We start from the raw sequence: 284928 nt of genomic DNA, 5'->3' as shown, positions 1-284928 counted from the left end.
TAATTTCTACTCACTAATACAAAATACCAGACACTGTGTAAGTTTAAAGGGAAGATGCTTACATTACTAACAGGGAGATTCAAAATCATAGTGTAGCCATCTGCTTGATGCTGGTAAAGGCATGATGAATGGCATCACAATGGTGGGGGTGTGTGTAAGGGAGAAATCACATGGCCAGACAGGAAGCCAGAGTGGGTCTGGGATTTTGTTTTTAAGACAACTATGTGGAAACTAATTCACAGGTGTCATGAGAAAGAAGGCAGTCTCCAATGATCTTAAGTTTTATTGAACAAAACAAAAACACTGCAGAGCATTCCACTAAAGACCTAAATTCTCTTGTACATGTCAACATGTATGTACTCCCAGTCTCAGGAGGCTGAAGCAGGATGACCCTGAGTACCAGGCCAGTCTAGGTTACATAGTGAGACCTTGCCTCAAAAACAAACCTCTTGCCGGGCGGTGGTGGCGCACGCCTTTAATCCCAGCACTTGGGAGGCAGAGCCAGGCGGATCTCTGTGAGTTCGAGGCCAGCCTGGTCTATAGAGCGAGATCCAGGAAAGGCGCAAAGCTACACAGAGAAACCTGTTGCTAGAGTTTTCCTGCCTGGCCCACAGTCAGGACAAATCTCTCTCACCCGCCAGTCCCACAGCCTCTCAGACCCGACCAAGTAAACACAGAGACTTATATTGGTTTCAAACTGTATGGCCGTGGCAGGCTTCTTGCTAACTGTTCTTACAGCTTAAATTAATCCATTTCTATTAATCTATACCTTGCCACGTGGCTTGTGGCTTACCGGTACTTTACATCTTCCTTGTCCTGATGGCGGCTGGCAGTGTCTCCCTGACTCAGCCTTCCACTTCCCAGCTCTATTCTCCTCCTTGTCCCGCCTATACTTCCTGCCTGGCCACGGGCCAATCAATGATTTATTCATTGACCAATCAGCAACACATTTGACATACAGACCATCCCACAGCACCTCCCCTTTTCTTTTCTTAAAAAGGAAGGTTTTAACCTTTACACATCTCCAAAGTCAGTTTGGTATATTTGGGAATTTGGGCGTAGCTTCTCTTACTACTTCCTGCTGGAGGGGGGCGCTGTATCTTATGGGGACACAAAGAATATTTTAGGGTTATGGAGTAGTCCGTGAGGCTGTATCGTCTGAGCCAGTTGCCTTGAGACCATTCTGGATGTTGGATCATCTGGACCATGGTGTCATCGGAGACCTTTCAGGTGGTCTTGGCTGGTCAAACCTGATGTGTCTTAATCTGGAACAAATCCATAGCCTGTCTCGAAAAACCAAAAACAAAAACAAAAAAAAAAAACCTCTTGAACTGGGTATGGTGGCACATGCCTTTAATCCCAGCACTCAGGGGGCAGAGGCAGGAGGATCTCTGAGTTTGAGGCCAGCCTGGTCTGCAGAGCAAGTTCCAGGACAGATAGGGCTGTTCCACAGAGAAACCTTGTCTACAAACAAACAGATAAACCCTCAAACCTCTTTTTCAGGGTTCAGGGATTCAAAACATTCATACATCAATATAAAATAAACTGGACCCCACCTCTTGATCTTCAACTGGGGTTGGAGAGACAGCACAGTGGTTAAGAGAGCATACTGCAGCCGGGCGGTGGTGGCGCACGCCTTTAATCCCAGCACTCGGGAGGCAGAGCCAGGCGGATCTCTGTGAGTTCGAGGCCAGCCTGGACTACCAAGTGAGTTCCAGGAAAGGCGCAAAGCTACACAGAGAAACCCTGTCTCGAAAAACCAAAAAAAAAAAAAAAAAAAAAAAAAAAAAAAAAAAAAAAAAAAAAAGAGAGCATACTGCTCTTGCAGGGATCTGAATTCTGTTCCCAGCACCCTGTCATTTCAATTCCAGGGGAGCCAGTGCCTCTGGCTTCCTCGAGTAAATGTGTAAGTACCCAGACACCAGAACACCCATATACACAGAAATAATTAAAATGTTTAATGAAACACCACACTGAGGAGCATCTTTTAACACATGAAACTCTGGAGGGACAAACTATGTCCCAACTACCACAAATGATATATCTCAAAAAGGTTTGTTTTTGAGATGGGGGTCAAATAACTAGATTATATAAGAACTGCCAAAGTTAAACACCAAAACCCTACTCTTCCGATCAACAAAGGCCAATGAACTGGTCACACAATTCTGAAAAGAAGAAATACAAATGGTCAATAGTATTTTTAATGGTGGTCAACATCCTTAGCTATCAATAAAATGTCCATTACAGCTACTTTGTCCGTCTCACGCAGGTCAGAATAACATCAAGAAGACAAATGGCAACAAACGCAAGAATGTTGTTTGTTTTTGCTTTTTCAGGGGGGCCCCACCAACCAGCTCCCAAATAAATCACACATGGAGGCTTATTCTTAATTATGAATGCCCAGACCTAGCTTGGCTTGTTTTTTGTCTGCTTTCCTTAATTTAACCCAGCTGTCTTTTGCCTCTGGGCTTTTTCCATTCTCTTACTTCTGTAAATCTCACGCTTACTTCTGTGGCTTACTGTGTAACTGTGTGGCTGGCCCCTGGAGTCCTCCTCTTTCAACTTCTTCCTTTCCTCCCAGATTTCTCCTATATATACTCTCTGCCTGCCAGCCCCACCTATCCTTTCTCCTGCCTTGCTACTGGCCATTCATTGCTTTATTCACATCAGGTGCTTTAGACAGGCAAAGTAACAAGGCTTCACAGAGTTAAACAAATGCAACAAACAAAAATAACATACCATAAAATAATATTCTACAACACAAGAATGTGGGGACAGAAGAAAACTTATTCACCTGAAGGTGGGGGTGTAAATTGGGGTAGTCACTGTGGAAATTAGCATGGAGGCTTCTTTAAAAAAGAACCAAAAATGGCTGGGAGTGATGGCACACATCTTTAATCCCAGCCCTTGGAAGGCAGAGATAGGTGGATCTCTGTGATTTCAAACCATCCTGGTCTATATAGCAAGTTCACAGCCAAGGCTATGGAGAGAGACCCTGTCTTGAAGAAAACAAATAAAAAAACCTAAAAATGGCCCCACTCCCAAAGTGGTATATACTCAAAGGACTAAGTCCTACCACAGAGATATCCATACGATCATTTTACTGATGCACTGTTCACAATAACTAAGAAATGGAATCAGCCAACATCCCTATCAATAGATGAATGGATAAAGAAATTGGTACATATTTACAGTGTAATTTTATTCAGGCCATTAGAAAAATAAGATTATGGCATTTGCAGGAAGTGGATAGAACTGGACATTATTGTATTAAGTAAAGTAACACAGACTAAGACAAACACCACATTTTCTCTCATGTAGATCCCAGATTTTAATTTGTGTGTGTGTGTTTGGGGGGCACATGCCATGAAATTACAAAAGGAACTATGAAGCAGAAAAGGTCTTTATAAGCAGATGGTGGCTTAGAAAGATATCCAAGAATAGTATTCCTCCGTTCAATCCTCAGCATCACAAAATATTGTCCAAACTCACAGTTTTTCACTTATTTGACTCATGAGTTCTATTGTTTCTTAATTTTAAATCATATGATCAATAATTTTAGCCTTATTTTTTGCTATTGATTTCCATTTTTTTTTTTTTTTTTTTTGGTTTTTCGAGACAGGGTTTCTCTGTGTAGCTTTGCGCCTCTCCTGGAACTCACTTGGTAGCCCAGGCTGGCCTCGAACTCACAGAGATCCGCCTGGCTCTGCCTCCCGAGTGCTGGGATTAAAGGCGTGCGCCACCACCGCCCGGCCTGATTTCCATTTTTATTAAGCTGAGTTCAAGAAATATATGTTAGGTTTTGGCTTTGTTGAGTTTTAGTGTGTAATCTTTTTTTGTAAATACTTATTATGTCCTTGGATAAAAACTATATTCTTTCACTTTGTGGATTTGCAAATTCCTCCTTATAATCTGGTTAATTTTGGTTTGTGCTTGGAGATTATGTGATTAGGTTTAACATGTGTTTACAACTTCTGTACATGAGAAAATGTTCCTTGAGAGCCTCTTACTCCAATATCTCTTTCTGTCTTTTCATTTTCTCTCAGAATGAAATAGTGCTAGGATCTTCCTCTTGGTAACACCTGTTCGGTGAACTCTTCTCTTAGTCTCAGCCTTTCTTGATACTTCAGCCTCAGGTTTTTCTCTTGTTGCTGTCATCAAATACTTGACAAAAGCATCACTTGAGGGTGTCTTAGTTAATCTGCCGTGAAGAGACACCATGACCACGACAACTCTTATAAAGGAAAACATTTAATTGGGGCTGGCTTGCAGTTCAGAGGTTTAGTCCATTATCATCATGGAAGGGGGCATAGCAATGTGCAGGCAGACATGGTACTGGAGAAGGAGCTGCTATATGTTGATATGCTGGCAACAGGAAGTAGACTGAGTGTCACACTGAATGAAGCTTGAGCAGAAGAGACCTCAAATCCCGCCCCCACAGTGACACACTTCCTCCAACAAGGTCACACCTTCTCCAACAAGGCCACACCTCCTACTAGTGCCACTCCCTATGGGGGCCATTTTCTTTCAAACCACCACAGAGGGGAAGGGGTTATTTTGGCTTACAGTTCGAGTGGATACAGATCATCCTGGCAGGAGTGTCAGGCAGCCCAGTCACCTTGCATCTGCAGTGAGGAAATAGAAGAGGTGAATGCTGGAGCTCTGCTTGCTTCTCCTTTTTATTTCTTCTGGGATCCCAGCCAGTGGAAAGGTGATGTGCTGGTTTGAGTATGAAATGTCCCCCATAGGTATCTGAGCACTAGATCCCCACTTGCTGGTATTTGGGGAGGTTTAAGATGTGTGGCCTTGCTGGATGAAGTCTGACACTTGGGGTAGGCTTTGGTAGTTTATAGCCTCATCCTGCTTCTAGTTCACCCTCTCTGCTTATGGTTGAGTGTGCTTTCTCAGCAGAGCCTGCTACCATGCCTGCCTACTGTCAGGCCTCCCTGTCATGATGGACTCCATTCCTCTGGGGCAATAAACCCACATAAGCTCTTCCTTTTAAAAAAAATAAAATAAAATTATGTGTATGTGTGTGCCTGAGTTGTATGCACATGCACAACATGTGGACTTTAGCTGAAGAGTGTTGGGTCCTCTGGGACTGGAATTACAGGCAGTTGTGAGCTACCATGTGGGTGCTGGGAATGGACCTCTGGTCTTCTGCAAGAGCAGTAAGAACTCTGAAATGCTAAGCCATTTCTCCAGCTTCTAGAAGTTGCTTTTGTCCAGTGTGTTTTATCACAGTGACAGAAAAGTAACTAATACAGGCTGCCCTCATTAGAGCGGGTCTTCTCACCTTAACCTAATCTAGAAATTTCCTTACAGATATGCCCAGAGGTTTGTCGTGTTGACCATCACAAGTACGTTTCTTTTACTCTCTAATAGATAAAATTTCCACGCCCAAATCTAGTCAGTTTTTGCCACCAGCCTCATCTGAAAAACACATTCTGGGTCTAAGAGCACACTTGGCACACTAAGATTAGAGCACAATACACATTTCCTAGTCCAAGTATTGGCTTGGCCTGATCCCATTTTTTTTAAACCATACTTCCTTGCCCTTGATAGCCCCAGTGATCTATTAATCAAAACTTTCTATTTCTTGTAAACATGGTTTAATGACTGTTTAGTATCTTTACATGAAGTCACCCCGACAAAAAATAATTGGACGGGGTTGGGGATTTAGCTCAGTGGTAGAGCGCTTGCCTAGCAAGCGCAAGGCCCTGGGTTCAGTCCTCAGCTCCGGAAAAAAAAAAAAAGAGCACTGGAGACACTGGCATCCTTAGACATCTTGCATGCTCACTGGGTCTGTGGCAGCCGCTTAAGTACATTTGCAGTGTTCTGTGGTTGTAGATGCTGTGTACACTACATGGAAGAAAGGGGACCTGGCATCCTCTAATCTCTTCGACAGCTTTCCTTCCATGCTCCCAGCTGCTTCATGGTGGAGGGAAGGTAGACTCTACCTGGAGTGCAGCAGATCCTTCAGGACATCTCTGTGTTCCATGTCCCGAGATTAAAGTCAATGAGGAACTACAACAACCCAACCCAAGCAGGATGATAAATGGTCCAGATCCTGCAGGAATGAAGATATGGGTCTCCCTAACCCCGAGTAAAGAACCAAGACCTACCAATGTGCTCGCTGAGGGTGGAGGAAATACAGAATGGGTAATAGAGAAAGGTCGTTATAGATATCAGCCAAAGCCAAATCACCTCGGTAACTACGGAAAAGAGGTTTGTAACGGACATGAACATTTTGTCAGGAACATGTTGGTGCATCTGTTAAGCAGATATGTTTTCTTTCTTCCGTTTTTTAAAAATCATGAAATGTAACATCTATTGAGATAATATCAGTGGTTATGTCTCATAAATCTATATTATCATATTTAAGTTATGGGACATTAAGTGACTAATCATTCTTCTAAAGACTTTGCTATCTCAGCCCTTGGGAGACCAGAAGCTTACATTCCAGGCTGTAGATGCTGGTCATTGGAACTACAATATTTTGTGTTTTCTCAGCTGGATTTTGATTTTTTTCTTCCTTGTGATTGTGTATCTGCTATGGCCCCTGAGTATATCACTTGGTTTTGATTTGATAGGATCTCACTTTTAAAGAGACTTTGGACTTTTAAAGTTTGGGGGTTTGGAAAGACTTTGGGGACTTTAAGAAATACTTATTTTATGTGTGTGTCTGAGCACATGTCTGTGTATGCAGTGCTCTGAGAAGCCAGACAAGTGTGTCAGAGCCCCTGAACTCAAGTCAATAGACTATTGTGAGTCACGATGTGGGTGTTAGGAGTTAAACCAGGGTCCTCTGGAAGATCAGTCAGTGATCTTAACTACTGATCCATCTCTCTACTCCAATATTATTATTTTAAAAACACTTTATTTTTGATGTATGGATGTGGTTGTTTTGCCTGCATGTATGTCTGTATATCTCTACCACATATGTGCCTGGTACCCTTGGAAGCCAGTAGAAGCTGTCAGATCCTGTAGTTACTGTTTTTTCTTTACTCGTTTGGCTCTTTGCTCTTTTGGGGGTCCTGCCTCTCAGCTCCCAAATAAATACACACAGAACTTATTATTTCGTATGAATGCTCAGCCTTAGCTTGGCTTGTTTCTAGCCAGTTTTTCTTAACTTATCCCATCTATCTTTTGCCTCTGGGCTTTTTCCTTTTCTTACTTCTGTAATCTTACTTTCACTCTTACTCTGTGGCTGGCTGGGTGTCTGGGTGGCTGGCCCCTTCTATTCTCACACTTTGATCTCTCTTGCTCCTCCTCCCCGGTTTCTCCTATTTATTCTGTCTGCCAGGCCCGCCTATCTGTTCTATTGGCCATTCAGCTCTTTATTAGACCATCAGGTGTTTTAGACAGGCACAATAACACAGCTTCACAGAGCTAAACAAATGCAACATAAAAGAATGGAACACGCCGGGCGGTGGTGGCGCACGCCTTTAATCCCAGCACTCAGGAGGCAGAGCCAGGCGGATCTCTGTGAGTTCGAGGCCAGCCTGGGCTACCAAGTGAGTTCCAGGAGAGGCGCAAAGCTACACAGAGAAACCCTGTCTCGAAAAACCAAAAAAAAAAAAAAAGAATGGAACACACATCTTTGCATCATTAAACAAATGTTCCACAGCATAAATGAATTTAACACATCTTAAACTAATATTCTACAAGATCCCGTGGAACTGGAGTTACAGATGGTTGTGAGCTGCCATGTGGGTGCTGGGGAACTGAACCTGGGTCTTCTGAAAGAGCAACCAATGCTTTCAATCATTGAGTGTCATTCTAGTTTGACTTTGGGGACTTTAAAAAAGCTGGACTACAGCCGGGCGGTGGTGGCGCACGCCTTTAATCCCAGCACTCGGGAGGCAGAGCCAGGCGGATCTCTGTGAGTTCGAGGCCAGCCTGGTCTCCAAAGCGAGTTCCAGGAAAGGCGCAAAGCTACACAGAGAAACCCTGTCTCGAAAAAACAAAAACAAAACAAAACAAAACAAAACAAAACAAAACAAAAAGCTGGACTACATTATGAAGTAAGCACGAGACTTCAGAGACTAGAGGTGAAAGCTATGGTTAAAGTGATGTGTTTGTGAACTTGACACGACCTAGGATCCCTGGAGAGAAAACCTCAATGAAGGCTCATCTGCATCATGTGCATCTGTTAGCACATCTGTTGGGGGTTGTCTTGACTGTCTTAATTGATGTGGGAAGACCCTCCCTTAATATGGGAGGGATGTGGAAGAATGAAAGCTTTGCTCTTTTTGCCTGCTTGGTTTTCACTTTTGCTGCCGAGCTCATCTACTCTGCTGCTGCTGCTGCTGATTCTTTCATTGGTTTTAGGACCAGCTTCTTTAGGCTTCCAGTGTGGATGGATGGCCAGCAGCTCTCCAAGACCTTCAGCACCAAAGCAGGACTGCTGAGCAAAGTACCTATACTTTCAGACTGAGCAGCTACCAGGTTCTTGGCTTTGGCACTGTGAGACAGCTGTTGTTGGACTACTCAGACCACATGGTGTAAGGCATCCCAACAAGTCTCAGCTCTCTTTGTCTAGAGCAGTGGTTCTCAACCTTCCTAATGCTGTGACCCTTTAATACAGTTCCTCATGTTGTGGTGACGCCAAACATAAAATTATTTTTTGCTACTTAGTAACTGTAATTTTGCTACTGTTATGAATCATAATGTAAATATCTGTGTTTTCCAATAGTCTCAACTGACCTCTATGAAAAGGGTTGGTCAATACAGAGGGGTCATGACCCACAGGTTGAGAACCTCCTGTCTAGAGAGCCCTAAGATGCACACCTGTCCAAGGGTCAGCTGCTACTCCCTTCGCTTTATGTAGTGCCTAGCTCTGGGGCACACACTCAGGGCCTAATGAGCGGGCAAACCTGACCAAGGAGTCTTCCCCTGCTTGCCTAGACCGAGTCTCCTATTTATACAAATCTCCTATTTATACAAGTCTCCTATTTATACAAGCTCCTTAAATGGAGGGAACTACCCTTCCCCAGCCCATGGAAGTACTACTGACTTCTGAGCCATGTCTTTTGTCCCAGAATACATGAGTTTGGCGTGTGAACTTTGTAGATGACAGTGTGTCACAATGTCAGAAGATTGGACACTCCTGAAAGGAGAGGTTGGACATAAAAATGAGACACCGAAGGTCTGTGCTTTAGGTAGGAAGGATTGAAAACTGGGGCCCATGCTGAGGCAGAGGCATTCCCCTAGGATAGAGGGTGGGAGAAGCTCGGGTGCCCCAGGAACAAAAAAGGCACCACGTTTCTTTCCTTAATGCCACTGTGCGACTCCTCTGCTCATTTCAACTTGGCTCATGCTAGTTCTTCCTCATGTCAGACAACTGCTACAGGACTTGAGAATGAGTCTTGAGACTCTCATGAAGTTGGAGGGGAACGACAGAGCCAGCCATGGCTAGAGAGGGCATATGCAGGGTGGACTCCGGGCTAAACCGTAGCATTCAGTTCTCACAGATCAGGAAGCAGGGGGCAGCGTGATTCTGTTTCCACAGGGAACAGAGGTGCAGAGGACTAGAATTATTCATCCCACTTTAAACGAGACAGTGGGGCCGGGCGGTGGTGCCACTCACCTTTAATCCCAGCACTTGGGAGGCAGAGGCAGGTGGATCTCTGTGAGTTCAAGGCCAGCCTGGCCTACAGAGCGAGTTCGAGGACAGCCAAAACTGTTACACAGAAAAACCCTGTCTCAGAAAAAAAGAGAAAGAAAAAAGAAAAAAAAGACAGTGGGGCTGGAGTGAGAACCCTGAAAAAGAACCATGGAGGCTGTGCTGTTCATGGTGGCATCATAGGCTTGTTCCTGTTCCTAAGCCAGATGGAAAACAGCTGGCCAAAGTAGCCCACGTGTGGGTCCCACCAGTGTTCCAGACAGCCTGACTCAGCGCCATTTTTATCTTATCGTTCTAAACCGCTCAGCTTTCCTGATGCAGTGCCCTTCATCACCCAGCATGTGCACAGAGCTTGTCTCCCTCCATGTTAATCTACCTCAGCGTCTCATGGCTATTTTGGTACATCCCAAAGTAGGGCAGGAAGGATTTACCCTAACTTAGGAATTGAGTGAGATTCTTACCAAAGAAAGACACACAGAAAAGATAGACCTTCTTCTACAGCTTGAGCTTGCCCCCCACCCAACCGCCCAGCCCCAGATTGGTAGCCAGATTCCTATATGGGGTCTTATGGTTGGAATTTTAAGAGGCTCAAAATTAAAAGCCTTTATCCTCATCTCCACCTGTGACTGCTGCTACAGGCTTCCCATCTTGAGTAAAGACATCTCCATACTTCCTGATGCTTGGGGACAAAACTGTTCTCTCAGATCCCTACACATAAACCAGTCAATGCATCCATTCACTCTCCCTCCAAGGTATACATGTCCACAATCCAGCCACATGCCAATTAATGTCATGCATTAACTCGGCTATGATACCTAGGCGTTTTTGCTTAAATATTAGTCTAGATAGATATTGCTGTGATGGTGTTTCTTAAGTGATATCTAACATCTAAAACCAATAGACTCAGAAAAGCTGACACTAGGTTTCATCCAATTAGTTGAAGGCCCCTCACCCCCCAAACAACAGCAGCAACAGACACCTGACCTCCAAAGAAGGAATTCTGTCAGCTGACCACCTCCACACCCCGTCTACAATGTCAGCTCCTCCCCGTTTCCAGCCTGCTCTCCCACCCTGTAGACTTGACTTCCAGTTTCCAACCTCATGAGTCAGTCCCTTGAAATGATCTCTCTAAAGGAAAGCAATGCTCCTGACAGCTACTGTCTTTGGTTCTAGAATGATATACAGCCAACACTACTTGTCACACCTGCCTTCTCCCGCTGCCTGTCCCAGCTTGGATATGGGTCTTTGCCTGATGCGGTGACCTGGACCTTCAGCTCCTAAAGGGTCTGGGCCTCATTGTTCTGCCTCAGGTGGATTGTTTTTGGTTCACCACTAAAGCTAGTCACAAGACATGGCGATCCCGGGGAGCGCGCTGAGTGTTGCCTGTATCCAGACACTGCTCCTCACCTCCAGTTTCCCTTTGGTAAAGAGCATCTGGCTGGCACCCAGAAACACATGAATTCCCTTCTTCTCCTTTCATTCAGAGGCGTGTGGGGCCTACAATGGCTGAGCACTCTTAGCTGCTGCTTTGGTGGAATCCTTGTGTGCACTAGTAGAAGCATCCAAGTGTCTCCCCTTTGGAACAAAGACCCCTAGGCCAGCGGGAAAAGGAAGCAAAAAGTCACTAGTGTTAACAGTGCCGCCCTCATTTCCACCCCTCGCTTTCTGGATCCCTACCTACTAGACCACACACGGCTGCGAGCACCCATGTTGGTTCTGTCGTCTCCGTCACCCCTGGCTAACACCATAGCAGCGCTTTCCCATCACCTCTGCTGTCGGGCTCCCCCCATGCCATATTCTCTGTCTAAATCATTGCCAAGCCTGCCTAAGCGATGAATAAATCAGTGAGTGAATACGTAGGATGGACTTTGAGGCATTCGTGAGTTTGTTTGGTGGAAACATGGGGGCCAGAATGGCATTTAAGGCTGAGGCAATAACAAAACTCCATGCAGAGAGCCCTAGCAGGGCAGGTTGTAGGCATCACCATAGGTCAGCTTACTGGATGCGGGGAGCGGGGAGAAAGAGCAGGTTGGGGTATGGTGTGGTCTCCCGTAAGTTTTCTTAATATGCTTTATTACTAGTTCAGAACGCTCTGTCTGGGTATTCAGAAATGACATTAGTTTTATTTAGATAAAAGCATCTTACACTGCTAGGTAGCTTTCATACCACCCCCTCTAAGACTCAAGGGCCGCCAGGTGGTGGCGGCAGCGGCGGCGGAGGCGCACGCCTTTAATCCCAGCACTCGGGAGGCAGAGCCAGGTAGATCTCTGTGAGTTCGAGGCCAGCCTGGTCTACAGAGCGAGATCCAGGACAGGCACCAAAACTACACAGAGAAACCCTGTCTCAAAAAACCAAAATAAATAAATAAATAAAAAATAAATAAAAAGAAAGACTCAAGGGTCGTTGTGGAAGAGGGGACAGAAAGAACGTAAGAGCTGGAGAATAAGGAGAGGGCAGTGAAACGCTGTCTGCTGAGCATCACTTCACAGGAGCTGTGGCTGCCTAACGTGGGCTTGCACAGGACTGAGCCTATCAACAGTCAATTATGGACTGGGGTGGGACTCATGGGTCTCCCTGATGAACTATTGGCTGCTGATAGATTCTGGGGGTGGGGTAGTTATTGGCTTTAGCTGTGTACTCACTGAGGTGCCCACCTGGCTGTAAGTTCATAGTGTCCCGATTAACTAGATCATAAAAGACATGCCTATGGGCAGGATTATGATGGGAAAGAGTGAACGATCGGGATGCACTTCATACCCGCATGACATGGTTAAAGAGCAAATCCAGGAAAAGAGTTCTTGACATAGCTAAGCAGGCCATGGAGATGGCTCAGTCAGGAGAGGGCTTGCCCTGCAAGCATGAGGACCTGAGTTCTAATTCCCAGCCCTCACCTAGAAGCTGGGCATGTCTGTAACCCCAGTGCTAGTGAAAGACAGGGGAGTCCCTGCAGCTTGCGGATCAGCTCTGTCTAGCCAAGCAAGCCCCAGTTTCAATGAGCGGCCGTGTCTCAAGACATGGGTGTGTAGGGATGGGACAGTAAGATGGCCCAGGGAGGAAGGCATTTGCTGCCAAGGCTGATGGCTTGAGTTCAATCTCATACGGTAGGAGGATAGAACTGACTCCAGCAGCTTGTCCTTTGACCTCCCTAGGTTCACTGCGGCACATGTACACACACACAGAGGGTGGGGGGTTCATTTTAAAAATTATAAAAGCGCGCCGGGCGGTGGTGGCGCACGCCTTTAATCCCAGCACTCGGGAGGCAGAGGCAGGCGGATCTCTGTGAGTTCGAGGCCAGCCTGGGCTACCAAGTGAGTTCCAGGAAAGGCACAAAGCTACTCAGAGAAACCCTGTCTCGAAAAAACAAAAAACAAAACAAAAAAAAAAAATTATAAAAGCGCAAGCAATTGGAGTAGGATGTGAGCGAGGGTGGCAGTGGCAACCGTACGCTTATGTCTGCTTACTCTCAGGAACGGTTTCCTTGCCTTGGTCTGTACATAAGAACGGATGCTGTCGGTGTGGAAGGTGACCCAGGACCCGCTGGCATTCCCCTGCATCTTTCTCTTGGAAAAGGCGGGCAACGTTCATTCACCTAGCACCTTCCTTCTGCAGCGAGGGCACTCATTTGAACGAGGAAAGGTTTTCTTATGTGTGGGGTGCAGAACACAGCAAAGATGAAGGAACCCAGGGGTCCCACAAACAATGGGCCACAGGGTCATGGAGGGAAGGAGAGAGGAGGTCAGTGTCTCCAGGTGCTTTCACACCGTCCTCATTAAAGTATGAACGACAGCTGAGGAATTTCAAAGCCGGGCTGGGGCTGTAGCTCAGTTGGTAAAGAACTTGCTGCTAGACACAAAGTCCTGATTCGACACCCCAGCATCACGTAAAGCGGACAGGTGGTACATGCCTGTGATAATACCACCATTTGGGAAGTAGGAGCAGGAGGAGGAGAAATCCAAGGTCATCTTTGAGCTACATAGTGAGTCCGTGGCCAGTCTGGGATACATAAAATGTTTTCTCAAAAAGAAAGAAAAACTTCAAAGCCAAAGAGCAAAATACTACCACAAGCAAGATGGAGGAGTGTGATTCCATAGCCTTTTCATTTGGGGGATCATTTGCTGCTGCACATTGCCTTTGTAGGACCCAAGATTTTAAGAAAGAGGGATGCGCCGGGTGGTGGTGGTGGTGCGTGCCTTTAATCCCAGCATTCAGGAGGCAAAGGCAGGCAGATCTCTGTGAGTTCGAGGCCAGCCTGGTCTACAGAGTGAGTTACAGGACAGGCTCCAAAGTTACACAGAGAAACCCTGTCTAAAAAAAAAAAAAAGGTGCTCGATTGCCAAGTGTGCCAGGCTATTTAAAAACAGGTTCTTATACACTGTCTCTTAAGGATCCCCGGAATTATGATGCCATCCTATCTTTTTGTTCCAGTCCAGGACCGTGCAGACCTTCATACACAGAGCAGTTTCCACATCAGCAGGGCCGGTGGTGTGGGTATTGGCAAGGCTATTCTCTTCTGCAGATCCACTGATGGTCTTCTCTAAAGCCGCTTCTTGGCTGTGCTTTCAATCCCCAGCTGTCAGTCCTTCTGCCCCCTCTGGTGTCTGCATGTTGAAGTCACCCACATGCATAGCATTCAAGCTAATTAATATGCCCTCTGGCTCCCAGCAAGCGCCATGGCCTATGGCAGGTGGCAGCAATGACAGAGAGCAGAGTCCAATTTTAAGCAGTTAAATGTTAGGAGGGCAGAAGTCACCCCACATCTGGACTTTACCTTTGAAGGTAGGTCCCATTGCTGGGCTTCCTTGACCTCTCCTGCTCTTCATGCCTATTAATAGAAAGCATCTCCTGGTTTGAAGAAGCCTCTGCACACCATTGCATTTTTCTTTTCCTCCCTTTTGCAGGGGAAGAATGAAGGTTGTGTGGCTGGCGTGGCAGAAGCAGTTCTTTCTGTGTTGAGAAAACCATACAGGGGTATCATTTGAAGTAGACGTATAAAAAAACCTTAGGTGCGGGGGAGGGTATTTTCAGAGGCACCTTGTATCAGACCCACCTCCTTAGAACAGTCACAAAAGTTGATGGGACAGAAAAAAACACCTGTTTGGAGGCACTTCAGGCTGAGCAGGCAGCCAAGGTGTTGCCTGTGTTCCCCGTTCAGGTTGGAGCTGATCTGCACCAGGCCTGGAGGCAGAGGAAGGAGCTGTCCAGAGCCGACACAGTCTCAAGAGACTGGAGGACCCTGGGGTGTACTGCCACAAAAGCAATCCCAGCGTGATGAAAGAGTGAGTGAGAATATGTTTGTGAATGCGTTACTCGTTAACAGTGAACAAGAAACAGACTGTTTGGTGAACTGTTGGTTCATAGAGCCAGGCTTCTCTCCCCTGGACATCAATGACTCTCCAAGAGAAAGCAAGCTCTAATCAGAAAGAGGACTGACTGGTGAGCAGGGACTTCAACTGTACCGGTAGAGTTCTGTTTCTCATGCAGCCGCCACGGTGCATGGGCTGTGTCTCTGAGAGGGGCAGCTTGTGTCCCCAGGTAGGGGCACCCTCTTCCTGGACAGTTGCCCAGACAAGCACTGCCAGTTCAGCTCTGTCCTCTTTCCTCTTCCGTTTTCTGTGGTCGCCATTCCTTTAGTCTGCTCAGCAGTCCTTCACCTAGGACAAAAGGTCCTAGGTGAATTTGATGTAAGCTTGTATGATGACAAGTCACAGCCTAGTCGCACATGCCCCAAGACTAGAGTGTGCTCTCATGAGAAAACTGGCTGTGCCCCTCTCTCTTCTGCTCCTCACTTAATGACATCAAGCTCGTGGTTTGAACTGGTAATCCTGGGAGTGCTTACGCCACAGTCACTGGCAAACAGGGTAAACTATGACTTCCTTGAGAGAGCCACTTGTTCAACAGTTACCAGGACGGCGCTGCTGGACGTCTTGATTGGATTTTGCAGTGTAGTAGTTTGATGAGATTTCCCTCAGAGACTTGGGCATTTGAACACGTAAGTCTCCTGTTAGTGGAACTGTTTGGACAGACCTAGAAGAAGCGTGTCACTGGCTTTGGGGTTTTTAAAGCGACAGGCCATTCCCAGTTGTTTCTGCTTCCTGCTTGCAGTTTAAGATGTGAGCTCTTGGCTTGCCACTCCGGTATGCCCCACCTTCCAGCTGTCACCCTTCCCTACCATGATGCTGATGGACTCTAATCGCTCTGGAACTGCAAGTCCAAATAAACTCTTCCTTCTGTAAGTTGCCTTGGCCGTCATGTTTTACCCCAGCAATAGAAAAATGCCTAACACGGAATGACACCAAAATTTTGAATCTCACATTTATAGAAATCCCTTGATTTTCCCTGCAAGCCATAAATATATCATTATTGTGGATTTCTTCCATGAGGAAACATCTCCACAGAGAACTGAAGTGCTTCTGCCCTGAATGTCATACACATCAGAATAGGATCTTTCAGTTCATCGACGTTTCTAGGGTTCTTCCAGGAGATGGGTATGTTCAGAATTTATACCAAAACTAAATTGTGTCAATTGTTATGAGGGCAGGAAGTCTGTGGTCATGGGAGGTCAGCTGTTGGTGAGAATTCATGGTTTTGTTAAACCCATTTATACACAAGCATTTCATGACTGTTCTCATTAGTGTATGTTGAAAACCTAATAACGTGGGACTGAGAGATGGGCTTAGAGGTTAAGAGCACTGGCTGCTCTTCCTGAGGACCTGGCTTCAGTTCTCAGCATCCACAGGAGGGCTCAAAACCGGTTGTAACCCCAGTTCCAGGGGGGATCCAATGTCCTTTTCTGGCCTCCTCAGGCATTGCATGTGTGTGGTGTGTGCTTGGATATATACAAACATACATATAAATAAAAACAAGTCTTTTTTAAAAACTTACTATGTATATGACCTGAGATTTTAACCTGTTAAAGCCCTGTAATGGTGGGGTTCTGAGCAAGGAAGTTTATCGTTCTGTGGTCCAAAGGTAGAGGAGTTCCATCAGAACGTAGAATGTTCCTGAAGTAATCCCCAGTGGGCTGTGGTTTATCAGAAAATATCTCCTGTTAGAGGTGAGTTCCACTGAGTCCCAACTGAAAGCCAGTCCCAGGTGATGCTAAATGCTTATTCACTCTTCCAAGGAGACTGGATACAGGAGAGGGAGTTTGAGGAAATAAACATCCTGGAGCACAGAACCTCTGTGATCCATCTGGTGAGTGCTTGTTTGTGTATCCAAAGCAGTACGGAAGTGCCCAAATGAGCATCCTAGAAGTCAGATTTTTCAAGGAATTGGGTTTAATGAAGAAGGGCAGAGACAGAATTTCATGCACTTGTCCTAAAATGACACCTACCTGGGCTGTGGTCTAGCGTTCAAAGATCCTTTATAGGTGAAGTACAGTCAATTCTCTGAATCCAAAACATATTTTCTATCCATGGCTGGTGGACTCTGGAAATGAAGATGTATCAAGATTTTTCTTTTAGGCCACCAACCAGCCCCCAAATCATGACAGGGAGACTTATTATTATGAATGCTTGGTCTAGCTTAGGATTGTTTCTGGATAGCTCTTTTCTTTTTTTTTTTTTTTTTTGGTTTTTCGAGACAGGGTTTCTCTGTGTAGCTTTGCGCCTTTCACAGAGATCCGCCTGGCTCTGCCTCCCGAGTGCTGGGATTAAAGGCGTGCGCCACCACCGCCCGGCTGCTCTTTTCTTAATAATTTATTTATTTTTATTTTATGTGCATTGGTGTTTTGCCTGCATGTATGTCTGTGTGAGGGTATTGGATCCCCAGGAACTTGAATTACAGACAGTTGTGAGCTGCCACATGGGTGCTGGGAATTGAACCCTGGGGCCTCTGGAAGAATACTCTGTAGCTGATATATTGTGCACCTCAATAAACTTATCTGCAGGTCAGAGAACAGAACAGCTATAATACTAAACATAGTTAGTTTAGAGGTTAGGCAGTGGTAGCACACGCCTTTAATCCTAGCATTCCAGAGGCAGAGATTTGTCTGGATCTCTGTGAGTTCAAGGCCACACTGAAAACAGCCAGGCACGGTAACAAGAGCCTTTAATCCCAGGAAGTAATGGCAGGAGGCAAAAAGGTGTATAAGGCGTGAAAACCAGGAGCTAGGCCTGGTTAAGTGTTCAGGCTTTCGAGAAGCAGTTCAGCTGACATCCATTTGGATGAGGACTCAGAGGCTTCCAGTCTGAGGAAACAGGATCAGCTGAGGAACTGGCGAGGTGAGGTGGCTGTGGCTTGTTCTGCTTCTCTGATCTTCTAGCATTCACCCCAATACCTGGCTCCAGGTTTGTTTTTCATTAATAAGACTCTTTAAGATTCATGCTACAATACTTAGTGCTCTTAACTGCTGAGCCATCTCGCTAGCCCCTCTGGCTAGCTCTTTTAACTAATTAACCTGTTTCTCTTTATCTGCCTTTTGCCTCGGGGCTTTTTACTTTTCTTTCCTTCTCTGTATCTTACTTTCGCTGCTTCTCATGTCTGCTGGCTGGCGGCTGCCTGACTTCTTGCCCCAGGCATCTCCCTTGTTCTTCCCCAAGCCTAGATTTCTCCTCCTATGTATTCTCTCTGCCCGCCAGCCCCACCTATCCTGTCTCCTGCCTAGCGATTGGCCGTTCAGCTCTTTATTAGACCAATCAGGTGCCTTAGGCAGGTAAGGTGAAACAAATGAATCATATCTTTACATAATTAAACGCACATCCTTACATCATTAAACAAATGCCATATAAACAAATGTAACACATCTTTGCATAGTTAAAATAATATTCCACAGCATGAAGGCTAATAATATAGAAGACCAACTAAAGGGCCAACGCCAAGGAGTTTAGTTCCCTACGGGACCAAGGAACAACCTGTACTGCTGTCTTCTCTTGTGGCCCAGTGACAGAGCCAATACAAATACCCAAGGTTAATGGTGCCTGACCTGGGAGCTGGGGGGATGGCTCATCAATTAGGCATGCTTGCCGCTGTTCCAGAGGACTCCATGTTTGGTTTCTAGCACCTACACGAAACAGCTCACCACAAACATGTAACTGATGGTATGAAACACCCTTTTCTGGCTTCTGAAGGTGGCTGAACACACAGGGTATTCGCCGAGACATGTACACATACTAATAATTAAAAGTTTTAAAAAATATTTTTAAAAGCTACCTGACCGGGCACTTCTTGTGCCAAGCAAGAGGTTTTTAAAACTTTTTTAAACATTTATTCGTATGTATGTATATACATGGATGTGCCATGAAAAGTATGTGGAGGTCAGAGGACAACCAGCAGGATCCACTCTTTCCTCCCACTATTGGGGTCCTGGGGATTGAATTCATGTTGGTGTGTGTGTGTGTGTGTGTGTGTGTGTGTGTGTGTGTGTGTGTGTGAGATGCATGCACATGTGTAAGCTGTGCATGTGCCTAGAAGGCCAGAGCAAGATGCTGTGTGTCTTTCTCTATATCTCCACCTTATTGTTTTGAGACAGGGTTCCTGACTGAACCAGAAGCTTGCCATTTTTTGACAAGGTCGATTGTCCAGCAAGCTCTTGGAATCTTCCTGTCTCTACTCTCCATTGCTGGGACTATATGTTTTTGCAGTCACATCTGGACTTTTACATGGGTGTTGGGATTTCAAAATCAGGTCCTCATGCTTACAGAACAAGGATACTTTACCCACTGTGCCATCTTCCAGCTACCCACAAGCATAACGTTTATGACAATGTATTTTCGAGGTAGGGTAGAGACATACTTATAATACAATAACTTTTTTTTTTTTTTTTGCTATTTCAAAATGCTTTATTTTCACTTGGTCCTGAGACTTGGGAGGGGCTCCAGAGCAGTTAACAAAGCTGCCTAGAGGTTTGGGTGAAGGTCCTGAGGCTGGCTGGTTGCAGAGCAGAGGAGGGAGCCCCTTGGAAGGTGAGGCCTCCTAGTCAGTCTTGAGAGTGAGCCTCTCGAAGAGGTACTCGCCCAGAGATGGCGAGGGCACACCGGTCTGTGCTGGCACACCGGTCTGTGCTGGCTGCGGCACAGCCACCCTGCGGAGGTTGGTCAGGTGGTTGCCCATCTTCTTGATGAGCTTCACCCAGTCATCCAGGAAGTGGTTTTCCAGGAAGTCACAGAGGTGAGGATCTGTGCGAGCAGAAGCCAGGGCATGAAGATCCAAGAGGGCCTGGTTCAGGCTCTTCTCCAGGACCAAAGCAGCTTCCATGGCCTCCTGGGATTTACCCCACTCATCTTGAGACGGCTTCTGCACAGCCTGGAATAGTGCGCGGCCTCCGTGTTCGTTCTGCATCTTGAGCGGCCGCTCGGCGCCCTCGCGCTTCTCCTCGGCCAATTCGCGGAAGAAGTGGCCGACACCCTCCAGAGTCACGTCATCCGGGTCAAAATAGTAGCCCAAAGAAAGGCAGGTGTAGGAGGCCCGCAGGTGCAAGTTGGCCAGGCGGTTCACTGCAGCCTCCACTTCGGTGGAAAAATTCTGACGGACCTAGGTAGGAGCTCATGGCTGATACGCAGTGGAGCTAACCGCGGAGAGACAGTGCTGGCTGGTCCTGGGAGCCAAGGCGTCGAGGAGATGGTCCCAGAGACTGCGACTAGAGACACTGGGAGGCGGCTGGACGCTAACAAAGGGAGGCCCCGGGTCTGCTCCGTCCAAACACTGTTGAAGCAAGACACAGACGCGGGATCTCCGGGCGCTGCGTACAATAACTTTTTAAGGTAAGTTCTTGTTCAACAACTACACAACTCATTGAACATGGAGAATCTGAGCTGGTGCCTGTATGGAGCCTTTACCTCCTACATTCTACTGTCTGTGGTACAAGAAGGTACCCTTCATGCTACCAGGAAAGAAATATAAACACCAACCCAGCCACAGATACTTTGATTTACAATGGTGTCCTGCCTGCAAGATATGCTAGGGCAATGGTGGCACCAAGCTTGTGGGAGTCACCAACCAATATCTGATTTGACTTAAGGCCCACTCCACGAAATGGAACCCACACTTGACGCTGTTTGGGTGTCCAGGAATATAGGGTAAAATCAAATACTACTGTTCTAACATATATACATAATACATACACACGCACACACATTGATAAAATGATACCTAATGACATTCTGTTATATTCCTCCATCAGTGCCTTGCTCAGCCATCAAAAGAAAAGCCTCCTCCTGTAGCACATGGGAACAAATACAGAGCCCCGGTGTTCAGCAAGCTCTTGGAATCTTTCTGTCTCCAATCTCCGTTGCTGGGGCTATATGATTATGCAGGGAATGAGAGACCTTGGAACACTCAGCCCGAATTGGGATGTCTCCATCAAATCCCTCCCCTCAGGGCCCAGAGAACCCCACAGAAGAGGGGGCAGAAGGAACAGAAGAGCCAGAGAGCATGAAGGATACCAATAAAACAAGGAATTCTAAATCAACATGATCAAAGTTCATATGAACTCACAGAGACGGAGGCAGCATGCACAGGGCTCACACAGGCCTGCACCAGAGTTTGTGTATGTATTATGGCTTCCAGTTTAGTGTTTTTATGGGATTCCTAAGTGTGCAAACGACGGGTCTCTGATTCTTGTGCCTTCTCTTGGGCCCTTTTCCTTCTCTTTGTCTTGTCTAACTCTGATGTGATAGTTTTTATTTCTGTGGGTTTTTTTTAATGTGGGGAAACGTTTATGATAGACACAAATATTTGCTTTTAAAAAGTATGACATAGGGCAGGGCGGTGGTGGTGCACACCTTTAATTCTAGCATCCAGGAGGCAGAGCCAGGCAGATCTCTGAGTTTGAGGCCAGCCTGGGCTACAGAGCGAGATCCAGGACAGGCACCAATACTACACGGAGAAACTCTGTTTTGGAAAACAAAACAAAACAAGAACAAAAGCATGACATATATTTGCATATACAACTTCAATTAGATAAAAATAGATAGAAAAGGGAAATCAGAAGGTTCATGAATGAGCCCAAGGCCAGCCTGAACCACAAAGCAAGAGAGCCTGCCTAAAACAATTGTATAAAAAATGTACCACATTAAAATAGTTGTCTCTCTGTGAGGGACAATGGGAAACTGTTTTTAATACATTTTGTCCCCATATTATATAATGAGTATGCACTATATAATCAGAAAAAAATATTTTAAAACTGATAGTTTCTATGTTTGATATGATTAGTATTTTACACATAAAGATTGTAGTTTATGAAACATTATGTATGCTACATATAAAATTAATCAAATAATTCTGTTAGTACTGTCATGGATCTTTAGATGGTACACAGTACCTTTATTACAGAGCTGACCTATATAATCTGTGACCAGATAAACAAACCTCAGAGGTTCTTAGGACAACTACATTAACTTTAAATGGTGACAGGGTGACAGCAATAAGAGCCTGCCTCCCAGACTCGTAGCAGATGCCAACCACTTGAGTTCTCTTCCACTCAGTGCTGACTGATCCCTGTTTCCTGATGGCCTCTCTGGAGCATGAAGAGAGAAAGACCCTGTGAATCCAGCTGGAGCCGAACCAAGTCAAGTCTGAGATGGACAGGAAGATTGCCAAGAAGGATGAGGAGATGGACCAGCTGAAGAGAAACCACATTAGAGTTGTGGAGACACATAGAGCATGCTGGACACAGAGACCAGGAGCAGGAATGATGTTCTGAGAGTCAGGAAGAAGATGGAGGGAGATCTGAATCGTGTGTGTGTGTGTGTGTGTGTGTGTGTGTGTGTGTGTGTGTGTGTGTGTATTTGGTTTTTTCGAGACAGGGTTTCTCTGTGTAGTTTTGGTGCCTGTCCTAGATCTTGCTTTTGTAGACCAGGCTGGCCTGGAACTCACAGAGATCTGCCTGGCTCTGCCTCCCGAGTGCTGGGATTAAAGTCGTGTGCCACCACCACCACCACCACCACCACCACCCGACTGGATCTTATATTTTATTATCCCTTAGAAATCTGTTTTTCTCCCTCCCTCCCTCCCTCCCTCCCTCCCTCCCTCCACCTCCTCTCTTTCTTTTGCTTTTTGTTTGTTTTTTTGAGACAGGGTTTCTTTGGGTAGCCCTGACTGTCCTGGAACTAGCTCTGTAGATCAGGCTGCCTTAAATTCACACAGATCCACCTGCCTCTGCCTCCCAAGTGCTGGGATTAAAGGCGTGCGCTGCCACCACCACCACCACCACCACCACCACCGGCTGAAACCTGTTTGTTTTCTAATGAGAGACAGATAGTGAGTGGATCAACATGGGAGGGAGCTGAGAGGAGCTGGGGGGAGTAGAGGGAGGGGAAACCATACCAGGAAATATGGGAGAAAAGTTATTTTCAATAAGAGGGGGAGGAAGAAGGTAGACTCTTGCTGTTGTACACACTCATGTTCCTCTTGCCTCATCCTCCAGAGTAGCTGGGGTTACACACATGCACCTGAATGCACAGTTGACTGCTTTGTGGGGGAGATGCACTTGGCTGTGCATGTTTTCATTTAGGCTGCTGATGGAAGTCGCGAGAAGAGACTGGAAAGCCGGGCGGTGGTGTCGCACATGCCTTTAACCCCAGCACTTGGGAGGCAGAGCCAGGCGGATCTTTGTGAGTTCGAGGCCAGCCTGGTCTACAGAGCGAGATCCAGGAAAGGCTCAAAGCTACACAGAGAAACCCGAAAAACCAAAAAAAAAAAAAAAAAAAAAAAAAAAAGAGACTGGAAGGGGAGGGAGTGTGGTAAGGTAACCGATGGGGCACAGGCATCACATCTTACTTGGGACCTCATCTCAGTGAGGGTTCTAGGGGAACCTCCTCCTGGCACTCACTATTTTTCAAGGCCTCACCCACACTGATGATGCCGACTCAGCTTAACCAATACAGTGGAGCCAAGGGATGCCAGGCTGATTCTGGGTCTTAAAAGGTATGTTTCAGCTGGGCGGTGGTGGCACATGCCTTTAATCCCAGCACTCGGGAGGCAGAGCCAGGCAGATCTCTGTGAGTTTGAGGCCAGCCTGGTCTACAGAGCGAGATCTAGGACAGGCATCAAAACTACACGGAGAAACGCTGTTTCAAAAAAAAAAAAAAAAAAGGTATGTTTCTGTGCTTCGGGGGAGCCCTGATCTACCCTGCAAGAGGTCTAGCTACCCTGACAGAGAGACCATGTGGATAGAGACTATTATTTAGTCATAAAGGGGAGAGAAAGAAAAGGGGGAGAGGGAGAAGGACAGAAGAGAGGAATGTGAGCGTGAGCGCACACTCGATCAATCCCAACAATCCTGACCAACGTGTCAGGCACACAAGCAAAGCCATTATGGGTGAGAGATCTCCAATGGGGACATGAAGGAGAACCATTCCGTTGATCTCTAGACCCCTAAACCGTGGGTCATAATGCAGCAGCCATTCACTAATCATCTGCCCCACTCCCCGCAACCCTCTGTTCTTGCTGCTGTCACCTTCTCTTGTCCCTGTCACTGACAGCTTTTGTCCCTGGCCTGGGGCTCTCTTTCCCCAGCAGACTCACTGTTGATCCTGGTGACTTCAGAATCCACACGGATGATGTTAGGGCTTGGTGGCTCCTCTCGTTCCACCCTTCCTTTGCTGTCTGCCCTAGACCCTCTCTGGATCTGGGGACATCAGCTTGCTGTACCATGCCCCCTTCTTCAGCACCCTTCCCTCTTGTTATTTCGCTCTCTGACTCTGGCCCTTGCACTCCAGCAATTCTGCACATTATGCAGTTTCCCATTGTCATGACCCTGCATCTACCTCTTTCTGATTTTTAAAAATTTGTCATTCTGAGGCCGGGTGTGGTCACACACTCCTTTAATCCCATTGCTTGGGAGGCAGAGGCAGGTGGGTCTCTGTAAGTTCGAGGCCCGCTTGGTCTACAGAGTGAGTTTCAGGACAGTCAGGGCTATGTAGAGAGACCTTGTCTCAAAAAAAAAAAAAAATCACCAGCCAATCAATCAAACAATAATTGTCATTCTGTGGAGGGGGGTGTGTATATGCGAGCGTGTTTGTATGGTTGTGTGCACGTATGTGTATGTGTGTAGAGGACAGAAGTTGACATCAAGTATTTTCCACAATCTTTCTCTACCTTGGTTTTTGAGGTAGAGTCTTTCACTGAACCTGGAGCTCACTCACTAATTAAATAGGCGAGCCCTGAGCCCCATGGCTCCACCATTGTACCTTCTCAGCACTGGGTGTACCTCCACTCCTGGCTTTCTGGGTGGATGTTGGGGATCCACACTCAGGCCCTCCTGCTTTTTAGGCAACACTTTATAGGGCCGAGCCATCTCCTCGGTCCCATCCATTTTTGTTGTCTTTGAATATCTAGTCCCAATATCAACTGTTAGGAAGACTCATCCCACTGCATAACCTTTGTATACTCAGCAAAATCACCGGCCATGAACGTGAAGCTTTAGTTCTTGGCCATCAGTTCTGTTCTGTTGATGTTTATTCTTAGATGAGTCCCACACTGTCTTGGTTACTATAGTCTGTAGTAAAATTTGGAATCAGGAAGTTAGGTCTTCCAAGTCTGTTCTTTTTTGTGTTTTCTTCCAAGTTTTAGGATCAACTTGTTAATTTCAACAAAAAGACCAGAAAAAGTGACTAGGAATTATTGTCATCCAATCAATAAATTTTCCAACATGGAAAATTGTTCATCTGTTTGGGTTTTTTTGTTTTTCATTCTTCTCTTTCTTCCTTCCTTCCTTCCTTCCTTCCTTCCTTCCTTCCTTCCTCCCTCCCTCCCTCCCTCCCTCCCTCCCTCCCTCCCCCCCCTCTTTCTTTCTGTCTCTCTCTCCCCTCTACTTTCTCTCTTTCTTTCTTATTATGTAGCTCTAGCTGGTCTGGAATTTGCTGTGTAGATAAGGTTGACCTTGAAGTCAGAGATTCCGCCCCACCACCACCCGTCTCCCAAATGCTAGGAATAAAGGAATCCATCACCAAACATGGCTTCTGGTCTTTAATTTTTATGAAAAACATTTGTAGTTTTCAGTGTACAGTTCCTTACTTCTGTGGACTGCCATCCTAAACCTCGCATCCTTACTGAAGCTGTCGTCACCAGAATCCTCCCCTTTATCCCAGTCTCACAGCTTCACTGGAGAAATGCCATTGATCTTGACCCTGACCTCGAAGCCCAGAACTCTCCTGAATCTGCTCACTGCTTCCCGTAGCTGCCAGTCTCTTACCATTTTCCGTACTCGGTCTCGGGTCCTCTGTGTCATCCAGGTGCCCTGTGTCTCTCTCTTATCACTGTTTCATCACCATGGCTGAATCCTCCAGTGACATGCTGCATGTAAGTGGTATGGGTAGACACTCTTGTCTTGTTCCTGACCTGAGAGGGAGGGGTTCAGCTCCTGTTCTCAAGTATGGTGTAACCAGCTTTTCACGGATCACCTCTCTCCAGTTGAGGACATTCCCTTTCATTTCCGGTTTGCGAAGTGTTTTTGTGAAAGGCTTTTAGAGTTGCCAAGTGCCTTTTCTTGCTGTGACGATCTTGTGGGGTTTGTCCTTTATCCTATTACTGTGGTGTATCATAATTGATTTTTGGATGCTAAGCCAAATCTCCGTCCCCGGGATAAGAATCCTTGTGGATTCCAGGACAAATCCACTTGGTCACGGTGTGAATGCCTCCCTATGGGCTTCTGGACCGTCTGCTAGCATTTTGCTGAGGCATTCAGAAGAGATGTGGAGTGGTAGTTTTCTTGCGTTGCCTTTGTCTGGTTTTGGTTTCAGAGTGACACTGGTCTTGTGGAATGAGCTGGCAGCCCTGTCCTGACGCATGTTTAAGTGCTCGAGGCTAAGTGACAACTCAGGGGCATTAAATACATTCATGGTGTCAGGCTACCCCGCACCACTATCCATTTCCAGAACTTTCTAGCAGAAATCATTACCCATTAGACAACAGCTCACAGTTCCTCTTTTCCTGGGGCCTTGGAAACCTGCAGTATAGTTTCTGGCTTTTTTAAAAAATTATTTATTTTTATTTTATGTGCATTGGTGTTTTGCCATGGGTGTCGGGTCCCCTGGAACTGGAGTTACAGACAGTTGTGAGCTGCCATGTGGGTGCTGGGAATTGAACCCGAGTCCTCTGGAAGAGCAGTCAGTGCTCCTAACCACTGAGCCGTCCCTCCAATCCTCTAGTTTCTGACTTTTATGAATTTTCGCACTGCCTTTCTATGTGCAGCCACGCAGTTTTTTCTCTCATATGTGTGTGCAAGCTTGCATGTATGTGTTTGTATGCGTGTTATATACATGTGTGCACATGTGGTCAGACGTCAACATTAAGTGTCTTATTCTGCCACTCTTCACCTTATTTTAAAACAAAGCATCCCCCGGTGACCAGAAGCTTGCCTTTTTGGCTAGACTGACTAGCCGGCGAGCATCCGGAATCCCCCTGCCTCTGTCCTCCCTCCCATAGCTCCTCATTGTACTGTAATTACTTGTTAGCTAAAGCTCTTGCCATCCTATCCCAAGCTTCAGTCAGCAAGGTCTGGCCTCTCTCCTTCTGACTGTCTAGCCTACTCTCCACCCTTCAGCCCCACCCCCACCCCACCCCTGCACACACACAGGCGCTGACTCCACATCTTGTTCACAGTAGAGGCTCAGTGCATACTGAATCCCTGATGAAGAAGACTGGCATCTCTCCTCAAGCTGACCCCGTGTGACCCCATGGCTCAAACTGATCGTGAAGGACTTGCTGACATCGGGAGGCAAAACAGTAAGTTTCAGGAGAGTCCAAGTAGATCAGTGTAGAACCAGACATCCAAGACAGTTCCATCAGGTTCATTACACTTGGAGAGGCACTGAGGGGTTCCAGAGCCCGGTGTCCTGAGGTTGTCCCAAGGGGGACTCTCCATCCTCTGGTTCCTCTTTATCCCACCGTCTCCTTCTGATCTCAAACTCACCACACACAGTTTCCCACTCACTGGACACGAAGTGTATATCTCTCAAAGCACGAAAGATGCTTAAGTAAGTATTGAACTAGGAGTTCAGAGCCCGGCAGTGGTGGCGCACGCCTTTAATCCCAGCACCTGAGAGGCAGAGGCAGGTGGATCTCTGAGTTGGAAGCCAGCCTGGTCTACAGAGGGGGTTCTAGGACAGCCAGGGCTACACAGAGAAACCCCATCTCAAAAAAAAAAATCAGTTTTGGACTTGGTTGGGGTGGCTGTGGCTTTTACCCTAAAGTTTATATTCTGACCAAGAATGTTGTTTAGGTCTGGAGAAATGGCTTGGTGGATAAAGGTGCTTGAACCAAGCCTGATATCTCTCTCTCTGTGTTTCTGTCTGCCTGTGCTTCTCTCTCTTTCTGTCTCTCTGTCTCCCTCTCTCAACAAATATAATAAATTTTTAAAGAGAAGTTTAAATGACAAGTTAAATATCTGTATGCATTTAACAATGACAGAAGGAAGCAGTCTGAGGTTGGACCTGGACAGGACAGGGTGTCCCCCTGAATAACAGCTCTCACATCTTGTGGCCAAACTGACAACTCTGTAACTCAGGAGGCTGACCCTTCACTATCCTGTGACCAGAGTGTCTTACTGTCACCGGGCCTGAGAGGACAGCAGACTGACTTCCCCTCAAGTCCAGTCACCAGACCCATCACCCTGGGGTGGGAGGCAACTTGGAATAATCTCTATCTTTCACTCCCAGACCAATTTCTTCCTGTTCCTTATCGCTTGATGAATCTGCATACTAATTAATAGCTGTTACTTCTCTCTCGGCAGCTTAACCTGCTGAGGAAAATTATGACAGAGTTACAAATGAGCGCTTGCCAAGATAGACTAATTACATCTCCAGGGACGAGCCTGGGATACTTCAGTCTGTCTTTTCCCTCCTCATCACCTTCCCCCAGAGAGTAAGTTCGCTCGAATCACTTCTGAGGAAAGCAAGGTGTGTTGCCAATTCAGTTCCCTGGGGCTGGTAGGGGGTAAAAGCCTCGAGGAAGGGGTTTGTCAGGGGAGTGCCTGATGGCCTTTGAAGGGGAGGGGGCCAAGGCTTCATTGTTCTCTTCCTTCCATGACACACCATCCCAGCACCTGCCTGAGGGTACTGGGGTGGAAGCAGACCATGCCTTCAAAGCTTGGCCGCACTATCTTGGGTTCGTGGTTGGCCAGCCCCCACTGTTCTGGGATCTGTGGACTGCCGGTGGGTACATTTTAACACCGTTCACAGTGAAGGAATCCTAAGTGACAGTCTCCACGAGAGACTGATAAAGGGGCTGCAGGGAGACCGGCTGGTAGCAGCCTCCTCGGTTTGCACCTTTAGAGATTCTCGGCACGGTGGTGCCCTCCCCAGGGCAGCCAACTCTATAGTAGGACATGAAGAACTGTAAATCAGGGTGGTGGGAAAACTTAGCCGTTGAATGATGCAGTCATCGAATTTTAGAGATCTTTATGGGGGAAAAATATTTAAAAATTTATTAAAATCCATGCCAGGTGGTGGCGGCGGCGGCGGCGGCGGCGGCGGCGGCGGCGGCGGCGGCGGCGCACACCTTTAATCCTAGCACTCGGGAGGCAGAGGCAGGTGGATCTCTGAGTTTGAGGCCAGCCTGGTCTACAGAGAGAGTTCCAGCACAGCCAGGGCTGTGCAGAGAAACCCTATCTCTTTGGGTTTTTTTTGGTTGTTGTTAAAACCCATAGCTCAGATTCATAAGAGGCCTTCAGATAAAACCAGAAGGGTGGGTGTATGTGTGTGTATATTTGTATGTGTAAATGTGTCTTGTGTGTATATATATGCATGTACATGTGTATATGTTTGTGTGTGTATTGTGTAGGCACATATATGTGTCTGAATGTGAATGTGTGTGTGTGCATATGAATGGGGGAGTGTTATGGTGTGTGTTCCTATGGGGTGTGTGTGTGTGTGTGTGTGTGTGTTGTAATGGTATGGATGTGCCCCCAAATTCGTGTACTGGCAGCTCGAGCCCCAATGCAATGGTGTTGGGAGGTATAACTCAGTGAAGAGGAGGTTGGTAAGGAGAGCATATCCCCTATGAAGGCAAGGATGTAATTCTTGTATGCAGAGCATGGCCTCTAAAGCAGAAGCTGCTCCCACGTCTTCATTTTAGCCCAGGGCTGCACACCTCTTCTCCATAAACTACGCAGTGTTACAGAAGATGGCCTGAGACGTCAAGCTGAATGCCAGCCGACAGTCACAGGTGTTAACCCATCTAGCCTCAGTGGGGAGAGAAATGGGAAGTAAGGCGGACTGTTTCCTTACAGTCCCTGACTCAACTGTGAAGGGCACAGGCTGCCTATAACCAGAGTGTCTGTATTGTTCCCACGGGAACTGTTTTAGATGAAATCCAGATTTTAAAGTATTGACTCAAACATTCAGTTCCATGTGGAGCCTGGGATTGCAAGCCAAAAGCCTCTGCTTATGGCTCCCCATGTTTCAGGCGGAAAGGGAGGTCTGAAAGGCTTGCCAAGGGTCAGCCAGGATGAGCTCAGGGCTCAGGCTCTGGTGCCAGCCCCAGGATGGCCTCCTCTCCAGCTCTCTGCTCAGTTCTCACCTGCTGGCTTCATCCTCTGACAAGCTCTCCCTAGGTAGCCACAAAAATAGCAGCCCCCGTATCCCATAATCCTTAGCGCCACCCCTTTCAGGCCTTTTGCGCCTGCTTTAGCTTAGCTGTCCCTGAACCCACCTAGACCTGGGAGACATAGGGACATCCAAACAGAATCGCACAGAGTGGGAGACGGGACAAGTGGCAGTGACCAATGGAAAGAGAAGAGGCCTGGGCAGGGAGGAAACGGAAGGTGTGGATTTCGGAGGCTGGGCCAGCCGTTGCTTGCAGGCAAGGATTTATGAGATTCAGGGTCAGCAAGTGGCTTTAGCCCCCACTCATGGGACAGGAACCCAAGGACTCTCTGATCCTCAACTGTGCCCTTTCTCCCATATATTTTTGTGTGTGCATGTTTGTGCATGGGGTGCAAGTATGTGTGAGGGTTCACATGCGTGTGTGCGAGTCCATGTGGAGGTCAGAGAACATCCTCATGTGGTCTTTTGCTGACAGTGGACAGTGTCTTGCTGACATGGAATTCACCAAGTAGGTGAGGTTGGCTGGCCACAGAGTCCCAGGGATGTGCCTGACTCCACCTCCCAACACCGGGATAAAAAAACCACTACACCTGACTCTTTTCTTTTTTAAAGGTTGTTTTCTTCTGCTTCTTCCACATTGAGGTGTTCAGATCTTGCTGTTGTAGAACCACTAGGTTCTGGTGGTGTCATATTGCTCTTTATGTTGTTGAATGTATTCTAACACTGTGGTCCTACCCATCTCTTCCTCCAATCAGTGCAGGTGGGGTCCGTGCCTTAGGTGATCGCTGATGTGTCAGGGAATGTTTGGGGGTGTGGGAAGGGTGCTGCCGGGTCTCTGGGGCTTTGGTGGGAGAAGGAGAGGTGCAAGATGTGTCCCTGGGGGTTAGGGCCTAGTGAACAGGGCTCTCCAATCGGGAGCCCAGACACTCACCTCCTCCTGCAGGTATGGGCAGTTCCTGTGGTAGCTCACATGGCAGGGGATGGTTTGGGGGGTGGGGAGAGGCTGCTGCATGAGATGTGCCCCTGGAGGCTAGGACCTAGAGAGCAGGGCTGTTCAGCCTGGCTGCTGCTCCTCCTCCTCCTCCTCCTCCTCCTCCTCCTCCTCCTCCTCCTCCTCTTCCTCCTCTTCTTCTCCTTCTCCTCCTCCTCCTCTTCCTCCTCTTCTTCTCCTTCTCCTCCTCCTCTTCCTCCTCCTCCTCCTCCTCCTCCTCCTCTTCCTCCTCCTCCTCCTCTTCCTCCTCCTCCTCCTCCTCCTCCTCCTCCTCTTCCTTCAACAAATTCCTAGGATAAAGCTCACATTTGTAAGGCAAGCATTGTACTGACTGGACTCTTTCCCTCCCCCTGATACTCCCACCCCTGCACTTTTTAATAAAATGCCTGGGGTTTGGTGCTTGCAGCCAAGACCAATGACCTGAGTTTGATTCTTGGGACCCACATGGTGGAAGGAGAGAACCAACTACTAGAAATTATCACTAAATAAATATTTTTTTTAGAAAAGATAAAAACCCTGGACTCTGTTATGTCCCTGTGTAGCCCCAGCTGTCCTGGAACTTGCTCTGCAGAACAGGCTGGCCTCAACTCAGAGATCTGTCTGCCTCTGCCTCCCGAGTGCTGGGATTAAAGGTGTGCATCACCATGCTCATCATATGTCTTCATCTCGATATGAGTAGCTTACAACGTGCCCGGACCTGAGTCTTCTTACTGGAAAAGGAGGTTGGTGCAGCCTCAGAATTTGCTCCTTAAGATCTGGTGGGTTTTTTGTTTGTTTGTTTATTCATGTACGTGTGTGTTTTGTTTCATGTTTTGTTTGTTTTTTGTCTTTGCATGCTCATTGCAGAAAACCCGAGAAATGAAAAAAAAAATTAGGAGAGTCTCTGCTGATGGTCTTTATCAAGGTGCACCCTACCTCTCACCAGCCACATCAGCCGATGGCGTCTTTCATCCTTCATACCTGGCTTGGCTCACACCGTCTACATAGCTTTATAACTGCCTGGGCCAATGTCCCAGTGATCATGATTGGGAAACTGGTGAGGGGCCCCACTAAAGTGCCTGAATCAAGACAGACCAAGCAAGCCTCTGGAGCTGGAGGCAGCTCTGTGCTAATGGCCCTGGGGACTCCCACACAGGGCATAGGGAGATGACAGGGCAAGGAGCCAGGTGGACCCTAAAATACTGTCAAACAGTCTGCCCACTGTAACCCCAACCACTGTTCTAGAAGACCATAACCCTTTGGCTGCACGAATAACACTGAGGGCCAAGACTGGCTCCGCTAATGCCCGGCTTTATTGGCCGTATCTGTGCGTATGATCCAGTAGGAAAGGCAGAGTGCACGCCTCCTGGTCTGGCCACCCTTTTGTGTCTCTTTTTCTGAGTTGTCACAGAATGAGGGAAGATGGTGTCTAAATCCCACATCTCCCAGACAGAAATTGATGGCTCTGCTATGTATTCAGCCTAGTTTGAAAAGCACTCAGGATTTAATTCACGGAGCAGAGTGGTCCATCTACAATCATGTAAATCCATGCTTAGAGAACATGGCTTAACACACACGGTGACTGAAATGATTCTTGCCGATATCACCATTGGTAGTGAAAATCACACACACCACTTTGTAAAGAAAATCATCATCTTCACCCAGTAGCTCATAATAGCTCTTCAGAATCATTAAGACCTCAACAGTCTGTTCAGGGCTTGGGAAGGGAGGGAGTGGAAGTGAGAAGGAGAGGGCTCAGCCTTGCACAAAACCCAGCAGGATGAAAATTGGCAGGCAGTTTACTGGAACTCCAGCCCTTAACCACTTCTGCACTTAATGGGCTTGTAAATATCACCGAGTCCTCTTCCACATCTCCGCCGACAGCTTTCTGTGTGGCTGGCGTCCAGACCCCACTCTCAGCAAATTCTTTGTAATGCCCTGAGGAACAGCAGGCCAGGTCAGTGTGCACTGCACTGTGAATGCCATCCAGCACACAGCCAGAGGTTACCTCGACAGTGCTGCTTGGTGAACGATACTTCTCTCTGTCCTTCCTTACCGGTGACAGCTGCAACTGTTGTCAGTGACAACTTTGTTGTTGATAGTGATGACAGCCAATGTGTGCTGGGCACAGGCTGTGGGTCTTGAACCACCTGCCACGAAACCCCTTCTAAATCCTTCATGTCGACCAGTGTAGTTCAACAGCGTGCCAAGGGAAGCCAGCTAATGTCAGCTCCATTCTGCAAATGAGCAAACAGAGGCAGGAGATGTTTAATGATCCACCCTGTCCATGAGCCTAGTCAGAAGCAGAACAAAGGTGTAGGCCCAGATCACAGGCCTTGGGAGTCCAGTCACTTACCCAGCAGACCAGGGGACTGACTCTTCAGGGATCATAGCAACTGCCTTTGAACTTGTATCCCCACTGGGAATCTCAGCTCCCAGTTCTACTGGTAACTTTCCCATGTCTCGAAGCTAAGAGTCATCCCTTATGCCCCGCACATTTAGAGTAAGTACTCGATTCACACTGGACACCTGGCACTGACCCCACCAAGCAGGTTGCAAAATGGTTTTATTTCAGTAACAGTTGCTTCCTTGGTTCTCATCTGCTTTATGGGAACATTTCGGCCCCATCCAAGACTCTGATGGAAATATATGCCAGAAATATAGAGCTGCCTGGTCAGGAGGAATGTTTCCAAGGCAGGAGGATGTCTAGATGGATGTGTTGAAGGTCAGACTGGGAGCTTTGGACTGGGAAATGCAAGGGCTGGTCTCCCCACCCCCACCCCCACCCCCCGCTGCCACCCCCTCCCCAGCCTAGAGTGGGAGCTGAGGGGCCAGCAGGACTAAGGCAGAGCCTGGTCTTGGGTCACCTGGCTGGGGCTATTTGCCAGATTTCTTGAAGGACATCAGAAACTTGGTTCAGGTAGACTGGCTTGGACCAGGGTCCAGGCTAGCCCAGTTGGTGGTGCTGTTTGGCTAAGTTTAATAGGTGTGGTCTAGTTGGAGGAAGGTTGTCACTGAGGGTGGGCTTTGCGGTTTCAAAAGCTACATGCTTTACAATTCTCTGTCTCTCTGTGTCTCTGTCTCTGTCTCTCTCTCTGCTTCCTGCTTGCAGTTGACCACGCGAGCCCTCGGCTTCTGCTCCAGCTGCCATGTTTGCTGTTGCCGCCATGTTTTGCCGCCATGATGGACTGGAACCCCCCTCTGGACTCGGAAGCCAAAGGAACCCTTCCGTAAGTGGCCTTGGTCATGGTGTTGGATCACAGTGATGGAACATTCACTGATACAGAACATAGGACATCCAACAGGATTCAGAGTGCTCTGAAGTGTCTGACCGGGGGCAGGACCCAGGTCACTAATTCCGCATGCCACAGGCCTTAGGGAGGGAGAGGTGAGGCCTTGACCTCCGCCTTTAGTTGGGCCACAGGAGACAGTTCATGTACACACAGAGCCTGGCACACAGTGGGTTCTTGAACCTTGGTGAGAGGCTCGCACTGCTCTGACATCCCTCCTAGTACAGGGACAGGCAGGAGATTCCTAAGCGAGTAACAGATCTCTTGACCTCAGCACACAGGGCAATTGCCTACCACAGACTAGGGAGTCTAGATGAGCCCATGAACCACCTGTGTCTGAACTCTCCAAGGCCAGTATGAACCCTGAACATACTTCTTGGCTAATCTTGATTGTCAACTTGATTGGCTTGAGAGATGTCTGGGACATTAGACACACCCTGGTGTGTTGGGGTGGGGGTTCAAGAGACAGTTGGATCACGGGGGCTCTGGCCTACTGCATGGCTTAACGTACTGATAGAATCAAATGTTGAATAGACTGGAGCTATTGCTCAGCAGTTAATAGTGCATACTGATCTTGCAGAGGACCCGAGTTCAGTTCCCATGGCAGGTGGCTTATAGCTGCTTGGAACTCCAGCTCCAGGGGACTCCAATGCCATCTTCTGGCCTCTATAAGCGTGCATCCACACTCACATGCACATACTCACACACAGGCATCCACATAGACACACAATGAAAAATAAAAATAAGGCTAGGTGGGGTGATGCATTCCTGTAATCCTAATGACTCAAGAGGCTGGGGGCAGGATTGTTGCATGTGAGTTCGAGGCCAACCTCTTAGGGTGTCAGGTTACCCTGCTTGAGTGTGGTCACTGAGACTCAGATTCTACCTCAATAAAAAAAGAAATAGCCGGGCGGTGGTGGCGCACGCCTTTAATCCCAGCACTCGGGAGGCAGAGCCAGGCGGATCTCTGTGAGTTCAAGGCCAGCCTGGACTACCAAGTGAGTTCCAGGAAAGGCGCAAAGCTACACAGAGAAACCCTGTCTCGAAAAACCAAAAAAAAAAAAAAAAAAAAAAAAAAAAAAGAAATAGAAATTCTAAACATTTTTGAATAGACTATTGGAAGGTAGTGGGACTGGTTAGAGAAGGTGGATCATGGGGCTATGTGTGTGGGTACTGTATCTGGCTCTGGCCCCTTCCTGTTGCTTCTCTGTTCTACTTCCTGTCTGCCATGAGGTAAACAGCCTTCTCCACATGTTCCTCCCACCAGCATGCTCTGCCCAAGTGCATGGGACCAAGGGACCAGGGACCAAACCCTTTGAATATGTGCGACAAGAGAGGTCTTCTCTTCCTTCCCGTGTTCTCTCAGGTGTTGGGGTCACAGTTGCATTGAAGTAACCAGTGAGGCCCATTTATTTCAGAAAAAGAGTGGAAAGTAGAATTGAACTTTTTAATCATCTTATCACCAGGACAAGCATGGACATACAGTTAACGCTTGCCTAGATAGAAATGACATTTTAAGCCGGGCGGTGGTGGCGCACGCCTTTAATCCCAGCACTCGGGAGGCAGAGCCAGGCGGATCGCTGTGAGTTCAAGGCCAGCCTGGTCTCCCAAGCGAGTTCCAGGAAAGGCGCAAAGCTACACAGAGAAACCCTGTCTCTAAAAACAAAAAAAAAAACAAAAAAAAAAAAAAGAAATGACATTTTAATCTACAAGCTTCCTTTTTGTTTTGTTTTGTTTTTTTCTCTTTTTCAGGGGGGCTGGGGCCGCTAGCCTATCTGGGACTTGTAGATATATCTCTCAAGAGCTCTTTTGTATATCCTATTCCCTGGGAGTCCTCACCAAGGCTCCAAGTTCCCTCCGGCACCTCAGAGAGGACTCTTGGCACGAAACCAGTTTGCATTTTTGTTGAAAGATGGAATCCTTTAAAAATGTATTACATTTTATTTTATTAATCTGTGTGTATGTCAGGGAAGGTGTGTCACACAGGACATGTGTGGAGGGCAGAGGACAACTTGTGGAAGTTGGTTCTCTCCTTCCACCCGGTGGGTCCTGGGGTTTGAACTCAGGTCACCAGGGTTGGTAGCAAGTGCCTTAACCAGCTGAGCCGTCTCACTGGCTTATGAGATAAAATCTTTCTGTGTAGCCCAGGTGTTCCTGGGACACAGGATTTCCTTGCCTCAGTTGCTCCAGTGCTGGGGTTACAAGAGTTAGCCACCACGCTTACTATTGTTGGAGGGGTCATGCTATGTTTCCACTGGAGGGGTCATAATGTCTAAGTCTCTTTTCGTGATAGTGGCGGGTACTGGCCAAGATCTGTGAGCCATTGGGTGTTACAATATGGCCATATTTGGTCATTCTTTTGGTGAGTACCCTCCTTCTATCAAGAGATGGAGCCCTTGGAACTGGGGACATGGCTCAGCGGCTAAGAGCACGTACCACTCTTGCAGAGGGACAGAATTCAGTTCCCAGCGTACACACTGCATAGTTTACAACCACCTGTAACTCCGGCTCCAGGGGATCCAGTACCCTCTTCTAGCACCTTCACTCGAGTGTGCCCATAACATAATTAAACATAAAAATTAAAATATTTAACAGAGATTCCTCCCTTCATCCTGTTTAGGTCCCTGGCAGGAGAGTCTGTGTAGGAAATGCTCCATTCTTTCCCTCAGTTGCGTTTTCTCAAGGTAACAAATGAGTCCCCGTTCACGTGTCCCAGAGGTGCTCACACACTTTAATTATCACTGTGAGCTCATGGGCTTAAGCATATTCCGTAGTCTCAATCCACTGCTACAATTCCCTTTTGTTAAAGTTCAAATCAGACACTCCTAGTCAGGGAGGAAATTGTGTTATCTCCCGAGTCCTTTTGGTATGATCTTAGCAGCCATTCAGCAGATTCTGGCTGTCTCCAATGACAAAACATTTCACACTTCTCTTGCACAGGATTTTTTTTTTTTCTTCATCAGCTATTTCCCCGAGAATCCTTTTTTTTTTTTTTTTTAAAGTGGAAAATGAACTTCAAGACCGCAGTTCAGACACTCTGTTTAGTGCTGTCTGGGTCAGTTTGTCGGGGTTTATATATAACCTTCTGAGTAGGCGGGCTGGGCTCTGTGTTTCCATCCAGAGGAGACTCAGGGCTTTGTGACTGTTCTTGGCCTCTGGGAGGCAGGCTCACTTACAACGAAGAGGGCTTTGTTTATCCTATGGTTACCAAGACAGCGAGTGGAAAATGTGTGGTGTGGGCTCTGGTGAGGGCTGCCCTCAGGCTACATTGTCTCTGGGTGGAGTGCAGTGGGAAGGCTGTGTTCTAGATGCGGGCTCAGCTTGGGGGTTCTCAGCAGCCTCTGTGGGAGCTCACTAGGGTACCTGATGCCCAGGGTCCCATGTCAGATGTCACTCTTCCAGAAAGTCCCTCTCCTTATTTAAATAATAGCCCTTGCCCCTGGCCCCACCTCTTCTCCCTCTTGCTGGAATCATCACTTCCTGTTTCTTTCCCCCTGGCGAACTTCAGTGCTACTTTATGTGATTATCAGTTTAAACAACAATAACAACAACAAAAAACTTTTTTTTTTTCAGTGCTAGGGATGGAATCTGGGGCCTCACCATACTAGGCAAATGTTCTACAACCAAGCCATATCCCCAGATCTGCGTATTTTATACAAGTGAAATTACACGATGTTTGTCCTTGTGTGTGTTAGAATTCCTAGCCACTCTCTCGGCTACATGACTGCGTGTGCGCTGTCCAGTAGCTAGGCAAGATGCTTAGTCAACCCAGGGCCTTACATCCTACGTAATCTGCACGCAGTGTGATCATGCAACCTATGCTCATTGAGTGCTGTGGCCACATAAGCCCATATGCGCATGTGTGGGGGTGGGGGTGGGGGGTGGGGGGTGGGGGGTGGGGGGTGGGTCCTATAAAAGCAGGTTCCTCCTATTCCTTCTCGCTCTTCTTGCAGGTCATTCCATAGGCCTATGCACACCTCTTCTATTCCCTCCCCTTAATAAACTTTTATAGTGGGTTTTGTTGTGCCTCATGGATTCTCTCACATGGTAAACATTGCGCCGCTTAATAAATAACAGTGTGACTGAACTCAAGGTCCATACAGGATGTGTCAGAATCCCCTTGTATGGACCGCCACAGATGTTCAACCATTATCTAGCCGGGGTTTGTCTAAGCTAGATTCTACCTTTTGGCTGTTGGACTACTGCTGCGATGCACACAGGCTTACTTTTTCCTTTCTCAGTGAGACACTCAATATTCATGTAAATTCCTACTGTCCCCAAGCCCCATCTCCATGGGGACAGTCCTACAGCCTGTCTCTGTCTGTGGAGACTCTTACTGGAGGACTTTCTCCCTGCCACCTCCAGACCATTGCCAAGCCCAAAGCACTGAACTGCATGCCTCCAGGTCACTAGATGGCGCTGGAGAGCAGTTTGGATTTGGCCTCCTAAAGGAAGCTCTCTTCTCTTCTGGGCTAGGGAAGGATGCTCAGGCCAGTTGGGGTGGGGTGCCTTTTCAGTGTCCCTGTCTTGGGTCATGTGACCTTCCAACTTGGCAATGGTTTTGGATTTCAAATGCCTTTATTAGGCAAACCTCTGCAGTCTGGGTAAGAACAGAAATGGTTCTGGGTGTGTCAACGTTGGGGAGGTTGCCACAAAACCCCGCGTTTAAATCCCAGGTCCGTCAACAAGCCATTTGGGTCCTCTCCACCTCCATTTCCCTCCTTGTAAAAATCAAAGGTCACAGGGTCACAGGGTCGGCTCCTGGGAGGAGACTGCAACCTTCTGTCCTCACAAGTACTCCAGATTTCTTTTGAGGACACTAATCCTATTTTGCAAGTGTTCTATCCTTACGATCTCATTTAATCGCAAATGTCCCTGGAAGGACCCTACCTCCAAGTGTGGTTACACTGGGGATTATAGTCTCAACAAAAATTTTAGGGGTGACACATTCAGTCCCTAACTGATCATACTACAGGGGTGCAAGATACAGATCTTCCCAGGGGCAGCCCCCCTTTCTAACAGAGCAAGCCCCCCTCATATAGAACACTGAGTCTCCTACAGACTCTCCTATCCCCCACTTTGGAAAAGACCCTTCGCCTGCCATCTGTCAGGCCCATCCTCAGGGAATTCTTTCTTCGTAAAAACATCCAATTAGAGATACTAAATATGCAGTTTTAAAATATATTATTTGCACCTCAATTAAGTTGTTGCTGTTGTTGTTGTTGTTTTAAAACCATTGCTTTGGACTGAGCAGATGGCTGGGTGGGTAGAGTCCCTGCCAGGCAAGCAAGGAAACGAGAGTTCAGGTTCCCAGAACTCACACAAATGCTGGGCAGGTGGGGTGGGCCGGGCCACCTGGAATCCCAGCACTCGGGAGGTGGAGACAGGATGCCTGGGTAGACTAGCCGTACCAGCAAGCCCTTGCTCCACACGAGAGGCCCTAACTCAGTACACAGGATGGAGAGCGATCCGGCAAGACACCCAGCATGTAACTCCGGCCTCTATGTACAGGAACATGTGCACACGTACACATTTGAGCACACACACACACACACACACACACACACACACACACACACGCTCACACACACACCACCTGAAAAAAATCCTATTCTTTTCCTTCCTTTTCCCCTTCCATTTTACATTTCTATCTGTTTGCCTGAGACAGCATCTCGCAGAGGCTCTCCTCAAGCTCCAGGCCTCTCTGCCTTAACTCCGTGCTGGAATTAGAAGTGTGTGCCGCTGCCTCTGGCTCACGTGGTTTTAGGATTCCTTTACTGATGGGTGACATGTATAGCATGTGGCACCCACTCACGTTATCCGACCTGGTGAGGTTTGACAGGTGCCTCAGCTTGAGAACCTACGCCATACTGCAACAGAACACCTCAACTTCCGGGCTTCTGAAGCCCCTCCTTTCCCCTCCTCTCAGCCCCTCGTCTTCTGCCTGCTTTCTGCCAGCCCCCACGTGCTGGTGTTTTCTAGAGCTGCAGGTGAACTAACTCACACTAGCTGGCCTCTAAGTGTGGCTTATTTCCCTCAGCATGGTGACCTCGTGTGTCAATCATTCCATCCATTCATCTCTTAGTCCAGTGGACAGACACCATCCTTTCCTTACTTACTTGCCTGTTGATGGATTCTTGAGTTATTTTCAGTCTGGGGCTGGTAGGAATAACACTGTAGTAACGTGTGTTCCAGTATTTGCAGGGGGCGGGGCATCCTTTCCTCACTCACACACAGGTGTCTAGATGTGAACCAATCCCCTGTGTTAGGGATAGTGGTACATATAACTGTCAGTCAGACTTCTTGTTGTTGTGACAAATGCCTGAGAACAGCAATTTAAAGGGAGAAAGGGGCCGGGCGGCGGTGGCACACGCCTTTAATCCCAGCACTCGGGAGGCAGAGGCAGGCGGATCTTTGTGAGTTCGAGGCCAGCCTGGTCTACAGAGCGAGATCTAGGAACGGCACAAAGCTACACAGAGAAACCCTGTCTCGAAAAACAAACAAACAAACAAACAAAACAAAAACAAAAACAAAAAGGGAGAAAGGGTTTATTGTGGCCCCTGCTTCTAAGCTTTCAGTGACTGGTCCCTTAGCCCTGTTACTCTGTCTGTGAGGTAAGGCAGAATCTGTGAAGGTGGGAATGTGTGGAGGAGCAGCAGGACGAGGCTAGAGTTGAGGTATACCCTTCACAGGCACCCCTCACACTCTCCAGAGACCCACTTCCTCCACTTTCCACAGTTCCGTCACCTCCCCACCATTCATTCAGATTTTGAACCCATTGATGGATGAAACCAGGGACTAGTCATCAGAAATGCGCCTCCTGCCCCCCGACACAGCCAGAGCTCCGCTTTACTAATCTAGATGTCTTTCAATCCAGTCAAGTTGAGAATCAAGATTAACCATCACAGGGGCAGTGTTTAAAGTAGAGAATCCTGTCACCAGTGACTGCGAGTCATCCACCTGGCCTTACCTTCAATAGTTGTGGAATTAACTTTTACATTTTTTCTTATACTTTACATTTTTTAGAAAAACATTTATTTGTGTGTGTGTATACACATGAGTGTGCATGTGAGTGCATGTGTGTGTTCGTGTGTGCGTGTGTGTGCGTGTGTGCGCGCGTGCGTGTGTGTGCGCGCGTGTGTGTGTACACATGAGTGTGCATGTGAGTGTGTGTGTTCATGTGTAAGTATGTGTGTGTGTTTTATGTTCTCTTGTGGACACCTGCCTTCCTTATAGCTGGGTGCATCTCCCTTCTTACTGTCTCCATGATGGGCAAACAAGGCGTCCTTCCAAGTTGCAGTGTTTACCCCTGAGCTCTCTCCATCACCAGACTTGGGGTTTCTGAGAGGCAGGGACAGGTTCTCATTCTCTCTGTGTCCACCCAGCACGGCCCGGTGAGAGCCCAGTGGAGGGAGTTGTTTTAGCTCTGCATGAGTTTCCTCAGCTGGAAGCTGAGTCTTTACCTGGCACAGTGGGGCTGCCTTAGCCGAATGTCTGGGAGAAGCATGCCCACCACTCTAGACGACAAATAGAAAAATTAGAAGTCTGTCTTTCCACGGGGGCATGCAGGTAGGCCTCGCAGGACGGTAAAGTACTTGGAAGAAAGTCTGTGAAGATCTAAGGGGAAAATCTAAGGCTATTTGTTCCTCTTAGTGTCATAGAATCTAATAGGCACTGATTATATTAACATATGAGAATTCCGTACCCATGAGACTGCAGTGCCCTGGGTACAAATAGATTTCTATGATTAATTTTTCAAAACACTTTTAATGGAGCTAATCCAGTTACGGGGGGAGGAGATAACGTTGGCTGTCGTCCAGCAGCGGGCAAACACGCTGCGTTCACCACGGTGGGTTGATCGCGCCTTCCCAGGCAAGCCCATTTTTCAAGGAAACTTCTTAGATGAGGACTTAAGAAAGCAGACAATGTGCTTTCTGTGGGCTTTGTTTGTGTTTATTTTTATTTTATGTGCCTGGGTGTTTTGCCTGCCTAATATGTATACACCGCATGTCTGCCTGGTGCCTGTGGAGACAAGAAGAAGGTGTCTGATCCCCTGGAACCGAAGCTAGAGATGGTTGTGAGCCAGTGTAAGTTCTGGGACTCAAACCTTGGTCCATTGGGAGAGCAGCAAGCACTCTTAGCCACCAAGCGGTCACTCTAGCCCCACTGTCTGTGTCTGAGACAGAATTTTGCTCCATAGTCCTGGCTGGGCTGGAACTCAATATATAACTCAAATAGGCCTTGAACTCAAGGCAATCTTCCTGCCCCAGTCTCCCAAGTGAAGGGATTCTAGGTATGAGCCAGCAAGTCCAGCTGCTTTCTTTCATTTTTTTAAAAAGTTATAGCAACATATATATTACACAAAATATTACCTTTTTTTTACATGTTTTTGATGGAATTGTGTCCCTCCAAAATGCATGTTGAAGGGGCTAGAGAGATGGCTCAGCAGTTAAGAGCACTGGCTGCTCTTGCAGAGGATGGAACCAAGGTCAGTTCCCAGCACCCACACCAAATGACTCACCAACTCCTGAAACTCCACCTCCAGGGGATCTGAATTGGATGCCCTTTTCTGACCATCTTGGGTACCTGCATCCACATGCGTGTACACACAAAGATGTATGTACAGACACATACAATAATAAACCTTTTTAAAAACGCACATTGAAGCTCTGACCTCCAGTGTGACTGTATCTAGAGATGGGAGCTCTCAGGAGGCCACGTCAGGTCCTATTCGTTACGGCTGGTGTACTCATTAGAAAGGACCCAGGGAGGGCTGGGAAGAGAGTCCAATTGGTAAAGGGCTTGGCTTACGGGCATGAGGGGTTGAGTTCAGTCTTCACAACCCATGTGGAAAAGTCAGGTGCGGTGGCTCAGCACCGAGGAGGCAGAGACAGGAGGAGTCTTGGGGCTTGCTGGTCAGGGAGTCTAGCTACATCAATGAGCTCCAGGCTAGGGAGCAGCCTAGTTTCAAAGGCCAAGGTGAATGCCATCATGAGGAATGGACATCTGACGTTGTCCTCTGGCATCTAAATGCACATATGCAGATGCATGTGTATTGCACACACACGTGCAACCCAGAACCCTCAGTCCCAGGAAGCTCTTATGACATTCAGAGCCCTGGAAGATTTCTCTACAGTAGCCTTTTTCCCACATGCCTTTAATCCCAGCACTCAGGAGGCAGAGGCAAGCAGATCTTTGAGTTCAAAGCCACCCTGGTCTACACATCGAGTTCCAGGACAGTCAGGGCTGTACAGAGAAACCCTGTGTAGCAAGCAAACAACAACTAAAGAAAGAAAATACAGGGGGCTGGAGAGATGGTGGCTCAGTGATTAAGAGCGCAGACTATTCTTCTAGAAAGCCCAGGTTCAATTCTCAGCACCCACATAGTGGTTCACAACCATCTGTAACTACAGTTCCAGAGGGACTGTCGCCCTCACCTGGCCTCCACAGGTACTGCATGCACAGGGTGCACAGACATACATACAGGCACTCATAAAATAAAACAATTCCTTAAAAAAAGCAAGTATAGGAGGATTTTTTTTTAAGTAGACAATATACTGGTCCACAAAATGAGTCTCAATGGGTTTCTCATTTATTTCTAAAACAAAGCTCTATTAAATGTGATATTATATTGAATATATTCTTTGACTCCAATACAATTAAAACAGAAACCAGTAGTATAAAGAGAATGAGGGTATCCCACTCAGACTCCATGTGTAAATGTCAAAGAAGAAATTGGTGAAGGGCAAGATGGCTATGCAGGCAGCTTTAAATTGTGTGGTAACAGCATTAACACAGAAAAATAATTTTAAGGTTAGGCTTATTTAGTTTTTTACGTACAAAATATTATCTGTCCAACATGCCTCCCAGACAGGAATCAATGGGGTCTGCAGAGATAACTCAGTAAGTGGTGCATGCTACATGGGGGAGGGGGGTGGGATTGATCCCAGGTGTCTTTGCTTCATTTATGTTCCTAAAGAGAATGGGTTTACTTGGCTCACAGTTCCAGGTTACAGTCCATCATTGTACAGCCCACACACAATGCTTTGGGTCATCTCATATTAATTAACATAATCAAGACAACCCCCCCCCACCCACAGACATGACCACAGGCCAACCTGATCTAAATAGTCCTTCAGAGAGACTCTCTCCCCAGGCAATTCTATGTTGTGTCAAGTTGACAAAACCAACCATCACACCAGGATGGTGGTGTGAACTTTTAATCCTGGTGCTGGGGAAGTAGAGACAGGCAGATCTTGGCTCACTGGCCGGTCAATCTCGCTTATTTGGTGAGCTGCAGGTTCAGTGAGAGGCCCTGTCTTAAAAAAAAAAAAGAAAAAAGAAAAACCAAAAAAAATCCCCAAGGTGAATGGTTTGAGGACAACATCCAAGGTTGATCCTCAGCCTTTGTATCCACATGCACACATGAAGAAATTATTAATAAGACTCACATTTCCGGCCGGGCGGTGGTGGCGCATGCCTTTAATCCCAGCACTCGGGAGGCAGAGCCAGGCGGATCTCTGTGAGTTCGAGGCCAGCCTGGACTACCAAGTGAGTTCCAGGAAAGGCACAAAACTACACAGAGAAACCCGGTCTCGAAAAACCAAAAAAAAAAAAAAAAAAAAAAAAGACTCACATTTCAACTCCGAGGGAATCAAGCCCACAGCTTCATAAAGTTTCACACATGCTACGCCTCTGAGCCATACCCCAGGCCAGGGAGATCTTAAATATGTTTTTTATACATGTTGTTAGACAATAATGCAGTCACAGATAACAAAGACGTCTGGACAGTTGCCAGGGAGGAACAGATAATGCAGGAGGGAAAGACCTTTGGAACATTCACCTTGCACCCTTGTGGCTGAGCCACTCACGGGTCCTCAGTGTGGCCCTGGCTCAGACTGCGGCTTCTCCGTCCCTGTGGCCTGAGTGTAAGGAGGCTTGTGGGGACGGGTGACTCACCCAGATGGGAGAACATCCCAGAATTCTTGTCCTGTTCGATCATTCACAGCCATGCCCAGTGTAACATTTGACCACACGTGATGGGGGGCTCGTAGACTACGTCACCGGTGACACAGGACCGCCTTAGTTTGTGTAAGTACCGTCTGTGACACCAGTTGCCTGACTCTGAGTTTCTCAGAAAGGGTCCACTCTGTTAAGGAACACGTGACCGTATTTACCAAGAACTGATCCTCCCACACGCCTCTGGCTTTGTTGTGACTCCAAAGCCTCTCAGCCATGTCTCATTCTCTCTCGGCACTGAGAGAATCCGAGTACTTTGAAGTTGACTGCTTCTAACTGCTGGAGATGGAAGCCTCAGGCTGGTCTCTCTCTTACCTTTGCAGGGGTCCTTCTTTATCATCAACTGTCCAAACGAACATCACCAGGGAGGGACTCCTCAAAAGTGGTTGCTCAGTCTTGGGAAAGTTCCCATGCACGTCTGTAAGACCTATCATCCTGAGTGTAGTCTTGCTCAAACAATGAGGTCTGGCAAATGGGGAATGCTGCCTTCTGAACTGAGCTTGGCTGGTCCCTGTGCCTCACTTTCATTCTAGTTTGTTTGTTTGTTTGTGTGGTACTGAGGTTGGATGCAGAGCCTTGCACATACTGCACATGAACTCAAGCATCAAGCTACATCTCTAGCCTCCCTTTTTCCATCCTATCTCCTACAACTCTCGCATTTGCAAGTCTTTTATGGCAAAAGAACACTGATGGTTAATCTCTCTCTCTCTCTCTCTCTCTCTCTCTCTCTCTCTCTCTCTCTGTCTCTCTCTCTCTCTGTCTCTGTCTCTGTCTGTCTGTCTGTCTCTCTCTCTCTGTGTGTGTGTGTGTGTGTGTGTGTGTGTGTGTGTGTGTGTGTGTGTGTGTGTCTATTGACACAAGGGCTTGCTATGTAGCCCTGGCTGGCCCAGAACTCACTATGTAGATCAGGCTGGCCTCAGACTCTCATCGATCCACCTGTCTCGACCTCCCAAGTGCTGGGGTTAAAGTTGTACACCACCACACTCATCCAATGATCGTTAATTTTGACTGTCAACTTGACAGGACTTAGGAGACCCACCTCTAGGCTCGCCTATGATGGAGTGTCTGGATTGGGTTAATAAGTGGGACGACTCATCCTAGCGACAGGCAGCACCCACCCAGGGGTGGAGGTGCCAGACTGAATCCAAGGGAGGAAGCAAACTGATGGCATTGGCGTTCATCTCTCTGCTTCCTGACTACGAAAGCAGCATGACCAGCAGCCGCCATATCTTCCCCATCGTGACAGACTTGAACTGTGAGACACAAGACACCTCTTCTCTCTTACGTTGCTTTTGTCAGTGTTTGTCACAGCCATGAGACAAGTAACAAGTCCCATCAGCACTTCTGCCTTCTCCTCAGGGACTGGGGAAATGGAGAGGACAGTCATTCTGTCCCCAGGAACATCAGGCAACACTAGAGACATTTTTGGTCCTCACAGTTGGGCAGGGGAGCTACAGGCAGAGCCTGGAGGTGCTGCCCCCACCCTTGGTGTCCAGGATGTTCCTACTGCAGAGGATGAAGATTCCAGCCTTGAATGTTCCCTTGCTGAGTCCCGACCTTTCTGTTCTATCACCTGCTCTCTGGCCAGCCTCGTTCTCAGCCTCGTGGCAGCCCCATCTCCTTCCTCCTTTCTCATGGGGCTTGCCTCTGTGAAAGGACATCACCCTTGCTGAGACTTGGTCAGCAGCCTCCACGATGGTCTCCCATCCACAGCCCTCTTCCCGTGATCCCTGTTCTGAAAGCATCTTCCTGATTTATCCACGATCCCCAGGACAAAGCACATTCATAGTCACAGGGCCCAGGTATGACTCCACCATCAGACCCTCTGCCTGTTGTGCCCTGGTCCAGGATGGCACTGGCTGTCTTTGGAAAGAGGACCACAGTGAGGCTCCAGCTAGCCAAGTTCAGGCTGCGTCAACTGTCACCAAAGGGCATCCCCACACCTCAGTGGCTCATAGCAACATCCCAGTTCCTTGGGACTCAGAGGCTCTGCTGGGTGGTTTGTTTTTTTTGGTTTTTTTTTTTTTTTCCATTTTGGCTGGGCTCCCTGGGTGTCTCCAGGGCACACATAGCTATGTTCATTTTTTCTTGTCCTTCATACCCCCACTCTGGGCTGGGTCAACCGGGCCGTCTCATTCCTACTCCCCTGCCATGGAACTTTAAACAGGCCCCTTCACTTCTCCTCTCTCCATATGGGTCCCATTAATTAAACTCTGGTCCTCGGACTTGGAAACAAGTGGCTTATCTACCGAGCCATGTTGCTGGCCCCCAAACTCTCATTTTGTACGGCTCTGAGGCTAAAGCAGCATTGACATAACCTCGGTTCAGAGTGAGACCCACCCCAGACGCAGCAGAGGTGAACGGGTTCAGACGACACAAGGCACAGACCAAAGCCAACTGCGGACAAGTTCTGTTTGTAGGCACCCTGTCCTTGTTCTTCCTGGGGACTCTGCCGGGCTTGGCATGTGCTGTCAAATGTGGCCACGCTGCACGGCTGAGCACGCTGCAGAGCTGGTGCCTGGCAGAGCCGGGCCAGAGGCTTCCCACTGCCATAGGACCTCTAGGGGTGTGTTACCAAATCAGCATCTGTACCCTGATCGGTACACCAGGTTGCTTCCCGTTGCCGCTCAGAAGAGTGGGGGACATCACACTGAGTCGCCTGCCCCCAAACCTATTTCCACCTGCGAGTTGGTCAGGCCTCGTTAGTCATGACCACTCCTTCCTCCTACAGTGTCTCTGTGTGCCATCTTCCTGTCCCCATGGTGTCCTCCTAGTCCATCCTCCTCCCCAGTGTCCATCTTTCTGTTCTCATAGTATCTTCAGTCTATCTCAGTGTTCTCAACCTTCCTAATGCTGTGACCTTTTAATACAGTTCCTCCTGCTGTGGTGACCCCCAAGCCATACAATTATTTCATTGCTACTTATTAACTATAATTTTGCTACTGTTATGAATCTGAATGTAAATATCTGCCATACAGGATATCTGGCAGGTGGCCGACAAAGGGTTGTGACCCACAGGTTGAGAACCACTGACAGACATATCCAGTGTCCCTGTGGTCATTCTCTGGTCCACATGTTGTCCTGCATTTTATCTTCCTCTCCAGCATCTCTGTGGTCCATCTTCCTGTCCCCAGGGTGTCCCCACAATCTATCCTTTTCCAGTGGCCCTTTGGTTCATCTTCTTGTTCTATGGTGTTCTGCAGTCCATTCTCCTGTCTACTTGGGACCCTACAGCCCACCTGACTGTCCACAGTGTCTCTATGCCCCACCCCCCCTCCTCTTGGCGGTGCTATGGCTGCAGGTTCTGAAGCTTCCCTGACCGCAGGGCTGCGACAGTTCCCTCTCCACTGAGCCACACTGCCCTGGTGACCTACTCTAGTCTTCGGAGCACTTGATCTCATCTGAAATCTTCCCCTTGAGTTTCTCACTTGAGCATCATCCATCTTCCTGGCCAAACTCTCTAACACGGGGGGGTCTACAATAGCTCCCTGCACGTGGTACTTGCTGAGTATATGTTGATGAACAGAGTGGGGTTTTGTTTCGCAGATGACGAACCCAGAGCAGTTCAGTGACACACCCAATCATATCCCCTCACATCCCACTTGTTACCTGAGTCCAGGGCTCTCTTGATGGGAGCGAACTGCCCCTCTAGACAAAGAAGGAAGCAGGGAGAAATGAGATGGGGTGTTTGTAGCCCCCTGTGGTGGTGGGAATGAGAACGGCTCCCATAGGCTCCTGTGTTTAAGTACTTGATCCCCCGTTGGTACAACTGTTTGGGAAGGATTAGGAGGCGTGGCCTTGTAGAGGTAGTATGTCACCAGAGGTGGGCTTTGAGATGCTATTCCCAATGAGCTCCTGCTCTCTCTCTCTCTCTCTCTCTCTCTCTCTCTCTCTCTCTCTCTCTCTCTCTCTCTCTCCCCTCTGCTTATACATGAAAACGTGAGTGAGCTCTCTGCTGTTCCTGCTACCGTGCCTTTGCTCCACCATCATGGAAGCCATACACCAATTAAAATTCTTTCTTTTATAAAGTTGCCTTGGCCAGGCAGTGGTGGCGCACATCTTTAATCCCAGCACTCGGGAGGCAGAGCCAGGCGGATCTCTGTGATTCTGAGGCCAGCCTGGTCTACAGGGTGAGATCCAGGCCAGGTACCAAAAACTACACGGAGAAACCCTGTCTTGAAAAACCAAAAAATAAAAATAAAGTTACCTTGGTCCTAATGTTTTGTCACAGCAACAGAAAAGTAACTAAGGTAGAAGTTGGTATCAGGAGTGGGGTGTTGTTGTGATAGACCTGACCACTTTATTTTTTTCAGGAATGTGGAATACTTTGGGACTTTGGACTAGAAAGGCAGTTGAACACTGTAAGTGAGGTTTAATGGGCTTAATCCTGGTAGGAACTTGGAAGACAATAGCACTGAGAGCAACATGGACTGTGGAGCCCCAGCTCAAGAGGTTTCAGAAGGAAAAAAAAATATTACTGACTAAGCTAGAAACCATTGTGGTATTTTGGCAAAGAATGTGGCTGCTTTTTGCCTTTGTCCTAATAATCTGCCTGAGGCTAAATTGAAAAGTAATGGACTAACTCCTTTGGCAGAGGAGATTTCCAGACAGCCTAATGCTGACTCTGTCTCACGGTTATAAGTAACCACTCCTGTGCAAGTGTATAATGAAAAAGAGCACGTGGGACAAGAAGAAACACAAAATGTACAGTTGGAAGAGAAAAAGAGAACCAGGAAATGTCATGTTGGAGCCCAGGCTTATCCTGGAAGAGGCAAGGAGATCAAAGAGAGGCCTGACCTGCGTTAAGATAAAGGGGGGACACCGTCAAGGCAGGACCCCACCCGGCTGAGCTCTGGCCCATGGCAGGAAAGGTCTAAGGAATGTCCTGCCCTTAAAAACCAGCATGCCTTTAGTTCCAGCATTCTGGAGGCAGATTCAGGCAGATCTCTGTGGGTTTGAGGCCAGCCTGGTCTACAAAGCGAGTTCCAGGACAGGCTCCAAAGCTATACGGAGAAACCCTATCTCAAAAAACAAAACAAAAAAACAGCAAATGAAAGAATGTGATTAAGGAGGGCAGACTCCATTCCAATGGGCAGCCCAACTGGGCAGGACTGTCGACATGATTCTGACTTTAGAATTCTGACTTTATGTATCCTTATACATAAGCAAAGGTGTCATCGAATCTCCCTCCCAGGTTAAGGAGAGCCCCTGAGACCAGGTGTGTGGCAGGGGAGTCCCAGCCTGGAGACCCTGAGAGGCCATTGTGTGAAGTTGTGGAAGCAAAGCCTGGATTGCAATGGAGACCCCAAGATGTGCCAAAGCTGTGAGGTACCTGCCCAGGAGAGTTGCATGCAGGGCGTGGAACTAGCAGAAGAGAGAGTGGTGTGCTGCAGTCAGCAGGGTCGGAAGGGTGGAGCCATCTAAGGCCTTTGATGTGGAGCTACTGCAGGCTTTCAGTCTTGCTTTGTTCCAGTATTTCCTCACTATACCCCGGTTCCTCCCTTTTAGAATGGTAATGTGTATTCTGTGCCATTGGATATTTGGAAGTGTGTAATTGCTCTCTGACTTTTACAGGGGGTTACTGACAATTAAGAGACTGCTTTGAGATCTCTTTATTCACGTGTCTTTCCCTCAGGCCTGAGCACATCTGTCTCTCTCTCTTATCTTAATAAAACTCTTGTTAGTGGAAAAAAAAAAGAGAGACTGCTTTGAGTCACAAAAGAAAATTTGAACATTGAACTTATAAACAGTGTTGGGAATGTGAAAGACTGTGGGGACCAAGTTGGACTAAATGCATTTTGCTTTATGATGTGGCTGATAGCCAATGGTATTCAGGAAGTGGCATGTGGTGGTTTAAATGAGAATGATCCCTATATACTCACGTATTTGAACACTTGGTCCCCAGTTGCAAGTTGGAACTGTTTGGGAAGGACTAGGAGGTGTGGCCTTGTGGAGGAGGTGTGTCAATGGGGGTGGGCTTTGAGGTATCAAAAGCCCATGCCATTCCCAGTGTGCTCTCTCTGCTTTGTGCTAATAAATCAAGATGTGAGCTCTCAGCTGTTCCTGCCTCCACCGTGCATTTGCTCCACCATCAAGGACTCCAACCCTGAGTCATAAGCTTATATGCTTCCCTTTATAAGTTACCTTGATGGTAGTGCTTTTTATCACAGCAATAAGAAAGTAACTAAGATGGCTCCTGAAATGGAAATAGTCTTTTGTGGAAATGTTCGGTTTGCTCAGTGCCAAGTGAAGTAGGAAACCACCATGGAAATTCTGATTTGATGGCCAGCTAGCCAGGCTGAAGATTCTGGAGGCCTGGGACCTCTGGGTTCATCAGCACCCCTCCATGAAATTCTTTAGTAGCTTCTACAGCAGGTGTGCCAATGGACACGTTAGGGATTTGTTGCTTTAAATATTTAGTTTTATTACTTCTATTTCTGCATCGATATATGTACATCTATGTGTGGGCATGCATATATCAATGCAGTTGCCCTCAGAGTCCAGAAATGGCCATCAGATCCCTCAGAGTTATAATTACAGGTGGTTGTGAATTACCCAATGTCAGTGCTGGGAAATGAACCCAGGTCCCCTGGAAAAGCAGGAAACACTCTTAACCACTGAGCCATCTCTCCAGCCTGGGAATTTATTTGCTTTTGATCTACCATCTGTGAGAAGTTCGGGGTCATGAAATCATGTCCAAATGAATGGATTAGGGCTTGAGGGTCCCTTATTAGTTAATGGACACAGACCTCAGGACATGGTCTCTGAGCATATATTTTGAACAAGAACCCATACTTGTTAGTCTTAAGAATGTTCTAGATGATTCAAAGAGATAGAGTCTATATCAGGTCTTCAAAAAGGCCAGGTGTTACTCTGGATTCAGCTCCATCACAAAGCCCATGTTTATCTTCCTTTCATTTGGAAGATGTCATGGCTCAGTCTTTGCGGGGGGTGGGGGGGGGTGGGAGGGGGCTCTGCACTGGGACTGGTCCCTTTCTCCTGAAGGCAGGAGAGTGGGGAGGAGCCAGCCCTGGATGCTGGCTTCCAGCTGCCCACAGTGACTAAGAATGATGCATGAAAATAGCAGGTGAAAAATGTCACCGCCCACCTACCAAACTTTCCAAGAAAGTGAAACATTGGCCCAGGCGATGCCGCCTGTGGAGCAATATGAAGCAGGAGCTGTTTGTGGAGGGAGACAAGGCTTCCCTTGGAAGTGATGTGGCTTGGGGCGGGGCTTGCTTGCCCACTCTTGTGTGACACTATTCCTGGGAGACACGCACAAGTGTCTACTCAACACCAAAGTTCAACTTGGTGAATCAGTGAGCTTTTTAGGGGTTACAGGAACAGAAATGACTCAACGGTGCCAAAGCCCACCACACTTTAGTGAGCATGGGCGACAGCTCACCAAAGACGGAAGCCTGGAGCCTACTGCACAACCACCAGGAGGCTCAACAGGTTGGGGAGTGTCCATAATCCATCTGAGCCTCTTCTGGGCAGCTCAGCTGTCTGGGTCCTCTCACAGTTCTTACTGCTTATGTAAGCCTGTGGAAGGAGGGACCTAGTGAATCCGATCAGTTTCAGGGAATTCCTGAAGTTTTGGAGTTATTTCTGGAGCTTAAGGAGCCTCCTTGCAGGATGGAGTGTTTCACCTCCCCTTAGAACATCCTGTGTCTTAAGGCGCTTCCCTCCAAGACAGTGTTATCTAGGAAGAAATTGCTGTATAACACCTGCCAACAAGTGGGTCCTAGTGTGGGTTTCCATGGCAGAAGCCTAACCATTTCCCCTAGGCTAGATGACAGACCCTGATGTCACCCCGATGACATGTCAGCAAGTAGGTCAACTCATCTGATTTTGGCATCCATCTGCTGGGAGAAGATTATCCTTCCGCTCTCCCTCTTGGTTGGAACAGTTCCTCCTGAGGGGAGAGGAAGGCTCCTGAAACTCACAAGAAATGTACATGACTGAGGAGGCTCACGAAGCTTGCCAGGCCCCTCCCTGAAACAGTAAAGAACTGTAGCAAGGACTGTCTCCAGTGGGGTAGCTGCCTGCATGCTGGGCAGGGAGCTCCAGGGATGTAGCTTTATGAGTCCCACACTGAGATGAATCCTTGCGGGGCGGCGGCTGCACACGTCACCCAGGCTCCTGTAAATATCTCCTCACTTACGCTTGCGTAAGTTGTCCCGATAAAGTCCTTTCTTCACCATGCTGAGCTTGGACGGAATTGTTGTTTCTTTTCTGGGTCATTGTCCCCTCTACTGGGGTGAACAGAAATGACTCTCAAGGGAAAGTATCCCTACAGTAGCAAGCACACTATTCTTGTACGCATGGTCCACTGGAGGGTGGAGTTCAGTGGGAGCACTTGGGTTTTGAAGGTCTGGGATCCCTCCAGACAGATGTCTCCTGTTAGCAATGAGAACAGTGTGCAGGTGCTTACCCACTGATACCCATAAGTCACAGAGCCTCAGTCTTCTAGACCCTTAGGCCCAAGCAGCCATGTCCTGAAGCAACCTAGAAAATGTCTAAATATAGTCATGATGAAGACGGATGTCCCAGGAATCACGTTGCCTGGAGGCCAGACGGTTCCATGATCTGTTGACATGGAACTCCTGGGGTGGACAAATCCAGCCTACGAGGACATAAGCCAGGCGGGAACCCAGGCAGAATGGCTATCCTGTATTAGAGCAGGGACACCTGGAGGTTTGTGTGTTCATGCATGTGCAGGCCGGAGGTCGTCTTCGGGCATCTTCCTTTAGTGTTCTCCACTTTATTTATTTATTTATTTATTTATTTATTTATTTAAGGCAGGGTCTCTCACTGAACCTGGGACTCACAGTGTGCATCCTGGTATCAGCCATGACACTTGTGGTGCCTTTGTGGACACTGCCCATCCAAGTCCTTGGGGACAGGAGTCCAGGTATGCCAGGTAGCTGAGGGACCAGTACAGAAAGCAACAGGTGCCAGAGCCAGGATCTGGCAGTGAGACTGGGTGTAGGACTGGTCTGTTAACAGCAGGATGCTATTTATAGAACTCTACTGTGATTCATGGCTTCTGCTTAAATACGTCAGTGTCTTTAGAGCACAAAGCATGGTATTTAAAAATGTTTTTACGAGTGGGGTGGGAAGGTGGGCCGAGGAACCTGCTGTTATACCTGGGCCCCAGGCCAGAAACAGAGTCCTGGAATTCCTGAACTGGAGTGTCACAGAGCCCCCACCACACACATACACATACACCATGCACACACCACATACATACCTCATACCACACACACATACACACTCCCCACACACATGCCACACATACCACACACACACACACCCCACACACACCACATACCACACACACACACCACATACTACACACACATACACAGTGCATATCACACACACCACACCACACATACTATATACATACCACACACACATCACCCCACACACTACACACATACCACATACCACTCCATACCATACCACACATACCACACACACACATACACACACACTACACACATACCACACACACACCACACCACACACATTATACATATACCACACACACCACACTACACACACTATGCGCATACCACACACACACAAACCATACACACCACACCATACCACACACACATACACACACACACACCACATACACACACACACACCACATACCCCACACATACCACATACCACACACACCACACACACACACCACACACACCACATACAACACACACACCACATACCACACACACACACACCACACTACACTACACACATATCACACACACACCACACTACACACACTATGCACATACCACACACACACACCATACGTACCACACCATACCACACCACACACACATACACACACTACACACATACCACACACACACCACACTACACACACTATGCATATACCACACACACCATACACACCACACCATACCATACCACACCACACACACACACACACACACACACACACACACACACACGAGCCCCTCAGCTGTCTCTAACTAGAAGAACAGGGCTCCTTTGGGTCACTGCTACACACAGTGCTGCACCTGCTCTGAATGGGCTGGGCTGGGTGGGAACAGTGCTTTTGAGGTTTTCCAGACTAGGAAAGGGCCTTGCGGCTGTTACTCTTTCAGGAGAAGAGGTGAAGGCTGTGGGTCACGATGGGCTTCGCCCCCACAGGAATGTCGAACAGGGACAGTGGGGCTGTGACCCAGGGTGTGGCCCGCTTTGGCACCCTGCGGCCTCTCTGAAGGCACAGAGATGTGGGTCTGGAGGCAGCCACGGGAAGTGCCAGCGCAGCTGCAGGTTGACCACCTGACAGCAGCGTCTGTGCCCTTCCTTGGGCTCACCCTAGTCCTGTTGCCCTGGTACCTCCACTCCTGCCCTGCCATCTCCTGGAGCCCTCAGTGCAGCGAGGCTCCAAAGACCAGGACGCCTCAATCTTCTAGTTTGGTTTCTGCGGCTGTGATAAACACCATGATCAAAAGCAACTCGGGGAGGAAAGGGTTGATTTGGCTTACAGGTTACAGCCCATCATTAAGGAAAGCCAAGGGAGGGGCCCAAGGGAGAAACCTGGGGGCAGGAAATGATGCAGAGACCACGGAGCCATGCTGCATGGCTTGCTCCCCACGGCTTGCTCAGCCTGCTTTCTTAAACCATCCTGGACCACCTGCCCAGTGGCACTGCCCGTGGTAGGCTGGGCCCGCCTCATCAATCATCAGTCAAAAAAATGTCCCCACAGACATGCCCACAGGCCAGTCTGATGGAGGCAATTCCTTAATTGAGGCTCCTTCGCCCTGGTGACTGTGGCTGGCGTCGAGTTGACAGAAACGGAGCCGCGTACCTCCTACTGTGACAGGATCGCCTCATCCAGTGAGCTTCTGCGAGACCCCCACACTGTGTCTCTCATGTAGTTGCCTGATCCAGCAGAAACCTGCTGTCTCCCTGGGGACCGTCCTGAGAGAACACACAGAGCCTGTCTTTGCGGTAGTCACAGTGTTTTTCCCTGTCAGACACTGGGGACAGAGATTCAGGAGAGGACACGGGAGAACCTGGTACGGTAGAAGGACACATGAGATGATGATGGGCAGTTCTGGGCCACACCCTGGGTATGCCCCGCCCCTTGATGACACGCTTCTCACCGCAGGAACATGGTGGCACTCGTGGCCTCTGTCATTTGGTAAATTTGATAGATGCGGGTCCCGTGGTTTGACCCTGTTATACAGGATGTCCTCTAAACCAACATCGAGGATCTCAGGTGCCTATGGGTGGTGAGAGCCCCAGGGGTGGACACCCAGCAAGGAACCCAGACTCTGGATCCGGGATGGCAAAGAGCTGAATTTCAACAGCTCATTGAATAAGCCTGGGCACGTATCTGCACTCACATGTGTACACAGTCACACAAGGCAGACCCAACAGCTGGGCCTGTTGGTACACATCTGTAAACAGTGCTCAGAAGGCTAAGACAAAAGGATCCCATGTTCAAAGCCAGCCTGGGCTATATAATAAGGCTCTATTAAAAAAAAACTCAAACAAAACAACAATAGCAAAAAATGCAAGGGGAACCCCGATACTCAGATTTTTCTGGGGCACGGTAAAAGTTTAAGGAGAACATTATCATGTGCGGGAACTGGGCTGGGGAGGAAGACCGCTTGGCCCTGCTGTTCTTTTTTCCTTGTGTGTGTTGAAATCCACCCTAAAGGTGGATGAACAGGGGGTAACGGTGGTAGCAAAGGTGGCCTGGTTGTTCTTTGGGGATGGGCACCACTTCAGGCAGAGAAGAAGCCAGCAGTTCACTGACCCCTTCCTGCAGCTCTGCTACAAGGCCGCTGTTGTCACCATCTCTGTCTTCTGCATCACAAGGACAGTGCAGCCCACCCAGGCACAGAACAGGCTTGGGCTGTCTGGACGCCTTAGAGCTTAGATTTGGGTCCCGGGCTCAGGTCTGTGCCCTTCCGTCCCACCTGCTGGGCCGTGTTTCTGGGTTGCTCTCATGGGAAAGAAAGCCCTGGTGGAGTTCAGAGCCCAGCTGCTGCTCCATTCTGAAGCAAGAATGGAGCTGCTTCTCCCACAGGGCAGAGGGCAGAGGGCGGAGGGCAGAGGGCAGAGGGCAGAGGGCGGAGGGCAGAGGGCAGAGGATGAAGAGAGCAGAGGTTCACCTGGAGGCCAGAGGGTAGGCCACTGAAGATTCCACATATCTGCTGCACATCTCAACACCCAGACTGTATGGAGGCCCCTTCAGCTCTCCATACGCCACCTGTCCGTTCACATGCAGCACTGTGTCCGCCATCTTTATCCCTTCCCTCCCCACCACTGTCCCCTCCCTTACCCCTAAGTTCCCTTCATCAACTATTCCAATAGAATACCGCCCCCCCTCAAAGTCAGGTCTGGTGGCACAAGTCTGAAATCCCAGCTACTCAGGAGGTTGAGGCAGGAGGATCACGGGTTCAAGACCAGCCTGGGCTACAGAGTGAATTCATGATGAGTCTGGGTGGCTTGGCAAAGACACAGCCACCAAATGAGTAATAAAGAGGCAAGGGATACAGTTCAGTGGTAGAGTCTGTCTAGCAAGCACAAGGTTCTGGGTTCAGCAACAAAACCCAAACAGTCAAGAAACAAGAGAAAAGCACCTTAGATTTGAAAAAGCATGACTTCTTCGTTTGCTCATTAAGATAGGGTCTTTCTATGTGTAGTCCTGGCTGACCTGAAACTCGCTGTGATTCGAACTCACAGAGATTCACCTGCCTCTGCCTTCTGGGACTAACGGTGTGCACCACCACAGCCAAGAAGTATGGCTTCCTTAAAATAACTTTACCAATGCACAGATCTCATCTGTGTGAAGCAAGAGGACCACCGCCCTGGCTGCTTTGTGCGGGCGAGCCAGTTTTCCTCTGAGGAGATTTGGGTCTCTTTGCTTCCTGGTGTTATTTTTGGAGCGCCATAAGCAGGCCTGCTTAGGAGGTGCTCATTCTGATCTGTGTGTTTTCTCCTCTGGTATAAAAACCAGTTTATCGCTCAGTCCTATAAATACCATGTTTCCCTCAGCTTCCGGGATGGCATGTGAAGAATCCAACAGACCCGTGTCTTCCTCAGTGTTTGCCTTTTCTTGTCTGAGTTTCCCTGGGGACAGCCCTCCAGGTGACTTCTTCAGGACATCAGGAGGCCCAGCTTCTGCTGGCTCGATATTGGTACCTGGATGCATGGCCATCTCTCAGGGTAACTTTCTCTTCCAAAGTGGGGTGTGGGGGCTGTTTAAAGAGTTCCATATGAACCTAGGGACCAGCTCCGCAACGAGGGACCTGCTTTGCCCCTGTCCTCACCTTGAGACCCCATTAACCAGGAAGGTTCCCCACTGTAGAAGAGGCTGCACTCCAGCAGCACCCTGGAGCCCAGGGCCCTTGTCCAGGGCCATCACTGGTGTCTGGGCACATTCCATGTGCGTAAAAATCATCTTCTACCACCTGACAATTGCCTACAGCCCTTTCCTCTCTCCTTCACGCAGAACAGTGAGCCTTTTCTTGCTGTCTCATACTCCCTCCCTGAGCCTCCAGGGGGAGGGCTGAACTTCCCTACAGGGCACACACCACACACCAAGGCCCTAATGTTCCTGCAGCAAAGCAGCCAAGGGAGTTGCCTCAGCTTGCTCTCCCTGTGTCTCTGCAGGAGCATCCTCTCCCTCTGCTCCTTTCTCAGCCGGCAGAGTGTGTCGCCTGCATGTGTCCACTTCTTTCTAGAAGCCCAGAGAGTTAACCTGTTGTCTTAGTCACTGTCCTGTTGCTGCGAAGAAAGACCATAGCCAGGGTAACTCTTAGAAAAGAAAGCATGTAGTTGGGGGCTTGCTTAACGTTTCAGAGGTTTAGTCCATTGTCATGGCAGGGAGCATGGTGGCTTGCAGGCAGACATGGTGCTGGAGAAGTTGAGAATTCTACATCAGGACCTGCAGGCAGCAGGAAGAGAGAGCCACTGGGTCTGGCTTGGGCTTCTGAAACCTCAAAGCCCACCCCCAGTGACACACTTCCTCCAACAAGGCCACACCTCCTAGTCCTTCTAAGTAGTGTCACTCCCTGATGACTAAGCATTCAAACATATGAGCCTACAGGGGGCATTCTTATTCAAACCACTATACTTGTGCTTTGCACCTCTGTAGCTAGAGTTTTCCTGCCTGGCCCACAGTCAGGACAAATCTCTGACACCCGCCAGTCCCACAGCCATTCAGACCCAACCAAATAAACACAGAGACTTATATTGGTTACAAACTGTGTGGCCGTGGCAGGCTTCTTGCTAACTGTTCTTACAGCTTAAATTAATCCATTTTTATTAATCTATACCTTGCCACGTGGCTTGTGGCTTACCAGTACTTTACATCTTCCTTGTCCTGATGGCGGCTGGCAGTGTCTCTCTCACCCAGCTTTCTGTTCTCTCAATTCTCCTCTCTCTTAGTCCCGCCTATACTTCCTGCCTGGCCACTGACCAATCAGTGATTTATTCATTGACCAATCAACAACACATTTGACATACAGACCATCCCACAGCACACCTCTGCATTCGGCTCTCATCAAACTCACCGCCGAGTTATTTAAATACCAGTTTCAAGCTAAGTGTGATGGTACACACCTTTGATCTCAGTACTCAGGAGGCAGAGGCAGGTGGATCTCTGTGAGTTTGGGGTTGGCCTGGTCTATGTAGTGAGTTCCAAGACAGCCAGTCACATGGTGAGACCCTGTCTTAAAAAACGACAACAGACCAGTTTAATTTCTGTTTAGTATGGAGCATCACTGGGCCTCAGTCAGGGATCCAGCACATGGGGTTCCCTGCATTGAGAGGGTAGCAAGAGAATGGAAGGATCAACTGTGACTGGACAAGAGGAAATTCAGGGTGAGACATGATAGGGGGTGTTCTGGGGTCTGTCTTATGATAAAGAAACATTTCTCATTTTTTGCCAGAGCCTCTAGGCAGAGTGACATGGGGATAGACTGTCAGCTAGATGCTGGTGTCCTGGATCCAGCCTCCCCACTCAGCAACCAAGCTCTGGGGCTCATCTACCACTCCCTACACTGAAGTGCCTAGCAAGGAGTCTGGGGTCCTGCTGACTGGTTTCCAAAGGGTTGGATCTGAGATTCGGGGTACAGAAATGGGCAGGCATACCTGCTGTCTGTTTAGAGACCAGCTCCTCCGTGGGATATGTGGGGAGGTGTGACCATACAGAGACAAGACAAGAAAGACTTGGGAGATGTTCTCCATAGTGAGAATAGGGAGGTGTTTCTGGAACAGTGGAGATCCAGATGAAGGGACCAGGCCCTCGCCCTACTTCAGGCATGAATCAGGGGGCCTTGGGGGCTGTGCAGGTGTTCGGGACCCTGGAGTCAGAGAGACCTCAGAGCCAAGAAATGTCACCAAGAAAGCAGCGGGATGAAGGTCTTCAGTGGAGATGACAGTCTGGTACGTGGGGACAAAGCTTAGTGGGTTGTCCCTGGAAGGAGACCGAATGCTTGGGGACAGCAAGGCCATCCCACCCCTTGCCTGGGGTACAGGGACTTCACGGAAGAACAGTGGGGTCTCGCACTCAGGAAACAGCTTCAGAGCAAACTTTAGTTTGGAACTGAAGAGCAGTTACACAAGACAAGTTCACCAAGCTGCACGGCTTCCAACTGGGGGAGCCCACACTGGCCTAACTGGCAGTTTCAATAGTTTGCTGCTGTCGCTGCCTAGAAATGGCAGCTCCTAAGCAAGATGAAGATGGTTCTAGAAAATGCAGGCACTACAAACTTGAGTGCATATTCCATCTACAGTGTCCACATATCTGCCTGCCCCCCACCCCCAAGAGCCTCTGACATGCCCATCGATTCTCCTCCTTTATCGTGACATTGCTAGTCCTTGTAATAGAGCTATGGAGCTGCACTGGGTGTTTAACAGGCACCAGCACTTGTTCTAGGGTTCCCATATTATTTTACTCTCAAAACCAAACCAAAACAAAACAAAACAAAAAAAACCCTATGTGGAGAGCACCAGTACTTAGTGTCTTAGGATTGCTATGAAGAGACAGCATGACCACGACAACTCTTATAAAGGAAAACATTTAATTGGGACTGGCTTACAGTTTCTGAGGCTTGGTCCATTATCATTGAGGTGGCGTACAGGCAGACATGGTGCTGGAGAAGGAGCTGAGAGTTCTACATCTTGATCCACGGGCAACAGAAGCAACTGTAACACTGGACGGGACTTAAGCACCTACGAGACCCCAAAGTCCCCCTCCACAGTGACACACTTCCTCCAACAAGACCACACCTACTCCAACAAGGCCACACCTCCTAATAGTGCCACTCCCTATGGGCCAAGCATTCAGACACCTGATTCTGTGGGGCTCATACCTATTCAAACCATCATAGTTAGTACATGAGTGACTGCGGCCCAGTGAGATCAAGCCACTTGTAACCAAGCGCTGCTAGAATTTGAACGTGGGCACCATCTCTCCCTGGAGGGTGGAGAGTTTCTCATTACAATGTACTGGATGGTGAGGTTGCTTGGATGCTTGTGCCCCATCGTGTCAGTCTGGAGACCGGCTGGGAAGGTCTCTATCCTCACCCCCATGCACACACCCTCTAAGGTGACTTTGATGAAGGTGTGGGGCTCTCCCCTGACCATCTGCCCATAGTGGCTCATCAGACCCAGGTACAGAGACAGGTTGTGGCTCTCAAGGCTGCTTTTTGCCCCTAGCACTGCACCCAACCTGCTCTACCGGGCACACGCCCACTCTCTGTGTAAAACTCTGCACAGACTGTATCAGGAGATGCTGGGGATGGCACAGCCTGGTGCTCAGACACTTCCTTCTATAGGGGCTGTGGGAGCTGAAGGCAGGGGTGAGGACGCTGTGCTTCTAGTCATTTCTAAGCAGGGCTGTGTGTCCCAGCCCCCCTCACAAGACTACCAGATAACATGCCATCACAATGCCGATTGAGGCATGAGCAGAGTCTCCCTTTCCAGCCAGCAGGCATCAACCTCTCAGCTGACTTCACAGAGACTCTATCAGCCTTAAGAGCCATTGCTGGCCTGGCTGTTCCTGGGGAGAGGCTGGTGACAGTCACTTTCCTGTGCATCAGAGAAGTGGGCACCCATGACACGCTCAGATGGTTGCTGGCAGGGCTCGCCCTTATAGCCTCCCTTCTGCAGTTCCACCTTGTTCCTTGCTCAGTTGCTGCCACTCAAGCCCACTGCTTCCTGGAACCTCTGTGAAAGTGGAAGGCAAGAACTGACTACACAAAGCTGTCCTTTGATCTCTACACATGCACCCTGGTGTGTGTGTACTCACATAAACATCACATACTGTTTCAGAATGTTTGTTTAACTATGCAAAGATGCGTTGCATTTGTTTAGCTATGTAAAGATGTGTTGCTGTTTTTCCTTGCCTGCCTAAGGAACCTGATTGGTCTAATAAAAAGCTAAATGGCCAAAAGTGAGGGAGGAAGTAAGTATAGGTGGGACTTCCAGGCTGGGAGAGTAAGGAGGAGGAGAAATTTAGGCTCCAGGAAGAAAGAAAAAGAGATGACAGGGAGACGCCAGGGCCAGACAGACATGGAGGAAGCAGAAAAGTAGGACATACAGAATGAAAGAAAGGTAAAAAGCCCTGATGCAAAGTATAGATGAGTATAAACAGGTTAAATTAAGTTAAAAGAGCTAGTGGGACAAACCTAAGCTAAGATCGAGCATTCATAATTAATAATAAATCTCCATGTTTTTATTTGGGAGCTGATTGGTGGCCCAAAGAAAATGCCAACTATAATATACATGTGTGTGCACATGCACACACACAAACAGGGTTAGAGAGATGGTTCAGTGGGGACCAGAGTTTGGGTCCCAGGATATGCACACACACACACACATTCAGAGGATGCTGTAATGTGTTTCTATAGCCTCAGTGCTGGAGAGCCAGCATGGGTGGAGGATGCCCACTGCTCACTGGCCAGCCGTCTAACCAATGGTTGAGCTCAGAGTTCAGTGAGGGACCCTGTCAAAATATAAAGGGGAGAATGATTGAGGATGACACCAACATTGATCCCTAACCTACACATGTGCATGCACATGCTCCTGCAAAACTCCCAACATGAACACATACAGACACATACATACACAGTCCAACATGAACACATAAACACATCCATATACACCCAACATGAACACACACAAACACATACATACACAGTCCAACATGAACACATAAACACATCCATATACACAGTCCAACATGAACACACAAACACATCCATATACACCCCAACATGAACACATACAAACATATATATAATACACCCAACATGAACACACACAAACACATACATACATACCCCAACATGAACACACACACACATATATACACCCAACATGAACACACACACATACAAACACACCCCAACATGAACACACACAAACACACACACACATATATATACACCCAACATGAACACACACAAACACATACATACACACTCCCACACACATAAACAACAACAAAAAAAACCAAAAAAATAAAAAATAACCACATCTCAGCCAAACAAGCTCCTCAGGGATGAAGAAGCAACTGGATTTGTGCCCTGCCTGTGGACCACTGTCTTCAGAGCCCCACTGAGGCAGGACCAGGCATCTTGTTCTCATTTCTTTTAAGAAATAAGAGTTGCCCTCACCCCCTGCCACCAAAACAGAGAGATATTTGCCCCGCTGTCTTGAGTAAGAGGAGTGAGAAAAAAGAGAAAACATCCAACTTGTCAATATGATTATCTTTCTAGAATATGCTACCTTGTACTTCACCCCTATGTCTTATAGTCTGAAGACAAATTCAAACATTTGGTCCTCTTTGCTGACAGGAATGAGTGTAGCCGTTTATTTTCATCTATTTATTTATTTTCAGCATTGGGGATGCGACCCAGGGCCTCAACCTCTCCGTACCCTTGAGCCTGGCTCTCTTGTGTGGTTTTAGCAGCCGTTGCCTGCATGGGAAAATCAAGGATCCTAAGACTGTCCCCTCCCCGATGCGCTCCTTGCTTTCTGGGTCTCAGTGACATACGGTGTAGGGGATGAGGGCAAATGCTTCCTGTCCTGCCTGGACACACTCTAGATCTTGACCTTGAGCAAACTGATCTTTGTGTCTGTCAGGCTCATACCTGCTCGGCTTAGTTGGCAGTGTCAACAGAGACACCATGTGTGTCAACACCTGACATGTGGCGGGAGTCAAGGAAATACAGTTTTACTTCAATGCCTGAGTTCCAGTAGAGTGTTGGAATCCATGGGAAACCGAGTTCTTCCTTGAGGTGTATGTTAGTCCGAAGCATGTGCTATAAGCAGCCATCTCCAGAGCAAGGACTTAAAACAAAAGCAGTGTGCTTTGCCATCCTTCCAGGGTCCAAATTTGTGATCAGGGTGTGACCAGGCTTTGCTTGTTCTGAGGACTCCTCCCAAACATTTAGTTAGTCTTGGTTAGTTTTTGATTGTCAACTTGCCACAACTTAGAGTCACCTGGGAAGAGGGAACCTCAGTTCAAGAGCTGTCTAAATCAGATTGGCCTGTGGCGCTGTCTGTGAAAGACTGTCTTGACGGATGATTGACGTGGGAGGGCCCAGTCCACCTTAGGCAGCACCATCCCCAGGCAGATGGGCCTGGATGGTCTAAGAGTACTAGCCGAGCATGAGTCAGTGAGTGAACCACTAAGCAGTGCTCCTCTATGGCTTCTGAGTGACTTCCTGCCCCAACTTCTCCCAGGGATGGACTATGACCTGGAAGCATAGGCCAAATAAGCCCTTTCCTCCCCAAGCTGCTTTTGGTCAGAGTGTTAATCTCAGCAACAGAAAGAGAACTAGAACACTCAGCAGGCACACCCCTTCCAGATGTACCACTCCGAGCCGTTCCCTCATCCCCTAATAAATCAGAACTAATTATTGCAATTAGCATTCGTTGATGGCACCCCTTATAATTACAATGATCTTCATTTTATTATTATAACTTATATTAATAACTCATAACTCCTTAACTGCTATTCTCATCATGACTAACACACAGTGGCTGGAAGACTTTTACATATGTCCTCTCTAGAGGGAGATAAAGCAAGCCCAGTTCCAGCCGCTCAGCCCAGCGCATAGCCCCAGGCCTCAGCAGGCAGCCTTTGGCCAGTGCCAACCCAGCTCAGTTTTGTCATGGGGAATAGGACACTGGGTTTGCACTCAGGAAGGGGAGCCACTCTTTATTGGCTGAGGTCTCCTAAATAGATCAGCCAGCATCTATTGTTCTCATGTAAATGAGGGGTTAATAATGCCTATTGTGCTGACTAGTTTTATGTCAACTTAACACAAGCTGTAGCCTTCTGAGAGGAGGGAACCTCAATTTGAACAATGCTTCCGTAAGACTGAACAGTAGGCAAGCCTGTTGAACGTTTTCTAAATTAGTGATTGATGTGGGAGGGCCCATCGTGGTTGGTATCCTGGGTTCTCCATGAAAGCAGGTTGAACAACCTATGGAGAGAAAGCCAGTAAGCAGCACCCCTCCATGGCCTCTGCATCAGCTCCTGCCTCCAGGTTCCTGCCCCATTTGAGTTTCTGTCCTGACTCCCTTTGATGATTAACAATGATGTGGAAGTGTAAGCCAAATAAACCCCGCTCCTGCCCCTAAGTTACTTTTGGTCATGGTGTTTTATGAAAGCAGTAGAAACCCTAATGAAAGTACCTACTGTAGTGGGTTTTATGAAAGACAAAAACAAGACAATGTGGTGCGTGGTTATTGGGAGGCCCTGCTGGTCAGAGGTTGCAGTCTACCATGGTCTGGCAGCTCTCTCTGCGCTTGGCAACATGGAGGACTCCTTCCCACTGGTAGAGAGCTTCCTGTTCTCTACCTGATCTTATTTGGAGAATGTCTCTAGGCCTGGATGCCCGACTTACCTCTAGTGTGACTCTTGACACAATTCCCTGCAAAGGCTCTTCCCTGGCTGCCCATATGGTAGTTAGGTGACATGCTCTAGCTATTTTGATAGGGCCATGCTGCTACTAGTCCAGATGTGTGACAGGAGCATGCCACTTAATGCAAATTAGGTGATGCCCCATCTACCAACCCCAAGCCTATACATCCCCTATACACTGGAATAAAGTTGAGCTGCCTCACTGAAGCTGTCCCCTGGAAGGCTATTTCCACCATGTTCACAGGCTGTACAAAGCTCTCTGTCACTCTTCTGCCCCTTTGTCCTCATGGACCGGTAGCCAATGGAGCTTGAGGAACTCACACATGATGCATGACAGCTAATCTATTCTCATTCAGCAAATGTTAGACAGAAATGATGATGATAATGGTGATGATGATGATGATGGTGGTGGTGGTGATGATGATGATAGTAATGATGATGATGGTGATGATGGTAATGATGATGATGGTGATGGTGCTGGTGCTGTTGGTTATGATGACAATGGTGATGAAGTGATGGTGGGGATAAGTATCTTCAGTGTTGACTGATGTGTGGTGGGTGCCCAGTAAGTGCCTGATAAATGCTCTTTAGCCTGGCTTGTGGTGGCGCACGCCTTTAATCCCAGCACTCAGGAGGCAGAGGCAGGCAAATCTCTGTGAGTTCAAGGCCAGCCTGGTCTACAGAGTGAGTTCCAGGACAGCCAGGGCTATTACACAGAGAAACCCTGTCTCAAAAGTCTTTGAAAGTTTTCAATGAACTGTGAGGAAAAGGGTCTAAGCCTGTGAATGAACATTCGAACCAACTTGCTGTGCCTATAGATACGCACAGGATTTGAGAACAAGTTTGAAGGTGGCACCTCCTGCCGTTGTGACCAGAGGGAGGGTTCAGCCCATCCTGCTGGGGAGTAAGGGAAGGCTAAGTGTGGCATAGGCCTGGACTTGTGGCCTAGACAGTGGCAAAACCATCTTAAATTGTCCCTCAAGTAGAGAGATTGAGGGCTTTGATCCCATGGCACAGAGAAGGAGACAAAGGAGAGACCTGACTGAGGAAAAGTAAAGGAGCCATCAGCTTCCTCAGGCTGAGGTAACAGTCTCCTGCTACAAATGGGGTGCTTTCAGTAAGAGCAACACAGTATCTCACAGTTCAGGAGCCCACAAGCCCAAAGTGGGGGTGCAGGCAGGGCTGTGTCTCTGTGTCCTATGGGACCAGGGCCCACCCTGACCTGGGAAGAGTTGGTCTTACCTTGTTCATCTGAATGACTCTATTTCCGAATCAAGTGATAATGCTCTGAAGCTCACTGAGGGTGTGTGACTTTTGTTTCTGCTTTTTGTTCTGAGACAGGATCTCGAGATGTAGCCCAGGCTGGCCTTGAACTTGCAGGAATCCTCCTGCTTCTGTCTCTGAAGCTGGATCTACAGCTACACACCAGCATGCTTGACAGAATGTCACTTTTGAGCGGATTTGTCACCTCAGTACAGGAAAGGAGGCAGAATAGCACAAAGGAAGGCTGCTCACAAACTCCACTCCCCTCCCTGTCTGCCCTGCGTGGGGACCTGGCCCTTTACAGTCTACAAAGCACTGAAGTACCTTTCTGTCTTCTCCACATGCTTCCCACACTCTCTGGGCATTTTCTGGGGTCACCTCTAAGCTGGAGTCACCTCTTAGTTTGGGGTTACCTCCTAGCTGGCATCACTTCCTTCCTAAACTCTTCTACTCCACTGTAGCTCAGTTCTAACATCTGGCTTAAATGCAGGCTAAGCCACCATGCTCCCCCATGTCTAAGCACACTGTGTCACAGCCTATTTGCACACTTATGCCACCCCACTGTCTTAGTTAGGGTTTCTTTTTCTTTTTATCATTTATTTAACTTTATTTTATGTGCATTGGTGTGAGGATGTCAGATGCCCTAGAACGGGAGTTGCAGACAGTTGTGAGCTGCCATGTGGTTGCTGGGAATTGAACCTAGGTCCTCTGGAAGAGCAGCCAGTACTCTTGAGCCACCTCTCCAGCCCTTAGTTAGGGTTTCTCTTGCTTTGATGAAACACCATGATTAAAAACAAAAGCTGTGGAGGAAAAGGTTTATCTGGCTTACACTTCCACATTGCTGTTCATCACTGAGGGAAGTCAGGACAGGAACTCAAACAGGTCAGGATCTTGGAGACAGGAGCTGATGCAGAGGCCATGGACGGGTGCTGCTTACTGGCTTGCTCATCATGGCTTTCTCAAAGAACCCAGGACCAACAGGGATGGCACCACCCACCATGGGCTGGGCTCTCCACCATGGATCACTAATTGAGAAAATGCCGTACAGCTGGATCTCAGGGAGGCATTTCCTCAACTGAGGCTCCTTCCCCTCTGATGACTCTAGCTTGTGTCAAGTTGACCTAAAACCAGTCACCAAGCTTGCTGCGCCCCGCATCTTCAGTGTGTTCAGCGTTTCTGGTTTCTTCACATCATCAGTTGAAAAGCAGTGTCCCAGTTCAAGCCAATGTGACCGAGGCTGAGTCCCTGCTGACACTCAACAGCCAAGTGACAAACAGTCACTCCAAGCCTCAGTTTCTGTAGACGCAGATGGCGCAGTGTTCTCTCTCCTCCCTCTAGGCGGGTGTGATGCCCATTAAATGATGGAGGCGGAGGCCAGCTGATGTTTCTCGGTCCCTCTTTATCCCTGGACAGTGTCCTATGAGGTGGAGGTTGACAACTGTCTGTCCTCATCAAACTGGGGGGTACTCCAGAAGATGCAGGAAGACCCAGGGGATGCTGGAGCAAAAGCCAGTTCGCCTCCTGGATTTCCCAGGGACTTCTCCAGGCCCACTGTGGATGACTCCGTGAAGGATGGACTGCCAGCAGCTCAGGACTGGACCAGAGAAAAAGATCCTCACTGTTTCTTTGCAAAAGGGGCCCAGGGTTAAGTTTACTATTGGCCAGAAGTCAAAATGTCACCACGGGGCTATCAAAATGGCTTGGTGGGTGGTAAAGGTCAAGCCTGAAGACCTGAGTTCTATCCCTGGGACCCACTAAGTGGAAGTAGAGGACAGACTCCCAAAAGTTGTCTTCTGATATCCATGAACATGCTGTGTACACATGTGAACACACACACATTTTTTTTTAAGTGGAAAAAAAACATCGGCAAATGTGGGAAGGAAAACCCAAACTAGCTCCACTGTTCCTGCTCTGCCGGCTTCAAGGTGCAAAGATGAGAGAGGGTGAGGACTCAGCATGTTCCCACAAACGTCCCTTTCCTTTTAAAGGGCGGCCCACGTCTACACGCCACGCGTTGACTCATTCGCAAAAGCGAGTTGAGCAGCTGATCTGGAATCTCTGGTGACGTAGGTGTGAAAGTCCTAATTAAGACAGTCCTGCTAATAATAGAACCCCAGGGACAGAGCATCCTCAGGTGGCACGGGGTGGGGCTTTTCTGTTTCGTGGCTTTTACTGAGGGACCCTGGGGAGTGAAGGCTGTCCCTGACCTCGTGTTACTTGACAATTTTCTCCCTCCATCTCACCAGCCTACACTTTTTGGGGGGACCCAGGAGGAAACCCAGACTCCTGAAATGAACAAGTAACCTCCAGCAGCGGCCAGGTCTCTAATCCCAGCTGCTGTCTCTGAGGGTGGTCACTTATTCAGAGGGATGGAGGCCTCTCCCCCCATAGGTCTTTTCCTGATCCAAAGAAGCTGAGAGGCTGGCAGTCTTTGAGAGAAGGATACTTGTGTGATGCAGTAGAAGCTGCATTTCCCATCAGAAAGCCCCCAAATTCGTACCCCAGCCAGGCTCCCCTCGCCTCTGACCTGTTGCCACTTCCCCTGTGCTGGGTCTGGGAAAGCACCCAACATGCCCTGGGGGGGTTACTTTTCTTTCCTCATGGACCACTTGAATTCAGAGAATGTGTTCTTGGGTATCGAATCTGGATTCAGGTAGATATAGCCCGACGTATGGCTGGGTGGCCTTAGTTTTTCAATCTGTAAATGGGGCATGGCATTATCATCTCCAGGCCTGTGCCAAGCCTTCCATCATGTACCATACTCTACCAAGTCCTTGCCAGTACTTTCTTAAATGCCCTCTCCAAATCTTAGTCCCATACTTGGCCACCAGCTCCCTGGTTCTGGTCTTCATCTCTCTGCCTGTGTTCCCTCATGCCGTCACCTTTACGGAGCAGGAAGTGTTGGTAGCAGACTCCGGTGGGTTGCTTGGAGCCACCTCTTACGTTCATTCCTGTGGCAGCATGGTGTGGTGGAGGCAGCAGCCACAGCTTGAATATTCATTCTGCCTCCAATCTGCTACTGCCGGGCAAGGCCCTCATTACAATCTCTGGGTCTCAGTTTCCCTCATCCTCATCCTGCCACAGGAAACGAGGCTTAAACAACGTGGTACACAGGACAAGCGCCATCTCTGGGGTCACTTCTACAGCGGCAGGACAACATATCAACCCCACTTTGCTCAGGTGCCTTTCAAAGGATGGAGCTCTGCCGTGTACAGCTACGACTGTGAGGTCTCAGTTTGCCCATCTATCAATGGGCAAGATAATAAGGATTAAGCATGTTCATAGGCAGATGAATCTGGCTCATAGCCAGCAGTGCATAAAAGTTGGCTTTTATTTAAACATATGAAATTGCACGTCGAATCTGCCCATCCGGAACTGTGAGTCTTAGACGGTAGAGTGGGTGCATGAGAAGACACTGCAGGGCTAGGAGACAGCCAGGTGATGGAGCGCTTGTCTAGCACGAAGCCCTGGGTTCAATCCCCAGTATCACATGAACCAGGCAAGGTGATTCTCAACCTGTGGGTCTCGACCCCTTTGGCAGGGGTGTGTGTGTGTGTGTGTGTGTGTGCGTGCGCGCGCGTGTGTATGTATGTGTAATGACCCTTTTGCAGGGGTCACCCAAGACCATGGCAAAACACATTTGCATTACAATTCATAACAGTAGCAAAATTACAGTTAAGAAGTAGTAACAAAAATAATTTTATGGTGGGGGGGTCACACCATAAGGAGCTGTATTAAAGGGTCACAGCATTAGGAAGGTTGAGAGTCACCGGTCTAATACCATCATTCAGAAGGAGTTTGAGGTGACCCTCTGCTCCATAGCAAGTTCCGTGCCAGATGCATCCCCTGCTATACACAGGAAGACTAGGAGTGTGTGTGATGGAGGGACTTAAGGGCTTGTGCCAGGGAGGGGAGCAGAGGCTGGAACCGCTGTTAAGGGTTCTGCGCTCAGCTCAGGGCATGTTTGGTGGAGATGCTAGAAGCCTGAAAGGCTGTATGCAGAAGCTGTGCTAGCCAAGCCAACCCTCTGACCACTGAGGCCAGAGCTGCATGCCAGGGTGTAGCACCTCATCTACAAACAACTGTTCCTTCCACAGCCATAGAGTGGACCTTGGTTCTGGACCCTCCACAGTCCTGTGGTGGTTTGAGTGAGAATGTCCCATACAGGTTCAGATGTTTGAACATGTGATCCCAAGTTGGTGGTGCTTATTTGGGTAGGTTTAGGAAATGAGGCCCTCCTGGAGGAAGAATGTCACTGGGGGCAGGTAGTGTCGACTGGACATTCCCAGGTCATTCTCTCTGCTTCCTGCTTGTGGTTCGAGATGTAAGCTCTCAGTTTCTGCTTCTGCTGCCTCTCCTCTGCCATGATGGACTCTTATCCCTCTGGAAAAGGAAGCCCGGATACGTTCATGGTTCTGTGAGTTGCCTTTGTAATGGTGTTTTAACACAGTGGCAGAAAAGTAGCTAATATGGTTCCTCTCTGGCAGGCTTGCTGCCAAGGCCAGGCTGGAGACAAATAGAGCTAGCAATGGACAGCAATCTCTACTGAGCAAGTCAAGGTGATGAGGAGTGGGCAAGGAGCTGAGGGGGTCTGGAGTACCTGTGTCTGGTGTGATACATCTCCATCTTGCATAGAAGTGGGGTTGGGAGGTATAGAGAAACTTGTCTGACACTGTTCAGAGTAGACTCGGGCCTCACCCCCCACTACCCCCCACGAGTAAGCACTGCTTGGTAGACCTCCAGAGGGGGTGATAAGGAGTCTTCTTGTGGAAATAAGGGGAGGGGGTCCCAGAAAGGTCATTTAAAGTGAATCTTGGAGAAAAGGATTTGGGAAAGGTAGAATGATAGAGTGTTCTAGAGGGGAACATGTTTCAGGCAAAGGGAGAGAGGCCTAGGGTGTAGAAGCCTGCAGGGGCTCAGGACACCCTCCATGTTTGCTTCTGAGAACATCTGCTCCCAGCTGCTCAGGAGGCTGAGGCAGGAGGATCACAAGTTCTGAGTCTCCAAAAGCAGGTGGCTGGGGATACAACTCAGTGGTAAGGTACTTGTTCAGCATAGGCCAGGCCTTGTGTTTGGTCCTTGGTTGTTCACTTTGCCTTTCCTGCACTGCCAGAGAGCTCCCACGCCATGGCCTGTGCTGCTGACATAGGAAGTGGTGACATGTTGGTCATTATTGAAACCTGAGCCAATGGACAGTGGGCAAAACCACAAACCATCCTGGACCACCATCATCCAAGCTGCTCTTCTTCTTCTTCTTCTTCTTCTTCTTCTTCTTCTTCTTCTTCTTCTTCTTCTTCTTCTTCTTCTCCTCCTCCTCCTCCTCCTCCTCCTCCTCCTCCTCCTCCTCCTCCTCCTCCTTCTTTTTTTTTTGGTTTTTCAAGACAGGGTTTCTCTGTGTAGCTTTGCGCCGTTCCTGGATCTCCCTCTGTAGGCCAGGCTGGCCTCGAACTCACAGAGATCTGCCTGCCTCTGCCTTCCGAGTGCTGGGATTAAAGGTGTGCGCCACCACCGCCACCCGGCCAAGCTGCACTTCTTCAGCAGGCATCTGCTAGAGTCTGTGCTAGGTAGACAACCAGAATGTCTGCTGTTGATGTAAGGACCACATGGCCAATAAGATAACCCTGGGCTTTCATTGAAAGCCGATGACATGTACAGACATCACAGCAGGGAGCCTCTTGGCCAGCATATGCTCTCCCTGGCCCTCCCTGGCCCTTTAAACACCAGTTTTTGACCAGGCTGCTGTCCTGCCCAGCAAAAGTCATGAGCAGAGCTGGGAGTGTGGCTTAGTGACAGAGACTTGCCTAGTGTGCTTGAGTGAGTATGTGGGCTAGATCCCCAGTACCAACAACTGCAAAAGAAAAAAAAAAATAGAGTGGGAAACATTGTCTTGAACTGGGTCTAACCCAGAAGTGGGAGGAACTAGTCTATCTCATCTTAGCCATCTGTGACGGATAATGCATATAGCCTTAACAACATTGGTGTTCTGGTCTGCGTGTGCGTGGGGGGGGAGGGGAGGGAGGGAGGAAGGGAAGGAGAGAGAGAGAGAGAGAGAGAGAGAGAGAGAGAGAGAGAGAGAGAGAGAGAAAAGAGAGAGAGACTGATTTCTGCTTGAGGGTACAGGAAATGGGTGAGCTTGTGAGCTTTTTTTTTTCTCTCTGCCTCCCTCCCTCCCTTCTTTCCTTCCTTCCTCGTGACCTATGGAAAGAGTCAGTTATGCGTGGCTATCAATTCACATTTACTCTGACACGGAGGCCCCCTTTCTCCCTGCCTCTTTGCAACACACTAGTGTGCAAGCGCCCATCAGGGCACAAAGCTCCCGACAATAATTGATGAGGACAGGAAACTCCGCCGCCGCCGTAATCTCGACTCCCGAGACGTTGACCCCGGCTCTGGGACTGGGAGTTCTGAAACGCCATCTCCGCAGCTGTAGTTATGACTGTTTTATGTCACACTGACCCAGAGTGTTTACGATTTTTAACAACTGTCTGGGAAAAATAAAAGTCTAGTGACATCTGTTGAGAGTTTAATTGTGAGTGTAAAAAAAAAAATCATTAAAGGAATAGTCAAGAGATCAGTTTTCATAGTGTTTAAACACCACGGCGGCCATCAGGCTCTGGGACTCCGGCGACAGGACTGATTTAGTATCCCGAGTTGCAGCGCTGGGCGCGCAGGCGGGAGAGGACCGGGGTGATTTCAATGAAACCGGAGAGCGAGGCGAGGAGGGGAAGCGGAGGAGGAAGGAGGTGCGAGAAGCAGGAGGGTGACATCTCAGTTTGAGGCGGGAAGTGTCGCCCTCGGAGTGGGACCGCGAGAGCATTCCCGGTTCTCCGTGCTCTTGGCTGCGCACCGAGGAGATCGCGCGGGCGCCCCGCTTTGCGAGCCGCGACTTTGCGCTCCGCTCAGCCGCCACTTTTTTTTTTTTTTTTTTTTTTTTTTTTTTTTTTTTTTTTTTGGTTTTTTTGAGACAGGGTTTCTCTGTGTAGCTTTGCGCCTTTTCCTGGAACTCACTTGGTAGCCCAGGCTGGCCTCGAACTCACAGAGATCCACCTGGCTCTGCCTCCCAAGTGCTGGGATTAAAGGCGTGCGCCACCACCGCCCGGCCTTCAGCCGCCACTTTTGTTCCCGGAGCTCCGTCGCCGGGCCGCCAGCAGTGCGCACGCGCGGGCGGGGCGGGGCCGGCCGGGCGGCGGGTTCCCGGCACCGCCCCCTGCCGCCCCGGCCCGCTCCATCCGGGCACTGCCGAATTAGCATCGTGCCGAGGCACAACTTTGCCGCGGCCCCAGCGAGATCCAGGCGCGCGCGCCGGAGGAAATATAGTCCCTGCCAGCGGTCAGCTGGAGCGGGTGGCGGCAGGGCGCGCGCTGGGGGGCTGCGCGGGGCTCCCGGCGCCGGGGGGCCATGCGCCGGGCGGCGCAGGCAGCCCGGGCACCCGGCGCAACTTAGCGGCAGCCGGAAGAGTTGGGCGCCAGCTCGCCTTTCTTTCCCCTCGTCAGTCCCCTTTCCTGTCGGCGCTGCAGGAGGGGACTAGTGTCCCCTAGTGCCGGGACGTCGGATCCGAGCTCTCCCGGTCTGGTCCCCGCTGAGCAGCACAACTTCCCGCGAGCTCGGGCCAAAGTGAGCTCAAAGTGCTACCCAAGTTGCGGCGATGGAGCTGCAAAGCCGGTCCGAGGCGCTCGCGGTGGAACTCGCGCGCCACCAGGTAGGTGGTCCGGGGAACCTGGACCGGAGAGGAGTAGTGCCTGGGGAATAGAGGCTGGAGGGACCAGAGTTCTGTATCTAACTCTTGGTCACAGGGGTGGCTGGGAGCAGGTCCCTTCTGGAGCATGTCCCGGGGCCATGTCCCTTAGCTCTCCCAGTCCCCCTCGCTTCTGGGCGATCCTGCACTGTTTGCAGGTCCAGGACGCGTGGGACCCCAGCCCGGCGTCTTCTCTGTCGCCTCCCGGTTTGCAGAGCTCGGGTACCGGGAAAGGGGACTCTCCTAGAGCTGTCCTGGGAACAGGGCGCATGAACAGGCCCGCTCCCTGTCTCTTGCGCCGGGCCCAACCCGGCACCGACCCGCACTGTTAGCAAAAGTAGTTTTGGCGATTGTGACTCAGGCGAGCGGTGCCGTGGCGGCCGGTGCCCGAGCGGTATTGCGGCGTGCGCGTGTGTGTGTGTGTGTGTGTGTGTGTGTGTGTGTGTGTGTGTGTGTGTTGGGGAGATTAGGACGCGACTTGAATATTTATGAGCTTTGCTCGACACGGACTCGCCGTGTTTACTTGGCTCTTTGTTCGTCCCCCCTCCCCCGGCACACACTCTCACACTCACTCGCACCCGCACCCCGGCCTGCAAACTTGCACGGCTCGGGGCGCGCCGCCGGGTGGCCTCGGCCCCCGCCCCGCCCCGGGAGCTGCCCCAATGAGGCGGCAGCCACAGGTAAGCGGCTCCGCACGACATTGCACGGTCGTTCGTGTGCTGGACGCGGCCCCGGAAACTTGGGGCGCGCTGCGGCTGGCCTGGCCCGCCTGGCATTGGGTGGTGGGGATGCGGGGATCGTGGCTCATCTACCACCCCCCACCCCCGGGCAGCCAGACTGAGCTCGCTCCTCTGTGTCTCCGTAGAACGGCGACCTCAAGAAGCAGCTCCACGAAAGGCAGCCACGGATCGCAGCGCTCAGCGACAAACAAGTAAGGAGGGGGCCTGACCTCCACCGAGGACCGGGGCCCTGGGAGGGTCGCCGGGCACTTTGGCAGCACCCTAAAAAGTGCCCATGCGGGCGCCGCACGCGCCGACTCCCGTGGGGGTCTGGCTGCATTCCTCAAAGTTGCTGTCCTCCCTTTCTTGATAGAAAGAGCTGGTTAGTGGCGGCAGAGGGGAGCGTGAGGCTCCGGCGGCCGCCCAAAGATCCGCGCCGTACCTCCGAGGCGCCGGCTGCCCGGCGTCCATCTTGAGCGGTGGACATGTTTTGGGAACGTGGACATTCCCCGGCCTCGGCATCCCCCGATCCCTGCTGCGGAGGGAGGTTGGCGCAAGGGGGCTGCAATTTGGGCCTGCACCCCAAACTCCTTGGAAGCCATTTCCGCGTAGCACGGCCGACCTGGTTCGGTGATCTTTCTCCTAGCCGGCCCCCTCCCTGCCCTGCCATCCCGCCAGCCTCACTTTTTATTCTCGGAACCTGAGGCCAGCTCCCGGGGAACAAAAGAAAGGCGCCCCCAGGACCCCCCGGTTCTGCCCCAACTTGGGTTTCTATGCCTGAAAGGGGATATGGAGACCCGCCAGGAGCTCCAGCCATGGGGGTGTGAGCCCGCCGCCCCCTCGGCGAGGAAAAGTTGTCCATTGTGAGTTAGTTGCGCTGAGCTCAGCGCTCCAGGTTTCAGCACCACGAACAGATGCCGCCGCCGGAGCCCGGCCGGCCGCGCGCCCCCGCGCCCCTCCCCCTCCGCGCGCGCCCCCGCCCCCTGCGCGCCGCCGGCCGAGAACTTTGAGCGGTACAGCCAATGGTGCACCCGGGTCTCCGAGGCGGCAGGCGGGGGCGCGCCCCTCCCTCCCCCCTCGCGCCGCCCGCGCCCTGGCATTGCTCTCGCTTCCTTCGGAATGCCGCTGCCCGACCCGGACTAGGGCAGCCTGGGGACTCTCGCCCGGCCGGTTCCCCTCCCCCAGTCCATGGGGTCCCCCCCTCCCCAGCGGCTGGGCTTTCGCAGTCCCCTGGGAAGACGCATCGGCTCGCAGGCCTGTGCTCCAAGCCGAGTCTTTAAAGTTACAAAGTGGTGGGAGGGGGCGCCCGGCTGGACCAGTAGGCTGGGGAGTCAGGCATTTGCCCCTTTTCTGTCGGAGCCGGGCCCCAGCACCCCTCGGCTGCGCGCCCCCGTCCGCGAGTGGAAGCTTCCATTCCCGCCGGAGGGGGGCCTGTGCGCGGCCCCGGCGAAGTCGGGGAGTTCGCGGGGGGAGGGGACCCAGGCCCGGCATTACCATTTTGATTGCTTCGATGCCATTTTTGGAGGGGGAGGGGTTGGAAGACCCTTCCTCGCAGAGCACAAAGATGTTTAATCACTGTGTAGAATCAAACCACATACTTAAAAAAAAAAAATCTTAACAACAAACCCAGAACAGAGTGATCGCCTGGGTAAAACGTGAAGTTGTGGAGTCTTGGACTCGGAGTAGAAGATTTTAAAAGGGAAAGCCGGTGCTGGGAGCCTCTCTTCGCAACAATGTCTCTTTATGTGGGCGCTTCGAGGCAGTAGTTTGACTGTCTGGAGTGGGTCTCTCCGAGATTCCCCGCGATCGTTTCTTCTGTATTGTGGCAACTATTTCAGGCGCTGTTTAAATTTTTATGACAGTAAATGAGTAGCTATTTATTATCCTACATGCTGGAATTTAGATAAGGCTACAAAAGAAACCTTTGAAAATCCTGTTTGAAGGTAGAGGTTGCCGCTGGGGAAGGAACCCTTCTACCCCTAGGATGTCTTTGCCTTTAAATTTGAGTTCCGGAGTATTGCCTGCAAAGGAACAGTGCCTCCATCTTTTTTGTGTGAGTGCTTTAAAAGAAAGAAAGGAAGCCAGAAAACTTTTGTTCTCTGGCCTTTTAAAAATGTTTCTCGTTTAGGTGCCTAAAAATAACATCTGGTAGGCAGCCAGGGTTTGGCCTGGCCATCGGAACTTGTGTTTGTGACCGCAAGTCTGCTTTTCTGTTTCTCTTTGTGGCCTTTATATAACAAGGGCTCATAAAAGAGGGAGAGGAGCCCCCCCCCCCCCACTCCAGCCTGGTTCAGCATGCTAATAGAGTTGCCTGTCTCTCCCACGCTGCATCCAGCGGGCTCTCAGAGTTCACCTATACGATGAGCTGCTGGTTTTAACGTTCTCTACTGTCCTCTCTCGGGGACTTTGGTGGTGATTGACAGTTTGGCTGGGGGCAGCTGGATTTACAAGGTCAGAGGGGACTCCAAAACCTAGTCAGAGTTGTGAACAGTTGGCTTGGACACCACAGAACTTGCCCAGGCTGCGGTGCAGGAGTGAGGATGAAAATTTTGTGTAAGTCAGGTGTAGTATAATGTGTATTTTAATTCAAGGAAGTATTAAAAGCACAATCTCTCTGTAGAGTTACTTGAGGGGGAAAATGTTAGCCTTTCCACCTCCGGAGATGTTTTCCTGTTGCCGCCCCTTGGAATATGAAATAAAAAGGTTAAGTTTCAATTAAAAGTTCACAGGCAGGTGATCAACTACATGGTAAGAGGAAGAGATTGGCGGATTACCTTCCTCCATTAGACACACGGTAGCAGTAGGACAATGTCCAACAGTGCCCCCCCCCCCCCGCCCGCAATTCCCCATTAGTGCCCTCGGCACTGGGATGTGTTGTTTTACTTTCCATTTTCTTCGAGAAATAGAGTCATATTGAAAGAACTCCTAGAAGTAGCTTGGTCAGAGGAAGGGAGAGAAATTCTTTGTACAGTTTTCTATCACTGGGGGTCTTGGGCTAAGTACAAGTATCTACTATGCACCCCCCCAGAAGAAGTGAAGGGGCATGGTGACCCCACAAAGAACAGGCAGTCTGCCATGTGGGTCTTGGAACTGGGGGAGACCGGACTTAAGACGTGCTGTGTGGAGCCTCTATCAGCCTCCACGGTGGTTTTACTCTGAGAGTTTGCAGCACGCCCTGAGATACAGTAACATTTTAATCTTCATTGTCAAGCACAAGAAGCACTTTGTCTAAATAACGGGCATGTCATAAATATCGGAGCCTCTTTCCCCCTCCTTTGGAGTTCTCTGCTCACGGTGGCCTCACCTGACCTGACTTCCTGCAATCCAGCGGGGAGCCGAGTTAGGAGGGGCTCTGTCTGAATTGCAGTTGGAGCTGGCGTGGCCTGGCCAGAGAGATCCTGGAGGTGAACTTGGAGTCAGGGGCATCACCTGATCTATCGATTTTATGGACTTGGATTCCAAGGGGCTGTCCTCAAGCTTGGCAATAAAAATCTGTCTTCTCGAAAGGGATTATGTATCAGGTGCTCACGGGCCCTGAATCAGGTCTTCAGTACCATTCACTCTCTAGGTCACACACCAGAGAGCGAGACACCGGAATCTGTGTGCTGGTTTATTCTGAGAGCACCCACCCCAAGACCAGGCTGCAAGGCTATCTTCTGAGCTTTTTGCTCTAGAAAGGTAAACAGCAGTCTTCTTCCCAAGCAAGAAGGCCAGTCTGTTTTGAACCAGGATGGTTACACGTTAAAGAGAAGGCACCACTGAGAAAGGCTTCGTGTTTTATACTGAGGGAAGTGCTTGGGACTGGACAGCAGGCCCTGCAAGTGTTTGGACGCATGCTTCCACCTGAGCCCTCCATCGGGACTGCTTTCTCCTGCTCTCTACCACCCTGGAACTGCTCAGTGCTGTCCTCTCCTGGAAGACTTCAGAAGCCCTTTCTGCTTCTATGTTATGAAGACACAATTCCCGCATCCTGGTCACCCACAGGGAGTTTGATGCTTTTCCTACGTCTCAGGCCATGGCTAACAACCATTTGAGAGCATTTTCATCACCCGGAGGCTAGGCACTGGTTTCCTCCTGGCCCTGCACCTGCTTTCTGTCTGAGAGTTGCTTGCTTTGGACCTTCTTATGAATGCAGTTGTAACTATGCCGGCTCTGTGTGTTCTTATGCTTGGCTGCTTTCTCTTGCGTCTGTATTGGATGTGGTATTGCTTCCTCATTCCCCTGACATTTGAATAACCTGTGAGTGGATACAGTGCCTTTGCTTAACCGTTCACCTGTTGAGGGGTATGCGGGTGTGTCCTACCTTTTAGCAGAAATCTCTCCAGCCCCTCTGACTGTGTTCTTCATCGTGGTGACTTACATAACTCGGGCTGTGATCTGGGCCTCACAACCTTCCATGGGTTGCTTTGGCTCCTGAAGGGAACCCTAGGGTGCCCCCTGCTGTTCATCCTCTGCTGGGGTTGTCTACTTCCTCCAGCTCTCCCAACTTGGCACAGGACATTTTGGATGCTCCTTAGCAACTTCCCTGTACCCCAAGCCTTTGGAGAGGACTGAACGTCCACTGTGTTCATCCTGCATTGTTTTTGTTGAGCTGTAAGCTCCACGGGGAAGGAGCACTCCCCTATGTTTGCTCTCAGGGTAGGGAGGATGTGGGGATTAGCCGTGATGATCTGATGTGGTTCCAGGGGTGAACACACAGTGAATAGTAGATTTTAAAAGTACGTCTTAGAAATGAGTGGTCTTGGAAAAGAGTGAAACTCACTCCCTGGAGACCTGACGGAGTGGGTGTGGATGGCTGAGTTTCAAGGAACTTTCTGGAAGGTGCTGTAAGGTCATGCGTTGAGTCGGAAGACAAGTGACCTGGAGGAGGGAGGGTGCCTGTGTCTTCAGAACTCAGATGTGGCAAGGCCTGAGTAAAACTTGAAAGTAGGAGGTAGGGATGCTGGTAGGCTTCCTGGCAGTTAAACCTGGGAGTGTGTGTGTGTGTGTGTGGGGGGCGAGTTACAGGTGGTTGTGAGCTGCCCAAGAAGGCTGCTGAAATCTGAGCCCAGGCCCTTTGGAAGAGCAGCAAGTGCTCTTAGCTGCTCAGCCAACTCTTGAGCCTCTTTCTCTGTGTCCTTTCCATCTGTGTCCCCCCCCCACCCGTGTGGGGGGGAGGGGGAGGGAAAGATGTGTGTAGGTGCCTATTGAGGCCAGAAGAGGACATTGGATCCCCTGCAGCTGGAGTTACAGGGAACTTGGGTTGAACCCAGGTCCTCAGGAAGAGAAGCAAGCATTCCTGATTGCTAAGCCAGCTCTCTAGCCCCATGAGTCTTTGAGATCAGGGAAACAATTGCCATTCTCGTGCTCTGAAGTAGCATTTCAGGGATAAAGGAGAATTTCCACTTACTTTTATGTTTCTAAAAGATCTAACTATGTAGCCCTGGCTGGCCTCAAACACTCAGTACCCCCCGTCCCCCACTGTATCCCCAGGTGCTGGGACCACAGAGGCACAATGCCACACTCATTAAGAACTCTAAAAGAAGTTTTTGCTGTGAAAGCAGCTGGTGCTTGTTGGGAAAATAGAAGGATAGATCTAAACACTTTAAAAAGTCATCTTCTAACTCTAAGTTGCCATCCTACCTTAGGGGCCCTATCAGTGTGAGTCCTGGGGAATGCTCAGCTGTGGTGTTCTGTATGGGTCTATGGGCACAGACACACACATGCAGACAGACAGACAGACAGACACACACACACACACACACACACACACACACACACACACACACACACACACACACGATGTAGATAAATGCCTTTCTCTGACACGTGAACACACTAGTCTCCCTGTTCCTGAACTTGGTTCTCATGGTTGGCAAGAGTCTCCCGAGCCTCTGTTGGAAACACTCCGGTTAATCAGTCCCACAGGTGTGTGAAGGGCTCCTGCCCAGTACTGGGGTTGTGGAGGACTTCCATGTGGTCTGTGCTGATGAACATTCTCATCCAGCCGGGAAGGTAGGTGTGTCTATCTGTTCCTGGAGGCCCAGTGAGATTCACAGCACTTAGTTGTCTGCAGCTGAGGAAGTGGTGAGCGCTCTCGGGCTGAGGGATGGCTGAATCGGCCCTGGCAGAGAAGCTGGAGACACTACAAGTATGACATGGCCTTTCAGTACTGCCTGTGCCTAAAGAGGCCGTCACACGAGCTCTCAGTGAATACCTCCCTACCTGATTCTCACTCAGGGTGTTCTTAGATCTTGGGTCAGGCGGGGCTAGCCAACCACTTCTGCTGAACAGATAAGAGAAGGGAAACTTTCTAAGGTCAGATAACACGCTGTCATGGAGAATGGAGCTGCCCATTCTGTTTGCCTGTGGCATCCTTGTCCTCCTGGGCTTGTTCAGCATCATTGGGTAGGACATGATGCTCAGAACCTTGCCTCACTCCTCAGATCCTCAGGTCCCAGGGCCTGTACTGTGGGTAAGCTGTTTTGCCTCTTTGCATGTGTTTGCCTTCTGTAATGAGGGCAAGGATGAGACCCTTCTCCCACCAGGCCATCCGGAAGAAGTGAAACAGTGGTTTGGAAAAGTTTCACGAAAGCCGCAAAGTCAAGGAAAACTTCAAGTGAGTGACATTGTGGCTCTGAGATTTGTGGTTGGACCGGGGTTTCTGCCTCTTGAACGAAACCCAAATCACCAGCAGGTCTTCTACAGACTGCTCAGAAAGTGTGCTGTGGCCTTTTCTGTGGGAGGTGTCACCACTCACCCCCCCTGGGAGCAGCTGATGATGGTGACTGCTGATGGTGGCATCCTTTTCAATTCGTCCAGAGAGTTGGCTTTGATATTTTCGCCTCTCAACCACCTGCTGTCAGAACTGTGCGGTTGATTTCAATTAGGCCTGGATTTTTTTCAGTGAGATGACGCTGATAATAACTTTGGTAATCCCTCGATGCCTCATTAGCACTCCTGGCTACGAGGTTCACCCTGTGACGGAGCAGGTTCTCTGTCTGATGCCTTTGTCTCTCCGGGAAACAGAATCGTGGGTTCAGTCTTTTTACTTCACCGTGCGTGGGAGCTAGTCCTCTCCTTGGAAGTGTGTCACTGGTCCTGAGGTCCCTTCCTTGGCAGCGGAGGCTTTCAATGTGGAGCAGGGTCTCTGGTCATCTGTGGGGAGGGCTCCAGAGGCCCATCTGGCTCTCTCCTACAGAAAGACCTCTCAGAAGGTTCTCACGTGTCTTCCGTAGGCCGGTAACAAAGGTCAATGTCACAAGTTTTCGAACTGAGCAGACCCGAACTATAAAATCAGCTCCAGCCTTGGAATCCTCTTCTGTACTGGACAGTGTTTCTCACTTTGGAGGCTTGTGCTCCTCAACAAGAAAGTGGAAAACCAGCCGCTCACTGCCAGTCAGACCTTAGAGTACAGGAAGTGGTTCAGGAAATGATTTTAAAGAGGCACTGGCCATTAAGTGAGATGGCTTCCGTGTCTTTGTTTTAACAGCGTCGCCAGGATCCGCACCTTGCCTATTGGACACCAGTGCCGAGGCCCCTTCTGTCTCCCATTCCTCCTCACTCAGCCCGTACCTGGCCCTCTGAGGAAGGGCTGCTGGTATTTTTAGTTTTATCCAGGAGTGGGATTGAGTGGCTTGTGGAGGTCACACAGCTAATAAGTAGAGACGTTCTGGGTGTTGGCTCCTGGCTGCCTGTTCTTAACTCCTTGTGCTGACTACATGGGGTGGTAGATGATGCTTATATGAGTGTGTGTGTGTGTGTGTGTGTGTGTGTGTGTGTGTGTGTGTGTGTGTGTGTGTGTTGAGCCTGGAGAGAAATTCAGGTCAGAGCAAACGGAGATGATGCGTTGGGCAAAATCTCCCACCAGTCAGAGACTGTTCTGGTGGTCACGATAGGACTTTCCCATGGATGTAGAAAGTCCTAGAACTTTCAAGGGGTCAGAGCAGATTCTCTCCCTGTTCTACCTAGTCTAAGGTTGGGAACATGGTGCAGGTCGGGTCAAGAGGCCCAGGCAGCTGGACTAGAGTAGGCAGACCTTGGACCAATTGATGAGCCCCTACATCTGCCTGCCACCAACCCCAGACTTTGTATTTGTGCAGCCCTGGCTCGAGGCCCTCTCTGCAGGGCTTAGGTTTTTCTTTTTGATGACAGCTGACGGTACTGTTCTGCTTTAAGGTGGACTAGGTCTTCTAACTTTGAAATAGCCTGTATTCTCTAAGGGGACACGTGTACTTCCTTAAGAGTGTTTTCATTGTGGGGTAGGGTCTCTGATGTGGGAGAAACTGCTAATGCAGCTTCCTTCTGGTTCCTTCTGATGGCCAATAACAGGCGGCCCTGGCTCTCAGCTGGGCTGCACTTTGGGGGGCAGACCCTCAGTCTGAAGAAGTAGCTGGCAGTGGTCTCACAGTGGGGCCGGTGGCCTGCATGCTGGGCCGGATTCCCAGGCTGCAGCAGGGCAGTTGGGCAGAGCAGGGGTTCTCATTGCTTTATTAACATAGTGCGAAGGACAGAAAGCCAGCCCGCCCAGAGAACGCAGGCGCAGATGTGGTTTTCTCGGGGACAGGAGCCTCAGAGTTGCTTCCCCCCCCCCCTTTTTTTTTCTTTTGAAACAGAATCTTACTATGTAGGCCTGACTGACCTAGAACTCACAGCTTGGCCTGGAACTCAGAGATTCGCCTGCCTTTCTCTCCTGAGCGCTGGGATTAAAGACGTGTGCCACCATGCACCAGCTGGCTAGCAACTTAGAGATGTTCTAAGTCTCTACTCTCCTGTGTGTTCACAGCTGGAGATGGGTGCTAAACTTGAAGATTTGGTAGATGAGGATGTCTCCCAGCATCTCCTAGAATTGGCCAGTGGGTTATGGCTGAACGTATCAGATGTGAATACCAAAGGGAGATCCTTTTACAAAGGAGAAACTGAGGTCACGGGCGAGAATGGTCTTGGAGATAGTGTCTGGGAACCGGAACTAGCTGGAAGGTTCAGTCTTCACCCACACGTTTGTGATCCAAAGGAAGAGAGTTCTGTATTTCTGTCGGAAGCTGCCTATCCCAGGGGCTTTGAGATACTGGGTCCTGCATAGGATGTGCTTGTGTGCCGAGCACAGACCACTAGGAAAGGGCCCCAGGCGATGCTCTCATGGCTCTAAAGTGATTCTTAGATGCTACCCAAGTAAGAGGGGAGCAGCATGGGCAGGGCCCCTGTGTTCCGTTCTAGAGTTGTGTGTGAAGCTTGGATTCATTGCAGAACTGTAGATGAAGGTTGGTTGCCTTAGCCCACGTCCCTGCTTGCTGCCCGGCCCATGCACACCCCTTGCTCCTTTTGGAGTCTGCAGTTGGGGGATAGAGTAGGCATGTGAGGGGGTAAGCCCCCTGAATAGAGGTACTAGAAGCAGAAAATAAGTGAGACCTATTCCACTGGGGGGACATAATGCCTGCTCTCGGATCTCTTAACAGGTGTAGCAGAGTCTTAGGGGGTGGCGGGGGTGGGGTGGGGTGAGGGGGTGTAGGGCGGGTTGGGGGGTGTAGGGCGCTGAGGTGGCTTTGCAAACTGTCACTGAGATAAGCTGCAGGAGGCCTCTTCTGCCCCCAGGAAAGGGAAAGGGCAGGGCCGGAATAGGGGAGGAGGAGGGAGGAAAGGACGGGGTGGTCTCACATCATTCAGGCAGACAGACAAATATGCACATGTAAACGAACTTCAGAATGTCATTAAAATAGATATCAGAGGCCCTGGTCTAGAACAGGAAGCTATAGCTCACCAAGTGACAGGCAGCGTCCCTGCAATCAGTGGCATACTGCACACCTGGGTTTAGTGATGCCGTTTGGGGGTGACACGTGTGCCCAGGCAGGCTGCTAGGTGAGGGTTCCCTCTGTCATACTTGCAGACACCACACCAGCCCTCCACTGCACCCCACCCCACCTCTACCCCCGTCCCAAGGAGTCAGTTCTGGCGAAGAAAGAAGAGCAACATGCTAGCCACTGGTGTGATGGTGGTGTGAGGTGGTTGTAGCCACAGGAGTGATGGCAGATGTGGCTTGGAAAGGTGTGTGGAGGGCCACCCGTAGCTGGTGTCTTAAAGGTGAGGCTGGAACCTCACCTTTAAGTGGCCTAGAGCATTGAGCACAGGGGACTGGAAGGACATCGGAAGTGACAAAGGTCTCCAAGTCTTAAGCCCTTTTTGCATATTCTCTGGGGGTGCCCCTAACCTTTGTGAGTGTGGGTGGTGTCCACACGCTCATGGGGGAAGGTTGCAGTAGCCGTGGCTCCTGAACACGCTGTGACATTTAGCTTGTTGTAGGACAGTCCTGGGTCAGCATGGTGACAGGACAAGGTACTGCCAGTCCCAAGCAGGTGACAGTCAAACACGATAAGTGAAATACTGCGATTAGCGGGTGGCAGGCAGTCTGGCCAAGTGAGGAATGTGGGGTCCATGATGTGGGTGGGCCCTTTAAGTAGGGTGGCCAGAGGTTCTCCTCAAGAAGGTGACATTGGAGCCAAGGCCTGCTGCAGTCGGGTGGGTAGGCAACTCTCCTCACTCTCTCTGGGTAGAGGACGCGCCTGGTGTTTCCATGAGGGGCTAGTGTGGCCAGAAGACAAGTGAGTGTGGAAGGGAGAGCTGAGGTAGGGTTGGGTGTCTCTTTGCTGTACTAGTCCCCGCACCCCCTTATAAATCAGCTCCTGGCCCTCAGTGCTGGGCTCAGTTCTGTTGGGGTCAGGGTTGACCACCATCTGAGAATCACACGAAGGTTGGAAGAGCTCATGGGGGGACTTGTGCTGCCATTCTAAAGGAGAAAAGGCTGTAACTCAGCTGCTTCTCTCTAACATGGAGATTCTAGGTTCAGAGATGCTGAGGCCTCCAGGGTTCTCTGGTGGCCCAGTGGCAGCCCGGGTCCCCAGACTTCAGATGGGGAGGATAGACCTCAGCATGAGAGGAAGCAGGTTTCCAAACAAATGCTCCCGGCCGGAAGGGACACACCTGAGTGATGAGTGTCATAGTGCCTCCTCATCCCAGAGCCTCACTGGGGCAGGCAGCCACTTTCTCTCTCAGACAAGGTCTGGCTTCTTCCTCTGGGTCAACCCTTTGGTAGCTCCGTTGGGCTGGGCCACAGCCTAGAAGTGGCTTCCCTCCCTCATTTCTTGTCCCCGGGCAGCATCTCATGGTGGCTTCTGGGGCTTCTTCCCAGGTGTAACTGTTCTGCTGTCCCGGTAGGAGATTCCATGAGGCAACCGCAGTTGAACGCAGCAGAACCAGAGAGATTGCATAATCAGAGAGCCATTGAGGTTTCTCAAGGGTGTTTGCCGTTTAGATCAGTGAGTGGGGCTCTTTAAGTGAAGCAGACTTACAGCTCTACCCCAACACCGAGGCCCAGGTCAGCATATCTTAAGTTATTTTATTAATGCGTTCTGCTGAGTGGACGTGAATGGGCAGCGTGGCCTCACGTACTGTGGATCTAATTATAAACACAAGGGACGGCACCAAATAAGCCGCCTTGGAAGGAGGAAGAGGCTGGCCGCCAGGGTAAAAGCGGCCTTTAATGAACTTCCTTGGTACTTGTATCTTAGCAACACATTTTATTACATCCCAGTGCGGCTGGACTTGCGTAGTAATTTATCCCCCCCCTCCTCGTGCCCCAGCCCTGGTGACTCAAGAGAAGAATGTGTGTGTGTACCCCTCCCATGCTTCCCCAAGGCTATGTTTGCCTCTTTTAGGTTTTTTTTTACTCCATTAAAAGAAAAAAAAGTTACATTTGCTCCTGGGGGCCAGGACTCTCTGGCCTGGGGTTGCCACGCAGAGGTGTGGTGGCCTGTGTCTGCAAGGTGTTCAGTCCATGCCCCGCTGGGGTCCCACAAGTGGCATACACTGCCTTGTAGATAGATCTTCTTATGCTCGCTGAGCGTTCCCTGGGCTGGAGTATTTTTATCTGCGCTCCGTTCTTGCGATCGCACTAATTTGGAGATGGCCGTGGAAGTGGGGATGTGTGCGACTCCTGTTTCAACAGCAGCAGTAGTCTGTAAGTGGGGAGTTGTGGCAGAGAGGTTCCTGCTAGATGGAGCCCATAGAGAGGCCTCCAGGATAGGAAGAAGGGCTGGTTAGGGTGCCAGACTGCAGCTGCCCAGATCTCAGAGACCTCATCCCGTCACTGTCCTCGGAGCTGCAACTGTCCCTCAGCCGAGTGTTTCCTGGGGCCACTGTGTCATATTAGTACAATTGGGAGCTTAAAGAAACAGTGAGCTAGCTGATGGCTCTGGACCTGGAAGTCTGAAATAAGTCTATCTACAGAACCAAGTTTTCTCAACGGCCTCAGGGAAGGGTCCTCCCGACCTTTGGTTCCTGGTTTACCTTGTCTTGTGGATGCTTTGTGCTAGGTTCCGCCTACATCTCCACAGGCTCTGTTCTCTCTTTGGTGGTCTCTGTCATTTCTCTCCTTCTTTTGGTTTGTGTTGTTGTTGTTGAGACAGGGTCTCATGTAGCCCAGGCTGGCCTCAAACTCGGTTGGGGATTGAGTCATCAGGGGCCCTGTGCATGGCAGGCAGGCTAATATGTACACATGGAGCTATGGCCCCAGCCTGTCGCTTCTCTCCCTATCCACAGTCAGATTTGTTCAGTGTGCCATTACCTTCCTCTTCTTATGGGGACACCAGTCTTTTGCATTTGGGAGCCACTGTGTCCCAGAATAGCCTCAACAGAGCTAAAGGCCCTGTTTCTGGGTAAAGTCACAGTCCAAGGTTCCAGGTAGACATGAACCGTGGGTATCACTTCAACCGGTACATCTGCGGGTTATAGGTGAGGCGTGCCCTCCTCTGTCAGGAGACGGGGGTGCCAGGCTTGTGCTGACCACACCCTGGCTTCCCGTCACTACATGTTCTCCACAGGGAGAGCTGAGGTGAACAGGCTGCTGAGCTTCCTCGCCTGTGGCCGGTGTGATGGCCTGATTTTCCAAAGCTATTATTTGGTGGTGGGTTTGAATATTTGACTCAGGAGCTGGCGCCTGGGGAAGCCAGCATGTGAGCCGGATTGCTGTTTGTGCGAGGGTCGGTAAGGAATGGTCAGCCTGGTTGTTGGTCCTCCTGCTTGACTAAGAGGCTGAGATTTTTTTTTTTTCAGTCCATTTCTGAATCTGTAATGTCAGGGTGAGCCCTACCGCCTCCTCCTTAGCAGATGAACACAGAGTGGTACAGGCATGGAGAACTGTGATGGGACAGAGGGGTCTGGCAGGGCTGAGAGGCCCCAGAGAGCCATCTTGATCCTCCACTTCTCTGCCACATTGTCAGTCGCCTCCGCTTTCCTGTGAGCAGTATCTGCCACATTGGAGCAACAGAGGTCCCAGCTGACAGGAACAGGGAAGGGCCAAGAGCGCTGAGCTGGGTGTGGACAGAGCTGGCTGGGCCCACTTACCCATCATGGTCATGCTGAGGGTTCAGTTCATGCTGTGTAGACATGCCTCTCAGTAGGCCTGTCCCTGCAAGTGTCCAGGCTCCTGGGATGAAGCTATTGTCAGTCTCAACAGTGGTGACACAGGAACTGGGGACAGGTCTGGCTGGAGGGTTGTGAGGGACTGTCTTTCTTTCCTGTCCCTGAGCCTGGGACTGGAAGCCCAGATAGCTGTGGTGTGAACAGGTATGGCCCCCACAGACTCATGTGTTTGAATGCTTGGCCATAGGGAGTGGCACTCGTAGGAGGTGTGGCCTTGTTGGAGAAAGTATGTCACTGTGGGGACAGGCTTTGAGGTCTCCTATATGCTCAAGCCATGCCCAGTGACCTCAGAAACTGTAAGCCAGCCCCAGTTAAATGTTTTCCTTTATAAGACTTGCTGTGTTCAGGATGTCTCTTCACAGCAATAGAAACCCTAACTAAGACAGGTGCCTAACACCATTCCAAGTGGTTTTCTGACGTCATCCCTGCCTGGGCTCAGACAGCCCTGTCCTGGGTGAGGACGTTTGTTTTGACTCCAGTTCTGTTGCCTGAAAGCTCAAAACCACTGAGGCTGGGCCCATGCCGTATTCCTTTCTGGTCTTTTTTGCCACTTAACCCCTGCTCATCACTGTGTTTGTGGTGGAGGCGTCCTGTAGGGCAGCATGTGGAGGTTGCCAGGTGGAGACACCGAGTCAGGGTGTTCTCCTTTCATGAGACCCCATGGTCTTTGCACATTTTCCTCCACGTTCAAGGAGCTCCTAGGCACTATGCTGAAGAGGGCTGCAGAGACCGTGGAGTTGTGTTCGATACCTCCGCTGTGCTAACAAATGACCAGGGACCATGAGTGGGGCTGAGCTGGGGGTGGGTCTTTGTGGCTCCCTCTTGGACCTTCAGATTCCACATCCGAGACACTGCCCAAACCTTGCCTGGGAAAGAAGCACTCAATGGGTACCCTCACGGTGTCTTTCCCCAGTTCCTCCATGGGTGTCCCCTCCCAGATCCAGTCTCAGACTGAGCTTCCCTCCTGCTCGCCAACCCAAGATGCTTCGTTTTGTGCCCCACCTCACTCCCTAGGCCTGGCCTGTGGGTGACATCGACAGATTTCCTGCTTATTGTTTGATCTGGGGCCACCCAGGGCAGAGTTCCTCCACTGACATGGCCCTTGTCCTGTGGTCTGTTGATCGGAGGTGTCCTGGCTTCAGGAACCATTTGTCCCTCTGGGGCTATAGTTTGAGTACCTTGAGTTGGTACTCATGATGGACATTGTTTTGGACCGTCCGTTAGTCATTCACCAGTATGCTTTGAGTGACCACTGGGTGCTGGGTACGGAGGACATATCATCCGTGGGGTCTTATGTCTCAAGCACTGTACAACCCTGTGAGAGACTCATGGCGGGCCAGAGGCTGCAGAGGAGACAGTGGTTTGGCTTTGACCGCCCCCTCCACCCCCCACCCCCCACCCCCACCCCCGCTGCTGTCATTGTCAGGCATCAGCAGTAGAAGGTGTTCTGCACTCCACTTGGGGCTTGTGTGTCTCCTGTGCAGCCATCGCCCGCTGTCGGAATTCACCAGGCCCTGCCAGAGAGCAGATGTCAGAATTTGAAAGTGACAGCGCAGTGGGGTCAGGCAGGCACACTGGCTCAGGTCTCTTGTGGTTTTGGCAACAGCTTTGAGTCGCCGGTGCTCCGCTCCTTCCGGTTAGGTCTGTGATACCGTTCCCTCCGTTATACACATGGAGGTTCCAAGTGGAGGGAGCCTGCCCAAGGCCCACCCCATGTCGAGGGTGGAGGGACCAGCAGATTCCAGAAGTTTCTGCCTGACTCTGGCAAGGGTTATTACCCGGCTTTGCAGAGAAGGAAGCCAAGACTTGAAGCTGTTCATTGTGATACAATGTAAGCCATACAAAACCACCCTCCTGTTGTGGGTCCAGCGACCCAAGCCCATTCACTCTGCTGTGTGACTCATCTCCAGAGCTGCAAAATCTGCTAGAGCTGAAACGCTGTCCCCACAGGAAACAACTTTCCACCCGCTCCTCCCAGCACCCTACAGCTGCCTCTCATTCTACCTTCTACATTAGTTCGACTCCTCTGGGAACCTTCACATAGAGAACCACACATTGGCTGATTTCATTCAGCGAAGTGCTGTCCAGATCTGTCCGTGTACAAACAGGAATGGGCATGTCCTTATTTATTTAATTATTTATTCATTCATTCATTCATTTATTATTTATTTATTCGTTTGTTTGTTTATTTTTTGATGCAGGGTTTCTCTGTGTAGCTCTGGCTGCCCTGGAACTCACTCTGTAGACCAGGCTGGCCTCGAACTCACAGAGATCCACCTGCCTCTGCCTCCCGAGTGCTGGGATCAAAGGCGTGCGCCACCACCGTTCGGCGATTTCCTTCTTTGTAAAGACAGAGCAATAGTTTCCTGTGTACAGACACCCTTTGTGGCATCGAGGTCCTTCCTTCTCCTATGATGGCTGCTGCCGAGAATGTGGTATGCTGTTACCTCCTTTCTGTCTTTGGGGGCGCAAAGGTAGACTGTCTTCCAGCAGTGGGGTGCCAGGATCTGCTTTGTTTCTCCTCCCAGACGGACTCAGCCGGGCAGGGGTCCTGGGAGAAGCCTGAGTGCTGGCCACTGCCCGTCGGACTCAGTGTTGTGATCAATGGCTTGGATATCATCGTCTGACAGGGAGTGGGAGTCTCCTGACTGGCTCCCTCAGCCCCTAGCAAGTCTTTGCCTTGGGGTCATGTAGATATGGACATATTGTGCACTAAGGTCTGATGACAGTCCAGTGACATCCCACTGGATGCCACACTGACATCAAGAATGTGGGTGTTCCAAGGAGAGAGGTGGCTCAGTGGTGAAGAGCAGTGACTGATGATCTAGAGGACCTGGGTTCAATTCCCAGGCCGTCTGGTGTCTGATCACCCCAGGATTTAAAAAAAAAAAATGAATGTGGGTGTTCCAAGAGTAGACCAGCTGTGGTGTGGTCTAGGTCTTCTATTATGTGATTTGCTCCATCCTCTCCCACTTGCATGGTCATCACAGATGTGGGTGATTGGTTCCCCTGAACCTTCTCACTCATTAAAACATTAACATGTGTGCAGCAGTGTCTTGAGGTGGCGGGCACCGTCCCGTGTGTTAGCCCATTGGAACATTTCATTTCCTGAGTGAAATGCCAAGGTTGAGGGCTGGTGAGTCTCCCCACCCCCTCCTCTCCCCTCTCTCCACCAGCAATCAGTCCGTAGCTCATAAAAGGGGCAAGGGGGAAGGGAGAAGAATAGGATCTACCAACCTCAAGAAAAGGTGGGTCCTCTCAGGTCAGACTCATCCAGGACGGGAGCAGCTTTGCATTGGAGGTATGAGTTCCCTGTCACAGAAGGAGCCAAGTGGTGGGAATGACGGGGCAGGAGCTCCTGGAGGGCTCGGCCAGTGTTTGTAAAACTTGAGAAGCAGAGCTTAGGGCTGACATCCCCGCACACCACCAGGAACCACTCGGAGGCTCTGTGGACACTGTGGATACATCTGCAGGCGTTTCTTTTCTTCTGTAACTGGGAAAAGACGGGGTGATGATAGAGGCGGTGCTCCCGTGTGCTTGGGGATCAGAGGACCTGGAGATTCCTTGCTCGGACCCAGAGCCTTGACAGTTCTCCATGACACCAGCTCTTAGAGTCCATCCCTGAACCTTGTTAGTTTGGGGACCTCGAGCTAGGCCTCTGTGTACTCAATCTGAGGTGGATCATCAAGTGTCTTGTGGGACTGGAGGTAGAAGGACACATGATCAGTGTTAGAGCCTGGCTTACATGGCTTCTGGAGCGATGTGGCCTCTGCTCCCATCTGGCTGTTACCCTCTGCGGTTGGCTGCACAGACATCCATCACCTTGGGTTCCCACTGACCCCTCTTCTCACATCGGCCCCATATTTTCATCTTGCCAACTTTACCCCCTAAATATTTATTTTTCCTGCTTCGGCAGCTGCCCTTCTTCACCTCTCCGCAGCTCTCTCGTGGAAAAGTCCAACAGCTTAAGTGGCTTCTCTCCCCAGCCATCTGTCCTCTGCATTGTCACCATGGTGACCATGATGGTGACATTGTTGCTGGTGACCATGATGGTGATGGTGACCATGATGGTGATGGTGACCATGATGGTGATGTTGATGCTGGTGACCATGCTGATGCTGGTGACTGTGATGATGATGGTGACCATGATGGTGATGGTGACCATGATAGTGATACTTTGGTGGTGATGGTGACTATGATGGTGATTATGATGGTGATATTAAGAATGGTGGTGACAGGATTGGAGAGATGGCTCAGCGGTTAAGATCACCGGCTGCTCTTCCAGAGGACCTGGGTTTAATTTCCAGCACCCACATGGCAGCTCATGACTGTCCGTGACTCCAGTTCCAGGAGATCCAATGCCCTCTTCTGGTCGATGTGGACAGTGCACTCACATGCATGTACCTCCAGAAACACATAATTAAAAAATGAGCCGGGCGGTGGTGGTGCACGCCTTTAATCCCAGCATTCGGGAGGCAGAGCCAGGCGGATCTCTGTGAGTTCGAGGCCAGCCTGGACTACCAAGTGAGTTCCAGGAAAGGCGCAAAGCTACACAGAGAAACCCTGTCTCGAAAAAAAAAAACAAACAAACAAAAAAAAAGAAATAAAATACCCTATACGTGCAATCATGGCACCTCCATGTTGTCTGGGTGGGGGGAGGCAGGTGGCTGAGGATGGAGCCCGGGGCCTCAAAAAAAAAATGATAATGGTCGTGACTATGATGGTGCTTTTCTGGTGAGGATGGTAGCAGTGTGACAATGGTTACAGTGTGAGTGGTTGTGCTCACAGTAGCGGTGCTGCTAACAGTGGTTGCACGGGTAGAGGCAGTGACAGCCGCTGTCCCAAGCACTTCTGGGAGGAAATGTGAGCCTCAGCATTAGCAGAGAGGCAGCACTGAGGTCTTCTATAGGAGTGACTTGAAAACACTGGGTGCTGGAGGTTGCTAGTTAGCTCTGCCGCTTGACGCCGGATCACACTTGGAGCTTCAGTGTCCTGTCAGTGACGGAAAGGGGTGCACATCTGTCTTGAGTGGCAGCGGAAGGACTTTGGAAACCGCCATTGCGGTTCCTTATGCCCTTGAGGATACAGTGCTGTTGTGTGTCTTTGTAAAGCCGAAGCCACAGCTTTACAATTCCTAACTTCACCAGGGTTGCCGCCGAATGGGGAAGAAGTGTGCTGTGCTTCTAGAGGGAAATCCCTCAGAAGCCCCGTAGAGCCAGGAACAAGGGAACATGAAACACGGAGCACTGCCACAGACTTTCTAAGTCTTATAACAAACATGGCGCCTTTGTCATATAACAACCACAACACATCCCAGATCAGTGTCTAGGGTGCGGAAGGTCTGTCTGTCCTTCTGCCTACGCCTGTAGCTCTGTTGGTGGCTATGGGTAATGTTAAGGTTCTAAGTAAAAGTACCAGCAATCGGGTGTATTTTAATGTGATTTGTCTGAAAAATTAAAGTACTCAGTGAAGAAACAGTGGGATGAACAGTTCTTCCACTCTGCAGATGAAGTTGATAAATCATGGAGCAAAATGTAGGTACTCATAAGCAAATATGAGGTGTTCTGGGAACTTCCGCCATCACTCCTAAGAACAAGCGGCCATAGATTTTTAACTGAGATATGCTCTCCATGACCAGGATGAAGGCTTCACCCAGGTCCCTCAGCATCACCACCAGCATCTTCATCACAACAGGCCCCTGACTCCCTGTATCTGTCTACCTACAAGTGCCTGGTGTCTCCCCATCCAAAGAGGGTCTCCCCACCTTCACCATTAGGTGCAGGGCTCTGTGTGTCACATGCTACCCATGAGATTTGGCACCTCTGAGGTTTGAGAACTCTGGCTCTGGTTAGGGTACACCCTTGGCCTGGACACCTGAAAAAGTGGAAAGGAGATGGTCCTGCTTCTTGAACCTTTGTTGGTTCTTTTCTCTTGGGAGGTTGGTAGTAATGGTTATTGGGATGGAAGAGATGATAGTGATGTTGAAGTGATAGATTCTGATCAAGTGGTGACTGATGAGGGTGGTAGTGATGGAGATGATTGATGGGAGGTGATGATGGTGATGATTGGTGGGAGGTGATGATAATGGAGATGATTGATGGGAGGTGATGATGATGGTTGATAGAGATGATAATGATATGATGATGGTGATAGTGATGATGATTGATGGAGATGGTGATTATGGTGATAATGGTGATGGCTGATAGAGATGATGTTGATGATTGATGGGGATAGTGGTGATGCTAATGATGGTGATGGCTATGGTGATGATGCTGATGGTGGAGATGGTGATGATAACAATGGTGATGATGATGACTGATGGAGAGGATGGTGTGGTGGTGATGAGTGATAGGAGATGATGGTGGTAACGATAGTGATGATGGTAATACTGATGATGATGATAATGATTATGGAGAGATGATTAGCATAATATTGATGGCAGTCATGCTTTACTAGTGTCAGGAGGGATTGAGGAGATTCACAGATAAGAGCCCTGTGTTAGTCAGGGTTCTCTAGAGGAACAGAACTGATAGAATGAATCTCTATATATAGAAAGGGGGATTTATTAGAATGGCTTATAGGCTGTGGTCCAGCTAGTTCAACAATGGCTGTCTACCAAGGGAAGTTCCAAGAATCCAGTAGTTGATCGGGCCATGAGGCTGGATGCCTCTTCTGGTCTTCAGCACATGCCGTAATCCTGATGAAGTAGGCTCTGATTGCCAGTGAGGGAATGGACTTGTCAGCGAGAGCAAGCAGGCAAAGAAAGATCCGGACTAAAAGTGGGTCTTCCCACAGGTGTGCCCAGCTGTTTGGTTTTTAGTTAATTCCAGATGTAGTCAATTTGACTACCAAGAATAGCCATCACAGGATCAGTTCTAGAACTGGGAATTCCTCCCCCACTTACGCAAGGCACGGAACTCTCTTGAACCTCAGTTTCCCTGTCTGTAGACTAGAAACCGTCACAGTTTCACAAGCTCTAAGGCCAATGCAGTTGGTAGTGTTTTATCATAACTCAGGACTACACTAGATTTTTTTTTACAAGTTAAAAATAATCTTTTTATTGTAAGCTGATGCCTAGGTACAGAATACCATACAAACCCAGCATGTGGCTTAATGAATCATCTCACAAACACCACCTATGCCAAGAACTGGAACTCTGTCAGCAACACTCAGAGTCTCCCACAAAATGACCCCCCAGCCACTGCTGAAGAAATTGTCCTGTCTTTTTATATTAACTGCTTTTCTTGAAATTTTCTAGGTGTTTTCTCACCCCAAAGTGTATCTCTAGACACAATCATTCAGTCTGATCCTATTAAACAACCTGATGGTTTTAGATCTCTCTTAACCCAAGGTCCCTCGTCTGTTCTGTCCTTTCTTTTCCATTTTGTGCGTACATGTACGTGATGTGTGTAATATATGTACGTGTGTGTGATGTATATGCAAGTATGCACTTGTGTGGAATAGGTGTGCATCCATTAGTGTGATCTCGGAGGTCAAAGGACGTCAGTGACTCACTCTGAACGTGGGGCTCGTTTTTCAGCTGGGCTTTCTGCCCAGTGAGCTCTCCCAATCCTCCAGACCGCAGCGCTGGGGTAACAGGTGTGTGTATGTGTGTTATGTGGGTGCTGGGGATCTGAACTCGGGGCCTCATACTTGTGCATCGAGTGCTGTTACTTTGTCTGACCCACTCCCACGCCCGTTACCTTTTCTTTGTAATTTATTTGTTAAAACAGCCCGGGACATTTGAATGACAGACTTCTGAAAACTTGAATTTTGATCAACTTTATTCTGTTGGTGCAATTCGGTGTGCTCCTTTACCCACTGCATTTCCTATCCCTAGACTCTGGCAAAGCCCCAGGTGCTGTGTGCCAAAGCTAGACACATAGTAGTGTGGACTATACTTGATTACATTCTTTAAAAAATTTTTGATTGTGTGTATGGATGTGCCACAACTGGCATATGGAGGTCATAGGACAATTTGTGGGAACTGGCTCTCTCTTTCCACCATGTGGGAATTAAACTGAAGTTGTCCAGTGTGGCAGCAAATAATTTCCTGGCCCCTAACTGTACTTGATTTTATTCCGTAGCTCCATAGTAGGAGGGAAACATGGTTCCAGTTTGGTTTCAAGTGGTTGTTGTTTGAATGTTTCTGTTTGTCAGTGTTGGGTATGTTTAGGCTAGATCTTACAGCGATTCTTTTTTTTTTTTTCCCAAAAAAAAAACAGTTTAAAGATTTACACACAGAAGGTCTGAGGATATAACTTAGTGATAATAGAGACTTGTCTAGCATGAGTGAGGCTCGCTAGGTTCAGTCCTCAGTAGTACAGACAGACACAGAGATAGAAAGAGAGAGAGAGAGAGAGAGAGAGAGAGAGAGAGAGAGAGAGAGAGAGAAAAGAAGAAGAAGAAGAAGAAGAAGAAGAAGAAGAAGAAGAAGAAGAAGAAGAAGAAGAAGAAGAAGATGAAGATTATCTATCAAGCCTCTCTTCCTACCCTGTGGTCTGTTGGTCTGTTGTTTGGGATGGACCCCTGTGCGAGCTCTTCCAGACTTCCCCGCTGGCTCTGAAGAGGGGGCCCCTCCTCCCTGTCTTTGCTCAGTTTCCACTCAGGAGCCTTTACAGTGTGTGACTGTTCCCACTGCAGTCCCCTGCCTGCACCAGTGAGTGCCCTGAGCCCAGGGCCTAGAGACGGGGCCGGATTTCCCGAGAGTTCTCAGTGCGGGCTAGCCTTACAACGCACAGCTGGGCCGTGGGAAGGCCAGTCCCTTTTCCATTGTGGGTTCCTAAGACCCGTTCTCACCCCATTTGCCTGTACACACATCTCCATCCAAACACAGACTTACGGTTTCCCCTGGAGTGTTGCCTCGTGCAGCTGCTGGCTCCAGTCCCTCACAGTGTGGTTGTTGTTTCATTCTTCGATTCTCCTCTCAGTCCCAGGTGCCGCCATCCTCACCAACCCTGCTACTTTGTAACTTGCCTCTAATGAGCCACTTAAAAAGCAAACAGTGCTCTACATGAAAAACCCAATTTCCAGTGCCTTCTAGAAGTCTTGTTAGCAATGATTCCCAGAAACCAAGTCTGAAATTAATGACAATCAATAGCCTCGTCTGATGTGAGGTGCCTTTCCCGGTCTAGGTTTGTATATGGACCCCGTGGCCGATGCTGGGTGGGGGAGCCTTGCAGGACAAGCCAGGTGGTCTGGTTTGTGGAGGAGTTAGGAAGACATGGGCTTGGTGAGGTCCAGGCAGCCCTACACACTCTTAATGTAACTGAACTTCCCAGCCTCGGCTTCCTCATCTGTGAAATGGGTTTAGCAGGTGTTGAGGGCTTGTGGAGGAAGGTGATGGTGACCAGCACCTACTGCTGGTGCTCAGAGCTTGCTCTAGACTCCTTTCCACTGTCCTATTGTCAGACTCATTTACTCCCTTTCGCCATGAGGTGGACGATGGCCAGACACTGCTGGGGCGGGGGTGGTCTCTGGGCAGAACCACAGGCGCAGAGTGACGAGTGTTATGGTCTAGGTCACACCTGACAGAACCAGGTGAGAGCCGGGTGAAGACCACGCTCCTGCTCCCTCTAGAATGGTGATTAGGGGGTTGGCATTTGCCAAGATACAGATCAGCCGGGTGCCACGTGGGAGTCCTGAAGTCCCCAGGGCAGCACAGCCTGTCCTGGGCAGTGGGGTAGTGTGTGAGGCGAGTCATTTCCACAGCAGGATTGCCATGGTAACGGGTGCATTTACACTAAATCTCATTCATGGCCACCCTTTTGTCCATCTCTGGTCCAGAATTCTCAGAATCACTCCCCCCTGTCCTTGAGCTGCGCGTCCTGGGTCCTGCAGAGGAGTGCTGTGTGTGGCCATGGGGATGACGGTGGTCCTCCCTCCCTCCCTCCCTCCAGAAAGAGCACAGGTGTGGGCCAGGCCTAGCAGAGACTCGTTCTGAGCCAGTGCCACTCTGTGCCATCAGAAGCGCCGTGCCCTCACCTGGCGTCTCTGACTCTTGGTCCCCTCCCCTGTGGCATTTGCCCAATCCATAGGCTGTGTGTTCACAGATCCAGCGGTTCTGTATGTACACTTGCTGAATGCCAGGCGCTGGGTGAGGTGCTGGGCAAATCCAGATCTGGAGGCCTAGGGCCTGCCCTCAGCAGGTTCAAAGCTAAAGCGGAGGCATTGTATCTGTGTAGACCACCTTGGGGAGAGAAGGGGGATTTTCAAGGAGCTACCAGCCTCACTAGTGGCTGCTGAAGAAGTGCCTCCCAAGACGCTGGAGGTGACACAGGAAAAGTGCTTGTTAAAGGGACAGGCCAGGCCAGCTCCTCACCGCCCTCCTTCTTCCCTCTCTCCCTCCTCTCTCCTTCCCTCCCTCCTTCCTCTCTCTTCCAGGTTCCAGGTCTCTCTTACTTACTTCCCTTCTCTTTCTCAGCCTGGTTGGACAACCAAGCCTGGTCTTTCTCAGATTTCTTTTTTTTTGCCTTTGGTCCCAGAGAGACAAACAGCCGGCCACCCTACCCTCAGTCCCCACCCCCACCCCCACCCATGTCTGCAGACAGGAGCTCCAGAGAAGCCAACAAAGCTTGGGAGTTATTTATTTCTCGTTCTGCAGAAATGTTTATTCGAAGGCAGGAGGCAAGGTGGAATGGCTTGATTTGATTAGCAAGTCTAAATGTATTAGCCACAAGACAGAAACGATATTACAATTAGTGCTAATTAGCCATGCTGATGACTCGGAGCTCAGCGCGGGGTGGCAGATGTTGGTTCCTGGTCCTGGGTTAACCTGAGAGGGCACGGTCCCCTTGTGAAGTGTCTCGGTTCCCTGGGGTGTCCGACCCTGGACCAATTATGGTCAAGACTGAGTAAAAGCTAATTAGTCACATTGGAGAGACTCAGGTGCGGGACTTTATAGTTGTGTGTAAAGTGACTCCACGGTGCTTAAGGAGGCAGAGGGGCCAGTGGAACCCCCAGCTTCCAAGCCACCCTGAATTAGCACCATCAGTGACAGGGACTTCCTTTGTACCCTCTTCTCTCTCTTTAATCTTCGTGTGTGTGTGCACGCGCGAGCATACATGTGTGATCTTGCATGAGAGTGCCACGGTCCAGGTGTGGAGGTCAGAGGACAGCTATAAGCATTGGTTCTTGTCTTCCACCTTGTTTGAGATGGGATCTTATTGTTTGTTACTTTGTACACTAGACTGGCCTGTGAACTGGGGGGGGGGGGGGGGATTCCCTCTCCGCCTCCTATCTTGCCATAGGCGAAGGAGGAGTACAGACACAGGCTGCCGTGTCCAGCTTTCTGTGCGTGCTGAGGATTTGAACGCAGGTCTTCAGGCTTGTGCCACAAACAGTGTACTCACTGCCTTTCCCCAGCTTTGCTCTCAAGTCTTTACCGATCTTGATCGTGTGCAGCACAGTCCCCCCTAAACCTTATTGCTCGTGTGCACTGAAGGCTGTCTCCAAAGGTGAGGTCTGTGCTGTGCCTCTCAGCACAGGCCTGGCCTGAGGTTGTTGCATTTGTTACACTTGTTAGATGTGTGGTGGTGCCGAATATATATATCTGAGTCCACCTAAGAGCTTCACCATCACTTCTTCACACACATTAATTTACTTCAGCGAGGTGTGCCCATGACCCCAAACAAGGGTGAAGAGGACCCCATATTTCCCCCCTACCAGGATTCCTAGTTCCCACCAGAGACAGATGTGCAAATGTCCTTCAGGGAGGAGGCATCAAGTCCCCCTTTCAGGGGCTGGGGAGAGGAAATGCTTGTACAACATTGTGTGTGTGTGTGTGTGTGTGTGTGTGTGTGTGTGTGCGCGCGCGCTAAATGCCACTTAATGATGTGTTTGTAAAAGGCACATGAAATGCACCTTTCACCTGAATTTAAAGGGTCATATTTAGACGCTATGATGGTAATCTGGATTGTCAACTTTAGTGGACTGAGGGTCACCTAAGAGGGGGGAGTAAAGCACACCTCTGGGTGTGTCTGTGGCTGTGGTGGTGTGAACAGGTATGGCCCCCATAGACTCGTGTGTTTGAATGCTTGGCCATAGGGAGTGGCACTCTTCGGAGGTGGGGTCTTGTTGGAGAAAGTGTGTCACTGTGGAGGTGGGCTTTGAGGTCTCATATGTGCTCAAGCCAGGCCCAGTGGGGCAGTTCACTTCCTGTCGCCAGCAGATCAAGATGTAGAACTCTCAGCTCCTTCTCCAGCACCATGGCTGCCTGCCTGCTGCTGTGCGTCTCACCATGATGATAACGGACGAAACCTAAGACACTGTAAGCCAGCCCCGATGGAATGTTTTCCTTTATAAGAGTTGTCATGGTCATGGTGTCTCTTCTCAGCAATAGAAACCCTAACTAAGATAGTGATGCTGTGGCTGTGTCCAGAGTGGGTTGACGTGTGGGGCAGCAAGTTAGGAAGAACTTTCCACGTGGGCAGTGCCATGCAATAGACGGGCCTGGATGGAATAAAACTGGGGAACTGATACAGCCAGTCAGTGTGGGCTAGCGTGGACCAGCGTGGGTCAGCGTGGGCCGGTGTGGGCATGTTCCACTCTTCCTGAGTGAGTTGTCTGTTGTGGCTGCTGTCGCCTGCGACATCAGACTCCAGCTTCTTCAGCTTTTCTGTGAACTCACACCCGTGACTCCAGAGAGCTCCCAGGCCTTGCAGACCAAGGCCGCATCATCGGCCTCTCGCTCGGAGACTCCCAGCTTCCCTTAATTGGGCTATTGTGACTTTTCAGATGTTAGGCATTTTATCATTTTGATCTGCAGTGTAAAGTAGAGTGTGTATACATTTATAGAGCATGCAGGTGTGGGCATCGGTGTCCAGGGTGAGAGTCAGGTGTGTCGCCTCTAGACTCTGGCACCTCCGGCTTTCTGTGCAAGTTTCAGAGACAAGGTGGGAGACCAGGGTGTGAAGTCAGCTCTGTCAACCGCAGTATAAGCTGTAATTTGTCTTTTCTCCTTGGAATGTCATAAACAAGATACTTTTAAGTTTTGTCTTTAATCAAGCTAAAAATTTGGAAGCGAAGGAAAATGGATGCGCGCCCTCTCCTGGGTAAGCTCGGAACGGAGCCTGGCAGCCTTGGGTGGAAGCGCCCCAAGTTGGTGGCCTGATCTCTAAGCACCACGGACAGCTCCAGAACTGCCTTGGTCTGAGTTGGCTTAGTAACCACGGACAGCTCTGGGACCAAGGACAGCTGCTCCGCTTCCTCTTAGGAGGCTCTGCCTCAGAGCCCAGCTTGTGCTTAGAGCTGGTGGGATAGTCATAAACTCCTTCTGCTGTCAGAGGGAAGGAGTGAAGGATGGCGGAGCGTGGGATGAGCGCAACAGGACAGGGCAGCACCTGGTCAGTCCTGAGTGTTGACCTCTAGTGAGTGACGACCAGGCTCGCACACTTTCCAGGCTGGCCGTGGATACACAGGAGCAGAGCAGGCAATGCGGTGAGCCAGGGCCTGCTCCAGAGGTGGCCGCCAAGGCCAGGCAGGTGCCCGTGTCCTTTGGGTTGGACTCCCTCAAAGGGGCTGGGCTGCTGGAGAGAGCTGAAGTGTCCTAGTGTCGGACTGTGACCTCCGTCCCTAGAAAAGATGGGCTTGGTACACAAGGTGGGCTTCTGGAAGATTCTCTGCACTCTTAAAGGCCCCAGGCTGAGGATGTGGGGAGCCAGCGGGAGGAGGTGTGAACAGAGTAGAAGTGGGTGGAGAATCAGCTTTCCGGAGAGTTGGGCAGGCTGTGGCTTCACGCTGGGAGAGGGAGAGGCGGCGGGATTCTCTAGGCTTTAAATCCGACAACATTCATTTGTTAATTCATGTTTCATTTTGATTTACTTGTTCAATGATTGGGTGCTGAGCAGTGTTATATGATCGAAACTTTCAATAACGGGGAATGCTCTGCTGTTTGCTGATATGTCTACACCGCCACCCGCCACCCAGGGCTTATTAAATCTAAATCACGTTCACACTCGGCAGCCCTGATTTGAACAGCAAACCTAGCCTGGGCGGGAGATGGATGTCTGCACGCCTGTCTCCTCTCTCTGATTCTCGCTTGATTTGCACGCAGTACAGCGTGGGGCCCCATCCCCTAGCACTGCTACCGGGCTTTCGCACCTGAGCTTGTCTTAACACTGAGATGGGACATCGTGTTTGAGTGTAGGACCTTGCACCGTGTGGTACCAGCACACGGGCACATCAGTAGCTTGCGTGAAGCTAAAATCTGGCTGTACAGACCATTTGCCCTTGCCTCTGTCCATTATGACAGTGTCTCAGAGAGCACTCTGGGCAAAGGGCAGCAGGCTTGTACTGCTCTCCGACTCCCCGGCTCACAAGCTCTTGGTGCTTCTGAGGCAATGGGGGGAGGGGTCAGCCCGAGTCAGCCGAGAAACGGTCTCCCCCTAAGCTCCTGGTGTGGATGTATCCGTGTTAAAACATATGCACCCCGCGTTGGCTCTGCTCACTCTACCTGGGTCAGTCGTGGGGATGGCTTAAGAACTGGTTTGATAGCACCTCAACCCAGACTTCACTGTGGCAGGCTAGGTCTTCCTTGGCTCGTTACCCAGCTTCTGGGGGCAGGAGCTACACATTTCCCTCTCTTGTGCTCCCGCTGTACCTCCTGTGGTGTTTTATCAAACACAGTAGGGGCTCCATATGTGTTGGTGTGTGCCATAGGTGCTCCACGTGTGTTAACATATTTCAGAATGGCTGCTCCCCCTCCTTCTACTAAGCATGAGAGGATTTTTTTTCTGATCGTCACTTAATTTTTTTTTAACATTTTTTTATGTATCTGGGGGTATGCACATGTGGAGGTCAGAGGACAACTTGAGGGAACTGGTTCTCTCTCCGTGTGTGGGTTCTCCTCTCCTGTGTGAGCTCTGGGGGTCAAACGTAAGCCCTAGGGCTTGGCAGTCAATGCTTTTAGCCACCGAGCTGTCTTGTTATCTCTGGTCTTCACTTTGAGACTCTAGGCCAGTGGTTCTCAATCTTCCAAACACTGTGACCCTTTAATACAGTTCTTTATGCTGTGGTGACCCTCAGCCATAAAATTACATAATTTTGCTACTGTTATGAATCATAATGTAAATATCTGTGTTGTCTGATGGTCTTAGGTGGCCCCTATGAAAGGGTCCTTCTACATCCAAAGGGGTTGTGACTCACAGGTTGAGAATCACTGCTCTAGTGGTGTTTCTGGAGGTGAACTCAGGCTTTGCCCCGGGAGGCTTTATCTCAAACTAGTATACACAGCTTCTAGCACTTCCTTGATAGGACCATACATGTTCAGTCCTTGGCTTGAGTGGCCTCTGTCTGCAGCGAGCTGAGATTTTGACCAGTGGCCTCTCCAGTCTGGAGATTTGCGTTGTGCTCCCTGTTCTCTGGATCTAGGAGAAGCCACTGGCTTCAGTTTTCTCAGCGTTCTCTTCTTTTGGGGGTAGTGACTTACAGACTCCTCTTTGCCTGTTTGGAGGCCCTTGGTGCAGACAGGATGGCGACCAGCAGGCCCTGGTCCCCGAATGAATGCAGCCTCCAGGGGCTGCCGTATTCAAGTCGGGTTCCCAGACTCCTCCTCCTGAAGACGGCGATCACTATGATGATGGGAGCCAGTCAGGTTGGCACCAACCCTGGCAACACGCTGAGAGTCCTCACCAGAGTGGAAGCCTGTGGCAGTCATCTGGTGTTGAGCTAGCTGGGGACAACCAGCCTGGTGACGTGGGTGTGTCCTGCCTTCCTCCTCCCTCCTCCCTCCTCCCTCCTCCCTCCTTCCTCTTTCTTCTTCTTCACATCCTCCTCCTTGGTCTACCAGGTACCAGGCCTGTGATAGTGCTCAATTGGTAGGTCAGAGAGAGAGAGAGAGAGAGAGAGACTTGGGGAAGGACCAGGGTAGGATTGCTTTGTTGGGATGGAGTGTGAAGGAGGTATTTGTTGACTGGGGTTTTTGGTGCCTGGTGCATAGCTTCCTGTTGTACTTAGGAGAGGGTAGGTTTTGTTTTTTTTGGGGGGGGCATGTGGCTCTTCAAGGCTTTCTCTTCACCTGAAGGAAATGTTTAGAATGGAACTCATTGTCCGTTTTTTCCCAAAGTCAAGCTGATGAGTTCTTAATCCCCTTCAATATCTTCATTAGAACATCAAAGCTGTGGAACTGGGGAAGACATGTTGGATCATGGTGTCTGTAAGAAGGGAGGGAGAGCAGAGGAATTTGAATTTCAAAGCCCAGCTTTTATCTCTCATTAGTGTTTTCTGCAAGGGTTCTCCCAAGACTAGCCATCCTTCAGCAGGGGAGCACCCGAGAGACTGAGAGTCCAAACAGTGCTGTCTCTGCCTGATGAGGTGTGTAGTGTGGACAGTGTGGGTGACCCATGGGGGTCCATGCCACCGGGGATCGAGTGGCTGGCCCAGGAAAGTCAAGGCCACACACTGGTTGAGGTGCAATGCATGCTATTTGGTATTCCTCTGAGCAGGGGATGGCCTGCTCTCTCTGAGAGGACAGAGGAACCAGTACAAGCTCCCTGTATAGTGAGCAGGCAGGCATGCATGGCACCGGAGCAGTAACTGAGAGCTTACGTCTTGTGATCCCCAAGCATGAGGCAAAAAGAGAGGTAACTGGGAATGGCTCAAGCTTTTGAAACCTCAAAGCCCACCCCCAGTGACACACCTCCTCCAACAAGGCCACACCTCCTAATCCTTCCCAAACAGTTCCATCAACTAGAGACTTAAAATTCAAACATACGATGCCGGGCGGTGGTGGCGCACGCCTTTAATCCCAGCACTCGGGAGGCAGAGCCAGGCGGATCGCTGTGAGTTCGAGGCCAGCCTGGGCTACCAAGTGAGTTCCAGGAAAGGCGCAAAGCTACACAGAGAAACCCTGTCTCGAAAAACCAAAAAAAAAAAAAAAAAAAATTCAAACATACAAGCCGTGGTGGTGGTGGTGGGGGAGGGCGTGGCGTGAGGGCTATTCTCATTTAAGCCACCACGGTGTGGAAGTTGCACTTCCCTCCCTGACAGTCAGGGCTGTACCACAGAAGGTCCAGGAGGCAAGGGCTGCAGGAAGCAGAGGAACAATTCCAAAATCTGATCCTCCAAGGAATCAGGCAGAGAGCAGCACCCAGGAAATCAGAGTCAGAAGCCGGGTCGAGGAAGATGTGTGATGGAGAATTAAGGAACCAGCAGCAACAGGAGTGTCTGAGGTCTCTACTGTCAGCTAAGGGGATTGATTGGCAGTGGAAGTCGGGGAAATGGGAAGTGTCTGTCCAGAGCCCAGATGAAACTGCAGAGTGCAGCATGAAGAAGAATGACTGTCTCTAGCAAAGGTCACAGCAAAATCTGTGACCGTTGATGTTTCAGAATGCGGGATTTCCTACGACCCTCAGCATCTGGGGAGAGCGAATGCATGGTCATTTAGGAAAGATGGTGGAGTCTGCGCTCCCCACCCCCCAGCAGCTCCCAAAGCGGACGCCCTCAGCACTGCACCAGAGTGTGGAGGGTGCAGCTTGCAACCTAGTTCTGCTTATGATCTTGTAAAACTCCTCCAGAGCGTTTGCTTCACTTGGCCTTTCTCAGTGAGCCCCAGGCCAGATGCTTGCCTAAAATAAGGGAGAAAAAAAAATGGGAATCTGAGTGCAGGAAAGGGATTCCACCGCCTTCGGGGAAGCCCATGCATGTGATGAGGCCTCTGTCTGGGTCTTGGAAGGGTCCCTGCATGTTCACACGAGAGGTCACTGGACCGGAGAAGTTAGAGAGAGGGAGCATGAAGAGCAGAAAACCAACTGGTGAAAACTCAGGCACGGGAAAGCAGTTGGTGAGGACAGGAGGCTGACTCCTGAGGCAGTGCATGCATTATTTAAACTCAAGTCTAGAGTCCTTTTGAAAGTGCTCTTTGGATCCGGGAGCAGACATGATGCACCAGCCCTTCCGCACAAATGCGCTTCTCCCTCAACAGTGAATGTGGAACTGACCCCAGAGCTTCCTAAGGGTTGCAGGAAGTGAATACAAACAAGGATGTTCCCAAGGAGTTGATCCCGAACTTCTGGGTTGCTGTGAGCTTGGAAACTGGTCCTTCTACAGAGGTCAGGACTGAAGTAGAGTTAGCGGGAGACACCATGGCATTAGGGGTTGGGAAGGTGTCCAGAGGTGCAAGGGTAGAAGAATGTACAGGAGGCTATACATATAGTTCTTGAGGAGGGTGGGGATCTGGCTCTGGGACTGTCATGTGGGCGGTGGTCACCAGCTACAGCTCCCAAGACCAGAAAGCAGGCTGAGACAAAGATGGTCATGGATCGCTGCCACAGCAGCCACCTCCTCTCTCTTCCCTAAGTGTGGGCAAATGATTTACTTGTGAGCGCTCCCAAGTCCTCCATGAGTATCTGGGAATAATCAGAGAACTCCACCCTAGTTCATGTACCCTGATGACAGAGGTCAGAGGTCCAGAAGAGGAACTCCCCACCGGATATTACCTTCTCTCCTCAGTTTTTTCTAATAAAGGGGTGGGGGAGGCTTCAAAAGTGAAACTCCTGTCATGGGTGCTCCTGAGTGGTAGCTGGTCCTCAGGGACCACCTGTGACTTCAGTCAGGCTCAAGCTGGCATCCTGCCTGAGTCTGCATGGGGCAGTGTGGGGTGGTCCTGCAAGATGGCCACCTTTCACAAGCCTGACATAGCCAACTCCTGAGGGCAGGCAGCCACCTCTCAGACCCTTGGCTGACTGGTAAACCCCAATATTTCTGCCATTAAGCTAAGTAAATTGCCACCCACAATGAGTAAATTAAATATTGATGATTTCATTGACTTATTAGATTTAATTTACAGTCTCTTTCTAGGACTCTGGTAGGGCTGAGGTGGCTCACTGATGATTCCTGACTGTTGTCCTGTTAAGAGTTGAGTAGCAAGGGAAAGACACTTGTCAGCATAAGGTCAGGGACACCCTCAGGGACCCTGATCTTAGTTGTTAACTTGACACAAACTGGAGACACCTGGGAAGAGGGAACCTCATCTGAGACATGGCCTCTGTTGGCCTGTGGCCATGTCTGGGGAATTCTCTTGATTGCTGATTGATGTAGGAAGGCTCAGCCCACTGTCAGGGATGCTGTCCCTGGGTAGGCGGTCCCTGGCGGTGTAAGGGATACTTGAAAGTGAGGGGCTAGAGCTGCATTCCTTCATGGTCTCTGCTTCAGGTCACACTTCCAGGTTTCTCCTTGGCCTCCCTTGATGGTGACCTGTATATACTCTGTAAGCTAAAACAAGCCCCTCTCCTCTCAAGTTGCTTTGGGTCATGGTGTTTATCACAGCAACAGAAAGCAAACCAGAACACTCGGCTTCCCCCCCAGAACCTGGCTGCTTCCTCAAGTCCAGCCCATTGAAACCTTGCTCACTTGGATATACCCAGACCATCTATCTATCTGCTCCATGTTCTCTCTGCTCTGTGCCACCACTGCCCGGTGGCAATTATCTTGCTTTTAATACCTTTGTAGCTTTGGCAACACAAGAACGTATAGATTTTTAAAAAAACAACAAAAACGAAGACTAGAGGCATAGTTAAATGCTTTAAGGCTGTGATATCGCACTTAGGAGATGCAGTAGTACAAACTATACAACCTCGGTTGACTTTTCAGTGTCATGCTGGCATGTCTCTGTTACTCCATTAAGCTATAAGGACTCTAAATAAAAATGGAATAAAATTAAAAATAATTTATTTGAAGCATGACATTATGAGAATGTTAGTTCAGATTTCAGAATCTCGTGGACACTCAGATGTGAGTAATTCATCTGGCCTTAAAAAATCAAAGAGGGAGAACTGTTAGGAGTCAGGCTGATTGAAGGCTTTTCCTGGGGCCCTGATGTATGGTGAGGGAATGTCGTTCTTAGTCTAGACCCAGGAACGTGCTTGGCAAGGCCAGGAATGGCCTGGAACCAGGGTCTTGGGAAAGCTGCAACTTCAGATCCTAGGAGCCCAGCTCTTGTCCCCTCAAGGGCTGTGGTTATCAGTCCCAAGGCTGCTGTGTGCTCTGTCTGTGACACCCTTGAGATGCTGTGCTCCCTTTGTACGACATTGCTCGATTAGCTTCCTGCTGACTTTGGCCCAGTGGATAGCGTTCTGCTGACTCTGACGAATTTTCCCCTTGCAAACTATATGGAAGATGCTGGACTTCTTAGTATACTCGCTTGGCCTAAGACACAGCTTGTGCAAGACCTCCTGACCCCAGCTCTCCTATCTTTATTTTCTAATCTCTTGGTTCTCCCTCTCGGGAACCTGTCCCTGAAGAACAGCTTGCCAGTCCAGGTCAGTGCCTGCTGTGTGCTGGAGAAGAAAAAGCACTGTTGGTGTTGTCCTAGATAACAGTGTGGCTTTCCTCCAAGGCTCCTGCCTTGGCTTGACCTCGGCTTCCCCATCTATAGGACGGGGACTAGAGTGAGTAGCTGATGCCCACTCTTAGTGTAAAGGGTCTGAGTCAATAGAGAGGGGGGTCTCAGTGCCCTAGGACACAAGCAAGAAGCAGGGACCCCAAGATGGGATCCCTCAGACACAGAAGAGGCCAGGCAGTCAAAACATCATCCGGCCATAGAGGTCTGGAGCAAAGTCCTGCTTAGTGTAGCCTTGTATGCCCCTCCCCCCCACAAGTGTGTGCACCACTCCCCTGACCCCCGGCCAGCCTGTGCGCCTCCCGCATCTTCCCCTACAACTGGCTGTGGTTTGTAGTATGACCCAGCCAGCCCTGCTTCCTGTGTGCCTCTCCAACTGTCTGCTGGCACTTCGTGTCAGCTCAGAGGCCAGGTGGTATCACACTGCAGGTACGCAGCTCCACGTGGTGCCCTGAGCATGTCCTGGGCCTCTTTAGAGGGTTACAGGGTGAGCAACAGTTCTGTGTGGAGTACAGCATAAGGTGGGCCAGTGTGGTTGGGGTCCTGTGGCCCTTCTCTCCTCGGCTGTGTGCTCCAGGTATCGGGGCCAAAGATGTTGGCAGGGACCACCTTCTGCCCTTTCGCAGAGTACCTGGGCCACCATGTCCAGTGGTCCAGAGCATACACAGGGCTCAAGATATTCTAACCCCAGTGGTCGGTCTTTCTGAGGCCCCAGGGTTGTGGCCTCTCCTTCAAGTTGTCACCAATAACTCAAGGCTTCCAAATCTGAGATTGGAACACCCCTTGGTTGTACCAGGCCTCATTCTTGAGCACACATTCTGTATCCCGGCTTATTGCTGAAAGGGCACACTACTGATGAGGTGTGATGATGCGGCTCACAGCGGGCGGGAAGAAGATGAGAGATGTGAGAGGTGGTAGTGGGAGGGACCACGCGCGGTTCGTGTCTGGAAGATCAAAACGATTCGGGTGGCTAAAGGGTCACGCCAGTCCTGATGGGCCAATTACAGCCTGAGGCCTCTGGCCAATAGGAGGCCTACATGGGGTCTTTACCCAATGATGGCGGTGCCCATCGCTGGCAGAGATTGCTGATGATTTAAGGATCACTTCTGCATCTACCTACTGCTGACTTTGCAGGTGGAGAGACGGAGGCTCAGAATGTCAAGGGCTCACCTGGGTCCCCAGACTCCTGACTCTGGGTTGGGAGCACTTTGGAAGACAGGACCTTATCTGTATCTTGGTAACTTTATCTTCATCACTTGACTTCGCCATCTCTTTGGAGCCCGTGGGGTTCCTGCTAAATCCCTTCCTGATATCAGCAGTCTCCACAGATGTTCTGTCACCTATGTCCGAAGTGTATACTGCTCCTAGAGGGGAAGGGAGAGGATGCTGGCCTTGGCGAAGTGCATGAAGGCCCTTCATCTTACCCGAGTCCTGCAAGCATGGTGACTGATACAGATTCTGTTTGATCATGCAGCTCTTGGTTGTAGGGACCTGGGGTGTCTGTCCCTGATTCCTTACTTTCTTTCTTCCTACTCCATTTTAGATTAAGGGGCTCTTCTTGTAGAGAGTATAGCTTCCAGAGCACCTACTGGCCCCTGGCCCATCACATATCTTTCCTCAGGAATATCCCTAACCCACCCTGCCTGAGTTATCTTAGGTTTCTTACTGGGACTTTTGTGGTGTTCCTGGCAGGGGACAGAACAGATCTGTGCTGTGCTTGGTACTATGCTGCTCAGTGTCCTCTCTACAGCTGCTTGGTATGCCAGGCTGGTGCCAGAGTGGGTTTCTGAAGTCCCTTGTCTTTCCTGTCCTGGACTGGGCCCCCCTTCTCTACGGTTTCTGGTGCAAATCAGAAAACCCCATCCTTCTTCAGGCTGCACTGGTGGTCAGTGAAGCTGGGGTGTGCACACCTGCATCACCTCTGTGGACCCCAACACTTACCCTATGCTACCAAGAAATCCTCATCCTATTCCTGCTCTGTGTGTTATCCTGGGTCTTCTCCCAGGCCCTGATAGACATGGTCAGGGCTGTCTGGTCCATTCCAATATGTTAGAGCCTTCAAAAGGAGACAGTATTGGGGTTGGCCCCATAGGGTAGGGCTCACCCCATAGGTGCTTCTTCCTCCAGCTTCCCCCCGGGGCTCTGCCTTTCTAAAAGGAAACTGTAACTAGCGCTTGCCTTTTAAATGTGTGATTTCTTCTTTGATATATAATTTACATACATTGAAATTCACAGATCTTAATTGTACTGTCTGATGAGTTTTGACAGTTGCAGATGCGCAGGTAACTCACACCCCCGTGGAGATGAGATGGGGAATATTCCCATCACCTCAGAAAACCCCTTGTGTGCTGCCTCATCAGCCCAAGAGAGGCAAAAAGAACCAGGACGACTGACTGTAATAACATACTCTGTGTAACCAGCATGTCCCAAATACTATCATCTCCAACCTATAATTAATGCTTTAAAATAGTAATGAGATTTTTGCTTTTCCCCTCGCTGCCTTTGAAACGGCGTGTGTCTTATACCTGGTGCATAGGCCAAGTGCTAGCAGGTGCCAGGTGCTGGGAGGTGAGGACATCCAGGTGGGGTGTCACATTGGGAGGACTCGAGGACAGGAGGTCAGGAGACAATCAGAGCCTTGATAGAGCGTCCCTAGCCGGGCCTCCGCAGAGAAATGCCATCTAAACGGGACTAGCTGCTGCAGCTTCCCAGTGCTGTCCCCTCCAGGCCCTGTAGGGGCAGCATGAGGGGGTCTGCAGCCTCGCTCTCAGAGAAAGTCCCACTTCGCTAGAGAAGATAGTCCTGTCCTGGACTCTCCCGGAAGTGTCTCCTGCTGCCGGGACTGGGACAAGGTCTCTCTTTCCCTTTTCAGTCCAGATAACTCAGGACCTGAAGTTCATTGAACACATTTCTAATTAGACATGCCAACCTCCTCACCAGGCTACATAGAGACAACGGGTGCTGTGTCCCCTGAGGGCAGCCATGCCAGCTGGAGGTGCAGCGTCACCACACATACCTGACTGCTCAGTCCAGCGTTGAGCTTGCATGAGGCCTGGGCTTCCTGTCCCGAAAGGATAGAGCTGAGCAGGCCCACCTTGTCCTCACCTGACCCCAGTCCCATCCCATCTCATAAACTCCCCTTATAAAACCAGCACCACCACCCCCATTTTATAAATGGGGAAACAGAGGCTCTGGAGGTTAAATGGTCTCATCAAAGGCTGCCTGAGCCAGGGTGTCCTACAGCCCCCCCGGGTGACAGCTCAGGTTTTGGGGACCTTCTGGTACTAGGTGTGTATCAGACACTGCAGGCAGAGACCCTGAGGACATGGTGTGGCATGGGGAGTCCGAATGACTGGTGCAAGCTGTCATAGCTGTAGGTCCTCCGAGCCACATGCCTATGACTATTGACGGGCCTCGGGTGGCATGTTGGGACAGGTGACTGGGCCATCTCCATGATAATGTTTCCCTCCCCAGGAAGGAGTGTGTGTATGTAGTGCCAGTGTGAGTCTCAACACATTACCTCTTGAGCTGAGCAGGTGCTGCCGCCAGCCACACACCCCTTCCGTGCTCCTGCAGACCTCACTGAAGTCAGGGACTGCCCCGACTCCCAGGGTGACCTCCTGAGCCACTGAGCTGAAATGCTCTGACATCCTATGGTCTGAGTGGAAGTGAGGGGAGCCGGGAGGTGTGGGGACCCTGGTGGCTTTGTAGACGCGATGCTGAGGAGACTGAAGGTTAGGCACAGGGGCCTTGGGCCATCTAGCCCTGACTCTGAGGGCCTCCTGTCCTGCTGTGCCTGTACCCAGAGTGCCCTGGTGATGTGACCTTGAGTGTCCTGTGATTTAGCTACTCTCAAAACGTCAGTCTTCTGGCAGAGGGCTCTTCCTGACCCCAACACCCAGAACCTCTGGACTATCCCTCTGCCTGGGAGGTTCCTTTGTGGTTTATGTTTATCTCCTGATGATACAAGCAACCCCAGCCTCCTTCTCTTCTCCAACCCCACCTTCTCTTCTTCTCTTTTCCCTCCTTCCTTTTCAACCCTCTCTACCCATTTTTTTTTTTTTTTTAAATCAGGATCTCATTTATAAGCTGGGCTGGCCTTGAATTCCACTTGAATTCCTTCACACTCAAAACCTCAACCTCCCAAATAGCTGGGATGGTAGGCATGTACCATCCTGCTGGGCTTCGAGCCTCTCTGTTGTCTGTGAAGGTCTCTCAGAAGCACTCCCAGATAGCTTAACTGATTGTGACTGTAACTTGTCCTTCCAGAGTATGGAGCAGATCTCATCCCTGCGCCAGGCTTATTGGGTGCCAACTGGAACACCTGTGCTCACAGTTCTCTAGCCTCACTGCTGCCTAGAAGGCACAACTGGCTGCCCAGCACTCCATACCAAAGGGGCAGGTGGCCCATGGTCAGGGAAGGGCCAGCACTTAGGGAAGTAGCCACAGATGGAGGGCGGGATCATCTCTGCCATAGGTCACCTGCCACACAGGGCCACTGGGACCATCAAGAGGGAGTGTGGGCCTTGTGGGCACCCTGTACCACCTTCCCGCTACCTTTATTAGGAATCCCCCCATGTCCCAGGCTGCAAACAAACCGGCACTGTGCCAGCCTGTGGTATGTCCTGCAGGTGCCCCTAGGGACCTCAGCTTCACAGTTAATGTGCCCTGAAAGCCCTCCTGTGATGGGCAGTGAAAGGTCACCTTTGGAGCATGCTGCCTGAGGCTCCATGGCTCTGAACACAGTGGAATGAGTTGATTCCTCTAGGGACATTCCCAGTGGAAACCAAGGATTAGCTTAGAGCAGAGGTTCTCAAACAGTGGGTCACGACCCCTCCATAGGTCAAATGATCCTTTCACAGGGGTCACCTAAGATCGTCGGAAAACACAGATATTTACATTACGAGGCATAACAATAGCAAAATTACTGTTATGAAGTAGCAACGAAAATAATTTTATGGTTGGGGATCACCATGACATGAAGAACTGTATTAAAGGGTCACAGCAATAGGAAGGTTGAGAACCACTGGCCTAGAGCATCCCAGCCCTCTGGAACGTTCAAGCTCAGCCAGAGCAGAGGGGTGAGTCTCTCAAGCACTGGAATGTGGGATGCCACAAGGTGAACCCCACCCCCTATCCAAAGATAGGGCCAGTGTTTCAAAAGTGAGGTAATACAGGTCACATACATTGAGAGGCACAAGGCTGGGCATGCAACCCAGTAAACTTTGTTGGATGTCTCCATCCACGTCGTCACCACCCAACCAAGGACCCATGACCATGGAGGTACCACAATTCCCTTAAAGGTAGGCCCTGCATCTCATTACTCCCGGATCCTCTTCAGACATAGGTTCACGTAACTGGCTCTCTTTGGGCTTCCCATGCTACTAGGACATTATGCAAATTAGGTTCAGGAGGCTTGGAGGTGACGTGGCCAGTGAGAGGTGCATCAGGGGTTGCAGGTGGACATTGGATCTTCTCCTTTTTTTTTTTTTTTTTTTTGTTTTGTTTTGTTTTGTTTTGTTTTTCAAGACAGGGTTTCTCTGTGTAGTTTTGGTGCCTGTCCTGGATCTCTCTTAGACCAGGCTGGCCTCGAATTCACAGAGATCTGCCTGCCTCTGCCTCCCGAGTGCTGGGATTAAAGGCGTGCACCACCACCGCCCGGCACATTGAATCTTCTTTAAGATTGTTTATTATATGTGGGGTCTGGCACACATCCTCATTCTGCAACGTGTTGTAAGGACACACACTTGGCTATGCCTAGGACCTCTGTCAGGGAGCTGATGCAAACAGCCTGGAGGACCAGGCATGGATGCTGGGGACATGTGCAGCACTGGCTTCAGGAACACAGGAAGGAGCCGCCCCCATCTCCACATCACCTCTTCTTTCCCCAGGCTCCAGGGCCATCACTCAATCCTCCTCATCAGTATCACATGTTGCTCTTTGTTTGGGAACAGAGTGAGAAACTAGACCCAGGATCCCTCCATAGAGGTTCCAGGCCCCGCCCTTTCCTCTGGGTCATTCCTGCCCAAGCCCCAAGCTTTTGTAGGACTGGACAGCTTCTCTTAAAGATGTCCCCTCAGCCTGGGCATTCCATCAGGAAGGCTGAGGTAGGTCCCACAGCAGATGGGCAAGGGTGGACACCAGAGTTCCGCTGGCCTCCCAAGCCCCCTAAGCCCAATTCTCTTCCCAAGATGGTTTTCATTTCTCAGGGGAGCTGATGGAGACAAAACCCTTTCAGCTGGTCTTGGTCACCTTCTGAGGCAGAGCTGTGTGGCTTCAGAGGTTTCCATTTACATGCAGAATTTTCCAGAATGCTTCCCACCCCTACGTTGGCGAGGATCCTGTGGCCGTGCCCTGCCCCCACGATCTCAGCCCCTGATCTTTAGACTGTGGTGCCATTTAGAGTGTGCATTTGTACTAAATAGCATAAAATTACATCCTTTCAAGTTAATTAAGCTTCTCCACCACCCCAGTGCTGCAGAAAGGGTATTTCTGATGTCAACGGAGTATAGTCATTGATGTTTCTCATACTGATTGGCAGCTGCTCCCTGAAAGGGCCCCTGCAGTTGTCTGAGTGGCCTGGGGCACCTTGCCCTCACTGACCAAGTCTCAGTCAGGGTCACCAGCCCCCATAGGCCACCTGCATGGGCATCTGAGCCATAGTGGCCAGGTGTCACTGTCCTCAGACACCTCACTTCTCATAGCTATAGCAAGTGACCTCCTGCCCCAGACGTGAAGGACCCGGATTTCAAAGACTCTTGGCTTTGAAGGTGTAGTTTAACAGTCTTAACAGTCCCTGAGAGTCCTGGAGGCAGCTAGTGCTTCACACCCGCCCTGTGCTGGGGTTTATCCTTAGCGTGCTGGGAGAGAGCAGGCTGCCGGGCAGGGAAAGACCTCATGGGAAAGCTGGCCCCAGCAGGAGAGAATGCAGAGGTCCAGATGGGCCCATGGGTCATAGTGTGCCATCCCCACAGGCCTCCCTCCTCTGCCTGCCTCGCCCTTTCAGCAAGGCAGGGAGGCACCTAACTGGTATCTAATGTGTTGGAAGGGATGAGAACCTTTATGTGCACAGGGTCTCTGGTCCAGCAGTGATACACCTGCCCCGCCACATTAGCCAAGACTCTGCTCTGGCTCTGTCACTTCCAGAGTGACCAAATTCAATGGCATGACGTTCACGGCCACCACCGATGGAGCCTCTGCGTATGCCTCTCCTCCTCCTCCACCTTCCTTTGTGACTTGTGGCACCCAGAACTCCTGTTCATCCACAGGTTTTCATGTGACCCTGTCCGTGGCTTCTCCATCCTCCCTTCTGATTCTTATATACTTCATCTACTGCCCACTGTAGACAGATTTCTAAACAGTCTTATTAAATAAGAAACACAGAGCCAAATACAGGGGTAAGAGCCGAAGAGATCAGAGCAATAGCAAAGAGCCACTGACTAACCTTAGCTCACCACCACGCTGTAGCTTCCCAAGAGAGCATCTTCCTGTCTAACCTGCGCCTTTATTGCCTTCCTGCCTTCTCATTGGCTCTAAGCCCAGCCACATCACTTCCTCGTCACTGCCTGTCTATACAGACCTCCAGGTCTCTATGGTTGGTACTGGGATTAAAGGCGTGTGTCACCACACTTGGCTGTGTCCTTGAACACACAGAGACCCTGCCTGTCATGTGATCGGATTAAGGGCGTGTGCCACCACCACCACCGCCTGACTTCTGTTTATGGTTCACTATGACCTCTGATCTCCAGACAAACTATTTATTAACATACAAATAAAATATCACCACAGCCCACTTGGAATATTCTGGCTCGTATTTAAAGGTCCAGCTCAGACTCTGCCTCCTCCAGGAAGCCCTCCGGCTCCCTGCCTCCCTATGCTTGTTTTCGGTTGTCCAGTGTCAGAAGGCACTGAAAAAGGCCTCCCCGCGATCTGCACATGGTGAGCAAGCACAGTCATGCTTCAGTCCTCCTCTGCTCAGTGCTCTGAGGGGCAGCAGATGTACGAGTGCCCCATATCCCCTGCCTTCCTCACCCGTCCCTGGCCGTCCTGGCTGCATGTCACCAAACTACATGTGGTCCCATGGCGCAGCGGGCAGTGTGCTTAAGATTCTCTGGGGAACAGCTGAGTTTGGCTAATTCCTCTGGCTGCTGGGAGCTTTTGAACATTCCTGGTGGTCTTTTCTCCTCACCTAGGAACAGTGGTGCTGCCCCAGCCTTCTTAGATGCAGGGTTTGCTGCACAGTGTGTACACCGGGGGAGTACAGGCCCAGGTTTGCTGACTTCACCTGGGGGGTCAGCTTCATGACCTGCCTGCCAGTATGGGTGAACCCCTTACATCTGCACCCTTTCCTCCCTCCCTCCTTTTCTCATATTTGTGACTGCATGGTGGCCTTGGTGTATGGCATACATTTGTCCTGTGGGGCATCAGGACCCAGGGCAGCAGAGATGTTAGAATGGCCCGTTGCCAAGCATGCAGATGCCTCCCGCCCTCCTCTCTGGTCCTGGTAACAGGAAGGGGGCGCTTGCTCCTCCAACTTGGGGACAAGGCTCTAGGGTGACTGTGCTGTCAGTGGATGGAAATTCACATGCAGAAAATTCACATGCAGACTGGTGTACCTAGCACTGGTCTAACTGTCGCTGTGTCCTGTGTGACTGTGAACTGTGGGCTGGAGGGGGCAGGAGAGCTAGCTGATTTCCCTCCGTATTGGTGAAGAGTCCGGGTGGTACCCATCCCGCTGAAGCTAGTGGAGGCTCCGTGTCTAGGAAACAGGGCTGGGGACAGTAAGTTGGAGTGCAGGAGCCAGGCCCAGAAACTTGCTCCAGCAGCATCGTTCGGGACAAGCTCTTTCCTGCCCACAGTGATAAAGGCAACCATCGAGTTTCATCTGTGAATAACAAGCTGGTTCCCATGGCAGTCAAAGCAGTGCTTATGTTATATTAATATTTATTAGCAGCTCCTGATGTTGGGGCTCACTTGTTAGCTGAACCACACATCACAGCAGTTCTTTAAGAATGCAGGAAAATCACAACTCAGATGCAATTAAACCGCTGCACTCTGCGGCTCTGTCTGCCGAGGCTGGGCCACACGGAGCGGAGGTAACCACACGGAGCGGAGGTAAGAAAGCAGCCATCCTCTGTTCACCTCCCCCTCTTCCCTGACCCAGCCAGAAGGAGGAATGTGCCTCACCTGGGGCATGGGAAGCTGGAACCCCAGCCCCAGAAGCAGGCATCATCCTAAACAGCCAGGAACTAGCTAGAAAAACAGATTTGGAGATTCTGTCCCTGACATCCTGGGGCCCAGACCCCAGTGTCCTGGGCCTGGCACCTCCCCCTCAACAGATTGACTGAGGTTACGGGGACCATGCTGGAATATTAAGTGTTCGGGATCCAGTCCCAAGATCTTCCTGCAGGGGAGTTGGGATCCAGGCAAACGTCTGACCTGGTGACTCATTGATATGCTAGGCCTGGCCCTAAGGGCCAAGCAGCAGTCTCTGCCTGTGGCACCCATGTCCTCATGGAGCACAATGGTCAAAGCCACGTGACACAACCCAGGTGGGTCAGATGGCCCAAGGAGCAGTGTGCCTAGCGTGGCAATGTTCCATGGGCCCGCCGCACATGTAATGAATCTGAGCTCTGAAGGGCCAGTCATATGACCTGACCTCACCCCGGGTGCCTGGGCACACATCCCAGCCTCTGCTCCAGATGCCAGCCAAGCTATGGATACTGCCTCACTGACTGTATTAGGCACCTTTCTGTTGCTGTGATAAAACACCATGACCAAGGCAACTTAGAAAAGGATCCCCTTGATGGCAGAGTGAAGGCATGGTGGCCGGGGGAGGAAACTGTGGGCTCACACCTTGACCGCCAAGCAGGAAACAGAGATCTAACGACATGAAAAAAAAAAAAAATCTCTCGCTGGGCGGTGGTGGCACACGCCTTTAATCCCAGCACTCGGGAGGCAGAGCCAGGCGGATCTCTGTGAGTTCGAGGCCAGCCTGGTCTATAGAGCGAGATCCAGGACAGGCACCAAGACTACACAGAGAAACCCTGTCTCGAAAAACCAAAAAAAGAAAAGAAAAAGAAAAAAAATCTCTCAAAACCTGCCTCCAGTGACATCCCTTTTCCAACCAAGGTCACACTACCTAATCCCCGAACAGTACCACCAACTGGGACCGAGTATTCAAATGGCAGAGCCTATAAGAGACATTCTTGTTCAAACCATCACACTGGCCCCCCCTCCCCTCCCTACGCACCCTCAGTACGGACTCTGAGGGGGCTACTTGTCTCCATCTCCACCACAACACACCTTGTACCACCTCCCCAGGAAGTCTTTAGGAATCTGGCCCGGACAGAGACCAGCATCCAGATATTTACATTACAGTTACATTATATTACACAGATAGTTACATTACACCTCATAACTATAGCATGTTAGGAAGTAGCAGTGAAAATAATTTTATGGTTGGGGTCACCACCACATGAGGAACTGTGTTAAAGAGTCACAGCAAATGGAAGGTTGAGAACCACTGGTCTAGAACTGTAGGGGGAAGAAGCCTTTTTTGTAAGTTAACCAAGCCTCTGTGTTAGAACTGACTCTCCTGGGCTCTGAGATCTTAGCATATAAAAACTTTCAAGGAACTTGGGTCCTATGGCCTCTAAGCTGTAGTCTGTGGCTCTGACCCTTGGGCCTCCTGACTAGGTTGTGACTTAGGGATGGGAATTCAATTGTAGGATGTGTTTCTCTGGTGACTGTTAGAACAGTGTTTCTCTGGTGACTGTTAGAACAGGGAAGTCATTGCTCTTGGGACCTCAAGGAATCAATGGAACTCAGTGCTCTGAAGTCATGAGCAGGAATCATGCCACATGTCCCTGGAAGGCAGCTCAAGGCCACTCACGCAGCAGACATCTCCAGCCCCAGCATTCCCAGTCCTGTCTGGATGCTGTGGTGGATGTTGCTATGGTGACCCCTCCTGGCTACAATCATCAGAAAGCTTCTTGCATGGTGACCTTGCCAGTGTGGCTTCTGATGTCCCGTGTGCCACCTGAGGCTGTGCTAGCCACTACCTCGTTGGAGTTTGGCGGAGAAAGTAAAGAGAAGACCTTTGGGAGTCTGGGGAAAAATAAAGAGAACATCTTTGGGAGTCTGGGAGAAAGTAAAGAGAAGATCTTTGGGAGTCTGGGAGAAAGTAAAGGGAAAATCTTTGGGAGTCTGGGGGAGGGCTCCCCCACACAACACATTTAGTCAATTTCCACCCTCAGGGGGACCCTCTTCCTCACCAGAACCAACTAGAGAGTTCTGTGTATTGCCATTAAAATTTGTGTTGGTTTGGGGCTTGGAAAGGGGCCGTACAGAAGCCATCAGAAGTAGGAAGGTGCAGGAGTGTGGAGAGAGGCAAGAGGATCTGATCTAATACTGATGGCCTCAGCGATGAGAGCCAAGCCGGCTGTATCAGCCACCACAGTGGGACAGAGGTGAGGTGGAAGCGCTTTCCCCCAGAGGGTTCCCACTGACTTCCAGCCTAGCAGACTGGCTTCCACTCTATGCCCAGCCTGGATTGAGGAGGAAGTGCCTCGGAGGTGCTCAAGAGCCTCAAGCCGGAAGCCCTCTAACCCACCCATTGGTTGCAATGGGGCCTTACTATGTTTTATTTGTGCTGGGGCAGATGAGCAGACCCCACTCTTTAGTGATGAGGAGGCGCCTGCTAAAGGCAGCTTTGGCTTTCCAACCAGAAGGGTGTGTTCCTCAGCTTTGTGTCACTGTCCTGAGGGACCCAAGATAGTGTGTAAGAGAATGGGTTTATCTAGCCCATAGTTCTGTGTAGCTGAATTTTCTCCAGTCCTGCCTGGCCCACAGTCAGGACAAATCTCTCTCACCCGCCAGTCGCTCAGACCCAACTGAGTAAAGTTACACAGAGATTTATATTGCTTACAAACTGTATGGCCGTGGCAGGCTTCTTGCTAACTGTTCTTATATCTTAAATCAACCTATTTCTATTAATCTATAAGTTGCCACATGGCTCGTGGCTTACTGGTATCTTACATGTTGGTACTCATGGTGGCGTCTGGCAGCGTCTCCTGACTCAGCTTTCCACTTCCCAGGATTCTCCTCTCTCCTTGTCCCGCCTATAACTCCTGCCTGGCTACTGGCCAATCAGTGTTTTATTTTTTAACCAGTCAGAGCAACATATTTCACATACAGAACATCCCACAGCAGTTCTGGACATTCAGGTCCAGGATGACTCTGGGGCTCTTGAGAGCATGTCAGGCACGTGACAGAGGAAAGCGGAAGCGCTAATGGAGGAGGGAGAGAAAAGGCCCCATAACCCCATCAGGTTATGTCCCCAGAGACCTAAGGACCCCCTGCTGAGCCCCGCCTTCTGCAGGTTCACAGCACTTCCCCAGGACAACAGCACCCTGGAACCAAGCCTTTCACACATGGTCCTTTACAAAAGAGGTCACCAGAGTGGGTTGACCCCAGGTTGCCCTCTGTCCTACTCACACCTGGGGTGATGTTCCTCTCTCACACACACTTCCTACTGTCCCCTAATCCCATGGCTGTGCAGTGCCCACCCCGCAGGGCCATTCCCTTTAGTCTTTGTGGTCCAAGCATCCTTCTGTGGCCATTGAGGACACCAGCAAGAAACACTCAGTGGCCCATGTAACTGGTGTTACAACAGATCTGTGCTGCCTCCTTCATCCCTGCCAACGCTCATGAGTCAAGTCTCCTTGACACATGGAAACATTCACCGAAGACAAGTTTCTCCAAAGCCGTGCCAGCTTCTGCCCCTGAAGATGCCAGGGCCTGCCCGAACCTGCCTCCTGGCCGCGTGCTGGCTTCTCCGCCCTCTCCCAGAGACTGCCTGTAGGGACTGAACTAATACAGGAAAGTTATCTTTGACTTTTATGGCCCCTCTTCCCCCTATTAAAATGCTCGGAGCTATAAATGTCGTCATCAGCAGCTCATTTATCTTGACAGAAATGCGGCTGTAAGTGAGCCAGCCTCTGAAATGACTGCTTCTGTTGCATCGATAAATTGCAGCAGGAAGCAAAGCAGAGAGGTCAGGCCTCGCAGACAGAACGCCTTCCCACTCGTTAATGAGCGCTTTATGAGGCTGTGAGAGGATGGACACCTGTGTAAGTCCCCATGCCGAGGAGAGTGCACCTGGAGTCTGTGCGGCGTTGGCAGGGGATGGGCCATCTGTGAGAGGTGACAGGAATGTTCTGAGAGGACTTCCGTCATGCCCAGAAGCAACAACAAGATACTGGTAACTTGCTCAGTAGAACATTTGCTCCTGACTCTTTCCAGCATCCTGGAGACTGGGCATGGTCTGAGAACCGTCAGGTCTCTGGTGCTCCAGGCAGTGGGCCCTACAGTACAGTACAGAACCTATCCCCTGACTCACGGGACACTGAACTTAAAGGCACCTTGTATTTAGTACCCTCTGAAGAACAGCCAGGTACCCCAATCCAGGCAGTGTTCACACAGCTGTGGGGCTGGGTGGAGTTGGCCAGGATCTTGGTTGAAGCATCCAGCGGGCTCTGTTATGCAGACCTCCCACGGCCTGCAGGACAACCACCCCCTCGCCCCATGCACAACTGGCTGTGTCTTTTGGTAACTTAGAATCAAGCCAAGTGGGAGCGAAGCTGTCACTATCAGTGCCCCTCTGGAAGCTCTGGGTCTCTGGTGAACCTCGGCCGTTCCTCACTCTCCTGGCTTCCCATCCCTTTCCCTTCCCTGAGTGTAAATCACTAAGGTGACAGACAGGAGCTGGCTCTGTCATAGGTCAGGAAAGAGAGCTGAACCTGAAGAAGAAATGAAGGCTTAGGACCACAGGCATCAGGGCTTAAGGACAGAGACAGGGTCTCTGACTGGCCTGGAGCTCCGTAGACCAGGCTGGCCTTGAACTCACAGAGATCCTCCTGCTTCTGCCTCCCCAGTGCTGGGATTAAAGGTGTACACCATTATGCCTGGCAGTTCCAGCACATGGGAGGTGGAGGCAGGAAGATCCAAAGTTCAAAGTCACCCTCATATGGCAAATGCAAGGCCAGTCAGAGATACATCTGGCACACTTGCACATGTAGATACGCGTATGTGCATTTTGTCTCACAGTATAGGAACTTCGCTTTAAAAGGGGAAGCCAATGTACAGTAAGGTTGACTGTTTTCTGGACAATGTTTTCCTTTTCTAGTTTCCACTCGTTCTTAAATGGTCATAGACTACTTAAGCGAACCAAACAAAACCCACTCTCCTATGGCGAGCAAGAGCAGAGTCTGCCGTTTCTGAGCCCGTGGTCCCAGGCTGCCAGGCCTTGACCACGACACTCTCTGTCTTTCAGGCTTTGGGAACCACCACTGCAGTGCCTGTCACGGGTCCTCAGGTCAGCTCCCTGCAGAGGTTGGCCGGGCAAGGAGCAGCAGTGCTACCTCAGGTAACCGTCTGTCCGTCCTGCGTCTGTCCCCAGCCCCTCAGCACTGCCTCTGGCTCCTTCCTTTAGACTGTGCCCCCTCTCCTCCATCCCCTCTGTCCATTCATGAGGGGAAGCCTTTGGTTCAGAGTTTTCACAGTGAGGAATCTGGTTTTTCAAACAGTGAAAACCTGTGAAATCCTGGAGTGGGCCATGACCAGAAACTTTTGTAAAGGAGTTAAGTTCGGTGAGCATCAACCAGAGTAGCTACTGCCAGGCGTAATGGTTCTCAAAGCTTTTCCATGCTGGGTCACACGTAGTGTATACTGGATGATGAGTCTGTCAGAGGGTCTGAGGAGCTCTTCAGTAACACCTTTTCTGGTGAGTGGTGCAGGGTGTAGGGCCTGGGTGCCAGCCTAGATCCCCAGATGGACTCCATGCCCTGGACAAGTCACCCAGCCCCTTCACCCTCTTCGATGGAAGGCTTCTCCCTCAGAGGGCTAGATGGCTCTCTGCTATGTCTGTTGGCCTTGGCGGTCACAGAGAGAACTTAGACCTGCACCCAGTACATAGCAGATACCTAGACCCTGGAATTATTGCCAGTGCCTTTACTCCGAATGGCTCAGCTTTGGTGAGCGCCTGCTATGTGTACCATAACTGCCTAGGGGCCCCTGGCTGCGGACAGGAAGGCAGTGGCTGTCTGTCTTGAAGCTATGGGGCTGAACAGATGCCCCTGGCTCAAGGATAAAAGGGAGTAACTGTCCTGAGCCCTTGTCCATGAGGTAAAGCAACACTCCCCACCCCAAGTTCCCACCATTTCCGAAGTCCAAAGGGCCTTGCCCCTAGGGGGGTCCAAGTCTCACGGATCTCTCAAGGGGTATGAAAGGCTGGTGGGAGCTCTGAGATGGCCTGTCCCATGCCAAGGTCCACAAAAGTCTCCTGGGGTGTGGGTATTGTAGACCAAAGAAAGAAGGTGCAGCGTGAGAAATCAAGGCAGAGGTCCTGGGAAGGCCAGTTTTCCCCCTGAGAGGGAGCTGAGAGCAGGTAGAGATGGGGGTCCTGGCTTCAGATATCAGACATCAAGACAGTGTTGTCCTTGTCTGTTGGCAGTGGACCGCTCCACAAGGTTTTTCAGCAAGGGAGGGGCTCGAGGGGCTCTGCTGAGGTCCATGCTGTTTCCTCTGGGGCTTTTGTTCCCCAGACATCCCTCCCTTAGCTCTCCACCTCCCGGCATTCCACACTGCTCCCACCTCACAGAAACACAGGCAGGCAACTGACAGGCACCTGGTCCCATGTGCTCACACCCCACTACGTCTGTGCTGCCGCCCAGCCTCTTCTTGCCTGCAGCTCCTGGGTTTCTTGTCTTTCCTTCAGCCCTTACTGTTTCCCTCCCCAAATCCTCTGCCCCTGCCCTGGGTTGGCTGGCTGAGAGGTGCCTAGCGCACACCTGGGCTCATCTTGCTGGCCTGGGAAGCTTGTAGGGGTGGAAGCAGACCCTGAGAAAGGAAAGCAGCAGGCTGAGACTGTTCCCTGGGGATCTGCTGGCCAGGGTCTCCACGTGGCTGTGGGGAAGGAACATCATAGGTTCCCAGGTTCGCAAATATTTCCTTGGGGTGGACGGCCTGTATTTGAGCCTGGCTAAACTGAGTCACCTGCCCCATGGCTGTTTACCATGTTTGGTCAGAGTTAGGGAATGTCATCTGGCCAGTGTTGTAATGAAGGTGACCAGGAAGGAGCCAGCAGAGTGTCATCTCCCCAGCATCCCTAGGACATCATCTGCCCCGACTGTCCTCCTCAGAGGCAGAGAACAGCTCGTCCCCAGCCAGCACTAGCCATGTGCAGCTGAGGGGTGGCGGGAATAGGACTCCTCCCTTGTTTCCTCATTGTGTGTGGCACTGTGCCCAGCGTCTGGGGTCTGATCCTGATACTGGACAAGGACAAAACAGCAGACTCACCTCAAACAGGCTGGACACACTACCCAGCTAAGGCATGGCCCCCAACATAGGGAGGGCCTGGTTTGATTGGCTCAGGTCTCGCTAGAGCAAGAGATAGTAAGGCTGTCAGAATGGAAGGCCAGCTTGTGTCGGGCAATGAAGGATCTCATAGCCATGATGCTTGATGACCACAGCGCACTGAGTCCTGGTGACTTTCCCAAGAGTCAGGATCCAGCAGGTTCTCCCCAATGTCACCAGAGCAGAGCAAGGGAGAGTGGGAGGACCCAGCACACAGCTTCAGCAGTCCTGGCTCATGTCTCTTTGGTTTTGCCTCAGTTTCCCTCCATGGAATGGCCAGGACACCCTCCCCATGGCTTCAATGGGATTCAAATCATGTCCTTCTTTAAGTCTCATTTTTTTTCAACTCGCCTGGACTATCGGGGCGTAGAGTGACTTCACTTGAGATGAGATCAGAGTCTACAGCTCCTGCCAAGTGGGTTCCACCACCTCCAGTGCATGGGTGAAGACATTAAGTGGTGTCTCCAAGACCACCCACCTCCCCTAAGATCCAGGATTGGCCACACAAGCTGACTGGAGCCATGGTCTCCAGTGTGTGGTGACTGCCTGCAGCCCATGTGCCACCTCCATGTGTGTGGGCTCTTTAGAATGATTGGTGCCCACGACCCAAGGGCTACCAACTACGTTTGTCAGGAGACTGCAGGAGCCCTGTGGCTCACCTGGTCCTGCCCAAGGGCCATGATCCCAGCCTCTGTGACACAGGGAGACTTTGTGCATGGACTTGGTGTGATGAGGATGCACTCCAGCTGGGCTCTCTCATTGGCTCCCATCTCCTCTGTCCCTCACAGTTTGCTCTCATTTGTGCCAGAAGGGAGTGTAGCCTGGGGCAGCTTCATCTGAGCCTGGGGATGGGTGGGTGGGTGGAGATCAGAAGCTCAGTGCACAGCCAAGCAAGGGAGATGGTGGATGGAGTAGCCTGAGCCTTGGTGTCAAGGTCATGACCACTGGGAGACTGAGAGCGGAGTCCTAGAGGGTCCCTTTCCCCTCTAATGTAGGACTCAGCCTGCCTGTTTGAGGCTTGGCCCATTGCCACGCCTTCATTACAAGCTTGTGTCTGTCTGTCTGTCTGACTACACACTGGTCCCTTCCTCCCAGGTTAGGCCAAAGACTCTGATTCCAGACAGCCTCCCTGTCACCCCGGGCAGGGACCGGCCACCCAAGCAGCCCCCAACATTCCAAAAGGCCACTGTGGTCAGCATCAAGAACCCCAGCCCAGCCCTCCCCACTGCCAACAACACCGTCAACCATGTGCCAACACCCAGCAGCCAGGCCCAGGCCCTCACCGAGCCCACCGCCATCACCTCACCCCTGAGCAGTGCCGGGGTGGCCTATGCCATCATCTCCACCTCCCCCAGCAATGCTGCCACCATCACCCCCAGCACCACCGTGCCCGTGGCCAGCGACAGCATCAAAGTGCAGCCCCTCCTCATCAGCGCTGACAAAAAGGTGAGTGTCCGCCAGAAGCCCCGAGAGGATATGTGGCATGTGGAGGCTCCTGTGGGGGCTGACGCTTAGGCAGGGGAGTAGCTGGGTGGTGGGATAGTCAACATGGCCAAAGAATGAAGGGGAAAGGCGCAGGTGAGTGTGTGGAGGGAGTGTGAACCAACAACCAACAGGACGAATTAGTGTGAATGGACAGGAGGTGTGAGCAGATGAGTGTGTGAATGGAGCAGGGGCACATGGCCAAGGGTGCAGCTCTGTAGGAATGAAGAGAGGTGTATGAATGGATGTTGGCATGAGTGAGTGGTGCTGTGAATAAGTGATCAGCTGAGTGAATCTGTATAAATAAGGAGACAGGTGAACGGGTATGGGATAAAACAAATCTGGCTGAGAGAATTGCTATTCATTAATATAGGAATAGTGAACTAGTAACATGTGGCTGAATGGGTAGCTGCAAGAGAGTCGAGTACTGATGCTCCATCTCTGCTGGTAGAGTCAAGTGGTCAAAAGCTGTTTTATGCCCCAGTTACCTGGATGTGTGGGGGGGAACTCCTTGATTTCTTGTGAGGAATTTAGTTTTAATGCTTAAACTAAAATCTCCCCGTGTCCTCTAGAGCTCTCTGAAGATTGCCTTGTTTGAGGCCTTTGGGGAAACATGGTAGCCCCTGTTTTCCCTTTAAGAATCTTTCCTTTGGTTCCCTCTGCCCACTCTCTTGCCTGTAGCTGATGTCTTTCCATTTCCCCAGGCAACCCCAAATCATCCTAGTCCCTCTGCCTCCCAACTTGATGTCTCAGGAAAGGGAGGCCACTGAACGCTCCCCAGCTCGGTATGCCTGCATTTGAGCTGAGAGTAAAGACTTAGCGCCCCCCCTGGAGGCTGGCATTGCCAGTGTGTTGGCTGAGGCTCAGAGAGGCATAGAGTAATCTCTCTGAGGCCAGGGAGTGGTAAGGTTTGCAACCAGGCCTGCTTGCTTTGTAAACCTGCCCATCTCACACAAAAATGCTCTCATAGAAATGGGTGGTGGGGAGATATTTGGAAGCAAGGCTCTGGACACAGGGCAGCCACCTAGTTCCTCTGTGATACACCTTTCAGGCCCTACCTGATTCCTAGCTGCTCCCTGCCCCTCCCTACCTGGACCCCTGCCCCTCTCATCCTTCCTGTGTCTTCCAGGTCATTATCATTCAGCCTCAAGTGCAGACGCAGCCCGAGAGTTCAGCAGAGCCCCGGCCACCCACGGAGGAGCCACCTCAGGGAACTCAGGCCACCAAGGAAGATCAGCCCCCCAGCCAGGAGAATCCCGAGGTAGTGTGGCCTGCTGGAGGGCTCAACCTCTTCTTGGCTTTAAGACAAGGCTCTTTGCAGGGTTGGGATGGCTTCCTTAGGAAGATCTTGATTGGATGTAGCCCAGCACAGTGGAAACTGCCAGAGCAGGGCTCACCCAGTGAGCTGAGTCTGGACCCTCTGTTCTCCAGGCTGTGCGGGCAGGGTAGGGCCGTGGTCAGCACGGATTCTAGCGCCTTGCTGCCTGGCTGAGTGTTATGTCCTGTGTAGCTCTTCATCTGCAGACAGGAATGGTAAGGACTGGGTTGCTGGAGGACTCCGAGTTGAACCACTGGATCAGGGACATTATCCACCTTCCAGGGATCTCTGACTGTGAGCCTTGTTCCTCTCAGGACTAAGCCCAGAAAGGGAGGTTTCCCCACCTTGGACAGCATGTGGCCCCTGCCTCTCCTTCCTGTTTGTATTCAATCCTAGAAGCTTGTGGAGTATAGAGTAAGATCAGTAGCACTGTAGAGCTCAGATGCCCTAAGAATTTTCTAGAAGTTGCACGTGACACCTCCCCCCACTCCCTAGAGGAAGAGGGATAAATGGAGCCATTTTAACAGTTGAGTTGCAGTCACAGAGTGGGCCAGCAGGTGACCAAGGCTTGTCTCCAAGGACCTGGCTTCATCGGGTATTTGTCCCATGCTGGGACAGCACCAGTTCACGGAGAACATCCCTGCTCCACTGAGGTCTTCTCCATATGGCTCTTCTCACTCAGACTCTAATTTCAACAGTGAACCCTCGTTCATCCTACAAGAGTCCAGTCAGCACGGTCCCTACCAGCAGGTGCCCTGCCCCAGCCGATCCCACACCAGCAAAGTCTTCCCTGGGTCCCCAGGCTCCCGAGCTCCTAGTGATGGCAAAGGCTTGTGGTCTCAAAGGTATCACTTGCTTTCTGTGCCCGTCCTGCCTCAGTGGTCACGCTTGGGTCTGCTCTCCACCCTGCTCTTGCTGTGAGCAGGGCACTCAGGATGGGCAGATGTGGTCTTTGTCCTGGGAAGCCCCCTTCTAAGGGCACTAACTCAGGGCACTTCTGAAACAAATGTAGCTACAAAGGCTGCCAGACAGGGGTAAAGAAACTTCCAGTGAGCCGGGCGGTGACGGACGCCTTTAATCCCAGCACTCAGAATGCAGAGGCAGGCGGATCTCTGTGAGTTTGAGGCCAGCCTGGTCTACAGAGCGAGTTCCAGGACAGGCTCCAAAGCTACACAGAGAAACCCTGTCTCGAAAAAAAAAAAATAAACAAACAAACAAATAAATAAATAAATGCCATCGCTGGGTTGGAGCCTAGCCTGGGCTACAAGAGACCCAGCACGCGCGCACACACATGCATGCACGCACCCACCCACATACATACATACATACATACATAAATAAGCAAGCAAGCAAACAAGCAAATAAATAAATAAGTGCCACCTCTGGGTTTCCTGGAACATGAAGCTGCTGTATGAGCCACATCTTGATAACCCCAGCCCTAAGGTCCCATTGGGTCTAGCCTGTGACAGTGTATGAGCTCCACATAGCTGTAGGGTAAGGCCCTGGCTGGCTGGCTGCCTGTGGTACTCTCCTGCCTTGAGCTTTACAGCATTCTCCACATTCAGGAAGTTTCTCCAGATGACATTTCCTTGTTCTCTCGAAGTGCATCTTAGTCAATTATTGCGCGTTTTTACAATTAGTATAATTATATCTAACTGCATAATTAGTGTAAATACTCGTAATGGCTTAAACAGAACAGTCAAAACACGCCCTGGTGTAGAAGCCCTTGTTAAAGTTTGAGAGTTGGGCAGCATAGGCCTAACTGCAAGAGGCTGTGTGCCAATCAGAACACTGAGCAGCAGCCCCCAGGCACCTCACTGGCCCAAGCGCGACCCCAGGCCATTGCAGGACATGGGTTCTGGTTTTTGTATGGTCCTCGGGACAGAGCGACACTCCAAACCCTGAGCTGTCATACAGCCCAGCCTCCTTTAGCTTCCTCTATTGAAACTGAGTCTCACTAAATTGCCAAGGCTGGACTTGAACTCTCTCTCTCTCTCTCTCTGTAGCCCAGGCAGCCCTGCCTGGACACTTTGAGAGGGGTGTTTTGGTGGTAGTTGCGAGGGGTGTGGGCACAAGATGGTGGGGTGTGTTCTCGATGCAAGCAGCCTGTGTGCCCAGCGAGCCTGCTGCGTGTGCGCGGGTTGGAAGTAGTCTCCAGCAGAGCTAGGGCATGCCCAGGCTACCCAGCCCTGCAGCTGGGAGCCAGAGATGCCACCTCCACTGTGAGCAGCTGAGTCAGGGCAGGGTGGGCTACAGCCACGCTTCTCAGAACAGTACTGCAGAGGCCGGCCACTCTGCCAGGAGTCCCCTCTGACTTCCTCACTCACAGGTCCCAAACTTTATGCACAAAAAGGTGACAGGGGTAAGTGAGAAGCCCCGATTGTTTATTTAACTTCCAAGAGACTATAAGCCTGCTTCATCTCCCTCATCAAATTCCGTACATTTCTAAGACATTCCAAAAGTCCAGTAGAGCTGGGTTGGACCTATGCTACTGGCCCCTTTCCCCTGTGGCTTCTAGGGAGCTCCCAGCCCAGTCTGTATCCTTGGGTTCACAGAGTCAAAAATATTAAAAGAGAGACGGAGGGGGGAAAGATTCTGGGAAGTTCGAAAGGCAGTGAGTGCTTGGATTTGCTGCATGCCAAGCCCAGCACAGAATCCTGTCATTGAAGTGTGGGCGCGTCCTGCTGGAATGCTGTTTCACAGATCCTCAGTGTCTCTCTCACTTCCCATGTCTCCTCTGCCATGACTGTTACATACAGACTGAGTGCACACAGGCATTTCTCCTGTCCTGATTCCCCAGACGACACAGTAAAACAATGATTTATATGTGGTGTCTGTCACATGGGGCAGTACAAGACATACAGAAGTGGTTTAAAGTATCCAAGAGGGTATGCGTAGGATTTGTGTAGACGCTGTGCTGTTTATATAAGGACTCAGCCCAGAGGGTTCTGACTTCACTAGGGCCAATATAGTGTGCACCTTGTGAGACTCCATCTTCCATGTTGCTGACACACTCCTCCTTTAGTTCATTCCTTAAAAAAAAAAAAAAAAAAAGATTTATTTATTTATTATGTATACAGTGTTCTGCCTACAGGCCAGAAGAAGTCACAAGATCGAATTACAGATGGTTATGAGCCACCATGTGGTTGCTGGGAATTGAACTCAGAACCTCTGGAAGAACAGCCAGTGCTCTTAACCGCTGAGCCATCTCTCTAGACCCTAGTTCATTCTTGTTTACTCAGGCGTCCGTGTGCTGAATGTGCACACGGGCCACTCCAAGGTCAGAATGGTTTGGGAAGTGGCACCCGTCTGTCTGTCTGCTCTTCTGCTTAAGGCCAGAGCCTCCTGAAGGCTGAGATCACCCTCCTCATTACTCACATGCACCTGCCATCTTGGCAGCCCCAGGCTATTGGTTTTTAAAGTGTATTTGAAGGATATGTTATAGCTATGCCCAGGAGCCCCCTACACTGATGTTGGACCATTTCTGGGCGTCTGAGTTCCCCACATTTCCTGGGGACAATGTTAGCATGTGGAGCAGTGGCCGCATGACCAGGCACCCCCAGGGTAGAGCCCTGAGGCTCACGGACTAGTTCCTGGCTGACTCGGATTACTTGGCTGTGTTAATGCCTCTCTCTCTCTCCCTTTTCTTCTCAGAAAATCGCCTTCATGGTAGCTCTAGGCCTGGTCACAACAGAACACCTGGAAGGTAACGATGGGGACATTGGTTGGAGTTTGGTAGGTGGGGCTTGGTGGAGCCCTAAGTAGATGCAACAGCCTTCACTGTGCCCCAGCTCATGGTTGTGCCCTATCCAGATGTGAGGCTCTTAGGAACCCAGCCCCAGGTAATGGGGGCACAGTCACAAGATAAGCCAAAGAAATATTTGGTTTTGGGTATCCCACAACTGCACATGCCTCATATGGCACTGTCATGTTCTTGTGGAGGGACCTGTCCCTACCCTAGAGACCGCACAGTGATGTAACAGAGGTCATGGTCCAATCCTGCCATTCACTAACCCATGAGAGCTGATGTTTCTTTCCTTCTTTGGTGTTTGGTCCACTCTGGACCTATTTCCTCATCTCCAACATAAGGGAAACCAAAACCTCAAGCTTGTTGAGTTGTGGGGAGTGAGGGAAGAGCACTTGCCCTAATACGCAATTGGTCCTCGCTTTGAAAACCTCTCTCTAAGATCTGGGATCCCACAATATTTATTTGGATCCCGGTCTCTTCCACAGAGGCCTGTGGTGCCTCATGGGGAGCACACAGAGTGACACAGAGTGATGAGGGTCAGGAGGAAGCTGACCGAGATGAGGAATGGACGCCCTGGGGAGCTACCTGGGGAGGTAGAGAGAGTTGCAACCTGCAAGAGAGACATGAGGGAAAGCAGATGGGCCAGTATGTGCAGGCCAGTGATGGGCAGCACCAAGCTGTGCCTGACTGAGCAGAGCCAGAGACTCACTCTGCTGCTGCCCTCCAGGGGTCCCAAGGGACAGAGAGGGGCCTGTCTTAGTCACGGTCCCACTGCTGTGAGGAGACACCGTGACCAAGACAACTCTTAGAAAAGAAAGCATTTAACTGGGGTTTGCTCACAGTTTCAGAGGTTCAGTCCATTATCATCACGGCAGGGAGCATGGCAGCAGGCAGGCAGACATGATGCTGGAGAGGTAGCTGAGAGGTACATCCTGATCCACAAGCAGAGAGAGAACCTAACCTGGGCCTGGCTTGGGCTTTTGAAACCTCAAACCCACCTCCAGTGACACCCTTCCTCCAACAAGGCCACACCTACTCCGAGGCCACACCTCCTAATCCTTCTAATCCTTTCAAAACAGTTCCACTCCCTAGTGACTAAGCATTCAAATAGAGGAGCCTATGGGGGCCATTCTTATTCAAACCACCGCAGGGCCTTATGCTGAGGAGCGTGTCCCTGTCCCCTCATCCCCCTACCTGACACTCATCCTAAGGCCACCAGAGCCATGCTATAAGCAGTTTCCTGGAGGCTCTGACCTGCCCTGCCCTGCTGGGCGAGGAACCTGTGACCACTGTGTCTGCCTTTCCAGAAATCCAGAGCAAGCGTCAGGAGCGGAAGAGGAGGAGCACAGCGAACCCCGCCTACAGCGGCTTCTTGGAGACCGAGGTGGGACTCTGGGGCACCACCACTGGGGGCTGGGAGAAACAGTGTAGAGCCTCGTGAGCCCCTCCCCCTTCGGTGATGAAAATTTGATGGATGGGCCCAGAGGAGTCCTTGGGATCTCCGCCAGCTTTCTCACTGACTCCTTGCCCATCCTTCCTAGCCGGAAGCGTTCATTTGAAACACAGAGTGTACTCTCACTGAAGGTACACACCTGTAACACGGAAGTCAGGAAGCTGAAACAGGAGGATTTTGAGTTCCAGGACAGCCTGGGGTACACAGTAAGACCCTGTCATTTAAAAAAAAAAAAAAAAAAAAAAGCTGTCTGTTGCATTGGGTCCCTTATGAGACTGTTGTGAAAGACTCATGTACAAAGCCCGAGGGACCGGGACCCAGGCCACCCACTGATCATCGAGCCCACTATGGCTTGCCCTTCACCTGGGAGGCTCTCGGCTCTGATGGACTGTAACATCTCAGGCCTGTGCTCTCTCAACCCCTGGGGGCAGCTGGGTGGGCAGCAAGCGGGGACCCAGTCTCGGGTCCTCTGGAAGAACAGCAAGTGCCCCTAACGGCTGGGCTCGTTCTCCAGGCCCCGTTTCCCTTCTCTCGGATATGGGTCTGAAACCCATGTCTCAGGAACTTGGATTTAGCTGGGGAGCCCTTGCAGAGAGCATGTTCAGCTCCAATTCTGCGGTGCCCTGTCCAGGGGAGAACAGTGGCCCCCCCAGGCTCTGTCCACCATCTGTCCCTGGCCCTGCCTTGCCCTCCCTGCTTCGGTCTTAGAAGCTGCTCACTCTTGAACACATCCTCTTCTCTTCTGGGTCCAGTGAGCAAGCCCCGACCCCAGACACGGGGACCTTTCCCACAAACGTCAGCGGCTAAGGGTGTAGCTCAGTTGGTGGATTGGCTGCCTGGGATCCATTAAGTTCTGAGTTCAGTCCCCCTGTCCCCCCAGCACTGCTTAAACCAGGCATGGTGTGCCATGTACCTGTAATCCCAGCTCTTAGTGGGTGGCAGGATCAAGATCATCCTTGGTTATATAGAGAGTGCAAGGCTAGCCTGGGCTGCATGGAATTCTGATTTGAAAATCAATGAAGGAAGGAAGAACTTCAAGCTGTCTTTAGCCCCCAACCAAGAACACATATTCAGCCCCCAGGACCTCAGCCCTGTGGTTATTAAGAAACTGCCCTCTGTGCTCTGGACAGAACCTACTCAGTGAGCCCTATGTCTGCAGCCAGAGCTGCAGGGCCTCCTTAGTCACTCAGTCAGCTCAAAACCCTGTGATCCTTGAGCCTTAGACAAGCATGCAAGCCAAGAGCAGCCCTTCGCAGGCCCCTTCCTTGCCCCTGAGTGCAGCGTGGCTCCATAGAGAGAGAAGACTTCAAAACTGATTCTAGAACTATCTTTTTGCTATAGCCAGATCCACTTGGAACCCCAAGGTCTGGGGGTGTGTGGCCTATGGGGTCGCTAAAACTAAGGCTTCTGCCGCTCTCTTGGGTCTCTGCAACTGCCAGGTTTGGGCCACATGCAAGGAGGTGAAATTTGAGGGGGTCAGCCCATACACCTCCTGACTGTAGAACCAGAGAAAGGTCAGTGTTGACTTTGTCCCTAACCTATCATGCTTGGAGACTTTCCGGCCCAAGACAACTTGGGATGGGGATTCCTAGGCCTCAGCAGAACCAACCTTTGTAGACTCTCCCTCTGCCCCTGGGTCCTTGGTATCTGTTTTTATTCCTCATGTCTTCTACATAGGGTGTGTGCCCAGTCTCCAGAGCCCGAGATTCGGACTATCCCAGAGGGTCCTGAGCAGGGTGTTGTGCACACGAGTGATTCTTTGGTTCTTCTTTCTGTCCCTACAGAGGAAGCGGCTAGCTTCCAGTTATCTCCACAACCCCCTGTTCCTCACAGCACGAGGTAAGTGCCAGCCAGAGCCAGAGCTTCCACAGACTCACACCCCTTCCTAATTCTGGCTTCCCCACTGTTCTCCAGGGCTTCATATGACCTCTGCTCTCAGGGCCCCTGGGGAAGGTGGGGGGCCACTGGGATCAGCTCCATCCCATTAGATCCAGACACTGCGGTGGGAACATGCTGCCCACCAGAGTTACACCCAGGCTGGGTGTCCAGCTCAGAGAACCAGGCTGAAGGTTCACTGTGGTAGGGCCATTCACCAAAGGGCTGAGCAGGCAGGCCACAGAGGCCTGTGTAGAAGATGCCTTGACTTCCCTGCGCCTCCATCTGCAGCCGGAGCATGAGACCCACGCCTCCTGTTCAGCCATACTGCCTACTCTTGAACAGCTCTGGAGAGAGCAGGCACTCATCTCCCAACCGGGCTGCGGCTCATTCTAACCCTGCCCTCCCTCCTGGGCTGGCTCTGGGCAGTTGGCCAGCCTCGGCTAATCCAGGAGTGCTGAGTGCTGGGTCCAGTTCTAACAGGCAGGGACATACATCCAGCTTTCAGCAGGGCCCTTTCTCCTGTGCCAACTGTCCTCCGTGGCCAGGAACCACTTGTCCCTGTCGTCATAGTACCCAGGAAGCTGAGGCAGGAGGGTTGCTGTCAGTTTCAGGCCAGCCTGACCTACGGAAAGGCTTTGTCTCAGAAGGAAAAGGAAATAATGGCTGCCTGCGTCTTGGGGTTGTGGGCAGCTCCTTAGCCCCTGGACTGTTGACCTACACAACGGGCCTCAAACGTCTACTCTGAGTCAGTGGACAGTTCCTGCCAGGGACGGCATCATCACAGATGGTTTGACTAGGAACCTGGAAGGAGCATCCTGTTTGTGTTTCTTCCTGTGTGTGGTTTGAGATCACGGCCTAAAAATGCAAAAAGGTCCAGAGCCAGAAGGAGCTGGAAGCAGGTGACTCTGAGGGGTCCCCTGAATTCTGTCTTCGTCTCTGAGGCACCTCACTGTGCCAGCCATGGTCCTCATGAGCTCAGATCTAATGAGCCTGTCTCCAGGTAGGTCCTGACCAGGACCAAGGCAGAGAGAGTCTTCCCTCATCACACGGTGGTTCTGAGAACTCAGGTGTCACTGGGCCTCGTGATACTCCCATCATGCTCTAGGGCAAGGACACTGCTACACCAAGCCTGGGGGAACCCCAGCCGTGACCTCTTCCCACCCCCACTAACATCTTCTCCACCCTTCCTCCCTGTGCTAGCCAATGAGGACCCCTGCTGGAAGGTACGTGACCCCCGTCTTCACATGAAGAGGTGGGGGACATCTGTCGTTGCTTTCAACTTCCCTTGGTACCCAGAGCTTGCGCAACACCAAGCCTGCTTTCCTCATGCCCTCATGCCAGGCTGAGCCCTACCTTACTGCAGAGAAGTCCCCCTACGCCTGGTCCTGAGGATGGATGTTCACACTGTACCGCCTACCTTTACCTTGGCTCCTCCCGACTTCTCTGTGTGACCCTGGGCAGAGCTGGCCATCTTTAGTTCTCTGTTGCCCACCCCATGGGATAATTCCCAGGGTGTCACCCCATGTGCCCATTGTGATCCTATAACACCACCCACCCGCAAAGCTCACATCCCTGTTCTCTGAGGCATTAGCTGGTCAGGACCTGGATCCTGTGTATGGCCTCTCACTGACCTATTCCTTTTCATTTATTTTATTTATGGGGTGTGTGTGTGTGTGTGTGTGTGTGTGTGTGTGTGTGTGTGTGTGTGTACCGTTGTGCAAGTGTAGAGATCAGAGGACAACCTGTGGGGCTCAGTTCTCTCCTTTCATCATGTGAGTCATAGGGATGGATCCCAGCCTCCGTATCAGGTGCCTTTGTGCTCTGAACTATCTCCACAGCCCTTCCCCAGTTTCTAATCTAGTTCCGAATGAACCTCATCCCACATGCTCACATGCGAAGGGCACTGCTTACAGCCTGCTCTGGGTGGCCACAGTGCTTTCCAAGGTCACCCTGCAGTAGTAAACACAGGTGCCCTTGGGCCTGGCAGTTCATTGAAACTACCAGTGTCCAGACCACAGGGACAAGGGGACACATGAGGTGGTGGAAGACTTCCCCTTTTCTATAAGTCCATAGGTCTGGAGGGGCCTTGGCTTCGAGGCAGGAGGCACAGATTGTGGGTCCTGGCTCCGCTTCCACTCCCTATGTGACCCCCTAGGTGACTGCTACACCCTTCCTGGGTCTTTGCACGGGATGAGGGACATAGATGGGAGACTTAGAGGCCTCCTTTGGGGACACCTCTGGTGTCAAGTCCCTGGTGATAAGGGCCATCCCTTCCCACCACTTCCATGCTAGAGTCGGAAGGTCTATTGACAGTCTTGCAGGGACAAGGGCCCCTGTGGATTGGTGAGATTATTAAGGCCACTCCACGTAGTTAAAAGGGAGGTTTATTTAGTGGCGTAACTTACAAATGAAGGGATAGGTAGGTTGCAGGGTCTAGGAAAGGCGTGGCCCAGTCCGGCGGTGTTCTCTGGAGAACTCTGTTCGGTCTACCTCCACCGTCCAGGGTCCAGGAACCAAGAGAGGGTGGCGCATCTGGATCTTGGGTCTTCAGGGTCCTCCCTTGGCCCCGCCTCGTAGGCGTGACAGTTACTGAAGCCTCAATGGGGGTTGGAACTTCCAGATCAAAGCTGGAATGGCTACCCACTACACCTGTGGGTGCCTGGACGGGTGTTACAGGTCATCAGTGGTGCTCTCCTTGGTGCAGCCTGCTGGTGGGCTGGGGGCACAGTCCCTAGAGCTTGTACCGAGGCCCCTGGAAGGGACAGAAGGGCTCTATCCCATACCTCACTGTGGGGCATCTGGCATGAGTGGGGGGCATTTCGTGTGCTCTGTCCCGTTCTGTCCAGCACCCAAGGGACAGCTGTTCTTATCCCCACCATGGGTGTGGAAACAGACGTGTGACTCACCTAAGTGTTGGGGGTCCTCACTAGATGTGTATGCAGTTGAGGGGACTAAAGGTGTAATGTGTGTCAGGTGACAGCCCCCTCCCGGAGGCGGTGTATCCATGAGGATGAGTCATCACTGCTAGGCCTGATGTGTGACTCTCCAGTGCTCAGTGCCCCAGTCAGGGTGTGCATGAGTGCCCTAGAACCCCAGCCATGGGACACCGACCCACCAGAGTCTTCTATCAGCGTGTCACGGCACTATCACCCCGAGGGGGAGTCTCCCTGCCCCCAGTCCCGCAAGCTGCCTGGGCCTGGCTGAGACACGTCCTACCCTGTCTTCTCTTGCAGAGCGAAATCACTCATGATGAGTTCTGTGCTGCCTGCAAGCGAGGAGCCAGCCTACAGCCCTGTGGCACCTGTTCAGGGGCCTACCACCTCAGCTGCCTGGACCCGCCCCTCAAGACGGCACCCAAGGGCATGTGGATCTGCCCCAAGTGCCAGCGGAAGGTATAGGCAGATGGGCTCACACCCTGTTCCTGCACATTTGAGACAGTGTTCTGGGTGATCCCCAGCATGGGTATAGCAGGTGCACAAGAGAGTGACGGGGAGTCTTGAGCACCCATCCCTGGCTTTTTTTTTTTTTTTTCCTGGAGCTGGGGACCGAACCCAGAGCCTTATGCTTGCTAGGCAAGTGCTCTCCCACTGAGCTGAATCCCCAACCCCCATCCCTGGCTTCTACAAGGGAGAGAAACCTAGAAAGAAACTTGTCATTGAGTTGCCCCAGTGAACCAGGCTGATATGGCTACTATCCCCTGGGAATCTGTGGCTCAGAGAGCATGCCTCCCTGATGGGTACATAGCCAGTATCTGATCTCAGAAAGTTCTACGACCTGTATTCTTTCTCATCATCCTATCTGCCCCACAGGCCTTAAAGAAAGACGAGGGTGTGCCCTGGACCGGGATGCTGGCCATCGTACACTCCTACGTCACCCACAAGACAGGTAAGGTGGGCTGGGCGGTGGTGACGCACGCACGCCTTTAATCCCAGCACTTGGGAGGCAGAAGCAGGTGGATCTCAGTGAGTTCGAGGCCAGCCTGGTCTACAGAGAGAGTTCTAGGACAGCCAGGGCTGTTCCATAGAGAAACCTTATCTCAAGACACCCCCCCCCAAAAAAAAAGACAGGTAAGGTGTCCCTAGGACTAGGAAAGGACCCCTGAGTTCATATGGAACCTTGGGGGTGCTGGGTAGGTCCAAGTTCTTCTGGGCCGGAACTCTGAGAAAGGAGTGGCTGGGGCTGGTCCCGAGCGGAACGTTTCCGGTCCAGCTGCTCATCCGCCTCTCTGTGGGCTTTACCTCTCTCCTCCAGTGAAAGAAGAAGAGAAGCAGAAGCTGCTGCAGCGTGGCAGCGAGCTGCAGACTGAGCACCAGCAGCTGGAGGAGCGAGACCGGCAGCTGGCCTCAGCTGTGAAGGTGAGCACCGGTGGGGTGGGTGCCTCGTCCCCCACTCACCGGACCCAGGGCGATCGCAGGCCGACCAGCGCTGCTCAGCGGGCCCATAGGTTCAGCTCTGATGTGGACCGTGAATACTTACCAGGCTGTTGTCGACATTCTGAACCTGCCTCCTCTCAGCCAGGTGACCTTGGCAAGGCCCGGCCTTTCTGAACCTCCACTTACTCCTCTATAAAGAGAGCATAGCCCTCTGTAGATTGATGATAGACAAAGCGATGAAGAAGATGATGATGATGATGATGATGATGATGATGATGATGATGATGGTAGAGGTGGTGGGTGGTGATGGCGCTGATGGTGATGATGGTGATGGTGAGTAGTAATGGTGGTAGTGGTAATCGTGGTAGTGATGAGGATGGTGGTGGTGGGGTGGTGGTGATAGTGTAGTGATGGTAGGTAGGAATGGTGATTGTGGTAGTGATGGTGACGGTGGTGTTGGGGTGGTGGTGATGGTGATGATGGTGATGATGGTGTTGGTGGGTAGTAACGGTGATGATGGTTGTGGTGATAATGGTGATTATTATGGTGGTGATAGTGGTGGTGAGGCTGATGGTGGATGGTGCTGACAGCAGTAGGTAGTCCTAATAGCAGTTCTGGGCCCTGGAGGAGCTCAGCTTTTCTGTCTTATTTTATTTTGTTTCATTTTTATGGTGCTGGAGATTGAGCCTAGAGTCTCGTGCATGTTACACAAACATTTTATATCCCAGGCATGGAGGGCGGGAGGGAGAGAGGGGGGCTAGAGGTGTGAATGCATGTGCAGGTACACATACTTGTGTGCACACATGTTGAGGCCAGAGAAGGCTGCCAGATGTTTTCCTCTGTTGCCTTCCACCTCTTCCCTACCTAGAGGCTTTATCACTAAACTTGACACCTGCCATTTTGGCTTGGCTGTTGTGCTTCTGAGTTCCCAGGATCCACCTGTCTCTGATCCCGGCATTGAGGTTATAGCCACATATAGGCATGCCCGGCTTTCATGTCAGTGCTGGGGATTCCTGCTCAGGGGCTCACATTGCAGAGCAAACACCCTTACGAACTACCCACTGGGCCATCGCCCCAGTTCCCCCTGCATTGCATGGTGTTTTCCTTGGTAATTGGGGGCAGGGTCTAATCAAGTTGCCCAGGTAGGCTTCGAACTCACTGTCTCCTATCCTCGTCTGTCAAAGTTTGGGGATCTCAGGCTTGGAGAAGCTCTACCCACTACACTCTCGAAATGTGGTGCCTTCCTTAGCCTTGCTCGTCAGGATTCTAGAGGAACTGAGAGAATGAATCTGTGAATACATAAAGGGGATTTAATAGAATGGCTTACAGACTGTGGTCTAGCCAGCCCAACAATGGCTGTCCACCCCTGGAAGGTCCAAGAACCCAGTAACTGTTCAGTCTGTGAGGCTGGATGTCTCAGCTGGTCTGTGGTAGATGCCAGAATCCCAAAGTAGTCTCTAATGCCAGTGAGGGAGGGAATGGACTTGTCAGTGAGAGCAAGCAGGCAAAGAGAGCGAGCTCCCTTCTTCCCCGTCCTTTATAAAGGCTGCCAGCAAAAGGTGTGGCCCAGATTAAAGGTGGGTCTTCCCACCTCAGAGATCAGGATTTGAGAGAAACCCTGTCTCAAAACCAATATATATATATATATATATCAGAACTTGAAGTGGGTCTTCCCGCTTCAAATGATTTAATTAAGAAAAAAATTCCGCTGGGCAATGGTGGCACATGCCTTTAATCCCAGCACTCGGGAGGCAGAGGTGGGCGGATCTCTGTGAGTTCGAGGCCAGCCTGGTATACAGAGTGAGTTCCAGGACAGGCACCAAAACTACACAGAGAAACCCTGTCTTGAAAAGAAAAGAAAAAGAAAAAAAAGTCCCTCACAGATATACATACACCCAGCTGTTTGGGTTATAGTTAATTCCAGATGTAGTCAAGTTGACAACCAAGAATAACCATCACAAGTCCACCCTTGCATCAGCTTGACACACAATCATGTCTCCTTATGTCATGCTTAATTTCCAAATGAAAACAATAACTATAACATAATTATGTATAACATGATATTACTACCCCATGCACAATTACAAATGCATTGTATATTCAGCCAGGTCATAATTATGCCTAACGTGACATAACTATCCCTTGTACAACCACAAATGCATTATAAATTTAGAATAAGTGTCACTGTCCCTTGAGGGACAGTCTTTTAGTATCTCAACTTACATATGATAACCACTGATATTCTCTTAATTGATGTTACATGATAAAGAAATTTTCATACTCTTATCATATTCATGATATTACATGGTAAAGAAATCAAAGAAAGAAAACACAAATATCTGTACACATTCTTAACAAAATATGACAGAAACATTCATATCAATTATAATCCTCATTTCTCCAACTGGTCATGTGACCTTAGAAGGTGGTTATTTATAACCACCTTCCTCTACTACCCATTCCACATTTCCTCCGAGATCAGCAAGCATTTCAGCAGGTCTTGGCTCTTTTCCTGGAGGAGTGACCCCCACCTTCATTCCTTCAGGGTCTGTGTCCTTTGTCATCATGCCTGGATTAGATTGTTGCAGTTTCCCATTAACAATCACAGGATGTGGTAGCACCAAGAGATGTCCTAAAGGATCTCTTACACTCCAGACATAATCTTTCTTACCTCTATTGTGGAATAGCAACCCAGTTTCCCCATGGTAATCGGGATCAATCACCCCTCCTAACACTGTTATGCCTTTCTTAACCTGTTGGCTTAAGGGCTTCAGAAGCCCAAAGTGGCTGGAGGTTGGGGGGAGTCTGAGCTTCCAGTTCAATAGAAAGTTTGTTGTGGCTCCTGGCGCAAGTGATCCCCCACTCTGGAACCAAAACTTCTAGGCCAGCAGAAGGCATGGCCCAAATTAAAGGTGGGTCTTCCCACCTCAAAGATCTGGATTAGAGGTGGGTCTTCCCACTGTAAATGATTTAATTAAGAAGAAAAATCCCTCACAAATATACCCATTCATTTGAGTTTTAGATAAATCCCTATGTGGTCAAGTTGACAACCAAGAATAGTTATCCGGAGCCCTGTAGAAATCCCTGATTATCCATACAGTTGGAGGGGTGCCCCCAGGAGGTCAATACTGTACTGGCACCGTTTGATCTGGAGCCCTGGTCATGTGACTCTAGGCCTCCGTCCCACTGCAGTGTCGTCTCTGTGTGCCACATAGAGAAGCTAGAGAGTGGGCAGCAGAAGAGGGCATGCTGGCAAGTCTGTGAGCCTCACTGACTGCCACCACAGGATGGAACCTGTCAGCTTCGGGGACCCGCATCCCCGGCAGCCAGCATGCCACTCCGGCCGTTTATTTAATCCCATTTTGTGTGAGGCCCTTGGCCTGTTTCAGGTCCTGCTGGGGGTGGTGGAAGGCTTTGTGAAAAAAGGTGAGCCCCTCAAGGTGGCTGGCCCAGGGTGCTGCAGAACTCAATTCTGAGACCATCTCCACAACTTCTGCTCTTGACAGAAATGCCTGGAGCTGAAGACAAGCCTCCTGTCCCGCCAAAGGGGCACACAGTCGTCGCTGGACCGCATCCGGGCCCTGCTGAGACTGATCCAGGGTGAGCAGATGCTCCAGGTCTCTATGGCAACCACCAGCCCCACCCCACTTCTGGCCGGGCCCTGGACCAAGCCTTCCACTACCACCGTCCGCACTGCCCTCCAGCACCCCCAGAGCCACAACTGACCCCGGGGATCCGAATAACACTCACGGAAAGTTACTGGGACCTTGCTCTCAAGACCTGGGGGGAATCTGTCGGCCTTAATTCATAAACTCTATGAATTTTAGACAAAAATAAACTAGACAGAGTGACGGAGAGAGAGAGGAGGAGTGAGCTGAGCATCCCAGAGCCAGAACCGGCATGAGGTGGATCCCTTTACCGGTTGCAGGGGACCACCTGAGGGCCAGGTGAGAGGGTGTCTCAGACCAAGGCACAGGCAGCCCTCCCCTTGGACTGTCAGGTCTCCCTGGCTTTCGGCTTTCATGGCCAGCTCTCTTGTGGTGTTCCCCTCAGGAGAGGAAGACTTCAGGCTGGGGAGAGGGAGGCAGACTAGACCCGGCTCAGGCTGTGGGGAGCGGGAGGCAAGCGACCACAGACAGCTGCTTAGTGGGGTGGGCAGGTGAGCCTCTGGTACAAGAGAGGGTAGCTAACCTAGGTAGTTCTCCAGTGGCCCTTGGGCTCCCCATGCCCTGCTGGCCGGCCCCTAATCTATCAGTATTACTACGTTGAAATTCTGTCATTGAACACTAGACAAGTGACAGACCAACTTCTCCTGGGGTCACTGCTGCATGGGCTGCCCAGCCTGGCCTCTGCCTCATTGTTCCCAAGCTCATGCTCTTGCTGCGGCCCACCTCTTCCTATTGCCAATCTCTGAAATTTTCCTCATGGAGTTCTGGGCTAGACAGAGCAGTCACCCACCGTGGGAGACCCCTGGCAGCTTTCAGCTCATGATGGAAGCCTTTCGAGCACTCTCCTGTGCAGGACCCGATGAGCGTCCTGCCCACTTCTTGCCAGTTAAAGACACTATGCCAAAAAGAGCTTCACACTTTTTGTATAGCGTTTTTTTGTTGTTGTTGTTGTTGTACGATCCGTAATGTGAACCGCGCCCCTGCCTGCCTTCCCCTGCATCTGGAAGTCTCTGCTCCAATACAGGAATGGATAACCTCCCCTGACAGGGGCCAGATGGAGCACCCGGAAGGGATCTAGAGATCCAGAGGGGAGGCAGAGAGGGTGGTGCACTTGGGAGCCTGGCCTTTGGAGACGCCAGCGCCCCCCTCCTCAATGCTGCCTCCTCATTTGCAGGGAGTGCAGGTCCCTAGGTACCCTGGGGGTTTCCTGCACACTCTGGGAGCCATGCAGCCCACTCCATAAACCCCACCCTGTCCTGAGGGACACAGCACAACCCTTACGCGATCAGGAGCCGCAGGGCTCCCCCGAGCATATCACATGGTGCCGAATTGCAGCGAGCACTCGTGCATGCGCCAAGGCCACAGCCGCACACCTGGGCCCGCAGACACAAGTGCAGAGTGGGAAGGTCGGCTGGGACCCCACCACCAGCCCCTGTCCCTCTTGTCATTTTTTTCACGACTCCGGGAGAAACTGTGCTGTAAGGATACAAATCTATTTTAATACACATTACACTGGGTTGAACAAGATTTTTATATTCTTTTATCGATGAACGGCGCGAGCCGCGGGAGGCGCGCGTCTTTATATATTGGTTACGAGGTGCCGATTATGCGTTACCGCACGGCTGGCGACGTAACCGTCTTCAGGTTCTTCTTTCGTTGGTTTGGTTTTTTTTTCTTCTTGGATGGATTGAGTTCGATTTTGTAAGAAACGTGGGAGGATGTGGAAGGTTGGACCCGGGATGGGGAGCTGCTGACGTGTCTTGAGACTTAGTTTTTTTTGGGGGGACCAAGGAGGACCGTCCAGTGGATAGTGGCTAGAGAAAGTGTTTGTCTTTAAATATACCAGTGTAGTTTTTCCTTCTGTATGATGCATTAAACCCAATTTCAAAGCCTGGTGGTCCTGTGTCCTTACTTTCAGTGTGAGTAACCCTGGGGCAACTGAGTGGGTTTCGAAATGGCTAAAAGTCAGCGGGCAGTGGTGGCGCACACCTTTAATCCCAGCACTCGGGAGGCAGAGGCAGGTGGGTCTCCGTGAGTTCGAGGCCAGCCTGGTCTCCAAAGTGAGTTCCAGGACAGGCTCCAAAGTTACACAGAGAAACCCTGTCTCGAAAAACCAAAAAAAAAAAAAAAAAAAAGGGTAAAAGTCAGGGTCATGTGTGTCCCCACCCACCCCTAAAGGAAATGGAGAGCTTTTGGTGTCCACCCCAGCTCCAGGAGGTAGTAGATTCATCTATTATGAAAAGCCCCGAAACTACCTCGCTCACTCTGGCTTCTCACCTTGACCTCTTCACCCACTCATTTTTGCCTCCTGGACACAGGAGCCCACCGCCACCTTAGTGTTTCCTTTGAAAGCAGGCTTGTGGAAAGGCAGACCAACCAGCATGACCTCCAGACCCTCCAAAGGAGCTTGACTCAGCCTGGAGATCAGGGTTCACCTGTGTGTCTGCAGCTGTGGCAGAAGGAGGGCCTGTTGAATGCTGCCTGTAGAGCTAGGGATAGAAACATGCATGCATGCACGCGTGCGCTGCCGGCCCCCCCCCCCCGCCCCGCCCCATACATACGCACATGTGTGCGCTGAAAGGCTGGACAGCCCAACAAGTATATATACTGTAGCCATGGCCTAGTGTGATTGCTCTGGGGGGAGCATACCGTTTGAGGGGGTCCGGAGTTCAGCTTTGCCTGCTCTGCCTACACACTCCCCACCCTTCTGCCTCCTGAACAGTCTTCACACCCTCCTTCCCAGTCCCCAGATCTCTTCTGTTCTGTAACCCACCCCCATCCCCCACCCCATTGCCCCCCTAGGACAATCTACATAGTCAGTAGTGACTTCTGCACAGCTCTGGCGGGTCCCTGCTCATGCAGCCCACGTGACTTACTGTTGACACTCCTCAATGACTGTCCCATGTCTACTCCAGGCTGTTCCCTCCTTCCTAACCCCCATATGCTGGAGACCTCCCGTCTACACCAGCCTCTGCTCTCTCCAGAGCTCCTTGGACAGCTGTTCCCTCAATTCCTGTCTACACTGGTAGCCACCCTGGATTGCATCACTAGAGGACATCTCAGATTCGGCATAGGCTCCTTCCCCAGTGGTACCCCAAGAGTCCCCCTCGACCCCATGACCTCCACACCCATCTCTGGTAAATCAGTCACCTGTGTCATTGAGACAAGTGGAACGGGACCTATCTCCCTTCTGCTCCAAGGTCTCTGTCCCTTGGCCCTCAGCCCCCTGTCCTGTCACCGAGAGTTAGACAGACCACAGCTGCCACCATCCACCCGCTCCTTCCTGCTCTGTTGCAGTTGCTTTCCAGCTAGTAACTGATGTGGGTGGGGCGACTGCTAACAGGTCTGTGCCCTGTGTGCTTGGCTGAAGTTCAAGTCCTTGGTCATTCACCAGCCTTCCTTGTAGCATCCAGGGCCACAGGGCTCTCGTCCCTGCTCTCTTTGGGTCTCTTTCTGCTGCCTCCACCATCTCCACCTCCTGCTCTAGCTCAGTTCACAAAGCATGCTCCCCCTGCAGGCCCCTTGCACACACAGGACCTCTGCTCGGCACGCTCTTGCTCACTGCCTCCCCAGGTTGCCTTGAGACTTAACCTTGACCATTGCCCTCCTCTCCCAGCAGCTTTCCCGGCTGCTTCCGCATGTCCTACCCACCTCTGCCTCTGCCTGTTGATTCTTTAGACTTCACAACCCATTTTACACTTTCTCTGTTGGGAAGAGGAGAGGTTATCGGTGTGTTAGGCAAAATGCTTGAGTGAAACCTGGCTCATAGATTCTAAGGTTTCAGTCCATCATGGTGGGTGGTGGGAGGCCTGGCTGGGCAAAGCAGTTCACACCGTAGTGGCCAGGAAGAAGAGACAGGGAGAGCGCGGGCCAGAGAGAAAGAGACTTACACTAACTATTCCTCTAGTCCCTCCCCCTTTTTAAATTGTTTGGTTAATATTTATTCATGCACTCATTAATTTACTTATTTGAAATTTAGTTGTTTCATTTTGTGTGTGTGTGTGTGTATATGCTTGAGTGTATGTATGTGCACCACATGTGTGTAGGAGCCCTTGGAGGTCAGAAAAGGTATCAGATCCCCTGGAAATGGAGTCCCAGGCAGTTGTGAGCCATCTTGTAGGTGCTGGGAACTGAACCCAGGTCCTCTGCAAAAGCAGTAAGCATCCTTAACCTCTGAGCTATCTCTCCAGCACCCCAAACATGTAAGCATGGCACCACTCACTTCCACAGTTAAGTGGCTCTGCAGACGCCTTCACAGACACACCCAGGGCTGAGCTTCTTCACTAAGCCCCAAGGCACTTCTCAGCCAGATCACGTTGACAATCAAGATTCCCCAGCACAGTCTGTACAAATGGTAACAAAAGGAAGGGGCCTGGGAGCTAAGTGGCCGGGCTGAATTAACTAAAGAGGAAGGTCCCACCTTCAATATGGACGATACCATCACACCGAATTGACTGTAGAGCCTCGGGTGTTTTGTGGTAACAGAGACAGATGGAGCAGTTCCGGAGTCACCCAAACTTGCTCCTATGGTTTCTGCCCCCCCTTTTTTCATGAGACGGGGTCTCCTGTAGCCCAGGCTGGCCTCTAACTCACTATGTAGTTAAAGATAACCTGTTCTGATCCTCCTGCCTCTACCTCCCGAGTACTGGCGCTGCAGGTGTTTGTACCACACTTGGTTTATGTGGTGCTGTGATCAAACCCGTGGTGTCATACATGCTAGGTAAGCACTCTACCAACTGAGCTATATCCGCAGCCATCGTGTGTGTTTTTTTAAAATATTTATTGCTGGGCACTTTAGTCCCAGTATTCGGGAGGCACAAGCAGGTGGGACTGTCAGTTTGAGGCCAGCCTGGTCTACATAGTGTGTTCCAGGCTGACCAGCGCTGTATAATGACACCCTGTCTCAAAAGTAAATAAATGTCATATATAACTCAAATCCTGCCGGCTCACCTTCTCCTCCTCCCCAGCCTTGGCTGTCTGTAACTGACAGAGACTGGGGACCATCCCTCACCAGCATTACCTTTAGAGTCTGCAGCCATGCCTTCTCCCGTGGGATCAGAACCCTGATTGGGTGGTGGGGATTCTCCTTCCATATTGCTGTGGCCTTGGAGACCATCAATTAGAGATTGAATTCTACCTTGACAGTAGCCTGTTCTCAACTTTTCCTTTTCAGAGTTCTGTGTGGCATCGCTTTCCTCCTGATCAGCCCCTACCTGATACAGCTTGCACGCGAGACCCACCAAATCCTCCTGCCCGTTGTAACAGGCATCTGTCTAACATCTTCCCACTTCAGCACACACACAAACAGCATCTGCAAGCTGCTTCTACCGCCCTCCTCTTTTCTTTCTTTCTATTTGTTTTGGTTTGGGGGACAAGACTCTCATATGTAGCTCTGGCAGACCTGGAACTCACGATGGGGTCCACCCACTGCTGCTCCCTAGTGCTGGGATTAAAGGTGTGTGCCACCACGCCTGCCTGCGACCTCCCTCCTCACCTCTGTAGCTCTCACCGCTCTTGCCTCCTACAGCAGTGGGATGTCTCGTCCAATATGGAAAGGAAGAGGTGAGACTCAGCGTCTTTTGTTTTGTTCCTCATTTAAAGTGGCAACATTTCAATAACTTCACTGTAAGTGTCGTGGTAGTCGAGGGTTCTCTAGAGGAATGGAATGCACAGAACGGATGCATATTTAAAGGGGGTTTATTGCATTGGCTTGCAAGATACAGGCTGGGTAGTCACACATTGGCTGTCTCACACGGGACAGGTTGAGAACTGCTACAAGCCGCAAAAATATACAAAGTAGGATTTCAGCTGATTATGACAAAGCTAATACCTGGAAGAAGCCAAGGTCCTTCCAGAGGTCAAGCTGAGGCTCAAGGTGCCTTGGTGATATTTGGCTTTTGATTATCAGCTGTTTTCTGCTATGAGTTTCTTGTGTGCTGTTGTAGCTTTTCCATCATTTATTGGGCACCATTTCCCCTCTACTAAAGGAATATTTAGAAAACCTTCTATGCTGACAGCTGTGCACAGCCAGAACCCCACCAGTTGAAGCCTCCCTATAATTATCGTCATTGGCAGCATCCGGTCAGGTCCATCCCCAGATGGAGCAAAGTACCTTATCAGAGATACCTCTGTACTCTCTAAGAACAGACTTAAGCATCCAACACCAAACAAAACAACACCTGTCTCCTAGGTCAGGAGGATAGCTTTATTTCTTATGCAGTTTAGGGTGAGACCCTCCTTCCTTACAGCCTTACTAATAGATTCCTAATTTCTTACCTAACCACTTCTAGGAATGTAGATTGAGCACATAAATTGCCTTCTTGATATACTAACCAATCATTAGCTCTCTATTGACCTCCTTTACCACTCCCCTTTTGGGTTGTAAAAGAAAGCCTGGTGGTCACTGCTGAGGAAAATTCTTACCTACCTTTATGACCCTGTAAGAATTCAAACCTGCGGGGACTAGACAGATGGCTCAGTGGTTAAGAGCACTGTCTGCTCTTCCAGAGGTCCTGAGTTCAACTCCCAGCCACCACATGGTGGCTCACAACCCTCTCTGGTGGAATCTGATGCCCTCTTCTGGCATAAAGTTGTAAATGCAGATAAAGCACTCATATACATAAATAAATAATAAAATCTTTAAAAAATGAAAAGAATTCAAACCTGGTGACCTTGCTCGGCCAGAGGATTGCTATTGCCTGGGTTTATAACTGGATTCCTGAGAGACTTGGAGAGAACTGAGAGAATAAGAAGACAGAAAAGAGAAACGAGAATGGAAGAACTAGATAGGTAAAAACTGGAGAGGAACGAGCTGAGATGGGGAAGAACTAGATTGAAGGGCTAGAAGAGAGGACTAGAGGAACGAGATGGAAGATGAGGAAGAGCCAGATGGGGAAGAACAAGATAAGGAAGAGCCAGATGAGAGAGGAGACGGGAGAGGAGCTGATAGGGGAAAGAACTAGATGGATGAGAACCTACATGGGACAGAATTTAAGGTGAGAGAATTAAGATAGAACTTAGAGGGGACAGCAGATAAATGTAGAGAGAAATCAGGCAAGAAAGGAGCTAGGCATGAGAACAGAACTGAAGCTGTCTAGAGACAGAATTGATACAGAATAATAAAGTGTATGGACTAAGGAGTTTCGTGTACATAGATTCATTTCATAAAATCAAAGATTAATTATCAGCTGGTTGTAGATTCTTCCCGGACCCTGGGAGGGGACTATCGAGGGACTGGACCCCCTATTCCCCGTTACAGAACCCAATACCTCAGTCCTTGAGGCTGGGTGCCTCAGCAGTCTCAATTCGGGGCCAAAGGCCTGGAGGATTCCTAGTTCAGTCTGGGTTGGAAGGCTGAAGAAGCAGGCTTCAGATAGCAGTGGAGGATGATGCCAGCTCTCACCAGCAAGAGGCCAAGGCAGACAGGCAAGAAACAAATGCTTTTCCCTTGGATGTCATTGTATCTGAGTCCCAGCCACTGGATGGTGCCACCCATTCAGGGCAGATCTTTCCACCTCAATTAATCTAATTAAGAAACCCCTCACAGGCATGCTCAGCAGCTTCTCTCATGGGGATTCTAGATCACATCAAGTTCATAATCAATAGTATGATAGGAAGTGTCCGTCTCGGTTTGCTTTGAGTTTTATTTTTGTGTGTGTGTGTGTGTGTGTGTGTGTGTGTGTGTGTGTGTGTGTGTGTGTGTGTGTATACGCGCGCATGAGTTCAAGATGCCTGTAGAGGCCAGAAAAGGGTGTCAGATTCTATGGATAGAGTTATATGGAGTTATGAGCTGCCCATTGTGGGTGCTGGGAACCAAACTCTGGTCCTCTGCAAGGGCCTCAGTTGCTTTTAACTTCTGAGCCCTCTCGCCAGCCCGAAGGTAGGTTGTTTGTTTTACAATCCTGTTTGTTCTTAATTTTTTTTTTCAACGTGATTTTATAACCATGTGAGTGCCCCCTGATTCAGTAAATGTAATTGTTTATATTAATTGTCAAACACTAAGCCAAGTTTAAATTCTTGGAATAAACCCTACTTGCTCATGGCACAGCATCCCATCCATTTGACTTGCTGATATTAAGTGTTCTGTACCGATATTTCTGTGGGATGTTAAATTTCTGCTTGTCTTCTTGATGCCTCAGACACCTTTATACTATATGAGTCAGAAATGTGCCCCCTTGTTTCCCGAAAGCCTTTTCGTTCGAATGCACTAGCAAAGCCATCTGGAGCTAGAGTTTCATTGGTGAGAAGGTGTCACATTTCCATTTTAACAGTTGAGTATGTCTAATACACGGGGCTGTTGGGATATCCTATTCTGTTGTCGGTTTCAATACGTGGAGTTATTCAAGGAATTATCGCTTAGGCTGATTTGGGCATGAAATTGTTCTTGACATTTTGATGATCGTTTCGCCCTCTGCACACTCTAAAGCGATCAGCACGTTTTCCTTCTTAATTTGTGTTTCCTCTCATCTTGATGTGGGATCTATCAAGGGGTTCGTGAACGCGTGTATTTATGTGAAGAACCGACATTTGGGTTTGTGTCTATTCTCTATTGCCTGTTATTTATTTATTGGTTTTGTTTGTTTGGGGTACTTACTGATGACGGAACCCAAGGCAAGGACTCTGGCACTGAGCTGCACCCTAGCCCCGATTTCTTTTTCCTTTTTCCTTGTTTGTTTGAGACAAGATCTCATTATATAGCCCATGCTGACCCAGAACTCAACAATCCTCCTGACTCAGCCTCCCGAGGGCTGAAATTACAAGTGTGTGCCACCACACTCTGCTTGCACCTGGTGCAAGCTACTTCTTGTTATTTTTGTTGGTGGTCAACTTGACACCAGCCAGAGTCATGTGAAAAAGGCAACCTCAGTTGAGAAAAAGCCTCCATCAGATGGCTTGTAGGCAAGTCTGTGGGGCATTTTCTTGATTCATGATTGATGTGGGAGGGCTCAGCTGCCTGTGGGAGGTGCCGCCCCTCGGCAGGTGGTCCTGGGTTCTTTAAGAGAGCAAGCTGAGGGAGCTGTGAGGTGCCAGCCTGTAAGCCGTGTTGTTCTCTGGTCTCTGCTTCAGTTCCTGCCTCCAGGTTCGTGCCTTTTGACGTCCCTCAGTGAGCACTGTGACTGGGACGTGTAAGCCAAATAAACCCCTTTCTTCCACAAGCTGCTTTTAGTCATGGGGTTTAGCAGAGCAATAGAAAGCAAATTAAGGGCCAGGTGTGGTAGCTTGTACCTTTAATCCTAACACTGGAAGGCAGGGGCAGGCAGATCTCTTGAGTCTGAGGCCAGTCTGGTCTACACAGTGAGTTCCAGGACAGCCAAGGTTATGTAGTAAGTGTGTTTGTGTCAAAAAGAAAGAAAGGGGGGGGGGGGAGGGGGGGAGGGAGGAAGGAAGGAAGGAAGGAAGGAAGGAAGGAAGGAAGAAAACATACTAGGAAATTCCTCTTAGCCCGAATTTCTGTTCCTTTTTATTTCCTTCCCTTGCATCTAACTGCGCGGCACTAGCCCCTGCTTTTAGATCATTTCTTTTTTTTTTTTTTTTTTTTTTTTTCCTACAAGCTTTTAGCTCTCCCTGGAGGTCCTGCTTTAATACTTCATGAATGTTGATATGTTGTGACATTAGCATGTCTTTAGATTATTTTCCCTGTGAATTCAAATTATTTTCTCGGGAGCAGGAGAGAGGGCTCAGTCAGCAAAGCGCATGCCGTGTGAGCCTGAGGACCTGAGCTTGGACCCCAGAACCCATGCAAAAAACAAAAAACCAAAAAAAACAAACAACAACAACAAAATCCAAAAAACAAACAAAAAACGGGCATTGCAGCACCTGCGTGTAACCCTGTTACCAAGGAGGCAAACAGGCAAACAGTACTCTGGGGCTTGCTGGACAACCAGGCCAGCCTAATTGGCCCGTGAGAAACTCTGTCTTTAATAAAAGGGGTGGCTGGAGGTACGGCTCAGCAGTTAAGAGCGCATGCTCACTGCTCTTGCAAAGGACCCAGGTTCAGTTCCCAGCCCCCATGCCAGGTGGCTCACAAGCAATTACCTCACACTTCATCTCTAGGTCATACAACACCCTTTCAGGCCTCTTTGGACACCTCGTGTGTGACACACATAATTCCCAACAAAATATTTAAAATAACAAACAAACCAAAAAAAACCCGTGGGACTGGAGAGATGGCTCACAGGTAAAAGCACTGGCTGCCCTGGCAAGAGGACCCAGGTTGAGTTCCAAGCACTTACCCCATGCCTCACAACCATCTGTAACTCCAGGGAATCTAATACTCTGCTGGCTGTTATGGGCACTGCATGCACATGGGACACAGGCTTACCTGTAGCAAAACTCCAGTACACATAAAAAAAAAAAAATCATCCAGGCTTGGAGGCACATGCCTTTAGTCCTCATACTCAGGATCTCTGTGAGTTTGAGGCCAGCCTGATCTACATAACAAGTTCCAGGCCAGCCAAAAAAATAACTGAGCCTAAGAAATGACACCCAAGGTTGTCCTCTGACCTCTACATACACAGGGCACACTGAATACCTCATGTGTGTGTGTATTAGAGATTAATTTCTTGCTTACATTCTGACTTCTTTAGTCTGATTTGTCTATTTCTTCTTTTTTAAGACATTTTCATATACTTGGATTTTTACCCCTTCTTGATATCATTGATTTTCAGATCAATTTTATTCCATTGTGTTCTTTGCTTGATTTTAATTAAAATCCTTTAATTTACCAAAGCTTGTCTTCTGACCCAGACTCTGGTTCACATTGGTAGCCATGTCCTGTGCACTTAGGAAGAATACACACCCCTCAGCTGCTGAGTATGATGTTCTGTAAACACTTCATAGGTCCAGATGTTCAGCTTGCTCATGTCTTCACACTTTGTGCCCGCCCCCCATCCTTACTTCCTCCTTCCTGAACACTAAGGGCAGAACCCACAGCCTCACATGTGCTAGACAAGTGCTCTATCACCAAACCCCATTCTCTGAATCCTTCATTCAGTTTTTTTCCTGTTTGTGTGTGTGTGTGTGTGTGTGTGTGTGTGTGTGTGTGTGTGCGCACACGTGTGTGTGTGTGCACACATGCTGTGGTGCACAAGTGGAGAGGCCGTTCTTTCCATCCACCACATGAGCCCCAGGAACTGAACTCCAATCACCAGCCTTGTAGGCAGGCACCTTTACCCATCGAGCCATCCCACAACATCCACCATTCAGTTTTTTAAATTTATTTATTCTTATTTTACGTGCAATGGTGTTTTGCTTGCACGTATGTCTGTGTGAGGAGGTCAGATCCCCTGCAACTGGAGTTACAGACAGTTGTGAGCCGTCATGTGGGTGCTGAGAACTGAACCCAGGTCCTCTGGAAGAGCAGCCAGTGCTCTGAACTGCTCAGCCATCTCTCCAGCCTTGCACCATTCAGTTTTTAATAACTCCTTCTGCTTGTATATCATTCAGCGTGTGTGAAATCATTCAGTGATGAGTGATTGTGGACTTGCAGAGGTGGCCTTGGGCGAGATTCCCTGCCAGTTTTCATGTCACAGAGGTGTGGCAGTGCTGACTGGTACAGATGGTCACCAGGAGAAACTGAGATCCAATTGGACACACACATCAGTTCTGTCCGTGTTAATTGAAGGACACTCTTCAGTCACCTCAGTGACACACATCAACTTACCTCCTTTTCTTGCTGATGAAGGACAGGCGGGCTGCATCTCTGCAGCAATGCTCTGGTCCGCCTCCTGGGTCATTCCCAGATACACAGTCTGATCTCCCCAGCTCACTGAGTTGCTCTCCCTGTGTCCACAACAGTCTGCGTCTCAGCCATGGATGAGTGACTTCTGTGTTCTGACTTCCATTTTCTCTCCCTGACATTTCCTGCCATGGCGAACCCCGGCGTGTGTGGGTCTAGGCAGGTTCCCGTGGTTCAGTGTGAATGTCAACCACAAGTTCTGGGCAGCCTGCTGAACCTCTGGAGTCCCTGGAAATTGCTGTCATTTCTGCAAAAGTGAATGTTTGGATAATTCATCTGTGTGTCCTGGTGATGCGGACACCCTGGAGTCCTTGTCCGGGCATTGTTAGCATTGTTTTAAGCTGGGACTTTTTGTGTGCCTCCCACATGTGACGGCTGTAATCACTTTCTTTTGCTGTGGGAATGATCGGGAAATTGTGCCGAGACACAGGAAGGTGACAGGGCCACGCAGGGCTGGGCTGGGATTCTACAATTACCATTTGTGAAGAGAAACTGTTATCAAAGGACCCGCAGGAGACCATCTTGGGGCACCTCTCCAAGTCAGGAAATTTGAAACATATATTTCACAGACATGCATTTCCCTGTAAACCCCGCTGCATAATGCATGAGGCTTGATTTAATGTCATTGTTAATTCGGGGCTCACAATGGCAGGCTCTTAAGGGAGCCATCATTTTTCTTTCTTTCTTTCTTTCTCCCTGGCAGCAGAACTCTGAGACCCTTCGGGGTTATTCAGCATTCTGTGAGCACAGACATCATGGAGGGGTGTGTGGTGTGTGTGTGTGTGTGTGTGTGTGTGTGTGTGTGTGTGTGTGTGTGCGCGCGCGTGCAGATGCATGGTGGCCTTTCCAGAGGCTGTGGCAGGGGACACGGGGGGTGGGGGGGCTGGCTGCCTCGGGTTCCATACTGAGCCTTGCTGAGAAGCCCATTTTGTTTGACTTTTGGGGGTCAGAGAGGAAGGTTGTTAGAAAGAAGAAAGGAAGGAGGGAGGGGGAGGAGGGAGGGGAGGGAAACAGAGAGGAAGAAAGAAAAGAGAGAAAGAAAGAACGAATAATAGGGAAGAGAGAAAGGAATAAAGAGAGGAGAGAAAGAAAAAATAAAGAGGAAGAAGGAAAGAAAGAGGAAGGAAAACAAAAAGGAAAGAAAGAAATGAAGAAACCAAAGTGAAAGTAACAAAGAGGAAAAGAAAGGCTTTGTAGGATAACAGGAAGAGAGAGAGACAGACAGACAGACAGACACACACACACACACAGAGAGAGAGAGAGAGAGAGAGAGAGAGAGAGAGAGAGAGAGAGAGAGAGAGAGAGAGAAACAAACAAACCACAATTTCATGAAGCCCAGGAGAATCCCATGGCCTCAGGGACCGGGAACGACCGAGCAGTGGAAAGAGCAGAAAACACGTGACAGAGCATGGTGGGCGGGTAGTGGGGCCGCTGACACGTGTGACTGGAGCTTGGCCAGGGGCGAGAGGAGGGGGGGTGTGGAGAAGAGAACCCAGTAGACACTAAAGCCAAAGGCACCAAGGGCTCCTCTCAACACCGGGGTCGGGCCGGGGCTTCGGAGTCCCCCCTGAGCTCAGAGGCAGTGCAGACCAGGCCGGAGCCCCCAGCTGCAGGCAGGGCATTCGTTTGCTGAAGGATACTTCAGCTGAGGGCCACGTCAGGCTGCCAGCAGAGGCGTGACAGCGCTAACCAGTGGAGATGGACACCAGGAAGACAACTCTATTTTCATCTCAATTATCTATCAGCGTCCAACCTTTTTGTGGTGTGACAAGATAGCGTCTACAAGCTCACCCTCCAGAACTGCACGGTTGCGTTACCCACCCCACTCTCCAGTCACTAACAACTCTCGTGTCTTAAGCAACTTTGCCATTTGGGGCTGTGCTGTGTCCATCGCTATCTCCGAGATTTCCAGATGACCGTAGCTTGTGTCAAGTTGACAAGAAACTAACCAGTCTAGCTGTGTCCAAACCTATCCAGGCTTCTGCTCTGTGGCTTTCACGAAGAAGTGAGGCTGAGGGAGGCTCTGGGCTTGCCCTTCCCATCTGGGTGGTAGGTGCTTACACCATGTGCACCCTTCCTGGAAAGTCTAGCTCTGGGGTGGCTTGAGCTAGAATTGTAGCCCCACCCCCGGGCACTGTCATCCTCAGTATGTTTGGTCTCTTCTGCATGATTCCTGTCTGGGCATAGAGCAATGAGGACAGCTGAACACTCTCCCGAATGTGGATGTTTGTTTATTTGATTCTGCCACCGAACAGTCAGGCTGACATTTATTTGCTAGTTGTTTCGAAATTGCTCGGCATGTCTAACCCCAGGTCTAGCCCTTCAGTGCATCCTCTGGCAACTGATTGGTCCAGGGCGGGCACGTGACCCAAGCTTGTCCAATCTAAATAACTTACGGAACTTTTTGCTGGTAGCCTTGCCGCACTGTATTTGGTGATGTACAGGGTCCATTCTACAGCTCTGAGGGGACAATCTGTCTGAGGCCACAGATCTGGAACTCTCCGGCAGGTTGGCTGCCCAACGTCAGTTCCACTCCTGTGCGGAGTGCCTACCATGTTCCTCTTTCCACTGTGGCCCACAGGCTTGGCTGCGGACACCTTTCTCCATAGGGACCAGTCCTTCTCCACAGGGACTTGAGCATTGCTCTCCATGATCTTGAAGACCATACTAACCTTGAACAGCTCTTCTGTCCAAGGCAACATGTGCCCCCATGCCACCTGCTGGAGGATAGAAGTAATTGGCCAGACAGCTAAGTCTCCCCGATGCTAGCCAGCCCACCCAGGGCATGTTATGGTCCCCCAAGGACCCTTGAACTGTCAGGTAACCATGGATTGTGGCCACCCTACAGCTGTGTGAGTCACTAGGTCAGATGGCCTGTCACATAGGCCCTGCTCCAGGCCCCTTGCTCACAAATTTGCACTTCCCTTAAGTCACATTGGGTTATGGTTCAAGACAGTCATCCTCACACTTGTGTTTCATTTCAGCCACAGCCCAGAACCGTGATGGACCCAACAATCAGAAGCACAAGATTCCCACTAAAAAGTTCTGGGTTCATTTAATTCCTGTGTCTTCTTACAGACCATAAGTTTATAAGACAAACGGGGCCACAGATACATAGATTGCAAGGGGGCACCTCCATCTTGAGGTGTCTCCAGCCAGTCAGGGGATGCGGAAGCGCGGTAAGTATGGTGAGGCCTGGGGAGTGCCTGTCTTCGTGAATCCTTTGGTGACAGGGCCAGCCTGTTCCATTTCCACAGTGTTCTGCCTGTGCTCCCCGGGGGCCTCTTGCGTGCTGAACACTTTGTCGTAGTACTCAATCAGCAGCTCCGTGAACAGGTTCAGAGGCACCAGGGCGCTCAGGGAAGCCACCCCCTGAGACGGCCAGATCAAGTTCAGCCCGAACACACATGCCAGGTTTGAGCTGGTCATCTTGTTTGAAATGCTCTCCAGAGACACCTGGAAGAGGCCGCACCAGAAACCAAGAAATGAATCCCCAGGCATCAGCAGCCTGGATTCTGTCCTCACCCCAGAGGAGACTGGTATGGTAGAGAGAGCTCATGATGATTCCATCCTCACCCCCGAGGGGCTAATGTGGTGGAAAGAGCTCTGGAGGGGGAGGGAGTGGGCTGGGGAGATGGCTCAATTCATCTCACCAAGCACTTGCCACGCTAGCTAGCCAAAGTTTGGTCCCCAGAATAATCCAGTGCACACTTGTAATCCCAGCACCGGGGAGGCAGGGACAGGTGGATCCCGGGGCTCACTGGCCAGCCAGCCTAGCCGACTTGGCAAGATCCAGGCCAGTGAAAGACCCCAATCTCAAAAAACAAAATGGAGCCAGTGAGATGGCTCAGTGGCTAACAATAACTTCTGCAGAGCCTGGCAGTCTGAGTTCAGGCCCTGGGACCCACGTGGTGCTCCGAGAGAACCTCTTCCCTGCAAGCTGTCTTCTCATCTCCACACATGCATGCTGTAGCATGCGTACACATTTGTGTGCCAGCACGCACACGTGTGTGTGCGCGCACACACACACATAAATAAATAATAAACAAACAAAAGAGTTCTGGAATGGAGGCCACAGCCAATGACAAAATTCTACATGGCCACTTCCCCCACTTAAGGGAGGCCTCAGTTTCTCAGTTTTTCCGTCTGTGAAAGGTTCTGGTCTTGACGCTGTGGAGACCCTCTGAACCTCCACAGTCTGACTTCCAGGATCTCATGAGTGCCCCATCAACTCCCCTTCCACTTTGGCAGACTTGGGGGAGGGGTGGGCACCCAGCACTGCAAATCTAAGCCGGGTGCCCTCTGGCTTCTGTGATATGATTGGTGAATTGAGCTCAGGCTTGTGGGTATGGTGGCGAGAGCCAAGTGCTTTCTACCTTGTAGGGGCTCCCGTCCTCCTGGCTGACATGGCCACCTGGATAAGTAGGATTCAGTATTCCCCATTTTACAGATGAGAAAACTGAGCCCAGAGGGCACAACACAACGAAGACCAGTCCACACCAGTGCCTGAGGAGGAAGCCTAAGAAATTCGTTCCCCGCTGAGAGGGTCTGAGCGAGGATGCGCTTGGTGAGAAGTAACCAGGCAACAGCTAGAGAGACAGAACTGCTTGTGGTGAATGTGGGGGTAGGGTAGAGGGCAGCTGGGGAGGTGGTTCAGCAGCTAAAGTACTTGCCACAGGACCTGAGTTCAATTCCCAGCACCCACAAAAAAAATGTAGCAGCACATGCCTCTACTCCAGGCACTGGGGTACGGGAATATAAAGACAGGCAGATCCCTGGAGCTCACTGGCCAGCCAATAATGGCTGACTGAACAATTTAGCTCTAGATAAGAGTGACTGAGGAAGACCTCTAACATTGATATTTGTCCTCCACACATCCATTCACATATATTCATGCATGCACACACGCATGAACATATACATGAATATATACCATACACACAAAGCCAAGAATGTGACATCGTATGATAAACTGTCCACTCTGCCCCTCCTGGCTCCCATCCCTGGACATTGCATCAGACTGTCAAGTTTCTCAGAGGAGTCTGGCTGGACCTTGAGTGACATCCTTTGGTGGTTCAAGAGTGGAATGGGTGTGACTTTGGACCTGGGGCAAACAGCACGGGTCTGGGATGACAAGAGGCCCCCAGGGCCAGTCTTGGGGCTGGGCTTCCTCATCCTGGGATGCAGCTAGCCCCACTTACCTCATGCAGGAAACCCATGAGGTAGCGGAGGACGGTGTAGTTGTGCTCCGGGAGGCTCCGCAGGATCAGGCGGCAGTGGGTCACACGCAGGCTGCTCTCCACACCTGCAATGGCATGAGGCTGCTAGCCTGGGCAGCACCCCACTACTCCTGCCAGGCTCCTTCCTCCTCTGTGTGGTGGCTACAGAAACTACTGCCCGCTGGGAAGCAGGGCAGTGAGTCACTCTGCAAACAGAAAAAGGCTAGACCAGGGCCAGCCATTTAAACACAGACCGCCATCCACATCTGGCCCAGCACATTTCTTTGTTAATAAAGGTTTCATTTGTTCTACCTCCAAAGCGTTGGCGTTAGAGGCATGTACCACCATGCCAGCGATCAGTAGTAATATTTTACTTGAACTCAACCGTGGTTGTGTGTAGACACACGGCCTAGGGCTGCTTGTGGGTTACAACGATGGAGCCGGCAGCTGCCATGGAGACTGTGTGGCTGGGGAAGGTAAAGCATTGACTCTGACCTCGCCAGGATAAATGCACCTGCCTCTGGTTTTCAGTACACAGATCACCAGGCTGTGTTGTTCTCGGGGAAAGCCCTGCATTCACACATAGACAGACCCTCAGTCCCCGCCGTTGCCCTCCATTTGAGTTTTGTTTTGAGACTAGGTCTCACACGTCCCAGGCTGGCCTCAAACTTGCTCTGTAGCCGAGGATGCCCTTGAACTCCTGGTCCTCCTGCCTCCACTTCCCAAGTGCTGGGATTATAGGTGTGTGCCACTGTTTCTGGTTTATGTAGTGCTAGGGATGGAGCCCCGGCACTCTGCTAACCAATCTACATCCTCAGACCCTCCACCCACAGACGTGTTCACAACCCTGTTCCTGAGCCCCCAGCCTCTGGCACACTACTGTCCCTCTGCTAAGCCTGTGTGGTGACCAGGGGACCCTGGAACTGTACGAAGGCTCCTGCTGGGACCCAGGATCCCCATCTATGAAAAGCTTGAGGGCGTTCTAATAAAGGTCATTGTCTTGGGGAACCAAGCTGTGGTTGCTTAGTAATCTCGGTGGACAAGAAGTTTCCTTGCGATTCACCTTTCCAGGGAAACCAGTGGCCACCAGCTCCGGGCTGCGGATGACCCAGTCTCAAGCCTCCTCTTCAGAGAATGATGGTCACAGAGATGACATGGGAGGGAAGCAGGCCACCTTGGCTATCACGGTGGTCCCTCTTTTTTTTTTTTTTTCCTTCTGGTTTTACGAGACAGGGTTTCTCTGTGTAGTTTTGGTGCCTGGCCTGGATCTCACTCTATAGACCAGGCTGGCCACGAACTCACAGAGATCCGCCTAGCTCTGCCTCCAGTGCTGGGATTAAAGGCGTGCGCCACCACCACTCAGCTATGGTGGTCCTTCTTATCCCTTCCCGAGGAAGCAGACAGAGCAGCAGCAGAATGTCACAACAGTGACTCTGTGACAGCCGACAGTTGAGCATATTCTTACTTATTTTTGAGCCAAGGATGACCTTGAGGTCCTGATCCTCCTGCCTCTGTCTTCCAAGTGCAGGAGTTACATCTACACAGCACCATTTTATTTGGTGCTGGGGATGGGATCCGGGGCTTCCTGCATGCTAGGAGAATGCTCTATTCACCGAGCTGGATCCCCAGCCCTTTATATCCTCAGAAGAGCCCTCATGAATACAGATGAGGGAAGGGAGCACAGAGAGGCTGCATGACTTGCCCCAGGTCACATGACTGGTGACTGGAGAAACAGGGATCCGAGACACAGCTCTGGACCAGGGCGATGACTCCTGACTCCTGGGTCACCAGCAGTGTACTCCTTGTCTCTGGAGACTACAGCCTTCAGGAAGCTTCCACAGGGCTCCCAGGAAGGGCCTGCATACTTCACTTGAAGGAGAAATGTAGCCACCTGGGTAGGGCCACCAGGCAAGCTAGGGTCACCCTCCCCAAACCCAAGGATAATATGGCCTGTTTGATGCCTCCAGCCTCACTGAATAGAGGGGTGGCCCCAAGTTCTCCTCTGGGCTGGACAGTAATGGGCCAAGGTTGGGGGGAAACTGCCTCAGCTGAGACAGAGGCTGACCTGGGTCATTAGCCAGGGTTGCCCTGAGGCCAGGGTTCGCGAGGGTACATACTGGTGATCCCGAGAATCTGCTCGTAGGCTTGGAAGGTCAGCAGCGGCTGGGGCAGCTCACGCAGAAAGGTCTTCAGGATCACGGCTGGGACATGCATGTCTCCGTAGTCATCAAAGTTCACCGGCTTCCCTGAACACAGGACGGCACAGCCGAGCAGTTCACTCAGCCCATGGCTTGGGAGCTCGAGGGGGAGGTGTAGGTCACAGCCATATGTCCCAGGGATGCCTCTTGGATATGGGGGTGCTGTTCCCCACCAGCTTCCTCTTACTGCTACCGCCTCCCTCTTCTAGGGTGCCCACGGAGCCGCTAATTGCTTCCCTCGAGGTAAGGTTTGGTTCTGGATGGAAGCTTGAGCTCCAAGGTCAGGGCCTTGGCTCTGGGGCTGCACACACAGGGCCAGGCTAAGGTCTAAATGTCCAGCTCGCGACTGTGTGGGCCTAGTGTTTGATGAGTGAATCTGCAATCACAGGAACATGGAGGCCTCAAGCAAGACTAGAGGGCGAGTGTTCCTGGGAGCAAGAGAATTATTTGCTTAGTGTTATTTTTGAGGTACCCCCAGCTCAGAGTCCAGTTTTCTTTTTCTTTTTCTTTTTTTTTTTTTTTTTTTTTTGGTTTTTCGAGACAGGGTTTCTCTGTGTAGCTTTGCGCCTCTCCTGGAACTCACTTGGTAGCCCAGGCTGGCCTCGAACTCACAGAGATCCGCCTGGCTCTGCCTCCCGAGTGCTGGGATTAAAGGCGTGCGCCACCACCGCCCGGCTCAGAGTCCAGTTTTCTGCTTGCAGAGTCGGGGCTGCCTATGGAACGCTATAACATGATTTCCCTACCTTGAAGTGTTAGTTCAAACCGTGTGGCCACCTGGTGTCAGTGGGGAAGGCGCAGAGGCACTGAGGGCTGGGGCAGCGCCTTACCTAGCTGGCTGGAGTCTGGACACAGGACTCCCTTGCTCTACAATGGGATGGTGGTTGGCATTCCCAGGCAGCAGCCCACCCAGACCTGTTTCTGGGGTCAGGTGGGGTATGGAGTTACCGAGGACTAAGGGGTGGCAGTTGAGAATCTGGCAGGAGGGAGGGGTCTGGGGCATCACCTTGGTCATACAGCCGCTGCACCTGGTGGACTATCTGGGCGCTGGCCGATCTCCGGAACAGGCCCTCCGTGTGTAGCCCTGCAGGAAGAAAAGACTGGACATCTCAGATCCCAGAACTCTGGCCTTCTGGAGATTCTGTGACTCCCCTGTCTGCAGTATCAACCTCCTGCGGTGACAGATCAGGCTTTTCCAGTCACGTGATGTCCCACCTCCAGATCCTCCCTCCCTAAGAGAGGGGAGTGCAGAAACGCACAGGCCTGAGCCCCAGTTGCCTCTGCCTCCAAGCCGCTATGTGATCCTGAAGAGAATGCTCAGCCTTTCTTCTTCTATCTAACATCATCAGTTGGCTGCCCGCCTGCCAGGCCCCTGCTGCTAGCTTCACAACCAGGAGAGAAAGTCAGGCCTGAGCCTGCTCTCTGTGGGGAACAGCACCCTAGGATACATGAGAACACTGGGCAGCAGCCTGGAGGCTGAAGTCCTTCTGGTCTCTCCTGCCTCTCCTTCCTAGCTTCCCCACAGACCCACAGTCATGCACACACACCCAAGGTGGCCACTGTGCCTGCACATCACATGCTTGCTCAGGTCACAGCTCCGGCAGCCGCTGGCTTGTGGGGTGTTCAGGATCTGACATGCAGCCCCGTTGGAAAGGCGCTGTTGAGTGTCCCGGCCAGAGCTAGCTCCTTACCTTTCTCCCTCAGGTACGTCACTGTCCACCTCAGCACAGGGGGGATGAGTTCACCTTGGTTTTTGTCTTTGAGGCTGAGGGAGAAGAAAGTACTGGCTTATTCCAGACCCTGAGGGTGGGCACAGCCAGGGGAAGGCTCTCAGATTCCCCATTCCAGGGGATAGAACATCAAGAAGTGTCCAGGGAAAGACACAGCCTCAGGCCCCATGAAGCAGCCACGAGAGTCCAAACATTTGGAAGGACAACAAAGTGCCGGAACTCCACCCAGAATATACTTTGGGGAACGCTGGGGTGGAGGGGCTGGAGGTTTCTTCAGGGGGCTACTTTAAGGCAGAGGTTTTGAGGGATGAATAGGAGCTTGCCAGAGGACAAAAGAGAAAAAAAGCAGTACAGACAAGAAGACACACAGAGGTGCGAGGAAGTCTGACTGTGAGCATGGATCCGGGAGACCAGACCAGGTGCTCATCCAGTTTTAAAAAGTACTTGCTGGGAATGGTGTCACACGCCTTTAATCCTGGCACTCAGGAGGCGGAGGCAGGCAGATGGATCCTGGACTACAATAGTGAGTTCCAGGACAGCCAAGACTACAGAGAGACCCTGTCTCAAACAATAACAACAACAACAACAAAAGTACGTGATAAAAACATGGGGCTTGAGACACAGTAACAACAGATATTCAGAAGGACTCGGTACAGATTCTGAGTCCTCGGCATCTAGCGCTGACTGGGGACCGCAGTGGCAGGAGCTACGGTGTCTCAGGACAAGTGTCTCTGTGTCACCTGCACCTGCAGGACAGTTGCCTCTCTGTGCACTGGCCGTGGGCTGGCCCACACAACCTGCTGTGGGATGTACGACACAATACACACACACATTTTGTAAGGCCTCCTGACCAGGCTACACTTGCTCCAGCCCCCACCAGGAGGACAGATGTCCTGGGTGGAGGCCACTCCTCTGGCCCGATGTCAAAAATGACAAGATACATAAAGTGAGTTGAACCCCAGTTGCTCCGCACACTTCATAGAACCCAGGAAAGAATTCCCACTGCTGTAACATGCTGAGAGTTGAGGCTACTTGTTACATGGCGTCATCAGGAGCTGACTGAGACACTGAAAAAAAAAAAGGCCTGCTCCTGTAACATGCTGAGACAAAAGACCGCTTGTTACACAGCATTACCAGTGACAGCTGACTGAGACACACTTGCTGCTTATGAGGCTAGGCCCAGAACTAAGGGAAGGGACCTCGGGGTCTCCTAAGGAGGAAGATGGATTAGGATACAGAGAACAGGTGTAAATACAGAAAGCATCCATTCTGTTTTATGAATTTTCTTTTAGGCTGACTGGGGAAACTGAGGCACAGATTGGCTACATGGCTTGCTCGATTGAGTGCAGAGCAGAGATTTGAACCCAGGTAGGCTCCAGAATCTCACCTCTTCAACACTCCGTTCATTCTGTCATGGTGTCAAGGTCACTATGGACACATGAGCTGGACATCAGCTCAGTAACAGTCCATTTAGAGTGTAAATCCAGACAGAAGCAGAGAACAGAGAGGTGGAGAGTGCGCGGCGGCCCTGGGTCGGCCAGCCAAACCCAGGCCTGACCTCGCTGAGCCTCTGTTTCCCCTTCTGTTAGTGAGTGTGATGTGAAGCCTGTCACCTGGGCTGACTGTGGGATTATCAGGGTGACACATGAGGAAACATCCTGTCACTATGCCAACAGTCAGCAAATCTGCTCTGTTCCCAGGTGGGCGGTCCTTAGAGATTAAGGATGCGCCTTAAACACCTGGCTCAGTTCAACTGTTACGCCCCACATCAAATCAGCGATGGCCTCCGCACACCCTGACTCTGCATGGTTTGGCTTCACGGAAATCCTTCTCTCTGCTAAAGCTGCACATGTAGGACCCTGGACAGTCGCCAAGTAGCCATGAGACTGGCCCTGCCTCCAGAGAGACCCAGGAATGGATGGGCCCTTCCCAGTCTGTTCCATAACAGCTTCCTCTTTATCAACTGTCAGAGAGGAGGTGATGTCCCAGGGGGTGAGGGAGGATGGGGAAGGGCAGCAGGTGTGTAACACTGCTTCCTAGGAAGCCAGGGCCCATGCTAGCCCTTTCCAGAACTATGCTACTGCCAGCCAGATCCTTAGCCTCCTGGGCCTCAGGCTCCCTGGTTCTGGAAGGTAAGGGTTCAGGCAGCACCTCTCCAGGGCCTGAGGGATGTAGGGGTGTTGTCCTGCATCTGGACACTAAATTCTACTCTGAGGAGCAGGTGGAGGATGTAAGGTGTGTACGTGTGTGTGGAGGGGAAGGAGCCTCACACATCCTACTTTGTGTGAAGCCGTCAGGGAAGGCTTCCTGGAGGAGGGGATAGTGAAGGGCGCATATTCTGCATGCTCTGTGGCAAGGCCCCTGGTCACAAAGTTCTTGGACCGGGTTAGTGAGGAGAGCAGTGGTTCATCTCTAGACCTGTCCTCTTTTCCAGACTCACAGCTGCCCAGAGGAGACTCGCATCTCTATCCTCCCTCTTCGGGAATGGCAAGCAAGGCTTTATATTTCTGCAGTGCTGGGGACTGAACCCAGGGCTTTGCCCGTGCTAGGCAAGCTCCTCTGAGCCCTGGCCCAGCCCAAGTGAGACCTCTGACTCCCCGACTTTGCCTTCCTCTATTGGCTTAAGCGGCCCGTTCCAAGTGATGACTTTCTGTTGTGAACTTAAATCAGCAAATTAACATTGGCGAGTAGGCTTTAGTTATGAATTTTAATGTCTTCCACTCGCTCGCAGTCCAAACAAATTAGATATCTGGTGCTTTATTTAATACGTTTATTGCCATTTTATTATAGTCATTGGCAATGAGACAACATAAAATATTAATTTAAAGGAGCAATCACACAGATTATCTCTTAAAGTGGCGTGCCCGGAATGTATTCAAAGGCGTCTGACAATGCTTGCTGTTCCCTAAAGAGATAATGAAGTGGATTTTTCTGTGTGGTGCTGGAGTGGATCGCAGTGGTAATGTGTACCAGGCGAGCGCTCCACCACCAAGCTGCACCCCAGCTCTGTCCGTTTGTCTGATGTCCCCATTGTCAAGAGCAGCAACGGGAGTCACTAGCAACGTGACAGTCCCAGCAGCTTCCTGTCCACTGACAACTCTGTGTCAACATATCCTGCAAGTGCTCAGGTCACAAGAGTGTCCCCGATAAAGGTGTCCTCAGTGGCCTGGTTGTGTAGCTGTTTGCTTCAGAATGAAACACCCCCTCCTGGAGAGGGGAGGAAGGAGGAAGGTTCACAGAGCTCACGGCATTCACCAGAAACTTACAACATGCATACGGCTTGTATAAGGTTATATAAACAGTGAACCGCTGCTGGGAAGGGGACACTCTTGGAGCTTTCTACAGATCCCACAGGGAGCTCCAGGGATGCAGAGTTCCTGGGCCATCACCCATGCTGGGTGTGGGGCTTCTCAGTGATGCAGGTTCCTGAGTCACCTATGCCCCCATGAGTGACCCCAGCAACGCAATGGTCTGCAGACTAGACTTGGACAGAGCCCCCTCTTTAGTCTGTCAATCTCTCCCACCTGAGGTGAACAAAAATGGCCTTCTCCAGAGCTGGAGAGACAGCTCGGCAGTTACGAGCACTGTCTGCTCTTCTACAGGACCCGGGTTTGATTCCCATCACCTGCCTGGCATCTTACAACCATCTGTAACCCTGGTCCCAGGGCATCTGACGCTCTCTTCTGGTCTCCGTGGGAACCAGGCATATACATGGTATACAGACACATGCATACAGGCAAAACACCCCCCCCACACACACACACAACAGAACAAAGACCAAGTCTCCCCCCCAAGAAGCCAGTCACACAGTAGAGCTGAGAGGCCGCTGACAGCAGACAGCAGTTTCAGGTGAGTTTTGTACAAACCGGTACGTTACACCTGTTTTTCATTTTCAAGTGGTTGTGTGTGTATGGGTGTGCTTGTGAGTGCCAGGTGCGACTAAGGACAACCTGGGGTGCCATGCTTCACTGTGCACGCTGATTAGGTTAGGCCCGCTGCCCAGTGAACTCCGGGTATGTCTCTGCCTCCACAGTGATGGGATCACAGGCACACCACACAGCACACCACAATGTATGGTGAAAGACAGTGGGCCCTGGAAATGTGGCAAGGGTTCGTGGCCTCATTTTTGTTTTTGTTTTTTTAGATGAGAAGACAGGGGTGGATCTGCAGGGTGTAACAGGCGGTTGTACAGCATGGCTGGAGCCTCTGCACCAAGGAACTCTGAGTGGCAGAGCCACTAGGGACATCAGCAGGGCTCAGAAACATTGTGAAACTGTCACTTGATGGTCTGGGTCTCTTGACCAGCGACCTCTAGAGGTGCTTGTGGTTACTGCAGGCACCTGCCCTGACTTAGGGGTGGCCACCAGGGGAATCTACTATGTGTGGACCACCAGGGAGTCACAGCAGCATGCTTCCAGGATCCATGAAAAGGAAAGCACTCTGGTGGCAAGTTTGTGCTCCAGTTTGGGGGCCAATCATATCACCACACACTGAATTTTCTCTCTGAGAACGTGTGTCTGGGTGGGAAGGCACCGTGGGGTCCAGTAGGAGCAGTCACAGGTGCTATTCAAGTTGTTTAAACAGGAAGTAGCCACACGCTCACTCAACCTGGAGTGGGTCCAGCAGACCGTGCCTGTCACAGCAGAAAGCCCCATGGGACGGTGCTGGTCCAGGGGCACACGTATAGGGAGTAACAGTCCTCTTTGTGATATCCCAAGATGCTCCCGTCCTCCCCTGCAGGCTCATCCTGCTCCAGCCACTCAGATCACCAGACACACCCCTGCCTCGCTCAGGCAACACTGCTTTGTCACGCCTTCCTTGCTGACAGGGACAGAACCACGTGACAGCCTCCCACCACTTCCCGTTGCTTCCCGGTGGCTGTGATGACTAATTAACTTGACACAACATTCTGAACTGCTTTACGGTTCAAGGCTAGAACAGGTGTGGGGCTGGTACCTGCAGGCTCCAGGGACATACCCTTCGCTTTTCCAGCTTCACAGCCTCTTCCTTGTAGAACCCTGCGGGCTGCCCTCGGCTCGCCAAGGTGGCCCAGCCAGTCCCCATCTCAAGTCTCTATTCACCTCCGCAAAGTCCTTCTCAGAAGGCAGGTGAAGCCACAGTTCTGGGGGTTAGGATGTGACGGGCACTGGGCATGCTTTGCCTTCCACACATGCCCTCTGCGTCACAGGCCATGAGAGCTTGCGGATGGGTCTTATCCCAGAGGACATATACGAGGACATGAGGAACCCTGCCCCGGTGATTCAGGGAGGACAAGGACAAGCCTGAACCCCACCAGACGTCCCTTCAACTCTTCCCAAGTCCACATGGACCTTAGAGACGGCCGGTTTTAAGTGAAGAACGTAAGCTCATGAGCGTTTCTAATACCAAGCGATCGACTCAAGTGGGACCCACAACAGGTCTCGGGTACCTGCCGCACAGCAGGCCCGGCTCTTCCTGTGCTCACTGTGGGTGATCTGACTGTTTCAGCTGCTCTAGGAAAACACATTGCCTTGGGGGGCTGGAGAGACGGCTCAGTGGTTAAGAGCACTGGCTGCTCTTCCAAGGGACCTGGGTTCAATTCCCAGCACCCGCATGGCAGTCCACAACTGTCTATAGACACACATGCAAGCAAACCTCAATGTAAAATAAATAAATAAATAGATAAATAAATAAATAAGTAGATCTTTTAAAAATTACCTTGGATTTTCATTGGCCAGGTCTCTTACCAGGACAGGAGACCCAAAGAGGGACAAACTCACAACCCAGAGGGTGAGGCATGTAGGAACCTGGATTAGGGCTGGGCTGGGGATGCCTGTGTGATTGGGCACCAGGGAAGGCTTCTGGAGGAGAGGCCCCAGATGAGTGGGAATGAAGTTGGCTTGGTAAACAGGTAGGGGGAGATGGCAGATCCACTGAAGGTCAAAGTCTCATGAGCACATCTCACTTGGAAGGTGAGAGGAGAGGTCCTAGCCAGAGGCCTGAAGGGCAGGGAGCCAGAATTGAAAGGTGACCAGAAAGCTCTTGTCTCCTGCCTACACACACACACACACACACACACACACACACACACACACACACACACGCAGCTGTGGGCACTCAGCCTCAGTGGGGACTTGACACTATGCCTCCTGTAGAGTTAAGCTTGGCCACTGCAGTCCCAGGACACAGAGGGGTCCCAGTGCTCAAGGTAGCAGACCAGCCTCCACCCTCCATCACTTACTATTGCAGGCTGACGCCAAACTGCTGGGTGGGCAGAGGTGGTCGAGGTGGCGGAGTCTTGGTGGGAGGGGGCAGCTGGCCCTTGTGAAGGTTTTGCAGCTTCTCGTCATACCTGCAGACACAACAGGAGAGTGTCACCTCACGGGGGACAGCCTTTTGGCCATGGAAACCATCTCCAAGTGCTATATGAGGACCAGGCTTCTATGGACATTAATGGGAAACGCACATATCCTATGCCTTCTGTCTAAATTTCAGACATCCTGGGCAGGGTGCTGCACTCTCGGGAGCGAGGGGCTCAGAGTAGCCACTGGAGCTGGCATGCCTGGCCCAGGCCTGAAGCCAGGGCTGTTCTACAGTTGAGACCCTGTGCTCTGGCTTGCCACAGACGCTCAGTGAGACATTCAGCAGGAACTGAATGAAACTCCACTAGCTGTCTTCCAGAGCCCCTGCGCCTGCCACTCCTGGATCATTTCATTCCACACACGGCTCATCTGCACACCAGGGAACCCCTTTCATATCCGGCTCAGAAGCAGAACGGCAAACCTGTGCCTCGATGTGTTTTTAATCAGTTTTGCACCGGCCGTGGGAAGAGGAGCCTCCCACCCGCATGCAGCCCTCGTGGCTTGTTCTCCTGCGCATGTCAGTGGATATTAGGCACGGCTCTGGGGACGGTGGGCACTCACCGTACTACTTCTGGGGGGATGAGCAGCTGGTCGCACTGGAGGTGTTCCCGGAGCTCATGCAGGCTGCTGCAGTAGGTGACTTTTTTCCCAAACTTGTGACTAAGGAAGGGAAAACAAGAGAATAAAACAATGAGGTGAAGGCTGAATAAAATAGTGGGCCTGAGGGAGTTGAGGTGCCGCACATAAGACAGGGCATGGACTGAGACCCGGAATGGGCTGGGCACTGGAGGCTCACCTGTATAAAATAATCAGGGGTCTTCAGTTTGAACTGACTGTGACTTTACACAGAGCAGCCAGCATGAGAGCCCCTCTCTGTGTGGAGTGGAGTACCTGTCTTAGTGTCTTTTTCCTGTCGCTGTGATAAAATACTCAGACAAAAGCAACCGAAGGGAAGGTTCATGTTAGCTCAGAGTTCAAGGTCCAGTCCATCATGGCAGTGGCGTCCACGCAGCAGGAGCTCGAGGCAGCTGCTCAAGTTATGTCTGGGCCAGAAGAGAATGCATGCATGCATGCATGCTACTGCCCAGTCCCCCCTCTCTCTTTATACAACCCAGGATCCCCTGCCCAGGGAATGGTCCCACCCATGGGGTGCAGGGCTTCCCACCTCATTTAATAAGATAATCCCTCACAGGCATGCCCAGAGGCCCTTCTCCATGTGAGTCTACATCCTGCCTTATGTATGTTGACCTTAATGATGACCATAACTGTGTTTGGGGCTCAGAGGACCAGTGGACTGAGCTTGTCTGCCTGGAGACACCATGGTCCCAGGTGAATGGTGGCTGTGTGTTGCACCTTCTTCCCCTTGCCCTCTGCCCCCTCCCCTCCCAGGGACAGGGCAGGGACTTTGGGAGACTCCCCAGGAGTGTCCAGGAGGCCATGGAGAGACAACCTCTGCCATCAATTCTATCCTCTCCCAGGAATTCAGGACAAGCCCCTTGACCTGCCAAGGCCTGGGTCTCAGTGATACAGACTCTGAACTTGAGCCAGTTTGCAGAATGGCAGTGACCAAAAAAGGCACGTTACATAAGAGCGCTACTACTGTACCGTTGGGGCTGTCTCGGCAGCCTGATCTGTGCTGTGGTCCACAGGCTTTCTAGCTGGGCGCAGTGGCAACACTGGCTGACATGCTGATGGGATGAAGAGCCAGAGGGGGTAAATGACTGCTGAGATGGGGGGAATCATTCTTCCCATGGAGGAGCTCTGGCATCGTTTGTTCAAGCCCAAGTGGTCAGCCCTGGACGTCTCTACACGGGAGCAACGTATACTTCCAAGTGTCATTGTCCATGTAGTGCGTCTCCGGATATTATTATGTTTAGGATGCTTGATTTTAAGAACTGCTGTTTAAGTTGTTGAATTGAGTTTCGTTTTTTAAATCATTAGATGAATTTTGCTTGCGAGTAGGACAGGATTTCCAACAATTTCTGAAATATATGTAAGCATGTATATGCCACTTTTACTGTACATTTATGTAAAGCAGCACTCTCAGCCTTGATGACTATAAAATCAAACTGACCAGCTCTGAGAAAATACTAAAGATGCTATACATGCTGCCTTATCAGATATTCAACTAAGACTCAGTTCTTCATGTAAAAACAAGGACATTCATCTGACTAGTGTGCGAATTTGCTTTTGTCTTTAATAAATTCGTATATATGCAGTTCGTGTGTGTGTGTGTGTGTGTGTGTGTGTGTGTGTGTGTGTGTGTGTGTGTGTACAAAGAACTGTTGTAAAATAAATTTCTTCATGAATTAAAAAAAAAAAAAAAGGCAAGTTACATGCTCAGCAAGGCCAGCTCTGCTGTGGTTCGAACAATCTGTCTTCTTCACATTGGAGATAACGTGGAATTAAGATTATGCAACTTATGACTGCCCAAACAAAACAAGACCACAGGGATCATGATAGATGGTACACCCATGTGAGCAGAGTAGAATTCTGGGTCCTGTGCCAACTCCAGCCTAAACCAGTTCCCACACCCCAAGGGGGGCCAAGGCCTGTGCACTGGCTCCCTCTAGTGGACACGAGTGAATTGGACCTGGAAGTCAGATTTCAGGCACAAGCAAGGTAGTTTCACGGACTACAAGGGGGCTATGAGGAAGCCCCGACTATGGAAGAGCGCAGGCCCTGGGCCCCGAGGAAGGGATTGGGGCCGGTCTTGTGGGATGTCCTCATCACCTGTGCATTCAGGTAACAGACAGCTCAGGGACAGTCTAGCCTTTGCTCTGAGGACATTAAAGGTCCCTCTGGGGTATGAAATGCTGTGAATGCTTTGTGTGTGGACAAGAGGAGCCCACAGAGCCTACTAGGGGCCTAACTGTCTTGTGGAACTGTCCGGACAGTGACGTCTGCTTCAGCACTGTGGGGTCCTCCCATGCCACTCCTGCCCACTCGGGAGTCACAGACCACCTTTCTCTCTGTAGCTGCCTGATGTCTCCTGCAAGGGAGTCACCCGCTGGGCAAATAGACATGACCCATCTGGCCTTTTACACCAGTGGAAGGGCCTTGGGCAGCATAGGCATGTCCTGGGGCATGCATGGGGCAGGGTTTCTGTCACAGCCCCAGCTTCCAGGAAAGACTGAGGCAAGATGATGCTCAGGATCCAGCTCAAGCCTGTTGGGTCCCATTCCCGAGTCCTTTACTGACTGTGTGGCCTGGGGAAACTGTATAACCTCTCTAAGCACCAACCTCCCCTGTTTGGAAGTACATAAGATGGTTTTGGTGTGTATTACATAAGGTGGATAGATAATTCAATCCTAAAAGGACAATTTAAACCATTCTAGAATAAATCAGGCAGGATGGTGCATGCCACATTCCATAGAACATGAGAGCTGTGGGGAAGGCAGACTGAGATGCAGGACAGCTGAGGGATGAAGCCCGAGGTGGGGAAGCGCTGCAGCACTACCCAGGACCCGTTGATGACGATGATGATGACGGTAATAAATGTGTGTGTGTGTGTGTGTGTGTGTGCGCGCGCGCACGCGCGCACACGCGCACATGCACATGGGAGTGAGAATGTGTGGAGTAAGCTTGTGTGTGCACACATCGGTGCAGGCAGCCATTCAAGAACATCCAGTAGTGGGGTTCTGGGGCCCTTGGATATAGATGGGTGGTCCACAGGCTGCTGTCAGGAACCCAGGACAAATGAAACAGCTTAAAATGTCACCAGCGTACCCTCCACAGGGCCAGGTCAGTGCGGAAGTCCAGGAGTGGGCAAGGCGGCAGCCCCTCGATTCTTCCAGCTCCTAAAGGTGCCTGTTTTCCCTTGATGTGGGACTCCTGCCTCCATCTTCCAAGCCAACAGTGCAGCATCTTTGCGCTTCTTTCCTGACATTGCTGGGAAAGGGTGTCCACTAAGGACCCCAGAGACCGCCTGGAGCCCAGTAGAACATCCCGAGTTGTCTTCTGTTTGTAACTCCGTGCCTTAATCTCATCGGCATAGCCCCTGTGCTGTGGAATGTGACTGACTTGACAGACTGGGACCCAAGTGCAGAAACCTCTGGGGCCATTCACGGTCCAGTGAAAAAGGGGTCTGCAGGCCCCAAGGACTGATGCCAACCGTGTCCTGAAGGCTGCGTGTGGTGACAGAGACTCGAGACCACAGCAAGGTGAGAGACACAGCTTAGCCCTCAAGGAGGCAGGTAGGAAGGCTGGGCTGCCTTCCTGAAGTCAGAGGGGAAACAGGAACATAGAGAATGGATGCAATGGCTGAGCCTGTCTCTGTCCTGTTTTCTCGCCTATACCCCAGGCACAACATGAACCTCCTGTGTGGCCATGGGCTTAAGAGCGTGAAGCGCATTATTAGTACCAGGCCTCCGAGCCACTGTAGGAAGTAGGAGGTGAGGGGAACATGTTGGAGGAGGAGGCAGCAAAGGATTTTGAGGGCCATGTCCAGCAAAGGGTGACCACCCCTTCTGTGTGTGCCCTCCCTGTGCTAAAATACTCCTTCTGAAAACCCTCCTAAATCCTCCTGGCTGACCAGGAAGGACACTGCCACCCCCTCTCTGGACATGCTACATCACCTGAGTGTCCCAACCTGCCCCATGCAAATACTGAGCCCTCCTGAATGAAACTCACCCCCCTCCACCCACACACCCACAGTGTGGCTGGGTGCCGTTTGTGCCTGATGCTTGCGGCTAAACAAAGAGGAAGTAACGATGCCCATGGGGCCCTGGCAGAGCCAAGCCTTATGATCCCCTGAAGCTCTTCCCAATACTGCCCAGAGACATCATTGTCCAGTGAGAAAGAGTCCAGACGTCCTGGAAAGAGCTAACCGAAGTTCCCAAATTTCCGGGCTGTTGGCCCAGGTACAGGCAGTATAAGGCTAGCCCATGGGCGTGGGGCACTCTTCCTGAGCTTCCAGGAATGTCTGTGCCTTCACCTGCTCCAGAGAGGAAACCTGGAACATGGCCACGGGCCAAATCACATGATATATACCAGCAGATGATTGAGGCAGGGCCTCACAGGGTAGCCTGTCTGCACTCAGATGGAGTGGAAACTGAGTCACTGAAGCGGGTTGTGGGGTGTCCACACCTACAGGATCAACCCTAAGAAAACATCTGGGCACAGAGCACGGCTGAGCTTCCTCACCATGTCACACTCAGCTGCAGGGGACAGGCTGTCCCAGATCATTTCCGGAAGACAAAAGATGGGATCCCGTGCACCTGTATCCCAGCCTCTGCATTTACCTTGCTGGGTACACTGGAGTCCCCTTGGTGGGCTTTGTGAACTGGACAGTGACTTTGGGGACCAAGATACAAATGCAAAACGTGGGCATTCAGGTTATAGAGTATTTAAAATAGCAGCTTCCACATCAACGTCATGGGCTAGAAGTCCTGTCCACAACCTCAGAGAGTCACAGTGCATAGTCTGGGTGGTCACGTGACTCCACAAAAAACCCAAGTATGCCTCAGAGACAGACCTGCACAGAGCCATCATCCTGTAGGGGTGTGCCTCAGAGATGGTGGTGTGAGGGTCTACCAGGCGCATGCTCACCTGATGATGGGCTTGAAGATGCTCCACAGTGCTTTGATGAAGCTGGTGGGGTGGACAACATAGAGCGCCTTCAGGTTCTTCTTATACCTGAGGAGGGAAAGGTGAGGTGACTGTAGGTCCCCTAACTCCAGCACACTCCACACTGAGTGCCTGCACAGCAGGCCTGAGACGCAGAAAATCCATTTCTCAACAGGCCCAACTAAAGGATGTAGGTTAAAACCCAGAAAGAACTGGGGATGCATGCCTTTAATCCCAGCACTTGGGAGACAGAGGCAGGTGGAGCCCTGTGAGTTCGAGGCCAGCTTGGTCTATGTAGAGAGTTCCAGGCCAGCCAGGGCTACACAGTAAGACTCTGTCTCAAAAACAAAACAAAACAAAATCAGAGACCAGAAGAGGAAGGGACTGGGAAGATGGCTTAGTTGGAATCCATGTAAGAAAAACTGGGTGTGGTGGCAGGTGCTTATAATCTCAGTACTGTAGCTTGAGTTTTCCTGCCTGGCCCACAGTCAGGGCAAATCTCTCTCACCTGCCAGTCCCACAGCCGCTCAGACCCGACCAAGTAAACACAGAAACTTATATTGGTTACAAACTGTATGGCCCTGGCAGGCTTCTTCTAACTGTTCTTACAGCTTAAATTAATCCATTTCCATTAATCTATACCTTGCCACATGGCTCGTGGCTTACCGGCATCTTCACATGCTGTTTGTCATCATGGCGGCTGGCAGTGTCTCTCTGACTCAGCCTTCCACTTCCCAGCTTTATTCTCCTCCTTTTCCCGCCTACACTTCCTGCCTAGCCAATGGCCAATCAGTGTTTTATTTATTGACTAATCAGCAACACATTTGCCATACAGAACATCCCACAGCACAGTACTAGGGAGGCCGAGGCAGGAAGATCCCTGGCCAGCCAGTCTAGCCCTACTGCGCAAAGCAAATGAGAGACCTCATCTCAACAAACAGGGTGGATGGTGCCTAAGAATGACAGCTGAGGTTAGCCTCTGGCCTACACACATGCACACATGTGCGTACACACACACACACACACACACACACACACACACACTGTAGAAGCTGTAGAAGGCATTTAAACTCAGAAACTCTGATCCCTCTGCTCAAAGCCCACCCACTGCATACTTTACACTGCATGTGTGTGACGCGATGTGTGGGAAGTGGAGCCTGCGGCTGTGGCTACTTTTGCAGATACAGATGCTGGGTGGGAGGCATGGAGCACAGCCCTAAACTTGTTGTTAAACTGCAACAATACACCAGGAGGCCGGGTTAGGGGCTGGGAGCGAGTGTGACTTCTGTCTTTCAGGACAGGAATCAAAGCTCAGACAAAGAAAGCATCTAAGCAGAGGGCTGAGGTGGCCTGGCATGGGACACCAGAACAGAGTGGGTAGGGGCATCTGGAGGTAAGGGAGCCAGGCTGGAAGAGGAGGGGCTGTGTCAGGGAGAAGCCAGATCGGGGAGCTGGAGTGAGTGTGCAGAGGAGCGGGTGCTGGGCTCCCATGAGCTCACACTGTCAACTCATGAGGCTGACCAGTAACGTGACGGCCCCAGGCCAGAAAGGCGATAGGACCTTTAAGTACACAGTCCTCAGGAAGGAGGCAGGATCCTGGGAGAAGTGACAGGGTTGGGATGCAAGAGGGAAGGAAGCCTGGAGAGAGAGAGAAGGGGTGAGACAGGACCCTGAGCCAGGCTGCGGGGCAACGGTGGGCGAAGATAAATTTATGTCCCGTGAGCAATAAATGATATGATAAAGGCCACACTAAAGGAAGTCACCCCTCCAAAATCGAGGCCATACGACAGGCTTCAAGGAATCTGCTGCTGTGGAATTCCAGAATGCAGTTAACCCCCACTATGCACCCTGGAGCTCAGAGGTCACAGAAACAGGCGACTTTTCTTTCACCCTGCGGCTGGGAAGGTCAGAAGGTCGAAAAATCAGGCATTCCATCTGATCTTCTACCTCACAGTTTCGAAAAACAGTTTCTCAGAAAAAAACAAAAAACAAAAACTCCCCAGTTTCTGGGACTGGAAAAGCCAGGCCTTCCTCTCTCCTACTCTCTACAAAAACTGATTCTCAGAGCCTGTACAGTGATTCTCCTGTACCCTTGCAGACTAAGCCACAGGCGTGAGGACGCCAACCTCAGACCAGCAAAGTCTGCTCTTGCCGTTTCGAGGTCATCTTCCTCCCAATGACTCATTTCTTACAACGTACCCCACTGAATGACACAGCAAGTCGCATGTCCCTGTTGACGTGAGCGAGAGGAGAGGGCATATCCTGCAGGTCAACGCAGGCCAGTGCTCCATCACCACCCACCCCTCCGCACCGACCGTGAGCGAGGCCAGGCACAAAGGCCATCAGTGGCATCTGGAAACTTGATGCTACAACCACGTGGCCTCAGTGGATCAGCCAAAGAGCTTCTGACGAATCACATCTGAACAATCTCTGGCCACAAGGTAGGGGAGCCTGGAGCTACCCCACACCCACTGAAGAGGCGGCTGCTCTCACTAGAAGCCTTGAACAGGACAAACGCTCCTGGAATCAGGTTGTGTAAGGAGTGGACACATAGCAGGTGTGGCCTGGCTTGAGGGTGATGCCCAAGAGGGAAGCGGGTAGGACTCCTCCGGGGCAGAGCAGAGGCAGCATGATGGCTCTCCCAGCACAAAGAGGAGCTGGGGTCCCAGTTGCAGGCGCCTGGGGACAGAGGGCTCATTACCCTCCACACATCACAGTGTTGGAGGGTTTAAAGCACCCACTTGTTTGTCTCTATGGAGCCAACATAGACAATCCTATCCCTGCCCCACCTCCCTTTCCTAGAGAGTAGGGAAATCTTTATTGATTTGTTTTGTTTGGGTCTTATTCTTGAAACACGGTCAAATGCAGCCCAGGCCAGACTGGCCTCAAACTCACACCGCCCAGAGCGACCTTGAACTCTGGTCCTCCTGCCTCCACCTCCAGAGTGCTGGGATTACAAGCACGCCCCACCACATCTGGCTGAGAGTGGGGAAATTAGACACTAGAGCTCAGCTCCCCCAGTCCGGAGACCACGGCCATATCTTCCTTCCACCTCTATCTAGTGCCCGCTGACCCAGGTTAGAAGAGCCGGAAACAGGCAGCCGGCAAGGACTTTGTCCCTGCTCATGGACAGTTGTGATCTCTCTCGCCCTTCAGCGTGAGTGCGAATGTCTGTTCGCATTGGACACAGGTGGCCTCCAACCTCTGAATATATCACCGTGCCAAAACCACTGGCCGGCCTGCTAGGCATGATGGCACATTCCTTTAATCCCAGCACTTGGGACACAGAGTCCTGGTCTACATAGAGAGTTCCAGGCCAGGCAGGGCTATACAGTGAGATCCCGTCTCAAACAAAAAACAAACATAAATCACCACCTTTCACCCAGATGCCCACCCCCCCCCCCCAGCTGTGTTATACACTTTTGCCTCCTACAACAGGCCAGAAGTGTTGGGATGCTGTAGCCTTCTCCCAGATGGACTCTCTCCATCACTAAAATGAGACCCCTGCATCTGTCTCTACCCACTGCATATAGCCCACGACCCCTCCGCCATTCAGTCCCTGTGTACAGCCCACCCCTGTGTCTCCCAAGGTGCTTTGTACACACTTCCGGTCAAACTCCTTGTAGGCATTCTGGAGCCAGCCCAGTGACGGTTTGTTCTGGCTGCTGAGGCCGTAGTGAAAGTAGACGATGGTATAGTCATTCTCCACATGCTGGTCCAGCGTGTACTTCAGATACCTGAAGGGCACAAGACACAGGGTTTCTTCAGGACAGCCACTTGCTCTGCACTGTGAGTTACTGATGTCTGTGAAACAGGAGCCATGGTCAGTCAGCAGGTGCTGGAGCAGACCACGCTCAGGTTATCTCCAGAACCACATGGAGACTCTACATCCTTGTTCCTTAGGCACCACCTGAGGTTCAGAGGTGTTAGCTCACTGACCCAAGGTCATACAGCAAGGAGACGTGACATCGCCCCCAAGAAATCCACAGGAAAGCCTCAGAAACTGTGACTGCCCCACATTTGGAAGAAAAGCACTTATGGATGAATCTGGGCTCTTAAGAGATGGATAGGTAGATGCTGGATGGGCTGTTGTTTGTTTGTTTGTTTGTTTGTTTGTTTTCAAGACAGGGTTTCTCTGTGCTGTTTTGGTGCCTGTCCTGGATCTCTCTTCGTAGACCAGGCTGGCCTCGAACTCACAGCCTCCCAAGTGCTGGGATTAAAGGCATGCGCCACCACCGCCCGGCAAGAAGTGAATGTAAGTCCTTGACAATGTTTTCTTCTCTTTTCTTTTTTTTTTTCCCCCGGAGCTGAGGACCGAACCTAGGGACTTGCACTTGCTAGGCAAATGCTCTACCACTGAGCTAAATGCCCAACCGCTGGATGGGCTTAATCCCAGCACTCGGGAGGCAGAGGCAGAGGCAGATGGATCTCTGTGAGTTCAAGGCCAGCCTGGACTACAGAGTGAATTCCAGGAGAGGCGCAAAGCTACACAGAGAAACCCTGTCTCGAAAAACCAAAAAAAAAAAGAAAGAACTCTTAGAAATACAAACCCAGGCCCAGGTCCCTTCATGGGTCCATAGCAAAGACCCTCAGAGAGACAAAGCTGTGTGAGGATGGAGGTAGAGTGGACGTGATGCAGCCCTGCCAAGAGGTGCAAGGGTTTGTCTGGTATTGGGATTTAAAGGAGATGGATTGCCTGCTTTGCCTTGCAGGGTGCACTAAGGAATCAGGCCTGCCACACACACCCTGGTCCTGCATAGAATGTAGTTCTACTGTTTTATGCCTCTAGATTCATGATCATTTGTTATGATAGCCACAGCAAACTGTTCCAGCAGGGGCTGAGATTCAAACTCAAGGCCATGTGGCTTCCAGTCTTGCCCTTGCCCCAGCACTATGGTCCTATCTACCACAGATGTCTTGCTGATCTGCTGTTACCAGGAACACACCTTCCTGCTCTCTAGACAGCCTGCATCCATCAGGAATGAAAGACAAGACTCCAGGCACCCAGGACAGGGGACTGTCCCCAGTCCTCAGTCAGTGCCCACAGTTCAGCTGGCTAAGAAGGAATCAAGCCAATGTCCACCATTCTACTGGTGCTGGTGAGTCCTTGGTAGTCCTGGTGATGAGAACCTCCCCAGATGGCTCTGGAGTGGGTTAGGATGATCCTGAGCTTAGTGCGTCTCCAGATCCACACAGGGAATTGAGATGGAGATGGCCACCCTGGGAGGCAGATGCCCGGGGCTGAGAACAGGGTAGTACTCACTCCAGCAGACGCTGGTGGTTGAGCTGGTGCAAGGGTGGCAGCCGGCAGCAGCTGAATGTGAAGATGCGTCTCCCCTGGCGGTCATCCCCTGGAGGAACAGACAAAGGTGTGAGCTAGGATGCTCAGGGCTGGGGCTCAGCCAGGTCACATCTGAGGGAGGTATGTGATGTGCACATTTTCTGAGAAAACCTTCCAGCCAGCCATTTAACAGATGGGACACTGAGGCTGCCGAGTTACATCACCAGTACCAGGTCCCACCAGCTTAACTTTCACTTCATTGGACTTCAAGTACAGGATCCGGCTGCCTCCTTCTCACCAAAGTGTCCCTCAGTGCTGTCCTAGGACCCTGAGTCTTGGAGAAGGCCAGAAGGGCCAGAGGCCAGTTGCCCCTGGACAGGAAGGACCTGTACAGGAAGGAACCCCATGCTTGCTCTTTCTTACATTGTGGAGCCAAGTCACCCTGTGCTGTGACCAGCTCTTGGAACACAAGAGGCCTTGGGGACAAATGCATTCTGAGAACTGGCAATAGCCTCTGAGTCTGGAGCTCTGGCCTCCTCGTACCCAGGGCAGGGGGTGATCTTCAGCTTCAGAGAGATAGTGCATATAACTCAGTTGGCTAGGGAAGAAGCAAGCTGGTCCCAGCATACAAATGGTGCCGGTGGCAGCCATGGTAGCCTCGGTGACAGGAGCCTTCTCAGATGACTCTCAAGTGAAGGCCATCCCCCGAGCCTAGGCTCAGGCCAGGCATATGGTGGCCCTAAGTGAGCTAGATCACACAGCCTCTCTCCAGAGGACAGGTAGCTGCTGAGGTCCCAGGTGCTGCATATGCGATGGTCGGACCTTCCTTCAATCTACATGGCACCCCAGGTTCACAGTGGAGGACGGGATCGGGACTAGCAGCCCCACATTATACTGAGGAGCAGCAGCCTGGAGTCACAGCTCCCGCCCACTGGGTCCTCGGGGCTTTACTTCACAGCTCTGCCTTAGAGACATGGGAAGAAAATGATGGGCTGTGCTAACTCTGGCCTTCACGCTTTATTACAGGTAAGCACAGGGCACAGGTGAATGCAACTGAGGCATGTGCCGAGGACCAGAGCACCGGAAAGAGACCAGCTCTCCAGGGTTCAAAAGCAAGGAGACCTGGATGCAGGGACCTTCCTTCATAACTTTCTTTCTTTACCACTGTCTCACACTCTGTGTGTGTGTGTGTGTGTGTGTGTGTGTGTGTGTGTGTGTGTGTGTGTGTGCAGTACAGCACGTGTGTAGAGATCAGAGGATAACATGTGACAGATGGTTCTTTCCTTCCACTAATGTGGGACCCAGGATCAAACTTGACTATAGGCATCTTGACACTTTGAGCCATCTCAGCAGTCCCCCACCCCTCCCCTCGAAACAAGGCCTGAATATGTAACCCAGGCTAGCCTGAAATGAGAGAGCCTCCTGAGTCAGGATAAAAAGAAAAAAGGGGGCAGAGGAAGGGACAGATGACCTCAACCTGGAATCCCGTTTGTCCTTGCTGACTCTTGGCTCAACACAGCCAAAAGAGCTGACTGTGCAAAGATGTGCATTCTAAGGACTTCTTAAACACAGACATCAAAGGCAACCAGTGAACTGTACTTCCTTAGGAAAGAAATGTCCGTGGCCTTGAGTTTAGCTGAGTTAGCACTCCCCGCTCATCCCTAAATTTAAGCCACACAATCCATAAATCCACCTCACAGTGGCATTCACAAAAGGAATAAAAAGACATAAGTCATCCAGCTTATTTTAAAAAAAAAACTAGATTAGTTTATTTTATATGTGTGGGTGTTTGTCCGCACATATGTCTGTATGTCATATGCATGTGGTGTTGCAGAGGCCAGAAGAGAACATCCAATCCCCTCTAACTGAAGTTACAAATGGTTGTGAGGTGCCATGTGTGTGCGCTGAGAATCAAACTCTTGACCTCTGCAGGAGTGGACAGTGCTCTTAACCACCGAGTCATCTTCCCAGGCCCTAAATGAAATCTTAAAACATCATTTTTTTTAAACTTCCCCTATCTGTGTGTGTGTCGTGGAGTGTGTATACATTCCTGTGTGCACAGGTAGAGGCTGAAGGTTGGTGTCGGGCATCTTCCTCGGTCTCTCTCCAACTTATTTCTTGAGACAGGGTCTGTCACTAACCCTGGAGCTCATGGATTCCACAAGAGTAGCTGGTCAGGGAGCCCCGGGGATCCTTGTCTGCCCCTCCCCAGTACCCAGCCTTTTACAGGAACTCTGGGGGAATGAACTCGGCTGTTCCAGCTCATGTGACAAGCAGTTTCCCAACTGAGCCCTCATCTCCCCAGCTCCTTCAACTTTGCCTAATCTTTCAGCCTCGTTGTACACAATATTATTTGAACAATGCAGCTCCCAAAGGCCCAGAATCATAAACACAACCAGTGGAAGCAGGGAGATGGCTCAGCGGGAAGGAGCACTTACTGCTCTTGCAGAGGGCCCTGGCTTGCTTCCCTGCACACAAATCAGGTAGCTCAAAACTGCCCGTATTTCTAGTTTCAGGATCCTATGCCCTCTGGCCTCCGTGGGCACCTGCATGCGTGTGGTGCACATATAAACAACTCGTAAAGACAAGTCAGTGTGACTCCCTGGAAACCAGTACTCACACTCAAGTGTGTGCTGTCCACTTCCTGTGAGCCTTTCCCTACATGATTAAAAAACTTGCTACCTTGAGGGCTGGAGAGATGGCTCAGCGGTTAAGAGCACTCACTGGCAGCTTGTCAAGGGGACCCAGGCTCGATTCCCAGCACCCAATGGTGGCTCACAACCATCTCTAACTCCAGTTCCAGAGGATCTGACACCCTCTTCTGACCTCCACAGACACCAGGCAAGCATGTGGTTCACAGACATACATGCAGACAAAACACCCATACACATAAAACAAAACAAACAAAAACTTGCTAACTAACTTGCTTAATTCTGAATTGTTTTTTTTTTTGTTTGTTTGTTTGTTTTTGAGACAGGATTTCTCTGTGTAACAACAGACCTGCCTGTCCTGGAACTCCTTCTGTAGACCAGGCTGGCCTCAAACTCACAGAGATCCACCTGCTTCTGCCTTCTGAGTGCTGGGATTAAGGGTGTGCGCCACCACAGCATAGTCCAAACTGTTCTTAAATTCTTTTTTTATTTCCATCCTGAAATTCTTTTCTGCAATGCAGTCAAGGATGCAACTTAGTCAAATATAGTGGTGCGTCGATTAATCCCAGCACTCAGAAGGCAGAGGCAAGTAGATCTCTGAGTTCGAGGCCAGCCTGGTCTACAGAGTGAGTTCCAGGAGAGCCAGAGCTACATAGAGAGTCTCTGTCTCAAAACAAAACAAATCAAAACAAACGAAAGACCCAGCTTTACCATAGTGGAGGTTCCAAGGAGAAGATGTCTACTGGCAGCGCTGGGCTGCCTCTCGCCAGAACCGATGACACTCCTGCCTGAGTCTCCAAGCACTAGAATTACAGACATGTGCCACCACATCTGACTTGCACTTCATAGAAGGCATTCTCCTGTCCCAGCCTCGAATGTCACCCCTCCTGACTCCCCTGACCTCCTAATCAAGCTGATGGCCCCCACCCCTGGCCCTCACATTGTGCCCCACATCTGTGAACACACCATCCCATGCACACAGAAAGAGGACAGGCAATGTGCTGTGGAGTCATGACATGTGAAGGGCTCCTGGCTGCCATGGGCATCTAGTATTAGTACCCTTGGGTATTGGCCACACACACTGCAAGCTCAGTAGTGATACATGGCGAGGAGCCACCATCTTGGATAGAGTGGACACAGCATTTCCATCACACTGCACTGGAAACTGCTGCCCTTGAGTGGACCTTGAGGGGGTAGACTTCAGGGAAAACAGCTGTGGAGGCAGCTTTGGGTTGAATACTGTCCCCTTGCCCTCAAAACAACTCATGACTTCCTAGAGCCTCCAAATGTGACCTTGTTTGCAAACAGGGTCGTCACAGATTTAATTAGGTGAAGGTTTAAGACAGGGCTGTCCTGGATTTAGAACGAAGAGGCCGGAGACCCTGACCTAGGAGAGTACAAAGCCATGGGTCAAGGGGGGTGGGGAGAGCAGTGAGAGTCAAAGGTCAAGAGGTCAAAGGAATGCTGGAACCCCAGATGCTGAGGAGATTGGGGTGAATTTTCTCAGAGGCTCTGGGAGTAACCAGCCCAACCACACCTTAGATTCTGAACCCGAGAGCCATGAGAATGAATGTCTGCTCTTTGAAGCTCCTTGGATTGGAACCCTCTGTTTCAGCAACCCTAGAGCTATTATCTGTCACCTGGGTCCATAACCTTAGTACTCCAGAGAGCCTGAGGAAACAGAACTTGGTGGAGGGAAATGGATTCATTTATAGTTTGCACAGACCTTGGATAGAAGTACTACAATTTATTGTATCTGTGGCCGTCCTCCAGTGTATAGGAAGAGGCCAGAGCTATGTCTCGGAGCTGGGGCATGACTTAGCCTGTCCTCTCCTGGGGGAGGCCACCGCACCTCAGGCTGCCTCCATGTCCAGTCTCAGAATGAGGGGCACAGATGTCTCTATTTAGAATTTAGAATGTCTCTTCTGTCCCACTTCCTCTCTCATCTATAGCAGGGCACCAGGACAAAGGCTCCCTGCTGCTCAGTGTCGGTCTGCAAGGCTCACACACAAAGCCTGGGTCCCACAGAACAGCCACCGTCCGTGGCTCCTGCCATTCTCCTTTGCCTGCCTTGTAGGGGAGAACCTCTGCCCTTTCTCCTCCCTTGCATCCCCCACGCCACCACCCATGATGTCCAGGCTCCTCAGTGTCACCTTTACTTGTGTTTGTGGCCTCTTCTTCCTCCTCCCTTGGCCTGACCCTGTCCCAGCGGCCTCGGAGGGCTCTGGAAGTCCACAGCCCTCACTCATCCCTAAGAAGTCTGAGGAGACCCCTCCAGCACCCTTGGGGGCTCCTGCTCATCTCCTTTTCTGCAGGTCCAATCATCATTGACTGCTTGCCTGAAGGACAGGCCCCGGAAGACAACAAAGCTCCCCTTCTAGAAAGAGACCCATCTTAAACTCACTTGTGCTGTAAAGAAGTATTTCCAGCCATTCTCAGAGTTCCCTCCTCACTCCCCCAAATGTGATGCATGGACAGAAGTATGTATGCCCTGAAAGGTAATAAACCAGCATGAACTGATTACGTGCGCTGACTGCATGGGCCTGGGTGGGCTCCCGATTCCCGCCTCTGCAGCTGGAAAGCTGTTTGTTATGTACAACACCACACCATCCTTCCTCTGGGAAGCTCCAGAGCCTGGGATGTTTAAGATTCTAGAACAATCTGCTTGCAAATACAGCGTCAATTCATCTCCCTGTCCTTAAGAACTTGGGCCAGGCCTCCGCTTGTTTAGAGCTCTGTGCTCTAACCCACCCCACAATCCCCTCCCTTGTCCAGCAGGGGCTCTGGGCACAACACCAGAAAACAGCGAGTTTTCCAAACTGGGTTCTCTTGCCTGGGTTCCAAAGGCAACTGCGCCCTGTGTCTGAGGGCCACCAACCCCTCAGATGGAAGTTCTGAGTCACAGTATGGCTGCTTGAAAAGACAGTGATCTGCCAGGTGGGTGGCACATGCCTTTGATCCCAGCACTTGGGAGGCAGAGCCAGGCGGATCTCTGTGAGTTCGAGGCTAGCCTGGTCTACAGAGCGAGATCCAGGATAGGCACCAAAGCTACACAGAGAAACCCTATCTGGGGGGAAGGGGGGAGTGACATTCCCCAAGGCTGAGTCAGACCTGACTCACCAGATCTGCAGGGCTCTCCACACAAAGCCTGGGTCCTACACAGCAGCAGCCGTCTGTGGCTCCCACTACCTCTGCTTCCTTGCACCAGAAAGTCTCTGTATTCCCGCTCCTGCAGCTCCCATGCCATCCCCTGTGAGGTCCAGGCTCCTCAGCACCCCCTCCTTGTTGGTGGTCCCTTCCTCCTTCCCCATTTGCCTGATCCAAAGATCAGTTAGTCAATGCTCACTGAGGGCTGCAGCATCTCAGTGCAGGAGAAGCCAGGAGATGCCACTCCTGCAGGCAGGGGATAGGGCGTCTCTGCCCAGCCCCAGCAGCCACAGAAGACTGTCCTCTGCTGCTCCAAACAGAGTTTTGCACACTCCCCAGAAGCCAGGAAAACACCCAGAACACACACTCTCTCTCCTCCTCTCCCTCCCCTGCCCTCCCTCTGACTCTTAAGCCATACACCGCCTTATTAAGTTGTTAGTGTCGCGTCTGCGTTCATGCCATCAGTCACTACGAGAAGCGTTCCTTCCAACAACACAGATGAGCACATCACACAGGCTTCGAAATGATAATAACAGAAGGAGATGAACACTACCCTCAGCGCAAATTCCACAGGCCTGAGATTAATCCACCGCCCGCTTCTCCCCCTGTCTACAACACGGCATCACTAGCTGTCCCCTGTCTCTACACCAGAGAAGCCCCATTAGGTGCCCAAAGGACGGCTTCTCAGAGTTGTCACCCGTGGCAGGCACAACACGTTCATCATCTTGTCCAGTAAAACAAGGCAGAGGGTCTGAGTGGGTCACAGTCTAATTGGAGGGATGTGGGAGTTGGTCTATCTGGGGCTTTTTATTTAGCGTTGCTAAGGGTTCCCTCAAAATTGGCGGGAGATGAGAAAACTTGGAAGAGTCTATCTTGGAAGGCTGTGACATGCTGGGTAGAATGATCTAGATGAAAGGATGACACCTGTCGTCCCAAACACCAGGTTTGGCATAGCCTTCTCTTTCTCTTCCAGGCCTCTTGTTCCCCTCCACAGCTCCAAGAGCCTGCTTCCTGCCTCCTTTCTCTGGTATTTAGGTCCAGAACCTTCCATTTCCCATTCTCGTCCTCACCACGTGATCTCTACCAAGCCCAGCCCCGTGGGCCGCAGCCTCAGATTCCCAAACAACATTCATTGCGTTTGACCACTTACTAATGTACTGAAGTCCCCACAGCTTCTACGGTGCCTTGGCTGACCAAAAGCATGCACTTAAGTGGCATGCCATTCTTTAGTTACCTTTAGCAAGTCTCCAGATTTGGCTGTAGGACCCTGGGAAGGCTGCACTACCCCTAGGTGAGGCCACGTCTGGTTACACCTGGAGGATATAACTGACTCCTAAGAAGGAGTCCTGGAGGGAAGGTGGTCCCTGGCTCAGAACTACCCTTCAGCCCACAGGAAACTGAGGAGCAAGAACCGGGGTTAAAGACAGGAGTCAATGTTGAACGCTGTACGAAGCCCTGGGAGGGGAAGAGGTGACCTCCTTTGTGACAAGAATGACCCCAGTGGGAGACTGCCAAATGTGTCCTACACTAAGTGCTCACCGGAAACAGAGAAACAGCCATGGGGGACAGAGGGAGCCTGTGACAGCCCACCATCCTGCAAGACCTAAAAGACTGTACTGCCCAGTCTGGGGATCAGCCAGATGGTTCACCTACCTGCCACCTGCAGAATGCCGTGTCTGGCCACGTCATAGAATGGGTGATTCGTGCTCAGCGTCGGGTCCTGGCTAGCCATGGACACTACTGAGGGCCCTCCTGTGGCCCCCAGTGTGGCTGTCGCTTCTTGGTCTCTCTGTAGCTCTGCTGGGGACACAGGAATTAAAGGGAGTCAGGGAGCAAGCTAGGTTAGGGGGACCTATCGCCAAGCATTGACAAGTCACTATTAAATACTATTGGTACACCATTAATAGTTAGCCTTTACTGAAACCATCCTTTTCCAGGTGGATTTTTGTTTTAAGCTGCGATGTTGAGAGGGAGGGAAGCTGACTTCCTAGTTAACAGCTTTTAGACCCTTCCCTGGTGTCTTGCTGTTTTGAGTGGATGATAATCCTCCAAGTAGCCAGCCACGCGTGGCTGCTCTGAGCACTACGCAGGGCCTGGAGGAAGCCCCACGGCATCTACAGCTGCTTGCTGTGGAAGCATGGCTCTGTCTCCCAAAGCTCTGTCTAGCCACACCCACTTCAGTACCCAGCCCCGGACTTTTGCCAGTTCTGTCTCCTGAAGCCGTCTCGCCATACCGTCTTCAACACCCTGCCGTCAGCCTCAGTGAACTCTGCATGAGCCTGCAGCCATTTCTACCCAGACCCGAGGGAGAGTGCTTCCCCTGGTAATCCAGCAGAAGGCCTGTGATTGGCAGAGCCCCTCACTGGAGTGAAGGCCTGCCACAGTTGTTAAAGATGCCCCGGCCAGGCGGCTATGTGAATGAATCCCTTTGGGACTCAGAGGGAGACCGTTTCCCCGTGTTGCCCCCTGGGCCCGTTCAAGGCTTCTCCCTGGTGTCCATTTCTTGCTCAGTTCTGACATTTTTTTCCCCTTCATTTTTATTAGTTCTTTTATACAATGTGTTTTGATCTTATTCCTTCCCCCAACTACCCCCGATCTACCTGCTTCCCTACCCACCCAACTTTGTGCCTTCTGTTTCTTCCTCTAAACTCATGAAAGTCAAATTTATGCTGCCCATGTATTCTTGGATTTGTGGCCTTCCACTGGAGCACGGTTCACTTACCAGGGGCTACATTTTTTAAAAATATTTATTTATTTATTTATTTATTATGCATACAATATTTTGCCAGCATGTACGCCTGCCCAGGAGAAGAGGGCGCCAGATCTCGTTATAGATGGTTGTGAGTCATCATGTGGTTGCTGGGAATTGAACTCAGGACCCCTAGGAGAGCAGCCAGTGCTTTTAACCACTGAGCCATCTCTCCAGCCCCAGGGGCTGTACTCTTAAAAACAAAAACAAAAAAAAAACTCTGACTCTCCCTCCCCTTGCAACTACCAATTGCCAACGGCTCCTTAGCTAGGGTGGGGCTTTGTGCCCACCTCCCCTCTCCATGCTGGGGTCTTGTCTGGGTTGAGTTATAGGCAGAGTGAGCTGAGCAGGTAACAGGAAGACTGGAAGGTGGTGGCAACAGCAACCATAGCAACGGGGGCAGCAATAAAGGGCATGTGAAGCTGTGTGTCTGTGTGTGGTGGCTCGTGCCTTTAATCTCAGTACTCGGGAGGCTGAGACAGATGGATACCGGTGAGTCCAAGGCCAGCCTGATCCTCATAGTAAGTCCAGGCTGGCCAGGGCTATGCAGTGAGATGCTTTCTCAAAACAAAAAAAACAAAAGCAAAAACAAAACCCCCCAAAAACAAAGAATACAGATGGAGTTTTCCAGAGACTGCCTAGGGCAGAAGCAAAAGAAGAACAAATGTGGTAGACACAAGAGCTGTGCAGGTCTGAAGAAGTTGAGGGCCCTAATTGCTACGAGAGTTCCAGGAGCTGTCAAAAGGCCCAGGGATACAGACACCAGGCCCGAGAGCCGTCACACCCGCCACTGTGAGGGCTGGGATACAGACACCAGGCCCGAGAGCCGTCACACCAGCCACTGTGAGGGCTGGATACAGACACCAGGCCCGAGAGCCGTCACACCGGCCACTGTGAGGGCTGGATACAGACACCAGGCCCGAGAGCCGTCACACCCGCCACTGTGAGGGCTGGGATACAGACACCAGGCCCGAAAGCTGTCACACCGGCCACTGTGAGGGCTGGATACAGACACCAGGCCTTAGAGCCGTCACACTAGCCACTGTGAGGGCTGGATACAGACACCAGGCCTGAGAGCCGTCACACCGGCCACTGTGAGGGCTGGGATACAGACACCAGGCCTGAGAGCCTTCACACCGGCCACTGTGAGGGCTGGATACAGACACCAGGCCTGAGAGCCTTCACACCGGCCACTGTGAGGGCTGGATACAGACACCAGGCCCGAGAGCCGTCACACCAGCAAGTGCCACCTGCTGCTGCTGTCTCCTGTCACCACTGGCTGTTGTCAGAAGCCAAGTTTTACAGCAGCTGCCAAGCGCTGGGGCCCCGTGAGGGCTGACCACCACAGAGAAGGGGACTGAATGTGCCTCAAACACGCACAAACAGAACTTGTCAAGATCGTGTGGGGCAAGGATGGCTGACTCTGCCATTCCCTCCTCTACAGTGCTCAACAGGAAGATGCCCACAGACAGGTGTGAGGCCTACAGTCCAGGCGCACAACCCCACAGTAAAGGGGCTTCTGGCCAGCAGCCAAAGTGAACACCTGTCAGTCAGCCCCCAGCATCCAGCATCCCCAGACCCCAGTCTCTCTCTCTCTCTCTCTCTCTCTCTCTCTCTCTCACACACACACACACACACACACACACACACACACACACACACACAAACACACATACCATGCAGTTGTACCAAGGATTGAACATGGAGCCTGTGTCTGGCCAAACCCCAAGCTACTAAAGAAAAAAAAAAAAAAAAGAAAGAAAAGGGGGGAAAAAAAAAAAATCAGGAATGATCACATGACCCAAGTCAGCCAATCACAGTAGATCCAAGAATTTTAAACTCACCTTTTCTTTTGTAGTGTGTGTGTGTGTGTTTTGTTTTGAGACAGGGCTGGCCTCAAATTTGATATTCAGCTGAGGATGACCTTGAACTTCTGATCCTCCTGCCTGGGATTATAGGTAAGTGGCACCATGCTCAACTTTATATGCAGTTAGAGATTGAAGCCGGGGCTTGGGCATGCTAGGCAAGGACTGGACCAACTGAACTATACCCCCAGCTCTAATTTTTGTTTTTGGTTTTTTTTTAGGGCAGGGTCTCATGTAGCCCAGGCTAGCCTTGAACTGACTATGTAGTTTAGGATAGCCTTGGACTCTTCATCTTTCTGCCTCCACCTCACGTGAAGACTCCACCCAAGTCTTCGCACTTCTGTTGAAGGCAGCCTTTGGAAACCTGACCCGAGAGTGGAAGGCCACCCCTTTATATCTGGGGCTCACGGCCAGGACTGTTTCCCCGAAGAGCTTAGATTTTTCAGTTAATGACTGATGGGAGAGGATTTCAGAACCAGGTGAATCTTTAAACACCAGACAGGGGTCAATAACCGTGACCTGATACAGCCCCAGCCCGGGCAAGTGAAAGCTGAGCAGCAACCCCAGGACACACAAGGTCTGAGAAGTGGCCAGGCCTGGGGAAGCAGCCCAGTGAGAGATGACAGAGGGCTCCTTTAAACAGCAGAGCGCCAAGAAAGAATGATGCAGACCTTGCAGGTGGCCAGGCCATGGGAGATGCTCCAGTTATCCCCCAAGAAGACTGTGAGGGGAGAAGTAGCCACGTCCACTGGACCCTTGCCATCCCCACGGACCTGTGAGCTGAGGCTGGTGTGCGTGGTTTATAAGACACATGTCTGAGGAGCTGGGAGACTCAGAGTGTTCACTGTCTTCAGTTTGTCCACACTACCTGGAGAGACCACAGCCTCTTGGAATTTCTGTTTAAAAGTAGCCCTTCTAAATGATGAAGCAAGAGCTATAATGAAAATAGTCAGATCCATAAGATGATTCAGGTAGTAATGGTGCTGTGGGATGGTCTGGATGTCAAATTGCTCTGATTGGTCAATAAATAAAACACTGATTAGCCAGTGGCCAGGCCGGAAGTATTGGCGGGACTAACAGAGAGAACAGAGAAAACAGGAAGGCGGAGGGAGTCACTGCCAGCCGCGCCATGACAAGCAGCATGTGAAGATGCCGGTAAGCCACGAGCCACGTGGCAAGGTATAGATTTATAGAAATGGATTAATTTAAGATGTAAGAACTAGATAGCTAGAAGCCTGAGCCATTAGGCCAAACAGTTCAAATAGTACAAGCGTCTGCGTGTTTATTTTATAAGGGGGCTGTGGGACTGCCGGGGATTGGTGGGACCCGGAGAGAAAACTCTCCAGCTACATAATGGAGCTTGTCATTAAAGCCTGACAACCCCAGTCCCATCCTCAGAATGCAGAGTGGAAGGACAGAACTTACAAGCTGTCCTCTGATCTCCACGTGTAGGTCATGGCATACCCACGTGTGTTCCCACACACACACAAAAATAACTAAGTAAGTAAATAAATAAATGTTAATTAAATTTTTTAAAAATAATAATTTAAGCAATTCTATAGGATCTGGAAAGATTCCTCAGTGGTTAAGAGCATGGCTGCTCTTGCAGAGGACCCGGGTTCAGTTCCAGCAGACACCTGTATGTAATTCCAGTTCCAGGGGAGTCAGTGCAGTCTTCCAACTACAAGGACACTGCATGCATGTGGTACACATATACACATACAGGAAAAACACTCCTGTTTATTTACTGGTTTATTTGTTTTTCGAGACAGGGTTTCTCTGTGTAACAGTCCTGGCTGTCCTGGAACTTGCTTTGTAGCCCAGGCTGGCCTTACTGAGATCTGCCCACCTCTGCCACCCAAGTGCTGGGATTAAAGGTGTGCACACAGTTATTTCACATGTTTTAACAAGTCCCAGGCCACCCTTGTAGTACAAAACTTCTGTCCTGTAAAGCATTTTAAAACTCTGGTTGACATTTAGAATAATTAGTAAAAGCCAAGCGTGAAGGGTAGCACAAGATAGTATTCCTATCTGTACCAAAGAACTTCAGGGGTGAGGATGCGGCTTGATGTTCATGCATGAGCACCTGAGCTCAAATCCTCCAGAACCCAAGTAAAACAGCAAAACACAGCAGCACATACCTGCAGTCACAACACTGGGGAGATGGTACAGGAGGGACTCCGGGGATCACTGGCCAGACAGTCTAGGGGAATCAGTAAGATCCAGGTTCAGTGAGAGACCCTGTCTCAAAAATAAGGTGGAGAGTGTGACTGAGGTGGACTCTGGACATTGACATCTGACCTCCACAGATAAATGGACACATGGGGTTGTGGGGGCAGGGAGGGAGAAAAACAAATTTTAATTCCTTGACTAAAACACAGTCGAGTTGACGAGTGTATGTCTTCAAATACAGATGGGAAACTAAAAAATGTAACCAGGAGACATCACTACAGACACCACAGCAGCTCAGTGTGCTGATAATCAGGGAAGTTAGACCTCTCTAGGCTAAGGTATGAAACGTGTTAGAACTCATGATACTGACTAGTGAGTGTGAGGCCAGCCTGGGTTGTCCAGCAAGGCTCTGTCTCAAGACAAAAACACGCCTCCTCCCAATCTTCAGGCTACAGAAATGTTTAAGAAATATTACCAAGAGCTGGAAGCAGTGGCTGAGGGGAAGCGCCTCTCTCAACCACAGTGCCCTGAGGAGAACCAATCTCTACCTCTCAGAGCTCTGGGCTGCTTCAGTGCAGGCTAGCCCAAGGTCACCCACAGGTCAGTGCCCAGGACAGAAAGCCCAGACTCTTTCTTGGCTTTGTGCTTCTGCAAGCTCTCCAGCATGTGCAGTGATGTGAGTTCTCCCTGCTGAAGCTCCATGCAGGGGTGTTGTTAAACTAGTCACCTCTAACAGGAGGAGGCTAGGTCATCATCAGGAGGGGTTGCTGAAGCTTCTCTCGTGTCAATAGTGACATTTCTAGAGTCCTTGTCCAGTTGCTACACACCCTTCCCCCTCCCCATGCTATTCTATCCTCCCTGAAGCCCTCAGCCATCTGTGCCCCTGGTCAGGACTCTGCCACCAGGCTGCTGTGTGGCTCTGGCCTGGAGCTTTGCTCCATCTGGGTGTTCAGACAGGCAGGGTGGTGGCTAATTTATTGCCAAGTCCCTGGGGCTGCCAGGGCAATGCTGGCAGGAGATCCCGAAAGAAGGGCATCCTGAATTGGGGAGGAAGAGAGAGGGCGAAGGTCCCAGGAGAGAGCCAAGGGTATGATGCCCAGAGGGGACAAGCAGGGAGGGGTCTCGTGTGTTCCATCCTTTCTACACACTTGCAACAGACACGGAGACAGACGAACCTTGACTGGAGTACCTGTAATTCTGGACCACCTACCTCCCCATCCTAACCCTGTGACATCCTTTCCTACACTAGTGTGGACAGCGGAGACACCTCAGCCCTCCCACACTTCACACAGAGACTTGGCCTGTGGCCTCCCCACCCTCAGTCTCCCCAAGCCTGCCCCGGTACTTTTCCACGTCACCTAACTCTAGATGCTGAGGCTCTGAGCTGGGGAGCCACTGGCCCAGGCCCCAGATGCGTACTCAGGATCAGGTTTGCTTCCTGGCAGGGTGCAGGACATCAAGGCCAGGCCTCATCAGCCCACCTTCTCTCCAGTGGTCCTCAAATCCAAAATTATCCACACTGGAGAGCAGCTCACTGGGGATCTCACTGGTGTGGAATGATGCTCAGGCTGGGACCCTGAGCCCACACCTTGCAGAAAAAAAAAAAAAAAAAAAAAAAAAAAAAACTACTACAAAAGCCAGCAAAGGAACTTGGCCCTTGGAGCCCACAGCTCAGGACACACATAGCCTGGGGCAGCTGGCCAGGAACCAGTAATGGCCGAGAGGCCAGTCCTTACACCATCCCCAGGGCTAAGTAGCTACGCAGAGCCCACAGCCATGGCCTCCGCAGCAGTGATGGCTCCATTTTCCTCTGCCCTCTGCTTTAGCCAACCAACATGTGGGTCCTTTTCCCTTTACAAGCTCAAACTCTTTTTTTAATTAAGAAATTTTCTATTCATTTTACATACCAACCACAGATCCCCCTCTCCTCCCTCCTCCTGCCCCCCAGCCTTCCCCCTCAACCCACCCTCCATCCCACCTCCTCCAAGGCAATACCTCCCTCCCATGGGGAGTCAGCAGAACCTAGTGCATTCGGTTGAGGCAGGTCCAAGGCCCCTCCCCCTGCACCAAGGCTAAGCAAGGTGTCCTTCCATAGGCACTGGGCTCCAAAAAGCCCACTCAAGCACCAGGGATGGATCCTGATCCTACTGCCTGGGGGCCCCTCCCAAACAGTTCAAACTAAACAACTGTCTCACGTATCCAGAGGGCCTAGTCCAGTCCCATGGGGGCTCCACAGCTGTTGGTTTACAGTTCCCATTAGTTTGGCCTGGTTGTCTCTGTACATTTCCCCATCATGATCTCAATGTCCCTTGATCATAGAATCCCTCCTCTCTCTCATCGACTGGACCCTGGATGAGCTCAAACTCTTTATTCCTTAGCACAGCCTGGACTCTTTGTTCTGAAGTCTGCATAGTCAGCCCTGCTGCACCATTGGCAGGAAGGAGCCTGTGCCCCCTTCCCGTTGCAGCCACTGAGTGGGAATTAAAGCAAGGCTCTTCCAGCATCCCACACTGCTCTCAGCCTCACCTGACTGTTGTGGACAGCGGGAACCCGCCTCCCAGAGGAGGGAGTCTGAACAGACCCAAGAAGGAAGCTGGACCATACTACCTCTGAGAGGTCTAGGAGGTTCTGAGGAGCCCTGAATCCTGTCCCCATCAGGTACCACATGGCTATCAGGCCCAGGAGCCACTGGAGATGCTAACTGGCAGAGGTCCTAAGGAATGACTCTGTTTCAAGGTGAAGCTATACACACAGGTCCTTAACAGGGACCCTTTCATTTATCAACTGGTTGGGCCACTAGTGCCCAGGTGTTTGTTCAAACACTAGTCTCTTCTCTGAAGATATTTGTGGGTGATGTTGACATCTAAGTCAGGTGGCTTTGTGTAAAGCACATTAACCCTCTTCAATGTAGACAGGTGCCATCTAATCAGTAAAGACCCTAAGACTGGCCCAGCCCTCCAGTATAGGCTGGTTCCTCAGGCGTAGGCTCCATTCTGAAGTTAAGCTGGGACTATTTTGAGTCACCTCATTAACATAAACTCAGCTGTAGCTGAAAGAGCTCAAAACATATAGCAAATGATGCTCATTTTATGCATACATATATATATATGTATATATATGTGTGTATGTGTGTGTGTGTGTGTGTGTGTGTGTGTGTGTGTGTGTGTGTGTGTGTGTGTATATATATATATATATATATCCATATCCAGGTCCTAGCACAAGCTAGGCAATTGCTCTTCCACTGAGTCACACTACTCCCAGTCTCCATACTCCATATATACATCTGGCATGTGGTGTGTGTGTGTGTGTGTGTGTGTGTGTGTGTGTGTGTGTGTGTGTGTGTGTGTGTGTGTGTTCAGTGGCACATACATGCAAATACAGAGGTCAGAGGAAGACATCAGGTATCCTGTCAGTCTCTGCTTTATTCCCTAGAGACGTGGTCTCTCAGTGAACCCAAAGCTAGGTTGGCAGACAGCAAGCCCCAGAGATCCTCCTGTCTCTGCCTGCCTCCCCAGGGCTAGGGTTACAGGCACACGGCCACACCCAGCTTTTGTTTGTTTGTTTGTTTGTTTGTTTTTGTTGTTTTCAAGACAGGGTTTCTCTGTGTAGTTTTGGAGCCTGTCCTGGAACTCGCTCTGTAGACCAGGCTGGCCTCGAACTCACAGAGATCTGCCTGGCTCTGCCTCCCGAGTGCTGGGATCAAAGGCGTGAGCCACCACCACCCAGCTTCACACCCGGGTTTTTACAAGGGGGCTAGAGATCTGAACTCAGAGCCTCATGCTTGCGCTGCAATCACACCTACTCACTGAGCCCACTCCCACCAATGTACATTTTAAAACTTCTGTCCCAGTTCTGGCTGCAGGCACGGTCTGGCCTCTATCCACCCTCCTCACTCTGGAGGGGAATTCTCCATGTCCCACAGAAGTGTCAGCCCTCTTGGCACCGGTACCCACATCACAGCAGTCCTGCTAGGGGTGAGCAGAGATTCCTAACTCTGGCTTTCTGGGTCTTCCTAGGTGGAGTGAAGTTTCACAGGAGCCCAAGAGCCCCCTCATGCCCCATGCAGGGCCAGCATAGTCAAAGCCCCTCCTAAATGCCAGAGTGACAAGTCCCACTGCAAACAGATCTGTCCTGCTCAGTGCTTCTGGGCCTCAGCCCTGCCCCCCAGCCTGCCTGGCTCTGCCTGTGTCCACACACACACACACACACACACACACACACACACACACACACACCTGCCTGTGTCCACTGCCTCCACTTGCTCCCTTTGCAGCTCAGTGCACTCCAGGAGTCTCCCCGATGTGGGGACTTATTCCTGGGGGAGCCATCAGCATCTGTGAGGCTGGGAGAGCTTCAGTCTTCGTTGGCGCCCAAGACCAGAACAGGCGCTCCAGCAGCAGGCATGCTATGCAAAACAGATTCCAAACCACCCAAGGGGTCTATTTATGATTCACAGCAAAGTGGTGTGCTGCTGTCAAAATGTGTTTGCATATTACACAAACAGACCCTCATAGCAATTATCTTAATGCTGTTGCTACAAATGAACACCTACTTACTTCGGGCAAATTAACTCTGGATTTACCTTAAACAGCACAGCCCGTGGAGGGTGGGGCACACGGATAAAGAGCTCAGTGGATGGGCACACCTCCAGGCTCTCTCAGAACTCAGGAGAGGGGTCCCATACCACCATTCCTAACCCTCTAAGGCTCAGAAAGAAAGGCATGCACTGGTCATATCTGCCTCAGACACCACAGCAGGATCCATCTTTTTGTCTCAGCCAAGCTTGTGGCCACAGCCCCCTCCCCCAATGCCCACACCTTACCAACAAGGCCACGAGGTCCCCGGTGCTGGCAAGAGGCACACACAGACTACTTACTTGTCCAGAGGGAGAAATAGGGAGACACCAGAATCTGGGCACAAGATCCAGGTGAGACACCAGGGATTGGGGGCGGGGGGTGGGGAGGTGGGTAACAGTGGTGAAGTCCTTGTGGCTGGCTGTCTGGAGACTGGAGTTCAAGGTCCCTCCTTGTCTAACCCCACTCTCACAGTCTGGAACCCCTGCTATCCCCATTCGGGCACAGCTGGTACCTCTGTCACAGCTTCCACAGCCCACGCTCAGTGCTAGATGGTGGGGGGGGGGGGGGGGGAGGGCTGGCTTTCTACTCTTCCTGAAAGGATGCTGAAGCCTGAGATCCCGCCTCAATGCCTAGTCTCAGTCCCAAACATCCTTGTCTTAGTTTTTCTGTTGCTATGATAAAACACTCTGACCTGGGGCTGGAGAGATGGGTCAGTGGTTAAGAGCACTGACTGCACTTCCAGAGGTCCCGAGTTCAACTCCCAGCAACCACATGGTGGCTCACAACCATCTCTAGTGGGATCTGATGCCCTCTTCTGGCATAAAGTTGTATATGTAGATAAAGTACTCATATACATAAATAAATAATAAAATCTAAAAAAAAAAAAAAAAAAAAAAAAAAAAACCTACTCTGACCCAAAGCAACTTTGAGGAGGAAAGGGCTTATTTCATCTTACACTTCCAGGTCACATTTCATCATCGAGGGAAATCAAGGCAGGAACTGTGAAGCAGGAACCAAAGAGGAATGCTGCTTCCTGGCTTGCTCATGGGCTCAAGCTCAGTTAGTTTGCTTATATAGCCCAGGCCCACCTACCTATGGATGTGCTGCCCATTGTGGGCTGGACCTTCTCACATCAATCATCAATCATGACAGTCCTTCACAGACATGGCTGCACAGGCCAATCTGATCTGGGAGATTCCTCAACTGAGGTTCCCTCTTTCCAGGTAATTCTAGGTATGTTGAGTTAAAAATAGAAACTAAATAGAACACTTGGCCGTCCAATGCCTGCCCAAGGCTTCCTGTTTCAACTCTCTTCACATCAGGGGCTTCCTGAAGCCCCCATCCCCCGACCCAAAGGCTGCCTCTAGAAAACAAGATGGACCACTTCCACCCCGTGCCTCTTGCTTCAGCCCCATGAGCCTCAGGAGCTCTTTACACACCACACTGTGGCCGCCTCAGAGCCCTTGCACATACTGTCCTTGTGACCTAGAACACACAGCCCACACAAGGCAAGTGAGCCATAGCCAGCATCAACTCTCGTCACTGACCCAAGTCCGACTCCTAGTTCAGTCTGGATTCAACAGTCCTGCCTCAGCCTTCCCATGCTTCCTCATGGGAGTTAAGACCTCTTCTGGCCTCTGGGGACACTGCACACGCATGGTGCACAGACATATATGTAGGCAAAACACTCATACACATAACATAAAAATAAATAAATCTTTAATAGATAAATAAGAGCTGGAGAGATGGTCCAGCAGTAAGTTAGGAACACTTATTGCTCTTCCAGAGGACTGAGGTTCAATCCCCAGAGTGGGTCACAGCCATCTGTGACTCCAATTCCAGGGGTTCTAAGTCCCCTCTGGCCTCCTTGGGAACCTGCACTCATGGGCACACACCCATACACAGACACACAGACACACACATGTATGCATAATGAAAATAATAATAATAATAATAATTTTGGGTGAAATGGATAAATAGTGGGCTGGAGAGATGGCTCGGTAGTTGGGAGTTCCCGTTCTTCCAGAGGACCTGAGCTCCATTTCCAGCACCCACATCAGGTGGCTCTCAACTTCCTGGAACTCCAACACTAGGGATCTGATGCCCTACTCTGGCCTCTGAGAGTACTGACCAACAGATACACACACACACACACACACACACACGTACACACACACACACACACACACACACACACACACACACACACACGTACACACGTACACACGCATATAGCTGCAGGGACCTCAGGGAGACCGAGACACTGACTCAGAGCCTGTCCTGGGAACTCAGGGTTCCAATCTACTGCAGATCACAAACCCCAGCAAACCCCAGCCCAGGCATCCTGTCCCTTCAGCATTGACACTGTAGAGTTGAATTTTAAGGCCAGTGGAAAAAAAAAATGCAAGGGTAGCTCCTGGAAGTCTCCAGAATCCAGACCTGCCTAACCAGTTCCCTCTGGGAGTCCCTGGCTCCTGCCCCCTCCGACTGAAAGGTCATTTCTTGCTCCCAAGTTGGAGCTGGCTGGACTTCAGCAGGGAAGGACAGCAACACACAAATTCACTCAACACCTAGGCTTGCTCCCAGAGGCCACAGGCAGAATGAACGCTAACAAGCATGATCTCTCCCAAAGCTGTGTGACCTGTTGGAGGCACTCTGCCTAAATCAACTCAGCTTGACCCCTCCATAACTCTGGAGTATGGAACTTCCCAGGTGAGGGAAACAAAGCTCAGAGTGGCTGGCAATTGACTCAAGGTCACACAGCCTGTGGTCAGGGTGTGGAGGCCCATTTCCAGCTGTTAACCGCTGCACAGCCTCCACTGAACACACACACATTATCCTCCAAGCTTCAACTGCCTTAGGATGCCTGTGAGAGAGAAGATGGGAACCCAAAGCAGTAGCTTAGGGAGAGCCGTTCACCCCACCCTGCTTCAAGGAACCCAGAAACCTGGACAGATGGGCTACCAGAAGTGCCATACAGTACCCCAGATCCAAGTCTGTCCCCACCCACAGGAGCCACCCAAGAAGCCTCCAGATATCTTGTGGGACATCTTCAGCAAGCATCAAATGTAAACACATACTGGGGGAAGATAAATAGTGGAAAACTCCTTATTTCTATCCCTGTGCTACTGTCTGTGACACAGGACAGAACGACAAGGAAAATAATGAAAGCATAAAAAAGGAAAAGAGCCCTCGCCCACGAGTCTGGTAGAAGCTTCTCCCTAGACGAGAAGCAGAATTCTAGCACATGCAACACCTCCTTAAGGTCTTTCTCCATTCCCAGCTCTAAACCTGCAATTTTCTAGGACTTTCACTGAAAACTCCATTTACAGTAAAACATATCCCCAAACCCTTGGGTAACCTTAGAGGTTCTTGATTTAACTTTATCAGAATATAACCCACCTCCAGAGCTACCCATAATTTTACCTAGCAAAGAGACGGGGGTGGGGTGGGGGGAGAAGGGAGATTCTTAGCAACCTTTTGAGAGGTAATTTGAAAGCCAGTAAAATGGTCTATATGGCTGATGCTAAGACACTTATTGTTGCTCCCTTAAGAAGGCCCTGCCCACATTTGGATATATCTTAATCTTTCCTTGAGTGCTTCTCTTTCTTTTAACCCCAGTGCTTAACATTTATGTAAAAATATCTTTTGGCGGACAGTTGTGGTGGCAGCGTGACGTACACCTTTATAATCCTAACCCTCAGCAGGCAAAGACAGCAGGATCTCTGTGAGTTCGAGGTCAGCCTGGTCTACATAGCAAGTTCCAGGACAGTCACAGATACATAGAGAAACCTTGTCTCAAACCAAAACAAAAGTTTTTTTAGGGGCTGGAGAGATGGCTCAGCAGTTAAGAGCATGGACTGCTCTTGCAGAGGACTCAAGTTCAGTTCCCAGCACCCCACATCAGGTAGCTCACAACTGCTAGCCCAGGGGATCTGACACCCTCCATGGTCTGCACAGGAACCTGGCCTCGTGTGCACATCCCCACTCCCTCCCCACACAGACATACATAATTTAAAATAAAACCATTGTTTTTGTTTAAGTAAAAAGAGGGTGTCGGATCCATTAGAGCTGGAGTTACAGGTGGTTGTGAGCCACTACATGGGTGCTGGACCATCTCTCCAGCCCATAAAAACTCTTTTAATAAACGGCAACTCTTCACTGCGAAGCCTCCCTCCCTTGTGTGTTTTTGTTTTCTTGAGCACCTCCCTTTCCACTTTTAACTAAACTTCAACTCTGTTTCACACTGTCTAGTCCTGAAATTCCCTTTTTTGTTGTTGTTGTTGTTGTTTTTTTTTCAAGACAGGGTTTCTCTGTAGTTTTGTGCCTTTCCTGGAACTCGATTTGGAGACCAGGCTGGCCTTGAACTCACAGAGATCCACCTTCCTCTGCCTCCCGAGTGCTGGGATTAAAGGTGTGCGCCACCACTGCCCGGCTGAAATTTCCTTTTAAGTGGAAGCCATAGATCCTGGCCGAGGTCCCTACAGGAACTTCCTCAGGCCACTGAGGGCCAAAGTATGGAGGTTCACATCTGCCTCTCACTGCACACATCTGGAAGAGCAGGCAGTTGCTGGAGGGCTTCCAAAGTCTCCAAATTTTATCAGCCTGCTCCCACCAAGGCAGATTCCAAGCCTGGCTTCCATTCACCAGTCCTAGGGCCTATGATCCCCCTGCCTCAGTTTCCCCATCTGTAGAAGTGGGCAGTGCCACTGCCATCTCAGGAGGCTGGTTTGAGTGAGGAATGAGGCAATTGGCATGCAAGGATGACTTGACCTCTGCTAGGGGACTTTGCAGATGTGGAGGCCGCTCTCCACAGCAACGTAGTCAGCTCAAAATCCACTCACCTGGCTAGGTGTAGTGGTTCATTTTTGTAATGTCAGCATTTGGAAGGTTGAGGCAGGAGGACTACCTAGAGTTTAAAGCCAGCCTGGGCCAAATAGTGGGACCGGTCTCCAAACAAAATAAAATAATCAAGCTCTCCCAAATCCTCCTGAAGTTTTATCTGAATCATGTGACCAGTGCCTCAATTTTCCCCACCAGTGAAATGAAGGTGATTTAGGGATTGGGATGGGTTTCTAGTGTGGTCAGGCACCTCCAGGTGACAGTCCTTGGCTAACCTATTATATTTTAGTTTATTATTAGAGACAGGGTCTCACCCACCCAGGCTGGCTTCAAACTCACTGTGTAGCCAAGGATGACTTTCTGTCATGTCTGTGGTAAATGCTGGGATTACAGCCTTGGGCCACCACACTTCTGGTTTGTGTGTCACAGGGAAACAAAGCACGGGGCTTTGTGTACACTAGGCAGGGGTTCTATTAACTTAACTACACCTCTAGCCCCACCTCCTCTGTCCATTATTGACATGGTACCCCAAATCTGCACTTAGAGACACCAGGACTCACAGGGTGATTAGCCAGGAGAGCCCCAATCTTATCCAGCTCTCCCAAGTTGCACTTTTCTGTGAGCTGATCCAAGCACACAGCCTGGGCACGCTCATCTCCCCTCTCCTGGATCTCCCAGCAACCTAAGGGCCATACCCCATCTGCTTATCTTCCACCCATCTTCCAGCTCAACTGCAGCCTCCTCCAGGAAAGTCTCCACACCCCCTGGCTTTGATCACGGGAGAGCTGATTCTGGGCTCCGGAGAGCTGGGAACCCGCGGGAGGCTGACCTGACTGACCCTCTGGGAGTAGCTGAGCTCAGACTTCCAGTCCCTTGCCCCCTCCCCCATCCCGGCGCTGACTCGGGGGAGGGCTTGGCGGGGCATTCCATAAGGAACTCCCAAGCATACTCTGAAACGACAGAGGCCAGGGAAGGTTGCCTACTTACCAAACTGTCGAGTCGAACTGAGTTTTCACCTGGACTCAAGTTCGCCCCGACTCTCGCTGACAGCGCGCACCCATCCAGTGTCTGCAGCCTGGGACCAGTAAACAGTCCCAGACGTCCCCACCCCATGTCAACAGGACGAAGGAATGCCACCCCTCCCCCCTGGTGGCCTCCGCAGTTTACCCAGCAGAGCCTCGGCGCCCAGCAACATTCTCGGGAAGCCTTTGCCAGATTTGGGAAAGTGAAAGAAGCCCGCGCAGGCTGCCCTGCCTAAGTGGGGACTTCCGAGGCCTATAAATCCTGGGAGTTGGACCCAGTGTGACAAGATGACCCAGACAGACCCCAAGCCTCGGGCCCCACGTGCATCCTCAGCACCCGCCCCGGCCTCAGTGTTCCCACCTGTGAAGCGGGAATGATGCCACCATGATGAGCTCAGGTTTGGTGCGGGAGCCCAGCGGCCAGTGCCGGGTGCTGACCCCGGTGGTCCAAAGGGGACCGAACCCGGGTCAGAAGGAAGCGAGGAAGGTAGGGGGAGCACAGAGAGCAGGGACAGGGTGGGGAGTGGAGGGACAGCCAGGGGAAGGTGGGGTGGGAAGGGGCCGGGATCAGGAGCACAGGAACCGCGACTCCCCCCCACCCCCAAGCAGTTCTCCCAGGGTGGGGACTCACCCGACCACAGAGCAGCTCACCTGGCCTCAGCAACTCCAGCCGCTCACCTGGCCAGGCCCCTCCCCTCCAGGCCCCTCCCCTCCAGGCCCCGCCCCACGTCAGAAAGCGCACAGCCCCGAGTCCTCAGGGTGGGCGGGATCAGGGCAGGTGACTGTGGCTCCAGGCGGGAGGGAGCTGAGGGACACTGTCCCTGGGTCGCCTCCACACCCGCTGCCAGCCCGCAGGTTTACCCTCATTCGGGATGAGACGGGAAACCGGAGATCGGTGCTGAGTTAGGAAACTGAGCCCGCATCCTGGATCACCCGACCCGCCCTCCCAGGCCTGACTCAGGCAGCTCCCTCTGCCCTCGGTGCGTCTCTGTCCCTGCCCGAGAAACGAAGCCAGGGCTGGAGACTCAGAAGCACTCCCACACCCCTATGACTTGCCTCCAGGCACAAGAAGGTCTTGATGTCCTAGGGAGAGCAGACCAGAGGTGGAGGGAGGCACGAAAGTGGCTTTACCAGAGCGTGTCCTTCTGCCTCCAGGCTGCCGCTTCCTCCACTTCCTGATGTCATGCTGGGCCGGCACCTCTTTCCACCTACACCTCATCTCCTTCATCCACTTGCTGCCCACCAGCCTACAACCCCGATGACCCCTAGCTCCTACCCCAATCCCAAACTCAGGCTCCTAGCTGCCCGCTGGATACCCAACCTCTGGAGCGGCACACTCACCCGCTCCCCAACCCCTCCCCATCTCATTCTTCCAATGGTGGGGTCCAAACTGTTGAGTCCTCACATCCTATGTGTGGGACACTCTCAAGCCCTGGCAGCTCCTTCAAAGCATTTCATAGTAGCACCACTTCCCAGTGAGTCAAGTTAGTGATCTCCTGGCGCCTGTCCTTGCATCCATCTGTTCCCACACAGGGTCTGGGGGGCCCTTTCTGAGGACCCTCATACCAAGCTCCACTTGAAGTTTCTCCTGTCCAGTATATGAGGCAGCTCCACAGGCCAGCTGCCCTGCACGGAGGGGACATGGTCCTGAGGAACCAGTTAAAACAGTGCGGGATTGACACCACCCACCTCTAGAGGGTGTAGTGACTTCAGGGGACAGTCGGTGCAAGCCACCACCTCCTGCTTCCAGAAGTAACTGGGCCGCAGGCCAGCAGCGCAGGGCACCTGTGCTGCTCCTCCAGTGGACCCGTTGGAATTGGCTGGACGGTGGGGAAGAGAAAAAATACAGTTCGCTGTATCTACCCCCTCACCCTAGTAGGGGAGGCTTGGCTCACTGAGAGCACTAGCGAAAGTCAAAAATATCTCCGGGCTGGAGAGATGGCTCAGAGGTTAAGAACACTGGCTGTTCTTCCAGAGGTCCTGAGTTCAATTCCCAGCACCTATATGATGGCTCACAAGGAGGTCTGGCGCCTCCTTCTGGCCTGCAGGGATAAATGCAAACAGAATACTATACATAATAAATAAAATTATAAAAAAAAATCTCCGCCCTCCTTTGCTGAGCCCATTGATGAAGCCCCTATCACAGAAGACAGCTTAACAAGCCGGTTTCATGCCAAATTATTTCGTGTAAGATTTTTAAAAATTCATGTGTGTGGGTGTTTTGCTTGCGTGTACGTCTGCACACCACATGCATGCAGTGCCCAGGGAGGTCAGAAGAGGGCATCCGATCCCCTGGAACTGGAGTTGTGAGAGGCCATGTGGATGCAGGGGACTGAGTCTAGGTCCCTCTGCATGTGGAGCCAATGTCCTTAACCAGTGAGCCACCTCTCCAGTCCCATTTCACGTGAGTTTTACGGGACATGGGAAGCTTCGTAAAGAAAGGAAGACCCAGAGAAACAGGCGCATTATGTGTTTTCACACTTGGGTTTGAGGAAGGGTATTAGTCAGGGAGGGATATGATCGGCGGGCAAGAGGTCATGGCTTAACGGAGATAAACCGGGGGAAGTTAACCCCTCCGTTGTGTCCCCACGCCTCAGGAGATGAGAGTGTTCTCTTCCTCTGGGTGTCATGAGGCGCCCCTCATGGGGTCTTGTGGCCTGGTCAGGGGAGAAAGGACAGGGAAGGATGAAAGCCCTGTATTAGTTCCCTGTCTTGTTGCTGTGACAAAATGCCTATGACAGAAAGAGCTTAAGGAAAGTAGGGTTCATTTTGGTCCCCCCCCCCCCCGCTTGAGGGAACAGCAGGGCAGAGGTTCTGAGAGATATGCGGGTGCGTGGGTCATTTTCTCTTTTTTCTTTTCTTTGTATGTTTAGTAAGTGTGTGTGTGTGTGTGTGTGTGTGTGTGTGTGTGTATGTGTGTGTGTGTGTGTGTAGAGGTACCCTCAGAGGCCAGAAGAAGGTGATAGATCCCTGGGAACGGGAGTTACAGCCAATGTGGGCCACCCAACTTTGGTGCTGGGAATCGAACTCAGGTCCTCTGCAAAAGCAGGAAGCTCTCTTAATGGCAGAGCCATCTCGCCTGTTCCTTCCTTCGCTTTGGGACCCCAGCCCAATAGACTGTGACACCCACATTCGAGATGGGTCCTTCTAGGTCTCTGGAATCACCCTTACATCATGCCCAGAGGTGGCACCTAGGTTGAATCTGAACCCTTCACACCATCACTGCTCCTTCCTGAATCAACTTTCCCAGGTGCCACGTTTGGGGGCAGTGTGTTCTGAACCCACATCACTCGCCATTTGGTCACCATGGTGGGATCTAGGCTTAGGATGAGGTAGACTTGGCAGGGACCTGAGTCTGTGGCAACATCGAACATTTCCTGGATCAAACCTGCCTCCGAGGCCTCCTTACCTCAGCTGCATGCACCCAAACCATCTATTGTTGCTTGAGCTTGAGTTATTTTATTCCACAGGAGTCAAAGCACCCTGATGGAAAAAGCAGCCTCTTTATTTTCCTGTCAATATGAGGGATCGAACCTGGTGTCTCCCACATGCTGGGAGAGCTATGCTGCCACTGCTCTGGCTTTTTATCCAAGTTGTCTCTTTGACAAAGCTAGCAGCAGGGAAAAAATCATCCCAGGGGAGGATGATAATCGACTGAGTGTAAAATACACTGTATTAGTCAGGGTTCTCTAGAGGAACAGAACTGATAGAATGTATGTATATGAGAAGGGTTTATTAGAATAGCTTGCAGGCTGTGGTCCAGCCAGTCCAACAATGACTCCCTACCAACAAAAGTTCTAAGGATCCAATAGTTGTTCAGTCCATGAGGCTGGATGTCTCAGCTGGCCTTCAGTATGCTGGGATCTCAAAGAATCAGGCTCTCATGCCAGCGAAGGAATGGACTTGCCAGCGAGAGCAAGCAGGCAAAGAGAGCGAGCTTCCTTCTTCCATGCCCTCTCTTCTCTATAGGCTGCCAGCAGAAGGTGTGGCCCGGATTAAAGGTGGGTCTTCCCACCTCAAAAGATCTGGATTGAAAGTGGGTCCTCTCACTTCAAATGATTTACTAAAGAAAAAAACAAAAAAACAAAAACAAAAAAACAATCCCTCGCGGGTGTGCCCAGCCATTTGGGTTTTAGTTCATTTCAAATGTAGTCAAGATGACCACCAAGAATAGAATAGCTATCACTCACACACACACACACACACACACACACACACACACACACACACACACACACACACACACATACACACGTCTTTACTGACTGGTCACTGGTTTTGCTGAAGATAGCCATGAAATCACCAAATATATGTTAGAAGGAAGAGGCAACAGTGACCTGTGCTAAGTAGAGGCCACTTGCTCCCTGCCCCAGCACACAGTAGGATTGTCTCTGCACAGTAGTATGGTTGGTGGGTCTATCTCCTCCACATTCCCTCCGTACCCTCACAGTCACTTCTGTGTAGACAATTCAACCATCCTGGCATGTGGGCCTGTAAACCAACACAGCACAGCTTGGATATGATTGTCTAACATCTTCCTCCCCACAGAGGACTCGAGGGGGGCAGGAAGCAAAGAACCCAGGCTTCATTCTTTCTACTTCTTATTATATTTATTAATTTATTTGGGGTACGCTATGGTGGCACACGCGTGTCAGGGCGTGTGTGTAGAAGTCAGAGGACAACCTTTGGGGGTTAGTTCTCTACTTCACACACACACACACACACACACACACACACACACACATTAAAACACAGTAAAGCAACCATCAACAGTGACTGCATGGCACAGATATGTGTGAACTACCATTGATGAGAAAGGGCAGAGGCCCGAAAGGAACTGCCCACCAGGCTCCCTCCCTCTCTTTCTTCTGCATTAATCAGGCTGTTGGATTTTCCCTTCTGTTTCTATAACAATAACTTTGCATTCCAAAGGCTCTGCAATAAAAAAAAAAAAAAAGGAAGGATGATAATGGGAAGTGAAGAGTTACCACCGAATGGTGTTACTGCTGCCTTTATTAAATTTGTTCTTACACATGTTTATGAAGTCGGAGGCCCCTTCTCTCCCAAGCAGCAAATTCTAAGTTAATGAGCATGCTGGGGTGGGGTGCAGGAGACAGGAGGGGGGAAAAAAACCGGGCCACCAGCCTCGATCCTAGATTTCCTGTTTGTGTTCTCCCTGGTGGCTCACCCAGCCAGCTGCGGGGAGCTGCAATCTTCTTATAGCCAGGAAACCTGCATTTCCGTGCTGCTGACGCATGGGGACAGACAGGCAGAAAGGAATCTGGCCGACCTCCAGCCACCTCCTCTGCTGGCCGAGGCACTGGAACCCACGGGTTCTAGGCCTGCTTTCTGCTGGTAGCCAAGGGCAGAGACAGGGCCATGCTCTGGTTTCCCAGAAGAGGCAGGTGCAGACAAGGAAGCACTCTGGTGCATTCTCCATGGTGTGCTCTGGGACCCTATGGCCCATTGTGGAAGCCCTTTACATCCCCAGCCTAGGGGCCTCTGCTTTGGATACTGCAACCCTAAAAAACAGTGATTACCTCAAAGGGATTATGTGTTTATTCTAGAGTCAAATATGAGCGACGTCAACATGGCATGGTTGCATGAAGTTCTTAGAGCAACAGAAGAAAGTCATGAATCAACACACTTTATAAACACAATGGTGGGAACATCAGGTAGGCGAGTTCCACAAAGCCGGGTGATGATCTCTGCGCAGACCTCAGATGCTGTCTGATGACATTCTTAAGCTTTTGGGTTGAGGGGAGATAAGGATCTGTTGTTAGCACATCCCCCAGGGTCTCACAGGATAGTCATAAGGACACAGAGGAGGGTGAAGAATGGCTATCAACATAGCATGAGATAACTTGGCTCTGGATCTGCAACATTCCAACCTCTCCACAACCAGTGGATCGGCCTTACAGGTGCAGCGTCTTCTCGGGAACTTCAGTTCATTCTCGTTTGACTGGAGCGTGGCCACTGGTGTCCTAGGCTGGTATCCCAGCTCTTCAAATGCCCGTGTTATCAAAGAGGTCTCACCTCCTAGGCCTCTGTCTTGGTTAAGTTTCTGTTGCTGTGATAAAGACCATGACCAACGGCAACTTAGGGAGGGTTTATTTCAACTCACATATCCTGATCACAGTCCATCAGGACAGTTAGAGCAGGAATTCAAGGCAGGAACTGGAGGCAGACACTAAAGCAGAAACCGTGGAGAAAACTGCTTACTGGCTTGTTCCTCATGGCTTGCTCAATTTTCTTCTTCTTCCTTCTTCTTCTTCTTCTTCTTCTTCTTCTTCTTCTTCTTCTTCTTCTTCTTCTTCTTCTTCTTCTTCTTCTTCTTCTCCTTCTCCTTCTTCTTCTCTTCTCCTCCTCTCCTCCTCCTCCTCCTCGTCCTCCTCCTCTTCCTCTTCCTCCTTCTCCTCCTTCTCCTTCTCCTTTTTCTTCTTTTCTCCTCCTTCTCCTTCTCCTTTTTCTTCTTTGTTTTTGATGGTGGTGGGGAGTGTTCAAGACAAGGTTTCTCTGTGTAGCCCTGGTTGCCTGGCTGTCCTAGAACTTGATCTGTAGCCCAGGCTGGCCTCAAACTCAGAGATCTGCCTGTCTCTGCCTCCCGAGTGTTGGGATTAAAGGCTTGTGCCACCACCACCTGGCTTACCGTTCGCTTTCATATGGCACCTGTTCAGAGATGGCACCGCCCACAGTTGCCTGGGCCTCCCACACCAATCATCAATTAAGAAAATGTCCCACAGGCTTGCCTATAGTTTGATCTAAAGGGGTATTTCCCCATTGAGGTTCCCTCTTCTCAGGTGACACTAGCTTAGGTCAAGTTGACATAAAACTAGCTAGACAGCCTCATTGACAGACCGTGACCTAACAGTTAGTTAACCCAGGATCCTTTGCCACCAGGGTATGGACAGTGACAGGCTCCACTACGGTGAGGTACACTCTCAGAGAGGGGGCTGACTGGGAACACATTGTGCTACCAGGGCCACTGTGTCCAGCGTGTGTGTGTGTGTGTGTGTGTGTGTGTGTGTGTGTGTGTGTGTGTATGTGTAGCAGGCACGTAGGCCCTGTGCTCACACATAAGCACTAGGGGAACCAGAAATGTTAAAACACACAGGCTTGTCTCTTCAAGGGGAGAGATGTACAACCTGTCTTCTGACCAGAAGGCTGGGAGCAGACGTGGTTAATAGCCTGGTGACCTTGGTGACGTCTGTGTGGCCAGGCTTTCCTCCCCCAGATCCTTGTCTTGAGCCCGTTTTCTCAGTGAATCTGCAGAACCTATCTCTACCTAAGATGTCATTTGTGTTTTACAAAGAGTTTTGACGTAGTCATGTCTTAAGCTTTATTGTGCACACGGGACTGAGTTCATCATCACCAGGAAACTCCTCATCAAATTGTGCTGTGTTTAAATATACCTGAAACAAACTACTCAAGGTCAGGCAGTAGTCAGTGCTTGAACCAACACCAGCTACTGAGTCACGTGGAACCCAACTGCCTTCTTGCCTCTCACGGATTATTACTTTGCCGGCTATGGTGTTTGCAGAGACCCCTGCAATGGGGATGGGGTGGAGTGAGGTGGTGTGCAGAACGGTTTCAGGCTAAGGACCTGGGACCTCTTGGGTATGGCTGCAATGGCTGTTGATTTCGAATCAGTGCAACTGGAGTCTCCTGTGGAGTAGTCTCCCTACTGGGTGAGAGTCTCCTGAGGGGTGGAGTCGCCTATGGGGTGGAGTCTCCATGTGGGGTGGAGGCTCTTGTGGATTGAAGCCTCCTGTGGGTGGAGTCTCCTGTGAGGTGGTCACCTGTGGGTGGAGTCTCCCTGTGGGGTGGAATCTCCTGTGGGGTGGAGCCTCCTGTGGGTGGAGCATCCTGTGGGTGGAGTCTCCCTATGGGGTGGAGCCGCCTGTGGGGTGGTCACCTGTGGGTGGAGTCTCCCTGTGGGGTGGAGCCTCCTGAGGAGTGGAGCCTCCTGTGGGGTGGAATCTCCCTGTCGGGTGGAGCCGCCTATGGGGTGGTCACCTATGGGTGGAGTCTCCCTGTGGGGTGGAGCCTCCTGTGGGTGGATCCTCCTGTGGGTGGATCCTCCTGTGGGTGGAGTCTCCCTGTGGGTGGAGCCTCCTGTGGGTGGAGCCTCCTGTGGGTGGAGTCTCCCTATGGGGTGGAACCTCCTGTGGTGGAGTCTCCCTATGGGGTGGAGCCTCCTGTGGGTGGAGTCTCCCTATGGGGTGGAACCTCCTGTGGGTGGAGTCTCCCTATGGGGTGGAGCCTCCTGTGGGTTGCTACACTGGTCACTGCTTTGCCCTTAGGCCGACTCCGCTCCGTGGCGTGCTTTTGGACACTGTTCCTGGAAGCTGAGCCTGCGTGTGGCTCCCCACTCCTGACAACTCGGAAAGCTCCTCCCACCAGGCAATCAGCATTGCCTCAGCTAGGGGCTGCTGAAGTGACTCACACATAAGACCCTTCCCTGATCAGCATCCCCATGTTGCTCTCATCTGCACCAAACACAAGCTGAGGCGAGTCCCAGAGAGTCCCGAGATGAGAGATTGTTTCTGCAGATAATGTGGTGATCCTTTGCATTTTAATAACCTTTTTACAGCTGGTTAGGGCTGGTTTGCCCTCTCCACAAACATATCCATCAAGGAGGGGAGGGTCCTGGGGGCAAAGCCAGTGGTTTAGAATTGAGCCCTTATCACCTTCAGGTCAAAGCCCACTGAGGACCCATCTGCTGCTGAACACAGCCTTTGTGCGGCGCTCAGTCTTGTGGCTTCATAACCCAGTATGTGAGTCACAGGCACAGGCCAGCAAAGTCACCAGAGTCTGCAAAGACCCTTGCTTCAAATGGAGAAACTGAGGCTGTTTGGCCTGCCTGATATCTCACAGCAGCCATCTCAGACTCAATGCTAGTGGTACTGGCTGTCTCCAGGAGAGGTATGGGGGATACATGAACACAGTGTAGTATTCTCCCATCAGCCTTCTCTCCATCTGGAGACCCCATAAACCTCGGGACTCCTGGAAAGAGGCATTTGTACTCAGGTTGCACTGAGTGCTACTGCCAAAATGACAGCACCCCATCTCCCATCCCTGACCCCCAGGCTCAGCAACTTCTCCCAGCTTCGTGCACACCTCATGCATGCCACACGTCTGCAGCCCACCTGGAATGCCGCTAGTCCCAGTAGCGAGGGAGAGACAGCCCACGTGGGCTTCCACCCAATAACGATGCTGCAGCTCCAGAAGGCTCCCCCATCTAAGCCCTGAGAGCTCTCTGGTTAGGGTTGGTCCTGCTCAACACAAGGAGTCCCACAAGACATGGATGTACTCAGGACGTGAACATAAAGGACACCGGGAGATGCTGTGTAGAGGCTCATTGTCAGGGGATGTGTCCAATTCCCTGTGTAGGCTCCTCTACCCAGGACCCTACTCCTCTCTAGGCCCTCAAGACGTCACCAATTGACCAGTGGACACTCTTGGAGCTCAGAGACCAAGGTCTCCTGCTGGAATGGGGGCCTCTTCTCTTGGTCTTTAGCACCTAGGCTTGCAAGGGTCACATTCCATATTCCATGGGAGACTAAGAACTGTTGAGTCTATCTCCCTCCTTTACATGTCTTCAAGGCCAACCCAAGTTTTAGTTTTGTATGAGCTCCCTCTCTTTATTTTCTTGGATTTATTATTTTACATGTGTGAGTGTGTATGCCTGGTGCCTGTGGAGGTCAGAAAAGAGCCTCACATCCACTGGAACTGGAGTTGTAGATGATTATAAGACACCACGTGGGTGCTGAGAACTGAATCTGGGTCCTCTATCAGAGCAACAGATGCTCTTAACTACTGAGCCATTTCTCCAGCCCCTTGAATTTTTTCCAGACTGAGTAATATTCCAGCATACACATATGCCACATTTATTTAAAGGCTGTATATTTTAGTTACTATTCTATTGGTGAAGAGACACCATGACCAAGGCAACTTACAGGAGGAAGCATTTAATTGGAGGATGGCTTACAGCTTTAGAGGGTTAGTACATAAATATGGTGGAGAGCTTGGAGGAAGGCAGGCAGGCATGGTTATAGAGCAGTAGCTGAGAGGTTATATCCCACTCTGCAGGCAGTAGGAAGAAAGCGAGACTGGGCCTGGTATGGGCTTTTGAAACCTTAAAGTCTCCAGTGACACACCTCCTCCAACAATACCACACCTCCAAATTCTTCCCAAACCATTCCACCAACTGAGGACCAAGCATTCAAATATATGAGCCTATGGGGACCATTCTCATTCAAAGCACCATAACATGTTAAGTCAGGCATAGTGGTCCAAGCCTTTAGCCTCAATATGTGGGAAGCAGGTGGATCTTTGTGAGCTGGAGGCCAGTACCTGGTCTACATAGTGAATTTGAGACCAGCTAGGAATATACAAGAGACCCTGCCTATAAATAAATAAACACAATCTGATAGAATGTATATCATTAAAACTTATTACAAGCCAAGTGTGGTGGCACATGCCTGTAACCCCAGTTACAGAAGCTCAAAGGCAGCCTGAGCTACGAGAGATCCTGTGTGTGGCGGGGGAGGGGGGATGTTAACATTGTTATCATTTTAAAACGTGCAGTTCAGAACGGGATGGTAGCCTATATGCACATAGTCACAGCTCTTTGGAGGCTGAGGCAGGATTATGCATTCAGTCTGGGAAACACTGTGAATCCAGGGTACAGCTCATCGGTGTTCAATATATTCACAGTATTAGCTGGGCATCATTGTGTGTGATAGTCTAACCTGGGCTACATAGAGAGCTCTGGGAGGGGCTATTGTTGCTGTGTGCACCTCTATCTTGTGGAGCCCCCCCCCTCTCCCTCCCTCCCTCCTTCCCTCCCACCCCCAAACATTATCCTTCAGAAATGTGTAGGCAAGGTCACTGAGAGGGAAGGCCCACAATAACCCACAACTGGCAGACCATGCCACTGTGAGGGTGGGGCTCAGGACCAGACCCCCCTCCCATTCTTCTCCCTCCACCCCTCCCTCTTTCCCTCTCTATCCCTTCTTTCTTCACCACTTGGCCATAGCCAAGAACCATGCCCTGCCACACTCCATTCCAGCCCCCTTGGTGCTCCCAGCTTGTCTGTAGGAAATATAAGAATGTTGCCTGGCAGTGGTGGCGCACACTTTTAATCCCAGCACTCGTGAGGCAGAGGCAGGTGGATCTCTGTGAGTTCAAGGTCAGCCTGGTCTATAGAGTGAATGCCTGGACAGCCAGGGCTACACTGAGAAATCCTGTTGTAGTCAGAAGTTTTCCGGTGTCTCTCCAGGTCCTTGAAGCCACTTATAAAATAATCATTCAGAGGCTTAATATTATTTACAAACTGTATGGCCCAATGGCTCAAATCTTCTCACTAGCTAGCTCTTATAACTTAACCCATTTCCATTTATCTGTAAGTTACCACGTGGCTCTGTGGCTTACCGGTACTTTCATGTCTTGCTCCCCCTGACGGGGCTCCCAGCGTCTCCTCTTCCTCTTCCTCTTCCTCTCTCTCCAGTTGGAATGTCCTGCCTAACCTTATTCTGCCTCACCATTGGCCAAACAGCTTTATTTATCAACCAATCAGAGCAACACATATTCACAGCATACAGAAAGACCTCCCACAGCACCCCGTCTCAAAAAGAATACCAGTTGATTGGTCACCCCAGCCTCTGTCCCTTTTGTGGCCTCCAAGCCTGAGGTCTAGGGCCTGGTCAACACAGGCAGAGCTTAGAGCAGTGCTTTCCTGAATCTGTGGTCAAACAGTGGTGCCCAGAAATGATGGGGGTTACTCTGAGAGAATGGGGGTGAGCTGAGGAGTCGCAGACCCTCTCTACAGCATACCTACCCATCCAGGGCCGCCCCCCCTTCCTGGGTTGTGTGTACAGGCAAGTGCGAACATGTCCTGTGAGTGGGTAAGTATACAAGCATGTACGTGTGGGCGTAAGATTATGTCTTTGTACGTGTGTGTATATGAACATGTGAGTGGGGATGTGTGTGAGGGACGGCCGGATGTGTGAAGAGTGCTGGGACTTCAGGCAAAGTCCCAGTGTCCCTGTGGAGACAGGACAGCAAAGCTTCTAGCAGAGTGGGTGGGTAGAGGCCTGGAGCTTCGGGAAGCAGGTGCGGCTGCCAGTTCCCTGGTGGAAGTTTCAAAGGTTTTTTTTTTTGGTTTTTCGAGACAGGGTTTCTCTGTGTAGCTTTGCGCCTGTCCTGGAACTCACTTGGTAGCCCAGGCTGGCCTCGAACTCACAGAGATCCGCCTGGCTCTGCCTCCCGAGTGCTGGGATTAAAGGCGTGCGCCACCACCGCCCGGCCTTCAAAGGTTTTAAGAGCAACGAGGGGGGCGGGAGCCGGGGGGGGGGGGGAGGCAGTCCCCCCCCCTCCCCACTCCCAACCCCGCTTCCTGTGCTGTGTGGCACAGGTGCAGGGGAACCTGGGAGCTCCAAGAACTGAGGCTTCAGCCAGGTAGACAGACTGTTGAAAAGGGCACCGAGGAGGTTCAGTCCTGTACCTTGTGAGCACGTTCGCGAGGGAGCTGATGGGAAGGTCAGCACACCTCTCTGTAGGAATACAATGACCTTCACCACCAAGCCACCAGAGTGGCTTTTATCCTGAGGGCACAGGGGAGCACAGCAGAATTGGGGACAAAGGAGTACTGTGTCCTAATCCCTCTGTCTGTGCAGTCTGGGCCAGGCTGCTGCGGGTTGAGCGCAGGAGCCACAGAAGTATGGCGAGTGGACTTGGGACAGGGTGGGGTAACCAGGCCCTCTGTCTTACTGGGTCCTAGGTCCTGTGGGTGTGAGGGAGAGGCCAGACAGGAGCATGATTCTTACACCAACACTAACTAGGCCCCCATGTGAGACCACAAAGCCCCTCAATTTCCCATCAGCCTCGCTGAGGCTCATGACCTGGCTTGCCTTTGCCTCCAAACAGCAGGAGATAAAGCCCAGGTGTCTGATAGCTTGATGGAAAAGTGATGGTTTTTCTTTTAAGACAGAGGTTCAGTGGGGGATGGTGGCATACACCTTTAATCCCAGCACTTAAGAGGCAGAGGCAGGGGATCTCTATGAGTTGGAAGCCAGCCTGGTTTACAGTGAGCTCCAGACCAGCCAAGGCTACATAGCTTGAGACCCTGTCTCAAAACAACAAAACATAACAAAAATACAGGGTCCATGTGACCCAGGCTGGCCTCAGCTGGCCTCACTGTGTAGCTAAGGATGACTTTGGGTGTGAGTCACCATGAGATCAAACCCAGGGCCTCGTGCATATTAATAAGCAGGCAATCTACCCATTGACCCACATCTTCAGCCTTAAGCAGTGGTATCTTTGTATTATCGAACTCTAGTGATGGGAACTGAGCCGAGGGCTTGGCTTGCTGAAGGTGAAACCTACCCTGAGTGTGTTCCCAGGGCTCGCTGACATCTCATCCGCCCCATCTAAGAACGGCCCGGAGCGTGTGAAGGGGCTGGTCCTGCAGAGCCAAAGCTGCAGGATCTCCATGACACAGGGCAACAACAGGATACCGGAGTCCCTCTCCGAGGATCCAGTATTGATAGTGTCGCAGAAGCCAGAGGCCTCAAACCAGACCAAGGTAGGACTCATTGCAATGGACATTTGCAAGCAAAACTGTTTGGGCAAAAGGGTAGACTGTACGACATACCATGACATGCCACAGCTTCCACGGCGAGATTCTTTTTTTTTTTTTTTTTTTTTTTTTACTTTTTATTATTTAATTTGTTTTCTTTGGGGAGGGGGGGTTGTAAGGGTGGAGGGACGGGAAGATGAGTGGGATTGGGATGCACAATGTAAAATCCACAAAGAATCAATAAAAAGTTAAAAAAAAAGATGGACACACATTCCAACATGCCAAGTTTTTAAAGCCCAAGACAACATCCTCCCCATAGAAGGGTGTGGTGCTGTTTACTGTCCCAGAAGCCTTTGGGAGTTAACACAAAACCAAGGGTCAGTTACCAGGAGTCACACCAGTTGAAAAATGTTTTCAATGTCATTTTATTGTTGTTTTGAGACACTGTTTCATCACGGAACTCTAGCTGGCTTGGAAGTGGCTATGTAGACCAGGCTGGCCTTGAACTCACAGAGATCCATCTGCCTTGGCCTCCCAAGTACTGGGACTAAAGGAAAATGCCATCACACCCCACTCAACATAAAAAAAAAAAATTCCCAAGAGCTGTTTTCTGTGTGCTCCCTATATCCCCATCCCTCCCCTCAAGAGAGTGAACTGAGGCTCAGAGCTGATGGCCAACAGGCAGGGCCTGGTGTCCCAACCTATGACAGTCAGAAGTGCATGGGCCTTTTTCATGTTCTCCCTGTGGGCTGAACTTCTTATCAGTTAGTAGGGCTTGTCATTTGTGACAAACATCTGCCTTCCATGCAACCCATGGGTGGCAGAAACACACGTGCAGGTCTGCAGAGGGAGGCAGGTGGACCCAGGGAACCAACGGAACCAGCCTAGGACACCGAGAGTCCCCCACTGGGGCTTCCCCTGGGGCCCCATGCTGATTTAGTAGTAACTAATTAGCACGACACAGGGCTGGCACTGGAACAGACCTGGGGGCTCAGTGGAAGAGCGACTGAGCTGTCTGGAGTGGGGGACTACACACCACGAACCCATGATGTTTCAGCTAGGAACTTGGGCCCCCTGGCTCAGGGCTCTCCCAGGGAGTGGGAGGGACACGCTAGCAATATGTTCGTATGTGGGCGCATCCTGGTGCGATGGCTATTCTCGGTTGTCAGCTTGACTACATCTGGAGTCAATTAAAACCAAGCGGTTGGGCACACCTGTGAGGGAGTTTCTTTCTTAATTAAATCATTTGAAGTGGGAAGCCCCACTTTTAATCTGGACCTTTGAGGTGGGAAGACCCACCTTTAATCTGGGTCCACTGTCCGGTAGTTGCCTATATAAAGGGTGTGGCGGAAGGAAGCTCGATCTCTTTGCCTGTTTGCTCTCACTCTTGCTGAAGAGTCCATTCCTTCCCTGGCATTAGCGCCTACTTCTTTTTTTTTTTTTTTTGGTTTTTTCGAGACAGGGTTTCTCTGTGTAGCTTTGCGCCTTTCCTGGATCTCGCGCTGTAGACCAGGCTGGCCTCGAACTCACAGAGATCCGCCTGCCTCTGCCTCCCGAGTGCTGGGATTAAAGGCGTGCGCCACCACCACCCGGCGAGCCTACTTCTTATGTATAGTCCATCAGTTCTGTTCCTCTAGAGAATCCTAATCTAACTGGCTATGATTGTTCGCTTTGCTTACAGTAGAATTCCCCCCCCACACACAGTCGAAGCCTCTGCCCATAATTCCACTTCCACCTCTCAAAGGGGTTCCAGAGAAGTGAGGGTTGGAGAGGAAACTTTGCTGGTGCTGAGGGAGGGAGGGTGGCACAGCTGAGCCAGGTCCCAAGCCTACCTCACTTCCCTGAGAGCCCGCAGCAACCCGGCCAGCTTCTAGCCAGGGATTCGATTCAGGTTCCAGCCCGATGCCCTGCCTGTCTTAAGACTGGGACGGCTCTTGTTCCCCTGGGTCCCCGGAGGTCACTTTTCCAAAGCCCTGTGTGCTGGCTAGTTTTACGTCAACTTGACACAGGCTAGTCATCTGAGGAGGGAACCTCAATTGGGAAAATGTTTCCATAAGATCCAGCCGCAGGCAAGCCTGTAAGGTATTTTCTTATTTGGTGATTGATGGGGGAGGGCACAATCCGTTGTGGGAGGGGCTACCCCTGGGTGGTGGTCCTGGGTTCTATAAGAAAACAGGCTGAGCTGGTGGTGGTGGTGGTCCAGGCCTTTAATCCTAGCACCCAGGAATCAGACAGGTGGATCTCTGTGAGTTGGAGGCCAGCCTGGTCTACATAGTTCCAGGACAGCCAGGGCTATGTAGAGACCCTGTCTCAAAACAAAACAACAACAAAAGAAAACAGGCCGAAGAAGCCATGAAGAGCCAGCAGGAATCTCCCATGGCCTCTGCATCAGCTCCTGCTTCCAAGCTCGTGCCTCACACCTCCCTTCAGTGGACTGTGAGTCTGGATACGTAAGCCAAAACAATGAACTCTTTCCTCCCCAAGCTGCTTTTGAGTCTGGCTTCATCACAGCAATAGTGATCCTGACTAAGACACCTTGTGAGTTCAGCATGTGCCCTGACCACAGGCAGCACAGTAATTCAAGCAGGCCACCCCAGGTGGGAACAGGCTGTTTCTCCCACCCTGGGAGGCAGGGGACCTTCTGTCCTAACATCTCCAGCAGATCCCCTGGACCCACAAGGCCTGCAGTTCAAGCGTGAAGTCGCTGCTTCCTATCCTATTTTCTGGTCAGATCTGGTCACTCTGCTCCTGGGTCTGTTATTCGCTTGTTATTCCCAGAAGACAATCAAGACCTGAGTGCTTTGAAGGGTCTGGGGCAGGGGTCAGCATGTGATCAAGAAGGACCAGACTCTCCCTGGCTCTCTAAAGAGGATCTCCATGGGACAGACAGAGGCCTACTCCAGGCATGGCTTGTCAGGCTAAGCCGCTGGGCTGGTGCAAGCCTGCAGCAATCCTGCCAGCACTCAAGAACACTTATGCCCATTTCCCAGGCAGTGGAACCAGCCCATTTGCAGACCTGGGAGGTCCTAACACCACCCTCAGACTCTGGGTAAACCTCTCCAGAGGTAGAGAACCACTCCTAGGGCAGATGGGAGGGCTGGGCTGCCTGTCCCACCATGCTAGAAGGGTCTTTAGCAATCCCCACCAAACAAAGGGCAAGATCTGTAGCTCTCATGTGACCCCCTTCCCTCCCTGGCTGCAGTGGGTCCCTCCCAGTCAATGCTTGGGGGCTTGGACCAGGGATCCACAGTAGTTCCTGTCTTGGACCTAAGCATCATCCATTAAGGTTTCAGGCCACCTTATATACTTTCTGGACCCTTCCATCAAGACAACATAGCAACACTGCCCTGAAAACAGTGGAAGATTGGACAATGGGCAGGTAGCCATGGCCTCAGCTTGGGAATGTGCCCCTGGCAGGAGGGAGAAGTTCCATGAGGTGGGGGTCCCAGAAGGACACCAGGGGCAAGACAGGAGCCTGGAGCTGTAACTTTATTTCATGCCTTCCTGTTTCGTGGCCACCCAGGGCAGAGGGAGGCAGGTCTGGCTGTGGCGTGAGTCCCGTCACTGTGGGGGCCAAGCTGGGCTGGCACAGGCAGAACCCACTGGCTTCACATTTTCCTGGGTAGGTGTGGGCACCAAGGGTGGGGCAGGCAGGAGGGCACATGGTGACCACATCCTCGAGGTGGCTGAGTATCTGGGTGGTGCCAACGGGATGTCCCAATCAGACCTGGGGTGAGCATGGGAAGTGGATAGGTTTTCCAACAGACTGGGAGTAACAAGTGACCAAGGCAGTGTGACAAGGGGGCTGGCGAGATTCGGAAAGAGTAACAAGTCTCTCACGCACACATATACAGACATGCGCGCACACATACACACACACACACACACACACACACACACACACACACACACACACACGGGCCAGTAAAAACAAGAACTAACCTCAGGTCATCACACAACCCTCGGTCGGCTTCCGGTTGCATCAAAGTCAGACACACTGGAGCGACTACCCCGCCCAAAGTCAATGAATATTCCCTCGGAGTCTGAGTCCACCGACTCCAGGATCTGGTCCACCAGTGTCTCAGGGCTGGAGGTGGGTGGGGAGCCGTGGGCTGGGCCCTGCTCGGAAGAATGGGCAGGGGGGTATAGTCTGCTGGGGCAAGGCCCTGAGTGGGGTGTCGGAGAGGACCTGAAGGTCCCCGAGGGGCCCTGACCAGGTGTGTCCACAAAGCCCTGGGGCTCAGGACAAGATGTCATCTCGGAGACTGAGTGCCTGCGGATGCTTGTACCACCGGCCGCTGTACCCTCAGCTTCATGCTCAGCCACGGGATTGAGCAGGGGCGTGTTGTAGCTTTTGGATCGCACCACCGGGTTCTTGGCTAGGACATCCCCGGAGCGGGAGCGGCGCAGGAGCCGTTTCTCTGCAGGAAAAGACACAGTCATAGACACCAGGACGGTGGCTGCTGACCCACGTGTTCCCTGCATGTCCGAAGTCCCACCTCTGGGCAGAGGCTCCTCATCAGGTGTCTAACCCACAGATGGGCCAGCCAGTAAAAGGCTCAGTGGCCGCTAGTTCTGGATCAGCCTCACCAGCCCCTGGGTTCAAGCCTCCTGCCCTAGCTAGAGGACTTTAACTAACATTCCCAGCCTTGGCCTGAACAGGCAGTGAAGGCCTCAGCTGCCCAGGTTCAAATCTGCAAGCTGTCAGTTACCCGTGAATGACCCCATGACAGGCATACATCCACGTCTCCCTTTCCTCACCCACGGAAGCCTATGGATCTTAGGGACCAGTCTTCCCTAGGCCATGTCGGAGTAAGGCTCCCAAGCAGGACCCTGCAATGCCCCACAGTAACCATGGGGTGGCACTCCTGAGTGCAGCAGGCTCTGTGAGGGAGCCTCTCTGGATCAGGAGGGGTTGCCTTCTTGACTGCCAGGTATCCTGCTGTCTACAGACAAATAGGTCCTGGGAGAGGCAAAGCTCTCCAGCTCGAACTTGCCTGAGCTGAGGCACACCTAATACCAGGGCAACCCAGATGATGGGGAGCCTTCCAGGTGACCCCATCTTGTCTGTTCCTGCGATCTAGTCTGTATCCCCTCCTGCAACCCCGTGGTCACCATGGGGACTCACTGACAACGTCTTCCCTGCTAGACCAGAATTACGAAGAAGGGGTGTGGCTTGGTCTCTGGGCTGGGATGCAGAAGGTGCCCAGATACCACTGAACAAGGGATGACATGGCTGGCCTCCGAGGGACCCACCAGACTCTATAGGGCCTCCTTTTACCTCACCCCTCCCTGAGCCAGTACAGACGTGACATCTAGGGGATGCGGGAGGCTCCCCGCATGGTGGGTCTCTGTGGAGAGCCATTGCTGTTCCAGGGGTTACCTGCTACCCTCCAACACCCTCTGCCCTGGGGGTCCAGGGGTGCACACAGCAGGGCCAGGCAGGCGCACAGGACAGACAGGCTGTAGCTGGTCTCCTGGTTTTGCCCACACTATCGTATCGCTCCAGCCCCAGCCCCAGGCAGCACCCACCAAGAATGCAGGAATGGGTGCAGGACCCTTCGCTGGAGTAGAGGCCGTAGGTGCCCAGGTACGGTGACACCACCTTCTGGATCAGTGTCTCCAGGCGCAGGTAGTCCTCGGTCACACCCCTAGACTCATGGACTCCCTGCAAGAGAGTGGGGAGTCACACACCCTGGTCCCGCAGCAGCTTGTCTCTGCCCCATCTACCCCAGGCAGGAGGATGCTGCTGCAGTCTCCTTCCTAGCTGGGCACCCTATAGTCACATAGATGATAGACACTGAAGTCACAGGCACCGGTGTCCTGGGGGTCCTGGGTGGTCCTTTGAGAGACAGCTGGCTTGACCCAGGAGTACCAAGCTTATCACCGGAGGTCCTACACTCATTCACTGCTCACGCCTAGGGGGTGGGGAGGGTGGGGTCCAGGCAGGAAAGGCTGCTCATAGGGTGAGACAGGTCCCCAGCCCATATTCTTTTTGAGATCAGGTCTCATTATGTATTCTAGGCTGCCTTGACCATGAGATCCCCCTGCCTCTGACTCCCGAGAGCTGGGATTGCAGATGTGAGCCACCCGACCATACATTTCTGTGAATTCTATGAAGTCACATCTCCCCTGCCTACGGTGCAAGTGAGACTCACACACGGCCGTTAGTGTGACTGGCACCCCACCCCTCGGACCCCCAGCAGGAGCTGTGATTCTGGGGGTGAGGCCGGGATACACAGCAGACCCTCAACACACCTCAGGGGAACTTAAGACTTGAAACAGTGAGGGCCAGGTTCACCTGGGGGGCCAAGGTGAGATCAGGGGACAAGTTCACAGAAACCTCAGGGCAAGGTCACTCAGGCTGGGGAGAGGTGGCAGGCGGAACAACGGAAGCCTCTGTGGTATAGAGGCTATGCTGGGATGTAGAACCACAGCAGCCAGCAGGGGGCAGCACCGCTCTGGGCATTGGTTGCCTCCTTCAATGGAATCTCAGATCCCAGGATCAGAGACCTGATCTTCCATTGCTCCCAATTCCCTTCACACCCTGCCAGGCTGGATCCAGTCTACGGAAATCCCACCCAAAGACTTGCACTTGGCTTCATTCCAAGGTGACCACAGCCTCCAACCCAGGGCAGCTGAAAACCCTGGTCCCTGGAAACCCTGGAAACCCTGGAAACTACAGCCTGTTCCTTGCTCTGAAATCTTTATCATTTCCTTCTGCCCCTAAGCCCAACCCCACAAACCCTAATTTTAAGAGGATTCCACAGGTCTGGGGGGCTCATTACAACAAGGCTTTTGGTGCCTATGAGAATCCAAGTGAGGTCGTACTCCCATGAACAGTAAAATGTTTCCCTGTTAGTAAAATGGGGGGCAGTTGGTGATACCTCTAAAGTCCTGTAAGGATGTCAAGCTGTGAGAACTCAGTAAGGTGAGCTGGCAACTGTAAGGGGATGTGCCAGATGGAGGACACGTGCTGTTGGCAGTCCTCTGTCCTGGGGCAGGCCCCTTTACTCCAGCCATACTTGCTGGCCGCTGTCTCTTCTCCTAGCCCTGTTGACCGAGTCCATCTGTACCAAGTATCTGGAACCAGTTTGTGTGTGTGTGCGTGTGCGTGTGCGTGTGCGTGCGTGTGCGTGTGTGTGTGCAGCCCTGGTAACTGATGGAACATACAGCCAGCTGCTGCCATCAATAAGTAATTCTGGTCTGGTTCACATCCCGGCCCCAAAGCCTCACTTGCCCATTCCCTGCCCAAGAGTCGGTCTCTGTCATTTCCCAATCTCAGAGTCTTGGGTCCCCAAACCCTCGACCCACCTGCAGTACCAGCAGCATCTGTGCGATGGCAGGGGGGACACGAGCGTGGGAGCGGGCCAGCGCGTCCTCCAGCTTCACGCTAAGGGTGATGGTGTTCCGGAAATGCAGCAGGGCAAGCTGGCGCACTGACGGCTCCTTGCCCTGTGGACACGGGAAGAGGCATGCTTGCCCCACGGCGATCACGCAGTTTTATCTCTCTATCCCGGGTCAGGGGTGGGATGTGGGAACAGGCCCAGTGACACCCAGCCCTTTCCCCATTCTCTCTCCCACACGAACCCTGCCACAAAGATCTAAGATTCCCTGAGGCCTCCCCTAGTAGGGCTTTCTCTATCATGCAGAGCCTCGCTCCACCACTAGGCTTCCCTAGTCCAGGCCTTACGGACCTTGAGGAGTCACAAGCATGCCAGGCCTGTAAGGGACAGCCAGGATCAATGCAGAGGGGGCACCAGGCCTGGAGTCCTCCTTCCTGGAGCCATCCCAGGACCCCACAGTGTATCTTGGACAACTGGGACTCCCCTCACTCCCATGCACCCAGCCATATACCTGCACGGGGTAGAAGATGGCCTGCAGCGTGGGTAGCACGTCACTGAAGAAGAAATCCCAGGTCTCCGCCAGCGAGTCTAGCAGCTTCTGTCCTGTGGGCAAGAGAAGCCATCACGGTGGCATGTCCTGAACACACCAGCAGACACACTCAGGACAAGGAGCTAAGCAAGAGTGGGAGGTCCCTGAGGCCCCGCAGAGGCCTCACCTGTCCCAGCACAGGGCGGCTCTCTGCCACCCTGAGCCCCTGTGAAGTGTGTTCATGACACGGCCTACAATCTAGAGCAGATGGGACAAAGTGAGACGAAGCCATGAAGATGCTCAGCCCAGGTGATGGTGAATCCTGGCGGCTGACTCCTGTCCTGCCTTGAGTATGCACAGGCGCTGGGCACAGACCCATTCACCAATCTGTCTCTTCCCCATCCATCCATCCACTTAGAGAACTCCTAATTGGGACAGGCCCGATCTTGGGCACTGGGGACAGTCAAGTCCCCAGTGGCACCAGACACCCCTTACTATGCGGCAGGGAAGCAGGATACAGAATACAGGATACAGATACTTGTGGGAGATGGGGCAGAGGATTGGCAGGGAGGACTTCCTGGAGTTGTCTGGTGTCTAAGCTGGCTTCCCAGATGGATATATGTTGGGCATGGGGCACCCACCCCTTCCCCATCTCTACCAAAAGCAGCTGTGTGGGGAACTGGAGTTTGGACAAGCTGTAGGAACTCAGCCGGCCTCAGGCAGAGTGGCATCACCTGTCAGGTGGGTAGCCCTTGGGGAATGGGGCAGTTAGGTGCCCCAAGATGACTCTGTGGCTTGCTGACTTAGGAATCTGTCACCAGGGTAGACAGCAGAGATGGGTCTAGGAGTGAACAGGCCCAGCATGTGTCCCATTGGCCTCTGCTGCCATGTGGGTCTGAGCAGGGAGGGAAAAGGGTCCTTGATTGCGGGCCAGCCTGCCTGTCTCCAGGTTTCTATGGGAACCAGGAAGCCTGTGAAGGTCTTCGCCCAGTTTTCCAGTACTTGTGGAACTTTCCCTCATGGAAAGCCCCAGGTCCATACAGAGTTAAGATGTTAGGGGGGCACAGAGAGCTAGCCCCAGGAGCAGGCTGGCCTCTGTGTGTGGCCGCCCAGGGCTGCCTGCTGGCGGACAGCTCTAACATTCCCGGGTGGCCCACACCTGGCTCCAGGGGCAAGGAGGCCGCAGGAATGCCCGGGGCAGGCGGATGCTCACAGCCCCTCGGAGCCCTGCCTGAACACAAAGTCCCTTCAGTTCCTGCCATCATACAGGAAGAAAGGCTGTTCAGTCCTGGCTGGCTGTGGGGTGGCCCTGGGCGCCGGCCAGGGCAGTGTGCCACCAAGTGAAGGTCGTCCTCCAGCCCACAGGGCGGACACACCACAGAAAGCAGATGTTGTAAAACACAGAATCCAGGCCCCAGCTGGAGCTGTGTGCTGTCAGAGACCCGGAAGGATAGCCTGGCCCCTGGCTGGGTTCTCGCCTGGGACTGCGGACTGGGCTGTGTGCTGGGGAGTGGGGTCAGCAGAGGCTAAACTCAGACACGAAAGGTGAAGCCGTGCTCTGTGGCTGTGGCGGAGCCCTACAAAGTTCTTCCAGACAGACCTAGTGGCACCTAATGGGGACTTATCCTAGGGACAGAAGAAGTCCCCAGGGATCGATGACAAGGTACCCTGTGTTTGCTGCTGGGATGACACAGCCAGTGAGTGTGTGTACCCTGCCTGGGCCCCAGGCAGAGGTGGAGCAGAACGCTTTGGTGAAGGGCCAGGCTGAGGCTCCAGGACGGCTTTCACCGGGCGGTTAGGCTCTCCCTTCTTCGGCCCCAGCGTGGTAAGAACCAACAGAAGAGAGGCAGGCGGGTACGGCTCCAGTCCACAGGCACACAGGGAAGGCTCCAGTGACCACAGAGGAATGATGGAGGTGGGAGCTGATGTTGTATAGCTGGGGCTGAGGCATGGGCTCAGGCAGGCAGGCAGGCAGGGATAGAGGAGAGAGTGCTGTGCACAGTCACATCAACTACACTCAGTTTGGCTCCTGGGTGAGAAGATACAGACCCCAGCCTCAACAGCCACAGACCCCTGTGGCCGCCTGGGTGCTGAGCTGGGAAGCTTTCGTGAGGTGCCAGGCTATTCCCCTGCAGAGTACTCTTGCTCCAGCTGGCTGCCGACTCCAGGAATCACCCAGTTTGGGAGATGATGACTGAGGCCTCCCTAGAGGCTGCAGAGAGGGGACAGGTACCCAGGCTTGGACTGCCTTCTGGAGGCTACCACCTGCTTCCACGTGTCCCCTCTAGCAGTTATGGGCTGAGGGCATGGCTAGCTTCAGGGAGCAGTCTCAAGGGGATGAACTTCATGAGGTGGAGGGAGGCTGTGATGGCTGGCCCACAGGGCAGCGGTGTGGCTGGCCCACAGGGCAGCGGTGTGGCTGGCCCACAGGGCAGCGGTGTGGCTGAAAGGGATGGATAAGCTCCCGAGCAGACCACACTTGGAGGCCATATCCAGGGGCTGCAACCCAGCTCTGCCCAGCTTTCCCTGTGTGTGAGGATGGAGTCACCCTTCCTTCCCCGGTTTCCCTTCACCTGACATTCATCACACTGGCCTGTGGACATCTGGTTTATGTCTCAGTCCTCACTTGTGAGTTCCTGCAGGGTAGGGCCTGTATCTTTTCCATCTCCAGGTTGAGGGAGACTCCCTGGAGCCCTGGCTTGGACACAGCTCCTTCTTTGCTCCAGTGGTTAAGAAAGGGGCCCTGAGGGCAGGGCGGCTGCAATATGTGATATTCACGGTGTATTCACGGATGCCTGGAGCTTGCCGCTTTCCCTGGGCCTAGAAGTTGGACAGTACTGTCCTCTCCTCTTTCCCTGGGAGGCCCTGAGTCACAGTCATGAGGCTCCACAGGCCTCACAAAGCTGCCCTTCTCCCAGGACCTGGCTCCCCTGGGCTGCGTTGGTGGGAGGCACAGGCACCTCAGGGAATGTGCTGAGTCAGGCGGGTCAGGAGGGTGTGGGAGGCCTCTTCCTCAGGTGCCAAACATTCACAGCGCCATCCTAGGCTTGCCTACTGCCTCCCCCCGGGGAAGCCCCCTGGACCCTGGCTGCCTTGAACCTCCTGCCCACACCCACTGTTTTCAGGCTCTCTCATTCTTGCCTTGGCCTGCCTTATCTGACTGACACATGTAGGAAGATGGCAGGGAACAGGGAGTCCCTTGGAGTGAAGCAGGACTCCGGGCCTCAGCCCCCCCCCGATCTCTGAAGCGGGCTGACAGCCATGTGCCCAGGGCCCAGCACTTGGAGGAGGGACCTGGAGCCGTGAGTGACTTGAGTGGGCCACCGAAAGCCAGCCGTCTGCTCTGTACCTGAGCTGCCATGTATCCAGTGCAACCCTAACAGGACTAAGCGTTTGCGGCTCCTTCCCAGGGCTTGCTGGGGCGCCCGCCCAGTCAGCAGAAGCAAACCAACCAGGACATAACCTAGTGGAGAACACGCCGGGTGCGTGGCCCATGGGAGACGCTCAACAAACGTGTACAAAGCCCACAGCCAGCCAGCACAGAGCCAGGCCACAGTAAACGCTTTTTTCTTTGTCTTCCTTCCTTCCTTTGTCCTGTCTCTCTTCTTTATTCTTATGGGTTTTTTGTTTTGTTTTGGTTTGGTTTCTGAGACAGGGTTTCTCTAGGTAGTTCTGGCTGTCCTGGAATTCATTATGTAGTCCTGGAATTCATTATGTAGAACAGTGAATTCATTCACTGTGGCCTTGAACTCAGAGATCTGCCTGCCTCTGCCTCAAGGTGTGCGCCACCACCAGCCGGCCATAGTAGGTACTTATACAGAACACTCAAATCCTGAAGCCAGCATAGGTACTAGTATACAGAAAGTAGGTGCCTATAAAATGCTCACATCCTGAAGCCAGTCTAGGACCCAGTAAATGCTGCTCACCAAATGTGCTTACCAAAGTCAGCACAGAGCCTGGCACACAGCAGGAATTTGCAAAGGAGAATCTGTATATACCAAGTCTTCTGGACACTAGCCATACTATATATAATGCCAAGCTCCTCCTGGGACCCCCAAGACTATCAGATGCCAGGGGCCTTGAGTGCTGGGACCAGGAGGTCAAAGCCCTCTGCCCTATGATGCAGGTTGAGCCAAGCAGGGAGGCTAGCTGGGACTGTGGAGCCCGAGAAAGGACTAGGGGTGCCCTGACATCGCACCAAGGCTTGAATTCTGCTTCAGTCCTTTCCCTGTCGTGTGGCTGTGGACCAACTGCCTACTGTCTCTGTTGTCCCTGTGTGGGGACAATGACCTTTGTCATCATCTACTTCTCTGGTCTTTGGATATTCACAGACTCAACATGGTAACTGTCAGACAATGGGATGGGGTTCCTGTTATGGTCTGGATATAAGGTAGGCCCTGAAATAGCTCATGTGTTGATGGTGTGGTCCGTAGCCAGGAGCGCTGTGGCGGTAACTGGATCATGAGGGCTCTGGCTTCATCACAGGATGGACTCACTGACTAGTTCAGAGTTAAATGTGCCCCTTAGGAGGTGGGGCTTGGTGGGAGGAAGTGGGTGGCATGTGTGATGGTTCGTACTGGCTGTCAGTTCAACAGGCTTCAGAACAGGGGATCTATCCGCCCTGGGTATGTCTATGAGGGAGTCTCCAGGCTGGGTTAACTGAGGTGAGAAGACCTGCCCTCAATGTAGTCAGCCCAATCCAGACGTTGGGGTCCTGGACCGAGTCAAAAGGAGAATGTGAGCTGAGCATTAGCATTCACCTCTCTGCTTCCTGGCTGTGGGTGCCATGTGACCTAGCTCCTCATGCTCCTGCCAGCAGGCTTTCCCCATCATGATGGGCTGCAGGCTCCGAATCCCCTTCCTCAAGCTGGTTTTGCCATGGCAACGAGAAACCTAACTGATGCACTGCAGGGGAGGCCAGGGAAGGTACGCTTGGCCTCTGGTCTCTTCCTGTCTCTCTGCTTCCTGGCCACAGAGGCTGGTCCTGGTGAAGAGCTATGCTAAGCCACACGCTCTGACGTGACGCTGGCCTCATCTCGGGCTCAAACGTGATGAGGTCACCACCCACAGGGACGGTGCCCCTCCGCTTCATCTCACTACCCACGGGGACTGTCCCTGGACCTCTGACACTGTGAGTCAAAATAAACCCTGTCCCTCTGTGACGGTTGGCTCTGCCGACTTGGCACAGCCCCCAACCACACAGCAGGAGACTCAGTCAGAAATGATCTGGATCAGGTTGGCTTATGGGTCTCTCTGCGGGGCACTGCCTTGATCGCCAATTGATCTTGGAAGACCCAGCCCTCTGGTGGGTGGCACCGATTCCTAGGCAGGGGGTCCTAGGCTGTGTAAGAGAGAGCTGAGCACAGCAGACAGCGGCGTGCACGTGTTCATCTCTCTCTGATCTTGACTGTGACTGTGCCTGTGTGGTGCCCCTGCCATGAGGGCCTACACCCCGGAATTATAAGCTAAATAAACCTTTTCACCCCCAAGTTGCTTTTTGTAGGGTTTTTATCACAGCGACCGAGATGAAACCAGGGTACCCTTTTAAAGCGTTGGCATCGTCACGGTGGTGCAAAGCAGAGGGGCACCGTTCCTGTGGGTAGTGAGGTGAAGCAGAGGGCCTCTCCCTGGGGTTGCACAGCCTTTCTGGGCTCCCAAGTATGGGGGACAGACTCTCCCCAAGGTCCCCTCTTTTTCTTGTTGCTCAAGGCTGTGTCTTTCCTTTTCAGCCATCTTAACTAGAGAACGCCCCCTCCCTCCGAGCACCTGCCATGCCTCTGTCCCAGAACATCAACCAGAACCAGGACGCAGCCAGGCTGGCTACATTCAGCCCCCAGACTCACCCTCGTAAAATCGTATCTTGTCACGAAGGATCACCATGCCCTTTGTGAGCAGCTGGTTCTGAAAGCGAACAGAGGTGCCATCACCGGCCTGCAGCTATCCCAGGTGGCCTGGCCCCCAGGACCCCCAGGAATCCACCAACAAGCAGCCAACATGAGACCCACCCTTCTGTCACACAATCAAAACCCCGTGCACCCTGAGAAGCAAGCCTTGAGCCTGCTTGGGCTGTCACAGGTCATATGATAGAGTGACATCCTTTGAGAGACAGACCAAGCCTTCCTCCGTGGCAAGGCCCACACACCTGCAGGTACTCAGTGAAGAAGGACCCCAGCTCTGTCTTCAGCAGCTGCCTGTTGGGGAGGAGAGATGAGAATGAGTTGAGATCACAGGTGCTGGTGAGGGCTGGAGTCATACGGGCAGCCAGGGACCCACCTGCTCGACACAGCAACACAAGCGGCCCAAGAGAACATTTCCCTCTGTGACCCACAGAGCAGCTAGCTCATCATGTATTTCCTCTAACCATCCCACAGAAGAGAAGCCTGAGGGTCCCAGTGGGACCATGACATCTTCTACTTCCTCAGACACCTGCAGGCCTGACCCCGCAACACTGGGCTCTTCTATCTTCTACCTGCCTGACTCCCAAAGCCCTGCTTTCCCAAGCGGCTTTCCCTCTATTCCGAGTCTTCACAGAGCCAGCGGCAGGCAGGCACTGACTGGGGCTCCAGTATACAGCTGAGGCAGGAGCAGCTGAGAGAGGTCAGCTGCTGTCCCCAGGCCACACAACCCATGTCAGATCAACACAGGAATCTCTGCTGTGAACAGTGCTGCTCGTCTCCAGGGCAGTCGTTTTCCGCCCGGATCCCATGCTGAGAAAATATGGCTACGGTGAAGGTTTGAACGAGAATGTCCCCCATGGGCTCCGGATCCTTGAGCACTAGGGTCCCCAGATGGTGACGCTGTTTGAGGAGCTTGTGGAACCTTTTGGAGGTGGAGCCTTGATAGAGGAATTAAGTCGCTGGGGGCAGACCCCACTTCCTGTTTATTCTCTGCTTGAAGCTTAGGTTTGGAGATGGGAGCTCTCGGCTCCCTGCTCCCGCGGCCAGGGCCACCCCTTGATGACTGCCCACCATGACGGTCTCTTATCCTTCTAGAGTGTAAGCCCAATAACTCTTCCTTCCGTTAGTTGTTTCTGGTCACAGCATTTAATCACAGCACCGGGAAGGAAACCGCTGCAGTCACTGACATGCACAGTCTTCATGTGCTGAGCCAAACCCAGCAGGGGTCCTACCTTTGCTGACCGCTGATGTAACCAGTCCTGGGTTACAGGCAGCCCTCGCCCATCATGGTTCCGATACACACCAACCCTAGTTACTCAGGCTTAAACACCATCCCCAACAGCATGGTCCTCTTCCAGTGGCCACAGCAAGTGATTACAGTATAAGCTCCTCCCCATCCTGATGGGTGGCTGAGTGTGGCACTTTCTTCAAAGCTGCTCTGTCTTTGGTCTTATAGATCATCTGTCCTCCAGTTCACACTCAACCCAGCACGTGGCTCCATCAACTCCTAGTCTCCCAGGAACAACCCCCACAAGACACTTTATAAAAACAGACAAGCCAGGTGCTGGAAAGGTGACTCCTGGCATGTCCAAGGCTCAGCCCTCAGAAATGCGAACAACAGCAATAAGGACCAGCCACACAGGAACTGGAAACACTGGAGGGCGAAAACTCCAAACACAAACACAAAAACATAACAGAAAGAGGAAGTGACCAGCAGACGTGAAAGCAAGCCCTCCCACACATGCACAGGAAGCTGAAAATGCCCACATCCAGAACATACTCGCACAACTGGGTGCAGAGGTACACATCTGCCGGGACACTGTGGTCATCCTTGGCTATCTATCGAGTTTGTAGGCCAGCCTGGGCTACAAGAGATCCTGTGTCTCAAAAAAGCCAAAAATGCACCCACTCCATCTAATGAGCACAACAGCACGGGTGGGCCCACCTTGGACATGCTCAGAACACAGTCTCCTGTGGGTCCAAACTGACACAAAGCGCCGACTCGGGGAATTTACTGACTCTTGTACGGAGCATGAAAAACAATGGTTGTGTTCCAAGTGAGAGGCTCTGGACAAGCCAGGCTGCAGAGCCACTCCGGAATGTTCCTCCATTCATTTTAGACAGGGTCTTGCTAGGTAGCTCAGGCTGGCCTCCAACTCACTATGGGGCCTAGGCTGGTCTTAAACTCACAGCGATCAAGTCTTCAGGAGGAGAAACTGAAATACGGAAGGCATGAAAATGTGGTCAGAGTCAGGACCAGGGACCCAAAATTGACTCCCTGGTCTTGTGGATTAAAAAGGCAACCTGGGGGCTGGAGAGATGGCTCAGAGGTTAAGAGCACTGACTGCTCTTCCAGAGGTCCTGAGTTCAATTCCCAGCAACCACATCGTGGCTCACAACCATCTGTAATGAGATCTGGTGCCCTCTTCTGACTTGTAGTCATACATGCTGTATACAAAATAAATAAATAAATCTTTAAAAAAAAAAAAAAAAAAAAAAAGGCAACCTGGCCAGGCATGGTGGTGCCAGCTGTAACGCTAGCACTCGGGGTAGGCAGAGGCAGGAGGACTGCTACAAAAAGCTTTCCTCAACAGTAAACCCTCTGTGCTCTGAAGAAAGTCAAGGAAAAAGGGGAAGGGAGATGGGATTCGGAGAAAAGATTGAAGGTAGAGCCCAGCAAGGGTTTAGACTTCACCATGTGCTATGGAGGCAGTAGCATCATGAATGTGCTGGGCTGCATTCATAGCTATCCAGAGATGCATGTGGCCTGAGGGCTGCAGGCTTGACACACCTGCTAGAGCGAGAAACTCACAGCAAAGACAGCTCTGTGACATGTGGCCAAGGATGCAAAGCAATGCTTCTCCAAAGAAGATGCACAAGCAGCCAGCGAGCCTCAAGAAGATGCCCGACACCATTAGTCACCAAGAAATGCCAACCACAGCCAGAAGGAGCCACTGTGGCACCCCCAGTGCTGTGAGAATCTCAACCAGAAAGAAATGCAGTGAGAAGCTGGGACTCACCTCACTGCTCACACTCTGGGAAGCAGGGAGCTCCCCCAAACTAAAACCCTGGCACCCAGCAGATCCAGACATACGCTAAGGAAAACAGTATCACACATCCTTGTAAAATCTTGAACAAAGAACCTGGGTACACATCCACAATCCTGGCACTCAGGAGGCTGAGGCAGGAGGATCTCAAGTTCAATGCTAGTCTAGGTTGTAGAGATCATCAGATCCACCCTTTTTTTCTTTTTTCCAAGATAGGGTTTCTCTGTGTAGCTTTGACTGGAATTAAAGGTGTGCCACAGCCACGGGCCACACAGGTCACCAATGAAGCAAACTCAATGATACCACAAATCCAGGCTCCACCATAGCCACGGGCCACACAGGTAACCAGAGGAAGCAAACTCAATGTTACCACAAATCCAGACTCCGCCACAGCCACGGGCCACACAGGTAACCAGAGGAAGCAAACTCAATGTTACCACAACTCCGACACAGAAGCACCAAGGGAATGGCCGCATGCTGTCATGAAATGCCATTCATATGGAATGTCCAGAAGAGGGAGTCAAGAGGGACAGGAAGGGGACATGCCTGCCAGGCTGGGGTGAATAATGAATGGGCTGTTAAAGGGGAGGGACTCTTCTGGAGTGATGCAGAATGAACTGGGAGTTTGGGGATAGTCCTACAACCACAGACGCACACCCAACACTGACCAGGGCATCTTCAGGGCAACTTTATGGTGTAGGAACTGCACTTGGATAAAAGTTGACACAGCCATGTGCACAAGCGGCAGGTCCGTCGAGGACAGTGACCTGCTGGTGTCTGGGGAGCACCGGGCAGGCTACACTCTGCACCACAGGCATGCAGCTGGATCGATCTACTATCTGGGTTTATGAAGCCATACTCCGTTTATCTCACATGGTGGATGTGACCAAACTACTCGAGGCTCTATGTACTTAAGTATGTGTACACACATACATATATAAAGGGAGAGAAGAGTGATACAGATGGCGGGGACTTCAATTGTGACTGTCCCTATCTAGATACAGCTGACAGACCCGTCTATGTCACCGACTAGCCCTTACTATGGTGGTGGGTAACTTTTGTATGAAGCCATCAGTGGCTCCTCCATCCATAGACTCTCTCGCTGGATCAAAGCCAACGACCAGCTACGCATTTGAAGCACAATCAGCTGCAGTTAATTTTCATTTGAGGCAGGGTCTCAAATATGTTGGGATGGATTTGAACTCGATATATAGCTGAGAGTGCTCTTGAACTCCTGACCTTCTGTGTCTGCCTCTCCAGCGCTAGGATTACAGGCGTGAACCACTGACGTACTGGGGTGGGAACTCAGGTGTCGTGTGTGCTCAGCAAACACTCCACCTCTGAGCCACATTCCCAGCCTTAGTCCTAGTTAATTTAATGTGGAGGAGAGCCAGAGTGGGAAGGGACACTTCTGAATGGCCGTGGACCCTGGAGTTGGGACCTGAGTTCTAGCTCAGTCACCAAGCCACTCAACTGCCAGCCGGTGACCGTCCATAAAATACAGGCAGTAAGGCATGGCCCCGAGGGCTGTGGTGAGTGGAGGGGTTCAAGGTACCGCAAGTGCTCAGCACACGCTAGCACAGCAATGGGCTTCACTGAGGGAGCCCATTGCCATTATGGAAGGATTCCTGGCGTTTTGCTTTGCGCTGGTATAAAAAGAGCCACCCCAAGTTTATCTGACAGCCCTGAACCCAGCATCTCCCATCACCCTGACTTGTACCCGCTTTCTAGTCAGGAGCTGGGACACAGGGTGGTTCCTCTAAACCTCTACCCCTCCAAGCCATCCTAGGGAGCAGGGTAACCCCTAAGGGCTGGAGGCATCTTAGAGAGGAGACGGCAGCGCCACTCAAAAGTGCCAAGAGAGATGCCCAGCGCTGGATTCCACCTACTCGGTGGATTTAAAGATGTCCCTTTTGCCCTCTGCCCCCAGCAGATTTTTTTTTTTCCCGTGTGTGATGCTGGTGACATTATCTGGGCCTCACACATGCCAGGCAAGAGCTCTTCACTGGTCCACCCCAGACCGGCCAGCCAGCCGACTGTTTAGATTTGTTGTAAGAAACTCATTAGGAAAATGGGTCCCCTGGGCTGGCCAGATGCACTTCGAATAACGGGGTACCACAAGTAAGCAACAAGCTTGTAAGGGCCTGGGGAAGCACCCTACTCCGTTCGGTTTGACCCTGGCCAGCCCCCTTTGTGCCCGGGGCCTCAGTTTACCCACATAAGGGCCCTTTCAGGTTGGGTGTAGGGTCGCTGACCCCTGTCCCATTGACACCCTGCCTTCGCTACCAAGGGAAAGGTTCACCACTGACTTTTCCAGACACGCTCTGAATCCAGGGACAGGATGCTCCGGGTCAGGGCTGGAGGTTAATAGCGCAGAGTGGGGACACCTCACTGCACCAGCTGTGTGACCGTGGGGAGGCAGCAGGACCACGCTGAACCTCTAGCCTCTTGCACTACAAATGCAAGCTCTCTCAAAGCGGCCGTGGCCTGGTTTACGGCGGTCGTCTGAGTGCGTTTCTCCGTCCACAGCTGCCTCACAACTTGGTTCCCAGCTAGTCACAGGAAATGAGGGGTGTTCGTGGCTGGACTGCTTCCTGAATGGCAGTGGGTCATTAAGCAGGTGGGCCCTTCCTCTCTGACAGAATAAATATCCTTCTGTAATGCACCGGGGCGGCAGGGAATGTGGACATTATCTCAAGCCGCTAAGTTCCACCCTGCAGGCCCGAGAAGGGCGTCCCCAGGAGGGTGGGGTGTGGACCTTCCCTCCTCCACCCCCCACCCCCAGCCACACAGATGGGTTTCCCAGACAGGACTGGCTTGTACTCACCGGACACCCTCGTTGAGGATGAAGAGCTCCTGGTCGGGCAGCCCCTTGCGCTGGAAGACAGCGATCACGCCGTTATGGATGCTGTGGGCAGACAGGAGAGTGGTCACCCAGAGGCACTGGGCCCCTCACTTCCCTTTGGGCCTGCCTCCTCCCACCTATCCAGTCCCATCCAGTCCTACTCAGCCCCTCCTGAAACCATGGGTGTGCCCATGCCCTACCATAAGTCCAGGTCTGGACTCTTGATACAAAGTCTGGCTCACCGGAACCGGCCAGGCATCCTGCGGGAACTGCCGTCCAACCTGGGCAGACCTTCCCTTCCTTCCTGCACGCTTTTAATCCTCCCAGCCGGGCCAGATACTCGGGGCCCTCTGCATCTCTTCCCTCTCTGCTTTCCCTGTGTCTGCCTAACTTTGCCTCCACACCCCAATACTTCCAGCCCCATGATGGAGCCCCATAGCCACTGGGGTCCCAGCCCCCACAGCCCTTTCCTATGTCAACAGTGACACTGACCCTGTCCAGGCCCTACTGATTAAAACTCTCTGAAGCAGGAAGCTGCAAACACTTTTCTCTAAAGGGCCATAGGGTTAGCTGTTAAAGGTTTGAGGCCTACCCAGCCTCCTGCAGCTACCCAGCTATCTGCTGAAGTTAGGAATGTGGGACTGTATACCGATAAAACTTTATTGTTCGTACATCAGGTGATGGATTGGGTTTGGCCCATGGGCTTGCTTCAGCAGCCCCTGAGCTGAACCTGCCTAGGCATTAACCTAGGCTGTCATGGCTGAGCCAACAGCCCTGGAGCCCCCCACATAGCAGTTGACCATCATCTCCTAGGCCAGTCCAGGTTGAGTCTCTGCCCAGCTCCCCACCCACCCCTTGGGTCCTGCACTCACTCCAGCCTGATGGATGGGCTGAGTGAGGAGCAGGCCTGGGTTTGCATCCTGTTCTGGCTTCCGGACCTTGGTGTTCCTTTCCATATAAATGAACTGAGTGAACATGGCGTCTACATCCCGGGGGACTACAAGGCCTCTTTAGAGATGGGTACTCAAGATACCTGGCCACATCCAACCCAGGGGCCACTCACTGTATGTGGTCTCTTTGGTGTTCTAAGCACCAACATGTGGGTGGGGACAGTCAGACCACAATTAGAGAAGAAAACACTGAGGCTTAATGAGGCCAAGGGACACATCTATTCAGCAGGACCAGAACTGAGATGAAGCAATGGCTCAGTCTTCCTGTCCCTCACGTTTCAGGTACACAGGTTAGACCCTGATCCTTTTGACTCTCCCTAGCTCTGAGGCTCTGTGGGCTTTCCAAAGCCCCCCAAAAACCAAACAGAAACAAACAAACAAATCCTGTCAGCATGGAGAAAGGGAGGATAGAAAGGGCCAGAGGACTTCACATGATCTGTCATCCTGAAACACAGAAGTGAAACCCCGCCTATCTCAACAACAGCCTCCTGGCCAGAGTGGCAAGCCCAGTTAGGACATCTGCAGATGGTCCCCAGGAAACCACAGGCACGGAGGGACTTCCGGGAGAGGGCAGGGGAAGACATCCTCAGGTGCAGAGCCCCACCCCTCTCTAGCCTCCACTGGAAAACCAGGCTCCCAGTGCAGGCGGGCCAGGTCCCAGCCTCGGAGCCTGGATCACTGCACTGGGTGGGCACAGGGAGAGGCCGAAAGAAGTTCAGCCTGAGGCAGACTGCCACCAGAGGAGGGACAGCCCAGTCCTGAGGCTCCTGGACACTCACTTGTAGCTGCTCTGGTTCCACTGAGAAGACTCTACAATGTCACCCAGGAGGCTGAGATTCCAGCAGAGAAGTGGGGGGGGGGGGGTGGTAGGGTGGGAGGCGCACAGGGCACCATTTTCCCCAGATCCCGGCCTGCGCTGGACTCCCCCAGAGGCATCTGAGGACATGGAGATAGAAGCTTGTTCCTCCTTTGCCAGGGGCTCTCCTGAATGTACCTGGAAGCTGGGCTGACAGGCGGCCATGGCGCCACCTCAGACCTAGTTCTTAGTGCCTAGGCCCAAGTAGGGAAGAAGAGCCACCAGGGGTGAGTATCTCGACTGCTAGAGACACTTAGCAGCCTACAGCAAGCCAAATCTGCTCTGACACCTGGGAGGCAGGGCACCCATCACTCACCAGACTGGACTAAATCCCAGCGTAGCACGTGCCTCCTAGGGAGGCTCCAGGCTATACGTTCCACCTTGTGGGCCTTCTAAGCACCTGTGTCCTTTGCTCCAGGTCCTTCCTTGTCTTCAAGGACAGCACGGCAGGACTCTAGGTCTCAGCTCCCCGATTACACCTCTTTCTCTGACTTGTCCCACCCATCACAGATTCTGTGACCACACCAAGCCACCCGGACAGGCTGGGGGCCATCTCTTCGGCTCAGCAACGGTAATTTAACCACATTTGCTGAGTCTGCTAGCCACGTGAAAGCCCACACCCACAGGCTGAGAACTGGGGCAGGGACACTTTTGGGGGTCACTGCTCTGCTGACCACACCTAGACTGGGGCCCAGGGCAGAGCAAGGCGAGTGAGGGCCCAGAACCCTAGGACCCTAGCCTGGATGCTTTTGGCTCAGTCCTCTGGCCCTTAAAGACCCCATGGGCTGGAGGCTCCAATAGACTTCAGAGTTGAACCTGGGTGGGATCTGGCCTCCGTTCCCTCTCACATTTTGGGCCTACGTGGTCCCTGCAGGTCTCTGAATCCCAATTTTCTCATCTCTACATCAAGTGTATTCAACTCCTCCCTACGGTTCCTGCTCCTTATTCTCACCTCAGCTAGGACCACCTGCCCTGGAAAGACAGCTCTAAGCTAACCCTTGCTTCACCCTGCTCTGGGTAGAACAGGAACTCAGAGGCATCCCCGACACTGGGCTCCCTGGAGGGCCTCATTCAGACCCTAGACACTGCTGTCGGGGGTACCTTGGTCACCTCCTTCCTCTGATGTCCTCATTCTCTTTACTGACAAGGAGAAGGACAGCCCACTTGGGAGGAGGAGGAGGGCTGGGCAGGGGTGCACACCTTGCTTTGCAGGGGTCCCACACTTTGGGGTGTACTTTCTCCTGCTCCTGCCTGCCCAGGACTTCCACCTGCTGGGGGACAGAGGTGAGGCATTGGTCGAGGGACGGCTCAGAAAGCTAGGAGTCCCCCATGTGTTCCCCTAGCACTTTGGATCTATTGTGGATTCCTGACATCTTCTAGGAGTTTGTCGGGAGCCTCTGGGCTTGGCAGGCTAGGGACAACAGCCAGGGCACATCCCTGGCGGGGGGGGGGGGGGGGGGGGGGCGGGGGGGGCGGGGCGGTGGGGGGGAGCTGTGAAGGAAGTCAGGTGGGGAGGCCTGCTGTGCCCTTGAGCTCTGGGAAATCAGCAGCAGGTGCCCGGGAACAGCTCTGGACTCCAGGTGCTGATAGGGGACAAGGCAGCATGCCACGCCTCTTTCAGAGAACTTCCCAGGCCCCTGGACACCCAGCAGACATGGAGAGCAGGGGCAGGCCTGGTCGCCAGCAGTCCAGTGTCTCCTGCTCTACTTCCTCCAAGTGCTAAGTGCCACCAGCAATTACCTCCTCCTCTGACAGTCCCCTTGTCTACTTTCTGACTCAGTCTAGGGTCTCTGGCTCTGAGCAGGCTGTTTGCTGCTAAACCAAGATCTCAGCCTGGTCCAGCCAATACCAAGAAGATGAATGAATGAAGGAAGGAATGAAGGAAGGAAGGAATGAGTGAATGAATGAACAAACACATGACTGAGTGCGTGGACTATCTTAGGACACAGCAACAATTGTGCAGGGAATTTGGGGGATGTACTCACTGTCACTGTATTGGGTTGGACACTGTCCCCACCCAGGTGTTGGTGTAAAGCTAAAGCTTCCAATCTGACTGGGAAAAAAATTAGCTACAATGGGCCAGAAGTCGAGGGATGAAGTGGTCCTGGGCTGAGGTGGCCTCATAAACAAAAGACACTTGGGTTAGGTGTGGTGGCACATGCCTGCAGTCTTAGCACTTGGAGAGGTGGAGGCAGGAGGATCAGAAGTTCAAGGTCATCTTTGGCTCCACAGTGAATTCCAGGTCAACCTGGGATATGTTGGGACCTCGTCTCAAAAAACAAAAACAAAACAAAACTAGGGAGCTGGAGAGGTGACTCCGCAGTCAAGAGCACTGAACTCCTCTTGCAGAGGACCCAGGTTCAGTTCCCAGCACCCACGTGGTGACTAACAACCACCTGTAACTCTACTTCCAGGGGATCCAACACCTTTTTCTGGCCTCTACACGCACCAGGCACACACACACACTCACACACACACACACACACACACACACACACACACACTGGGGGAAGGGGGGTAAAATACTCATTTGTACACACTAAATAAAAGTATCAAGAAACAACGGCAAACAAAACAAAAGAAAACAAAATAAACAACAACAAAAAACCCCCCTAGAAAACCACCACTCCCCTACAAAACTCAGAGACCTGGCTAGAGAAGGTTCTGTAAAGACAGAGATGGAACTAAACTGAAGCTGCCATGAGCCCATGAGAGCAGAGCCAGCAGAGGCAAAGCCAGGACCCTCTCTAGAGTCCCCAGAGGTGGACGGCCAGGCCACACCCCCACTTCTTATTGTGCTAGAACACACTCCTGTTGTTCAGGGTGGTCCAGTGTGGTATGACTCTACAGCCCCAGGACACTAATGAGGTCACGGAGGTAAAAGGGGGCACCTTGGGCTCAGAATGAGGGCCATAGCTTGGAGGGCTAGCCAGGATCTACAGGCTGATCCTGCTGTGGGTGATCGGGCTCAGGGCTGATATCCTGGAGCCTTTGCAGGCAGTATACCAGGAGAGGAGCAGGAAGATAGGCAGGGGCTGGGAGGGGACTCTGGGCCCATGGTCCCAAGCCCCTTCACTTCTTTTGGGAGGGGATCAGGAATCAAGCAATGGTCACAGTATGGGTCCTAGGTGCTCTGGGTAACCCTGTATCTCTCATCTGGGGTGGAGGGTAGAACCTCCCTCGTTGGCTAAGATCGTGACAAGGTGAACTGAGGTCCCTGAACAGGCTGACACAGGATAGGAGCACAGAACGCAGCAGAGCCCCAAAGGCTGGAGACAGGAGCTGTTCAGGTACTGTGGGAGCTGCCGTCAAGCCTCTGCAGTCTGACAGGCCACCAAAGGAAAATCCCGTGCAAGACTTGGGGGACCTCTCCTTGCAAAGCCCCCCAGAGCTCTGGCCAAAAGCAGACCCCCTCACCTCCACACAAGGTGAGGAGCCATTCTAAGTCCTCTGAGCCAGAGGACCCCAGATGGGAGTGAAAGGGGTCCCCACAAAGTTGCTTTTAGTAACTCCCCAGATATCACTCCGTGTGCCTTGACTCGAGTCCTGGCTCACAGGGTACCTACCTACTGTGTGCCAGAAGCCATGCTCAGAGCCTTATTACACATTTCATATTTAATCCGACAACAGTCACTCACCCATATCATTGATAAAGAAACTGAGGACCAGAGGTGGTAAGCAAACTGCTTAAGGTCACACAGCAGAGAAGTGGAGTTGATATCTGAGCCAAAAGTCAGCGTGGCTCCACTAAACCCTGGCCAGAGACAAGGAAGGGGATGAAGACAGTAGTGAGCCGTTCTGGGGCAAAAGGAGTCTTCTCTCACTGTTCTGCTCCCAGCCCAGTCAGGAGAACTGTGCAGGCCTAGGATTAGAGGGAAACTGAGGCAGGTAGGTAGTCTTGGCTCCTAAGCAATCTGCAGCTTAGTGGAGGGTGGAAGACAGGGTCCCCAGCTGGCAGCCCCATCTTCCCCGGGTTGCTCACAGACTAGATGAACAGAAGATGTGTGTCCAAGTGACAGCCGGGTCCCTGGTGGCAGACCACAGCGGGTGAAGCACCTGGCAGGATTTCACTGCCAGGTGGAGGGGTGGAGTGGAGAGCCAGCATCCACGGACCTCCCTCAACAGCCTGCCTCACACTCCCTCAATCCATATTTTGCTTTGGGTGGAAATACTTATTTTTGAAGGGGCCAAGAGGAGACCCATTGGGGAACTCAGCTAAAAGAACTGTGACTCTGGCTCTGGGAGCACAGCTGGGGGAGGGGCTTCCCACGCCCGGCTGGTCCGGGATGGGCCTCCGGAAGGGTCCGGTAAGGAATGTCTGGCAGCTGCCGCACCCCCACGGACAGCTGGGAGGCCCGGGGTCCAACTCGGGGGAAGCCACCGCCCACCCCGCGCCGACAGCCCGACACGCATACAGGAAGTGCAGCGGCGCCCCGCTGGGGCCCCCCCACGAAGCTCAAGTGCGCCCCTGCGAAGTAGGGGGCGCAGGGGCCTCCTGCCCCGGGCCGCCCGCCCCCGGGGCGCGATCGCGGGGCTCGAGCCGCCGACACGTTGCACTCACTTCCCTCCCCGCGCGCGGCCCGGCGGCGGGGCGAGCTGCGCGCAAAGTGGCGCGGTGCCGTCTCCGGCCACGCCGCTCCGGGCTGCGCGCCTTACCTGTTCCAGGTGGCGTTGGCGCAGGCCCGGCGCTGCTGCGTGCCCCGCTCGTCCGCGCCCGCCGCGCCCGGCTCCCTCTTGCCCAGGTCACTGAGGCTGGGCGAACTCATGAACTTCAACCTGCGGAGAGTCCTCATGCTCACCCCGGCCCACGCGCGCCCCGCGTCCCCTACGACGATACTCGGCTGCTCGCCGCAAGCCTGGCGACCCCGTGGGGTCCCGCCCCGGCCCCGCGCCTCCGCCCGGGGCCGCGCGCCCAGCGCCGGGCCCTGTGAACCATTGCTTGCGGCGGCGCAGCGTGGAGCGCTCGGAGCGCAAAAGCAGGCCGGGGGCGGGGCCTCCCTCTGGGCGGGGCCACGATGGGCGTGGTCTCGCGTTGGGAGGGCGGGGCTGGCGTCTTGGAGCCCTCAGCGGCCAAAGGGCCAGTTCAGGGGGCGCTCTCAGCCGCCTCCTTCCTTCCCTTAGGAAGCCACCACACAAGAGCCACACAGCAGTCCAACCCCAACTGCCCACCCGGCACCCAACACTATGGTCACATACACACACCATGCACAGGGACCCCTGGTCTCCCATCAACGTCTCCTGAAGTCACTCCCTCGCCAGTCATCCATCCCAGGAGAAAAGGCTGTGCCCACAGAGATCCATCCAGACCCCTTCACGTGGGCACAAGCTCCTCCCACTGCGGATCAAAGCTTTCAGCCGGGTGCCTCAACCATCAGCCCCACCCCACCTGAGTCCAGCACGAACCAGGCTGTCCTAGACCTCTTTCTTAGGGGAGGGGCCAGGGACTAGGGTCTTCTCAGGCAGGGATCCTGGATGATTGACTGGTGAGAGGGGTTGCTGCATTGGGAGTCGAAGGAATGAAGGGCAGTGATACCCCCTGAGTCCTAGGTTCCCCTGTATGGTAGAAGTTAGGGAGTATCCTAAATCCTTGTGCCTGGGCAAGATGATCCTGGGACAGAATGCCACACAGCCTTGGGTCACTGAGAGCAATTTGGATTCTACCTGTTGGGGATATCGTGGCATCCAGGGTAAAATAACCTCTCCAGGGTTTTGCCACTCAAACATGGCAAGCCGGACCTAACCCAGGCCTCCTGAACACACAGTGCCCAACCCCTGACACAGAGCCTTCTTCAGCCGACCTTCTGAGAGTCCCACTAGTTTTGCCTGCCATCTCCAAACACAGGGGACAGGTGTGGCCCCTGGTGACTTGCAGGAGAGCAGAGTCACGGTTCAACTACACTCAGCCAGCATTTCCTAAGCACCCACTGTATACCGGACACCCCCACATGCCTGTCTGAGGAGGCAGTGGTAAACAGACAACTCCTTGTTCACAAGAACTCTCCCGGAGCCTAAGGCCACTCAAGCTACTGAGAAATGACGGCGGCCGGGGAAGGGCTGGGCTCCCCAGCCTCCTTCCCAGTCAATGGCTCCAGGCTGTCTGTCCCTGCCAGTGTGGACTTGGGGGTCAGCGGCAGATGGGCTCACCAGCCTCCGAACAAGGGTGGAGGTGACAACGGCAGGCACCAACTTCCTGATCCATGTCGAGGAACCCAGGTCTGGGAAGAGGAAGCATTCAGGTGGGGGTTGTTGAGGGGGCTTCCATTCCTTCTCATCAAAGCAGGGATGAGACTGCTCGCCCAGAGAGGTGCAAGGTGCTCAACCAACTACGGAGGGAGCGCTGGGCATCCTGGCCGGAAGCTCTGCTCAAGGGAGCAGGAAAAAGCCAGCTTGTGCACTTCCCAGCCATACTGACATGCACAGGACACTGTCACAACTGGACAAGGGGTTCCTGTCTTAATGTAAAAATAAATAAATAAATAAATAAATAAATGAATGAATGAATAAATAAATAACTTGGATGAAAATCCCAAGTGAATCACTGACCCACCAGCCCATGCAGGTGTGCACAGTGGTCACCATGGTTAGGGTAGGTGGATGGGGCAGTCACTGTCCCATAGCACTAGCCTTGAGAGATCTGGACTAGCTGGAGCCTTGGGTGAGTCACTTCTCTAGGGCCTCAGTTTCCTGTGTGGAACATGAAGGCCACGGAATCTTGGCTTCTCCCTGTCCCTCCAGGACATCCAGGCCAGGCGCTGGGGTTTTTCATCCTGTATCAGGAGTGCCCAATCCGCTGCCTGTGAACTCTGTGTGTCGGGATAGCTATGAATGCTGGCCACCATAAAACCACAACTCTAACCCAAAGGCTGGTTCTCAGCACCTGCATCTGGCAGTTCACAACTACCTGTAACTTCAGCTCTAGGAATCTGACACACTCTTCTGGCCTCTGTGGGCACTGCGTGCAAGCACACAAGCCTACACTCAGATACACACATAGACACACAATCAAAATTTTAAATAAAAACAAAAACAAAGGTAGGATACATGTACTAGACCCTCCTCTTGCTCCTACTTGCCCTTCCCCTCCCCAGCCTCAGTCCTTAGCATCTCTAGCCTGGACTACAGACCCCTCCTGATCATTCTCTCCAAGTCACACCTGTGCCCTCACAAACAGTAGCTGGGGCTGGCCATGGCACACACTGCCCTCCTGAGTTTCCACTGTGCCGAAGAGCAAGCGTGAGGCCGCCAATCCTTGAGACGCCTACAAGACCTCCATGCTTCCCTGCTCTCCAGAACATCAAAGCTGAAGGTCAACTCCCCCTTCCGATCGCCTCTGCCCTTGTTTAGACTTAGGGTGGCTTTCTTGACATTTTCTATCAGGGATGGGGGCTGTAACATGCTTATACCCACATTCCCTATGCTTAGCACACAGTAGGTGTGCGAGAGGAACGGATATATTCATCTCATATTTTAGGCCATATTGGTGAAAACCAAGATGCACAGACACGAGGCAGTCATGTCTCCACCACTGATGTAACTGCAGCAGAATCCCAGGCTCTTCAGAGAAGCCTGGCCGTGTACCCAGCACAGATAGGCAGGTCAAGGGGCAGGACTGACTTCTGGTTGCCTGCCTGGCACGAGTGGCTGGCTGGGAACAGGGAGGCAGTCTGGGCTGCTCTGGAAGAGCAGCCAGAGGAAGAGGCTGGTAGGTGAGGGGAGACCACAGTGGGCAGGAGGAGGGAGGGAGAAGTGAGTTGCACGGGCATCCAGTGGAAGGGGCTGGAGTGCAGCCAGGGTCTAAGAAGTGAGATAAATAACATGCAGAATGGGGTCCGCGGTTGTACCAATTAGAAGACGTATCTAGAGCCAACTGTAGGGATGCTCCTCTGTAATCTTGGTAGTTGAAAGGCTGGGACAGGAGAATTGCCTTGAGTTTGCAGCCAGCCTGGGCTCCATAGTGAATTATAGATTCTTAGGAGACAATGTCTCAAAGAAAGGAAAAGAGAAGACATTTCCAGAGAGAGTGAAGAAATGAGCTGTTCCCGCCCCAGCACAGACTTACACCGGCTACACCCACAGCCCAAGGCAGAAGTGTGACAGAGACGCGGGGGGTGCCATGCCGCCGCCGCCGCCAACGCCGCCGGGTGTTGGGGCTGGTAGTAGGCAGCGCGGGTGAGTGTTGCTGGTAGGCAGCAAAGGGCAGAGCTCTCTGGGCCCAGAAATCCAAGGCAGAGTCTGGGAGATCAGGCTGTTCCAGTTCCCCAGGAAAGACAACTGAGGAGTTGGGGGGCAAGTCTAACCCCCAAAAGTGTTCCTGTGGCCTGAAGTGTCAGGAAACCCCAACAAACCCCTATGAAACCAACTTCGATAGGTCGAAGGGACAGAGAACCCCTGTTTGGCAGAATTCCTAGACAGCTCTTGATACAGCTATCACCCCTGTAAGCAGGTACAGGGACTTTGTGTGCCCTGCTGGACCCTCCAGGCACCAATGGGGACCTGTGGGTTTGGTACCTGGATCAAGGATTGAGCAGCTGTCTTAGGAATGGCCTTGCAGAGAGTCACTTGTGTCTAAGGCTCTTGGTTAAGGACACAGGAGGATAAGTGAACCCATTCACATATCCCCTAAGCAGCCAGTGTCTCAGAACCATGGCCTCCTCCCACGGGACCCCAGCGCCAACCTCTACCTGCCCAGCAAAGAACAGGAACCTGAGACAGGATCCTGGCCACCAAGTGAGACACCAAGAGCATCAGGGCTATCCTGCTGGGAGTGAGCCCTAAGTGAGCAGCCAGGATTGGGGTCCATCTAACCTTGCTGCTGGATCAGCTGACCTCTAGGGACTCGGGGAACCCATTTGGAAGATGGGTAGTTTCTCAGAATTTGAGGGTCAAGAAAGAGAAACTGAAGCCCTTAGGGGCCCCACACTCCCCACAGTCCTCTCCCATTCATGGGGTATGAAGGTACTGAGGGGCTGGCCCAGATGGTTCACATGCAGGGCACGGTACTCTCCAACCCTGACCACCGACCTCTAGTCTACCAGGACAAGACCACAATGTAGTTTCACTTGCCCATGACAATTAAAGGGGACAGAGAACTTATCTGAAGGAACCAGTTGAAGAGGGGTCCCTGCTAGGGGTGGGAAGGACAAGAGACAGGGCAGAGAGGCGGGACTTGAACACCCTGGCCCATCTGGTCCTCCCAAGGCTGCTCACCCTGGAGGTCAGGGGATCCCATGTCATAAAAGAGAAACGGAGGCTCCGGAAGGCTGGGGCCCATTCACAAAATCAGGGTGGCCAAGCGGCAGGGCTGAAGCTGGAGCCTGGCCTGGTGAGCAGGAAACAGCCCCAACTCAGTCATTGTCACCTACCTCCGCCATAAGCACGCTCACTAGGCTCTCCTCTCAAGAGTCACCCACTCCAGAGGGGGCACTTTTGCCCCATTGGCAAGGCCTGGCAGTTGCCCAAAGCTGACTGGTACCATGCCTCTAACAGCCTGTGGCAAAACTGGCTCCTAACCCTGGGGTCCCAGATACCCAGGAGAGGACCAGTAGATAGCTAAGAAGCGTGCCTGGCTCTGCCTCTCTGGCCTGTGCCCCTGGGTCATGTCTCATCCCTTCCTTGATATGCAGAAGGTGGTGAAGCTGGGCAATCACAAGGTCGCAGGGTCACACCAGGAGCTTGGCAACTGCTCCTATTACAGAGGAACAGTGAGGAGGGGCGTTGAGCCAGGGCTGCAGAAGCCCAGTGAAGCTATCACCACCACAGGGTAAGACTAAGTTAGGATCTTAGAGGCTCTTCTCCCTGCATCCCAAAGCCAGCCGACCAGTCAGCAGGCAGTGCCATCTGCCTCCTCACTCATGTCTCCTCGATCCTACCCTCCCCTCAGGTCTTCCTGACATGGGACAAGCTCACCTGGCTGGTCCTGATCCTCTGTCCTAAATACTTCTTCCCTCCTATGCTTCTGGCTGCTGTGGGTTTCTGACCAGCAGAGATCCCTTGTATCTGACACCCTCACCGTATCCATGTGATCCCAAGAGACTCTCCCTTCAAGCCTCAGTGAAGGTCTGGGACATCAGTTTCCAAAGGTTCTTTGGGTAGGGTGGTTTAGAACCCTGGTTCTGATCCCTCACTCAGTGCCCCGGGGGGAAGTGAGGTTCCCCTGGAGCTGAATCTTGGAGTGGCAGAGAGTTAGCTTTGACTCCCTTAGGGAGATCTGCTCCAGCCCTGCCGACGCAACCTTAACATTGAACATGGCTGTCCTGCTTCATGTGGGTGCCTGACTATGGTGCTTGTCTCCACTCAGTGGGCGGACGAAGGCCCACATGCCAGCAGCAGGGACCTGCAGGTTGCCGGCTTGCCTTCCTGCTCTGGGCTGTCCTTGAGGCACCTTCTTGCCAGTAGCTTTTTCGTAGAAGAATTCTTGGAAAGAATGAATGTGACTTAGGAATCAGCTCCTGCTGGCACTACCGGAGAAGAGCCCAGACACAGTTAGTACGCAGGCGTGGTAGGAGATCTGAATGGAGAAAGTTCCTTCTCTCTCTCTGGCTGTCTGAACCTTGCACCCAGCTCTGCCAGGTAGGAAGAGCTGCTCCTTGTCAAGATCCAACGTGGGCGATAGGAACAGGGAGAACCAACCCTTGGCCCCTGTCCCTCACTTCCTGGTTGAAGTACAAAGAGCCAGCCCAGGGTTGTCTGGATACCACCAGGGCCTCCCAGGAGGAGGGTGCTGTTCCCCAGGGTGGTGTTCCCCCAAGCCACCCATTCCTGGCCTTCCACACTCAAAAAATTATTATCTGTGAAAAGCTCTTCTGATTAGAGAGCCCCGAGCTGGGGGAGGAGTCATGTCACATGGTGGGGAGAGGCGGAGACAAACCCAGCAGTCAAAACTTGGGTCCTTCAAAATCTCCGTGAAGGAGAAAATCCCTGGAGGGTAGGATCCCCAGCGGATCTGGGCACCAACGTCAGGAAAAGCAGTGACATTTACCAGGTACCTGCCACACCCAGCCCGGGCCACTGAAGCCCAGCTGAGGTCCCAAACCCTGAGGTCAACACAGAGTCACAGACTGGTGAGAACCAGAGCTCAGACTGATGCTGGAGTTCCTGTTGCCTGTTCTGTCCCCAGCTCCCCTAACGTCAGGCAGCAAGACCAGAACCCACCCGAGGATGGCAGGACCCACCACTGCTGCCCTGGCAATGTGGCTGGGGCTCTAGGGGCCCTGGCTCTCTGCTGCCCCCCAGAGCTTCTATAGGGACCAACAGCCTCCTGCTGGCTCAGGACTCCACTGCCACCTGCTTGGATCCCTGGCCCTGTCCAGACCCGCCCCTGCCCTGCCTACCTAATCCTTAGATCAGGTCCTGTGCCTTCGGAGAAAACTCCAAATTCCAAAGCCTGGCATTCTGGACCCTAGGCAGGCAGGGCCCAGCATGCATTCTTTGGGTCCTGTTTCCTCTCTTGAGACCTCCATTCCCTGTTCCCTCCACTCTTGCCAGGGCTTCAGAATCCTGCCTGCTTCCCACCTAACATTGTCCGACTCTGCCCTACAAAACAATTGAAGCACACACATAATTAAGCAGCCCTGATCAAGGTGCAGTCTCTTTGGCCCCACCTCTCATTGGCTATGTTTTTTTTGAGAACGTAATTATAAATGTCAGGGAGGGGTCCTTGCCACAGGCACCCGAGAACCACTTTTGCTAAAAAGCACACAGGCCCTCTCCGTCTAACAAGGCCACTGAAGGCAGAATGAGAGCACAGCATCCCTTGTTTCGTTTTGTCTGTCTCCTCCATTTTACTTCTGTGCAGAGACATGTCAGTCACTCAAGGATTGTCTATGAGCCGTTCCTCTACCCTTAGCATCTTGCTTCAAGGCTAAAAGCACAACTTCCAAGGCAGATATGGCCAACTTTTACAATGTCCTATTCCAGACCTTGAAAGGTACTCAAAGGTCTCCAATAGCTGCCCAAAATCTGCAGTCACCTTGGATCCCAACAACAACATTGAGAGACAACCATCTTTATGGCAAGGTACAGAAACACCCCCAAGCAATGGCGAACCGCAGAGCTTCCAGGGACAGGACACTTCCCAAAGGAGGGCCTCTTCTAGAGTGGCCAGGCCACATTGCTGGTCCAGGAGTGACTGTCTTACGGGAATCTGATCATTTCCCATACAGCAGAAATAACTTGGGGCCACCTTGCCGAACAGAACCTAGTCAGGGATCACCCAGGCTACACCATGACCAGGACTGCTCAATTATGTGTTTAAATCATTTTGCAGGGGAGCTAGAGAGATGGCTCAGCAGTTACGAGCACTCTTTGCTCTTGTAGAAGACAGTTCAAGTCCCAGCACCCACATGGTGGGGACTCATAACTGCCTGTAACTCTAGGGGATCTGACACCCTCTACTGGCCTCTGAGAGCACCTGCATACAATGCTCATATACACACAACGAAAAATAAGATAAAATCTTTAAAAATGAAGTATGATCTCACAGTGTAGCCCAGGCTAGGCTGGAACTCACTATGTAGCCTTGGCTAGCAGGATTCAAATTCTTAGTGCTTCTCTTGCCTCAGGTGATACCACATGTATGGGCCACGAGGCCTGATTCTTAATCCTATGATTCCATGCTTCCTGTTCTGCCTAGTCCAGCTGGGCCTCATTGAAGAGTCCTGGGATTCTGAGGAGAAAAGGACCCAGCCTGGGACCAGTATGGATGAGCCTTGCCCTTAGCTCATCAGAGCACTTTTTTGTTTTGTTTGCTTGTTTTTTGAGACTGCGTTTCTTTGTGTAGCCTTGGCTGTCCTGGAACTTGCTCTGTAGACCAGGCTGTCCTGGAACTCACAGAGATCCACCTGCTTCTGCCTCTCAAGGGCTGGAATTAAAGGCGTGCACCACCACCGCCCGGCTTTCAGAACACTTCTTAACATAAACATTTTTTATTACATGTATTTATTCACTGTGTGTGTGCACACTTCTACGTCTTGGCATACATGGAGAAGTCAGAGGGCAGTTTGCGAGAGCCCATTCTCTCTTTCCACCATGTGGGTTCCAGGAATCGAACTCAGGTCAACACCTTTACCCTCAGAATCACTTTGTTGGCCCCACACCTTTAATTTTTATGGAATGGGGGCCGTCACAGATTTGAGAATTGCAAAGAAATGCATTGTAATTTGACCTTGACACCATTGTCGCAGCTAGCCTGCCCACTTCGGCCACCTCTGGCTCCAGTTTGCCCAACTGCCAGGCTCCATTCTGGCAGAGGCCCTCTGACTCCACGACCTAATTCAGTCCTCCCCCGCCTTGGCTTTTTGAGGATCTTGGGCTGTGTGCCCCTGGGGCTGCGGCTCCCGTGTGCTGAGATGGGAAGTAAATGGCCAGGGTCCACTCTATGCTCACTGCAGAGCAGGGATTCCTTCACGGTAGGTCCCTTCTCCTCTGGACTCCACTGCCACATGGCTCTCATCTCTTCTCTCGGTCACTGGTCACACAGCCTTCTTCCCTCTCCACTTCCCTCTCCACCGGATATGCTCTGCTCCCTGTCCCCAGCACCACCTCTTCCTGCTCCTCTGAGAAAATGGTCTGGAAAAGTTCCTATGCCCAGGACCCATAGTGCTCCCTCTGAGAGTGGAGTGACTATAGTGCTCCTTCTGAAGGTGGAGCCCCCATGGTGTTCCTTCTGAAGGTGGAGCCCCTACAGTACTTCCTCTGAGGGTGGAGTCCCCATGGTGCTCACTCTGGGGGTGGAACCCCCATAGTGCTCATTCTGAGGGTGGAGACCCCATGGTGCTCACTCTGGGGGTGGAACCCCCATAGTGCTCATTCTGAGGGTGGAGCCCCCATGGTGCTCACTCTGAGGGTGAAGTCCCCATGGTGCTCACTCCGGGGGTGGAGTTCCATGGTGCTCATCTGGGGGTGGAGGCCAATGGTGCTCATCTGGGGGTGGAGCCCCTACAGTACTTCCTCTGAGGGTGGAGCCCCCATGGTGATCACTCTGGGGGTGGAGTCCCCATAGTGCTCACTCTGAGTGCAGAACCCCTACAGTACTTCCTCTGAGGGTGGAGCTCCATGATGCTCACTCTGGGGATGGAGGAGCCCTCACAGTGATCACTCTGCAGTTGGCACCCCATGGTGCTCAGCGATGCCCAGTCCTCATTTCCCCCCACTTGGAGTGCCTCTCTCTGAGGTACACTCACTTGGGTATATCTGCCACCGTCCAGATGCTGTGGGGTTGCCACAGCAACCCTGGAATGCCACTCCCTTCCCCCTACTGGAGCACTGAGGAGGGATGAGTCAACAGGTCAACAGGAGGAGCCAGGCTCCAGCTTAGAGGGTAGGCTCTCCATGAGCAATAGTCCTCAGCGGGGCTCCTATGCTGCACAGTGCTAGCCAGGTAATTCTGAGGCCCAGAGCTGCCAAGTGAAAAAAAGGCATACCACCACCTGGGCCAGACGGGGCTGCTCAGTAGCCACAGCAAGGTGGCTGCACTGACCTCTGCCCTGACCCACTCTTCACAGTGTAAGTGTCTGTGGTGGTGGGAAGGGCGGGGGGGTGGGGGGGGGGGTGGGGGGGTGTTACACACCTTGCACTAGGCTGCCACCTACTGGCCAACCACCTGCTATAGCCATTACACCTGACTGCACCGCTCAGTGAGTTCCCAAGCAGCCCAGGGGTCCTCCCCTCCAGGCTCCATTGCTGAAGCAGGCTAGCTAATCCGACCCTCACCTCCCCAGAGCTGAGCAGTGTCGGCTAGTCTCTTCACAAAGGAAAGAGCATCCCACACCTCCTGTGCCTATCTATGTTCTGCAAAGCACAGGGCTCCTGGGAGCCTGACTGGAGGGGAGCTGGCCCTCGGCTGTGCAGTAGACATCTGGAAGTGACAGGCACAAGTCCCTTATGTGGATGCTGGGAGAAATGCCCAGTTCTGCGGATGGAGCTGTGGCTCCAGGAATTCATCTGCAGGGCCACCTTGGCCAGCCACTAGGCTCTGTCAGACTATCAGCACCCCCACCCCCACCCCCATCAGATTGCTTGGTGGTTAGCCTCCTCCATCAGACTGTCTGCCCAGCTTCTCCCATCGGGCTGTGTCTGGCGAGCCTAAGCTCACACACTGGCTTACCAGCCTCTGCTGCCAGACTGTGGTCAGCCATCCCATCAGGCTGTGTCCCTGAATGTCCTTGTGGCCACTGAATTCAGGGTTGGTCACAGGACTTTGAATACATCCAAAGTCACTGAAGGAACTCCAGGATGTTTTTCAAAAACAGAAGATGGAAGAGAAAGTAACCACTAGAGAAAGCTTTGCTCCCACCAGGGCACTTCCTCGTCATACTTTTCAACACCAGGCTGTCTGTCAGATGTGGCAACCACCGCTGGGAGTGTGACAGCCCCGGCCTGCCCATCCCCTGCCTGCTCTTTAGAGTGGACAACACTGGGCCGGCCCACTGGATTTGAGGCAAGATTATCTTCTGCCCCAGGCCCCACCTGTCTCCCAGGCCCAGATGCCCTGATTCTCACCCCATCACCATCAGCTTCCACCACCCTCGAGAACTAGGCAAACAGAGGCCATGGGCTGGGGCCTGCATAGACAGGCAGGGGTTCATTCTGCTCCGCGATGATGCCTTCACTGGACATCCGCCACTCGCATTCCCTGTCTCCGCCTAAGAGACACTCCAGAAAACCCACAAGGAACTACTAGGGCCAGGAGCTTTCACACAGAGCCCTGAGAAGGCATGGGAGTGCTGTAGCAATCACCTCTCAGAGCCAGGAGAAGGACCCCACGGCTGGCATGGGAAGGCACTGGGGCACATAACTGGGCAAGGGAGGTGGACAGCCAGGAGGGCCCCCTGAAGCAGGACGGCTTCCTGGAGGAGCTTGAAGAAACAGTGTCCTTCTGGAGGAGAGCAGCAAGAAGAACGTCAGCAGAGGAAGGCCTTCAAAGGGCAGCTGAGCAGGCGGGAACGGGGGTAGCAGGCACCACAGGCAGCCAGGGGCATGATGGCCCGGCCAGAACTGGGGCGTGGCACTGGCTCGGCAGCCCACAGGGTCCCCACTAGCGGCTGGTGTGGCCAGCTCCCTGTCCCACCCCCAAATGCCCTGGAGCAGCTCCAGGGACCACAGACTTTCCCTGGGGAACTTGACAACCTCAGAGACACTTCCATCCAGCCCAACAAGTACTATCCTCAAGCCTCTGGTTTACTGCCTGGCAAGCCTACCTCAGGCTGTGCCAGGGCCTTTCTGGAAAGTGGAGCCTTTCCAAAGGCCTACTGAGGCCCATCCGGCCTCAGGGATATGGGGACAGGAAGGAGATCCAGATGTAACCTCAAGTCACAGATCCAAGAGTGAGCCCCAGAGAGGCGGAGCAACCCATCCAAGGTCACACAGCACAGCGTGCACATACGATACAAGCTAGATGGCTGGCCCGGATGGGCAGACTTGTTTTATGAATGGGTGAACAGAAGACTCGGCAGCCTGGGTGCGCTCGCACTCCGTGAAGCAGAGGGAAGGCACCATCTGCCACTGTTTCTCTGCTGCTGCTGATCCCAAAGTAAAGTCCTAGTACTGTCACATCAGGATGGACACAGGAAGTGGTCCTTATCGGAGTCCGGCTCCTCAGAGACAGACTCTGGGTCAGACAGACAAAGGCCAAGTCTCCTCTAACCACCAGGTCCTGAGAGACCCACCCCATCCGACCTCCACACAGCCTCAGTGTCCCCATGCTAAAGAGACAAAGGACCTACCTTGCTCAGGTGCCAGAGGCTGCAGGGCGGTTGAGGGAAGGGGTACCCGTGGCCTGTCTGCCTGTGACCTTGGCTGAGGCCTGCACAGTCCAGAGAGGTCTGAAGATGGCTGGGTCAGCGTTTTCACTGTGCTGGGTGCCCTGGTCGTGGGGCTACCCAATGGCTTACATATTATGAGGAATCCACGTGGCCACAGGACAGCGAGCAGGCGGGCCGGGCAGAGGGCTCCTGGGCTGTGACTCAGCGGAACTCGGGGAGGCTGCAGCCAGCTTCGGTGGGAGCTGCCCATGGCGGTCTGTGCAGGGAAAGGCAACTGCTTGCCTGCTTCCTGATAAATATTTTATCATGCTTATGGAGCAGGTCCCAGGCGGGTGCCTGTAGCCTTGGAGCCCATGGTACACCCCTTCCTGTCCAGGCCTGAAGTGACGAGAGAGGCGGGTGCCAGGAGATGCAACTGGATGGCTCCTTTCATTTCTGACCCGAGATGACTTCTGGGCATCTCAGTTCAGCTCATACACAACCCCACAACGCCTATACCCAACTCAATGCTAGGTACTGTATATACTCAACTTTATGCTAGGCTTAGCCACGCCCCTCGCATAAAGCCCCTTCTTCACTCTACTAGAATGCCAGCCAGACTCTGCCCTTCCATCCTGCTGGATGCTAGCCACCTCCTTCAGGAAGCCTTCCTGGATGTCTCTTTCTGTCATGCAATCCTGGGAAGGCCTATCTTGCTGCCTGGCTCTCCAGTGGAGTTAATGTTCCCCGATGAAGGGGCACAAGATGAGGTTGTGTGAATGCAGTGTCTCCTGGAACTTTGTCCATACGGAGGTTCATTCTAGCTGGGAAGCCACAGAACATCATGTCAGAATGTAAGACCTGGCCCCCTCTTGCAAGGACCAACCATTTTAGTAGGGAGAAAGGCTACAACAACAGTAACTCAGGCTCTGGCAACCACAGCGATGGCAGCCACCATGTCATCCTTTGCAGCTTGCCAGACACCTTCCATTGCATCCCACCAAAGGCTCACTCCTTCCAGGGCCACTGGGATACAGTGTTCCGGGTCTCATTTGACGGAACCTAAGGTGCAGAGGACTGTCACATTTCTGTGCCCCGGGGACCCCACAGAGGTGTATCTGCAGAAGAGGATGTTGCACAGTGCAGGGTGTTGCACTGCTAAGAACTCAGGCATGGTAGGAACTTTCTAGAAACAGTGAAGAAGTCAGAGTGACACCATATGAAAAAGCAGAACATATGTTCATGTGCTGCCTGGTGACATATTTGGGCTGGGTACTATAGACACAACCCCACTCCAGAATCTATTGAAAAAAAAAAGAGAAAAATGAAAAACAGAGGTGTGGTGGTGCTCACCCATAATCCCAGCACATGTGAGTCTGAGGCAGGAGGTTTGCTGAGACGTTGAGGTCAGTTTGGGCTATATAGTGAGTTCCCGGCCAGCCTGGGTTACATGGTTTGGGCTATTTTGAAGCCCAAACCCAAACTCTCAGAATAATGGTCTGAGGGTGTGGGCGCAGTGAGCCTGGAGTCTCCTTCTAGGCCTTGTGCAGTTGGACTGGTCATGGCTGACACAGGACTGGCCCACCTGAGGGTCTCTGAGCACATCATATTTACCCTCCTCATTGGCTGTTCTCTCCTTTGTCTCAGGCCTGGCTGAAGAGGGACAGGATACAGCTTTGAATAATATAAGTGGGGGAGTCGCCCCTCTCTACAGGAGCCTTCTGGCCTCTCCCATGAAGCAGGATCAAGCTATGCTCTATCTTTGCCTGGCACAATTGAGACTATGCACCAGGGGCTGTGACTGCCACTATCCAAGTCCTAGACTAACAGTCAGAGGGGAGGGAGGGAGCTCCCTTACATCTGGAATAATCAAGCAGGAGCCATGTCTCCCCACCAAGAAGTAGCCATGATGGATGGCTTTTGGTTCATCTGAGTCAGACTCAGTCTTACAGCTGTGTGACCCAGTACCTGGATACTGACCTCTCTGCCTCTCCTTCATCTGCACAGTGGGGTTACCATAGTACAACCTTACAGTTGCAGAGGGCAACACGGAGGCAGGTCTGGGTGCCTGTGATTTGCCTTTCTAGAGCATTCCTAAGGCCAAGAATGGTTATGCTGGCTCTCAGCACTGCAGGCTACCCCATCACACTCTCGGCCGCCACACAGGGTAGAAAGCTTGTTTTATAGATGAGAAAACTGTAGCACAGAAATTAACTCCTCAGACTCAAAGAGGGTGTCCAGAATGGAACCAGGCCTAGAACTCAGGTCTAGAGCTGAGGGGGCTGTTTTCTAGGCTGGGTGTTCTCCTGTGTCTTTCTCCTGGACTGTTCCCTGGGTGCAGGTTCATTCATTTTGCTTGACAAAATGCTCTTACAATTTAATGACTGCCTCCAGCCAATCCAGCAAGCAAACTTTGAGAACCTTTTTAGAAAAATGCATGCGACTCATGTTGGGATCCAAGGCGCCCACATGGTGGCCCCTGATGGTGAGGCTTCGTGTCCTTGTCTTTAAGCATACCAATATGGCACGTGTCAAGTGGCTGGCTACAGAGATCCGGGTTTAAGCCCTGGCCCTTCCTCCTGCTGGCCCTAGGCCTCAGTCTGCCCATCTGCTAACTGGGCAGAGCCACAATAACCTCCTGGGCTGCTGGGAGAGTAGACAGAAGCCAGGGAAGCTCCCATGGGACCCAGCACAGAGCAGATGATCAAGATACAGGGACACCTGTTCATTTCAGGGTGAGCCAAGCTCTAGGAAAGAACCAAACAGAGCAATCCCTCCGCATGCCTGCTGGACAATCTTCTAAAAAGGGGCTTCCCCCACATGTCCCACTATGTAGTTGGAGAGTTTCATCTCTGTGAGTCACCATTCATCTTTTAAAAGATGAGTGACAGACAGTCTCTCGGACTCCCTTGCAACTATAGGGTATGGGTAAGTTACTCTGTATCTGGACACACCAACTCCACTTTGAATTAGAAACTAGTGATATAAAGAACTGAGGACTTTGATGACATCCAGCATGGCTGCAGGTGGCAGCAGCCACAGTCCAGGGTACAGAGACAGGTTCTGGTATCTGGACAAGTCCTAGACTAACAATCATAGGGAAGTGAGCTCCCTCACAGCTAGAATAATCAAGCTGGAGCTCCATGTCTCTCCACCAAGAAGCAGCCATAATGGATGACTTCCAGTTCATCTGAGTCAGACCTAGTCTTACAGCTGTGTCCAGCTGATAGGTCCTGGATAGGGACTGTCCCCTCCCCACAGGCACAGAGGTCAGTAGGTTCAAGGCAGTAAAGCTCCCCTCCTCTGGGGTGTTTACAGATGACACATAGCTGCTGAAGGTTCCTTGGACTCTGTACTACATGGATACCTATTCCTTTCTCACGTATGTCCTTTCTGTCACCTCAGCCCACAACGACACTATGACCTGGGCTTGGATGGCTTCCCTAGAGTCTACAGTACCACAAGTATTGTAAGCGTCAGTACAACAGAGCCCCCTCCTACCTCACCAGCAGAGAATACTCCTGGCTGGGGAAACCCTTCAATTCTCATGATGACACGTAAGGCATGTGGTGGCCATTCTCATTCGATAGACAAAGCAGGAGGCAGCCAGAGGCTGGGAAATCTGCCAAGGCCACAGGGCTAGTGAAGGTGTGCAGATTAGATCCTGACAGCCGGGCCAGAGCCTCCACTTGGTGCAAAAACCGTCTATTCCAGCTCTCACTCTGCAGAGGAGAGCACCACAGCTCACAGGGATCAGGCAGTTTCCTGGGGCAGGTGATTTCCTCCCCCTTCCCCCTTTCTGAGACAAGGTCAGGGTCTCTAGCTCAGGCTGGTCTCAAACTCACTACAGAGCTGGATGACCTTAGAGTTCTGATCATTGTGCCCCCTGCTGCCCCCCAGTGCTGGGATAACAGGTATACACCATCATGCCTAACTTCTGTGGTATGGGGGGGTGGGGGTGGGCATTGAATCCAGGGCCTTGTGGATGCTAGGCAAGCACTCTACTAATTGAGCTACAGCCCCAGCCAAGATGCTGTCCCTTAAAAAAGTCCCGCATCCAGATCCAGTTTTGAGACACGAATAGGAATGTGGTGAAGAGAGAAAAGCATTACACTGTCATTAAGGGGTCACCTCCTCATTCCAGGCAAACTTCGATTTCCCATCTTCTGCCCCTGAATGGGGAGTGACTGGCCCCGGGGGCCACCCTGAGCTTCTGGGCAGGACTCCCAAGCCCTGCTGTATAACCCCAGGGGACCATCGTCACCCTCATCTGAGCCTCCAGCTCTGTATCCACATGTCATGTGTACCTGGCTCCCCCTATGAGGTCTCTGTCCCATCCCCCATCCCTCCAGCCACCTGCAGGCTAGGGGAAGGTCTCTGAGAACGGATCACTTTCCTGATGGGGGTCTCATGGGTATTCTGGGAGAACAGGGGAGCACTCAAGGTGGGGCTGGGTGGGGAGCTGCCGAGGTGGCTCTACTGTCTGTCACCCCTCAGGCTTGCTCACAGGAGCTGGCATCACACCGAGTGCCTGCTCTGCCTCCCCAGGCATTTCCGCCCAGCCAGCCCTAGCCTTTCAAGCCATCCATTAGAAACAAAAGCCATTTGCCAACCAGCATCTGCACAAACACTTTCCCTGCTGCCGAGGAAATACAACTGTCCCCAGCACCCTCCATGAACACAGTTATCCTGAAAACAAGCACCACCCACCCTGTGGTTGGCACCTCCACGTTCTGTGCACATCATTGGATCCTCCCGGGGTACCCCGTGAGGGTAGAGATACTGACTCCTTGTTTTCAGACGGAGACACTGAGGACCAGAGAAGCAAAGTGACTTGCCCAGAGCCACACACTCACTCAGCATTGGGCCTGAGAGTTTGCTCAGGCTCATCTGGCTTCCTAGAAACCTGTGTCCCACAGTTCAGTCAAGAGCTGTGGATACCAGAACCGGCAGTGGGAGCGCTCAGAAGGTCATAACCTCTGACCAGGGGACTCAGGCTCACAGAGGGCAGTGGCTGGCTCCAGGACACAGCTGAGCCTTGGCCACTAACAGGAACCCTTCTTGAGACTGAGCCACGGTCCGCCAGCCTTCTCTCAGTGAGGCTCACACCTCAATGTGCACTTGGACAGGTCTGAGGGACTGGGTGGTCAATGCAGATTCCTAGGGCCCCAGCAACCTCCTAGGATAGCCCAAGAGCTTGCATTCTATGAATCAAACATCCTCAAAGGGATGGCCAGAGACCTGACTAGAAGAGCCTAGGTGGCCTATCCTAGGAGGGCCCCAGGGAGATGCTGGCCTCTCTGAATGCAGTCCAGGGCATAGGCCCAGGCCTTTGGGATCCTGGACACAGAGGCAGGTGCAGCCACGCTCTCAGCCAAGTACATCCCTAATCACTTCACTTCGATATCATGCTACAGCCTCTACAGTCCCTCACAATGTCACTCCTACCCATGCCTGACAGGGATATGAAAGCTCAGGGGGCAGGATGGAGTCGGCCTCCTGGGGCCTGCAGGCCAGGGACCCTCCCACAACCCTGTGCTTCTTTTTCACCCTGGCTCTGGCAAGGAAAATCTTGGAAAAAGCATTAGGCCCTGCTCATATGGGATGGCATGTAGGAATCATGTGATTTAGTCACTGGCTCAGACCCTGGCCAGGCTGATCTGCCAGGTGTCCCTACCTGCTGTCAATGGCCAGGGAGGGTGACAGACCCCTAAGTGCTTCCACCCTGGGGCCTCTGCCTGTGTGGGATCATCCGCTGCCCTCATCCAGCTCCCTGCCAGGAGGTGGCTGGAGGCCCAGGCCAGAGGCCAGAGGGTGTGGGGGGGACACAGCCTGAGCCAGGAACAGCTTGGAAACAAGGGTCCCCCTCCCTCGACCATCTTTGTTTGCTCTATTAAGGGGGGCAATGGAGAGGGAGAGGCAGGCTGCGATAGGGAGGAGGCACGCTCGGATGGAGGGAGGGTGACAGGACGGCTAGGCGGCTGGACAGAGGACTGGACGACCCCAACGGGACCCACCCACACAGACGGAGAGAAACTCAGATACCGAGAGAAAGGGGCGGGGCGGGGGGGGGCCTCTGAGAGACGAACCAGGAAGGTCCCGGGAGGTTGACGGGGAGGCTGTAGTCCTCCAGGGGCCGCTTCTGCCTAGAGGTCGCCCCCACCCCGATCCCACCTTCGGGCGCTCGGCGGGACTCTCGCGCACACGCACACATGCACTCGGCGGCGCCGCCCGGGCCTCGCCTTCTGCGACCGCGCGCGCGTGCCGCCCCCTCCCCCCGACCCGGGACCCTCCCTCCCTCCCGCCCGGCCTCGAGAACCGACCGCCGCTCACCTGGGTCCCCGCGCCGCCGCCGCCGCCGCAGCCGCCACCACCGCGCAGAGCCCCGGACAGGCTGGGGGGGGGGGGGGGGAAGGACTGCAGAGACCACGCCCACCAGAGACCACGCCCGCCGATCCCGCGCCCCTGAAAGGCCCCGCCCAGCCCGCGGAGGCTCTGTCTCCGGCGAGAAGAATTGGGGCGCTTAAGGGGCTGCGGACACGCCCATCATCCGGGCAGCGCGGGCTCCTCCCTGTATACCACTGCGTGCATTGCGCAAGCTGTGTGTTCCATCCTCCCAATAGGGGGCTCCCCGGGTCACCCTTGGCCAGAACCCCCTAGAATCCATCCCTTGGTGGTCCTTAAATGCCCACCGAGAGCTCGTAGCTGTGAGAAAAAAAAAACCCAAAAAACTGACAGACTCAGTCCTTGTCCTGAGTCACAGGGATATTTGCAAATATCCCGGCTAAGGTTCTCAAAGCTTGTAGCGATCTGGGCGACATCAGTATCCTCTTGATTAGAAGAAGAATTCTAGTTTTTCCTGGTGGGCTACGGCTCTGTGCCATTCCCATTTTGCAGCTCAAGAATTGTTCTTGTGGGAATACCCAACTCTCCACACCATTCCATGTCTAACACGCTACACCCAAGCCTCACCCTCTTGTCTCAGTTTCTTTTTTTCTTCACCTCCACTTTGCCTTTGTAGGAAGTGAAGAGGTTACTCCAGGACCAGGAATTTCCAGGGCAGCAAGCCTATTCAGGGTTCAGGCTTTCCAGAGCAAGACTCAGTGCAGATGGTCTCTGGTTATTGTATTTTCATGTGGAGAAATGGTTGAAAATTCTAGAATGCAGTTGTGCCCATCTGTGTCTATACACACACACACACACACACACACACACACACACACACACACACACACACACACGCCTTTCCCCTCCCATCATTTGCTCCTTTGGAGTGAAACCACCCAGCCCCAGACGTAGTGTTCACTGGTACGGGTGAGGTACCAGCTCTCTTGGTGGCCACACCGCAGGAGGGGGTGACCCAGCCAAACCCTCAGTGCACTCAGGGGTCCACACAGTCCACACAGGAGTGAGGGAGGCAAGAGGAAGGATCGACCTGGCAGAGGGCAGGCTGGAGCAAAACCGGGGGTGTAAGTGTTTATGAGGCATCTAGCCTGAGTAGACTGTGAAGGGGTTCTGAGGTGGGGCTGAGGTCCCCAAGGTGTTAGAGGGACATGGGGGAAAAAGGTTATGGTGGTGCTGGACTTTAAGGCCATCCAATAGCTCTCTGGGTGTGAGACCACACACGTTCACCACTTCTTTTTCAAATTAAACTTACTTTTTACTTTACTTATATAGCCCTGGCTTGCCTGGAACTCACTAGCAGCCCAGGCCAGAAACTCACAGAGATCTGCCTGCCTTTGCCTCCAAAATGCTGGGATTAAAGGCATGTGCCACCATGCCTGGCTCAAATTAAATTTTTTTTTTTTTGGTTTTTCGAGACAGGGTTTCTTTGTGTAGCTTTGCGCCTTTCCTGGAACTCGCTTTGGAGACCAGGCTGGCCTCGAACTCACAGAGATCCGCCTGGCTCTGCCTCCCGAGTGCTGGGATTAAAGGCATGCGCCACCACCGCCCGGCTCAAATTAAATTTTATTTTGAGAATATTGTAGATACAACATGAAGTTATAAGACATAATACAGGGGCCTAGAGAGATGGCTCTGCAGATAAGAGCACTGGCTGCTCTTGCAGAGGACCTAGGCTCAGTCGCTAGCACCCACATGGTAGATCACAACTGCCTGTAACTTCAGTTCTCCAGAGCATCTGATGCCCTCTTCTGACCTCCACTGGTACCACACACACACACACACACATACACACACACACACACACACACACACACACACACACACACACGGTGCACACATATACACGCAGGCAAAGCAGTCATACACATAAACAAATAAAAACAAACAATTATTAAAAAAAAAGAATATAGGGCTGCCATCATGGTTCAGCAGTGAAGGCACTTGCCACTGTGCTTGATGTCCTGAGTTTGAGCCCCCAAACTCACACAGTGGAAGAAGAGAACCAACTCCCAAAAGTTATTTATTTATTTATTTTTCCGAGAGAGTCTGTTTCTCTGTGTAACTGCTTTGGCTGTCCTGGAACTCGATTTGTAGAGCAGGCTGGCCTTGAACTCACAGACCTCTGCCTGCCTCTGTTTCCAGGGTGCTGGGAGTAAAGGTGTGCGCCACCACCTCCTGGCTGCAAGTTATCTTTTGACCTCCACGTGAGCATCCTGGCACATCCCCCACTCCTAATAAATAGAGAAACTGGGCATAGTGGTGCACACCAGCCCTTGCAGCACTTGGGAAGTAGAGGCAGAAGGATTCGGAGTTAGAGGTCATCTTTGGCTACAGACCAAGTTCAAGGCTAGCTGGGCTACACAAGACACTTAAAAAAAAAATAAAGAAAAAGACAAGACGGACTACAGAGAGCTCTCTTGGATCCATTTTCCCCGCTGGTCACACAGACAAAAAAAAAAATACCATTAAGATAGAAGACATTTGGGGGCTGGAGAGATGGCTCAGTGGTTAAGAGTGCTGACTGCTCTCCCAGAGGTCCTGAGTTCAATTCCCAGCAACTACATGGTGTCTCACAACCATCTTTTTTTTTTTTTTTTTAAAGATTTATTTATTTGTTATGTATACAGAAGAGGGCACCAGATCTCATTACAGATGGTTGTGAGCCACCATGTGGTTGCTGGGAATTGATCTCAGGACCTCTGGAAGAGCTATCGGTGCTCTTAACCTCTGAGCCATCTCTCCAGCCCACAACCATCTATAATAAGATCTGGTGCCCTCTTTTGGCCTGCAGGGACACATGCAGGAAGAACACTGCATAGATAATAAATTAAAAAAAAAAAAAAGATAGAGGACATTTGGTCACCATAAGGACACCTGTGTTGTCGTACGTCCTTGTCTCCTTCCTTGTTCTCCATTTCTACAACTTGTCATCTCAGAGATAATGCACGTTGGGCCAGGGAGACAGCTCTCAAGCGCTTGTCCCACAAGCTCGATGACGTGAGTTCCATCCCCAGCGATGGCATCTGTAATCCCAGCACTCACACGGACAACAGTGAGTTCACAGACCAGATAGCCTGGGGAGTCCTGCAGTCTAGAGGCAGAAACCAGAGAGACTGGGCTTTGAAATAAGGTGGAAGGAGAGACTCAACTTCCCACAAGGTTGCCCTCCACACCTGGGCTGTCACGGCGCCAGCATGCCCTCCTCCACTACGGTGGAAATAAAAATGTAAAAGAAAACGTCCTGTCCAACGCTTATGAGGTTATTTTTGGAGTCAACAGCCTTCTTTGTGTTCCTTCAATCGGGGTTCAGGTGTCCTAAGCCCGTCTCTTGTCTTGATTTTGGAGTTGTCTTCCAAGGGATGGGCACGCACCGTGTGTTTAGCCGATCCCTTGCTAAAGGACAGCTGGATTGTTTCTAGTTTGGGGAAAGCGCAAAACAAAGCTGCTATAAACACTCGTATATAGGTTTTCATGTGAACATATGTTTTCATTTGTCTGGGAAAGTGCCCAGGAGTGTGATGGCTGGGTTATGTGGTATGTGTATGCTTAGGGTGTAAGGAGACGCCTGTGTTCCAGGGTGGTTTTGCCAATTCCATCCCCATCCACCATGAAAGACAGTGCTTCTCCCCCAACCCCCCCTCCCCCCGCCAGCATTTCATGTTGACACTGTATTTTACTTTTGTTATTCTGTTCTATTCTACTCTGTTTGTTTATTGTTTTTGTTTGTTTGTTTGTTTTGAGACAGAATCTCACTATCTAGTCCCGACTGGCCAGGAACTTGCTACGTATACCAGGCTGGCCTCAAACTTACAGAAATCCTCCTGCCTCTGTCTTTCAAGTGCGGGAATTACGGGCCTGGGCGTGGCTGTGTGTTTGTTTATTGAGACTGTCGTCTTCTGTGTTTCAGGCTGGACTCAGCTCATAACATAGCTGAGGCTGACCTTGGTCTTCCAACTCTGCTGACTCCATCTCCCCATCGCTGGGGTTGGGAGTGGACCACCACGCCAGGTTTAAGCTCCGCTGTGGATAAGACCCAGGCAGGCCTTGTATGCACAAGCATGCGCTCTACCCACCGAGCCGCATCACAGCCCCCCACGTCCGCTCTGTTTCTCACTTTACTCTTCATCTAAGTGGCACATGGTTTAGGTGCTGCAGCCAGATTAGGGGTCCATCCACTCTGATCCCCAGGCTTTGACCCTTGCAAGAGGCCAGCTGCACCTGTTGATCACGCCAGTTGATTTTCTTCTGTTCATTGGCTGGTTGAGGACTGGAGGAGGCTTTGAGTTGGCTCATTACCTATGTGTGAAGGAAGTATATTGTGAATCTGTGTGTGTGTGTGGGGGGGTGCGGGGGAGGATTACTACAAATCCCCACTGGCCTGGAACTCTCCACGTGCATCATGCTGGCCTCAAATGTACAGCAATCCGCCTGCCTCTGCCTCCTGAGCATTGTGTGGTGTATCTGAAATGAAGCGCAAAACTTCCTTCTCCCTATTTCCTCCACAGCCTCTGGGGGCCTCCTAATACTTCATTTGGTCAGTGGGGTCTTTGGTCCTCCTGAAGGTGGGTGAAGCCTCTGGACTGACAGCTCTGTGTGCTGAGGTCAGGGAGACAGGCTCAGCATGGTGCGAGACTTGTCGGGTTCACACTCAGTGCCAGACTGCTGTATCTTCTCCCAGGGACATCCTCCTCTCTGTCCCTGTGACCTGACAGTCCTTAGAGCATGAGAGACCTGGTGACTGTGCACAGGGATTTTCAGGCGGGACTCCTGGCCCGGATTCTCGCACTGGGATTGCAGCCATCACCAGGGCCCTAAATAAAGGAGGGTAATAGTGAAGTAACATCACAGCAGAGAGAAAGGGCTATGATGGGCAAGGACTGCAGGTGTTTCTAGCAACTGACAAAGGAAAGAAGAGATGTTTCCCCCAGAGCCACAAAAGGAATGTGGCCCTGCCAATAGTCTCCAAAATTGGGTGGTTTGAGCCCCCAAATGTGGACATCGGTAGGAGCAGCCAGAGAACCCTGAATACAGGACTCAACCTGGACTGGACGATGCTTATTCGGAAGCCCAGTCATGCTGGGTCTGGGGCCCTGCCCTGTGGCCTCCCATTAAGAACTCTGCAGCTGATGAGATCAGTTGGGTCCCCTCCCTTGGTACTTAAATGTCATTTAAATGTTACATGCATTTAAAGGAGCAAGGTGATAAAGGGGAAATCATGGCTGACTTTCCAAGTGTCCCCAGGACCCAGTGGGAGGACTGGAACCTGCCAGGCCCATCGTGTGCCCCTCTCCAGGAAGAGCCCCATTCATCAGGGGGCAAGTGTGACCACTGCAGCGCTCAGCCTCACTTCCGGTCTCCTTCCCCGCTGTGGAGTCCGTCCTCCCCACTCAAGGGTCTGAGATGAAAAGGCAGCTGCCGTGCAGCATGCTGGGATCTGAAGGGCAGAGTAGTTAAGGCTTGGTGAGGGAGGAGTGTCTGTGCAAATCTGCCTCCTCACTCTGCCTGACCTCTGCATTCGAACCCCGGGTCGTGACAGTCATCTCATTGGCTGGCTTCGGTTTGGGCTTTCTTTATGTGGAGGGGTTGAGGAAGGCCTGCCTCAGTCCTGGCCGTGCAGCCATGCTGTGAGTTCTGGAACATAATGAAGAGGAGTGGCTATTGAGATGCACTCCCATCCTCCTCCTCTCCTTCTAGAATGGAAAGTCCTTGAAAGCAGACAGCCTGCTTCTCAGCTGTGTCTCTGTGGACTGCGTGGTAGATGCTTGGGGGAATGGATGCTGAATGATGCTACTCCGCAGTTTTATGAAACACACTGCTGGTGTTCACACTTGAGCACAGCACCTGTGCCCTGCACCTGCCCTCCACACCTGTGCATCATGCCTGTACTCTGCACCTGTGTTCCACAGCTGCACATCACACCAGTGCCCTGTAATTGTCCTCCACACCGGTGCCCTGCACCTGCGTTTCACATCTGTTCCTCACACCTGTGCCCCACGCCTGTGTCCTGCACCTGTGCATCGCACCTGTGCTCTGTGTGAATGCTTCATGGCCTTGCAACTATCCCTCACATGTGTGAGCCACACTTGCACATCTCACCTGTGTGCCAGACCCATGTTGGTGAGAGGAATAGACGATCCGTGAGAGCTAGAAGACTCCCGGAGTTTAGCCAGGCCTGAGGGCTCCGCCTTCTGCTTCCAGGCCAGGGCAGCCTCTGGTTGTGTCTCCATGAAAGTTCTGGGCTCATCCTTGGGTTCTGGAGGTGCAGGCTTGCTGGACAGCACTATCCTGCGAATAAAACGACCACCGTTTTCGTAGGAAGAGCTGTGTCTGCTTGCAAAAGATCATCACAGCTGGGCCTGTTTGACCTTTGCTAGTCTAGAAGGATGGGACAGGGAAGGACAATGGATCTTCCACCTGAGTATCCAGCTGTTTGTATGCAGTTCTATCCTAACTGCATGTGGCCTTGGGATCTCAGGAAGGGGCTAGGATATACAGACTGTGGAGGAATAGGGTGCTCTGGTTTCTTGTTAACTGCAGCTAATTCTTCAGCCTCAGCTAACCAGAAAATGCAAATTTTCTCTCTCTTTTTGAAGATTTATCTACCTTTGTTTTTATATGTATGTGTGTTTTGCCTGCATATATGTCTATACACCACAGGCATTCAGTGCCCCTAGAGGCTAGGAGGGAGTATCAGATCCCTTGGAACTGCAGAACCATGCAGGAATGTTGCTTACTAGCCTGCTCCCCATGACTTGCCTTGCCTGCTTTTTTTTTATACAACCTAGGGACCACCTGCCTGGGGTGGCACCACCCGCAGAGGTCTGGGTCCTCCCACATCAATCATTAATCAAGAAAATGTTCAACAGCCTTGCCTACAGGCTAATCTGATGGAGGCATTTTCTTAATTGAAGTTCCCTCTTCCAGGGTGACCCTAGCATACGTCAAGTTGACAAACAAAACAAACAAACAAACAAAAAACAAAACAAAAAGCCAGCACACAGGCAGAAAGGTTTTCCTCCTCATAGACGTAGAGGGCTACCATCCATCATCCATGCTGACTTCCCGGTGGGGCTGTGTTAGGGTTCCCCATGCTCCATACACCCATGATTTTGTCATTGGGACCTTATGAAGAGGGGAAGACAGACATAATTCACATTGCCCCCCCCCCCCCGCGAAGGAATTTTAGCAACATGGCTCCATCTTGGGGTGCAGCTGAATGAACCACACTCGGATGAGTTTGTACCAGGAAGTTTTTTCCTTCTAACACAACCCACATCTCACATTTCGGGGAAATCCTATTCAGCCCTCAGGGGCCCAGGACTTCTGAAGGCTTCCATGTTGCCTACCCCCCACAACCCCCCATCCCCCTCACCCCAGTCCATTCCCTTGAGCCTGTAACAGCCTGGCCAGAATAAAGCTATTCTGAACAGACTCTTGTGCCCCTCTCTTTGGCTGTCAGACTATTGAGATAATGCACCCCAAGATTCTGGAAGATCCCCAGGCATCTCATGCTGGGAAGAAAAGAAAAAGGCTGAAGCCCGGGGCTCGCTGGAGGAGGAGCTTGCCTCCTAGGAAGAGATTTCACACAGTTCTCACAGTTTATCAGACCACCTTGCAGGACAGACTGGATGCCGGCAATGATGAGGGGCGGGGCCACGCTTTGGCCAGGACCGCTTTGCTGCGCATGCCTCTTCCGTCTAAGTCACCCTAAATGTCATGTCAGGACACGGGAGACAGACTTGAGGGCAAAGCCGTCGCTGGGCCTCTTTGTCCGTCTTCCCACTGTGGCCACATCGAATCAACTTTCTTCTTCTTTCTGCTTGTGACTTGTCTTTAAATGGTCTGCTGATGACAGTTTGCTGAGTTTGGCTTGTTGGGGGCGCTGCCAGGGCCCAGACTTTAACTTGGGTAACAAGCCCACAGAGAGGAGGCCTAGCAACTAGGGCGCTGATGTTGGGGGACAGGAGGAGTCACAGCTGTTCTGAGGAGCTTGCAGGTTAGAGAGAGCTGGACCCAGACACTGATTCTGTTGCTTCCGACTATCAAAGCCGTGATGTTGGCAGCCCATGTTAAGTGCTCAACCTTCCTCATGCTGCGACCCTTTAACACAGTTCCTCATGTTGGGGGGACCAACAACCATAACATTATTTCGTTGCTGCTTCATAACTGTAATTTTGCTACTGTTATGAATCGTTAATGTAAAGATCCAATATGTTAGCCCCTGTGGGGTTCTCGAGCCACAGGTTGAGAACAGCTTCCACAGAGGCTCTAGCGGGTTGGAGACTGAGCTGCTTCTGTCCACTTTGGAGTTGGGGGAAAGTCTTCCTCAAGAGTAGGGTCACAGATTTTCAATTCCTGGGAGACTGCCATCCTACACTTCCCAGCTCTTTCTGAGTCTCAGGCCCGACCAGTGAGGGACTTGGACTTCAGTGTAGACCCCGAGTGCCCACCGAAGAGCCTGAGAGGATGAGCAGGATCAGGACCTTGGGGCTTCCTAAGTAGACCAAATCCACTCCCCCAGTCCCTGGACCCAGGGGGGCCCTTCCTTCACCCCTCCCCATGGGAACAACTCTGGCTGGCAACTGTTCCTCCCCCACCCTGAGGCATAGAACTTGGGGATAAAGGATCCTGGGCTGGGACTCTTTGCTCCCAGTGAGCTCCCTCCTCCGTGTACACTCCGAAAGCTTGGCAGACAGCTCCCCCCAAACTCATCCACATCCTGTGCCCCAGGGTGGGATTAGTGACGAAGGCTGTGGCCGGGCAGCCTGCCAGCAATCTGTCTTCTGTGGCTGCTTTCAGGTTTCCATGTGGAGTCGGCACAGGCGCAGTTGCCCTGAGATAACTGACTTCCGGGAGAGTCTGTAGCCAGCTAGCCTTCGGCATTCCCAGGCTTCTCAATGTGCCCATTCAGGGCTTCCTCCGTAGAGCCAGGCCTGTGTAGGGCATCTCTAGGGTTCCTATGAGAGCACTCTAGGAGCATACAGGCTGTTCAGCACCTCCAGGATCAGGTGGAGTGGAAGTGGGGGGAGCTGATGTCCATGCCTTAACACCCAGAGGCCCGGGAAAGCCTTGAGCCTCTGAATCGCCATATTAGCTTTATACGTTCTTGGAATTTCTTTACCAATTGACAGAGTATCCCTTATTCTCCTAATTTGTTTAAGGATTAATATTGTTTGCATCTATTGAAGTCATTTGTTTTTCAAAAATTATTTATTCTGGGGCTCAGTTGGTAGAATGCTTGTCTAGAATGCACCAAGTTCTACCCACAGCTTGGCATAAAACCAGGTAGGGTCCCAGAGGACCAGGAGTTCAAGATTATAAAGCAAATTCAAAGTCACCTTGAGTTGCATGAGACCCTCAAAAAAATTATCTATTCTGTGTGATGGCACATATCTGTAACTCTAGAATTTCTCTCTCTCTCTCTCTCTCTCTCTCTCTCTCTCTCTCTCTCTCTCCCTCCCTCCCTCCCTTCTCTCCCTCTCCTTTCCTTGCTTCTTTCCTTTCTTTCTCCAAGACATGGTTTCTCTGTGTATCCCTGACTGTCTTGGAACTCAGAGATCTTCCTTTAATTTTTTTTTTTGAGAAGAGTCTTATGTATCCAAGGCTGGTCTTGAACTCCCTGGAGAGCCAAGGATGATCTTGAACTTCTGGTCCTCTTGCCTCCAGCTCCCAAGTGCTAAGATTACAGGTATGCACCCCATACTTGGTTTATGTCCTGGTTGGGGGTTGAGCTCTTAAAGGAGGGGACAAGAAGGCATGTCCTGCTTCTTTACTAGGAAGCCTATATTAGACAGCAATCGTTCCTGTTTGTGTTTTTTTTATTATTTTTATTATTTTTAAATTATATGTGTGTGCACATGTGTAGGACCCAGGAGTCCAGAAGATAGGGTCAATTCCCACGAAGCTGAAGTGACAGGCAATTGTCAGCCACCCACCATGGATAGTGAGAACCAAACTTGGGTCTCCTACAAGAGTGACAGGTGCTCTTAACCTCTGAGCCACCTCCCCGGCCCCAGTCCTTAATGATTTTCAAGCTTATTAATGTCTAACTAACTACCTAACATGCCTGAAATTTTTAGGGCAAAATCCTGGGCTCCAGCACTATAGACAGGACTTGGCCACTGGTTCCCAATATTCCCATTAAAGAAACAGACCGTGATTTAAAAAAAGAGAGAGATTTATTCGTTGTGGCCACACTGGGAAGAAGAATAAAGAGGAAGCCCAGTCCATCTTTGAGGTTCTGATGCTTAGACAGAGGAAGGATTGGGGTAGGCAGCAGGAAGTGTACATAAGGAAATAGTCCCGGGGAAGGTGCAGCCCTGTGATCCCTTCCTTAACTCTGGTCCTGCAAGGTGGTCTGCAGATGTCTTTATCACTGTCCTCACTTGAGGGTTCCAGCTGTTTCCGTCAAGATGATCGATCATTCTAAGGTTCTCCTTCGCTGACAATCGTGCTATCTGGGGTGTCTGTCCTTCAAGGATTTGCTCTTCCTGGAATCTGAGATGATTACAGGTTTCGGAGAGTGACTTGAGTCTTTGACCTTGAAAGGGAATCAGACGAGTTAGACAGACACTTCTTGAATGACTGACATACTGGCCTGCAGAGGTGAGTAGGTGGCCCCAAAGGAAGGAGACAGGCACAAGATGAAGGCAGAGAGGCTCAGGTTTGAGTTACCCTGTGGGCCCAAGGGAGTCAACTTTTTTTTTTTTTTCCCAAAAGCAGCTTTTAAGTGGCTGTTCTGTCTTGCCCACCATGAGCCAGAAGATAGTGTTAGTTCCCACCAGCACCAACCTCCCAGAACATATGAATTACATAATCGAGTGGGATGACTTCCCATAAGAAAGTCGGGGTGCTGGGACAGAGGGAAGCAAGGTGCTAGGCAGGGAGGAGTCAGTGGATCTCTGCTCAGACCGGCCTCTTCCAAAGAGTGTGTGGAAGCTCTTCCCACGGTGGGTGCTCCTGGCTGCTGAATTAGGAGGGTCTGAAGCAATGAAGAAGATCAGCACGGGCCGTCTTCTGTTGCAAAACTCACGTTCATTGCCCATCACTGAGGAAGGTTAATGATTTGGGGCAAGTTGTTGAAGCAAGGAAAAAGACTCGAAAAGGTAGCGAACTTAAGGGTGGGAGACTGTCAGAGTCAGCTGACACTGTCATCCTGATGCAGCCTCGAGTCACCTTGAGAAGGGAGTCTCCACTGAGGAGCTGCTAGGATCAGATTAACCCGGAGGTGTGCGTGCGGTAGAGCACTTTGATTGTTAATTTATGTTGGAGAGCCCAGACCACTGTGGGAGGTACCATTCCCTAGGCAGATGGTCCTAGGCTGTATGAGAAAGCTAAGTATGAGCCTGGGTGAGTCAGCAAGCTGCTTTCTTCTGTGGTTTCTGCTTCAAGTTCGAGTTCAAGTTCAAGTTCAAGCTCGAGTGCCTGCCCTGACTTTCCTCGATGATCGACTGTGACCTGGAAGTGTAAGCCAAATAAACCCTCTCCTCCCCCTAAGTCAGGTAGTTTTGTTTGTTTGTTTTTGTTTTGCTCTGTGGTTTTTTTTTGTTTGTTTGTTTTAATTACAGCAACAGAATGAAGCTAGAACTGAGACTATGATCAACTTGGTCCTCCCAGGGAGGGACAGGAGGAACTGGGGTGATGATGGGTCAGGAAGTAGTGAATGACTGGAGACTCGAAGGCACTTGGCCAGGGCGCGATGCTGCCTTAGTTATCAGCCTTGAACATGTTATATCACAGAGGTAAGCAGAAATCTGACCCCAAGGTTGAGGCAGCAAAGGAGACAGGCAGAGGTGCCATAATTTTCTACCCATGTTTAGTCCCCTTCTGACATCTGCAGGGCTGAGGGAAGAGTCAGCACTTTGAACAACACTAGGCTTTGGGTCCGAGAAAACAAGGGCAGATGAAACGTCATCAACAGCAGCCGGAAGTCTTGTCATCTCCAGCAGAGCTCACATGAAGTAAATATCAGCGGCATGGCCTCCAAAATTAGTGGTTTTTATGTCACCTTGAGAAGGGAGTCACCTTGAGAAGGGAGTCTCCATTGAGGAACTGCTAGGATCAGATTGGTACCTCCCACACTGGTCTGGGCTCTCCAACATAAATTAACAATCAAAATGCTGTACCATAGACATACCTCCAATCTGATCCTAGCAGTTCCTCAGTGGAGACTCCCTTCTCAAGGTGACTCAAGGCTGAATGCTCTCCAGGTGTTTAGGTCTGTGTATCAGTTATTTTTCTTACTGTTGAGACAAAGCTCTTGGCAAAAACCACTTAAGGGAGTGTTCGCTGTGACTCGAAGATTGAGAGTACAGTCCATCACGATGAACTAAGTATGGTGGCAGGAGCATGAGGCGGCTGGTCACATTACATCTGCAGCCAGGAAGCAGAAAGACATTAATGCTGGTGCTTGGCTTGTTTTCCTCATTTTATTTAGTTCAGTCCTTTAATCTATTCAATGGTGCCACATAGATTGAGGGTGGATCCTCCCATGTCAATGAACCCAATCTAGAAACTCCCTCACAGACACACTCACAAGATGGTCTCTTCAGTGTGTTGTCTAGGTCCTGACAAGCAGACCATATTGGTTACTTTTCTGTTCTCACGTGTCTTAGTTAGGGTTTCTATGGCTGTGACGAGACACCATGGTCATGGTAACTCTTATAAAAGAAAACGTTTAATTGGTGCTGGCTTACAGTTTCAGAGTTTTAGTCCATTATCATCAAGGCAGGAAACATGGCAGCACACAGGCAGACATGGTGCTGGAGAAGGAGCTGAGAGTTTTTAATTTTGATTCTTAGGCAGCAGGGGAGTGACATGACTTGAGCACATGAGACCTTAAAGCCCGCCCCCACAGGGATACATTTCCTCCAACCAGGCTACACCTGCTTCAAGAAGACCACGCCTCCTACTGATGTCACTCTTTATGGGCCAGGCATTCAGACACATGAGTCTATGGGGGTCACACCTATTCAAACCACTACATTGTGATAGAACATCATGACCAAGGCAACTATTAGAAGAAGAGTTTCATTTGGCTTACAATTCCAGAGGGTTAAGAGTCCATCATGGTGAGGAGACATGGGAGCAGTCAGGCATGGCGCCTAGATCAGGAAGCTGAGAGCTCAGACCCTCAACCATAAGCATGAAGCAGATGTGGGGGGGACTGGGAGTGGGGTGAGGCTATAACATCTCAAAGCCTATCCCTATAACACACTTCCTCTGGTAAGGCTGCACCACCTACACCTCCCCAAATAGAACCACCAAGTGTTCGAATGCATGAGCCTATGGGGGAGATCCCTCATTCAAACCACCACATTGACAATCAATATTGGTCATTATAGCCATGTTCTGACTGCAGGACAGGTATGGTGCCTGGCCCCTGGAGCTTCTCAGCACACACACACGTACAATGAAGAGGAGAGCTGGATGGGGAGAGGACAGGCCCTGGCCCCAGCTCAGACATTACAAATGCATACTGTGTCACACCATGTTGTAGGACACAAGACTTGGGGAAACATGAACAAATGTCTGCTCACTCACCCCAGATAAAGAACCAAAATAAGGGTACTATCCAAGTCTGACTTGGTGAATCAGTGAGTTCATTGGGGTTACAACAGGAGTATGGGTGTAAGTTTACTTACAGGAACAGGAATGACTCAAAGACAGCTGTATCACAAAGGCCAGCCCAGCATGGGTGACAGCTGATGAAAGCTGGAACCCTGGAGCTTGCAGGTGAGAGGACAGAGCAGACGCCATAACAGGCCGTTCGGTCTCTGGTCAGAGATCAGGCCTCAATTTCAGTTTTTTGAGACTGAGTAAGCAGTTTCTGAGGGAACCATGAACAGAGGGCAATCAGCCACCAATGCCCAAGATGGGAGAAGGGGGCTGCATGTACTGGGCCTGAGCCAGCCCTTATACTCAGTAGCTCAAGGTAATAACCAAATAAAGATGGAGCCTGGGAAAACCGTAACCTTCACCTGGCCAATTAGAATGTACTAATATGATTGCCACTTGTATAAGCCAATCATATCTGAGATGACCTAACTGCCTGTTAGCTCCCCTTAGCTGTGCTTAAAAGGAGCCTGCAAGCCTCTCTTGAGGTCACCATCTTGCCTTTGTGTCAGATGGGTGGCCCCAGCATGCTGGTACCTTTACTGTTGACATAATAAACACTCTTGCTGATTGCATGAATGGATGGTGGTCTTTTGTGGGATTTCTCCAGGACCCTAACAGCAAGCAGCTCAACAGGTCAAAGAGAATCTTTTAAGCAGCTCAGCTGATCTGCGTCTCCTCAACAGTCCTTATCACTTTTTTAACCTTGGTGGTGGTGGTGGCGGGGGTGGAGTGGGGTGGGGTGTTAAAACCTAGTGCATCTGGTCAGTTTCAGGAACTTCTGGAGCCTTGTAAGTTGTTGACATCCTCAGTCTTAAGGAGCCTCCCTTCCCTGCTGGAATGTTTGAATTCAGAGGAAATTGGTAAGGATATATATGGCCCTGGCCATGGAGGAGATGGCCCTATTGGGGCAGGTTTTGTTTGTTTATTTGTTTTTGAGACAGGGTCTCACTGTGTATCTGTGGCTGGTCTGGAACTCACTATATAGACCTGATGGACCTCAAACTCACAGAGATCTGCCTGCCTTTGCCTCCCTAGTGTGGGGATTAAAGGCTTGGACTTTTTTATTTTGAGGTAACATGTCAGTCCAGCAGCAAATGAGACTTTTGGAAATCTCCTGGATTTCAATGTGAGTGCTGGGTGTTATACATGTGGAAAAGTTTGATGCCGTTATATGGGAGCCAGGAGGATGAAGGACTCCCAGGATGCTGCTCATTTTTTTATTTTTTATTTTTTATTTTTTGTTTTTGTTTTTCAAGACAGGGTTTCTCTGTATTATAGCTCTGGTTGTCCTGGAACTCACTTTGTAGACCAGAATGGCCTCAAACTCACAGAGATCCGCCTGGCTCTGCCTCCCAAGCGCTGGGATTAAAGGTGTGCACCACCACCACCTGGCCAGGATGCTGCTTATTAAAGACACACTACTTACACCTCCACCAGCAAAGGCTCCGGAGGCCGTGCCCACGACAGGCTTCAGCTGTGTCCCTGACGGTTGAGCAGGGCTTGTCTTCTAATCCGACCTCAAACTGATATGCAGAAGCCTCTGGCCAGCTCAGGATGCAGCTCCTAGGGTTGGCGAAGGGCTGACCAGTGCCCCTCACTTGCTTCTGGCCGTGCTATCTTCTGGAAGAGCAGGGCCTAGAGATTCCAGCCTTTTAGCTTTTGAAATCTGTCCTGCCCTTTGGCAAACACCCTTGGGTGGAAATCCACCTTGGAATAGTGACACAGAAGCAACTTCACATTTCCTTCTGAGCTGCTATAAGAATTTCCCTTAGAAGCACGGGGATCACATGGCGAGTCAGCGGCTGTAGGGGCTAGACACCCCAAAGACAGGACAAGGTGCAGAAAATCAAAGGTCTTGTTATAATACATGCTGGGTCTTCAGTCTCGTTGAGCAAAGCCATCATGGGGGGTTGGAGACGATTCCCACGGCTGTCCCATGCTGGTGTGTGTTGGGCATGAGACTCCAGCTCTTCTTTGTTCGGACTTGGCTTGTGAGGCTTTGACATTGATGAGCTTGTTTTCTCAGCTGTAGGAGCAAAGGCCCGTGGCCGGAGTGGGAGGGGGGGCTTAGGATGAGGGAACGTGTTTTTCACAGCTCTTGAAACTGGAAGACAGAAACTGAAGTATGAGCTGGGGCCTGCACTGTCTGAGAGAGGGGTCCTGGATGGAGAGGGTCCTTCCTGCCTCTTCTAGCTCCTACAGTGCCAGCACACTGTCCGGTCTCCACCTCTGTCCTGTGGTGGCATCTTCCCCCTGGGTGTGTCACAGCAGTCCCACTGAATGAAGGTCCCACCCCAGATCAAGTCTGCTCACAGGTTCCAGGTGGATATGAACCTTTGGAAGATACTTCTCAACACACCCTGAGCAAACAGCCCAGACACACAAAGATGCTTCTTCCCCCTAGCATGGATGGCTGAGTCCTGCTGGCCAGGACTAAGTTCCCTGAGTTCCAGGCGCCTGCCCTGTGTCCGGCACGCAGGGCCAGTATCGTTCTGTCTGTGCGGTTGCTGGGAAGCCTGCTGTGACAATACAGATCCTCTGGCTCCTGCTGCTACCTCGTCACCACTGCCCTTGATTTAGCTGCACTAGTCCGGTGTCTTCTGCCAGGATCCGCGGCACTGGGTAAGCTCATCCTTCTCAGCTCTGAGACTTTCACGGTGCTCAGTGGGAGACCCCGAGTCTGAAGGAATAGCATCACACAAAGATGAAGAGTGTGAGATTGAGGGTAGAAATCCAGGACGAGGGGCTGACGAGATGGCTCAAGAGGTGAAGGTGCTTGTTGCTAAGCCTGATGACCCGAGTTCAATTCCTGGGACCCACAAACCCGGTGCCTCACAGGGTCCCAGGCTGTGTGGGGGGAACTCCTGCCCCTGTTCTCCAGCTGTGGCAAGAGGATCCGAGAGACAAGGCAGCCTGAAGCACGAGGCATCCCTCCTGCTTTGCATAGAGTGGCACACGCTTAGTCCACGGCTCCCCCAGCATCCTCTTTTCGGGTCCTCCTCCCGCAGCACTGGAGACCCTGGGGCTGTGGTCTTGGTGACCAGACTCAGTGTGTGTGAACCTTCAGCCCCATCTCTGGGTCTGAATCAACAAGTGACTCACCCATACTGGGAAGGAACAGCGGAGTGGAGTGAATGCTTTGATCAAACCCTTTCAGATAAAAGCCTAAAGACTTAAGCAGTCCAGGCCAATGTGGAAAGCTTTCTTGGAAACCAGGCTCCCGGGACCTGAGCCTTGCCTACTGGGGTCTCCAGAGACCTGGTGTCCACACCAGGACTTGGCACATGGCAGACATTTTATGAACATTTCTCCCATCCAAGTGCCAGCCAGGTCTGAGCCTCCTTGACTTGTGAGATCAGATGGACTAGAATGTGTGCCCAGTGGGCCACTACAGTAGTGTGTCTTGGCTGAATGACGCCTCTGGGGAGATGTATCCCGGATCTTGAGTCAGCCAGCCCAGGCTCTGCTTCGGTGCGCTGTGCAGTTTTGGGGGCAGCACTTGGCCTCTCTGGTCCTCAGTTTCTTGGTTCATTAAGTAGCAGGGTGTTGAGAAAGTCTGAGCTCATGAGGGAGAAACTCTCAGCCTCATAGTGCCAGTGGGCATCAGGCCATCGGTTCTTTATTGCCACAATCAGTTCCCCAGAGGGATCCCAGGGCATCTGCCTGACTCAGGGTGGCTTGGAGACCTGGAGTGGCTGTGGGCTCTGGGTGTTGGCTGTCTACAAGGGGCTCTGACAAGATTGTGCATGTTGGTGAGATCCTCTCTTATCTTTGAGACCGGGTTTTGACTTGCAGCCCAGGCTGGTCTCGAACTTGCAGCCCTCTGCTTCAGCTCCACAGCGGTGGGGTTATTGGGTATATGCCACCATGGCCAGCTCCCCGGACCCCTGTTATAGAGCCCTTCCTATTATATGTTGCTGGTGTCCAGGAGGAGCATTTGGGTCGGAGATGGTGGGCTCCCTACTCTAGTGGTCTGAGCACACACTAGGGTTTGGTCTTTCCCACATACCTCCTGGCCTTTCTGCCACCTCAGCTGTCCTTTCTGTCTACCTCAGGTCTGGGCTCCCCATAAGCTCAAGGCTTCTCTAGTTGGGACAGAACTGAGGCAAGAGAATTGGGCCCCAGGACATAGAAGTCAGCTGGAAGTGAACTGTTGGGTTTGACTCTAACATTGGTTCAAGCGGAGTCTCACGTAGCCCAGGTTGACCTTGAATTCTTTCTGTAGTCAAGGATGGCTCTGAAGTTCTGATCCTCCTGCCTCTACTTCCAGAGTGCTTGGATTACAGGGGTGAGCCACCATGCTCCTTTTTATGGAGTGCTGGGGACGGAACCCAGCTTTGTGCACACTACACAGGTACACTGCCATCTCATTCTCCTAGCTGGGACCACTGATCTCCAATCAGATTTCTGGGCAGGGATCCACATTCCTGCCCTGGGAAGGGACAAGAGCTCAGAGTCACAGCAGCAGTGTGCTGTCCCTGATTCCTCAAGATGGTGGGGGTGGAGGTAGCCATGCTCCTCCACATTTCCCACAGTGCTGTCCTGTGACCCCTTGTCTGACCCCTGGCCCCCATGGCCCTGTGGCTGTGTTCCCAGCTCTCTCTGAGAAGGCTTCCAGGCCTCTGGTCCCATCTCTGCTGACAGCTTGGGGTATGGCCTGAGCAGGTGCTGACCCTCACTGGGCTACAGTTTGCCTCGGATAGCTAAGGTTTAGGACAAATTCACTTTCTAGTTGACAGATTTTTTTTTTTTCAAATTCTGACATAAGGTTTCAGTCTGTAGCCTAAACCAGCTCTGAACTTGGGACAATCCTCTTGTCTCAGCAGCCTGAGTGCTGTGATGAAAGGCGGGAGCCACACACCTGATGCAGAGATTTATAATGTCAATCGCAAGCCCAGTTGGTGACTCATAACCAGACATCAGAAAATATGCTTTTTTTTTTTCAGTGTAGTGAATGCATATGTCAGTGCTGACTCTCTGCATAGGACTCTGTGTGTGTGTGTGTGTGTGTGTGTGTGTGTGTGTGTGAGAGAGAGAGAGAGAGAGAGAGAGAGAGAGAGAGAGAGAGAGAGAGAGAGAAAGAGGGAAAGAGAGAGAGAGAGAGAGAGTTGTCTGTCTCCAAGCCCAGCCTAGGCCACACTCCATGTCCAGAGGAAGAATGAGTGTTGAGAAACCACTAACAGCAGAGGCTCCCTGGTGTCCCCCCTGGTTCCCCAGCCACAGCTGGCAGAAGCTCAGAGACTGGAGCAGTGTCCACTGGCCAGTTGCACACTGACCCTTGCTCTCCTCCCGAGTAGCCTTTCAGCCCATCTGGAAGCGGAACTGCCTGCCCCTAGGGCCCTGAGCCTCCAAAGTGGGGACAGATACTCAGACACTCCAAGACTGTGAGGAACCTCAGGCCCCCATCTCTCAGTCTCCAAGCCAAACAGTTCTGGGAGGGGACATTTAATTTGAAAAATGTTTCCCTGGTTGAATGGAAACTTCTGCTGGGCAAAGGGAAGAAAGGAATTGTTAACGACGTCCAGAAGCCCAGAGCCTTTCATCTTCTGTTCCGGGAAGAGGCCGGAGTGTTCTGGCCTGGAACAGCCTGTTCTTCTAAACAGCCCAGCCACAGTCAGCCAGGGTACACAGGCTTTGGGAGAAGACCATGGTGGCCATCACCAAAGATGCCTGCTGTCCACACATCATGTCTTGTGACCCTCTTTTGTGTTTTTGTTTAAAGAGGGTCCAGGGGCTGGGGCTGCACTTTGGACCTGGGTCCCTGGGTCCCTAACCACACAAGGTTTACCCTGAAGCCGAGCAGCTCCGAGATAGATGGATGTCCCTCATCCTCGGGCAGATGGAGGGAGCTTAGTGGTTAAGGTCAGGGATGAACACCATAGAGGAAGAGTCATCCAGTCTGGGCCTCGGGCGGCAACTGAAATGTTGGAGGTTGATCTGGCAGGAGAGTTCAGGAAGTGAGCCGACTCGGTGGGGCTCAGGGAGCTTCACACTGTCTACCAGCGCACGGCTCATAGCTGTAGAAATGCACTCACACCAAAAGCTCATCTTGAGGCAAAGCCCACTCTGGAACAGCGTGCATGGGGTGTGTGTGGGAGGGTGTGTGTGAGAGGGTGTGGAGGGAGCTAAGGGTGTGGGGGTGAAGCATTGGGTTTTGTCTTCTGTCTCTCCTCCTGGCCGGGACAAACACCAGACAGAAGCAACTTTAGGAAGAAGAGGTTTATTTTGCCTCACAGTTTGAGGGTGCAGGGGGCGCTGGAGGCGTCTGGTCACACTGTGAGCTCAGTCAGGAAGCAGAGAGACAAATACATGTGCTCAGCTCACCTTTTCCTCTTTCAGTCTGAGATGCCAGCAGAAACAGGTTGCTGTTGCCCGTTAGGGTGGGTCTTCCCATTTAGTTAAATGTCTCTGAAAATACACTCACACTCACACACACACACACACACACACACACACACACACTCACACACACACAGATACACACACATATACACTCACAGAAACATAAACACACATATTCACACACACATGTATACACTTACACAGAGACATAAACACACACTCACACACACACACAGACACACAGACACACTCAGAGGTGGTCTCCCAGGTGATCCTAAACCCTGTCGGGCTGACCATAAAGATTAATCATCACAGGCTGTATTCCATTGCTGTGAAGAGACACTATGACCAAGGCAGCTCTTAGAAAGGAAATTACTTAACTAGGGCTCGCTTACAGTTTCAGAGGTTTAGTTCATTATTGTCATGGAGGCACGCTGGCAGACATGGTGCTGGAGAAGTTGAGAGTTCTATATCCGGATCCAAATGGCAGCAGGAAGAGAAGCACTGGGCCTGCCTCGAGCAATGGAAACCCCAAAAGCCCACCCCCAAGGCCACACCTACTCCAACAAGGCCACACCCACTCCAACAAGGCCACACCTACTCCAACAAGGCCACACCTCCTAATGTCTGCCAAGTAGTGCCACTCCCCAATGACCAACCATTCAAATATATGAGCCCATGGTTGCTAGCCAAACCACCACACAGGCCTACAACACAGTTTTGAAGACATACAAAAAGCCAAAACAACCCAAACAAGACTACAGAGCTTGGACTACAATTGAGGAGGGAGGCCACTTATGCAAGACTTAGGAGAAACACGTAAGGCCCAGGAAGTAAACTAAATTTGCAAGGCTCAGGAACGTCCTGAAACTTACAAGATTCACAGGACCCTTCCCCAAGGCTATAGAAGCGGTAACAGTGGCTGGGGAAAGGAGACTGCAGAGCTCTCTACAAGCAGCACAGGCAGCTTCAGGAATGCAACTTTTATGAGTCATCACTGTGCTGGATTTGGCTTCTTAGTGATGCCCTTGAATCCCCTGTTTCTATAAGTAACCCCTCACTCGTGCCCTTGGGAGTAGCCTCTCCCTCACACTTCTGTAAGAAACCCCAATAAACTCACTGGTTCACCATGCAAGCCTGAATGGGACCTTTTCTTTGGTCTGTTTTCAGTGTCCTGTCTGGGATGAATAGCTGTCTGTCCACATCTCCCCAGGAAAAGTGTCAAGCAGCTATATTGAGTCCAGGGTCAGCCTGCGGTACATAGCAAGACTCTTAAAAAAAAATCAATTAAAAGACAAAATGGATAAACAGGAGGGGAGTGCTCTCTGATAGCCGAAGTATTGTCTGGGATACTGAAGTGAGGCGATTAAGACAATCACTACGGGTGAGCATCTTCAGATGATCATGGGTTAAGTTTTCTGCTCTTTCTGGTTCTCCAAACCAGCATTTTATTTCCCAAATATCCAGTGAACAACATGTCCTATTTTCACAGCGGAGGAG

General features: G+C 51.5%; 4 protein-coding genes across 13 annotated transcripts; 1 reads left to right on the top strand and 3 right to left on the bottom strand.

The window, feature by feature from the left end:
- Nucleotides 1-19489: 19489 nt before the first annotated feature.
- On the bottom strand, nt 19490-24863 carry LOC128116167 (ferritin light chain 1-like). Its single transcript, XM_052747373.1, has 2 exons — nt 24777-24863; nt 19490-20098 (listed from the first exon to the last, which is right to left on the bottom strand). Exons 1-2 carry the CDS (start codon nt 24861-24863, stop codon nt 19541-19543), a joined length of 645 nt encoding a protein of 214 aa, XP_052603333.1. The 3' UTR covers nt 19490-19540.
- Nucleotides 24864-74877: 50014 nt separating this feature from the next.
- Phf21b (PHD finger protein 21B) lies at nt 74878-146067 on the top strand. 2 transcript variants are annotated; one of them, XM_052748534.1, is made up of 13 exons: nt 74878-75299; nt 76201-76266; nt 124177-124269; nt 127353-127703; nt 128869-129000; nt 132712-132763; nt 134113-134189; nt 136043-136097; nt 137337-137359; nt 139370-139528; nt 139946-140021; nt 140388-140491; nt 144016-146067. In XM_052748534.1, the coding sequence occupies exons 1-13, from the start codon at nt 75246-75248 to the stop codon at nt 144232-144234; spliced, it is 1461 nt and encodes a 486-aa protein (XP_052604494.1). In that variant the 5' UTR covers nt 74878-75245; the 3' UTR covers nt 144235-146067. The 2 variants fall into 2 exon arrangements, with proteins under 2 accessions (XP_052604494.1, XP_052604493.1); XM_052748533.1 differs by lacking the exon at nt 74878-75299 and adding an exon at nt 75844-76015.
- An 11659-nt stretch (nt 146068-157726) lies between these two features.
- On the bottom strand, nt 157727-205352 carry Arhgap8 (Rho GTPase activating protein 8). 3 transcript variants are annotated; one of them, XM_052748524.1, is made up of 13 exons: nt 205239-205348; nt 194802-194901; nt 189700-189846; nt 182231-182318; nt 180573-180704; nt 176950-177036; nt 171961-172059; nt 171279-171389; nt 165020-165093; nt 164335-164412; nt 163251-163379; nt 161116-161219; nt 157727-159370 (listed from the first exon to the last, which is right to left on the bottom strand). In XM_052748524.1, exons 3-13 carry the CDS (start codon nt 189776-189778, stop codon nt 159074-159076), a joined length of 1278 nt encoding a protein of 425 aa, XP_052604484.1. In that variant the 5' UTR covers nt 189779-189846; nt 194802-194901; nt 205239-205348; the 3' UTR covers nt 157727-159073. The 3 variants fall into 3 exon arrangements, with proteins under 3 accessions (XP_052604484.1, XP_052604482.1, XP_052604485.1); XM_052748522.1 differs by lacking the exon at nt 194802-194901 and having other exon boundaries at nt 205239-205352; XM_052748525.1 differs by lacking the exon at nt 194802-194901 and having other exon boundaries at nt 189700-189843; nt 205239-205350.
- Nucleotides 205353-222329: 16977 nt separating this feature from the next.
- Prr5 (proline rich 5) lies at nt 222330-263491 on the bottom strand. Of its 7 annotated transcripts, none has more exons than XM_052748532.1 (9): nt 263398-263491; nt 244982-245101; nt 238502-238582; nt 232873-232921; nt 232574-232631; nt 226713-226804; nt 226170-226310; nt 224388-224523; nt 222330-223276 (listed from the first exon to the last, which is right to left on the bottom strand). In XM_052748532.1, the coding sequence occupies exons 2-9, from the start codon at nt 245089-245091 to the stop codon at nt 222807-222809; spliced, it is 1137 nt and encodes a 378-aa protein (XP_052604492.1). In that variant the 5' UTR covers nt 245092-245101; nt 263398-263491; the 3' UTR covers nt 222330-222806. The 7 variants fall into 7 exon arrangements, with proteins under 7 accessions (XP_052604492.1, XP_052604488.1, XP_052604487.1 ...); XM_052748528.1 differs by lacking the exon at nt 263398-263491 and adding an exon at nt 257047-258398; XM_052748527.1 differs by lacking the exon at nt 263398-263491 and having other exon boundaries at nt 222330-222582; nt 222798-223276; nt 244982-246753.
- Nucleotides 263492-284928: the final 21437 nt, after the last annotated feature.

The sequence above is a fragment of the Peromyscus californicus genome, unplaced genomic scaffold (genome assembly GCF_007827085.1).
Source record: "Peromyscus californicus insignis strain IS unplaced genomic scaffold, ASM782708v3 Scaffold_20__1_contigs__length_68692818, whole genome shotgun sequence".
In the NCBI taxonomy this organism is placed as follows: Eukaryota; Metazoa; Chordata; class Mammalia; order Rodentia; family Cricetidae; genus Peromyscus; species Peromyscus californicus.
The sequence above is the reverse complement of the archived record's forward strand: the minus strand, read 5'-3'. Positions and strand labels throughout refer to the sequence as shown.

Excerpts from the sequence above, each read along its gene's own strand:
- LOC128116167 (XM_052747373.1), bottom strand. The coding sequence starts at position 24,863 with ATGGCTCGGCCCTATAAAGTGTTGCCTAAAAAGCAGGAGGGCCTGAGT. Across the intron at positions 20,099-24,776 it reads CCAGAAAGCCAGGAGTGGAG|GTCCGTCAGAATTTTTCCAC; the intron begins GTACACCCAGTG and ends GCTCCTACCTAG.
- Phf21b (XM_052748534.1), top strand. The coding sequence starts at position 75,246 with ATGGAGCTGCAAAGCCGGTCCGAGGCGCTCGCGGTGGAACTCGCGCGC. Across the intron at positions 132,764-134,112 it reads CACAACAGAACACCTGGAAG|AAATCCAGAGCAAGCGTCAG; the intron begins GTAACGATGGGG and ends CTGCCTTTCCAG. Across the intron at positions 140,492-144,015 it reads AGCTGGCCTCAGCTGTGAAG|AAATGCCTGGAGCTGAAGAC; the intron begins GTGAGCACCGGT and ends TGCTCTTGACAG.
- Arhgap8 (XM_052748522.1), bottom strand. The coding sequence starts at position 189,778 with ATGGCTAGCCAGGACCCGACGCTGAGCACGAATCACCCATTCTATGAC. Across the intron at positions 171,390-171,960 it reads ATCCCCCCAGAAGTAGTACG|GTATGACGAGAAGCTGCAAA; the intron begins GTGAGTGCCCAC and ends TTGTGTCTGCAG. Across the intron at positions 161,220-163,250 it reads GCAGATTCTCGGGATCACCA|GTGTGGAGAGCAGCCTGCGT; the intron begins GTATGTACCCTC and ends ATGCCATTGCAG.
- Prr5 (XM_052748527.1), bottom strand. The coding sequence starts at position 245,118 with ATGAGGACTCTCCGCAGGTTGAAGTTCATGAGTTCGCCCAGCCTCAGT. Across the intron at positions 224,524-226,169 it reads AGATGCTGCTGGTACTGCAG|GGAGTCCATGAGTCTAGGGG; the intron begins GTGGGTCGAGGG and ends ACTCTCTTGCAG. Across the intron at positions 223,277-224,387 it reads CACCCATTCCTGCATTCTTG|AGAAACGGCTCCTGCGCCGC; the intron begins GTGGGTGCTGCC and ends CTTTTCCTGCAG.